This window comes from Triticum urartu, chromosome 2A (assembly GCF_056163025.1).
Source record: "Triticum urartu cultivar PI428250 chromosome 2A, HENAU_Tu73, whole genome shotgun sequence".
NCBI classification, from domain to species: Eukaryota; Viridiplantae; Streptophyta; class Magnoliopsida; order Poales; family Poaceae; genus Triticum; species Triticum urartu.
Window position 1 is genome coordinate 575,195,089 of NC_141874.1, and position 288,358 is coordinate 575,483,446.

General features: G+C 45.2%; 1 protein-coding gene and 1 pseudogene across 1 annotated transcript; both read right to left on the reverse strand.

Moving 5' to 3' along the window:
• Positions 1–12,548: 12,548 nt before the first annotated feature.
• Positions 12,549–14,291, reverse strand: LOC147985992 (uncharacterized). The gene is made up of 2 exons (XM_087541826.1): positions 14,004–14,291; positions 12,549–13,775 (listed from the first exon to the last, which is right to left on the reverse strand). Exons 1-2 carry the CDS (start codon positions 14,289–14,291, stop codon positions 12,549–12,551), a joined length of 1,515 nt encoding a protein of 504 aa, XP_087397952.1.
• An 11,333-nt stretch (positions 14,292–25,624) lies between these two features.
• Positions 25,625–231,284, reverse strand: LOC125537358 (BIIDXI-like protein At5g11420 pseudogene; annotated as a pseudogene).
• Between the last annotated feature and the right edge of the window lie 57,074 nt (positions 231,285–288,358).

Below are 288,358 nucleotides of genomic sequence, written 5' to 3' on the forward strand. Positions count from 1 at the left end.
AATTCAGAATGCGTAACTTTAAAATTTCCTCCGCATCATGAGGGTAAAACAGATGCCTGATTAAATTCTCATCCCATCTCCTTGAGCCACTCATGAATAAATCAGCAACCCATTTGACCCTCGTTCTGGTCCTCTTAGCAGAAATTTTTAGGCCAGAATCCCTCGGGAGCCAATTATCCCTCCAAATATTTATACTAGCACCATCGACGACTCTCAAGATGATACCCTTTTTCAATAACTCGAGTCCATGCACAATACCTTGCCATGTAAGCGAAGTCGCTTGAGGGAAGACAGTATCAATAAGATGCCCACGAGGATAATATTTAGCTTTCATCACCTTTGCACACAAAGAGTCTGGAAAAACCAATAAACGCCAAGCTTGTTTGGCCAACAGTGCTTGATTGAAAAGCCTGAGGTCCCGAAATCCCATACCCCCTTCACCTTTTGACTTTGTTAATTTTTCCCAAGCCAACCAATGAGTTCTTCTTCTATTCTCCTCATCACCCCACCAAAAATTCCGTATAATTTGAGATAGTTCATCACAAAGAGTCATAGGGAATTTAAAAATACTCATGGCATAGACCATAATGGCCTGAATAACAAACTTAATCTGGACTTCCTTCGCCCCGCTAGAAGCATATTTTTCGATCCAGTCTGAACCCCTCTTAAGAGCTTTATCTTTTGTATATTGAAATTTGCCGGCCTTCATACGACCTTCTGGAACTGGGAGGCCAAGGTATTTATCCTCAAACCCATCGCACGTGATTTTAAGGATAACCAGAAGAGACACCTGGATCTCAATAGGACACTTTTTGCCAAATAAAATGGAACACTTGTCTGGACTTAATAATTGGCCTGTACCTTCCTCATAAGCCGTCAAAATATCTTTAATAGCCAAAGCTTGATCAAGAGAACCCTTAAAAAATAGGAGACTATCATCGGCAAATAATAAATGAGATATACCTGGAGCATGTCTGTTCAGTCAGAAATCTTGGATAGTCCCTCTTGTTGTCGCATCATTGAGTAATAGCGAGAGGGCCTCAGCAACAAAGATGAATAAGTACGCCGATAATGGATCCCCCTGCCTCAGCCCACGTGAAGGATGAAAAGACTCTAACAACTGGCCATTAAAGCGCACCGAGAATTTCACTGAGGTAACACAAGTCATAATCCAATTAATCCAGATTGGATCAAAACCATATGCACGAAGCATACATTCCAGGAACTTCCAGTCAACACGATCGTATGCTTTAGCTAGGTCCAGTTTATATGCACAGTATTCTCCACGAGAATCTTTCAAAGTATTCAACGAGTGCATACATTCAAAGGCGATAAGAGCATTATCTGAAATTAATCTTCCGGGGATAAAAGCACTTTGGGTAGGGGAGATCATACCATCTAGCAGCGGTCTTAGCCTATTGACAAGGCACTTTGAGATAATTTTGTATATAACATTGCAAAGGCTAATAGGTCGAAAATCTTTCATCGACTGGGGATTCTTAATTTTAGGAATAAGAACAATAGTTGTATCATTTATCCCCTCTGGCATACATCCCGAAATAAAGAATTGCTGGACAACCCGAACAATATCCGTCTTAAGTAAACCCCAATTTCTTTGAAAAAACCCGGCTGGAAACCCATCTGGTCCCGGGGCCTTCAACGGCCCAATTTGGAAAAGGACATCACTAATTTCTTGTTCAGAGAAAGGTTTGCAGAGATCTTTATTCATATTCTCATTCACCACCGGTTTCACAAGTGATATAATACGAGACAGATTGACCACAGAGTCACAGGAATAAAGATCCTTAAAGAAAGAATTTGTGATACCTTTAATTTCCCCCAAATCCTTTGAGAGAGACCCATCACTTCTTTTGATAGCAGAAATATTGTTCTTCTTAGCTCTCCATGTGGCCTTTCTGTGAAAAAATTTAGTGTTTCTATCCCCCCATTTCATTTTGTCCAGACAAGATCTCTGCTTCCACATGATTTCTTCCTTAATCAGGAGCTCATCCATCTCTGCGAGGATTTTCTTCCTCTCCACACTTGCTTTAAGATCATTTCTTTTGAATAACACATTTAATCTTCTACGAGAAGATTCAAGCTTTTTAGGCAGATATCCGATATGAACCTTACTCCACCCATGCAGAGACTTCATCATCTTGTTTAATTTATTTGCCACATCTCCCAGATCATTAACGTGCGAACTATTATTCCAACATGATTCAATTTGATCTTTCAATGCCGCCTCTTCTCTTTCCCAATATGCTTCGTATTTCAACTGTTTAACAAATTTTCCAGAGCGAGGAGCCCCCAACATTTCAATAAGAATAGGACAATGATCTGACCTGGAGCTAAGAATATGTGAGACCTTGCAGTCCGGAAACATAGACGACCATTATGGGCACGCCACCGCTCGATCAAGCCGCACCTTCACATTTTTATTGCCATGCTGCTTATTATTATAAGTCCAAGGAACTCCATGAAAGCCCAAATCAAATAAATTGCACTCAGACAGAATTTCACGAAAATTAGCCAACAGTTTGGGAGACCGCTTTACCCGAGAAAAATGCTCATTCTGCCACATAGCCTCATTAAAATCTCCAGCCATAAACCATGGTCCAGCCCCAAGCGGTTTAATTCGCCTTAGTAGCTCCCACATAACATACCTTTGGTTCGCCTTTGGTTCCCCATACACAAAAGTGCTTCTCCATTTAGTTCCAGCACCATTGCTGATGTACATGTCAATAAAATGATCTCCATATTTGTTCAACTCCAAGGTATAAAGGTTGTCCCAATAAACCGCTAAGCCACCTCCTTTTCCTGGAACAGAAACAGTAAATACATTTTTCATACCAAGGCGATAACGCAAACTCTCAGCATACTCTTTATTTTGCCTTGTTTCAGAAAGAAAGATAACATTGGGTCGATGTGTCTTTGTGAGGCACACTAGCTCTTGGACTGTCCGAGGTTGACCCAAACCTCGACAGTTCCAGCAAATCATTTTCATGGCTCCTGACGGGCGACATTCATCGTGCCCGTCAGTTGACCGGCAGCCCCAGGGCCGGTAGCTTCCTTGGTATTATCTCCTACATCTTTCCCATCCCCTACAGATTCTATCCTCCTATCCTGGACCTCTTCCTCACCACCATCAACTTCCTCAGTAACATGAACAGTAGACCCATCTATGCCTACTACAGTTTCAACTCTCTCAACACACACTCTTTTACATGACACACTCATATCCATATCATCCGTAACCTCTAGACTTTCCGTACTCGTGCTGTTCATGTTGAGAATCAGATCTTGGTCATCAGCAGCGCGTCTCTTGCTTCCCGCCGTGCTTTCAAGCATGGCAGCAAAAGCCGCCTTGTGGCTGGAGAGCTCGCTACCACTGTTCGGTGGAGTGGGAACACCAAAAATCGCATGTTTGACACATGCAGATTTCACCATGTCTTTCTCGTTCTGCTCTTGACGGTAAAGCCTCCTCCAACGCTGGACTCCCGCAATGCCGTGAGCATGCCGCTGAACACCAACAGCAACAGCAGCATCCACGCGAGCACCTTGAGTCGTAGCCGCAGGAGCCGTAGGTCCATCCTCCAGCGGCTGCGCCTGGTCTCCTGTAACCCCATCGCACACCCCGGCAGGCTGGGGTTGTGGCTGGAAAGGCAGCGCAGCATCCTCCATCCCCTGGCTTTGCTGCTGCAAGGGCGAATACGCATCAGCTCGCTCCTGGGCCCCCAAGCTCAGCGCTTGCTGGAGGGAGGTAGCAGCACCCATGGCCATCATGTACCCCTCAACAGCAGCTTGTGAGGACTCAGGAGCACCCAGGTTGACGTTGAGGTGCATCCCAGGTCCCATGTTCCTCATCTCATGCACATGGACGTCCATGAGGGAAGCCCCAGTCTTGACACTAGGGGTCCCAAGGCCTTCCACAGCAAGCAGAGCAGGGGCACCATTGTTGGTGTTGTTGGTACTGTTGGGGAACGTAGCAATAATTCAAAATTTTCCTACGTGTCACCAAGATCAATCTATGGAGTCATCTAGCAACGAGGGAGGAGTGGATCTACATACCCTTGTAGATCGCGCGCGGAAGCGTTCAAGAGAACGGGGTTGATGGAGTCGTACTCGTCGTGATCCAAATCACCGATGATCCTAGCGCCGAACGGACGGCACCTCCGCGTTCAACACACGTACAGAGCAGCGACGTCTCCTCCTTCTTGATCCAGCAAGGGGAAGGAGAGGTTGATGGAGATCCAGCAGCACGACGGCGTGGTGGAAGTAGCGGGATTCCAACAGGGCTTCGCCAAGCGCTGCGGGAGGAGGGAGATGTGTCATGGGAGGGAGAGGGAGGCGCCAGGGCTTAGGTATGGTTGCTCTCCCTTCCCCCCACTATATATAGGGCCAAGGGAGAGGGGGGAGGCGCAGCCTTGGCCCTTCCTCCAAGGAAGGGTGCGGCCAGGGAGGAGTCCCTCCTCCCCAAGGCACCTCGGAGGTGCCTTCCCCCTTTAGGACTCTTCCTTTCCCTTGATTCTTGGAGCATGGGCCTCTTGGGGCTGGTGCCCTTGGCCCATATAGGCCAAGGCGCACCCCCTACAGCCCATGTGGCCCCCGGGGCAGGTGACCCCACCCGGTGGACCCCCGGGACCCTTCCGGTGGTCTCGGTACAATATCGGTGACCCCGAAACTTGTCTCGATGGCCGAAATAGCACTTCCTATATATAATTCTTTACCTCTGTACCATTCTGGAACTCCTCGTGACGTCCGGGATCTCATCCGGGACTCCGAACAACTTTCGGGTTACCGCATACTAATATCTCTATAACCCTAGCGTCACCGAACCTTAAGTGTGTAGACCTTACGGGTTCGGGAGACATGCAGACATGATTGAGATGACTCTCCGGTCAATAACCAACAGCGGGATCTGGATACCCATGTTGGATCCCACATGTTCCATGATGATCTCATCGGATGAACCACGATGTCAAGGACTTAATCAATCCCGTATACAATTCCCTTTGTCTAGCGGTACGATACTTGCCCGAGATTCGATCATCGGTATCCCGATACCTAGTTCAATCTCGTTACCGGCAAGTCTCTTTACTCGTTCCGCAACACATCATCCCGTGATCAAATCCTTGATCACATTGTGCACATTATGATGATGTCCTACCGAGTGGGCCCAGAGATACCTCTTCGCTTACACGGAGTGACAAATCCCAGTCTCGATTCGTGCTAACCCAACAGACACTTTCGGAGATACCTGTAGTGCACCTTTATAGTCACCCAATTACGTTGTGACGTTTGGTACACCCAAAGCATTCCTACGGTATCCGGGAGTTGCACAATCTCATGGTCTAAGGAAATGATACTTGACATTAGAAAAGCTTTAGCATACGAACTACACGATCTTTGTGCTAGGCTTAGGATTGGGTCTTGTCCATCACATCATTCTCCTAATGATGTGATCCCGTTATCAATGACATCCAATGTCCATGGTCAGGAAACCGTAACCATCTATTGATCAACGAGCTAGTCAACTAGAGGCTTACTAGGGACATGGTGTTGTCTATGTATCCACACATGTATCTGAGTTTCCTATCAATACAATTATAGCATGGATAATAAACGATTATCATGAACAAGGAAATATAATAATAACTAATTTATTATTGCCTCTAGGGCATATTTCCAACAGTCTCCCACTTGCACTAGAGTCAATAATCTAGTTCACATCGCCATGTGATTAACACTCACAGGTCACATCGCCATGTAACCAACATCCAAAGAGTTTAATAGAGTCAATAATCTAGTTCACATCACTATGTGATTAACACTCAATGAGTTCTGGGTTTGATCATGTTGCTTGTGAGAGAGGTTTTAGTCAACGGGTCTGAACCTTTCAGATCCGTGTGTGCTTTACAAATCTTTATGTCATCTCCTAGATGCAGCTACCACGCTCTATTTGGAGCCATTTCAAATAACTGTTCTACTTGGAGTTATTCTAAATTGTTGCTCCATTATACGTATCCGGTATCTCTACTCAGAGCTATCCGGATAGGTGTTAAGCTTGCATCATTGTAACTCTTTACGTCGAACTCTTCATCACCTCCATAACCGAGAAAATTCCTTAGTCCACTAGTTACTAAGGATAACTTTGACCGATGTACTGTGATCCATTCTTGGATCACTCTTGTACCCCTTGACTGACTCATGGCAAGGCACACTTCAGGTGCGGTACACAGCATAGCATACTGTAGAGCCTATGTCCTAAGCATAGGGGACGACCTTCGTCCTTTCTCTCTATTCTGCCGTGGTCGAGCTTTAAGTCTTAACTTCATACCTTACAACTCAGGCAAGAACTCCTTCTTTGACTGATCCATCTTGAACACCTTCAAGATCATGTCAAGGTATGTGCTCATTTGAAAGTACCATTAAGCGTTTTGATCTATCCTTATAGATCTTGATGCTCAATGTTCAAGTAGCTTAATCCAGGCTTTCCATTGAAAAACACTTTCCAAATAACCCTATATGCTTTCCAGAAATTCTACATCATTTCTGATCCATAACATATACTCATCAGAAATTCTATAGTGCTCCCACTCACTTCTTTGGAAATACAAGTTTCTCATAAAATTTGTATACACCCAAAATCTTTGATCATCTCATCAAAGCATACATTCCAACTCCGAGATGCTTACTCCAGTCCTTAGAAGGATTGCTGGAGCTTTGCATACTTATTAGCATCTTTCAGGATTGACAAAACCTTCCGGTTGTATCACATACAACCTTTCCTCAAGAAAATCGTCGAGGAAACAATGTTTTGACATCCTATCTACAAGATTTCATAAATAATGCAGTAATCGCTAATATAATTCCAACAGACTCTTAGCATCGCTATGAGTGAGAAAGTCTCATCGCAGTCAACTCCTTGAACTTGTCGAAAAACATCTTAACGACAAGTCGAGCTTTCTTAATGGTGATACCTACCATCATTGTCCGTCTTCCTTTTAAAATCCACCTGTACTCAATAGCCTTATAACCATCGAGCCGTTCTGCCAAAGTCTACACTTTGTTTTCATACATGGATCCTCTCTCGGATTTTATGGCCTCGAGCCATTTATCGGAATCCGGGCCCACCATCGCTTCTCCATAGCTCGTAGGTTCATTGTTGTCTAGCAACATGACTTCCAAGACAGGATTTTGTACCACTCTAAAGTAGTATGCATCCTTGTCATCCTACGAGGTTTGGGAGTGACTTGATCCGAAGTCTCATGATCAATATCATAAGCTTCCACTTCAATTGGTGTAGGTGCCACAGGAACAACTTCCTGTGCCCCTGCCACACACTAGTTGAAGAGACGGTTCAATAACCTCATCAAGTCTCCACCATCCTCCCACTCAATTCTTTCGAGAGAAACTTTTCCTCGAGAAAGGACCCGATTCTAGAAACAATCCTTTATTGCTTTCAGATCTGAGACAGGAGGTATACCCAACTGTTTTGGGTGTCCTATGAAGATGCATTTATCCGCTTTGGGTTCGAGCTTATCAGCCTGAAACTTTTTCACATAAGCGTCACAGCCCCAAACTTTTAAGAAATGACAGCTTAGGTTTCTCTAAACCATAGTTCATACGGTGTCATCTCATCGGAATTACGTGGTGCCCCTTTTAAAGTGAATGTGGTTTTCTCTAATGCCTAACCCATAAACTATCGTGGTAATTCGATAAGAGACATCATGGTATGCATCATATCCAATAGGGTGCTGTTATGGTGTTCGGACACACCATCACACTATGGTGTTCCAGGCTGTATCGGTTGTGAAACAATTTCCACAATGTCTTAATTCTGTGCCAAACTCGTAATTCAGATATTCATCTCTACGATCATATCATAGACATTTTATCCTCTTGTCACGACGATCTTTCAACTTCACCCTGAAATTACTTGAACCTTTCAATAATCCAGACTCGTGATTCATCAAGTAAATATACTCAACATCTAGTCAAATCATCTGTGAAGTAAGAACATAACGATATCCACTAGATGCCTCAGCACTCATTGGACTGCACACATCAAAATGTATTACTTCCAACAAGTTGCTTTCTAATTCCATTTTACTGAAAACGAGGCTTTCAGTCATCTTGCCCATGTGGTATGATTTGCATGTCTCAAGTGATTCAAAATCAAGTGAGTCCAAACGGTCCATTTGCATGGAGTTTCTTCATGCATATACACCAATAGACATGGTTCGCATGTCTCAAACCTTTCAAAAATGAGTGAGTCCAAAGATCCATCAACATGGAGCTTCTTCATGCGTTTTATACCGATATGACTTAAGTGGAAGTGCCACAAGTAGGTGGTACTATCATTACTATCTTATATCTTTTGGCATGAACATGTGTATCACTACGATCGAGATTCAATAAACCATTCATTTTAGGTGTAAGACCATTGAAGGTATTATTCAAATAAACAGAGTAACCGTTATTCTCCTTAAATGAATAACCGTATTGCGATAGACATAATCCAATCATGTCTATGCTCAACGTAAACACCAATCTTGATGGTAGAGGGAGCGTGCGATGCTTGATCATATCAACATTGGAAATACTTCCAACACATATCGTCATCTCACCTTTTAGCTAGTCTCCATTTATTCCGTAGCTTTTATTTCGAGTTACTAACACTTAGCAACCGAACCGGTATCTAATACCCTGGTGCTACTAGGAGTACTAGTAAAGTACACATCAACACAATGTATATCCAATATACTTCTATCGACCTTGCCAGCCTTCTCATCTACCAAGTATCTAGGGTAATTCTGCTTCAGTGGCTGTTCCCCTTATTACAGAAGCACTTAGTCTCGGGTTTGGGTTCAACCTTGGGTTTGTTCACTAGAGCAGTAGCTGATTTGCCGTTTCATGAAGCATTCCTTTTTGCCCTTGCCCTTCTTGAAACTAGTGGTTTCACCAACCATCAACAATTGATGCTCCTTCTTGATCTCTACTTTTGTGGTGTCAAACATCGCGAATATCTCAAGGATCATCATATATGTCCCTGATATATTATAGTTCATCACGAAGCTCAAGCAACTTGGTGGTAATGACTTCAGAGAAACATCACTATCTCATCTGGAAGATCAACTCCCACTCGATTCAAATGATTGTTGTACTCAGACAATCTGAGCACAAGCTCAACAATTGAGCTTTTCTCCCTTAGTTTGCAGGCTAAGAAAATCGTCGGAGGTCTTATTCCTCTTGACGTAGGCACGAGCCTGAAATCCCAATTTCAGCCCTCAAAACATCTCATATGTTTTGCGACGTTTCAAAACCGTCTTCGGTGCCTCAATTCTAAACCATTTAGCATTACGCACTGAACTATCATGTAGTCATCAAAACGTGTATGTCAGATGTTCGCAACATCCACAGACGACGTTCGGGGTTCAGCACACTGAGCGGTGCATTAAGGACATAAGCCTTCTATGAAGCAATGAGGACAATCCTCAGTTTACGGACCTAGTCCGCATAATTGCTACTATCAACTTTCAACTAAATTTTCTCTAGGAACATATCTAAACAGTAGAACTGAAGCGCGAGCTACGACATAATTTGCGAAGACCTTTTGACTATGTTCAGGATAATTAAGTTCATCTTATGAACTCCCACTCAGATAGACATCCCTCTAGTCATCTAAGTGATTACATGATCCGAGTCAACTAGGCCGTGTCCGATCATCACGTGAGATGGACTAGTCAACATCGGTGAACATCTTCATGTTGATCGTATCTACCATACGACTCATGCTCGACCTTTCGGTCTTCTGTGTTCCGAGGCCATGTCTGTACATGCTAGGCTCGTCAAGTTAACCCTAAGTGTTTTGCATGTGTAAAACTGTCTTACACCCGTTGTATGTGAACGTAAGGATCTATCACACCCGATCATCACGTGGTGCTTCGAAACGACGAACTTTAGCAACGGTGCACAGTTAGGGGAGAACACATTCTTGAAATTGTAATGAGGGATCATCTTATTTACTACCGTCGTTCTAAGTAAACAAGATGCAAAAACATGATAAACATCACATGCAATCAAATAGTGACATGATATGGCCAATATCATATAGCTCCTTTGATCTCCATCTTGGGGCTCCATGATCATCTTGTCACCGGCATGACACCATGATCTCCATCATCATGATCTCCATCATCGTGTCTTCTTGAAGTTGTCTCGTCATCTATTACTTCTACTACTATGGCTAACGCTTTAGCAATAAAGTAAAGTAATTACATGACGTTTAAGTTGACACGCAGGTCATAAATAAATAAAGACAACTCCTATGGCTCCTGCCGGTTGGCATACTCATCGACATGCAAGTCGTGATTCCTTTTACAAGAACATGATCAATCTCATACATCACATATATCATTCATCACATCCTTTTGGCCATATCACATCACATAGCATACCCTGCAAAAACAAGTTAGATGTCCTCTAATTGTTGTTTGCATGTTTTACGTGGCTGCTATGGGTTTCTAGCAAGAACGTTTCTTACCTACGCAAAAACCACAACGTGATATGCCAATTGCTATTTACCCTTCATAAGGACCCTTTTCATCGAATCCGATCCGACTAAAGTGGGAGAGACAGACACCCGCTAGCCACCTTATGCAACTAGTGCATGTTCGTTGGTGGAACCAGTCTCACGTAAGAGTACGTGTAAGGTCGGTCCGGGCCGCTTCATCCCACGATGCCGCCGAATCAAGATAAGACTAGTAATGGTAAGCATATTGAACAAAATCAACGCCCACAACTACTTTGTGTTCTACTCATGCATAGAAACTACGCATAGACCTAGCTCATGATGCCACTGTTGGGGAACGTAGCAATAATTCAAAATTTTCCTACGTGTCACCAAGATCAATCTGTGGAGTCATCTAGCAACGAGGGAGGAGTGGATCTACATACCCTTGTAGATCGCGCGCGGAAGCGTTCAAGAGAACGGGGTTGATGGAGTCGTACTCGTCGTGATCCAAATCACCGATGATCCTAGCCCGAACGGACGGCACCTCCGCGTTCAACACACGTACGGAGCAGCGATGTCTCCTCCTTCTTGATCCAGCAAGGGGAAGGAGAGGTTGATGGAGATCCAGCAGCACGATGGCGTGGTGGAAGTAGCGGGATTCCGACAGGGCTTCGCCAAGCGCTGCGGGAGGAGGGAGATGTGTCATGGGAGGGAGAGGGAGGCGCCAGGGCTTAGGTATGGTTGCCCTCCCTTCCCCCAACTATATATAGGGCCAAGGGAGAGGGGGGAGGTGCAGCCTTGGCCCTTCCTCCAAGGAAGGGTGCGGCCAGGGAGGAGTCCCTCCTCCCCAAGGCACCTCGGAGGTGCCTTCCCCCTTTAGGACTCTTCCTTCCCCTTGATTCTTGGCGCATGGGCCTCTTGGGGCTGGTGCCCTTGGCCCATATAGGCCAAGGCGCACCCCCTACAGCCCATGTGGCCCCCGGGGCAGGTGACCCCACCCGGTGGACCCCCGGAACCCTTTTGGTGGTCCCGGTACAATACCGGTGACCCCGAAACTTGTCCCGATGGCCGAAATAGCACTTCCTATATATAATTCTTTACCTCCAGACCATTCCGGAACTCCTCGTGACGTCCCGGATCTCATCTGGGACTCCGAACAACTTTCGGGTTACCGCATACTAATATCTCTATAACCCTAGCGTCACCGAACCTTAAGTGTGTAGACCCTACGGGTTCGGGAGACATGCAGACATGACTGAGATGACTCTCCGGTCAATAACCAATAGCGGGATCTAGATACCCATGTTGGCTCCCACATGTTCCATGATGATCTCATCGGATGAACCACGATGTCAAGGACTTAATCAATCCCGTATACAATTCCCTTTGTCTAGCGATACGATACTTGCCCGAGATTCGATCGTCGGTATCCCGATACCTAGTTCAATCTCGTTACCGGCAAGTCTCTTTACTCGTTCCGTAACACATCATCCCGTGATCAACTCCTTGATCACATTGTGCACATTATGATGATGTCCTACCGAGTGGGCCCAGAGATACCTCTTCGCTTACACGGAGTGACAAATCCCAGTCTCGATTCGTGCTAACCCAACAGACACTTTCGGAGATACCTGTAGTGCACCTTTATAGTCACCCAGTTACGTTGTGACGTTTGGTACACCCAAAGCATTCCTACGGTATCCGGGAGTTGCACAATCTCATGGTCTAAGGAAATGATACTTGACATTAGAAAAGCTTTAGCATACGAACTACACGATCTTTGTGCTAGGCTTAGGATTGGGTCTTGTCCATCACATCATTCTCCTAATGATGTGATCCCGTTATCAATGACATCCAATGTCCATGGTCAGGAAACCGTAACCATCTATTGGTCAACGAGCTAGTCAACTAGAGGCTTACTAGGGACATGGTGTTGTCTATGTATCCACACATGTATCTGAGTTTCCTATCAATACAATTATAGCATGGATAATAAACGATTATCATGAACAAGGAAATATAATAATAACTAATTTATTATTGCCTCTAGGGCATATTTCCAACAGGTACCCCCACCCGGCAGAAGACGCTGCGCACTGGCAGCATCCGGAGCAAACCCGCCCACCGGCGCCGAGGCCGTTGTAGTCGCAGCCTCCGAAACGGAGAGTTTCTTGACCGCCGAAGCCACCTCCGTGATGACACCGTCCGACACCGGCATCTCTCCGAAATTGATATGTCTCAGGAGAGATGACCAGTACGGTGGCGCCCTGATGTCGGTGGTGTAAGACGCCTTCCGCTGCTCCTTGGGTAAGCTACAGAGTTTCTCCGTCGTGTGCCCCACCAAGCCGCAGCAAAAACAAAAGTTTGGCAGCTTTTCATACTTGACATCAAAAAGAATCTCTTTGTTGCTACCTTTTATGGTTATGTCGACGTTCTTCCTCAAAGGCTTCTGCACATGATGCTCAACCCGGACCCTAAGATGCTCGTCCACGATCTGGTGGTTGCGGTGCGACACGGCGAGGACGGTGCCGAGCTTCTTCCCAAGGTTCCATCCCATGTCTTCAGTTTTGAGGATGACGGGCAACCTGTGAATTTGCACCCAGATACTGAAGGAGTCTAGGCGCACATCCATAGGATTACCCACGCCGTCGAAGTCCTTGGTGAGCACCACGTCATTCCGGTAATGCCACGGCCCAGCATGGAGAACCCGCTGCCGGTCCCCCTCCTCGGAGAACGTGATGACGAAGCGCCCGTCGTTGCTCGTGACACACTGCGGCACGGCATTGCCGCGGAGCCGCCACGCACCACGCAAGCTGTTGACGACGGCGTTGTGGTCCACCGGGTATGCCGACAGCACCCGTGCCACAATGAGCTTCCCTTTCGCTGCTTGAGTGGCTGCCTCCATGTCGATGATGATAGGCACGTCCTCCTCGTCCGCCAGCACGGCCACCTTCTTGTCATGCCGGCGCAGGGACGGAGGAGATGCTGGAATCGCCGAGAAACCGATGGTGGCGCTGGGGGTAATGGGCAACGCCAGTCCAGATGGTCCCCCAACCACAGCGCCCCCTCCGTGAGCCAAGGGGGAGGACACGAACGACTCCGTCACAGCGCGGCCCCCTGCCAAGCCGCGTCCAGCCTCTTCCCGAGCAGAGGGGCCGCCGGAGACCACCATAGCAGAGCCCTCCCCAGGTCGAACAGGGTTGGTTTGGTTCTCCACATCCGCCTGCTCCATCGGGCGAACGCTGACGAAGAACACCTGAAGAGAGGAAAACAGGGGAGCAGGCAAAGAACACTGACAAAGAACGCCTCCTAATCCCCCCAAGATATACTCCTCCTCTCCCTCAAATTCCGCCCCTAAATCAACCGAATTATGAATCGACTTACTCTCTGGAGGCAGTTTAATAGCATGTGCTTGACCCAATTCCGAATTAGAAATCACGTATAGCTCACCCGAAACTGCCTCCGTTACTACTACTTTACTCACCAAATTCATGGATTTCAGCGCCAACCTCGCCTGAGATCCCTCCCCTCCTTCAGCACCAACCCAATCTTGATTCTTTTCCTCCAAATCTGCAGCCTTTACCTGAGATTTGAACAGATCGGACATCCTTTCCCGCATCCTCTTGATGCATCCTCGAGGATCCCGCGACCGGCAGAGAAGCTCCCTTCCTCGCCTCTTAATGGTGCTCCACTCCATATCGGCGTGGCCACCAGCCAGAATCCCCTCTTCCCTAGCCGCCCTAGGGGCCGCCGGAGCCGGCGCCGCCGGCATGGCGTCCCGCAGCGGCGTCGCCCTGCCTATCGCCAGAGCGGCCCTATAATAATAATTAGCTGTTTTGATACCAAGACTTGAACCTTGATGGGCTAGGAATACTATAGTCCCTCCAACCATCCAATCATAGGTTGGTTCGCACTCTAAGTGGTCGTTGTATGGTTGTCCCACGTATTTCGAACCACCTAAGTGCTAATAGGACGCTTCCTTTGTATGATTTGGATCGTTTGAAAAGAGAGGAACCGAAAGATCTTCGACGGGCCGTGTTGAGGATAACCTACATCAAAGTGACAAATCTAACCGTAGAGGATATTCATCAGCTCGAGCTCGCTTTCGGAGCACGTGACCAAGGCCTTATAGTGGGTGGTTCACGTGTAATTCCTTTTTTCGTTTGGCTTTTGGGGTTTTGGCATGTTCGTCTTAAAAACATGTTGGCTCTTGTAAATACATGTTTCTCTCCCTTGTCTAAATAAAAAAGCAAAACTCCGGCCGATTGCTTAAAAGACCTTTTACATTTTCACTATTAATACAAAATCACCTACTAATGAACCCAAACAAATCCATTTATAGGCTTTTAGGCCTGTCACTACTATGTACAGGTCGATGGTACTAAAAGAGCCACTAACGGGTGTGACACCCGTCAATGGCAATACAACAGGGACACAAGCGGAATTTCACTACGGTGTCCATAAAGCTGTCATCATCGTCGTTTGTGCTGCAAGACATAGTCATTGCCCTTCACGTATGGTGTGGACATGGACGGTAGGATCTGACAGTGCTCAAGGTGCTAGAGGAGCTCGCTACCATGCAATCCCAGGCCTTGGACGATGCCATTATGGATGACAACAAAGACAGGGCAACTGACATGAAAATCTGAATAAGTTTTTTTGTGAAGCGTACAATAGTGGTGGTGGCCCTGAAAGGCCTGTTAATTTAACCCGCCCTATGTTATTATTGACAGGTATCTGGCGCTCATCAGTTTTTTTAATGGAGGAGGACCTCCGGCTTCTGTATCTGGATAATGCATGCAGCCATTTTATTAATTGTTCACAGAAGACATTACAAAGTAATACAACAGCAAGACTAAAGACATCGTCTAGGCAACATCTGTCGCTATTCCTATCCAAATGATGAAAGGATGCTGATAGTCTGGGCCTAATAACAAACAAACCTCGCAGCCAAACCTAACATTTAAGACCAGAGGTCCCATCCAGGACGTCTGCCGGGTATGGGGCACCCACCGATCCGGCGCAGTCCTCAACCAGGATGCCTGCCGGGTATGAGACCGCCGCAACCACCCGCCATCAATCCATCTTCAGAGTTGTACTGTTGCATCTACCTTGCACGGTCTAGCTGCCGTCGACGCCACCACGACGCCAGACAGCTTCCTCCTTCTGCGTGAGTCCATCTCGCGCATCGGATGCCGAGTCTCCACTGCGCCATGCTGCCGAGACCCACCGTCGATGATACCGTTGATGCCACACCACTCCACCTACATGCCATCTCGCGTCGACTCCGAACTACCAGCAACTCCACCACCCTGAGCAGTCCTCGACCGACGCCTTCAGGAAGGAACACGACACCAAAGTGCCATCGTCACCCAAACAGAGGAACAGAGACTTTCGCCTGCGCTCATGATAGAGGTGGGGGCGTAGGACCCACACCGAAGCCTCCAGGAAGGGAATCGGCGCTGAGGGCGTCGACTTTGGTGTGGCCGCCACGCCGGCCTGGAGTTTCCCCCGGATCCGTGCCCACCCGCCAGATCCGTCTAGACAGCACCTGGTAGGTATTGGAACTAGCACGAACCGGAGCAGATCGAGTCGGAGATGATGCTACCGGGATTCACAGCCGGCCGCCGCCTGTCAGATTCCCACCGCCGCACGCGTCAGAGCCGACTCCGAACGATGCCGACCTCACGCACACACCTCTGGCCACCCCAACCACGCCGGTGAGTGGGGGCAACCTCGGCGCACGCCCACAGCCGCTCAGGGCCGCCAGGCCGGCACCCGAGCCCACACCATCTGGAGGGGAACCGATCTGGGGTGGGGCCCCAGATCCACCGCCGCCAGCCGCCATGGCCTGCCCCACGTTGCCCCCACAGCCGTGGAGGCACAACCGCCATCGGAATCCGATCGGGCCGCCGCCCCATCACGCCCACTCCGCCTCCACGCCGGGCGACCAGGTTCGCCATGACGTTTCGGCCAGAGGATCCCCTCGCGAGGAGAGGAGGAAGGTCCGCCGTCCGTCGTCCGCCGGGTGAGCTTCGCTCGCCGGCCTCCTCCGGCGACAGAGGAGAATCAGGGTAGGGAGGGAGGGCCTGGAGGCGGCGGCTGCTAGGGCGCCCGAGCTGCCCCCCTGGAGGCGACGCGAGCGCTAGATCGTGCTCGATTCACAATCTTGTATCTGGATCATCTGGCGCTCATCAGTGCTAACTAGTAATGTTGATGGTGCCCGATGCACCTTGCCCCCAATCTATCGAGCCGTTCCAACACATCATTGTCAATCTTGACCGTACTTTTGCAATCGAGGTGTACGAATGCACAATAGAAGCTCCTCTCTACCTGCGTGGTGATCATTCGTACAACAAACTTGCGTATGCTCAACAGTAGTGTGGTTTTCTTTGGCCTTCGACCGACATAATTTCACACGATGGTACAATGATCTCGGTACCATCATTAGTCCTTCACGACACAAAAGATCCAAATAAACAACCTAATACGCTTCGTGAAGGTTTCTTTCGAAATCTAGTCGTGTTTTCTGCATATGCACATTTCGTTTAAATATTCTCTATACTTCTAGTTACGTATGAATGCAAATTTAGTGGCAAATTAAGTCACATAACATCTGGTCGCGAAGTAAATAACTCGTAGAGAGGGAGAAAATAGCAAACGACTATATCAGTTGATGAGCAACGTTTTTTTATTCTCGATCTCACGATAATTCAGATAGTAAGACATCTTAGAAATCACATGCAAGTAAATGGTTGATATTTTCTAGGCCTTAAGTTGCACTTGTTACTCTGCTGGTTTTATTTTGTAAAAGTGAAATGTGACGAAGTACTGGATAATTTTTTGAGGCTAACTAGTAAGGAATCACACTTAAGCGTGTCTCTTAATTGTGTCTTGTTTCAAGACATTTCAGTATACAGGACGATGTGTTATTTACAAGCAAAACATGACCATTTGAAAAGTTTGAAGCAAAGTCTCAGAGGGCTGGCAACGGAGGGAATGATATAAACTGAGAAAGGTGAGTTTGGCCAACGGAACGCTTTCTTCAAGTGTACAGTTTTTTTGTTACTTACGTTAGACATGTTGCATTGATCATCAGTACGCACAAGAACAAATCTAATCATTAGTGTTGATCTCGTGTGTCAACATTTAAGCATGGACATAATTTTTGTCAATTTCATCTGGTTATTCAAGTACCATCCATTTTTCTCATAATTAATGATCGCATCATGGTCAATAAACGTACTTGCACCTTTTGCTCCTGTAGGGCGGATGGTCAAATTTGCATGATTGGCAGGGCCGGCCCATAGCCTGAGAGGGTGGCCGCCCCGGGCCCTGAGAAGAGGATTGCGCCAAATATTAAATATAGTAGTAACCACTATACCATTATCTACTAAGTCCAAAAATATTATTATATATGTGTACAATAAAATCTTAATTTTCAAGAAAAAAGTCTACACCATATCATAGTCACAACCAATCTGTTGGCAACAGTGAATCATGCGACAACGAGCTTAATTAACCTACTAGTCTCTCTTTAATAGACATTATGCATGATGTACAAAAATCTATATTAACTAGATTTCTATCCATATGGAAACTTTAATTTTAGAAACTAGCATGAGTTGTTGTATACACCAGATGGAACCAAACATCCAGATGAGCATACCAAATAAAAAATTCGTGTGTATGCATAACTGAATCAGTGATATGTTTACATTCATTGGTGATATGTTGAACTTATCAGCGAATCTAACTTGCCACACATTTGCAAACGGAATAATGTATACTCTACAAGGTTCTGTAAATATGTCCAGCAAATAATACACTAGCAATCACTACAAAAATATTATAGTTAAACATGATTCTTTAGAAACCTCTGACATGATACTTAATGAAACTAAAATATACGTGGACATATGCACATGCATACAAATATGTAAGTATGCACTATAAAATTTGTGGAATTTTCACACGAAAAATTGAAAGATAATTTCTATTGCAACCAATAATTTAAATTTACCATAAATAAAGTGATTAATGATATACTACATTACAACTAATAACAAAGAACATTGGTTAAATATTGCAACTGAATTATGTGGTTAGCTTTACCAACCAATTAATAAAATTGTACTCATTAATATTGCAGTGCGATAAGTAAGATTAAATAACTACAATATTTTGGTATAAAATTATTTATTTATTTTGCCAGACCCCAATTTTTTGGGATCATGCATGGTGATATGTTGTATTGCCTGTAAGGGGATGTGCTGGAAAAAATTGGATGTATTTATCTACTGAGTAATAGCGGAAGTGTAGCCAATTCTATCACGATAACAGAATCAACAGGGGTGGTGATAGATGGGGTGAAGTTCGTAGACAACTCGTTGTTTCACTATGTGGTCTCCCAAAGCGATAATATTGCGGGGAATTAATTATGGCTAATGCTTCAGCTGATGGTGTCAATACCGATGGCATTCACATACATATGTCAACGAATGTTCAAATATATCGCTCTAATATCAACACAGACGATGGGCATTGGTCCGGGGAGCTCGGATCTTTGGATCAAAGGCATCATGTGCGGCCCATCCCATGCCATAAGCTAAGAGGTTTATATGTTTTATTTTTCTCTCGCAAGGAACAATGAAGGATTTGTGGTACAAAAGGCTAGCATATTAATCTATTTTTTATCTCAACTAGTATTGGGACGTGAAGAACGTGATGGTGTGTGTTCACGGGAACCACATACGGTGTTAAGATCAAAAGTTCTACCAATTTCAAGCTGGAATCGTTAAAGCAATTTACGTTCTTGCACTGCAACATGTCAAGCATGGACAATTCCATCCCGATTGACTAGCACTACTACCCCCACAACATTGGCTGGCACGACTAGGTAATGAGAACACATACATGCATCCAATGTATATAAACGTTATCCTGATTCCAGTTTTTCTTATTGTGTTATTTGCGCATAGACTTCAGCCATGCACATCATCAACATGAGATACATCGGTATATATGTCTCTTCGGTAACACTAGTAGCCATGACTTCAAATGCATCAGTAGGTACCCCTGTAGGAAGTGCTACTGGGCCACAACAACAATGAGCAAGCCATCACACCTTTATTGTGAGAATGTGCATGACACAACTACCGGTCTGATCGAGCCGTAGAACTGCTTCTGAGACCTCTACAACTTCCTACACTACAAGGCATGAAGCCACATAGTTTGAGTGTTAAAAATGTAGCCACATCATAACACCTTTGGTGCTAATGGCAGGTTGAGATGTGTCGATCTTAAATCCGTGTCATCTTAGAAAGCATCCATAGAAGGAATTGAACATGGTGGGTGAAGCACCCGGGAGTACCTTAATACTATAATCCTATTTGTGTTGTTGTGAACCTAAGAAAATGTATCAAAACATGTTACCCCACTTTATAGATAAAGCACAAACCAGAGTACATGGTCGAACAGTACATGGTAGCAAGGAAGCCCTCTTACAAACCAAAACTGGGATAAGCGGACAACATAAACACACGCGGCTACGTTGCCAAAAGATAAGACGGAGATGCCGGAATACAATGCCACGACATAAGGAACATCAATTTGTTTTTGAGCCATTATTCCCATTTGAGCTATCAACTTCATGAAGGAAATATGCCCTAGAGGCAATAATAAAGTTAGTATTTATTTCCTCATATCATGATAAATGTTTATTATTCATGCTAGAATTGTATTAACCGGAAACTTATTACATGTGTGAATACACAAACAAATAGAATGTCACTAGTATGCCTCTACTTGACTAGCTCGTTAATCAAAGATGGTTATGTTTCCTAACCATAGACATGAGTTGTCATTTGATTAACGAGATCACATCATTAGGAGAATGATGTGCTTGACTTGACCCATTCCGTTAGCTTAGCACTTGATCGTTTAGTTTTCTTCTATTGCTTTCTTCATGACTTATACATGTTCCTATGACTATGAGATTATGCAACTCCTGATTACCGGAGGAATGCTTTGTGTCCTACCAAACGTCACAATGTAAATGGGTGATTATAAAGGTGCTCTACAAGTGTCTCTGATGGTACTTGTTGAGTTGGCATAGATCAAGATTAGGATTTGTCACTCCGATTGTCGGAGAGGTATCTCTGGGCCCACTCGGTAATGCACATCACTATAAGCCTTGCAAGCATTGTAACTAATGAGTTAGTTGCAGGATGATGTATTATGGAGTGAGTAAAGAGACTTTCCGGTAACGAGATTGAACTAGGTATTGAGATACCGACGACCGAATCTCGGGCAAGTAACATACCGATGACAAAGGGAACAACGTATAGTGTTATGCGGTTTGACCGATAAAGATCTTCGTAGAATATGTGGGAGTCAATATGAACATCCAGGATCCACTATTGGTTATTGACCGGGGATGTGTCTCGGTCATGTCTACATAGTTCTCGAACCCGTAGGGTCCGCACGCTTAAAGTTTGGTGACGGTCGGTATTATGAGTTTTGTGTTTTGATGTACCGAAAGTAGTTCGGAGTCCCGGATATGATCACGGACATGACGAGCAGTCTTGAAATGGCCGAGACGTAAAGATCGATATGTTGGAAGGTTATATTCTGACACCGGATGAGTTCCGAAGGTTATCGGATAAATACCGGAGAACCGGGAGGTTACCGGAACCTCCCTGGGGGGGGGGGGGGTTATTGGGCCTTATGGGCCCAAGTGGAGGAAGAGGAGAGGCGGACAACTAGGGGTGCGCGGCCCCCCTAGCCCAAACCAAATTGGACTAGGGGGCCGGCCCCCCTTTCCTTCTTCTTCTCCTCACCTTCCTTCCCCTCTCCTACTAGGACTAGGAAAGAGGGGGCAAACCTACTTGGAGTAGGATTGCCCCCCCTTGGGTGGGCCTCTCCCCTTGGCCTGCCCTCTCCTCCTCCCCCCTTTATATACGGGGGTAGGGGGCACCCCAAAGACACACAAGTTGATCATTGATCCCTTAGCCGTGTGCGGTGCCCCCCTCCATCATAATCCACCTCGATCATATCGTAGCGGTGCTTAGGGGAAGCCCTGTGTCGGTAGCAACATCATCACCGTCAACACGCCGTCGTGCTGACGGAACTCTCCCGTGAAGCTCTGCTGGATTGGAGTTCATGGGACGTCATCGAGCTGAACGTGTGCTGAACTCGGAGGTACCGTGCGTTCGGTACTTGGATCGGTCGGATCATGAAGACGTTCGACCACATCAACCGCGTTCTCATAATGCTTCCGCTTACGGTCTACGAGGGTACGTGGACAATACTATTCCCTCTCGTTGCTATGCATCACCTTGATCTTGCGTGTGCGTATGATTTTTTTTTTTTTGAAATTACTACGTTCCCCAACACTTCATGCTACAACTAATTTGCTCTTCTACACATAGTTCCATGATATGCATGTAATATACCGTATTGTCGAATAAGTAGGAAAATATATGGAAGCAAACTATCCAACAGATGCTCATGGAGACCCTCGACACAGTTTGCGATCTTGGTGCCACTAGAAGCATTGCATATTTTTCAGGTTGCGGTACTTGTTGAGATTGGCAATATGAAGGAGTCACTGTTCTAGGAGGATAGTTGGCTCAAACGACTGCATATTCAGGACATTGCCCTAAGATTATATAATCGCATCAACCCCGTGTTAGGGCTTCCAGGATGCTATGCTGGGCCAGTAGCCACGGGATGTCAGACCAGATCTTCAGGCGGAGGACAATGCAGAGTACCTCCATCCATGGTAGACATATGTGGCGGACAAGGTTCGCCGGGCATGGGGAACCCTCTGGCATCTTCTCCGTTCACTCAGTGTATTCTAGTTGTTCCTATAGAAGGCAACATGATGTCGCAACAACCGTCAGTTGGGACAGCCGTGCCACTCTCAGGTGCACGTTCTTCTCATGGCTTGCACTACAAAAAGGCAATGAACCTCCGATCGTCTGGCCAAGCGTGGCCTATCCCACCAGGCAGCCTGTCCACTCTATGATCAACCACCGGAAAGCATAGATCATCTCATGGTGTCTTGCGTGTTTGCACGATCATTATGGTAATTGGTTCTGGTTGCATGCTTAAGGAGGAGTGGACTCCCACGGGTATGGAACAACCACTAACTTGAAGCACGTCCCATGTACCTCAACTAGACCAACGGAAGGAGTTTAACACACTCAAATTATTGTTGCTTTTGAAGATTTGGAAACACCGGAACACCATCGTATTCAACAATGTGTCACCGCTAGTTGGAAAATGACTCGTTTGTTCAAACATGACATGTGACCTTTCTTTGCGGAGTTGTACATGTAGGGGTGTAGTGAGTAGTGCATGTTTGGGTGAGGGACTTGTGCTAGATTGTAAACTGGTGGATGGGTTTCTTTACCTCTTTTTCTATCAATATATGACATGCATGCTTATGCATATTCTAAAAAAATTTCCAACGGGATAATATATTTAGAGAAAAGCAATTCTTCCGTGCACAGGAGGTCCGTGCATGCCTCAACCATCCATTTGGTTGGAGATTCCATGCATGCATGCTTATCTTTTTTGCATGCATGTAGCCATTGATTAATTTTTGATGGGCCTTCACATGCAGCTTTTGGCGGAGATGGCATGCTCCACCCATCAGAAGCACTCATCATTTTTTATTTTAGCTTCCAAATTTGAATCTATTGTATCTTTTGAACCAAAAGTCCAAGTTAAGTTTAGTTTGCATATTTGTGTTCATTGTGAAAAAACCTTTAGAACAAGACCAATCTTGAATATATTCTGACAACTTCTAAATCTTTACTAAGTTTCAAGTATTAAAACTTAACGCTCATAATATTAATTTTTTACCAAGTTTCATTTGCTTTTAGGGTTTAGAGCTTAGGGCTTAAGGTTCATGGTTTAGAGATTTTAGTGTTAGTATTTAAAACTTGGTCATTTTATCCTTCGTTGTATCAAGTTTTAATACATGAATCTTGGTGAAATTTTGAAAGCTTGTCAAAATGTATTCAATGGTGATCTTATTTGAAAGCCCACTTCACAAGGAATGCAAATATGAAAACGAAACATAAATTGGACTTTCGGTAACAATAGATTCAAATTTGAAAACTAAAATAAAAGGCATTAGAGGTTGGATGTGTGAAGCACCCCCATCTTTAACAAAGGTTGCATGCAGGACCGAAAATAATCAATGCACTAAACCATGCATGTGACCTCGTGGAGAAAGCCCACGCTACAACAAAAGACAAAGAACCAAATAGAGTATGATTTCAGTATTTACAAGTAAGAGAAGAATAAGAAAATAAAAAGAAAGAGAGTATGCCAACTATCCAATTACATTCCAATAAAACAAAAGTAAACTACCTTAATTGCCCAACCTATAAGTGTTCATCCTAGATGATTACTATTCCATCTTTATAAGGTGGTCAAGTGTTTTGCGTTAATTTTGTGTTCTAGCATGCTGAGATCTTCGTTGAGCCTAAATTTCCAACAATTGATGCTAGGGGCCTCCCTTCTGAAAAGCATGCAATTTCTTTTTCCCAGATGCCACAACATCCCTGAATAATAACTTCCATTGCAATTTGTCTTGGTAATAACTCAATGGCTAGAATAATGTCATCAAAACATAAAATCCCTAGTCTTTTATTAGGGATAATACTGTGCCAACAGTCATGGATAATACCACAGTCCCAAAAGAGGGTCTAGAAGTTTCCTCAATGCACTCATGGCAAAACACACAATCATAATAGTCCTGGTGAAATGTTTTTTTTGCAAATTCCTAGTATTAACTCTATGATGGAGTAGAAGCTAGAAAAACAATATGCTCAATCTACAAGCACTCTTCCATAGGCATTTGAAAATGTGGTGTTCCTCCCATTGTCAACAGAGATGGTGGTACATTATGATTGAAGAATACTTGCTCTTTTGACCCTTGCATGTCCATCTATATTGCACTTGAGAATTACTCCCATTCTGAAGAATACTCTACACCTGAGTAATTGATTATAGACTTGTGTGGCTAGGGGTGTGTGGAAGATCTGGGTTGGGCCTTCAGTTTGATTCCAGATATTTACATATTGAATATCCGTGTTTGCATAAAAATGCAGCTATGGGTACTTGTGTTTTGAGTGGTTGATCTAACCAACGGTCATGCCAAAGGAGGATTGATTTGTCATTTCCTAATTTGCAATTGGAGTTCCCCTTATATTCTTCTAGCAGTTTCAGATGATTTTCCACCAATTTGACCCTTCCGTCTTAAATCCAGGCAGAGAATCAGAATAGTAAATATTTCTCCCAAATTAGAGACACCCATGGCAATGGATCTTTGTTGAGAAATTTTTGAATATTCATCATCATCAATGCTTTGGTTTGCGCAGGGACACATCTAAAATTCCCAACCCCCTTGCTCTCTGGGCTTACATACTTTCTTCCAGGCAATTAGGGCAGGTCCAACAACTTGTTGCCCATACTTTCTTCACAATAAATTCCTAAGATACCTATTTATCTTCCTGATAATGGAAGAATGCAGTGTTAGGGTGCTTATGAAGAAAATTGGAAGGGCTGAAAAAACCGACTTAACTAGAAGAAATCTTCAATCATATGAAAGCATAGTTGAGCACTCAGATAGTCTTTTTTTTTAATTTTCTGGCAAATGGCGATAAAATCTACCACCTTGAGTCTGTTGGCACTCAGAGGTAACCCTAAATATGTGAACGGGAAGTTCCCTCCTTTTCATCCGAGAGCATTGAGGAGCTGTGTGAAATCACTTCTTTCATATTTATATGGGTCATGGTTGATTTGTGATAATTTATTTTCAATCTAGTTTGACCTGCATAGTGTTTCAACAAATTATTCGCTTGTTCCACTTGGCTTTGAATGGCAGGGATTAAAATGGCACATTCAAGTCCTGATTTTCGAGTAATACAATATGCAGATGCAATTTCAATTTATTTCGTGTTATCCTTACTTGTTCCAAAGACAGTTACTACATTACGCAGATATAAAATAACCACACACAAGGGCACCAACACACCATTCATGCTCAAACCAAGTCCACATAAATCAGTCTAAATCGTGGGCTAGCTACAGAAGCAGCCGACGAGCAGCATGCGTGTGCACAGTGACGAGCGAGATGTCGTCCACCACAGGACCGCATAGTGTGGCTTCAGACGTCATGTGGTGATTCCAGCTGTGGAACACCACGCACGTCAGGTTGGCAATCATCGTGAAACGAAGCTCGGCGAGCTTGGACCCGCCCGTGCCATGGGACTCGTACATCACCTTCAGGGTCCCTGCCTCGCGTACGCACCCACGGCTAGGGACCCGCTGCACCCATTGCCTGCATCGCCGACGGAGAACGAGAGAATGTACGACCGTCCAGGCATGGTGCTCACCTCCAGCAGCAGTGCGCACTCTAGACCGGCCACCAGCTCCATGGCACGCGTGTTGTGCGGAATGACGTGGTGCAGCTTGTCGACATACTTGATGACCTTCGATCCCGACATGATCATCCACCATGGAAGAGGCGAGTGCTCGTCCTCGACGTTGGGCGGCACCAGCACCCCCCACGGCGTGTCCGGGAAGATGTACGGACCCTCCTCGAAGTCCCCATTCCTCAGCAAATTGTTGGGGAATGTAGTATTTCAAAAAAATTCCTACGATCACACAAGATCTATCTAGGAGAAGCATATCAACGAGCAGGGAGAGTGTGTCCACGTACCTCGTAGACCGAAAGCAGAAGCATTAAGTAATGCGGTTGATGTAGTCGATCATCTTCGCGATCCAACCGATCAAGTACCGGACGCACGACACCTCTGCGATCTGCACACGTTCAGCTGGTGACGTCCCTCGAACTCTAGATCCAGCTGAGGCCGAGGGAGAGTTTCGTCAGCACGATGGCATGGTGACGGTGTTGATGAAGTTACCGACGCAGGGCTTCGCCTAAGCACTACGACAAAATGACCGAGGTGGAATTCTTTGGAGGGGGCACCACACATGGCTAAGAAATCAACTTGTGTGTCTATGGGGTGCCCCCTTCCCCCGTATAAAAAGGAGTGGAGGAGGGGGCCGGCCGGCCTTACAGGGCGCGCCCCAAGGGGGGGGATCCTACTCCTACTAGGAGTAGGTTCCCCCCTTTCCTAGTCCCACTAGGAGGGGAAGGAAAGGGAAGAGGGAGGCACGGAAAGGGGGGGCCGGCCCCCCTCCCCAATTAGGGTTGGGCTTGGGGGGGCGCCCCCTCCAGTTGTTCGCCTCCTCCTCTCTTCCACTAAAGCCCATGAAGGCCCATTAACCCCCCGGGGGGTTTCGGTAACCCCCCGGTACTCCAGAAAATGCCCGAACCTATCTGAAACCTTTCCGGTGTCCAAACATAACCTTCCAATATAACAATCTTCATGTCTCGACCATTTCGAGACTCCTCGTCATGTTCGTGATCACATTTGGGACTCCGAACAACCTTTGGTACATCAAATCACATAACTCATAATACATATCGTCATCGAACATTAAGCGTGCGGACCTTACGGGTTCGAGAACTATGTAGACATGACCGATACTCATCTCCGGTCAATAACCAATAGCGAAACCTGGATGCTCATATTGGTTCCTACATATTCTACGAAGATCTTTATCGGTCAAACCGCATAACAACATACGTTGTTCCCTTTGTCATCGGTATGTTACTTGCCCGAGATTCGATCGTCGGTATCATCATACCTAGTTCAATCTAGTTACCGGCAAGTCTCTTTACTCGTTCCGTAATGCATCATCCCTTAACTAAGTCATTAGTCACATTGCTTGCAAGGTTTATAGTGATGTGCATTACCAGAGGGCCCAGAGATACCTCTCCGACAATCGGAGTGACAAATCCTAATCTCGATCTATGCCAACTCAACAAACACAATCGAAGACACCTGTAGAGAATCTTTATAATCACCTGGTTATGTTGTGACATTTGATAGCACACTAAGTGTTCCTCCGATATTCGGGAGTTGCATAATCTCATAGTTATCGGAACATGTATAAGTCATGAAGAAAGCAATAGCTATAAATGAAATGATCATAGTGCTAAGCTAATGGATGGGTCATGTCAATCACATCATTCTCTAATTATGTGATCCCGTTCATCGAATGATAACTCATGTCCATGGCTAGGAAACTTAACCATCTTTGATTAACGAGCTAGTCAAGTAGAGGCATACTAGTGACACTCTGTTTGTCTATGTATTCACACATGTACTAAGTTTCCAGTTAATGCAATTCTAGCATGAATAATACACATTTATCATGATATAAGGAAATATAAATAACAACTTTATTATTGCCTGTAGGGCATATTTCCTTTAGTCTCCCACTTGCACTAAAGTCAATAATCTAGATTACACTGTAATGATTCTAACACCCATGGAGTCTTGGTACTGATCATGTTTTTCTCGTGAGAGAGGCTTAGTCAATGGGTCTGCAACATTCAGATCCATATGTATTGATGTCTGCTACACAACCTTATTCTTGTAGACGTTGTTGGGCCTTCCAAGTGCAAAGGTTTGTAGGATAGTAGCAAATTTTCCTCAAGTGGATGACCTCAGGTTTATCAATCCGTGGGAGGCGTAGGATGAAGATGGTCTCTCTCAAACAACCCTGCAACCAAATAACAAAGAGTCTCTTGTGTCCCCAACACACCCAATACAATGGTAAATTGTATAGGTGCACTAGTTCGGCGAAGAGATGGTGATACAAGTGCAATATGGATGGTAGACATAGGTTTTTGTAATCTGAAAATTAAAAAAACAGAAAGGTAATAATGATAAAAGTAAGCACAAACGGTATTTCAATGTGTTGAAACAAGCCCTATGGTTCATACTTTCACTAGTGCAAGTTCTCTCAACAATAATAACATAATTGGATCATATAACAGTCCCTCAACATGCAACAAAGAGTCACTCCAAAGTCACTAATAGCGGAGAAACAAACGAAGAGATTATTGTATGGTACGAAACCACCTCAAAGTTATCCTTTCTGATCGATCTATTCAAGAGTCCGTAGTAAAATAACACGAAGCTATTCTTTCCGTTCAATCTACCCTAGAGTTCGTACTAGAATAACACCTTAAGACACAAATCAACCAAAACCCTAATGTCACATAGATACTCCAATGTCACCTCAAGTGTCCGTGAGTATGAGTATACTATATGCATCACACAATCTCAAATTCATCTATTCAACCAACACAAAGAACTTCAAAGAGTGCCCCAAAGTTTCTACCGGAGAGTCAAGACGAAAACGTGTGCAAACCCCTATGCATAAGTTCACAAGGTCACGGAACTCGCAAGTTGATCACCAAAACATGCATCAAGTAGATCACATGAATATCCCATTGTCACCACAGATAAGCACATGCAAGACATACATCAAGTGTTCTCAAATCCTTCAAGACTCAATCCGATAAGATAACTTCAAAGGGAAAACTCAATTCATCACAAGGAGATAGAGGGGGAGAAACATCATAAGATCCAACTATAGTAGCAAAGCTCGCGGTACATCAAGATCGTGCCAAATCAAGAACACGAGAGAGAGAGAGAGATCAAACACATAGGTACTGGTACATACTCTCAGCCCCGAGGGTGAACTACTCCCTCCTCTTCATGGAGAGCGCCGGGATGATGAAGATGGCCACCTGAGAGGGATTCCCCCCTCCGGCAGGGTGCCGAAATGGGTCTAGATTGGTTTTCGGTGGCTACACAGGCTTGCGGCGGCGGAACTCCCGATCTAGGTTATGTTCTAGAAGTTTGGGTATATATAAGAGGTTTTGGCGTCGGGAACAAGTCAGGGGGTCTCCGAGGCGGCCACGAGGTAGGGGGGCGCGCCCCCACTCTCGTGGGTGCCTCGGGACTCTTCTGGCCCATCTCCGATACTCCGTGGGCTTCTTCTGGTCCAAAAATAATCTTCATGAAATTTCAGGTCAATTGGACTCCGTTTGGTTTTCCTTTTCTGCGATACTCAAAAACAAGGGGAAAAAATAGAAACTGGCACTGGGCTCTAAGTTAATAGGCTAGTCCCAAAAATCATATAAAATAGCATATAAATGCATATAAAACATCCATGATTGATAATATAATAGCATGGAACAATCAAAAATTATAGATACGTTGGAGACATATGAAGCATCCCCAAGCTTAATTCCTGCTCGTCCTCGAGTAGGTAAATGATAAAAACAGAATTTTTGATGTGGAATGCTACCTAACATATTCATCAATAATATTCCTTATTGTGGCAAGAATATTCAGATCCAAAATATTCAAGACAAAAGTTTAATATTCACATAAAAACAATAATACTTCAAGCATACTAACCAAGCAATTATGTCTTCTCAAAATAACATAACCAAAGAAAGCTCATCCCTACAAAATCATATAGTTTGGCCATCATTTTCGTCACACAAAATGCTCCCATCATGCACAACCCTGATGACAAGCCAAGCAATTGTTTCATACTTTAGTATTCTCAAACTTTTTCAACTTTCACGTAATACATGAGCGCGAGCCATGGACATAGCACTATGGGTGGAATAGAATATGATGATGGAGGTTGTGTGGAGAAGACAAAAAAAGAGAGTCTCACATTGACGCGGCTAATCAATGGGCTATGGAGATGGCCATCAATTGATGTCAATGCGAGGAGTAGGGATTGCCATGCAATGGATGCACTAGAGCTATAAATGTATGAAAGCTCAACAAAAGAAACTAAGCGGGTGTGCATCCAACAAGCTTGCTCACTAAGACCTAGGGCATTTGAGGAAGCCCATTGTTGGAATATACAAGCCAAGTTCTATAATGAAATATTCCCACTAGTATATGAAAGTGAAAAAATGAGAGACTTTCTATCATGAAGATTGATACGTCTCCAACGTATCTATAATTTTTGATTGCTCCATGCTATATTATCTATTGTTTTGGGCAATATTGGGCTTTATTTTCCACTTTTATATTATTTTTGGGACTAACCTATTAACCGGAGGCCCAGCCCAGATTTGTTGTTTTATGCCTATTTCAGTGTTTCGAAGAAAAGGAATATCAAACGGAGTCGAAACGGAACGAAATCAACTGGAGAAGTTATTTTTGGAACGGAAGCCACCGGATAGACTTGGACTCCACGTCAGGAGATACGGGAGGTGCTCACGAGGGTGGGGGGCGCGCCCCCTACCTCGTGGGGCCCCCGTAGCTCCTCCGACGTACCCCCTGCACCCATATATACCTACGTATCGTAAAACTTCCAGAAGGCACAATAGATCGGGAGTTCCGCCGCCAGAAGCCTCCGTAGCCACCGAAAACCAATCTAGACCTGTTCCGGCACCCTGCCGGAGGGGGAAATCCCTCTCCAGTGGCCATCTTCATCATCCCGGTGCTCTCCATGACGAGGAGGGAGTAGTTCTCCCTCGGGGCTGAGGGTATGTACCAGTAGCTATGTGTTTGATCTCTCTCTCTCTCTCGTGTTCTTGAGGTGATACGATCTTGATGTATCGCGAGCTTTGCTATTATATTTGGATCCTATGATGTTTCTTTCCCCCTCTACTCTCTTGTAATGGATTGAGTTTCCCCTTTGAAGTAATCTTATCGGATCGAGTCTTTAAAGATTTGAGAACACTTGATGTATGTCTTGCCATGCGTATCTGTGGTGACAATGGGATACCACGTGATTCACTTGATGTATGTTTTGGTGATCAACTTGCGGGTTCCGCCCATGAACCTATGCATAGGGGTTGGCACACGTTTTCATCGTGATTCTCCGGTAGAAACTTTGGGGCACTCTTTGAGGTCCTTTGTGTTGGTTGAATAGATGAATCTGAGATTGTGTGATGCATATCATACAATCATGCCCACGGATACTTGAGGTGACATTGGAGTATCTAGGTGACATTAGGGTTTTGGTTGATTTGTATCTTAAGGTGTTATTCTAGTACGAACTCTAGGGCTGTTTGTGACACTTATAGGAATAGCCCAACGGATTGATTGGAAAGAATAACTTTGAGGTGGTTTCGTACCCTACCATAATCTCTTCGTTCGTTCTCCGCTATTAGTGACTTTGGAGTGACTCTTTGTTGCATGTTGAGGGAAAGTTATGTGATCCAATTATGTTATCATTGTTGAGAGGACTTACACTAGTGAAAGTATGAACCCTAGGCCTTGTTTCAACGCATTGCAATACCGTTTATGCTCACTTTTATCATTAGTTACCTTGCTGTTTTTATAATTTCAGATTACAAATACCTTTATCTACCATCCATATACCACTTGTATCACCATCTCTTCGCCAAACTAGTGCACCTATACAATTTACCATTGTATTGGGTGTGTTGGGGACACAAGAGACTCTTTGTTATTTGGTTGCAGGGTTGCTTGAGAGAGACCATCTTCATCCTACGCCTCCTACGGATTGATAAACCTTAGGTCATCCACTTGAGGGAAATGTTCTACTGTCCTACAAACCTCTGCACTTGGAGGCCCAACAACGTCTACAAGAAGAAGGTTGTGTAGTAGACATCAAGCTCTTTTCTGGCGCCGTTGCCGGGGAGGTTAGCGCTTGAAGGTATATCTTTAGATCTTGCAATCGAGTCTTTTAGTTTCTTGTTTTATCACTACTTTAATTTATAAAAGAAAACTATAAAAAAGGAATTGAGTTTGTCTCATACACTTCACCTTTTTAATATCTTTCGTGAGTATGATGGAAAGGATAATTGTGCTCAAGTGCTAGAAGAAGAGATCTCTAAAATGTTTGGCACTAAATATTTGAATGATGAGCATGATTGCAATGTTGTTAGTACGAGTTCTTTGAATATCCATGATGCTAATGATGATTGCACTAGTTATGATGAAAATGCCTCCTATAAACATGTCAATTTTTGTGGAGTAGACTGGGTTTGCAAGTACACACCAAATAGGGAAGATAGATATTGCAAGAGGCATAAGTACTTAGAAACCAAATTGTTGCAAGAAGAGCTAGATGAATGTGCTGAAAATTTAAGATATCTTACCCATACTTGCAAACTTTGCAATGAACATGGTCATTTAAATATCAAATGCAAATTGTTCCATGACCGTATCGTGTCCAAAAATTGTGATGACTTGATTTCCCTTGCACATCATAATGAACTTAGTTTGCTCTTGGGTTATGAAGAAATGAAACGTATAACTGAGTGTATTCCAAAATTTAATCTCGATAAACTTCTTGTTTTTGATCTAGAGAAGATTTATATGTATTGTGCGGTGAATTGCATTGGAAATCCTTATATTGCCAATTACATAAAGAAAAGAAAACAAATAGAGGATGAAGAGAATACTAATGAAAGGGAAGAGACTTCCCAATATCCTCCTATTATTTCTTATGATGAATCAGGTAACGAGGAGGAGCTTTCTATCCAACCAATCTCATTAATAAGGAGCTCCAAAAAGAGGATTGAACCCACACATGATCTGGTGAAGAAGAAGAAAAGAAAAAGGAAGAGAGGTAAAAAGGTATCTCTCCCAAATAAAGTTGCTCCTATTATTGTTGTGCCTCATGAAAATGAAGATGATACACTTGATGATGATCTCGTTATGCCTATTGCTTGTTGTGATGATTATGATGGGGAAGATAATGATACTTCTTATGATCTTGAAAATCTTTTTGGTACTTGCTTGAAAGAATATAATAACTGCTACACTATCGGTGCTATCTATACTATTAATGATGAGAGTGATTATGCTTATGATATGAAAAGGCTCAAGCTTTGGGAAGCTATGTTTGATGAGGATGACATATTTGAGAATATATTTGCTGCAATTAATGTTTGTCCTAAGCTTGGGGAAGCTATGATTAATGAAGATGATATTTTTAGTCTCCCAAGTTTTGATATGCAAGTTTATAATGATGATAGCATGCCTCCTACTTATGATGATTATTGTGATGATACTTATGCTATAAAAAGTAGTGATTATATTTATAAAACTTGTCACGATTATGATTACCCTTTTTCTGAACATTACTCTTTTAATGTGGAAACAATTTATAGTATTCAAGTCTCTTATGATACTCCCACTATTCCGATTAAGAAGAATTTTGCTTATGTGGAGAGTAATAAAATTTCTATGCTTGTAGATCATGAAAAGAATGCTTTAGGTGCTGGTTATATTGTTGAATTCATTCATGATGCTACTGAATATTATTATGAGGGAGGAATATATGCTTGTAGGAATTGCAATAATATCAAGTTTCCTCTCTATGTGCTTAAAGTTTTAAAGTTATGCTTGTTTTGCCCTCCTATGCTAGTTGATTATTGTTCCCACAAGTTGTTTGCTCACAAAATCCCTATGCATAGGAAACATGTTAGACTTAAATGTGCTAGTCATATTCTTCATGATGCTCTCTTTATGTTTCAATTCTTATCTTTTATGTGAGCATCATTGACATCATCATGCCTAGCTAAGGGCGTTAAACGATAGCGCTTGTTGGGAGGCAACCAAATTTTATTTTTGTTACTGTTTAGTAATAAATAATTCATCTAGCCTCTGTTTATATGTGGTTTTATGTATTTAATTAGTGTTTGTGCCAAGTAGAACCTTTCGGAAGACTTGGGGAAAGTCTTGTTGATCATGCTGTAAAAAACAGAAACTTTAGCGCTCACGAGAATTGCTGCCACTTTTTGTTAGAGAGTTATATTTAGTTAATTATTTTTGCAGATGTTTAATAGATAAATTACTCAGGTCCAGAAATTTATTTTAGAATTTTTGGGGTACCAGAAATATACGTTTGATCCAGATTACTACAGACTGTTCTGTTTTTGACAGATTCTGTTTTCTATGTGTTGTTTGCTTATTTTGATGAATCTATGAGTAGTATCGGAGGGTATGAACCATATATAAGTTGGAATACAGTAGGTTTAATACCAATATAAATAAAGAATGAGTTCATTACAGTACCTTGAAGTGGTGATTTATTTTCTTATACTAACGGAGCTCACAAGTTTTCTACTTTAAGTTTTGTGTTGTGAAGTTTTCAAGTTTTGGGTAAGGATTCGATGGACTATGGAATAAGGAGTGGCAAGAGCCTAAGCTTGGGGATTCCCAAGGCACCCCAAGGTAATATTCAAGGACAACCAAGAGCCTAAGCTTGGGGATGCCCCGGAAGGCATCCCCTCTTTCGTCTTCATTCATCGGTAACTTTACTTGGAGCTATATTTTTATTCGTCACATGATATGTGTTTTGCTTGGAGCGTCAATTTATTTTGTTATAATTTGCTTTATGTTATTTATAAAAATGTTTTTCATATTTTATTTCAATAAAAGTGGCATTTATATCCTTTACTATGCCTATGTTACAAGTATACATGTTGCTGTTTGAAAACAGAAAGTTTACCGCTGTTGCAATAATTCCCTAGAAAAGTAAGAATGTGATAAAATGTTGAAACCTTTTGCATATTAAGATCTGATAAATTTACTACAGTGGGAATTTTCTTTCATAATTTTTGGAGCTAGGGAAGTATGGATGTTGCTCCATTCTTTACAGACTATCCTGTTTAGGCAGATTGCTGTTATGTTTGCATTGTTTGCATATGTTTGCTTATTTAATGATTCTATTTGAGTATAGGACTATTAAATATGCATAGGAATTTAGTATGGAATGTTTAATAATAATTTTAGTGATTTGCTACAGTAGAGTATGATAAGGCTTTTGCAATGGTTTATACTAACTTATCTCACGAGTCCTTGTTGAGTTTTGTGTGGATGAAGCTTTTGAGATTTAAGGAGACCGTGATATGAGAGGAATTAAGGAGACACAAAAGCTCAAGCTTGGGGATGCCCAAGGCATCCCAAGATAATATTTCAAGAAGTCTCAAGCATCTAAGCTTGGGGATGCCCCAGTTGGCATCCCACCTTTCTTCTTCAACAACTATTGGTTAGTTTCGGTTGATCCTAAGTTTTTGCTTCTTCACATGATGTTTGCCATTCTTAGAATGTCATTTTATTTTGCTTTGCATGCTGTTTGAATAGAATACCAAGATCTGAAATTATTAAATGTTAGATAGTCTTCACATAGTTGCATAATTATTCGACTACTCATTGATCTTCACTTATATCTTTCGGAGTAGTTTGTCATTTGCTCTAGTGCTTCACTTATATCTTTTAGAGAATGGTGGTAGTTTTATTTTGAAGAAATAGATGAACTCTCATGCTTCACTTATATTATTTTGAGAGTCTTAAATAGCATGGTAATTTGCTTAAAATCCTAATATGCTAGGTATTCAAGAATAATAAAATTCTCTTATGAGTGTGTTGAATACTATGATAAGTTTGATACTTGATAATTGTTTTGAGATATGGAGATGGTGATATTAGAGTCATGCTAGTTGAGTAGTTGTGAATTTGAGAAATACTTGTGTTGAAGTTTGTGATTCCCATAGCATGCACGTATGGTGAACCGTTATGTGATGAAGTCGAAGCATGATTTATTTATTGATTGTCTTCCTTATGAGTGGCGGTCGGGGACGAGCCATGGTCTTTTCCTACCAATCTATCCCCCTAGGAGCATGCGCATAGTACTTTGTTTCGATACCTAATAGATTTTTGCAATAAGTATGTGAGTTCTTTATGACTAATGTTGAGTCCATGGATTATACGCACTCTCACCCTTCCACCATTGCTAGCCTCTCTAATACCGTGCAATTTTCGCCGGTACCATACACCCACCATATACCTTCCTCAAAACAGCCACCATACCTACCTCTTATGGCATTTCCATAGCCATTCCGAGATATATTGCCATGCAACTTTCCACCGTTCCATTATTATGACACGCTTCATCCGTGTCATATTGCTTTGCATGATCATGTAGTTGACATCGTATTTGTGGCAAAGCCACCGTTCATAATTCTTCCATACATGTCACTCATGCATCATTGCACATCCCGGTACACCGCCGGAGGCATTCATATAGAGTCATATCTTGTTCTAAGTATCGAGTTGTAATTCTTGAGTTGTAAGTAAATAAAAGTGTGATGATCATCATTATTAGAGCATTGTCCCAGTGAGGAAAGGATGATGGAGACTATGATTCCCCCACAAGTCGGGATGAGACTCCGGACGAAAAAAAGAAAGAAAAGAGGCCAAAGAAGACCAAATAAAAAAAGAAAATAGGCCATAAAAAAGAGAAAAGGCCCAAATAAAAAAATAAAAAAATGAGAGAAAAAGAGAGAAGGGACAATGCTACTATCCTTTTACCACACTTGTGCTTCAAAGTAGCACCATGATCTTCATGATAGAGAGTCTCCTATGTTGTCACTTTCATATACTAGTGGGAATCTTTCATTATAGAACTTGGCTTGTATATTCCAATGATGGGCTTCCTCAAAATGCCCTAGGTCTTCGTGAGCAAGCGAGTTGGATGCACACCCACTAGTTTATTTTGTTGAGCTTTCATCTACTTATAGCTCTAGTGCATCCGTTGCATGGCAATCCCTACTCACTCACATTGATATCTATTGATGGGCATCTCCATAGCCCGTTGATATGCCTAGTTGATGTGAGACTATCTTCTCCTTTTTTGTCTTCTCCACAACCACCATTCTATTCCACCTATAGTGCTATGTCCATGGCTCACGCTCATGTATTGCGTGAAGATTGAAAAAGTTTGAGAACATCAAAAGTATGAAACAATTGCTTGGCTTGTCATCGGGGTTGTGCATGATTTAAATATTTTGTGTGGTGAAGATGGAGCATAGCCAGACTATATGATTTTGTAGGGATAACTTTCTTTGGCCATGTTATTTTGAGAAGACATAATTGCTTTGTTAGTATGCTTGCAGTATTATTATTTTTATGTCAGTATTAAACTTTTGTCTTAAATCTTATGGATCTGAATATTCATACCACAATTAAGAAGAATTACATTGAAATTATGCCAACTAGCATTCCACATCAAAAATTATCTTTTTTATCATTTACCTACTCGAGGACGAGCAGGAATTAAGCTTGGGGATGCTTGATACGTCTCCAACGTATCTATAATTTTTGATTGCTCCATGCTATTTTATCTACTATTTTGGGCAATATTGGGCTTTATTTTCCACTTTTATATTATTTTTGGGACTAACCTATTAACCGGAGGCCCAGCCCAGATTTGTTGTTTTATGCCTATTTCAGTGTTTCGAAGAAAAGGAATATCAAACGGAGTCGAAACGGAACGAAATCAACTGGAGAAGTTATTTTTGGAACGGAAGCCACCGGATAGACTTGGACTCCACGTCAGGAGATACGGGAGGTGCTCACGAGGGTGGGGGGCGCCCCCCCTAGGGCGCGCCCCCTGCCTCGTGGGCCCCCCGTAGCTCCTCGGACGTACCCCCTGCACCCATATATACCTACGTATCGTAAAACTTCCAGAAGGCATAATAGATCAGGAGTTCCGCCGCCAGAAGCCTCCGTAGCCACCGAAAACCAATCTAGACCCGTTCCGGCACTCTGCCGGAGGGGGAAATCCCTCTCCAGTGGCCATCTTCATCATCCCGGTGCTCTCCATGACGAGGAGGGAGTAGTTCTCCCTCGGGGCTGAGGGTATGTACCAGTAGCTATGTGTTTGATCTCTCTCTCTCTCTCTCGTGTTCTTGAGGTGATACGATCTTGATGTATCACGAGCTTTGCTATTATATTTGGATCCTATGATGTTTCTTTCCCCCTCTACTCTCTTGTAATGGATTGAGTTTCCCCTTTGAAGTAATCTTATCGGATCGAGTCTTTAAAGATTTGAGAACACTTGATGTATGTCTTGCCATGCGTATCTGTGGTGACAATGGGATACCACGTGATTCACTTGATGTATGTTTTGGTGATCAACTTGCGGGTTCCGCCCATGAACCTATGCATAGGGGTTGGCACACGTTTTCGTCGTGATTCTCTGGTAGAAACTTTGGGGCACTCTTTGAGGTCCTTTGTGTTGGTTGAATAGATGAATCCGAGATTGTGTGATGCATATCGTACAATCATGCCCACAGATACTTGAGGTGACATTGGAGTATCTAGGTGACATTAGGGTTTTGGTTGATTTGTATCTTAAGGTGTTATTCTAGTACGAACTCTAGGGCTGTTTGTGACACTTATAGGAATAGCCCAACGGATTGATTGGAAAGAATAACTTTGAGGTGGTTTCGTACCCTACCATAATCTCTTCGTTCGTTCTCCGCTATTAGTGACTTTGGAGTGACTCTTTGTTGCATGTTGAGGGAAAGTTATGTGATCCAATTATGTTATCATTGTTGAGAGGACTTACACTAGTGAAAGTATGAACCCTAGGCCTTGTTTCAACGCATTGCAATACCGTTTACGCTCACTTTTATCATTAGTTACCTTGCTGTTTTTATAATTTCAGATTACAAATACCTTTATCTACCATCCATATACCACTTGTATCAACATCTCTTCGCCGAACTAGTGCACCTTTACAATTTACCATTGTATTGGGTGTGTTGGGGACACAAGAGACTCTTTGTTATTTGGTTGCAGGGTTGCTTGAGAGAGACCATCTTCATCCTACGACTCCTACGGATTGATAAAGCTTAGGTCATCCACTTGAGGAAAATTTTCTACTGTCCTACAAACCTCTGCACTTGGAGGCCCAACAACGTCTACAAGAAGAAGGTTGTGTAGTAGACATCAAAGATCGTGGTGCTACTTTGAAGAACAAGTGTGGAAAAAGGATAGTAGCATTGGCCCTTCTCCCGTTTTCTCTCATTTCTTTGTTTTTTTGTATTTTTTGTATTTTTTTGTTTTTTGGGCCTTTCTCTTTCTTTCTCTCTTTTTCTCTTTTTTTATTTCCTCACACGGGACAATGCTCTAATAATGATGATCATCACACTTCTATTTATTTACAACTCAAGGATTACAACTCGATACTTAGAACAAAATATGACTCTATATGAATGCCTCCGGCGGTGTACTGGGATGTGCAATGAATCAAGAGTGACATGTATGAAAATATTATGAATGGTGGCTTTGCCACGAATACAATGTCAACTACATGATCATCCAAGGCAATATGACAATGATGAAGCGTGTCATAATAAACGTAACGGTGGAAAGTTGCATGGCAATATATCTCGGAATGGCTATGGAAATGCCATAATAGGTAGGTATGGTGGCCGTTTTGAGGAAGATATAAGGAGGTTTATGTGTGATAGAGCGTATCATATCACGGGGGTTGGTGATACGTCCATTTTGCATCATGCTTTTATATCGATATTTATTGCATTATGGGCTGTTATTACACATTACGTCACAATACTTATGCCTATTCTCTCTTGTTTTACAAGGTTTACATAAAGAGGGAGAATGCCGGCAGCTGGGATTCTGGGCTGGAAAAGGAGCAAATATTAGAGACCTATTCTGCACAGCTCCAAAACTCCTGAAACTTCACAGAAGACGTTTTCCGAATATGTAAAAAAATACTCAGCGGAAGATATTCACCAGGGGGGCCACACCGTGCCCATGAGGGTGGGGGGCGCGCCCCCTACCTCGTGGGCCCCCTGGTGGCTCTCTGGTGTCCATCTTCTGCTATATGAAGTCTTTCAATGGAAAAAAAATAACAAGCCATCTTCTCGGACGAAACTCCGCCGCCACGAGGCGGAACCTTGGCAGAACCAATCTAGAGCTCCGGCAGAGCTGTTCTGCCAGGGATACTTCCCTCCGGGAGGGGGAAATCATCACCATCGTCATCACCAACGCTCCTCTCATCGGGAGAGGGCAATCTCCATCAACATCTTCACCGGCAGCATCTCATCTCCAAACCCTAGTTCATCTCTTGTATCCAATTCTTGTCTCAAAGTCCGGGATTGGTGCTAGTAGGTTGCTAGTAGTGTTAATTACTCCTTGTAGTTGATGCTAGTTGGTTTATTTGGTGGAAGATCATATGTTCAGATCCTATATGCATATTAATACCCCTCTGATTATGAACATGTTTATGCTTTGTGAGTAGTTATGTTTGTTCCTGAGGACATGGAGAAGTCTTGCTATTAGTAGTCATGTGAATTTGGTATTCGTTCGATATTTTCATGAGATGTATGTTGTCTCTCCTCTAGTGGTGTTATGTGAATGTCGACTACATGTCACTTCACCATTATTTGGGCCTAGAGGAAGGCATTCGGGAGTAATAAGTAGATAATGGCTTGCTAGAGTGACAGAAGCTTAAACCCTAGTTTATGCGTTGCTTCGTAAGGGGCTGATTTGGATCCATATGTTTCATGCTATGGTTAGGTTTACCTTAATACATTTGTTGTAGTTGCGGATGCTTGCAATAGAGGTTAATCATAAGTGGGATGCTTGTCCATGTAAGGACAGTACCCAAGCACCGGTCCACCCATATACCAAATTATCAAAGTACCGAACGCGAATCATATGAGCGTGATGAAAACTAGCTTGATGATATTCCCATGTGTCCTCGGGAGCGCTTTTCTCTATATAAGAGTTTGTCCAGGCTTGTCCTTTGATACAAAAGGGATTGGGCCACCTTTCTGCACTTTATTTACTTTTGTTACTTGTTGCTCGTTACAAATTATCCTATCACAAAACTATCTGTTACCACTTATTTCTGTACTTGCGGAGAATACCTTGCTGGAAACCGCTTATCATTTCCTTCTGCTCCTCGTTGGGTTCGACACTCTTACTTATCGAAAGGACAACGATAGATCCCCTATACTTGTGGGTCATCAAGACTCTTTTCTGGCGTCGTTGCCGGAGAGTGAAGCGCCTTTGGTAGGTGGAATTTGGTAAGGAAAAATTTATATAGTGTGCTGAAATTTACTGTCACTTGTTACTATGGAAAGTAATCCTCTGAGGGGCTTGTTCGGGGTATCTTCACCCTGACCAGTAGAGCAAAGAGTTGCTCCTCAACCTATTAAACCTACTGAAAATGAAAATGTCTGCTTTGAAATTCCTTCGAGTATGATTGAAAAACTGCTAGCTAATCCCTTTTTAGGAGATGGAACAAAACATCCTGATGAGCATCTAATATAGGTGGATGAAGTTTGTGGATTATTTAAGCTTGTAGGTGTACTTGGAGATGTTGTTAAGAATAAGGTCTTCCCTTTATCTTTGAAGGGAGATGCATCGACATGGTATAAGCTATGTGATGATATGGGGTCTTGGAATTACAAATGATTGAAATTGGAATTTCATCAGAAGTTTTATCCTATGCATCTTGTTCATCGTGATCGCACTTATATATATAATTTTTGGCCTTGTGAAGGAGAAAGCATCGCTCAAGCTTGGGGGAGGCTTAAATCAATGTTATATTCATGCCCCAATCATGAGCTCTCAAGATAAATGATTATTCAAAACTTTTATGCTCGGCTTTCTGATAGCAATCGCACCATGCTTGATACTTCTTGTGCTGGCTCTTTTATGATGAAGACTATTGAATTCAAATGGGATTTATTATAAAGAATTAAATGCAACTCTGAAGATTGGGACCTCGACAAAGGTAAGGAGTCAGGTATGACACCCAGGTTTGATTGTGTTAAATCTTTTATGGATACCGATGTTTTTCGTAAATTTAGCACTAAATATGGACTTGACTCTGAGATACTAGCTTCTTTCTGTGAATCTTTTGCTACTTATGTTGATCTCCCCAAGGAGAAGTGGTTTAAATATCATCCTCCCATAGAAATAAAAGTAGTTGCACCTATTAAAGTTGAAGAAAAGATTGTCACTTATAATGATCCTATTGTTCCTATTGCTTATGTTGAGAAACCACCTTTCCCTGTTAGGATAAAGGATCATGCTAAAGCTTCAACTGTGGTTCGTAAAAGCAATATTAAGACTTATACACCTCATGAGAAAATTAGTTGAACCTGATATTGCTATTGTTAAAGATCTCTTGTCTGATAATATTGATGGGCATGTTATTCATTTCCTTGATGAGACTGCTAGAATTGCTAAACCTTGTGCTAAAGTTAAAAACAGACCGGTGGTAGGCATGCCTGTTATTTCTGTTAAAATAGGAGATCATTGTTATCATGGATTATGTGATATGGGTGCTAGTGCTAGCGCAATACCTTATTCCTTATACAAAGAAATTATGCATGATATTGCACCTGCTGAGATAGAAGATATTGATGTCACAATTAAACTTGCCAATAGAGATACTATTTCACCAATGGGAATTGTTAGAGATGTTGAAATCTTGTGTGGGAAAACTAAATATCCTGCTGATTTTCTTGTTCTTGGTCCCCACAAGATAGCTTTTGTCCCATTATATTTGGTAGACCCTTCCTGAACACTGTTAATGCTACCATAGATTTCAAAAGGGATGTTGTTACTATCGCTTTAGATGATATGACTCATGAATTTAATTTCTCTAAATCTAGTAGACAACACCATAAGAAGAATTACCTAGTAAGGATGAAATTATTGGTCTTGCTTCTATTGCCGTACCTCCTAGTGATCCTTTAGAACAATATTTGCTAGACCAGGAAAATGATATGTTTATGAATGAAAGAAGGGAAATAGATGAAGTATTCTTTAAACAGGAACCTATTCTGAAACACAATTTGCCTGTTGAAATCCTAGGGGATCCTCCTCCACCCAAGGGTGATCCCGTGTTTGAGCTTAAACCATTACCTGATGCTCTTAAATATGCTTATCTTGATGAGGAAAAGATATATGCTGTTATTATTAGTGCTAACCTTTCAGAGCATGAGGAAGAGAGATTACTGGAAACTCTAAAGAAGCACCGTGCTGCTATTGGGTATACTCTTGATGATCTTAAGGGTATTATTCCCACTCTATGTCATCATAAAATTAATTTGGAAGAAGATGCTAAACCAGTTCGTGATCATCAACAACGGCTGAATCCTAAAATGAAAGAAGTGGTAAGAAAGGAAATACTAAATCTCCTTAAGGCATGTATAATCTATCCCGTTGCTGATAGTCAGTGGGTAAGTCCTGTCCATTGTGTCCCTAAGAAGGGAGGTATTACTGTTGTTCCTAATGATAAAGATGAATTGATTCCTCAAAGAATTATTACAGGTTATAGGATGGTAATTGATTTCCGCAAATTAAATAAGGCAACTAAAAAGGATCATTAACCCTTACCTTTTATCGATCAAATGCTAGAAAGACTATCCAAACATACACATTTTTTGCTTTCTAGATGGTTATTCTGGTTTCTCTCAAATACCTGTGTCAGCCAAAGATCAATCAAAGACTACTTTTACTTGCCCTTTTGGTACTTTTGCTTATAGACGTATGCCTTTTGGTCTATGTAATGCACCTGCTACCTTTCAAAGATGCATGATGGCTATATTCTCTGACTTCTGTGAAAAGATTTGTGAGGTTTTCATGGACGATTTCTCCATCTATGGATCTTCTTTTGATGATTGCTTGAGCAACCTTGATTGAGTTTTGCAGAGATGTGAAGAAACTAATCTTGTCTTTAATTGGGAAAAGTGCCACTTTATGGTTAATGAAGGTATTGTCTTGGGGCATAAAGTTTCTGAAAGAGGTATTGAAGTTGATAAAGCCAAGGTTGATGCTATTGAAAAGATTCCATGCCCCAAGGACATCAAAGGTATAAGAAGTTTCCAAGGTCACGCCGGATTTTATAGGAGGTTCATAAAGGACTTCTCAAAAATTTCTCGGCCTCTGACTAATGTATTACAAAAAGATATACCATTTGTTTTTGATGATGATTGTGTAGAAGCATTTGAAATTCTTAAGAAAGCATTGATCTCTGCACCTATTGTGCAGCCACCTGATTGGAATTTACCCTTTGAAATTATGTGTGATGCTAGTGATTATGCTGTAGGTGCTGTTCTAGGGCAAAGAGTTGATAAGAAATTAAACGTTATTCAATATGCTAGTAAAACCCTAGACAATGCTCAAAGAAATTATGCTACCACTAAAAAAGAATTCTTAGCAGCTGTATTTGCTTGTGATAAGTTCAGACCTTATATTGTTGATTCTAAAGTAACTATTCACACTGATCATGCTGCTATTAAATATCTGATGGAAAAGAAAGATGCTAAACCTAGACTTATTAGATGGGTTCTCTTGCTACAAGAATTTGACTTAAATATTGTTGATAGAAAGGGAGCTGAGAACCCTGTTGCAGACAACTTGTCTAGGTTAGAAAATGTGCTTGATGACCCACTTCCTATTGATGATAGCTTTCCTGATGAGCAATTAAATGTCATAAATGCTTCTCATATTTCTCCATGGTATGATGATTATGCTAATTACATTGTTGCTAAGTTTATACCACCTAGTTTCACATACCAGCGCAAAAGAAAAAGTTCTTCTATGATTTGAGGCATTACTTTTGGGATGACCCGCATCTTTATAAAGAAGGAGTAGATGGTGTTATTAGACGTTGTGTACCTGAGCATGAACAGGAACAGATCCTACGCAAGTGTCACTCCGAAGCTTATGGAGGACACCATGCTGGAGATAGAACTTCACATAAGGTATTGCAATTTGGTTTTTATTGGCCTACTCTCTTCAAGGATGCCCGTAAGTTTGTCTTATCTAGTGATGAATGTCAAAGAATTGGTAATATTAGTAGACGTCAACAAATGCCTATGAACTATTCACTCGTTATTGAACCATTTGATGTTTGGGGCTTTGACTATATGGGACATTTTCCTTCCTCTAATGGATATACACATATTTTAGTTGCTGTTGATTACGTTACTAAGTGGGTAGAAGCTATTCCAACTAGTAGTATTGATCATAACACCTTTATTAAAATGCTTAAAGAAGTTATTTTTCCAAGATTTGGAGTCCCTAGATATTTAATGACTGATGGTGGTTCACATTTTATTCATGGTGCTTTCCGTAAAATGCTTGCTAAATATGATGTTAATCATAGAATTGCATCTCCTTATCACCCTCAGTCTAGTGGTCAAGTAGAATTGAGTAATAGAGAGCTCAAATTAATTTTGCAAAAGACTATTAATAGATCTAGAAAGAATTGGTCCAAGAAACTTGATGATGCATTATGGGCCTATAGAACTGCATATAAAAATCCTATGGGTATGTCTCTGTATAAAATGGTTTATGGGAAAGCATGTCACTTACCTCTCGAACTAGAACACAAGGCATATTGGGCTATTAAAGAACTCAATTATGATTTCAAACTTGCCGGTGAGAAGAGGTTATTTTGATATTAGCTCACTTGATGAATGGAGAACCCAAGCCTATGAAAATGCCAAGTTGTTTAAAGAAAAAGTTAAAAGATGGCATGATAAAAGGATACAAAAGCGTGAGTTTAATGTAGGTGATTATGTATTGCTATACAACTCTCGTTTAAGATTTTTTGCAGGAAAACTTCTCTCTAAATGGGAAGGTCCTTACGTTATCGAGGAGGTCTATCGTTCCGGTGCCATAAAAATCAACAACTTCGAAGGCACAAATCCCGAAGGTGGTGAATGGTCAAAGAATCAAACATTATATCTCAGGTAATCCCATAAATGTTGAAACCAATGTTATTGAAACCGTAACCCCGGAGGAATACATAAGGGACACTTTCTGGAACGTTTCGGACTCCGAAAAGGAATAGGTATGTGGTACGGTAAGTAAACCGACTCCAAAACAGTTTTTAAGGCAATATTTCTCCGTTTTGGAATATTTAGAAAAATAGAAAAATAAGAAGCAGTCCGGGAAGGACACGAGGGCTCCACGAGGGTGGAGGGCGCGCCCTACCCCCCTGGGCACGCCCTCCTACCTCGTGGGCACCTCGTGCGCTTTCCGGACTCCATTTGCTTACACGACACGTATTTTGGTCGGTAAAAATTCATTATATAATCTCCCGGGGGGTTTGACTCCCGTATCACGCAAATATCTCTCATCTTTGTTGTGAGCTATCATGCTGCAGACAGAGCAACATGTCGTCCCAGGATTCGGAAGGAGGAAGCTATGTGGCTGATTACCTTGTAGATCCTAAGGTTTATGGGGATGTGGAGCATTGCGGTTGGACTATAGAAGAAGAAGAGGACTATGAACCCAAGGGAAAGGAGGAATCGAGCTCAAATGAAGATGAAGTCCCACTACCTCAACCTGGGGACATGCATGTGGAGTTCAAAAAGTCAAGCCTCCCGGATAGGGTAAAGAAACCTAAGATCGAGTTTATCCCTTTTCGCCTCTTGCAGGAAAACAAGCAGGAACTATGCAAAAAGATACTGAGCCTGGAACAGGAGATCGAGGACATAAGGGACAAAAATTCTGTCCTCAAGCGCAAATTAAGGAAGAAGCCTACGCCATCAACAAAACCATCACCTTCTCCACCAACAAAGAAGAATTGAGTATCTGGTATGGGCACTCCCCTTGGCAACTGCCAAGCTTGGGGGAGTGCCCCGGTATCGTATCACCATCACTTTTATCTTTACCATTTTCCTTAGTTCGATCCTTTTGGTATTATCTTGATCTAGTAGAATAACGTTTATGGCATGATCTAGTTTTGAGTTTTTCTTTATAATTCCTCTATCTAATCGAGTCCGTGAGCTATATAATAAAGATTAGTGTTGAGTCAAGGGCTTGATTATTTTGCCATGATCCTAAGGGAATAAAAGAAAAGAAAAAGAAATAAAAAGAAACAAAGAGATCATGTGGATCTTGTGGAGAGTAATGAGCTCACATAGAAAAAGTATGATGAATACAAGTTGTTGAGAGTTGACAAGCATAGTTTTGGTCATCGTTGCAATTAATACGAAGTAATAAAGAAAGAGAGGTCTTCACATATAAATATACTATCTTGGACATCTTTTATGATTGTGATCACTCACTAAAATATGACATGCTAAAGAGTTGACGTTGGACAAGGAAGAAAACATAATGGGTTATGTTTTCTTACATCTGAGATAAATTATATTATCATGGATCATCCAACATGGTTGAGCTTGCCTTTCCCCCTCGTGCTAGCCAAATTCATCGCACCAAGTAGAGATACTACTTGTGCCTACAAATACCCTTAAATCAGTTTTATCATGAGAGTCCACTATACCTACCTATGGATTGAGTAAGATCCTCTAAGTAAGTTGTCGTCGGTGCAAGCATTAAAAATTGCTCTCTAAATATGTACGACTTATTAGCGTGGGAGAAAATAAGCTTTATACGATCGTGTGATATGGAAGAAATAAAAGCGACAGACTCCATAATAAAGGTCCATATCACAAGTGGCAATATAAAGTGACGTTCTTTCACATTAAGATTTTGTGCATCCAACCATTAAAGCGCATGACAACCTCTGCTTCCCTCTGCGAAGGGCCTATCTTCTACTTTTATCTCCTACCTTGCATAAGAGTCATGGTGATCTTCACCCTTCCTTTTTACATTTTATCCTTTGGCAAGCACAGTATGTTGGAAAGATCCTGGTATATATGGCTAATTGGATGTGAGTTTTCATGAACTATTATTGTTGACATTACCCTTGAGGTAAAACGTTGGGAGGCAAAACTATAAGCCCCTATCTTTCTCTGTGTCCGATTAAAACTCCGTACCCATAAGTATTGTGTGAGTTTCAGCAATTGTGAAAGACTATATGATAGCTGAGTATGTGGACTTGCTGAAAAGCTCTTATATATTGAATTTTTCCTATGTTATGATAAATTGCAATTGCTCCAATGACTGAGATTATAGTTTGTTAGTTTTCAATGAAGTTTACGATTCATACTTGAAATTGTGATTGAATTATTACTCTAGCACAAGAAATCATATGACAAGAATTATGTAAGTTGCTGTTCTAAGAATGATCATGATGCCCTCATGTCCGTATTTTATTTTTATCGACACCTCTATCTCTAAACGTGTGGACATATTTTTCGATTTCGGCTTTTCTCTTGAGGACAAGCGAGGTCTAAGCTTGGGGGAGTTGATACGTCCATTTTGCATCATGCTTTTATATCGATATTTATTACATTATAGGCTGTTATTACACATTACGTCACAATACTTATGCCTATTCTCTCTTATTTTACAAGGTTTACATAAAGAGGTAGAATGCTTGCAGCTGGGATTCTGGGCTGGAAAAGGAGAAAATATTAGAGACCTATTCTGCACAGCTCCAAAAGTCCTGAAACTTCATGGAAGACGTTTTCAGAATATATAAAAAATACTCAGCGGAAGAGATTCACCAGGGGGGCACACCCTGCCCACGAGGGTGGGGGAGCGCCCTACTGATATGTCCATTTTGCATCATGCTTTTATATCGATATTTATTGCATTATGGACTGTTATTTCACTTTATGTCACAATACTTATGGCTATTCTCTCTTATTTTACAAGGTTTACATACGGAGGGAGAATGCCGGCAGCTGGAATTCTGGGCTGGAAAAGGAGCAAATATTAGAGACCTATTCTGCGCAACTCCAAAAGTCCTGAAACTCCACGGAACATCTTAGAATAAATAAAGAAAAATCCTCGCCAAGGATGAAGGCCAGGGGGCCCACACCCTGCTCATGATGGTGGGGGGCGCACCCCCTACCTCGTGGGCCCCCTGGTGGCTCTCCGACGTCCATCTTCTCCTATATGAAGTCTTTCGATGAGAAAAAATAAGAAGGAACTTTTCGGGACAAAACTCCGCCGCCACGAGGCGGAACCTTGGCAGAACCAATCTAGAGCTCCGGCAGAGCTGTTCTGCCAGGGATACTTCCCTCCGGGAGGGGGAAATCATCACCATCGTCATCACCAACGCTCCTCTCATCGGGAGAGGGCAATCTCCATCAACATCTTCACCGGCACCATCTCATCTCCAAACCCTAGTTCATCTCTTGTATCCAATTCTTGTCTCAAAGTCCGGGATTGGTGCTAGTAGGTTGCTAGTAGTGTTGATTACTCCTTGTAGTTGATGCTAGTTGGTTTATTTGGTGGAAGATCATATGTTCAGATCCTATATGCATATTATTACCCCTCTGATTATGAACATGAATATGCTTTGTGAGTAATTACGTTTGTTCCTGACGACAAGGGAGAAGTCTTGCTATTAGTAGTCATGTGAATTTGGTATTCGTTTTATATTTTGATAAGATGTATGTTGTCTAGCCTCTAGTGGTGTTATGTGAATGTCGACTACATAACACTTCACCATTATTTGGGCCTAGAAGAAGGCATTGGGGAGTGATACGTCTCCGTTGTATCTACTTTTCCAAACACTTTTGCCCTTGTTTTGGACTCTAACTTGTATGATTTGAATGGAACTAACCCGGACTGACGATGTTTTCAGTAGAATTGCCATGGTGTTGTTTTTGTGCAAAAAACAAATATTCTTCGAATGACCTGAAACTCCACGGAACATCTTGGAAAAAATAATAAAAAATTCTCGCCAAAGATGAAGACCAGGGGGCCCACACCCTTCTCATGAGGTTGGGGGGCGCGCCCCCCTAGGGCGCGCCCCCCTACCTCGTGTGCCCCCTGGATGCCCTCCGACGCCAACTCCAACTCTATATATTTGCTTTCGGAGAGAAAAAAATCAGAGAGAAGAAATCATCACGTTTTACGATACGGAGCCGCCGCCAAGCCCTAAAACCTCTCGGGAGGGCTGATCTGGAGTCCGTTCAGGGCTCCGGAGAGGGGGATTCGTCGCCGTTGTCATCATCAACCATCCTCCATCACCAATTTCATGATGCTCACCGCCATGCGTGAGTAATTCCATCGTAGGCTTGCTGGACGGTGATGGGTTGGATGAGATTTATCATGTAATCGAGTTAGTTTTGTTAGGGTTTGATCCCTAGTATCCATTATGTTCTGAGATTGATGTTGCTATGACTTTGCTATGCTTAATGCTTGTCACTAGGGCCCGAGTGCCATGATTTCAGATCTGAACCTATTATGTTTTCATGAATATATGTGAGTTCTTGATCCTATCTTGCAAGTCTATAGTCACCTACTATGTGTTATGATCCGGCAACCCCGAAGTGACAATAATCGGGACCACTCCCGGTGATGACCATAGTTTGAGGAGTTCATGTATTCACTATGTGCTAATGCTTTGTTCCGGTTCTCTATTAAAAGGAGACCTTAATATCCCTTAGTTTCCAATAGGACCCCGCTGCCACGGGAGGGTAGGACAAAAGATGTCATGCAAGTTCTTTTCCATAGGCACGTATGACTATATACGGAATACATGCCTACATTACATTGATGAATTGGACCCGGCATAATTATCCATCACTGATCCGGTGCCTACGAGTTTTCCATATACTGGTTCTCGCTTATTTACTTTCCTGCTGCTACTGTTACAATCACTACAAAATACCAAAAACATTACTTTTGCTGTCTTTACTTTTGTTGTTGCTACCACCACTATCATATTACTGTGCTACTAAACACTTTGCTGCAGATACTAAGTTTCTAGGTGTGGTTGAATTGACAACTCAGCTGCTAATACTTGAAAATATTCTTTGGCTCCCCTTGTGTCGAATCAATAAATTTGGGTTGAATACTCTACCCTCGAAAGCTGTTGCGATCCCCTATACTTGTGGGTTATCAAGACTAATTTCTGGCGCCGTTGCCGGGGAGCATAGCTCTATTCTTTGAGTCACTTGGGATTTATATCTGCTGGACACTATGAAGAACTTGAGAGATCCAAAAACCAAGATCTATCCCTCAACTACGAGGGGAGGTAAGGAACTGCCATCTAGCTATGCACTTGATTCACCTTCTGTTATGAGTAAGTTAGCGACACCTACACCTGCTTCTGCTATTCGTTCTGATATGTCGCATGTTATTGATGATGCCACTTCTGCTATGCATGATACTTATGATGAAACTGCTTCTATGCCTGATACTACTGTGCCCCTTGGTGAATTTCTTGAGGAACAAATTGCTAGGGCTAGAGAAAAGGAAATTATTGAATCTGAATACGATGATGATAGTGATGATGAAAATATGCCTGTTATTCCTGAGGGCTATCTTTTTGATATGGAATCTTCTGCCGCTATTTTGGCTTGCAAAGATAGATATGAGCTTAAGAGGTTATTAGTTAAATGGAACAAAGAATCACTTAGAGATAAAATGAAACCCGACCCTGCTTTTGCTACTTCACCTATTTGTGTTCCTGATAAGGATTATGAATTCTCTGTTGATCCTGATATAATTACTTTGGTTGAATCTAATCCGTTTTATGGTTATGAATCTGAAACTGTTGTGGCACATCTTACTAAGTTAAATGATATAGCTGCCCTGTTTACTAATGATGAGAGATCGCATTACCTCTATATACTCAAAATATTTCCGTTCTCATTAAAGGGTGATGCTAAGATATGGTTTAATTCTCTTGATCCTGGTCGTGTGCGTAGTCCCCAGGATATGATTTATTACTTCTCTGCTAAATATTTCCCTGCTCATAAGAAACAAGCTACCTTGAGGGAAATATACAACTTTGTGAAAATTAAAGAAGATAGTCTCCCACAAGCTTGGGGGAGGCTTCTCAAGTTACTTAATGCTTTGCCTGATCATCCTCTTAAGAAACCTGAAATACTTGATATCTTTTATAGTGGACTAACCGATGCTTCCAGAGATTACCTGGATAGTTGTGCTGGTTCTCTTTTCAGGGAAAGAACACCGGATGAAGCTGAAATTTTATTGAATAATATGTTGACAAATGAAAATAATTAGGCACCTCCTGAGCCAGCTCCTGCTCCAATTACTGAGCCTATTCTTAAACCAACTCCGAAGAAGAGAGGTGTTCTATTCCTCAGCCCCGAAGATATGCAAGAGGCAAAGAAATCTATGAAAGAAAAAGGTATTAAAGCTGAAGATGTTAAGAATTTACCTCCTATTGAAGAAATACATGGACTTAATTCACCGCCTGTTGAAGAAACTTATGATCTTAATTCTTTATTTACTTAAGAACCTCCTGATCCCGATATCCCGACATAGGTAGTAAATGTAAATTCTCTCTATAGATATTATAAAGCTGAAATTCCTCCTACTAAAATTGCTAGTCAGTGCTTGGATGAGTTTGATAACTTTATATTTAAGCAAGACGACTTCAATGCTTATTTTGGTAGACAATTAAAAGAAAATGCTTATATGATTAGATGCTTGGGTGATTATATGGCTAATATTAAAGGTGAACTTAAACTTGTTAGCAAACATGCTTCTATGGTTACCACTCAAGTAGAACAAGTACTTAAGGCTCAAAAAGAAGTGCTTGATGAAATGAATAGTAAGAAAAATGATTATGTTGTTAGAGTGGCTACTAGAACTAGTAGAATGACTCAGGAACCTTTGTATCCTGAAGGCCACCCTAAGAAAATAGAGCAAGATTCTCAAAGAAATAATATTGATGTTCCTAGTTCTTCTAAAAAGAAGAAGAAAAATGATAGAACTATGCAAACTTCTAGTGAACCTATTGCTGAACCACCTGATAATCCAAATGATGTCTCTATGTCTGATGCTGAAACACAATCTGTTAATGAACATGAACCTAATGAAAATATTAATAATGATGTTCATGATGATGCTCAACCTAGTAATGATAATGATGTAGAAATTGAACCTGCTGTTGATCTTGATAACCCACAATCAAAGAATCAACGTTATGATAAAAGAGACTTTGTTGCTAGGAAACATGGTAAAGAAAGGGAACCTTGGGTTCGGAAACCCATGCCTTTTCCTCCAAAACCATCAAAGAAAAAGGATGATGAGGATTTTGAGCGCTTTGCTGAAATGATTAGGCCTATCTTTTTGCGTATGAGATTAACTGATGTGCTCAAAACAAATCCTTATGCTAAATATATGAAGGATATCATTACTAATAAAAGAAAGATACCGGAAGCTGAAATTTCCACCATGCTTGCTAATTATACTTTTAAGGGTGGAATACCAAAGAAACTTGGAGACCCCGGAGTACCTACTATACCTTGCTCCATTAAAAGAAATTATATTAAAACTGCTTTATGTGATCTTGGAGCCGGTGTTAGTGTTATGCCTCTCTCTTTATATCGCAGACTTGACTTGAATAAGTTGACACCTACTGAAATATCTTTGCAAATGGCTGATAAATCAACTGCTATACCTGTCGGTATTTGTGAGGATGTGCCTGTTGTGGTTGCAAACGTTACTATTTTAACGGACTTTGTTATTCTTGATATTCCCGAGGATGATAGTATGTCTATTATTCTCGGAAGACCTTTTCTTAATACTACAGGGGCTGTTATTGATTGCAACAAAGGCAATGTCACTTTTCATGTTAATGGTAATGAGCATACGGTACACTTTCCGAGGAAACAACCTCAAGTTCATAGCATCAATTATATTGGAAAAATTCCATCGATTATATTTGGAGGTTTTGAATTTCCTCTTCCTACTGTCAAGAAGAAATATGATATACTTATTATTGGGGATGTGCATATCCCCGTTGAGGTAACTTAGTGCTATTCGAAATTTCTCCGGTTTCATGATTATCGGAATGAGTTTGCTAACAAGACTTGATCAACCTTGTTAGTGGATTCTTTTTGATGAGCATGAGATGGATGAAACTAGAAGCACAACCTTCTGTACCCTCTCTATACTTTCTGTTATTTATATTAAATAAAGTAAAAATAGTATTTTTCTGTCTGTTTCCTGACTTATCCGTGCAATATAAAAATGTCCCGAAAATAAAAGTCCTCAGAATGACATGCCAATTTAATATGATTTTTTCGGGAATATTTAAGGATTTACTGCGCAAAAATTACTGCGGGAGGAGCTGCCACCTGGCCACGAGGGTGGTGGGCGCCCCCCCTATAGGGCGCGCCCCCTGCCTCGTGGGCACACGGTGGCCCTCCTCCACTTATCCCAGCACCCATCTTCTTCCTCTGTCTCACACAAACCCGAAAAACCAACTCAAGCACGAGTTCCAGCTACTTTTGCTGTGATTTTCGATCTCCTTGCTCGAAGCACCTCTCGCAAAACTGCTTGGGGAGATTGTTCCTTAGTATGTGACTCCTCCATTAGTCCAATTAGTTTTTGTTCTAGTGCTTTATTCTTTGCAAATTTGTGCTGCATAGGTGACCATGTTCTTGAGCTTGCATGTCAAATTTATATGGTTCCAAGTAGTTCTAATGCTTGATATAGGCTATAGGCACTTGTAGGAGTAGTTGCTATCAATATTATTGAGTTTGGTTTACTTTTATTTTGAAGTTACTAAAAATTTCAGATTATTTCAGAAAAATAATGAGGAGATTTTTGAGGGGCTCATCGAGCCAAAGCTCGAAGGAAAAGGCACCGAAGCCTAAGTATAATTTGCCGCGCACCACGGAGATTCGGGCGTGTGAATGGCCTTCTGATGATTTCTTGAGAGCAGCCGTTATCTATGAAGATTTTCATGAATTGGCTCACAATGCATGCCTCACCGCTTTCTCCACGACCAATGCGATCAGTATCTCTTACTCACAAATACTTTTGTGCAAAACTTTCATTTTCATTCTAGGAACTCACCACCTATGGTGGAGTTTCATTTATATGATGAGCATAAGGAGATGCCACTTTATGATTTCTGTCAGATTTGTTTAGTCCCATTTGAGAGAAAGACAGAAGAACCACATTATGATGATGTGGCTGGGTTTATTGATACTATCACTGTAGGAGAAACTAGGAAGGTTTCCGATGCACGAATCACTAGCATACATTTTCCTGTTTTACATTACTTTGCATTATTTGCTAGTCGTTATTTAATTGGACACGGAAACTGTGGAAACCTTAGTATACCTGATATAATTATTCTGCACCATGGTTTATACAGTGATAACACTTTTAGTATGGGCGGTATTATTGCTAGACGGTTAAGTATGAACCATACTAAGGGTCCCATCTTTGGAGGCATCTATGCTACACGCCTAGCTGCACATTTTAACATACCTATTAGGCATGCTGAGAAGGAAGAAAAGGTGCTGCCCCGTGTTTATCTAGATCATAAAAGTATGGTGGCACACGATTTTATTGTTAAGAATAGGCCAGGAGAGCTTAAATATCAATTGTTCTTTAACAAACATCATCCCGAGACTATTATCCTGCCTGCTCCTTCTTTGTTTGATTTGACTGTAGGCATGTACCTTGTTCCGTTGACGGCTATTCACGCCTACCGGAACCCTGCACCAGCCGAGTGCTAGAACCGGAACCACAATTTGATCCTTCACGACAGTCTAACTATCAGTGGGATCCGGAGATGATTGCCAGCCAGTGGCAATCGGAGCATTCTTCTTCCTCATCACTGTACGACCCCAACAACTATTATTATGGATATCCGCCAGCCCAGCCGTGGCCATAGACCAACTTAGGCCAAAATCCTAAGCTTGGGGGAGTACGTATTTCTCACTGACATTACATTTATGTTCACACACACTCATTGCTAGATGTCGGTGCTCATACTTTTTCACTGTAATATCCATGCTAGTTTATTTTCTTTTTCCTGCTTTCTTCTTGTTTGTTTAATAAACCTTAAGAAAAACCAAAAAAATTACTAGTAGTTATTTTTCTTCTATAGTGGTAGTAATTAAAAAGAAAACCCAAAAATATTTCCTGTTCTTCTTTTGCTTGTTGGGAGCTTTCCCATGTAAATAGTTTTATTTCTTTTCTTTTCTTTGGGGGTCATTAGGAGAAGATCATAATTAAATTATTGAAGTGGCTCTTATATGCATTATTGTTGATTTAACCCAGAGCCCATATTGCCTTGTCTTCTCCTGTTTATTGAATGCTCGCAGATTCCAGCTTAGTCCAATGCACGTGCACTCTTATTATTATTCACACCGTTCGGTCGTGCAAGTGAAAGGCAATCATGATGATATATGATGGACTGACTGAGATGAGAAAAGCTGGTATGAACTCGACCTCTTTTGTTTTTGTAAATATGATGAGTCCCTCGTTCTTGATTCATCTTATCTTGAATAAACATGTTTGCAATGATAATTAGAGATCATAGTTGCTTGTGCCATGCTTGATTAGCTATGGGTTATAATGATTTACCTTGTGTGCCAACATGCTATTGAGATGATTATGATGTGGTATGATGGGGTGGTATCCTCCTTTGAATGATTTAAGTGACTTGACTTGGCACATGTTCACGCATGTAGTGAAACAAAATCAACATAGCCTTAACGATATTTATGTTCATGGTGGATTATATCCTACTCATGCTTGCATCCAATGTTTATTAATTTTAATGCATGTACATGGCTGTTGTCGCTCTCTAGTTGGTCGCTTCCCAGTCTTTTGCTAGCCTTCACCTGTACTAAGCGGGAATACTGCTTGTTCATCCAATCCCTTAAACCCCAAAGTTATTCCAGATGAGTCCACCATACCTTCCTATATGCCAAACTCTAAACCTTCAAATAAACATTTTGTTTTGTATGCTCGAATAGCTCATGTATCAACCAAGGTTGTCCTTATCTTCCGTGTTAGGCGGGTTATTCTCAAGAGGAGTGGACTCCGCTCCTCACTCGCGAGAAAATGGCTGGTCACCGGGATGCCCAGTCCCATGCTTTATGCAAACTAAATCAAAATTAATGGCAAACAAAACTCCCCCTGGGACCTGATGTATGTTGGAGGCACTCGTTGTTTCGAGCAAGCCATGGATTGATGCCTGTTGGTGGAGGGGGAGTATAAACTTTACCATTATGTTTGGGAACCGCCTATAATGTGTGTAGCATGGGAGATATCGCCATCTCTTAGTTTTTACGTTGACAATGAAAGTATACCGCTCAAAATACAATTTATCTCTATTTCAAAACCGAGCTCTGGCACCTTACAAATCCTTACTTCCCTCTGCGAAGGGCCTATCCATTTACTTTTATGTTGAGTCATCACCCTCTTATTAAAAGCACTAGCTAGAGAGCATAGCTGTCATTTGCATTCATCACTGTTAATTTATATTGAGTGTGACTATGATTGGATCTCTTTTACCATGAATTATAATGTCTAGTCAGTCCTTGATCTTTAAAGGTGCTCTGCATTTATGTTTTGAGGTCTCAGAAAGGGCTAGCGAGATACCATCTTGTTATATCATATTATGATTGTTTTGAGAAAGTGTTGTCATCCGAGATTTATTATTATGGCTTGCTAGTTGATTATGCTATTGATATGAGTAATTGTGAGACCTGAGAATTATTGCAAATGTGGTTAGTTATGATCTATGCTGAAAACTTGAATGCTGGCTTGACATAGTTACAACAACAAGAGAAAACAGAGTTTGTAAAAGTTTTACTTTCTTTCTTTCAGTTTGTCAACTGAATTGCTTGAGGACAAGCAAGGGTTTAAGCTTGGGGGAGTTGATACGTCACCGTCGTATCTACTTTTCCAAACACTTTTTCCCTTGTTTTGGACTCTAACTTGTATGATTTGAATGGAACTAACCCGGACTAACGCTGTTTTCAGCAGAATTGCCATGGTGTTGTTTTATGTGCAGAAAACAAATATTCTCGGAATGACCTGAAACTCCACGAAACATCTTAGAAAAAATAATAAAAAATCCTCGCCAAAGATGAAGACTAGGGGGCCCACACCCTGTCCACGAGGGTGGGGGGTGCGCCCCCTACCTCGTGGGCCCCCTGGATGCCCTCCGACGCCAACTCCAACTCTATATATTTGCTTTCGGAGAGAAAAAAATCAGAGAGAAGAAATCATTGTGTTTTACGATACGGAGCCGCCGCCAAGCCCTAAAACCTCTCGGGAGGGCTAATCTGGAGTCCGTTCGGGGCTCCGGAGAGGGGGATTCGTCACCGTCGTCATCATCAACCATCCTCCATCACCAATTTCATGATGCTCACCTCCGTGCGTGAGTAATTCCATCGTAGGCTTGCTGGACGGTGATGGGTTGGATGAGATTTATCATGTAATCGAGTTAGTTTTGTTAGGGTTTGATCCCTAGTATCCATTATGTCCTGAGATTGATGTTGCTATGACTTTGCTATGCTTAATGCTTGTCACTAGGGCCCGAGTGCCATGATTTCAGATCTGAACCTATTATGTTTTCATGAATATATGTGAGTTCTTGATCCTATCTTACAAGTCTATAGTCACCTACTATGTGTTATGATCCGGCAACCCCGAAGTGACAATAATCGGGACCACTCCCGGTGATGACCATAGTTTGAGGAGTTCATGTATTCACTATGTGCTAATGCTTTGTTCCGGTTCTCTATTAAAAGGAGGCCTTAATATCCCTTAGTTTCCAATAGGACCCCGCTGCCACGGGAGGGTAGGACAAAAGATGTCATGCAAGTTCTTTTCCATAAGCACGTATGACTATATACGGAATACATGCCTACATTATATTGATGAATTGGAGCTAGTTCTGTGTCACCCTATGTTATGACTGTTACATGATGAACCGCATCCGGCATAATTATCCATCACTGATCCGGTGCCTACGAGTTTTCCATATACTGGTTCTTGCTTATTTACTTTCCCGCTGCTACTGTTACAATCACTACAAAATACCAAAAACATTACTTTTGCTGTCTTTACTTTTGTTGCTGCTACCACCACTATCATATTACTGTGCTACTAAACACTTTGCTGCAGATACTAAGTTTCCAGGTGTGGTTGAATTGACAACTCAGCTGCTAATACTTGAGAATTTTCTTTGGCTCCCCTTGTGTCAAATCAATAAATTTGGGTTGAATACTCTACCCTCGAAAGCTGTTGCGATCCCCTATACTTGTGGGTTATCAGGGAGTACTTAGTAGATGATGGGTTGCTAGAGTGACAGAAGCTTAAACCCTAGTTTATGCGTTGCTTCGTAAGGGGCTGATTTGGATCCACATGTTTCATGCTATGGTTAGGTTTACCTTAATACTTCTATTGTAGTTGCGGATGCTTGCAATAGAGGTTACATAAGTGGGATGCTTGTTCAAGTAAGAACAGCACCAAAGCACCGGTCCACCCACATATCAAATTATCAAAGTATCGAACGCGAATCATATGAACGTGATGAAAACTAGCTTGACGATATTCCCATGTGTCCTCGGGAGCGCTTTTCCTATTATATGAATTTGTTCCGGCTTGTCCTTTGCTACAAAAAGGATTGGGCCACCTTGCTGCACTTTATTTACTTTTGTTACTTGTTGCTCATTACAATTTATCTTATCACAAAACTATCTGTTACCACTTATTTCAGTACTTGCACAGAATACCTTGCTGAAAACCGCTCATCATTTCCTTCTGCTCCTCGTTGGGTTCGACACTCTTACTTATTGAAAGGACTACGATAGATCCCCTATACTTGTGGGTCATCAAGACTCTTTTCTGGTGCCGTTGCCGGGGAGTGTAGCGCCTTTGGTAGGTGGAATTTGGTAAGGAAAAGTTTATATAGTGTGCTGAAATTTACTGTCACTTGCTACTATGGAAAGTAATTCTCTGAGGGGCTTGTTCGGGGTATCTTCACCCCGTCCAGTAGAGCAAAGAGTTGCTCCTCAACCTACTAAACCTATTGAAGATGAAACTCCTTTTGAATTTCCTTCGGGTATGATGGAAAAACTGCTAGCTAACCCTTTTACAGGAGATGGAACAAAGCATCCTGATGAGCACTTAATATATGTGGATGAAGTTTGTGGATTATTTAAGCTTGCAAGTATACCCGATGATGTTGCTAAGAAGAAGGTCTTCCCTTTATCTTTGAAGGGAGACGCATTGATATAGTATAGGCTATGTGATGATATGAGATCATGGAACTATAAAAGATTGAAGTTGGAATTTCATCAAAAGTATTACCCTATGCATCTTGTTCATCGTGATCGCAACTATATAAATAATTTCTGGCCTCGCAAAGGAGAAAGCATCGCTCAAGCTTGGGGGAGGCTTAAATCAATGTTATATTCATGCCCCAATCATGAGCTCTCGAGGGAAATAATTGTGCAAAGTTTTTATGCTCGGCTTTCTGAAAACAATCGCACCATGCTCGATAGTTCTTGTGCTGGCTCTTTTATGATGAAGACTATTGAATTCAGATGGAATTTATTGGATAGAATTAAACGCAACTCTGCAGAATGGGACCTCGACAAAGGTAAGGAGTCAGGTATGACACCTAAGTTTGATTATGTTAAATATTTTATGGACACCGATATTTTCCGTAAGTTTAGCACTAAATATGGACTTGACTCTGAGATAGTAGCTTCTTTCTGTGAATCATTTGCTACTTATGTTGATCTCCCTAAGGAGAAGTGGTTTGAATATCATGCTCCCATAGAAGTAAAAGTAGCTGCACCTATTAAAGTTGAAGAAAAGACTGTCACTTATAATGATCCTATTGTTCCTACTTCTTATGTTGAGAAACCACCTTTCCTGTTAGAGTAAAGGATCATGCTAAAGCTTCAACTGTTGTTCGTAAAAGCAATATTAGAACTTATACACCCCCTGAGCAAGTTAAAGTAGAACCTAATATTGCTATTGTTAAAGATCTCTTGTCTGATAATATTGATGGGCATGTTATTCAGTTCGATGGTGAAACTGCTAGAATTGCTAAACCTTGTGCTAAAGATAAACATAGACCTGTGGTAGACGTGCCTGTTATTTCTGTTAAAATAGGAGATCATTGTTATCATGGCTTATGTGATATGGGTGCGAGTGCTAGTGTTATACCGCATACTTTATAAGAAGAAATTAAGAATGAAATTGCACCTGCTGAGTTAGAAGGTATTGATGTCACAATTAAACTTGCCAATAGAGATACTATTTCACCAATTGGAATTGTTAGAGATGTTGAAGTCTTGTGTGGGAAAACTAAATATCCTGCTGATTTTCTTATTCTTACTTCTCCACAAGATAGCTTTTGTTCCATTATATTTGGCAGACCCTTCTTGAACACTGTTAATGCTAGGATAGATTGCAAAAAGAATGTTGTTACTATTGGCTTGGATGATATGGTTCATGAGTTTAATTTCTCTAAATTTAGTAAACAACATCGTGAGGAAGAATTACCTAGTAAGGATGAAATTATTGGTCTTGCTTCTATTGCCGTACCTCCTAGTGATCCTTTAGAACACTATTTGCTAGACCATGAAAATGATATGTTCATGAATGAAAGAAGGGAAATAGATGAAGTATTCTTTAAACAGGAACCTATTCTGCATCACAATTTTCCTGTTGAAATCTTAGGGGATCCTCCTCCACCCAAGGGTGATCCCGTGTTTGAGCTTAAACCATTGCCAGATAATCTTAAATATGCTTATCTTGATGAAAGGAAGATATATCCTGTTATTATTAGTGCTAACCTTTCAGAGCATGAAGAAGAAAGATTATTGAAAACTCTGAAGAAGCATAGTGCTGCTATTGGATATACTCTTGATGATCTTAAGGGCATTAGTCCCACTCTATGTCAACATAAAATAAATTTGGAAGAAGATGCCAAACCAGTTCGTGATCCTCAACGACGTCTGAATCCTAAAGTGAAAGAAGTGGTGTAAGTGCATCTAGTGCCACCCCTAGTTGGTTTTGGAGTATTGACGACAAACCTAGTTGAGGGACTAATGTGTTTGTGAGAATTGCAGGATAACACAGGTAGAAGTCCCTCATTGATTCGGTTTTCCTACCAGAGATGACCCCTAAAAATGTATGAAGACATTGATGTCAAAGGTGGTATGTGAAGATATTCACATTGAAGACTATGACAAGAGAAGACATCGCATGAAGCCTATGGAGCTCGAAGACTCAGATCTTTCGTAGTTCTTTTTCTTCTTTATTGAGTCATAGGAACCACCGTACTGTTAAGTGGGGTCCAAGAGAACCAGTCAGAATGACTGAAGTGATGCTTAACCAAAACCTATGTCTTCGAGTGAAGACTATGAGAGCAAATCTTGTCCAGAGTCAGACAAGTCAGCTTTGCTTGTAGCCCAAGTAAAGTTGCCGTGTGTCTTTGAAATCTGACCGTTGGAACACGTGTCAGTTCCTTAGTGACCCAGGGTCATTTCGGACAAATCAGGTCGGGTTGCCTAGTGGCTATAAATAGCCCACCCCCTACAACCATAAACGGTTGGCTGCTCAAAGTTAGAGTACGGCTTTTGTCGTTTGAGAGCAACCCACCTCGAAGCCTTTGAGAGAGAATTCCTTGCGAGGATAAAGCCCTAACCACCCAGAGCCAAAGAGTGTTAGGCATCACTTAAGTCTTCCTGTCTGTGTGATCTGAAGACTTATTACACTTGAGGACTGTGAATCCTCCAGCCGGTTAGGCGTCGCGTTCTGAGCATCCAAGAGTCATTGTGGATCGCCGGTGAATGAAGTCTGTGAAGGTTTGGGAGTCTACCTTGAAGACTTACCAGAGTGATTGGGCGAGGTCTGTGTGACCTTAGCTCAAGGGGAATACGGTGAGGACTGGGTGTCCTGAGCTGCGTGTTCAGGACTGGGTGTCCGGGACTGTGTGTCCTCAGGTTTAAATACCTAGCCGCCCTAACCAGACGTACAGTTGTCACAGCAACTGGAACTGGTCCAACAAATCATTGTCTTCAACGAGTCACTGGTTTCATCCTACCCTCCCCTTTACTTACTGTTGGTGCTTGTGAAGTCATCGTATGATTGCACTATCTTTTGTCTTCACTGAGTGATTGCTTGTTCTGATTGGCTTCATAATATCTTCTTACCTGATCCTTACTACCTAGCTGCTATTAGTCATTGTGCTTTCACTTCATTGAATACTTGACTATGGTTAGCCTAGTGTAGTCTACCTTCCGCTGCATGGTAATAGGTTTATGTCTATCGTTTGTCTTCGAAACTTCCACGTTTTGAAGACTTTCATAAAAATCGCCTATTCACCCTCCTCTAGTTGATATAACGCACTTTCAATTGGTATCAGAGCAAGGTACTCCCTTGTTCTGTGTGATTCGGTTTAACCACCTGGAGTTTTAGCTATGTCAACTGCAGGGATAATTAAAGTCTCCGCTGCATGCCCCGTCTTTGATGGAACTGAATATCCCTACTGGAAGAATTAGATGCGCATGCATCTTGAAGCCATTGACGTCGACCTATGGTATGTCGTCAAGAACGGCGTTCCCAAGGCTGGAGAAGGTGTCACTGCTCCTGACGTCAAGAAGTTCGTTCAACTGGACTCTACTGCCAAGAATATCATCTGTGGTCATCTGACCAAAGGACAGTATGACCGCGTGAGTGCTTTGGAAACATCTAAGCTAGTCTGGGACTGGCTCTCCAAGGTCAACGAAGGCGTCTCAACCCAGAGAGATCAGAGAATCAGTGTCCTTCTCAACCTCTTCAACCTCTTCAAGAGAAATGACAATGAGAATGTCTAGCTCACGTTTGATCAACTCACTGACATCACAAATGAGCTTCAAGCCCTTGGCGCTACTGAGATCACCAAGCATGAAGTCGTGAAGACACTCCTGAGATCACTTGACAGTTTGTTTGACACCCTAGCCCTGATGATTCAAGAACGTCCTGATTTCAAGACACTCGATCCATCTGACATATTTGAGAGGCTCAACACACATGACTTTCAGCTTTTTGAGAAAAGAGATATCTACGGTCCCAACTATGGGCGAACTCGTGCCTTGAAGGCAAAAGCTGTCTCCTCATCTGAAGAAGAATCTGACAGCAGTTCTGATGATCCTGAAGACATTGGAAAGAGCTTGCTATGCTTGTGAAGAAGTTCCAAAAATTCACCAAGAAGAAAGGCTTCAGAAAGTCTTCACGATCAAGCTCAAGGAATGATGAAGCTTCTGCTCATGACTACAAGAAGAAAACATGCCACAAGTGCAAGAAACCTGGCCACTACATCTCTGAGTGTCCGCAGTGGGACATTGAGAACAAGAAGAAAAAGAAGAGCAAGGAGTATGATTCTGATGACAAGAAGAAGAAGAAATACTCAAAGTCTTCTTCCAAGTCCTCCTCAAAGTCTTCATCACACAAGAAGAGATCATCTGGCAAGGCACGTGCGTTTGTTGGCAAGGAAATGGATTCATAGGAGGAGTCCGCTTCTAAGGAGGCGGAGGTGGAGTCCGAGGAGGAGTCCGATTCTGGTGTTGCGAGTCTGGCTACAGCATGTGTTGCCAAGTCCATCTTCAACACTGAAGACAATGACTCCATCACCGACACCGATGCAAATGACAAGGACTACTCCGCTCCTACCTACTACTTCATGGCACGCGGTGCCAAGGTAAACACACGCACTACTCACTATCAAACATCTAGTGACGATGACTCTGATTGTGGTTCCAAACCCAGCTACAAAACACTCGCTAAAATTGCAACTGAACAACAGAAAACCATGGAACACATTCAAAAACTGTTAGACAAAAGCGATGATCTGTTAGACGCTGAAATGACTCGATCTCAGTCCTTAATTGAAGACATAAAAAATCTTCACGTTAAGTATGAGGAACTAGAAAGTCATCATGAAACGCTCTCAACAGCTCATGAAAGGCTTTCCTATGATTATCTTCAAAGGAAGCAAGATCTTGAGAAATTGAGAGCGGCTCATGAAGATCTTCAAAAAGAAAACGAGTCGCTTCACACCGAACAGATCAGTTCAGCTCAGGAAGGATTTGAACCACCATGTCTTAAATGCATTGAGCGTGATAATGCTACCTCTGTTGCTGAATGTTCTACTGCTACTACTGTTGCAATATCTTCAATTGTTGATGTGGGAACTAACCCCTCTGCTGAGGATACCACGACTATTGCTGATGAGAATGCTAGGTTGAAGACATTGCTTGAAACAGGGATGTACAAGAGTCTCAAAGGGCATCAGACACTATGTGATGTCCTCAAAAGGCAAATCCTGAATCGAAACCCTAGGAAAGAGGGTGTTGGGTTCGTAAGGAAAATGAATGCTGATGGCTCTTACTGGAAACCTGAGCAGTATCCCAAAACCACATGGGTTGCTGCAAAGGAACCTTCAGCAGATCCATCCACTCTATCTGGCTTCACTTGTGCTAACCCCATTGTCATTGATGAATCCTTTGATGCAAACTATAAACTGTTTAAGGATCAGAATGGTAAAGTGTTTGCCAGGTATATTGGTACTAACTGCAGGAATGGACTGTCTATGAAGAAGATCTGGGTGCCCAAAAGGTGTTTCGAGAATCTTCGTGTGAATGTCATCATGACACCACAGGTGAAGAAGACAAACCCCAGACTACAGGCTTCATACGGTCCAAAGGCTTCATATAGACAGAGGACTCACCGGAGTCAAACCAACGCAAATGTTTTGCAGAGAAGCCATACTCAGGCCTATGAATATGAGCGCGGTTCATCAAACCGCCATGTTCATAAGACCAAGAACTATTCTGCTTATTCTTATGAATACTATTGTCCTCCTGCAAGACTTTTCGCTAGGGCTGCAAAGCCAAAGTTCTCAGATGCTGCACTTAGACTCATTGCTTCGAAGCCACCCTTGAAGATGTGGGTGGCTAAGAAAGCTTAACTCTCTTTTACAGGGAAGGGTCTCCAGCAGAAAACCAAAATCGTCTGACGCTATTGCTGGGGACCTTAAACATCTTGTAGGGCGCAAGATCAAATGCCCAAATGGTCTTATTATGTACTTCGTTCCTGAATCGCTTGCTACTCGCCCTATCAGTCCAAATCTCGATCTAAGCTTTCATAACCCACTGGTTCGTCAAATGTTTTTGCTTCACAATTCTCTTCATGAAGCCTATCCCCCTAACTACATTGTAGGGTACGACACCAGCAGCTTCAGAATGGATTATTGATAGTGGGTGTACCAATCACATGACTGGCAAGAGAAGCTTTCTTATGGACTCAACCTTACGTCCATCCGACAAGAGTCACATCACATTTGCTGACACTGGTAAAAGTAAGGTATTGGGTCTAGGTAGAGTTGCAATCTCAAAGGATCAACACATGGATAAAGTCATGCTTGTTGAATCCCTTGGTTTCAACTTAATGTCTGTCTCAATGCTTTGCGATTTAAACATGATTGTGATGTTTGGAAAATATCGTTGCCTTGTTCTAATAGAATCTGACAAGTCTCTAGTGTTTGAAGGGTATAGGAAAGATGATTTGTACGTGGTAGATTTCTCAGTAGGACCACAACTTGACGTATGTCTTCTGGCAAAAGCTTCGGAATGCTGGCTATGGCATCGGAGGCTAGGGCATGCTGGCATGAGGAACCTCCACACCCTTGCAAAGAAGAAGCATGTCATAGGCATCGAGGGCGTCAAGTTCAAGAAAGATCACTTATGCGGTGCCTGTGAAGCAGGAAAGATGACGAGGGTAAAGCATCCCTCGAAGACAATCATGACAACAACTTGACCCTTCGAACTGCTCCACATGGATCTTCTCGGTCCCACTCATTACTCAACTCTTACTACTACTACTACTACTTGTCTCTATGGCTTTGTCATTGTTGATGATTATTCTAGATATACTTGGGTGCACATAATCCTCTACAAGACTGAAGTGCAGGATGTCTTCAGACGCTTCGCCAATCGAGCAATGAACAACTATGACGCCAAGATAAAGCACATCAGAAGTGACAATGGCACTGAATTCAAGAACACTGGCCTTGATACATATCTTGATACTTTGGGCATCACACATGAATTCTCAGCTCCGTACACGCCACAGCAGAATGGCGTCGTCGAACGCAAGAACAGAACACTCATTGAGACGGCCCGAACGATGTTTGATGAATACAAGACTCCAAGAAAATTCTGGCCTGAAGCCATTGATACTGCATGCCATACAAGCAATCGTGTTTATCTTCACAAGCTTCTGAACAAGACATCTTATGAGCTCCTTACTGGCAAGAAGCCAAATGTCAGTTACTTCAGAGTATTTGGCGCCAGGTGCTGGATCAAGGATCCACATCACACTTCAAAATTTGCACCAAAAACACATGAGGGTTTTATGCTTGGATATGGAAAGGATTCGCACTCCTACAGAGTCTTCAATCTCTTTCATTATAAAGTGGTTGAAACAGTGGATGTGCGGTTCGATGAGACTAACGGTTCACAAAGAGAGCAGCTGCCAAATGTGCTAGATGAAGTTCCATCCAGTGAATCTATCAAACTTATGGGAACCGAAGAAATCATACCCTCTGAAGCTCAACCTGAAGAGGAACTTATCATCCCCGCACCTGATCAACCTGAAGACAATGCTCAGCCTGAAGACAATCCCTCTAACAATGACAATGATCAGCAAGAACAAAATCTTCGCCCTGTACATCCTCGTGTTGCAAATGAAGTGCAGATTGAGAGAATAATTGATAGCATCAATGCACCCGTCCGCTCACTCGTTCAAGGGCAACACAGCTAGCAAATTTCTGTGGGCACTTCGCATTCATCTCAATAACAGAACCCAAGAAAGTTGAAGAAGCCTTCATGGAACCTGAATGGATTCAAGCTATGCAAGAAGAGCTTCAATAGTTTGAGCTGAATAATGTATAGGAACTGGTTAAGCGTCCCAATCCTCGGAAGCACAATATAATAGGCACCAAATGGATATACCGCAACAAGCAAGATGAGCATGGTCAAGTTGTCAGAAACAATGCTCGTCTCGTTGCTCAAGGATATACTCAAGTGGAAGGGATTGACTTCAATGAAACATTTGCACCCGTGGCTCGACTTGAAGCCATACGCATACTGCTGGCCTATGCAAATCATCATAACATACTTCTATATCAAATGGATGTGAAGAGCGCTTTTCTCAATGGCAAGATTGAAGAAGAAGTGTATGTTGCACAACCGCCTGGCTTTGAAGATCCAAAGCATCCTGACATGGTATACAAAATCAACAAGGCACTGTATGGCCTCAAACAAGCCCCTCAGGCTTGGTATGACACACTCAAATACTTCCTGAAGAGCAAAGGCTTCACACCTGGTTCCCTCGACCCCACTCTCTTCACGAAGACATATGATGGTGAACTGTTTGTGTGCCAAATATATGTGGATGACATTATCTTCGGCTGCACCAATCAGAAATACAGTGAAGAGTTTGGATATATGATGCAAGAGCAATATCAGATGTCCATGATGGGAGAGCTGAAGTTCTTCCTCGGTCTTCAAATACGACAGCAACGCAACGGCATCTTCATATCTCAAGAGAAGTATCTCAAAGATTGCCTGAAGAAGTTCGGTATGCAAGACTGCAAATGCTTCACGACGCCAATGCCAGCCAAACATCATCTGGGTCCCGACGACAATGGTAAAGAGTTCGATCAAAAGGTATACCGCTCCATGATTGGTTCTTTACTTTATCTATGTGCATCTAGGCCAGATATTATGCTTAGTGTTTGCATGTGTGCTCGATTCCAAGCGGCACCAAAGGAATCGCATCACTTAGCTGTGAAGCGAATTCTTCGATATTTGTCTCACACCCCAACTCTAGGATTATGGTATCCAAAGGGCTCAGAGTTTGATCTGGTTGGATTCTCGGATGCTGATTATGCTGGTGACAAGGTGGATCGCAAGTCTACATCAGGCACATGTCATTTTCTGGGACGATCACTTGTATGTTGGTCTTCAAAGAAGCATAACTGTGTATCCCTCTCCACTGCTGAATCTGAATACATTGCTGTTGGATCTTGCTTCGCTCAGCTTCTGTGGATGAAGCAAACACTCAAAGACTATGGCATTCATCTGAAGCAAGTGCCACTCTACTGCGACAACGAAAGCGCCATCAAGATTGCCAACAACCCAGTTCAGCACTCGAAGACAAAGCACATTGAGATTCGTCATCACTTTCTCAGAGATCATGTTGTGAAGGAAGATATTGATATCATACACGTCAACACTGAAGAGCAATTGGCAGATATCTTCACCAAGCCCTTGGATGAGAAGAGATTTTGCAAGTTGCGGTATGAGCTAAATATCTTGGAATCCTCAAATGTCCTGTGATTAGGCACACATCCTAACACTTATGCATATTGATGACTTAGATGTGCAACACACGAAGTAAAGTATATCTTCAATCAATGAAGACATGCATTCTAAGTGTGAATACATTAACGAGGAATTTTACTTCGGAGCGCCACGATAATTGTGCGCCGTGTCTGGGTCTAATACTTCCTATACGGTGGGTAACGCCACCACCAAATGTTCTGTTTGAAGTGTTTCACTCATGGCGTTACATTTGCTATGTCTTCACATTTGGTCTGGCTTCAATATCAACATGTCTTCATGATTATCTTCACTATGTTGATTATATATATATACTAGTGTTCTGTCCTCTACAGCATTCACTTATAGCTATGTCTTCTTGTTGAATCTTTTGAACTGAGTGAATGTGATCGGACCCTAACCTCTCTATGCTTCCTATCTCAAACTCTATCTCTCCAAATCATATGCATTCTCTTGAAACTGTTAAATGTCTTCTCTGCGTCCTTGTTAGCAGAAGATACAGAGACAAACATTAAGTCCGCTTTCAATGCTAATTCCTTCACCTGAAACCCGGAGAAGTGGGAACGACCACCCGACAATCCAGGCGTGCGTGGGACGTGGAACAACCTCTGATATGCTGCATGATGGCCACGTGTTCCTCAGATGTGAATCGCCAGGGGCACCTGTGTAATAACACTGAGCCTCCCCTGTCCCTATAAATACACACCACACCACAGTCATTATCTCTTCTTCCACTCTCGCACGAACCCTAGTGCCACCGCTAGCCCTCGACAATGCCGGCGACGAAGCGCTTAGCTGCCGCAACCTCTCCGACACCGTCTTCACGCCGACCGCGGACATCGTCTTCTCCGCCGTCACCGTAGGTGTCCTCCATCGCCAAGTTAGGGCACGGACGATCGAACTGCTCGGCCTCCTCTTCCACTCCGTCTAGCAGTTCCTTGTGTGGTAAATAAAAACCTCCTTTTTACGGCCCCTTTGATCCTACAGATTCGTCACTTTCTACCACAAGTGGTTTTTGTTCACACATGTTGGATCCACTTCATACTGCATCTCATAATATGTCTAGTATATTCACTTATGCTTCACAAAGTAGTTAGATTCCTCACTTGTACTGATCCGTGGATTCATACAAATCTGGAACCAACTCCTTATCTATGAGTGAATGTCTTCGCACGATGAGGTCAATGTCTTCTAAACTGATTTATCTTCAAAATCTTCTGAGAATGCATATGACCTCTTCCCCTTCCCTCGCACCTTAATGCTGTCACAGGTACATGTCCGTGGGAGAATCCCTTGGTTCTCATAGTCTGCATTCATTTGCAGAATTCTTACTATATCATATAAATTCTCCCGAAGCCAGTTCCTGTTTGTCCAGCAAGTGAAAGCCTTTGAAGCCTTTTAACGTGTTGAAGCCATTTAGTTTGAAGTTCATGGCTGCAGAGAAATTAGTAAGGAAAGGTGGCAGACAGCGTCGTGGGGGAACATCAAGAGATTTGCCTGATGACCTCTCAGAGCTTTACAAGACAGATCCTGAAGAGGATTACAATCAGCGCAAGACCCGAATCCAATGGATTTGAAGATATTGGGCAGAACAATGGTTCACATACCGGTTTGTGACCCAGGAATATGCTGAGAAAAATGCCATAAAGCGACCGTGGGGAGACATCCTATACAAGAATCTTCAACCCAGGTCCAGAGAAGAAGCCATTGAACAAGGCTTCTATCCCTGCATGGTCCATGGGCCACAGCCTGCAGATGCACACCCATCGTCACTACTATGGTGTCGTGACGACAATCTGTTCAAGCGCAACTTCCAGTTTGCCAAGAACTCAGCGAAGCAGAACAAGAAGTCTTTGGGATTAGACTTCAACCCTGGTCCCTCTGCTTCCCGTGCCGATGGAACTCGCGAAGCTGAACCCAATCTTCTTGGGCCCTTCTACAACTTGGAAGGTCTCATCACTCATATCGTGGTTCAAGGGACAGCCGTGAATGAGCCTGCAGATGACGCTGAATTAGATGAAGCGCCTGCAGCGCCGAAGCCAAAGAAGTTGAAGCAGCCTAAAGCTTCAAAGCCTGCCTCTGCACCAAAAATCTCACGGGCGAAGCCACTGGCTACTGCACCTCCTGAAGATAGTGTGCAGTCTGAAGATTTGTCACGCATCTCCAAGCCCCAGAAAGTCAAGATGCCTCTGCCACACACCGGCCAAGAACTGACTGCTGCTGCTATTCTGCGCAACAATGCCATTGATCTGTCCAGTGATGAAGATCTTGCAGATGACGCTCTTGAGCAACTGACCAAGAGCAAAGAAGAAGCAGAAATCTTCAATGATCTGCCTCTCTTTGACGTGGCAATCATCCACAACTTCATTGATGAGTGGTTTGACACGCCCAACCTCAGCTTTGAAGATCTGCAACTTCCAATTGGCCTCAGTGTCGCCTTCCATGGCGCCATTGCTTCAAAGCTAACTCTAGCTCGGTGCATCGTCGAACTGAAGCAAAAGATTGACTTTAAGAAAGCTCAGTTCAAGAAGCATATGGCCAAGCTCAGCGTGCAAGAGGTGAAAAACTTCAAGATTATGCTGCACGAGCTCAAAGAAGCCTTTCTCAAGAAACATGCAGAAGCTCAGGGTTCTCGTGAGCGCATGAAGAGCCTGGCTGACAAGTGTGTGCAAGGCTACAACGAGGCTGAGAAGCGCAAGGCCCTTGGGCGTCCGGGCATTGATCCCAGGATGGCTGCTAAGCAGAAGAAGAAGCCCACTGTGGCCAAACCCAACGCACCAAGGCAGGAAGCAGATCCCATTGTCTTCCCAACTAGCATGACTGGCTCGAAGCCAAAAGCTAGATCTACCGCTTCAGAACTGAAGAAGACAAGGACTGCTGAGGCTGAAGCCAGAAAGAGGAAACATTCTGAAGCCTCTGATGCTGCTCCCCCCAAGAAGAAGCGGAAGACCAAGAAAGAACGGGCTGCTCCCACAGAGCCCTTAATTGTTGAACCCATCTCCATGGTTCGCCCTGCCGCTGAACATCAAGAGCGCCAACTGACTGTCCATGAGCCTGCTTCCACAGAGGCTCATGAAGCTGAAGACTTTCCAGCAGCTGATCCCACCGCTGCTGAAGACATTGGTCAACATGACCATGTTGAAGATGATGTAGTTCTTCCTCAGATCGAGCACCAACAGGTATCATCGCCTGTGCTAACGCACAGCGAACTCATCAGCATTGGTCATCCTCTGACGCCAATTGCTCAGGATGCATCATGGGCTGATCATCCACAAGCACAAGAGGAAGATGACTTTGAGGCCCAGCCAACTCCAACTCCACAGGCGTCGCCAGCGTTACGCAGGCTTCGCAAAGGACCAAGGCCTCCAGTCTCCGAGTCTGAAGCTAAAGCTGCTGAAGACATTCCGGCTGCATCAGCCGATGAAGAAGAAACCCCAAGAGTTGCTACACCCCCGTCTCACCAAGAAGCTGTTCTCGAGGAGAACATGACTGTGACCGACCCTCCAGCTCATCAAGTGGAGGTTGAGAATCTTGAGACTGCCACCACCAAAACAAATGAAGCCACTGACAGTGTCATGGCTGAAGCAAATGTGGAGCCTACACCAACCCAAGAACCAGAAGTCAGCGAAGCCAATGATGCTACTGCTTCTGTTCCTGCGCCTGCTGCTGGTCCTCAGTTTGACTATCATGTTGAGCATAGGACTTAGGTACAGAAGCCAATTCCAAGGTTGCCCAGGTTTCTAGGTCCTGCATCAGCACCTGGATCCTTCAATGTCAATGGCTTCAAAGCAGACAACACTTTCTTCAATAGCTCCAAGAACCCCTACTCAAGGGAAAGAATATCTTCCGATCGGTTCTGGAGCTATCCGCAGCGAAGCTATTACTCCTACATTCTGTACAATCAAGGTCGCATCTTCTCACATAAGCGTCTTGACATCGAAGCAATAGCTGGTCTGCCCTGTCTGGAAGAAGCTCTAGATTGCTTCAAAGAGGTTGGATTGTTGCCGTTTGTCACCGATCAAGAGCACTGGAATGAAGAGTTGCTCCTCCAATTCTATGCCACACTTCACATCCGTGGGTACAACAGAGATCCGAAGACTTGGGTCCTAGAGTGGATGACAGGAAATGTTCATCACGAAGCCAAAGCCTTTGATATCATTGAGCTCACTGGTCTGCCCACTCCTGGCGATCTCTACGAACCTGGCTGTCAGCTTCACAGTGAAGCTATCGAGAGCATCTTTCAGAAGCCTGAACCAAACATGAGTCAGATGCTCAGTATGATGAAGCCCTTGCCACAAGATGCTGCATATCCTAAGGAGTTCTTTGTTGAAGACCTTGAGTATCTGCCAAGGACTATCTATCACATCATAAGGCAAACTCTCTGGCCCATCAAAGGACATTCTCCACATGCCAAGCTGGAAGGTGCAATGAAGACTTTGGTCTTCTATATTCTTCATGGCAAATGCTTCAATGCACAAGACTTCTTCATCCGCCAACTTGCTGCATCAGGCTCTGATCTTTTTGGCTTGAAGTTCTATGCTCCATGGATAATGCGGCTGATTAAACTCCACTCCGCTATCTCATATCAGCCATCTGCTCGCAATCATCAGATCTTTCTGCCTGATGTGGATATGTCCGTTGAAGCCATTTATCCTGAGCCTGCCAAGGAGCCTCTTAGTCTTCAGAATGTGGAGCATCAAAGTTTCTCTTAGAACATTGAAGGAGTTGAAGCAGTCACCCATGTTTATCCTCTGGCTGGAACTACACGTGCACCTCATCGTGCCCTTACTGAAGCCACCAAAAGCACTATTGCCCAACGACCCAAGAAGCGATCTCGTGTTCTCAACGACCGAGAACTTCTGGTGGCTCTTCATCAGAAACAGGATAGGCATCATGACTGGCTGAAGCGCCAAATGCAAAGCTTCTTGGTGGATGTCAACCGCATTCACAATCTTGCCACCAAGAATGCCTTTGTTGCCCATGAAACCTCTCGACGCACATGGAAAGGGCTGACGCTTATGTGCTCTAAAGATGATCTTCAAGAGGATGGCTTCTCTGAACGCTTCAAGTTTGACTCCACACCTCCTCGGAGGGCAGTGCTGCGACGAACTCCATCTCTTGAAGACTCTGAGTTCTCTTCCTCTGCGGCAACTGTGAATGCTAGAGTGATCGAGGACGAAGACGATGCTACTTCACTGCCACCTCCTTCAGCACGCTTTGACACTGCTCCAAGTTCTTCTGCACCGCTGAACACCACCGACGACCCTGCTGCTTCCCCTACTCTTCATGGGAACGAGTAGATGCTCTATGTCTTCAAACCTTTTTGGTCCTTACTGACAAAAGGGGGAGAAGCATATGAGTTTGATAGTCTTCAAGCGGGTCCACATGGGCGGTTGCTTTATATTTTTCCTAGTGTTTACAACTCTCATTTTAATACATTTGGTTCTTTGAGTTGTAACACCTAAACTCGATGGTCGTCTGCTACTTATTTGCTACTTTGTGATGCGATGATAAATTCCGCATGTGCGACGATAAATTCCGCACTTAGATCATTTTGCAGACGTCCATTTTCCATTATGCATGTCATTATCTTCACATACCTTCACATGCATAATGAACTGTCATCATAAGTTGAAGAGGATCTCCACGAGTACAACCTGCCATGTGCATTTGCATTCCAAAAGCAAATTACTTATATGCACATCTTCAGGGGGAGCCTTTGCAACTTATGAAGACAATTGCTTATCCTTTACAATTTCACATATTATATTCCCCGTTGAAAACTTCAACTAGTTTGTCATCAATCACCAAAAAGGGGGAGATTGTAAGTGCATCTAGTGCCACCCCTAGTTGGTTTTGGAGTATTGACAACAAACCTAGTTGAGGGACTAATGTGTTTGTGAGAATTGCAGGATAATGTAGGTAGAAGTCCCTCATTGATTCGGTTTTCCTACTAGAGATGACCCCTAAAAATGTATGAAGACATTGATGTCAAAGGTGGTATGTGAAGATATTCACATTGAAGACTATGACAAGAGAAGACATCGCATGAAGCCTATGGAGCTCGAAGACTCAGATCTTTCGTAGTTCTTTTTCTTCTTTATTGAGTCATAGGAACCACCGTACTGTTAAGTGGGGTCCAAGAGAACCAGTCAGAATGATTGAAGTGATGCTTAACCAATACCTATGTCTTCGAGTGAAGACTATGAGAGCAAATCTTGTCCAGAGTCGGACAAGTCAGCTTTGCTTGTAGCCCAAGTAAAGTTGTCGTGTGTGTTTGAAATCTGACTGTTGGAACACGTGTCAGTTCCTTAGTGACCCAGGGTCATTTCGTACAAATCAGGTCGGGTTGCCTAGTGGCTATAAATAGCCCACCCCCTACAACCATAAACGGTTGGCTGCTCAGAGTTAGAGTACGGCTTTTGTCGTTTGAGAGCAACCCACCTCGAAGCCTTTGAGAGAGAATTCCTTGCGAGGATAAAGCCCTAACCACCCAGAGCCAAAGAGTGTTAGGCATCACTTAAGTCTTCCTGTCTGTGTGATCTGAAGACTTATTACACTTGAGGACTGTGAATCCTCCAACCCGGTTAGGCGTCGCGTTCTGAGCATCCAAGAGTCATTGTGGATCGCCGGTGAACGAAGTCTGTGAAGGTTTGGGAGTCTACCTTGAAGACTTACCAGAGTGATTGGGTGAGGTCTGTGTGACCTTAGCTCAAGGGGAATACGGTGAGGACTGGGTGTCCTGAGCTGCGTGTTCAGGACTGGGTGTCCGGGACTATGTGCCTCAGGTTTAAATACCTAGCCGCCCTAACCAGACGTACAGTTGTCACAGCAACTGGAATTGGTCCAACAAATCATTATCTTCAACGAGTCACTGGTTTCATCCTACCCTCCCCTTTACTTACTGTTGGTCCTTGTGAAGTCATCGTATGATTGCACTATCTTTTGTCTTCACTGAGTGATTGCTTATTCTGATTGGCTTCATAATATCTTCCTACCTGATCCTTACTACCTAGCTGCTATTAGTCATTGTGCTTTCACTTCATTGAATACTTGACTATGGTTAGCCTAGTGTAGTCTACCTTCCGCTGCATGGTAATAGGTTTATGTCTATCGTTTGTCTTCAAAACTTCCACGTTTTGAAGACTTTCATAAAAATCGCCTATCCACCCCCCCTCTAGTCGATATAACGCACTTTCAAGTGGTATGAAAAGAAATACTAAAGCTTCTGGAGGCAGGTATAATCTATCCCGTTGCTGATAGTGAGTGGGTAAGTCCTGTCCATTGTGTCCCTAAGAAGGGAGGTATTACTGTTGTTCCTAATGATAAAGATGAATTGATTCCACAAAGAATTATCACAGGTTATAGGATGGTAATTGATTTCCGCAAATTAAATAAAGCTACTAAGAAAGATCATTACCCCTTATCTTTAATTGATCAAATGCTAGAAAGATTATGCAAACATACACACTATTGCTTTTTAGATGGTTATTCTGGTTTCTCTCAAATACCCGTGTCGGCTAGAGATCAATCAAAGACTACTTTTACATGCCCTTTTGGTACTTTTTCTTATAGACGTATGCCTTTTGGTTTATGTAATTCACCTGCTACCTTTCAAAGATGCATGATGGCTATATTCTCTAACTTTTGTGAAAAGATTTGTGAGGTTTTCATGGATGACTTTTCCGTCTATGGTTCCTATTTTGATGATTGCTTGAGCAATCTTGATCGAGTTTTGCAGAGATGTGAAGAAACTAATCTTGTCTTGAATTGGGAAAAGTGCCACTTTATGGTTAATGAAGGTCTTGTCTCGGGGCACAAAGTTTCTGAAAGAGGTATTGAAGTTGATAAAGCCAAGGTTGATGCTATTGAAAAGATGCCATGTCCCAAGGACATCAAAGGTATAAGAAGTTTCCTTGGTCACGACGGATTTTATAGGAGGTTCATTAAGGACTTCTCAAAAATTTCTTGGCCTCTGACTAATTTATTGCAAAAAGATATACCATTTCTCTTTGATGATGATTGTGTAGAAGCGTTTGAAATACTTAAGAAAGCATTAGTCTCTACACTTGTTGTTCAGCCACCTGATTGGAATTTACCCTTTGAAATTATGTGTGATGCTAGTGATTATGCTGTAGGTGCTGTTCTAGGGCAAAGAGTTTATAAGAAATTAAATGTTATTCATTATGCTAGTAAGACTCTAGACAATGCTCAAAGAAATTATGCTACTACTGAAAAAGAGCTTTTAGCAGTTGTATTTGCTTATGATAAGTTCAGACCTTATATTGTTGATTCTAAAGTAACTATTCAAACTGATCATGCTGCTATTAAATACCTTATGGAAAAGAAAGATGCTAAACCTAGACTTATTAGATGGGTTCTCTTGCTACAAGAATTTGATTTGCATATTGTTGATAGAAAGGGAGCTGAGAACCCCGTTGCAGACAACTTGTCTAGGTTAGAAAATATTCTTGATGACCCGCTACCTATTAATGATAGCTTTCCTGATGAACAATTAAATGTTATAAGTACTCCTCGTAGTACTCCATGGTATGCTGATTATGCTAATTATATTGTTGCTAAGTTTATACCACCTAGCTTCACGTACCAGCAAAAGAAAAAGTTTTTCTATGATTTAAGACATTACTTTTGGGATGACCCCCATCTTTATAAAGAAGGAGTAGATGGTGTTATTAGACGTTGTGTACCTGAGCATGAACAGGAACATATCCTACGCAAGTGTCATTCCGAGGCTTATGGATGACACCACGCTGGAGATAGAACTGCACATAAGGTATTGCAATCTAGTTTTTATTGGCCTACTCTCTTCAAGGATGCCCGTAAGTTTGTCTTGTCTTGTGATGAATGTCAAAGAATTGGTAATATTAGTAGACATCAAGAAATGCCTATGAATTATTCTCTTGTTATTGAACCGTTTGATGTTTAGGGCTTTGATTATATGGGACCTTTTCCTGCCTCTAATGGATACACAGATATTCTAGTTGCTGTTGGTTACGTTACTAAGTGGGTAGAAGCTATTCCAACTAGTAGTGCTGATCATAACACTTCTATTAAAATGCTTAAAGAAGTTATTTTTCCGAGGTTTGGAGTCCCTAGATATTTAATGACTAATGGTGGTTCACACTTTATTCATGGTGCTTTCCGTAAAATGCTTGCTAAGTATGATGTTAATCATAGAATTGCATCTCCTTATCACCCTCAGTCTAGTGGTCAAGTAGAGTTGAGCAATAGAGAGCTCAAATTAATTTTGCAAAATACTGTTAATAGGTCTAGAAAAAATTGGTCCAAGAAACTTGATGATGCATTATGGGATTATAGAACTGCATAAAAAAATCCTCTGGGTATGTCTCCGTATAAAATGGTTTATGGAAAAGCATGTCACTTACCTCTCGAACTAGAACATAAGGTGTATTGGGCTATTAAAGAGCTCAACTATGATTTTAAACTTGCCGGTGAGAAGAGGTTATTTGATATTAGCTCACTTGATGAATGGAGAACCCAAGCTTATGAAAATGCCAAGTTGTTTAAAGAAAAAGTTAAAAGATGGCATGACAAAAGGATACAAAAGTGTGAGTTTAATGTAGGTGATTATGTATTGCTATACAACTCTCGTTTAAGATTTTTTGCAGGAAAACTTCTCTCTAAATGGGAAGGCCCTTATGTTATCGAAGAGGTCTATCGTTCCGGTCCCATAAAAATCGACAACTTCGAGGGCACAAATCTGAAGGTGGTAAACGGTCAAAGAATTAAACATTATATCTCAGGTAATCCCATAAATGTTGAAACCAATATTATTGAAACCGTAACCCCGGAGGAATACATAAGGGACACTTTCTGGAACGTTTCAGACTCCAAAAAGGAATAGGTATGTGGTACGGTAAGTAAACCGATTCCAAAACAATTTTTTAAGGCAATATTTCTCCGTTTTGGAATATTTAGAAAAATAGAAAAATAAGTAGCAGTCCGGGAAGGACACGAGGGCCCCACGAGGGTGGTGGGCACGCCCTACCCCCCTGGGCGCGCCCTACCCCCCTGGGCGCGCCCCCTACCTCGTGAGCACCTCGTGTGCCTTCTGGACTCCGTTTTCTTGCACGATAGATATTTTGGTTGGTACAAATTCATTATATAACCTCCCGAAGGTTTTGACTCCCGTATCACACAAACCTCCTCTGTTCTTGTTTCGACCTGTTTTTTGTCAGGGTTTTCCAGGCTAGGCATCATGTTGTCTCCCTGCTCCAACAATGGTGACAACGATGCTTGGCTAATGAAGATAGATCTGAAGAGGGAAGAACCCACGAGGGTCAACAAGGATGAAAGGATCAAGAAGGCTTCAGAGGATCAAGCTCTAGCAGCAAAAGACATCCTTCAACTTGATCATAACCTTCTTACCCCAACTGAGATCGAAGCTTTCAAGATGATTGAGTTAGCTCGTATACAAAACAAGTATCTCACACAAGAAAATATTTTGTTGAAGGAGCATATTGTCGCACTCAAGGGCATTATTCGCAAGCTGGAGGACCTCTTATGCTCGATGTGCGATTATCCATCACCTTCACGTTCTTCACCGACAAAGGAGATATATTCACATGGGTATGGGCACTCCCCTTGGCAACTGCCAAGCTTGGGGGAGGTGCCCCGGTATCGTATCACAATCACAACTCCTATCTTTACCGTTTTTCTTAGTTTGATCCTATTAGTAGTATCTTGATCTAGTAGAATAAAGTTTATGGCATGATCTAGTTTTGAGTTTGCTTTATGATCTCTCTTTGTAATCGAGTCCGTGAGTTATATAATAAAGATTAGTGTTGAGTCAAGGGCTTGATTATTTTGCCATGATCTTGGGTGAATAAAAGAAAAGAGAAAAGAATAAAAAGAAATAAAAAGTTCATATTGATCTTATTGAGAGTAATGACTTCACATAGAAAGAGTATGATGATTAAAAGTTGTTGGGAGTTGGCAGACATAGCTTTGGTCATTGTTGCAATTAATAGCAAGTAATAAGGAAAGAGAGGTTTTCACATATAGATATATTGTCATTGACATCTTTTATTATTGGGGGCACTCATTAAAATATGACATGCTAAATAGTTGATGTTGGACAAGGAAGACAACGTAATGAGTTATGTCTTTCTTATATCTGAGATAAAGTATGTTGTCATGGATCCTCTAACTTGTTGAGCTTGCCTTTCCCCCTCATGCTAGCCAAATTCTCAGCACCAAGTAGAAATACTACTTGTCCTAGGGCGCGCCCCCTACCTCGTGGGCCCCCTGGTGGCTCTTCGACGTCCATCTTCTCCTATATGAAGTCTTTTGATGAGAAATAATAAGAAGGAACTTTTCGGGACAAAACTCCACCGCCACGAGGCGGAACCTTGGCGGAACCAATCTAGAGCTCCGGCAGAGCTGTTCTGCTGGCGATACTTCCCTCCGGGAGGGGGAAATCATCACCATCTTCATCACCAACGCTCCTCTCATCGGGAGAGGGTAATCTCCATCAACATCTTCACCGGCACCATCTCATCTCCAAACCCTAGTTCATCTCTTGTATCCAATTCTTGTCTCAAAGTCCGGGATTGGTGCAAGTAGGTTGCTAGTAGTGTTGATTACTCCTTTTAGTTGATGCTAGTTGGTTTATTTGGTGGAAGATCATATGTTCAGATCCTATATGCATATTATTACCCCTCTGATTATGAACATGAATAAGCTTTGTGAGTAATTACATTTGTTCCTGGGGACAAGGGAGAAGTCTTGCAATTAGTAGTCATGTGAATTTGGTATTCGTTTGATATTTTGATAAGATGTATGTTGTCTAGCCTCTAGTGGTGTTATGTGAACGTCGACTACATAACACTTCACCATTATTTGGGCCTAGAGGAAGGCAATGGGGAGTAATAAGTAGATGATGGGTTGCTAGAGTGACAGATTCTTAAACCCTAGTTTATGCGTTGCTTCGTAAGGGGCTGATTTGGATCCACATGTTTCATGCTATGGTTAGGTTTACCTTAATACTTTTGTTGTAGTTGCAGATGCTTGCAATAGAGGTCAATCATAAGTGGGATGCTTGTTCAAGTAAGAACATCACCCAAGCACCGGTCCACCCACATATCAAATTATCAAAGTATCGAACGCGAATCATATGAACGTGATGAAAACTAGCTTGACGACATTTCCATGTGTCCTCGGGAGCGCTTTTCCTATTATAAGAATTTGTTCTAGCTTGTCCTTTGATACAAAAAGGATTGGGCCACCTTGCTGCACTTTGTTTACCTTTGTTACTTGTTGCTCATTACAATTTATCTTATCACAAAACTATCTGTTACCACTTATTTCAGTACTTGCAGAGAATACCTTGCTGATAACCGCTTATCATTTCCTTCTGCTCCTCGTTGGGTTCGACACTCTTACTTATCGAAAGGACTACGATAGATCCCCTATACTTGTGGGTCATCACCTACCCCCCTGGGCGCGCCCCCTACCTCGTGGGCCCCCCTGGTGGATCTCCGGTGGCCATCTTCTGCTATATGAAGTCTTTCGATGGGAAAAAAATAACAAGCCATCTTCTCGGACGAAACTCCGCCGCCACGAGGCGGAACCTTGGCGGAACCAATCTAGGGCTCTGGCGGAGCTGTTCTACCGGGGAAACTTCCCTCCTGGAGGGGGAAATCATCACCATCGTCATCACCAATGCTCCTCTCATCGGGAGAGGGCAATCTCCATCAACATTCTTCATCATCAGCATCTCCTCTCAAAACCCTAGTTCATCTCTTGTATCCAATTCTTGTCTCCAAGTCCGGGATTGGTGCTAGTAGTGTTAATTACTCCTTGTAGTCGATGCTAGTTGGTTTATTTGGTGGAAGATCATATGTTCAGATCCTATATGCATATTAATACCCCTCTGATTATGAACATGTTTATGCTTTGTGAGTAGTTACGTTTGTTCCTGAGGACATGGGAGAAGTCTTGCTATTAGTAGTCATGTGAATTTGGTATTCGTTCGATATTTTGATGAGATGTATGTTGTCTCTCCTCTAGTGGTGTTATGTGAATGTCGACTACATGACACTTCACCATTATTTGGGCCTAGAGGAAGGCATTGGGAAGTAATAAGTAGATGATGGCTTGCTAGAGTGACAGAAGCTTAAACCCTAGTTTATGCGTTGCTTCGTAAGGGGCTGATTTGGATCCATATGTTTCATGCTATGGTTAGGTTTACCTTAATACTTTTATTGTAGTTGCGGATTCTTGCAATAGAGTTTAATCATAAGTGGGATGCTTGTCCAAGTAAGGACAGTACCCAAGCACCGGTCCACCCACATACCAAATTATCAAAGTACCGAACACGAATCATATGAGCGTGATGAAAACTAGCTTGATGATATTCCCATGTGTCCTCGGGAGCGCTTTTCTCTATATAAGAGTTTGTCCAGGCTTGTCCTTTGCTACAAAAGGGATTGGGCCACCTTGCTGCACTTTATTTACTTTTGTTACTTCTTGCTCGTTACAAATTATCCTATCACAAAAATATCTGTTACCACCTATTTCAGTACTTGCAGAGAATACCTTGCTGGAACCGCTTATCATTTCCTTCTGCTCCTCGTTGGGTTCGACACTCTTACTTATCGAAAGGACTACGTTAGATCCCCTATACTTGTGGGTCATCACCTACCCCCCTGGGCGCGCCCCTACCTCGTGGGCCCCCTGGTGGATCTCCGGTGGCCATCTTCTGCTATATGTAGTCTTTCGATGGGAAAAAAATAACAAGCCATCTTCTCGGACAAAACTATGCCGCCACGAGGCGGAACCTTGGCGGAACCAATCTAGGACTCTGGCGGAGCTGTTCTGCCGGGGAAACTTCCCTCTCGGAGGGGGAAATCATCACCATCATCATCACCAATGCTCCTCTCATCGGGAGAGGGCAATCTCCATCAACATTCTTCATCAGCACCATCTCCTCTCAAAACCCTAGTTCATCTCTTGTATCCAATTCTTGTCTCCAAGTCCGGGATTGGTGCTAGTAGTGTTAATTACTCCTTGTAGTTGATGCTAGTTGGTTTATTTGGTGGAAGATCATATGTTCAGATCCTATATGCATATTAATACCCCTCTGATTATGAACATGTTTATGCTTTGTGAGTAGTTACGTTTGTTCCTGAGGACATGGGAGAAGTCTTGCTATTAGTAGTCATGTGAATTTGGTATTCGTTCGATATTTTGATGAGATGTATGTTGTCTCTCCTCTAGTGGTGTTATGTGAATGTCGACTACATGACACTTCACCATTATTTGGGCCTAGAGGAAGGCATTGGGAAGTAATAAGTAGATGATGGCTTGCTAGAGTGACAGAAGCTTAAACCCTAGTTTATGCGTTGCTTCGTAAGGGGCTGATTTGGATCCATATGTTTCATGCTATGGTTAGGTTTACCTTAATACTTTTATTGTAGTTGTGGATTCTTGCAATAGAGGTTAATCATAAGTGGGATGCTTGTCCAAGTAAGGACAGTACCCAAGCACCGGTCCACCCACATACCAAATTATCAAAGTACCGAACGCGAATCATATGAGCGTGATGAAAACTAGCTTGATGATATTCCCATGTGTCCTCGGGAGCGCTTTTCTCTATATAAGAGTTTGTCCAGGCTTGTCCTTTGCTACAAAAGGGATTGGGCCACCTTGCTGCACTTTATTTACTTTTGTTACTTATTGCTCGTTACAAATTATCCTATCACGAAACTATCTGTTACCACTTATTTCAGTACTTGCAGAGAATACCTTGCTGGAAACCGCTTATCATTTCCTTCTGCTCCTCGTTGGGTTCGACACTCTTACTTATCGAAAGGACTACGTTAGATCCCCTATACTTGTGGGTCATCACCTACCCCCCTGGGCGCGCCCCCTACCTCGTGGGCCCCCTGGTGGATCTCCGGTGGCCATCTTATGCTATATGAAGTCTTTCGATGGGAAAAAAATAACAAGCCATCTTCTCGGACGAAACTCCGCCGCCATGAGGCGGAACCTTGGCGGAACCAATCTAGGGCTCTGGCGGAGCTGTTCTGCCGGGGAAACTTCCCTCCCGGAGGGGGAAATCATCACCATCGTCATCACCAATGCTCCTCTCATCGGGAGAGGGCAATCTCCATCAACATTCTTCATCAGCACCATCTCCTCTCAAAACCCTAGTTCATCTCTTGTATCCAATTCTTGTCTCCAAGTCCGGGATTGGTGCTAGTAGTGTTAATTACTCCTTGTAGTTGATGCTAGTTGGTTTATTTGGTGGAAGATCATATGTTCAGATCCTATATGCATATTAATACCCCTCTGATTATGAACATGTTTATGCTTTGTGAGTAGTTACGTTTGTTCCTGAGGACATGGGAGAAGTCTTGCTATTAGTAGTCATGTGAATTTGGTATTCGTTCGATATTTTGATGAGATGTATGTTGTCTCTCCTCTAGTGGTGTTATGTGAATGTCGACTACATGACACTTCACCATTATTTGGGCCTAGAGGAAGGCATTGGGAAGTAATAAGTAGATGATGGCTTGCTAGAGTGACAGAAGCTTAAACCCTAGTTTATGCGTTGCTTCGTAAGGGGCTGATTTGGATCCATATGTTTCATGCTATGGTTAGGTTTACCTTAATACTTTTATTGTAGTTGCAGATTCTTGCAATAGAGGTTAATCATAAGTGGGATGCTTGTCCAAGTAAGGACAGTACCCAAGCACCGGTCCACCCACATACCAAATTATCAAAGTACCGAACGCGAATCATATGAGCGTGATGAAAACTAGCTTGATGATATTCCCATGTGTCCTCGGGAGCGCTTTTCTCTATATAAGAGTTTGTCCAGGCTTGTCCTTTGCTACAAAAGGGATTGGGCCACCTTGCTGCACTTTATTTACTTCTGTTACTTATTGCTCGTTACAAATTATCCTATCACAAAACTATTTGTTACCACTTATTTCAGTACTTGCAGAGAATACCTTGCTGGAAACCGCTTATCATTTCCTTCTGCTCCTCGTTGGGTTCGACACTCTTACTTATCGAAAGGACTACGTTAGATCCCCTATACTTGTGGGTCATCACCTACCCCCCTGGGCGCGCCCCCTACCTCGTGGGCCCCCTGGTGGATCTCCGGTGGCCATCTTATGCTATATGAAGTCTTTCGATGGGAAAAAAATAACAAGCCATCTTCTCGGACGAAACTCCGCCGCCACGAGGCGGAACCTTGGCGGAACCAATCTAGGGCTCTGGCGGAGCTGTTCTGCCGGGGAAACTTCCCTCCCGGAGGGGGAAATCATCACCATCTTCATCACCAATGCTCCTCTCATCGGGAGAGGGCAATCTCCATCAACATTCTTTATCAGCACCATCTCCTCTCAAAACCCTAGTTCATCTCTTGTATCCAATTCTTGTCTCCAAGTCCGGGATTGGTGCTAGTAGTGTTAATTACTCCTTGTAGTTGATGCTAGTTGGTTTATTTGGTGGAAGATCATATGTTCAGATCCTATATGCATATTAATACCCCTCTGATTATGAACATGTTTATGCTTTGTGAGTAGTTACGTTTGTTCCTGAGGACATGAGAGAAGTCTTGCTATTAGTAGTCATATGAATTTGGTATTCGTTCGATATTTTGATGAGATGTATGTTGTCTCTCCTCTAGTGGTGTTATGTGAATGTCGACTACATGACACTTCACCATTATTTGGGCCTAGAGGAAGGCATTGGGAAGTAATAAGTAGATGATGGCTTGCTAGAGTGACAGAAGCTTAAACCCTAGTTTATGCGTTGCTTCGTATGGGGCTGATTTGGATCCATATGTTTCATGCTATGATTAGGTTTACCTTAATACTTTTATTGTAGTTGCGGATTCTTGCAATAGAGGTTAATCATAAGTGGGATGCTTGTCCAAGTAAGGACAGTACCCAAGCACCGGTCCACCCACATACCAAATTATCAAAGTACCGAACGCGAATCATATGAGCCTGATGAAAACTAGCTTGATGATATTCCCATGTGTCCTCGGGAGCGCTTTTCCTATTATAAGAATTTGTTCTAGCTTGTCCTTTGTTACAAAAAGGATTGGGCCACCTTGCTGTACTTTGTTTACCTTTGTTACTTGTTGCTCATTACAATTTATCTTATCACAAAACTATCTGTTACCACTTATTTCAGTACTTGCAGAGAATACCTTGCTGATAACCGCTTATCATTTCCTTCTGCTCCTCGTTGGGTTCGACACTCTTACTTATCGAAAGGACTACGATAGATCCCCTATACTTGTGGGTCATCACCTACCCCCCTGGGCGCGCCCCCTACCTCGTGGGCCCCCCTGGTGGATCTCCGGTGGCCATCTTCTGCTATATGAAGTCTTTCGATGGGAAAAAATAACAAGCCATCTTCTCGGACGAAACTCCGCCGCCACGAGGCGGAACCTTGGCGGAACCAATCTAGGGCTCTGGCGGAGCTGTTCTGCCGGGGAAACTTCCCTTCTGGAGGGGGAAATCATCACCATCGTCATCACCAATGCTCCTCTCATCGGGAGAGGGCAATCTCCATCAACATTCTTCATCAGCACCATCTCCTCTCAAAACCCTAGTTCATCTCTTGTATCCAATTCTTGTCTCCAAGTTCGGGATTGGTGCTAGTAGTGTTAATTACTCCTTGTAGTTGATGCTAGTTGGTTTATTTGGTGGAAGATCATATGTTCAGATCCTATATGCATATTAATACCCCTCTGATTATGAACATGTTTATGCTTTGTGAGTAGTTACGTTTGTTCCTGAGGACATGGGAGAAGTCTTGATATTAGTAGTCATGTGAATTTGGTATTCGTTCGATATTTTGATGAGATGTATGTTGTCTCTCCTCTAGTGGTGTTATGTGAATGTCGACTACATGACACTTCACCATTATTTGGGCCTAGAGGAAGGCATTGGGAAGTAATAAGTAGATGATGGCTTGCTAGAGTGACAGAAGCTTAAACCCTAGTTTATGCGTTGCTTCGTAAGGGGCTGATTTGGATCCATATGTTTCATGCTATGGTTAGGTTTACCTTAATACTTTTATTGTAGTTGCGGATTCTTGCAATAGAGGTTAATCATAAGTGGGATGCTTGTCCAAGTAAGGACAGTACCCAAGCACCGGTCCACCCACATACCAAATTATCAAAGTACCGAACGCGAATCATATGAGCGTGATGGAAACTAGCTTGATGATATTCCCATGTGTCCTCGGGAGCGCTTTTCTCTATATAAGAGTTTGTCCAGGCTTGTCCTTTGCTACAAAAGGGATTGGGCCACCTTGCTGCACTTTATTTACTTTTGTTACTTGTTGCTCGTTACAAATTATCCTATCACAAAACTATCTGTTACCACTTATTTCAGTACTTGCAGAGAATACCTTGCTGGAAACCGCTTATCATTTCCTTCTGCTCCTCGTTGGGTTCGACACTCTTACTTATCGAAAGGACTACGTTATATCCCCTATACTTGTGGGTCATCAGTTGGATGCACCAGCGAAGTTTGCACCAACTCTCGAGGTGAGAAGGGGCAATGCACGGTACCGAAGAGGCTAGCAATGATGGAAGGGTGAGAGTGTGTATAATCCATGGAATCAACATTAGTCATAAAGAACTCACATACTTATTGCAAAAATCTACAAGTCATCAACACCAAGCACTACGCGCATGCTCCTAGGGGGATATATTGGTAGAAAAAGACCATCGCTCGTCCCCGACCGCCACTCATAAGGAAGGCAATCAAAGAACACCTCATGCTTCAAATTTGTCACACAACGGTTACCATACGTGTATGCTATGGGACTTGCAAACCTCAACACAAGTATTTCTCAAATTCACAACTACTCAACTAGCATGACTCTAATATTACGATCTTCATATCTCAAAACAATCATCAAGTATCAAACTTCTCATAGTATTCAATGCACTCCATATGAAAGTTTTTATTATACCCATCTTGGATGCCCATCATATTATGACTAAATTCATAACCTAATAAAATTACCATGCTGTTTACATATTCTCAACATAATATAAGTGAAGCACGAGAGTTCATCTATTTCTCCAAAATAAAAATACTGCCGTGCTCAAAAAGGATATAAGTGAAGCACTAGAGCAAATGACAAACTACTCCAAAAGATATATGTGAAGATCAATGAGTAGTCAAATAATTATGTAACTATGTGAAGACTCTCTAACATTTAATAATTTCAGATCTTGGTATTTTATTCAAACAGCAAGCAAAATAAAATAAAATAAAATAAAATAAAATAAAATGACGCTCCAAGCAAAACACATGTCATGTGGTGAATAAAAATATAGCCTCAAGTAAAGTTACCGATGAACGAAGACGAAAGAGGGGATGCCTTCCGGGGCATCCCCAAGTTTAGGCTCTTGGTTGTCCTTGAATATTACCTTGGGGTGCCTTGTGCATCCCCAATCTTAGGCTCTTGCCACTCCTTATTCCATAGTCCATCGAATCTTTACCCAAAACTTGAAAACTTCACAACACAAAACTCAACAGAAAACTCGTAAGCTCCGTCAGTATAAGAAAGCAAATCACCACTTAGGTACTGTCAAGACAAGATTCATAATTTTTCCCACATGATTCCTACTTTACCATATCATTTCTAAAATTTATATTAAGCAATATAAGCCATAGAAACTAGAAAACAAACAAACTATGCATCGAAAATAGAATCTGCCAAAAACAGAACAGTCTGTACTAATCTGTAACTCTAGAATACTTATGTAACTCCAAAAATCCTGAGATATTAGGAACTCCTAGGAAATATGTATATTGATCTACTGCAGTTGGAATTGGTATTTTATCGCTCTCTGGTAAAAAATGAAAATTATTTTCGTGAGCGCAGACTTTCTATTTTTTACAGCAAGATCAAATAACAATCACCCAAGAAGATCCTAAAGGCTTTACTTGGCACAAACACTAATTAAAACATAAAAAACACAATCATAACACAGGATAAATGATTTATTTATTACTAATCAGGAACAAAAAGCAAGGAACACAAATAAAATTGGGTTGCCTCCCAACAAGCTCTATCGTTTAACGCCCCTAGCTAGGCATGATGATTTTAATGATGCTCACATAAAAGATAAGAATTGAAACATAAAGAAAGAATCATGAAGAATATGACTAGAACATTTAAGTCTAACCCACTTCCTATGCATAGGGATTTTGTGAGGAAACAACTTATGGGAGCAATAATCAACTAGCATAGGAAGGCAAACGAAGCATAACTTCAAAACTTTAAGCACATAGAGAGGAAACTTGGTATTATTGCAATTCCTACAAGCATATATTCCTCCCTCATAATAATTTTCAGTATCATCATGAATGAATTCAACAATATAACTATCACATAAAGCATTCTTTCATGATCTACAAGTATAGAAAATTTACTCTTCTCCACATAAGCAAAATTCTTCTCATTCGGAATAGTGGGAGTATCATAAGAAACCAGAATACTATAAATGGTTTCCACATTAAAAGAGTAGTGTTCAGAAAAAGGGTAATCACAATCATGACAAGTTTTATAAATATAATCATCACTACTTTTTATAGCATAAGTGTCATTACAATAATCATCATAAGTAGCAACTTTGTTTTCATCATAATCAATTGAAACCTCTTCCAAAATAGTGGAATAGTTACTAAATAAAGTCATGACCTCTCCAAATCCACTCTCATAATTGTCACTATAAGATTCAACACCCTCCAAAATAGTGGGATCATTACTTCCTAAAGTTGACACTTTTCCAAACCCACTTTCATCAATATAACTATCATAAATAGGAGGCATGCTATCATCATAATAAATTTGCATATCAAAACTTGGGAGGTTAAATATATCATATTCATGAAACATAGCATCCCCAAGCTTGGGACAAACATTAATTGCAGCAAATAAATTCTCAGACATGTCATTCTCATCAAACATAGCATTCCCAATCTTGGGCCTTTTCATAGCATAAGCATAATCACTCTCATCATTAATAGTATGGATATCATCAATAGTATAACAATTATCATCATCACAATGAGTAATAGGAGCAACATCATTTGGGAGGGGTACCTTTTTACCTTTGCTTCTCCGTCTTTCCTTTTTCTTCTTCACATTAAGTATGGGTTTATTCCTCTTTTTGGAGCTCCTTATTAATGAGATTGGTTGAATAGAAGGCTCCTCCTCGTTACCTGATTCATCATAAGAAAGAATAGGAGGATATTGGGAAATCTCTTCCCTTTCATTTGTATTCTCTTCATCTTCTATTTGTTTTCTTGTCTTTATGTAATTGGCAATATAAGGATTTTCAATGCAATTCACCGCACAATACATATACATTTCCTCTAGATCAAAATCAAGAACTTTATGAAGGACAAATTCTGGAAGATCCTTAGTTATATGTTTCATTTCCTAATAACCCACAAGAAAACTAAGTTCATTATGATGAGCAAGGGAAATCAAGTCATCACAATTTTTGGACATGATTCGATCATGAAACAATTTGCATTGGAGATTTAAATGATCATGTTCATTACAAAGTTCATAATGATGGAAAAGAAATTTTAAATTTTTAGCACAAACATCTAGCCTTTCTTGCAACCATTTAGTTTCTAAATACTTATGCCTCTTGCAAAAGCTATCTTCCCTATTTGGTGTGTACTTGCAAACTCTATGCACACCACAAAAATGGACATGCTTATAAGAGACATTTTCATCATAACTAGTGCAATCATCATTAGTACTATGGATATTCAAAGAGTTCATACTAACAACATTGCAATCATGCTCATCATTCAAAGATTTAGTGCCAAATATTTTAATACATTCTTCTTCTAACACTTTGGCCCAATTATCGGAATCCTTATTTTCACGAAAGACATTAAAAAGATGAAGCATATGAGGCAACCTTAATTCCATTTTTTGTAGTTTTCTTTTATAGACTAAAACTAGTGATAAAACAAGAAATTAAAAGATTCGATTGCAAGATCTAAAGATATACCTTCAAGCTCTACCTCCCCGGCAACGGTGCCAGAAAAGAGTTTGATGTCTACTACACAACCTTCTTCTTGTAGACGTTGTTGGGCCTCCAAGTGCAGAGGTTTGTAGGACAGTAGCAAATTTCCCTCAAGTGGATGACCTAAGGTTTATCAATCCGTGGGAGGCGTAGGATGAAGATGGTCTCTTTCAAACAACCCTGCAACCAAATAACAAAGAGTCTCTTGTGTCCCCAACACACCCAATACAATGGTAAATTGTATAGGCGCACTAGTTCGGCGAAGAGATGGTGATACAAGTGCAATATGGATGGTAGACATAGGTTTTTTAATCTGAAAATAGAAAAAACAGCAAGGTAACTAATGATAAAAGTAAGCACAAACGAGATTGCAATGTGTTGCAACAAGGCCTAGGGTTCATACTTTCACTAGTGCAAGTTCTCTCAACAATAATAACATAATTGGATCATATAACAGTCCCTCAACATGCAACAAAGAGTCACTCCAAAGTCACTAATAGCGGAGAAACAAACGAGGAGATTATTGTGGGGTACGAAACCACCTCAAAGTTATCCTTTCTGATCGATCTATTCAAGAGTCCGTAGTAAAATAACACGAAGCTATTCTTTCCGTTCAATCTACCATAGAGTTCGTACTAGAATAACACCTTAAGATACAAATCAACCAAAACCCTAATGTCACCTAGATACTCCAATGTCACCTCAAGTATTCGTGGGTATGATTATATGATATGCATCACACAATCTCAGATCCATCTATTCAACCAACACAAAGAACTTCAAAGAGTGCCCAAAGTTTCTACCGGAGAGTCAAGACAAAAACGTGTGCCAACCCCTATGCATAAGTTCACAAGGTCACGGAACCCGCAAGTTGATAACCAAAACATACATCATGTAGATCACGTGAATATCCCATTGTCACCACAGATAAGCACATGCAAGAAATACATCAAGTGTTCTCAAATACTTAAAGACTCAATCCGATAAGATAACTTCAAAGGGAAAACTCAATTCATCACAAGGAGATAGAGGGGGTGGGGACATCATTAGATCCAACTATAGTAGCAAAGCTCGCAGTACATCAAGATCGTGCCAAATCAAGAACATGAGAGACAGACATCAAACACATAGCTACTGGTACATACCCTCAGCCCCGAGGGTGAAATACTCTCTCCTCGTCATGGAGAGTGCCGGGATGATGAGGATGGCCACCGTAGAGGGATTCCCCCCCTCCGGCAGGGTGCCAGAACAGGTCTAGATTGGTTTTCGGTGGCTACAGAGGCTTGTGGCGGCGGAACTCCCGATCTAGGTTATGTTCTGGAAGTTTGGGTATATATAAGAGGTTTTGGTGTCGGGAACAAGTCACGGGGGTCTCCAAGGCAGCCACGAGGTAGGGGGCGCGGCCAGGGGGTAGGGTGCGCCCCCACCCTCGTGGGTGCCTCGGGACTCTTCTGGCCCCATTCTAGCTTAAAACCAGTCTTCTACACAATTCCTTATTTAGGAGGTTATCCCTTCTTCCCAAGCTCAAAACCATTACTAACGGAAATATACGCAGCACTCATAAATGAAACTAGAACCGCATGCACCGCACCTAAAAATCAAGTTCAACCAACCAACCAAGCAAGGAAGTGAGCTCCCTCCGATACTCCGTGGGCTTCTTCTGGTCCAAAAATAATCTCCATGAAATTTCAGGTCAATTGGACTTCGTTTGGTTTTCCTTTTCTGCGATACTCAAAAACAAGGAAAAAATAGAAACTGGCACTGGGCTCTAGGTTAATAGGTTAGTCCCAAAAATCATATAAAATAGCATATAAATGCATATAAAACATCCACGATTGATAATATAATAGCATGGAACAATAAAAAATTATAGATACATTGGAGACGTATCATGTATCTTGCAAATCTCTATGTCTCCCTCCTTGACTTGATCGCGGATGGAATTGAAGCATCTCTTGATGTGCTTGGTTCTCTTGTAAAATATGGATTCCTTTGCCAAGGCAATTGCACCAATATTGTCACAAAAGGTTTTCATTGGACCCAATGCACTAGGTATGACACCTAGATCGGATATGAACTCATTCATCCAGATTCCTTCATTTGCTGTTTCCGAAGCAGCTATGTACTGCGCTTCACACGTAGATCCTGCCACGATGCCCTGCTTGGAACTGCACCAACTGACAACTCCACCATTTAATATAAATACGTATCCGGTTTGTGACTTAGAGTCATCCGGATCAGTCTCAAAGCTTGCATCGACGTAACTGTTTACAACGAGCTCTTTGTCACCTCCATAAACAAGAAACATATCCTTAGTCCTTTTCAGGTATTTCAGGATGTTCTTGACCGCTGTCCAGTGATCCACTCCTAGATTACTTTTGTACCTCCCTGCTAAACTAATAGCAAGGCACACATCAGGTCTGGCACACATAATTGCATACACAATAGAACCTATGGCTAAAGCGTAGGGAATGCCTTTCATTTTCTCTCTATCTTCTGCAGTGGTCGGGCATTGAGTCTGAGTCAACTTCACACCTTGTAACACAAGCAAGAACCCTTTATTTGCTTTATCCATTTTGAACTTCTTCAAAACTTTATCAAGGTATGTGCTTTGTGAAAGTCCAATTAAGCGTCTTGATCTATCTCTATAGATCTTGATGCCCAATATATAAGCAGCTTCACCGAGGTCTTTCATTGAAAATTTCTTATACAATTATCCTTGTATGCTATTCAGAAATTCAGTATCATTTCCGATCAACAATATGTCATCCACATATAATATCAGAAATTCTATAGAGCTCCCACTCACTTTCTTGTAAATACAAGCTTCTCCAAAAGTCTGTATAAGACCATATGCTTTGATCACACTATCAAAACTTATATTCCAACTTCGAGATGCTCGCACCAGTCCATAAATGGATCGCTGGAGCTTACACACTTTGTTAGCACCTTTTGGATCGACAAAACCTTCTGGTTGCATCATATACAACTCTTCTTTAAGATATCCATTAAGGAATGCAGTTTTGACATCCATTTGCCAAATTTCATAATCATAAAATACGACAATTGCTAACATGATTCGGACGGACTTAACCATCGCTACGGGTGAGAAAGTCTCATCGTAGTCAACTCCTTGAACTTGTCGAAAACCTTTCATGATAAGTCGAGCTTTGTCGTCAGCGTCAGTCTTCTTCTTGAAGATCCATTTATTCTCTATGGCTTGCTGATCATCGGGCAATGTCAACCAAAGTCCACACTTTGTTCTCATACATGGATCCCACCTCAGATTTCATGTCCTCAAGCCATTTTGCGGAATCTGGGCTCATCATCGCTTCCTCGTAGTTCGTAGGTTCATCATGGTCAAGTAACATGACTTCCAAAACAGGATTACCGTACCACTCTGGTGCGGATCTTACTCTGGTTGACCTACGAGGTTCGGTAGTAACTTGATCAGAAGTTTCATGATCATCATCATTAGCTTCCTCACTTACTGGTGTAGGAATCACAGGAACTGATTTATGTGATGAACTACTTTCCAATAAGGGAGCAGGTACAATTACCTCATCAAGTTCTACTTTCCTCCCACTCACTTCTTTCGAGAGAAACTCCTTCTAAAGAAAGGATCCATTCTTAGCAACGGATATCTTGCCTTCGGATCTGTGATAGAAGGTGTACCCAACAGTATCCTTTGGGTATCCTATGAAGACACATTTATTCGATTTGGATTCGAGCTTATCAGGTTGAAGCCTTTTCACATAAGCATCGCAGCCCCAAACTTTAAGAAACGACAACTTGAGTTTCTTGCCAAATCAAAGTTCATATGGTGTCGTCTCAACGGATTTAGATGGTGCCCTATTTAATGTGAATGCAACCGTCTCTAAAGCATAACCCCAAAACGATAGTGGTGAATCAGTAAGATACATCCACTGGTGCGCGTCGGTCCTAAACAAACGGTTTCTAACCCCTTTCCACGATGGCATTTGGAACCGTCACCAAGTGAGTGTGGGTGATAGGGGGGGTCCTTCCCACATGACCCAGAAACCGTCGGGGATATGCCCTCCTGGCAGGCACGCTCGGCAAAATGAGAACGTGTGCGACCGGCAAGCGCTCAAATACGAAAATACCTACAGTAGAGCTAAAAATACAATTATACGGCGAAATTGTTTCCGGTCGCAAGTACATATCACACAGTCAGTCCCTGCTAAACATTTTCGTTCGTATGTACATCCCACATAGTCGCTCAAAAGAAAACGTTTCCGTTCGCAGGTACATCACACACAATTTTTCCTGTTAAATTGTTTGCGTTATTGAATGTATCACACACGGTCCGGAGAAGAAACTATGTGGCAAAGGATATCCATTACACACAGTTTTTATATGGGAAACGTTTGCGCAAGGTGGCTTAACACAAATATTTTTCAAGAGAGAGTCGCGTGTGATTGTTCATTGATCCAACACGGTTTATTCCTAGAAACTGTGTGCGTTGCCTGAGGTCATCGCCCACGGTATTTTTTCAACAACTGTTTGGAATAGCAAAACCCAATTAGCAGGCTAATTCACCATTAGCATGCTAATTATCCGATTATTCATAATCCATTTATTAATCTAATTGACATTTCATATTAAGCACACAATATATTTCATTTTCATATTAAGGAAGCAGAATTTCATAATTGAAATACATCAGAGTACAACATGATATAGCTTTAGCACTCAGCTACCCCATTACACAACTGCACCTGCAGCAAGTTCCACATGCAACATGTAGAACCTTTCGAAATTAGCATCATAGACGGTATATAGACAGATGCATCTCATCTGGAAAACTGCTGACGCAAAAGGCGAATATTGAGCCTTCATTCATGTTGAAGGTCTTTGCAACTTTAGGCCAGTGCCTGTGGATCATTGACCGTCCGTCCTTCGTCCTCTTCAAGAACACTTCAATATTGAACCGTGGGTGTTGTATGAATACCTTGCTCGCCTCCTGACCATAGAGGTGGTTTGAGAGGTAATCATCAGTGAACTGCTTTGGAAAATCCTGAAAACAAGGATGTGCATAAATATCTTCTCTATATTGGAAATGGGGCAAAGGAATAAAAAAGGCAAGGTATAATAGTTTGTACCATCTTGTAGTGAACTGATGTCTTCTTCATTGTGCAGACAAAGATCTTGTCGCTTTTTGTCGCTAATTCTTTATCCTAATAATCTTTATGAGTTTCTTGATTTGATTGATATTCATGGACAACTCATTTCCCCATATGCAAAAAGGGTCGAACAGTGGGTCAAAACCTCTAACAACAGGACCTACATGTGCAAGACCAAATTGTTAAAAACCAAAATATTAGAATGGTTCCTCCAATTGCATAGTAATGTGCTATTAGAGAACGGACCATGCAGGTGCTAACCTCGATTGCAAACCTCATCGCTTCCCATTGTTTCCCTGCAACACATATAAGGTAGTTAGTCATCAAGTTAAGTAAGGGTTCGCATGCTATCAGTAAAATATGTTGATGAAAAATAAGCACATTGCAGATTCATTAGATTAATTCAAGCCACACGGAAAACTCATTTACCCAAACAAAGCATGCTTAAGAACTAGGAAATATAGCACTTGTATATGTTTCTCATGTATTAAGTGCAGCCAAATTCGATTTATTCCTCACATGCACAACAATACAAAATTCTACCCACGACAATTGGACATCCCATTGCAGAATTGAACCAAGCAGTTAACTAAACACCACTAGAAATGAACCAAACATTAACTGAGCACCACATTGCACAATATAACATAATCCTAATAGAAGACCAGACAGTTAACCAAACAGTTAACTACAGCCAATTGTAGCAATTGTATTTGTTTCTCATGTATTTACTACAGCCAAATTCAATTTATTCCTCACATGGTATACAATAACAGAATGCACCCACAACTATTGAACATCGCATTGTAGAATTGAACCAAACAGTTAACTAAACACCACTACACAAATGAACCAAACGTTAACTGAGCACCACATTGCACACTATATAACCAAACCAAGCATGCTTGACAACTTGGAAATATAGCAATTGTATTCGTTTCTCATGTATTTTGTAAAGATAAATTCGATTTATTTCTCACATGGAAGACAATACAAAATTGCAGCCTGAAGAATTGAAAATCACATTTGCAGAATTGAACCAAACAGTTAACTAAAGATGACAACTAATTAACAAATCAGTTGATAAGTGAGCACCACACTGCACGACATATAGAACATATACACCAGAGCACCATATTGCATGGTAAAATTAGATAGCACAATTCACTAGAATTTGTGAAGGAAAGGCAGGAGCAGCACACGCAAAGGGTAAACCGAGCATGCTTAACCGGCGTAGCTAGAAAATGGCAAGGTGCTCCTCCAAGATGTGGGGGTCGGCACGAATGGCAGCCATCGTGACCTCATCCGCGCGTGTGGCCGTGATTTGCTTCTCCGCTGCCAAATGCTGCTTGAGATCCTAGCTATACTGTGTGTACCATGGCTTAGGGCGGCACTTATTTGGTGGAGGGGTCGGTGATTTGGGTGGAAGGTGTCACGCTCGCGCCGGCGGTCGGGGCATGTGAATTACCTGCCTGGATAGACGAGGCCGAGCAGCGTGAAGGAGGGTTGCCGACGAGGAGGCGGCGCTACAAGCAAGGAGTGAAGGTTTCAACTTGTGAAGGAAGGCGGAAAGAGGGGAAATGTGGCTTTTGGTAAGGGGGAGGGGGCGGGGAGGTAGATATATCCGCGAAAGCTGAAAATTGGGAATCGCTTCAGCCAAACAACTGGCGCACAAAGTGTCATCAGACACGGTCCCATATTCAGAACTGTGTACACAAACGATTCAGATAGCTTCACCCGTGTGTGATGAGTTTGAACGTCAAAAGTTTTGGTTCGAATTTCCATGGTTATAGTGGTCATCCATGTCATTGCATAATTTGGGTACACAAATGAGACTACAACACACCTACACTTCTTAACCGAGCAAGTTTAGCAATTAAACAGAGCTAGCTGACCTAAACATTACTCTAACAAATTAAAGACCGTCGCTCTTAATTAAACAAAACAAAGTGTACTACTACGGTTAGTGCTCATCGATCTTCGCCGCCGCCTCCATGTCCAGCTCGCGCCCGACGGTCTCCTGGGGAAGGGGCTCCATTGCATCCATCGCACCATACTCGGCAAGCATCTCGCCATCCGCATCGCCCATCTCTTTGGAAAAGGCTGCCACGAGCCGGACTTGGGCGGACGTGATCTGGGCTTGGACGGGCTCCATCGTGCAAGGTACGCAGCGGAGGAACGACGGTTGCTCGAACGCTCTCGGCGATTGCCAGCTCTTCCGCCATGGGTTGTCGACCATTGTCGGAGAAGCTTCGTTCGATTTTTGCAGTGACTGCCAGGAGCTGGGCATGGGCGGCCTCGACATGGTCGTGGCCGACCTCCATCAGGGCTAAGGCCGCCGCTGCGGAACGGACAGCTGCTGTGCCGCTCTCGCTAGTTGCTATCCCGAGGCAGATGTTGCTGCTGCCACCTGAGAAGCAACAGCGGCCGTTTGGGCTACCTTTGCCGCCCGGTCGCAGATTGCGGCCGTGCTCATGCACCTTGTTAGCACGCGGATGGCGGCTGCGGCTGCGCACTCGCAGGAGTGGGCTACCGAAGTTGCCATCACGACGCGGGTCCACATGCCCATCTTTCATCGGGATGAATGAACAGTGAAATGATATTTGGGGAGCGAGCTAGTGTACTTGAGACGCCGGCTGTGGATTGTAGCTGACGCACCTTCTCGCGTAAGCCATAGGCATACTATACACCAACGGTGCTCCAGGATATTTTGTGCTGCAGCTCACATAGTTGCTGATAATAAACTGTGTGCGATCTACTTTATTTTTCATCTTGATTTGAATTAAATAATGGGGTCACAGTGGCAATGGACGGTGTTTGAATTGCTAGACCTTTTACCTGGAGTGAACATGCAACTATATGTGTGTCGTAAAAGAATTGGAATTATTTAGGGTTTGTTTGAACATTTTATACATTAAATTGGTTTTCTAGCCATTTCAGGTTCTTAATTCAAATTTGAACTACATGCACATGCTCCAGTGCATATAAATTGGTTGAAAAATACAATCTCTGTCCTTGGGTGCATGCTTAGGTCCCATGCAATAAATGGGAATGAATTTCAAACACTATTGGGGATATTATTACTGGGCGTAAACCGGCCAGGACAGGCTGGGTTAACTTCATCAGTAGTTGAGTATGTTAAAGCCCATGAGGGCAGATGAGGGCTAAAGGCCCACAATCAGTTTAAGGCCTATAGCTGTAAACCGGCATCGGTATGTAACTTGTATTGTAAGTTAGGAATAAGTAGAGACCAAACCGGACACATCTATGAGCCAGTATTGGGACTCTGTAAACCGATGGGTGTCACCCAAGTATATAAGGGGACGACCCGGCGGCGGTTCAAGGACAACAGACAACAACTCGAGACATAGGCGAAGCTTGTTTGCTCCCTAGTCATCGAAACCCCATCAATTCCATCACAACTAGACGTAGGCTTTTACCTTCATCGAAGGGGCCGAACTAGTATAAACTCTCTTGCGTCCTTGTGTCCGCTTTAACCCCTTCAAGCTAAACCATCGCGATGGCTCCACGACTAAGCCCTTTCTCTAGGACATCTGTCGTGACAAAACCACGATAGTTGGCGCCCACCGTGGGGCTATCACACGATGGTTTCAAGTTCTTGGAGGGCGGCTTTGAAGGACTCGAGGGCTATGCCGTGGGCCGGATGACTAAGAGTCGTCGCGGCAAGCTTTACATCGACGATGCAGGCTGGGGCCCCGAGGCCAGCTCAGTTGAGTACGGGTACCGGGTCCCCTTTGGTGGCATACACGTTTTCATCGGCAAGATCGGAGAACCGGGCCCTGAGCCGGATTTCTGCACCGACCTCGTCGAAACGGCTCAGCGTGCGCGATCTACCCGGGTTAAACCGGCCATGAAGCATGCCTTCGTGGGTGTCATCCACAGAGGAGGTCATGAGGATGGATCAGGATCTGGCAGCGAGACCGTCATTTACTCCGGCGATGAATCTCTATATCATCTACAAGATGGCCGGATTGGGGGCTGTTCCGATGGCGATAGTATTCCGGACCCCTCTGATCTACCCAACCGAGTTGGAATATTCATGGCCGGTACGCAAGCAACAGTTCATTCTTCGACCGCTGCGGCAACAGCCTCCGGATCAGCAGCGGCGATGGCTGCCGGGGCAGGAGGCCCTGTGCGCCCGCCGGCTCAAGTTCTATCAGAGCTATTTGATGCGTTGGCTGTGCTTATGGAGGAAGCTAATCTGGCGGATCAGGACGTCCACAACGCGGAGATTGCAAAGATAAGGGAACAGATTACCCAGGCTAAGGCGGACCTGGCAGCTAAAAATACCAGGATGGCCACAGAGCGGGCCGCTTTAGACGCACAAGCCTACAGGCTCATGTTGGACCAGAACGCGTCGCATGAAGTCATGAGGAGGAAGTACCGATCCCGTTTGCCTCCGGTTTTTGAGGCCAGAGACCTTTTCAACACCCCAGGAGCAGGGACTAGTAATCCGCTGGAGGGAAACCGGGCGGAAGCTCCTGGGACCGGTGCGCCGGTTCAGCCCTGTCGGATGGATCCGCCTCATCAAAACACTGTTATACCTCAGGCTATTTCAACACCTCCGGGTCACTACTCCAACCCAATGGACAATCTCGTCGCCGCTGCTACACGGTTGGAGGCCATTCTAATTGAAGGCGACTCACCGCAGGCGATAGAGACACGACGGGTCAAGGAGCTTCTTAGGACAGCTTTGGACCAACAGGAAGCATACTCGTACAGCCGCGACCGGATCCACTCGACCCCTCGCCCAAGCCGGAGTTATAGCAGGCAGATGGATGAACCGGCAGTGTCAAGCAATGAACGACGTGGAGCACCCCGCGGCAACAACCCGACGGGTGGTGTTGATAATGCTCAGGAAGTGGTGGACCGGGCCCGAGCGCGCAGGGAGGCCGAGTTAGCCGCACAGTATCAGGCTCGGCAACTTACGCCAGTTCGTCCAACTATTTCGATCGAACCCGGTGTTACTTCTAGCTCTTTGGGGGTGCCTTGCCTTGTCCCCGCTTTACGCAATGTGCGCCTGCCCAAGGATTTCAAGGGGCCGCGCAAGGTACCAAATTACACGGCGGATCAACCCCCAGAGACATGGGTGGAGAGCTATGAGATGGCCATGGAGATGCTTGGTGTGGATGATGCGGCATGTGCAAAGTACTTCACCATGATGCTTGAAGGAACGGGCCGCACTTGGTTAAAAAGCTTACTGCCCAATTCTATCAGTTCATGGGCCCAATTACGAGCCCGGTTTATCAGCAACTTTAAGGATACATGTAAGCAGCCTATGTCGATAGTGGACTTAGCTGCCTGTGTCCAGGAGGAAGGAGAATCAATGACTCATTGGGTGCGCCGGGTCTCACAAGTGTTGCATTCATCAGACCGCATCAATGCTGACACCGCAGTCTTAACCCTAGAAGGCAACTGCCGGTTTGGGCCCCTAAAGTTGAAGTTGGGACGGATGAAGCGCCATTGCACTGACATGGGGACCCTCATGGACGCTTTGGTAAAGTATGTTGATTCTGACAGTACCAAGGATCCCGAATCTGATGATGACAGGGCAGGGAAGGGAAAGAGGAACGGTAACTCCAAAGGTCAGCAGCATCACTGGGCAGGCAACGGTGGTGGAGGCAAGCATAAAGCGGATGGTAACATGGACTTTGTGGCTAATACCAACACGCAGGACAAGGGCCAGCGACGCAAGGGTAAAAATCGCAGTGGAGCGCCCAACCCCAATCCGGACCGCCTAAATTATCTACCGAGCCAGCCCTGTCCAAGACATGGGACGAAGAAGGTGCCAGCAAACCACCTTTGGAAGGATTGCTTCATTATGCAGGAGTTCAAGAATTCCAATGCTTTCCGGTATGACCACGGCTCCGGTGGTGGCTCAGGATCCGGGCCGGGTTACGGTGGAGGAAATTCCGGTTCAGGATTCAATGGTAATCCGGGCAGACATAACAGTCAAAATAATCAGAACAGCCAGGGTTGTTACAACCACCAGCAGCAACAGTCAGGTTACCAGAGCAACCCAAAGCAGTTGAATAGTGGGCAGTACCATGTCTTTACCACTAGCTTGGACATGCGAGACCGGAAGATTCAGAGGCGGGCAGTCAACTCGGTTGAACCGACCGTGCCCCGTTATCTACGCTGGTCTGAACAGCCAATCATATGGAGCAGAGAGGATCACCCTCCCCAGGTTGATAATCCGGGTCAGTTGGCTCTGGTGGTGGCGCCTCAGGTGGGAGGTTACAAGTTCACCAAAGTGCTCATGGATGGATGGAGTAGCATTAATATCTTGTACTATGAGACCTTCCGTCATATGGGGCTAACAGATAAAAATCTCAAACCATCCAATACGGTGTTCCACGGTGTGGTGCCTGGCAAGTCAGCATACCCCGTTGGTAAGATAGCTCTGGAAGTGGCTTTTGGAGATGATCATGATTCCAGGTGGGAAACATTGACGTTTGAAGTAGTGAAAATCCAAAGTCCATATCACACCTTGTTTGGGCGACCGGCCTACGCCAAGTTTATGGCACGTCCCTGTTATGTGTATTTGCAGCTCATGATGCCGGGTCACAAGGGGACAATAACAGTTCACGGAAACCGTAAAATTGCTTTGGAATGCGAGGAAGGAGATGCGGCCTACGCAGAGTCGGTTTGTGCCACCGAGGAATTGAAGTATTATAAAGACAATGTTGATCCGGCGGACATGACTCCATTAAAGAAGCCGACTACGGAGCATGATCCGGCTCTGAAGTTCAAATCGGCAGCAGAAACTAAGCTTGTTGACTTCGTACCTGGCGATTCGTCCAAGCAGTTCAGCATCAGTGCCAACTTGGATCCGAAATAGGAAAGCGCGCTCATCGAGTTCATCCGTGAGAATCGGGACATTTTTTCATGGAAGCCCTCTGACATGCCAAGTGTACCGAGGCAACTCGCTGATCACACCCTTAATGTGGATCCTAAATACAAATCGGTGAAACAGTTCCTCCGCCGGTTTAACAAAGAAAGACGTAAGGCGATTGGAGAAGAGGTAGCTAGGCTCTTAGCAGCTGGCTTTATTGTTGAAGTTTTTCACCCTTAGTGGCTAGCCAATCCGGTGCTGGTCCTTAAGAAAAACGGCACCTGGCGCATGTGTGTGGATTATACAGATCTTAATAAGGCTTGTCCAGCAGATCCTTTTGCCCTCCCCCGTATTGATCAAATTATTGATGCTACGGTGGGTTGTGAGCGTTTAAGTTTTTTGGATGCATATTCTGGCTATCATCAGATCAAAATGGCAGTTAAGGACCAAGAGAAGACGGCATTCATAACTCCCTTTGGAGCCTTCTGCTATGTGTCTATGCCCTTTGGGCTCAAGAGTGCCCAGGCAACTTATCAACGGTGTGTACAAAATTGTCTTCACAAGCAGATTGGCCGTAATGTACATGCTTAGGTGGATGATATCGTGGTTAAGTCCAGGGAGAAGGAGACTCTAGTTGACGATTTGAAGGAAACCTTTGATAACCTGAGGACATACAAGATGATGCTTAATCTGGCCAAATGTGTCTTTGGTGTACCGGTAGGCAAGTTATTGGGTTTTCTGGTGTCCAACAGGGGAATTGAGGCTAATCCGGAGAAGATCACATCCATCACCTCCCTGGCTAAACCGAAGTGTATCAATGATGTTCAACGCCTGGCAAGCCGGATTGCTGCGTTAAGCCGGTTTATCAGCCGCCTTGGTGAGAAGGCAATCCCTTTGTATCCGATGTTGAAGAAGACGGATCAGTTCGTCTGGAGTTCCGCTGCTGATGAAGCGTTTGAGGACTTAAAGCGGCAATTGGTCAATCCGCCTGTGCTCGCCGCTCCCGTTGACAAGGAGCCGTTATTACTATATGTTGCTGCTAATGCTCGTGCGGTCAGCGTGGCTATTGTGGTAGAGCGAAAGGAGGCAGGTAAGGAGCATCCAGTTCAACGTCCGGTTTATTATATCAGCGAAGTACTCATCGAGTCCAAACAAAGGTATCCGCATTGGCAGAAGCTGGTGTACGGAGTTTTTATGGCATGCCGGAAGCTTAAACAATACTTCCAAGGGCACCCAATTACGGTGGTCAGTTCTGCTCCTTTGGGGGATATCATCCAGAACCGGGAAGCGACTGGCTGGATTGTGAAGTGGGCTATAGAGCTTGGGCCGCACGGATTGAAGTATGTACCTCGGACGGCGGTTAAGTCTCAAGCACTTGTTGATTTCATCAATGATTGGACGGAACTGCAAGCACCTGAAGAAAAGCCGGATCACACATATTGGACCATCCATTTTGACGGATCCAGGCAATTGGAAGGCTCGGGGGCTGGAGTCGTATTAACTTCCCCATGAGGTGATAAGTTTTTTTATGTTCTCCGCTTAATGTTCCCTTGTACTAACAATGCAGCTGAGTATGAAGCCTTGCTCCATGGTCTCCGGATGGCTAAGGAGATGAATCTAAGTCGAGTTAAGTGCTTCAGTGACTCGGACCTCGTGGATCAACAAGTATCTGGCACTTGGGATTCCAAGGACCCACTCATGGCAGCGTATCGTCGTGAGGTGGATATTGTTGCAGGGCACTTTAAAGGCTATTAGGTGGACCACGTGGACTGATGAAAGAATGAAGCGGCGGACGCTTTAAGCCGGCTGGGCTCTCAGCGCAAACCGGTTCCACCCAATGTTTTTCTGGATGTGCTGCAGAACCCGTCGGTCAAGCTCCCTGGTGAAGTGGATTTGGCTATTCCTGATCCGGAGGCTCAATTGGTGGCAGCTCTTCATGTTATTCCGGATTGGACGCTTCCTTACCTGGCGTACATGAACTGGGGCGAGTTACCGGAGGATGAGACTCTAGCTCGACAGATAATCCGGCGGTCCAAGTCCATGACTATTGTCAATGGCGAGTTGCATCATTGCAGTGTATCAGGGGTGTTTCAACGCTGTGTGTCTCCTGAAGAAGGTATTGAAATTTTGCGTGAGATCCACAAAGGAGATTGTGGTCACCATGCCGGTTCAAAATCCTTGGTAGCTAAAGCGTTTCGCCATGGCTTCTATTGGTTAACTACTCATGCTGATGCGGAGGATCTGGTCAGACGATGTGATGGTTGCCAAAAGTTTTCAAGACGTGCTCATGTGCCGGCTCAAGAATTGAGAATGATTCCAATTACTTGGCCGTTTGCAACTTGGGGGCTGGATATGGTTGGGCCTTTCAAAAGGTCCAAAGATAAAAAGACTCACCTCCTGGTGGCGGTTGACAAGTTTACCAAGTGGGTGGAGGCAGAACCTGTTAGCAAGTATGATGCAGCCACGACGGTTCAGTTCATCAAAAAAGTGATTTTCTGGTTTGGCTTTCCACACAGTATCATCACAGATAATGGTACCAATTTGTCCAAGGGTGCCATGAAGGAGTTCTGCGAACGGGAGCACATCCGGCCTGACGTTTCATCCGTAGCACACCCACGGTCCAATGGTCAAGCAGAAAGAGCTAATCAAGAGATCTTGAGAGGCATCAAACCCCGGCTTATGGTACCTTTGCATAGAACACCGGGTTGTTGGGTAGAAGAGTTACCATCTGTGTTATGGAGCATCAATACCACACCCAACAGATCAACAGGCTACACGCCGTTCTTCATGGTCTACGGAGCGTAGGTGGTTCTCCCAAGTGATATCCGTCATGACTCACCTCGTGTGGCGGCTTATGTTGAAGTGGACAACGAGACAGCACGGCAAGATGCTTTGGACCGGTTGGATGAAGAGCGTGACATAGCAGCTGCTCGCTCAGCGATTTACCAACAGGATCTTCGTCGTTATCACATTCGCCGAGTTAGAACCAGAACCTTTCAAGAGGGAGATTTGGTGCTTCGGCTCATCCAAGACCAGACTGATATGCATAAGCTATCCCCACCTTGGGAGGGACCTTTCGTGGTCAGCAAGAATCTGCACAACGGGTCATACTATCTGATCGATATTCGAGAGCATAAAGACTCACGCACATCAGAGGAAGAGACCAACAGGCCGTGGAACATAGCTCATCTTCGGTCTTACTATACCTGAGCCATTGGCTCTACTTATGTACATATTACGACGATGTATATATTATGATTAAATATAATAAACCGGAACCTCAGCTAAAGCGGGGTATCTGTTCTTTTACATCATGTGTGGTTACACGGAGTTGTTCTAAAACGGCCTCCGGTTTACCCCTTGAGTTAGCTTTTCAAAAAGCATCATGTTATATCACTTGGGGGCTTGGTCGTGTCCGAACCAATGCAATACCTCTTGATAGGCAAGAGCCACCAGATCACTTGGGGACTTGGTCACGTCTGAACCAGTCATGCCTCTTGATCGGCCTAAGGTCACAGAATCACTTGGGGGCTTGGTCGAACCCGAACCATTGCCATGCCACTTGATTGGCATAAATGCCACGGTTTCATTTGGGGACCTGGCTGACTTGAACTTTAGCTACACCTATCAGGAGCTTGGTCGTGTCTGACCGTGGTAACACCATCTGATCTGGCTCAAATAAGCCTCTTTTTGCAAACGTTTTTGTCATTGCCTTTGCTTTACAATTTTCCTTGATATATATTTCTTTATTTTTGTTGCATTTTTTAAACCGACAAAATTCTAAGCCGGTTCAAACTGTCAATTGACGGAACACGGCCCATTTTTAATCCGGAGACTATTTGCCTGGTTTGATTTTTTAACATCCTATTATGGAGTAACACGGTGTTTATTATAACCCGGCACGGTTTACACGGTAAACCATCATCATATATATACAGGAGCTGCTATCTCCTCCAACAGTGTGGGTTTATAAACCTCCGCTTCAAGATTGGCCAAGCCAACTTCACGCCCAACGATGGCAGGTATTATGTATCTCAAAAATTTGGTCATATACTTAAAAATTTCGGATGTCTTGATTGCATGTATGCAGGCATCACATTCCACCTGACGGTACAACCGTGGTGGCACTTCAAGATTTTTTATTGCAGAAAGTACTTGGAAAGTTCATCACCCAAAGGAAGAGCAAGTTGCAGTAATTATGCACGAAGGCATATCAACATCAAAAGTATCAGCTAGCCTATTACAAAGCAACACGGTGCCCATAATAAGATCATTTTTTTCGCAAGGGAGAAGCAGCTTTAAACCGGCTTCCGGTTCAAACTTGGTCACCAGCCTGGCCTGATGGTTGTGGGTCATCCCGCGCCGCTTCAGCTTCATTTTCTCTACCCAGTGGCTGGAAATCAATAGTTGTCCAGTCGATTCCCATTAATGCTCGAAAGACAGCTTCATCATGGATCAGCGACGACGGATCAATATCGGGAGCGTAAGTATGCTTACGGATTGGAGGGATAAGATTTTCCGCTTCATGAATTGGTGCAGCTATTCGCTTGTTTTGATTGTCGTATTGGGCTTGATAATGAGACAAGTCCGCTTCTTCAGATAATGAGACAAGCTAGCGGGCGCACCTCCCGGTTTATTGCTCGCAGATCCGCTTCACTAAACTCTAACCCATCTTCCTTCAAGCTGGGATAGCCCTGAGCCGCTTCAATAGGATCAAAATCCGGCACCCAAGCTTTGGCCCGGATTAAGGCATTGATTGTGCCGGTTCGAGCAGCAGATTTCTTCAGCTCTTCAACCCGGGTAGGAAGCACCGACAGTTTCATCAGAGTGTCCTGAATCAAAGTGGGCGCCGGTTTGTTGTGGGATGCAGTACATATGATATGCTGTGCACCAGGGTACATTTGTTCAATCAACGTATAGGCAGCTTTCAATTTCTTTCACACATCTGACCCCAAGTGACCAATGCGTGTCCCTGAAATATCACAAAGGGTTAACAAACCGGCAGCTCTGTAAGACGGCAGAATCAACTCAGAAATCAAACCGGCTTACCAAAGATAGCAGTGGTCATGGCATGCACATGCCGCTTTATGCTGGTCAGTTCATCCACCACCGGTTTTAGTGCAGCCTCGGCATCTTCTGCTCGTTTGATTAAAGCGGAATTTTCAGTGGCCCACTCCGCCCGATTCTTCTTGAAGTTCTCCTTAAGCTGTTCCATGGCGCTTAAAGCGCTGGTTAATTCCTCTTTTGCTTTGGAGGTTTCAGCTTGTTGGGATTTCAGATTTTCTTGGAGATCAGGGACTTGGCTTTCTTTCGTCTTCAGCTCAGCCTGCATACAGTCAGTTATATGACTCAGCAAAACGGTACAAGAATTGAAGTACCAACCACATAACAAGTTATGCACTTGGCACTTCGGGGCTAATGCATATTCGATCTTCATCTTTCAATTGCTTACAAAGTCCCAAGCTCAATACAAGTATTCAACTTGGCACTTGGGGGCTAATGGCTATTTGTTCAAATAAGTTTTGATCCGGCGATATTAATTACTTAAGTCCCGGTTTAACTACACTAAGTTGAAACCGGCCCTTGGGGGCTACATCAGCGAATTTTGAGGCATTAAGATTTACATTTGTAAGTCCCAATTTGAAAGAAGATTACAGACCGGCCCTTGGGGGCTAAGAGAGTCGGCAAGAATTGAAATACACAAGTAGGAAAGAGCATACGGAAGTTACCTCATATTTATCTTTATGTTAACCAGACCGGCTTCATAATCACGACTGGTATACAGCCGGTTCAGGTAGCCGGAATGGATATCTTGGGCGTTCAGAGCAGCATAAGTCGCCAGATCAGCATTCCACTTGCCTTTGCCAAAAGTAGCAAATTCGTCCTTGGCAGTATGTTTGGACAAAGCGACAGGATTGCTTGGCTCTGTATGGCCAATGCAAGTAATGACAACCTCATCATCCTTGGCGTCGCCGGTTTGCACTGGGGCCGTTGGCCTATCAGTAGGCTTTGTTGGACCGGTGGATTTCTCAATCCGGATGGGGCTTGTGGGCTGGTTGACAGGACTGGAGGCATCAATAGGCCTCTCTTCAGCAATAAGATCGTTGTCTTGCTGCGGTGGATCATTCGGTATATCTTCAGGAATAACCGCTTCAAGATCTGGTGTTTGACCCGGTTCAAGGACAGCATCCTCTTCGGCCGCTTTATCCAGGCGAGCCTTCTTGCTTGGCCTAGGCTTGGCCCTGAAAGGAATAACAAAATCAAATATAACATATGTTCCAAGGTGATGTACTGGAAAGATTATGATAAGTATAGCTTACCCAAGCACCGTTTTGAGCGGTGGCAACTGAGTAGCCGATGACTTGCCAGAGGATGAGTGGGAAGTAACCTGATAATCGGAGTCAGATGGATTAAGAGGTTGACGAAAACAGCCCGCTTTAGGACAAGCACTGACAAGCAAATTAGAGACCTCTGAATGGCGTTTCCGAACCGGACTGCTTGGTAAACCGGCGGAGGTAACTACCTGGCCGCTGTGCTGGGTTGTGCGACGAGCTTCGTGCTGTTGAGTCTTCACAAGAAATTTGGGATCCAAGTAAGCAAGAGGAAGAGAAAATTTAACTTTCCGGTTTGCCTGACGGATTTTTAGTGAAGGCATAGGTTCTGAATCAGAAGAGAGAATAATTACCTCTGCAGCATCACCATGGCTGGCTTCGGCATCATCCTGACAAATATCATCATCAATAAGACGCATGAAAAATAAGCCAAGTGAGTCAAGCCCTACCTCAAGGTCCGGATTATCCACATCATCATCAGGGGCCGGATTAGAGGATGCAGTGGTTCTTTTCCTGTGGGCAGTCTTCTTCACAGCTTTAATCTTCTGCCGGGTTGCTCTTTCCGGTTTGTCTGGTTTTTCTGGTTTCTCCTGTGGCAGTTTCTTGCTCCAAAACGGATCATTACCCTGGTTACACAGATACTGATATTAAACAATGACCAGAGATATCAATAACAGATTCAGCAAAAAGACAAATCAAACTCTTACAGCTGGCGGTTTGTTGGTGGCACAGAAGGGAAGCAGGCCGATTTTAGCACAGATGTGTTCCGGTTCATTCAGCATCTTATTCACAGCCTCTGTGACTTCTTCATCGGTGAGCTAGATGTTGGCATGTCGCAGTGGGTCATCAACACTGCCAGTATACTCGCACATCAAACTGGAGCGCTGACTAAGGGGCAGTATGCTCCATGATATCCAACAGCGAGCGAGATCAACCCCTGTTAAACCATTGGCCATAAAGGCTCTGAGCTTCGACAGTTGAGGAGCATATTTGCTTCTCTCCTGGGCAGTCAACCTCTGTGGAAAGGGGTGTGTATTGCTGAGCCATTCCGGACGAAAACCAGGCAAGGGATTTTCACCAGCAGGGGAGGTGTCTTTGCAATAGAACCATGTTTGATTCCACTCTTTGGGGTGGCTGTGCAGTTTGGCGTGAGGGTATGTGACCTCTTTCCTTTTCTGAATCGCCACGCCACCCAACTCCGTATTGGAGCCGTCAGTAAACTCAGTACGGCGGTTTAGATGGAAACAGTCTCTGAACAATTCCACTATGGGCTCCTCTTGAAAGAACGCCTCACAGAGCACTTGGAAGTGACACATATTTGTAACAGAGTTGGGGCCAGTGTCTTGTGGATGGAGTTGAAAATCGACTAAAACGTCCCGGTAAAATTTAGAACCGGGCGGCTTAAAACCCCGGGCTAAGTGATCTACAAAAATGATGACCTCTCTTTCTTGAGGTGTGGGAAGGCATTCTTTGCCAGGGACCCTCCAATGGATGGTATCTTTGCTGCCTAAGGCACCGATCTGGACTAAATCGTTCAGTTGAGCCTCTGTGACGCGAGAAGGAACCCAGTTGCACTCATATACTTGCTTGGCCATGGTGAAATCTACAAGGTAGGTGATCCCGGTTCAAAAATGCATTGATTAAGGTACACTGGTATGTGCAATGTTAAACCGGAGACAGCTCTATCTAAACCGGAGTTTTGTGAAGCAACAACATCTAGCGGTTCAACAAGGGGACTAATGGTATATACCGGTTTGGCAATTTTTTCTACAAAGTTAAACCGCCAGGTCTAAACATTGAAAAGTCAAGATTGCAGATAAGTAAGCAGGCAGAAACAGATTTCACAAAGTTGTACTACAGTTTTGGATCTAGAACGTGTTCAGAAAAGAAGAAAAATATTCAAAGGTCCGAAACAGAACAGTACTGAATCAATGGGCAGAGATACATATAGATCTATGGTCTTGAGGCATGAAACTGAAGGCGGATGCTAAAACCTGCCGCTACACAGAGCAAGGATTCATAGATGCATCTAGGGGCTATCGTATGAACACGAAGCAGACGATGAACACTGAAGAACTTTGAAACCCTAGAACAGATCTGTGGGGGAAAGGCTAGAAGATTTACCGCAGCTGAGGAAGACGCGGAAGGTTGCCGCGATGCTCTGGTGCGCCCAGGTTGATGCAGCGGCCAAGGTTGAGGCAGAGGTCGACGGTGGCGGCGGAGCTCCGAAGCTGGGTGACGCGAGGAAGACGAAGCAGAAGGGGCCGAAGGGAAAGAGAAAGGAAATGACCCTTCGGTCCTATTTATAAAGAAAGGGATATGTCAGGCGCGAGAATCAAGGGGCCGCGAGTTTGGAAATAAAGCTGTAACCTTAATTGTCGCAGACTTATTAACAGGATAAGGTTCTTTATAACAGGTGACGTCACGCTGGTTTACAGCGAGCAGAGAAGATGACATCATGGCGGTTCAACAGAATACAAGAAGATGTTGAAGATGAAGATTTTTGCTAAGGATTGACATGAACCTGTTCAAATCAATCTGGGGCCTAATGTTGGGGATACTATTACTGGGCGTAAACCGGCCAGGACATGCTGGCTTAACTTCATCAGTTGTTGAGTATGTTAAAGCCCATGAGGGCAGATGAGGGCTAAAGGCCCATAATCGGTTTAAGGCCTATAGCTGTAAATCGGTGTCGGTATGTAACTTGTATTGTAAGTTAGGAATAAGTAGAGACCAAACCGGACACATCTATGAGTCGGTATTGGGACTCTGTAAACCGACGGGTGTCACCCAAGTATATAAGGGGACGACCCGGCGGCGGTTCAAGGACAACACACAACAACTCGAGACATAGGCGAAGCTTGTTTTCTCCCTAGTCATCGAAACCCCATCAATTCCATCACAACTAGACGTAGGCTTTTACCTTCATCGAAGGGGCCGAACTAGTATAAACTCTCTTGCATCCTTGTGTCCGCTTTAACCCCTTCAAGCTAAACCATCGCGATGGCTCCACGACTAAGTCCTTTCTCTAGGACATCTGCCGTGACAAAACCACGACAAACACCATGGGCACCGTTGATTGCCGGCAAAACATTGAGATGCCTGGTTTTTAAATTCTAGTAAATCCAAAACCCGCCTGAAATTCATGAAACTTGGCATGCTATCATGGAGCGGCATCAACATGCCGGGGTAAAATTTTTGTCCCATTTGGGGCAGGTTTGGGTATATGCTTCTCACAAATCGGAGCTTCTCACAACACGCATGATGGTTTTCAGTAGGGAACGTCCCACCTTTGGGGACGAAACGATATCCATTGCCTCTTATTGCTTCCAATTTTCTTCTCGTGTCCACATAGAACAACAGGAGTGTTGTGTGAAGTTTTGTGATTTTTTGGGGTTCTTTTGGACATTTTTATGCATTAACTGAGTTTTCAATGCATTTATGTGCATAATTCAAATTTGAACTACATGAACATGCTCCAGTGCATATAAATTGGTTGAAAAATCAAATCTGTATCCTTCGGTGCATGCTTAGGTCCCATGCAAGAAATGGGAATGAATTTCAAACACCATGGCACCGTTGAATGCCAGCAAAACATTGAGATACCTGGTTTCTAAATTCTAGTAAATCCAAAACCCATCTGAAATTCATGAAACTTGGAATGCAATCATGGAGCGGCACCAACATGCCGTGGTAAATTTTTTGTCCCATTTGGGGCAGGTTCGGGTATATGCTTCTCACAAACCAGGGCTTCGCACAACAAGCATGATGGTTTTCGGTAGGGAACGTCCCACCTTTGGGGATGAAACGATATCCATTGCCTCTTATTGCTTCCAAAATTTTTCTCGTGTCAACATAGAACAACAGGAGTGTTGAGTGATTTTTTGTGATTTTCAGGGTTCGTTTGGACATTTTTATGCATTAACCGAGTTTTCAATGCATTTATGTGCATAATTCAAATTTGAACTACATGCACATGCTCTGGTGCATATAAATTGGTTAAAAAAAATCAAATATGTGTCCTTGGGTGCATGCTTAGGTCCCATGCAAGAAATGGGAATGAATTTCAAACACCAGGGCACTGTTGATTGCCGACAAAACATTGAGATGCCTCGTTTTTAAATTCTAGTAAATCGAAAACCCGTCTGAAATTAATGAAACTTGGCATGCTATCATGGAGCAGCATCAACATGCCGTGATAAAAAATTTGTGCCATTTGAGGCAGGTTTGGGTATATGCTTCTCACAAACCGGAGCTTCTCACAACAAGCATGATGGTTTTCGGTAGGGAACGTCCCACCTTTGGGGACGAAACGATATCCATTGCCTCTTATTGCTTCTAATTTTTTTTCTCGTGTCAACATAGAACAACATGAGTGTTGTGTGATTTTTTGGTGATTTTTTGGGGTTCGTTTGGACATTTTTATGCATTAACTGAGTTTTCAAAGCATTTATGTGCACAATTCAAATCTGAACTACACGCACATGCTCTAGTGCATATAAATTGGTTGAAAAATCAAATCTATGTGCTTAGGTGCATGCTTAGGTGCCATGCAAGAAATGGGAATGAACTTCAAACACCAGCGCATTGTTGATTGCCGGCAAAACATTGAGATGCCTCCTTTTTAAATTCTAGTAAATCCAAAACCCGTCTAAAATTCATGAAACTTGGCATGCTATCATGGAGCAGCATCAACATTCCATGGTAAAAAAATTGTCCCAATTTGGGGCAGGTTTGGGTATATGCTTCTCACAAACCGGAGCTTCTCACAATAAGCATGATGGTTTTCGGTAGAGAACGTCCCACCTTTGGGGACGAAACGATATCCATTGCCTCTTATTGCTTTCAATTTTTTTCTCATGTCAGCATAGAACAACATGAGTGTTGTGTGATTTTTTGTGATTTTTCGTGGTTCGTTTGGACATTTTTATGCATTAACTGAGTTTTCAATGCATTTATGTGCACAATTCAAATTTGAACTACATACACATGCTCCAGTGCATATAAATTGGTTGAAAAATCAAATTTGTGTCCTTGTGTGCATGCTTGGGTCCCATGCAAGAAATGAGAATGAATTTCAAACACCATGACATCGTTGATTGCCGGCAAAACATTGAGATGCCTGGTTTTTAAATTCTAGTAAATCCAAAACTCGTCTGAAATTCATGAAACTTGGCATGCTATCATGGAATGGCACCCGACATGTTGTGGTATTTTTCGTGTCCATTTTGTGAGGAGGCGCACTCAAATAATGACAGCGAACAAAGGCATTTTGACAAAATAGCTACCACTTTAATATCTCAAACGTTTGTATAATTCAAACCGTGTGTGTTCTATTAAGCATTCACGTGATGCCATGTGTCTTGGTTTTACTGGCTATAGGAGGTGCCGTGCAGACAACTGCTTGACCTTTGACTGAACAGGAGGCGTGCGAGCGCCGTCCGGTGCGCGGGCTAACCGAGAGGCGTGCAAGCTGTCCTCGATTGTGTAGGCTCACCGGGAAGTGTGCGAGTTGTACACTGCACAGGCTCACTGGGAAGCGATCCCTTTAACTTTCATGGCCGCCCGCCTTGCTTGCATCCTCTCCATTAATGGCACGCAAGCCGAAGTTTAATTCGCTTTTTAAATATAAAACAATTATCGCAAACATTGTAGTTAGAACACCCGTATGCAAACCAACAGCTTCCCCAGGAAGTCAAATGAAAATGTGTCGAGCAGGATTTCTGCTGCTCTTGATCGCAAATGTTTTGGATAGAACATCCGTACACAAAGTGAGAGTAGCGTAGGATTTGTGCATCCCTTCAACACAAACGGTTGTTTTGTATGACCCGTGTGCAACCACGTACAAACAATTTGGTAAGATTTGTCAACCCTTGTAACACTGTGATTTGTCAAAATATGAAGCAAAAAATCACTAGCAGTATCTAATTTTTGCAACTAAAATTCAGTAATTAAACATAGATTTCATTCATAGATTAAGCAGTCGTTCTTAATTTATACAAACAGTTCAACTCGACAGCTTAACCGACAAAACTTTTCCCCAATTGTTGCCAACCACGTACTGAAATAGCAAGTTCAACTATATATACTAGCTAATTTTAAGTACGTTGTATAGTTCCACCACATCTATAGTCAGATGAACTGAACAAAATAGCCCCTAAATATTACTACTACTATGGAGGGGCTTTGTGTCGGCGTTCTGGGAATGGGGGTCCCCAGACTTGCCTGCCTGCGGCCTGCGGCGTGGCTCAAAGGGGGCCCCAGCACGGCCCATCTTCATCAACACAGACCCAAGACCCTCGCGAGGGGCCAATCCTCGTGGGGCGGACGACACAGAGCTTCCTCAGGCATGGCCTCACCAGGCTGGCTCGCGAGGAGGCGGAGAGATCAAGGCGGGGTACCTCACGAGGTGCCCGTGATGCAAGCCATGACGACCAAGGGCGCCAGGCGGGCGCCAGCCCGCGCAGTGTCCTCCTTTCCCCTTTGGTGCAAAGGGGGCAAGCGCAGCCGTGGGGTACCAAGGCATCAGGCATAGGTTGCCATTTCGGTGCAACAAGACCAAGACCAGGAGGACTGCAAGATGGAGGTCATCGTGGAGCCCAAGACGGCATCACCACCAGAGCTTTGTGCAGGCGAGGACTAACTTTAGTCAGGATAAGTGTACTAGATGTTCCCCTTCAAAATGGCCAATTGTTGGCGCCCTTCCCGCTCAATATTTGGGAAGAGGCCCAGGGCCGTTGCCTATAAATAGGACCAGCCACCCACAGGGAGAGGGGGTTCGGGTTCGAGAGTGAAAGGAAGGTTAGAGACAGAGATCGAGGATCAAGGATCGGATCGAAATCAGAGAGAGAGAGAAGGGTGACTGAACTCCTCCTAGCAGTTCGTCCCCCCCAGCAGAGAACAGACCCTCGCGAGGCTGTTCTTCCTTGTATTGTTCATCATCATCAGCCCAAGAGGCAATCCACCACACCACACACTGGAGTAGGGTATTACACCACAACGGTGGCCCGAACCAGTATAAACCCTATGTCTCTTGTGTTGCTCTTTCCTTAGCTTAGATCTTAGCGAGGCGGAGGGGTGCAGGTAGGTAGAAGGCGAAATCTCCGCGCGCACCCTAGTGTTCGAACCTCAAGGGTCTGCCGAAACCCGAAATCTGACATTTGGCGCGCTAGGTAGGGGTGCGCCGGAATTCGTCTTCCACCACCCCGTTCTCCTCCGACCATCGCACCCATGTCTGACGCTCATCGGGCCCGCGCCGAGCGCCGGGCCGCTCTCGCTTCCCGCTTTGCCCAGACGGCTCCTGTTGGCGGGCGTCCTCGCCGTTCCCCGTCACCTGCCGTCAACGCCGCCACCGGCCCGGCGGGGGACGAGCAGCAAGCATCGTCTCAGCATCCGTCAGTGCGGCAAGACGGCCGCACCGCTACTCCCTCGCTCACCCCAGCTGGTTCTTCGTCCCGCGCGCTCTGCGCACCCATGGAGGCTCGAGCTGTGCTCATCGCGGCAAACGAGCTCCTGCGCTACCGTCCCGTCGACGACGTCTACAAAGAATGGCTCGACTGCGTCACCGAGCTCGTCCACGCCGTAGGGGGCTCTCCTGCGCCGTCTTCCGCTGCACCGCACCCCGCCTCGTGCGGGCGATGAGGCTCTGGCGGCGCCCCGGCCGCCTCCTCCTCAAGAAGGCGCCATGGCTCCAAGGCGCGTGGCCCCTGGGCGGAACCCGCTCCGTCAGGTGCTAGCGCGGCAAGAGCAGAGCTGCCAAGAAGTCCCTCGCCCGCAAGAAGCTGCCCGGGCGCTCCCTGCTCCAGCACGTCGCGACCATGCTCCTGCTCCCGCACGCCAAGACCCCGCGCTGCTCCCAGCTGCAGCACGTGGGGACATGCAAGACCAAGATCTCCATCACCCAAGGCCTCCCGTGGCCACAGCAGGCTACCGTGCCTTCACCACCGAGCTACGCAGCGTCGCGTGGCCCGGCAAGTTCAAGCCAGACCTGCCTCCTCGTTACGACGGCATGGCCGACCCTGCGGAGTTCCTCCAGCTCTATGAGATGGGCATCGAAGCTGCCAACGGAGACGAGAAGGTCATGGCGAACTGGTTTCCCATGGTGCTCAAGGACGGGGCCCGCACCTGGCTCCTGAACCTGGCTCCCGGCACGATCTACTCCTAGGACGAGATGTGCACCCGCTTCATCGCCAACTTCCAAGGTACTCGCGACCGGCCACCCGCCGTGAGCGACATGCGCCGCATCAAGCAACAACCCGGGGAGACCCTGCAGAAGTACATCCAGCGCTTCAACAACGCATGCCTCAAGATTCCCAAGGTGACTGAGGAGGCCATCATCTCAGCCTTCTCCGACGGCGTGCGCGATGTCAAGATGAAGGAGGAGCTGGCAATGCATGAAGACCTGTGCACTTCCTTGGAGCTGTTCAACTTGGCAACCAAGTGCGCCAGGGCTGAGGAAGGGCGTCTCTCCCTCCTCGAGCTGCCTGCCGCAGACCCAGAAGAGAAGAAGCCCAAGGCCAAGGATGTGAAGCGCAAGGGGGATACCGTGCTCGCGGCAGAACCAGACACCAAGCGGGGCAGAGATCTGCCCGAACCTCCCAAGGGCAGTCGATACTGTGTGTACCACGACCTCCACACCCACAACACCAACGAATGTCAAGAGCTCCGAGCCGTGCGAGAAGGAAGGATCGGCCGTCGCCCCGACCGCGGTGACCGGGGCTACGGTCGAGGAGGAGGAAGGAACGCAGGACGCTGGGAAGACCGTGGCCCGCGCCCAGGGTGGCGCGATCAACCTCGCGAGGATCACTGGCAAGATCCGCCTCGTGAGGGAGACTGGAGGGATCAGCCTCGCGAGGATCGCCCACAAGGCAACGCAGGCCTCCCTCCGCTGACGCCGCAGCCAAGGAGAAACGAGGACTGCCACCAGGACGAGGGGGCTGGGGGCTTCCAGGAGCCGCGCGCGATCGCCTGCATCCTGGGCAGGGCTCAAGCCCCAGCCTCTCAACGCATCTTCAAGAAGTTCGCCCATGAAGTGAATGCAGTCCTCCCCAAGCTCGAAGCCATGCGCCCTCTCTGGCGGTCGGCGTGCGCCATCACGTTCAGCTCAGCAGATCAGCTCAAGTGTGCGCCTACAGCCGGAGTCCTCCCGATGCTCTGTTCCCCAATCATCAGCAACGTGGTGGTCACCAGGACCCTCATCAACGGCGGGGCAGGGCTCAACGTCCTGTCCGTGGAAATATTCAACAATCTCCAAGTGCCCTACAACCAGCTTCAGCCAACCAAGCCTTTCTCCGGAGTCACCGACGGCTCCACAGTCCCGATTGGGCAGGTCCGCCTCCCTGTCACCTTCGGGACACGTGAGGACCTCGCCGAGCAACCTCACGCCTGCCGATGCATGGACCCGGCGACACACCAGAGAGCGACCCCTGATTCTCGAGATAAGTCACCACCCGGAAGCGCCAGCTACCGTGGCACCATCCCCGCACCTAATGCAATTCCGTGTTAGCGACGCCGCTCTCCTTTCTCACCGAACGACGGCTGCTTGAGCGCCAAAGGGGACCTCCTGAGCATCGCGACTCAGGGGCTCTTACCGGACTCCGGGTCGCTCACCTCCTGGCCTTGACCACGGCATCGCGACCTGGCATACCAGCGATGGCTGAAGCCGCCTTGGGACTGGGACCCGTCGGCGCAGAGCACTAAGCCCTCGTGAGGTTCGAAAGGGAGAACTGAGCTAAGACGGAATGAGCAACTCGCACAATTCTACGACAAGGGTTATATTAACAAAACAGGATCACAGGCACCTTACAAGCCCCCACGGGACGCGTCTTTGATTCCTCGCTGGGAACAGATCCTAGAAGGACGCTAACTACGCGTGCCCCTGCAAAAGACGCCATCATCAACAGTGGGCCGTCAAGCACCGGCGCCAACCCCATCCAGATCAGAGGCGGCGACGGCCTGACGAGCCCGCCCTGCTCCATGAGCGGTGCCGGCTCGGGGGCTCGTAGCTGTCGTCGCTCGTCTCCGGAGTCGCGAAGAGCTCACCGGAGTCGTTGGAACCTCCAACGCCTCCACCGCCTGAGGAGCCGCCAAGGGAGCGGTCGGCGGGCCCAGTCCTCGCTGCAGCAGGGTCCCGGCCACCTCTCCCGGGGCAGCACTCCAGCCGGCGCCCGTTCGCATCGAAGACCTTGAAGAACATCACCGAAGCACCGTCGTACTCCAAGTGGATCGTGAAGGCGCCTCTTGTCCTGCAAACCCGGGCGACTTCGCTCCAGGGGGACGACCCACACCTTCGTGACCCGTCGGCACCGACGGCGGCGCCGCCCGTGGCAATCAGCATCAACTCCTTCAGGGCCCTCGATGTGGGTGTACAAGGGAAGCGGGAACCCCGGCGGTGCCCGCTCGCACCAGGGCCTCGACACCACCTGATGGGCTCCCTCGTCCGGGCCGCGGAGGGCGAGCCGTTTCTTTGGCGGGAGCGGGTCTGGTTCCTCTCGGGGAGCCTTTCCCTTCTCTGCCGACGAGAACCGGTGGATCGGAGCCATCGCAGCAAGACGGAGCAAGGACCGGGAAGAAGGAGAAGCAAGAAGGGATGGACTGGAAGGGCGCGCGCCGTTCCGTACTTATGGCCGGCGAAGGCCAACCGCCGGCCTCCATGATCGCAGGTAATCATGACCCGCTTTGCATGCAGGGACTTGTCCAATCCGTGAAGTTGCCGAGGCGCCATGGGGAAGTGGAGACGCCCACGTCCAATCAACCGCCACGCGGCGCCCAAGACCGCAGGCTGTTAGGGCCCGCGGCGCTTCGCTCTTGCCCTTCCGCCTCCCTACACGGCCAAGTCCGGGCACGCCTTGGGCCCGGGGGCTACTGTCGGCATTCTGGGAACGGGGGTCCCCAGACTTGCCTGCCTGCGGCCTGCGGCGTGGCTTAAAGGGGGGCCTAGCACGGTCCATCTTCATCAACACAGACCCAAGACCCCCGCGGGGCGGACGACACGGAGCTTCGTCAGGCACGGCCTCACCAGGCTGGCTCGCGAGGAGGCAGAGAGATCAAGGCGGGGTACCTCACGAGGTGCCCGTGACGCAAGCCATGACGACCAAGGGCGCCAGGCGGCCGCCAGCCCACGTAGTGTCCTCCTTTCCCCTTTGGTGCAAAGGGGGCAAGCGCAGCCGCGGGGTACCGAGGCATCAGGCAAGGTTGCCATTTCAGTGCAACAAGACCAAGACCAAGAGGACTGCAAGACGGAGGTCATCGTGGAGCCCAAGACGGCATCACCACCAGAGCTTTGTGCAGGCGAGGACCAACTTTAGTCAGGATAAGTGTACTAGATGTTCCCCTTCAAAATGGCCAATTGTTGGCGCCCTTCCCGCTCAATATTTGGGAAGAGGCCCAGGGCCGTTGCCTATAAATAGGACCAGCCACCCATAGGGAGAGGGGGTTCGGGTTCGAGAGTGAAAGGAAGGTTAGAGACAGAGATCGAGGATCAAGGATCGGATCGAAATCATAGAGAGAAGGGTGACTGAACTCCTCCTAGCAGTTCGTCCCCCCAGCAAAGAACAGACCCTCGCGAGGCTGTTCTTCCTTGTATTGTTCATCATCATCCGCCCAAGAGGCAATCCACCACACCACACACTGGAGTAGGGTATTACACCACAACGGTGGCCCGAACCAGTATAAACCCTGTGTCTCTTGTGTTGCTCTTTCCTTAGCTTAGATCTTAGTGAGGCGGAGGGGTGCAGGTAGGTAGAAGGCGAAATCTCCGCGCGCACCCCAGTGTTCGAACCTCAAGGGTCTGTCGGAACCCAAAATCCGACACTTTGTACTACTTCCGGCTGACTCTCCTCTGCCGAGCGCGCTCAGTAAGAGGCGGAGGAGGAGGAGCCTACCGATAAGCTGGGCAACCGCAATACGGTGCCTGCCGCTGTTGAAGCTTCAGCGACGCTCACCTCAAACGCCCTCTGCTGCTCCAGACGACCCCTCTCGAAGAGGTGGTTCTCCTCATAGATCTCCTGATTCCTCGCCTCTGAGGCAGCGTGTGCCGCGGCCACGGCGGCGGTAAGGCTGTTTGCATGCTCGACGAGGCGCTCCTCCTCCTTCCACAGGAACTCAGTGTAGCGCGCAAGGTCGCTGACGCATGTGCGGGCATCCACCTCAGCCTCCCGCCTTCGGGCGGCGGTGGCGGAGTGGGTGATGACCCCGGCGGTCGACGGTGGGTTGGCGGCCATAGCGGCCGACGATGGGGTGGCGGCCATGACCACCACCTCCCGCCTTTGGGCCACGGTGGCGGAGCGGGTGATGGCCACAGTGGCCGGCAGTGGGGTAGAGGCCACGACGGCCACCTCCCGCCTTCGGGCAGCGGCGGCGGAGCACGTGATGTCCCTGGCTTTCGACGGTGGTGTGGCGGCAACGGCGGCCGGCAATAGCTGCTGACGGGCACTGGCGGCGGAGCATGTGATGGGTGTTCCGCGCACACCCAACAGGGACGCCACGCACACTACGCTACGCCGGGGACTGCGGCGCCGCCACGGTGTAGCCTCCCAGCTGGAGCTGTCCTCTGATGACGGCAGAGTGGCTGAGCGACGACGACGGACCGGTACCATTGGCGATTGTGGGAGAAGCAGACGAGATAAGCTACAGGGAGGGAGGGGAAAATGCGACGCAGGAGTCGCCGGCCGTAAGGGTTTATATAGCAGGCTTGTAAGCATTGGGATTTTGGGGGATTTCACCGAGTCGGGCGGGAAGCTTGCATGGGAACCTGCGAGGTTGCGCGGGAACGGGCTCACTGACGATTCATTGGCGCCACCGTTTGCCCAAAAGAATGCCCCCGCGCGCTGCGCAAGCTTGCGCTGTAAGCCATCTACGGCAGCGGGGTGACAAGACGTGCGAGAGGAGGACGAAAGGCCACGTACACATACGGTTAATAAAGAAACATTTGCGATTTAATTACCTACTATACCACCGTCCTGGTTTATAAGTATGATTTAACTAATAAAATACGAATGTATGTTGCCAAAGATTATATAGTTGGATTTGTATTTGAACATAGTTTCCAATTATATAATTTTTAAAACATACATTAACATTTTGTTGGTTAAATTTGAGGGCAAAGTATGGCACATAATATAAAGGAAACTATAGACTAGACGGAGGTAGTAGCACATGGCCGCTCTCTACGCAGTGATGCAACTGTCGCCTGGCTTGTAGGCGACCATTTCCTGCCTGTTCAACTGCTCTATGTGTGTGGTTGCTTGTGGTTCAGGCGGCCGCGGCGCGCTCTGTTAATGTCCCGCCGCGCGCGCTCTACTCTTGCATCCCTCTGGGTGCTCTTCCCTCTTCCGTCCATGGGCGTTGTCAGTGTTTGGGGCCGTCGCACGATCACGCATGTTTGTGTGCAAGCGGTTGCGCTGGGTGTGGTGCGATGATGCTGTTACCTGCTGGAAAAACTGCCATGCGGACGCGCCGAGAATCCACGCCGCCCGGCCCCCTTTTATTCTGCGACCATTTATCTTCATGTCTCGTCTCACATGACACAATAAGCACACCCACGAGGACACATACAGAGAGGACATCCAACGGTTCCAATGGCGCTCCCAACGGCCGACGACGACAACGGCAGGAAGTTCACCACGCATCACGTAGTGGACACCCACGTGAGGGGGAAGGCCCTCTCGGTGGTGTACACGAACGATCCGGTCTCGGTGGAGAGCTCCATCCAAACTATGGAGTGGTTCCTTGCCGAGGACAAGTACCGAGTGGTCGGCCCTGACCTCGAGTACACCAGCGGTCGTGCCAGGCATGATCAGAAGGTTGCCGAGGGAGTCCTAGATTAGGGGGGATCCAGACAGCCAGATTATATCCTTTGGCCGGACTGTTGGACTATGAAGATACAAGATTGAAGACTTCGTCCCATGTCCGGATGGAACTCTCCTTGGCGTGGAAGGCAAGCTTGACAATACGGATATGTAGATCTCCTTCCTTGTAACCGACTCTGTGTAACCCTAGCCCCCTTCGGTGTCTATATAAACCGGAGGGTTTTAGTCCGTACGACAACAACAATCATACCATAGGCTAGCTTCTAGGGTTTAGCCTCCTCGATCTCATGGCAGATCAACTCTTGTACTACTCATATTATCAAGAACAATCAAGCAGGACATAGGGTATTACCTGCATCAAGAGGGCCCAAACCTGGGTAAACATCGTGTCCCCCGCCTCCTGATACCATCCACCTTCGACGCACAGTTCGGGAACCCCTACCCGAGATCCGCCGGTTTTGACACCGACATTGGTGCTTTCATTGAGAGTTCCTTTGTGTCGTCACCGTTAGGCTTGATGGCTCCTTCGATCATCGATAGCGATGCAGTCCAGGGTGAGACTTTTCTCCCTGGACAGATCTTTGTATTCGACGGCTTCGCACTATGGGCCAACTCACTTGGCCATCTGGAGCAGATCGAGAGTTACGCCCCTGGCCACCAGGTCAGGTTTGGAAGCTTAAACTACACGGCCGACATTCGTGAAGACTTGATCTTCGACGGATTCGAGCCCCTGCCGCGTGCCGCACGGTCAGGATGAGCATGATTTAGCTCTACCATCGGACAGTGTTCAGGAGACCGCAGCGGCAACCACTCCAACCCTCAATTCGGAGCCAATTGCGCCATCCATGGACGGGTGGATAGACCCCGTCATGGAGGCCGTATTCTCAGCGGCGATCGAGACGAGTATCGACCTTACCCTTCACGGGAGCCGTGACGCCGAACTGCCAGATTCTTCCCCGGCCACGAACTCCGAACCGCCTGCGCCCGTGCCTATCGAATCCAACTGGGCGCCGATCATGGAGTTCACCTCTGCGGATATCTTTCAGCACTCGCCCTTCGGTGACATACTGAACTCATTAAGGTCTCTCTCCTTGTCAGGAGAGTCCTAGCCGAACTATGTCTGGTAGGATTGGGATGCGGATGACGATGAAATTCGCTGCCCACCCACCACCCACTTAGTAGCCACTGTCGACGATTTCACCGACATGCTCGACTTCGACTCCGAAGACATCGACGGTATGGACGACGATGCAGGAGACGAACAGGAACCACTGCCCACAGGGCACTGGACAGCCACCTCATCATATGATATATACATGGTGGACACACCCAAAGAAAACGACGACGAGGAACGAAAGGACGCAGTGAAGGATCGTTCCCTCGAGAAGCAGTCAAAGCGGCGGTGTAAGCGCCGCTCCAAATCCCGCCTCGGCAGAAATAGTGATCATATAGATCCAGCGATAGAGCAGGGTGAGCCAACGGACGACAAACACGGCAGTGAACCACCGCCCGACCACGGCAACACGGAGAATCAAACCGAACAACCCGACTCCGACGAAGATAACCGTCCGGATGACATCACACCAGACAGGCACCCGGAGCAACAGAATACCCATCAAAGGCTTGTCGCCACTGCAAGGAGTCTGAAAAAGGAGAAGCTAAGGCTCAGGGCTACATAAGACACACTCAGAATTAGATGGAGTGAAGTACTCAACACTGCAGCAAAATACGGCGGTAGTCGCCACACAAAGAGCTACCTGAAGCGAAAGCTGCTACCTGAATTCGATGAGGAGGCCTTAGATCCCCCGCAGTCAAAAAACAAAACTGCCATCCGGTCGGATAGACGACCTCGTGGCCAACATAGAGCGGCAAACGACGCCGCAGACAAGCTAGTACGCGATCCACGTGAGGGCTCGCATCAAAAGGATGGCGCAACCAGATCCATCTACGGGCCAAGCAAGCGCGCTCCAGCACACAATGCAGCACAACAAAAATCCGAACACCACGGTTCACCCAAATACAGGGGTGCCGCACACCCCCTATGTTTCACCGATGAGGTGCTGGACCATGAATTTCCAGAGGGATTAAAAACCGTAAACATAGAGGCATACGACGGAACGACAGACCCTGGGATCTGGATTGAGGACTACATCCTCCATATCCACATGGCTCGAGGAGACGATCTCCACGCCATCAAATACTTACCCCTCAAACTCAAAGGGCCAGCTCGACACTGGCTTAAAAGCCTCCCCAAAAACTCCATTGAAAGCTGGGAAGAGCTCGAAGATGCTTTTCGGGAAAATTTTCAAGGGACCTATGTCCGACTATCGGACGCAGACGATTTAAGTCATATAACTCAACAGCCCGGAGAGTCAGCCCGAAAGCTTTAGAACAAGTTTCTCACTAAAAAGAACCAAATAGTCAACTGTCCGGACGCCGAAGCCTAAGCAGCTTTCAAGCACAGCGTTCGAGACGAATGGCTTGCCAAACACCTCGGCCAAGAAAAGCCGAGAACAATGGCAGCATTAACAAGCCTCATGACCCGCTTTTGCGCGGGCGAGGACATCTGGTTAGCCTGATGCAGCACCAGCGACCCAAGTACATCCAAAGTCAGGGACGGAAACGGGAAGCCATGACGCAGCAAAAACAAGCACTGGAATAAAGAAGACAGCTCGAAGAGCATGGCGGTAAACGCCGGACTCAGAAGCTCTCGGCCAGGTCAGCAAAAGCTGCCCTCCGAAGGCAACAGAGACGAACTGTCCAGCCTAAACAAGATTCTGGACAAAATATTTCAGATCCACAACACCCCCCATAAACCTGAAAATCATACCCATAGAGAACGTTGGGTCTTCAAGCAGTACGGCAAGCTCAACGCTGAACACAAGGGGCAGGATACACCAAGCGAAGACGAGGACCAGCCTCGCAAGCAAAGCATTGGGGAACAAAAGAAATTCCCACCAGAAGTCAAAACAGTAAACGTGTTACACGTGATAAAGGGGAGAAACAAAGCGGCACTCCTAGAGACACATGCCCCAGGGACTATCACCGTGGAGTTCTGCCACTGGTCGTCCCAACCGATCACCTTTGACCATCGGGATTACTCGGCAAGTATCCGACATGCAGGATGGGCTGCCTTGGTGTTAGATCCGATAATTGACGGATACCACTTCACACGAGTCATGATGGACGGCGGCAGTAGTTTAAACCTGATATATCACGACACAGCCCGTGATACGTCTCCGTCGTATCTATAATTTTTGATTGTTCCATGCCAACATTATTCAACTTTCATATACTTTTTGGCAACTTTTTATATTATTTTTGGGACTAACATATTGATCTAGTGCCCAGTGCCAGTTCCTATCTGTTGCATGTTTTTGGTTTCGTAGAATATCCATATCAAACGGAGTCCAAACGGGATAAAAACGGACGGAGCTTATTTTTGGAAAATATGGAAAATTCGGAAGGAAAATCAACGCGAACCAGTGCCCGAGGTGGTCACGAGGCAGGGGGGCGCCCCCCCTTAGGGCGCGCCCCTACCCTCGTGAGCCCACTGTAAGGCGGTTGACGCTCTTCTTTTGCCGCAAGAAAGCTAATATTCAGAAAAAAAAATCATGGCGAAGGTTTCAGGCCAATCGAAGTTACGGATCTCCATATATATACGAAACGGTGAAATAGAGCCAGGGGAGAACGCAGAAACAGAGAGAGACAGATCCAATCTCGAGGGGCTCTCGCCCCTCCCGTGCCATGGAGGCCATGGACCAGAGGGGAAACCCTTGTCCCATCTAGGGAGTAGGTCAAGGAAGAAGAAGAAGAGGGGGGCTCTCTCCCCCTCGCTTCCGCTGGCACTGGAGTGCCACCGGGGGCCATCATCATCACCGCGACCTACACCAACACCTCCGCCATCTTCACCAACATATCCATCACCTTCCCCCCTCTATCTACAGCGGTCCACTCTACCGCAACCCGCTGTACCCTCTACTTGAACATGGTGCTTTATGCTTCATATTATTATCCAATGATGTGTTGCCATCCTATGATGTCTGAGTAGATTTTCGTTGTCCTATCGGTGGTTGATGAATTGCTATGATTGATTTAATTTGCTTGTGGCTATGTTGATGTCCTTTGGTGCCCATCATATGATTGCGCGCGTGGATCACACCCTAGGGTTAGTTTGTATGTTGATAGGACTATGTATTGGAGGGCAAGAGTGACAGAAGCTTCAACCTAGCATAGAAATTGATGCATACGGGATTGAAGGGGACCAATATATCTTAATGCTATGGTTCGGTTTTACCTTAATGAACATTAGTAGTTGTGGATGCTTGCTAATAGTTCCAATCATAAGTGCATAGAATTCCAAGTCAGGGATGACATGCTAGCAGTGGCCTCTCCCACATAATACTTGCTATCGGTCTAGTAAAGTAGTCAATTGCTTAGGGGCAATTTCGCAACTCCTATCACCACTTTTCCACACTCGCTATATTTAGTTTATTGCTTCTTTACTTACAACATCCCCTACTTTTTATTTACTTGTTGTTTATTATCTTGCAAACCTATCCAACAATACCTACAAAGTACTTCTAGTTTCATACTTGTTCTAGGTAAAGCGAATGTCAAGCGTGCATAGAGTTGTATCGGTGGTCAATAGAACTTGAGGGAATATTTGTTCTACCTTTAGCTCCTCTTTGGGTTCGACACTCTTACTTATCGAAAACTGTTGCGATCCCCTATACTTGTGGGTTATCAAGACCTTTTTCTGGCGCCGTTGCTGGGGAGCAATAGCGTGGGGTGAATATTCTCGTGTGTGCTTATTTTCTTTATCACTAAGTAATTTTTATTTGCTATTCTTAGTTGTTCTTTATATTTAGTTTTGGATATGGAACACAAAATACCAAAAAATTTAGGTGTACTTGCTACTCATGGAGATGGGGAACCTCCTAAAACCGTCGATGCTGGTTATGTGAAAAATATTATGTACTACTTCAATTATGTAATGGGAGTAACGTTGGATCAACGTGAATACTTTAGGGATTACCGCTTGACACAAAAAGGGAAACTATTATGGGATCAAATTCATATATTGAATTGGTATGCTAGGCAACTATGCTTGAGATATGATTATACTTGTTGCTCTAAGGTGAAGGCTCCACACCTTCCGTTTTCATGTGAATTTAATGATAATGAAACCTTAGCTTCTTATGCTAATGGTATATATGATTACTATGATGTAGAACAAATAGAAGAATTTGTTGCTTTTATGGGTGCTTATGAAATTGAATCTATGTTTAAAGAGTTTGAAGATTTTGATGATGCTGTTTATAGACCTGAAAATTTAGCTATCCTGAAATGTTGTTATGAGAATTATGAATACAATTACGAAATTAATGCGCTTATTAAGAAAGTCTCCGCTGTCCAAGAAGAGACTAATATTTTGCAGGAATCTATGGAAGAAGAAGTTGATGAAACTGTGAGCTCATTGGATGAAAAAGATGAGGAGGAGAGCGAAGAACAAAAGGAGGAAGAGCGGATTAGCTACCCGTGCCCACCTTCTAATGAGAGTAACTCTTCAACTCATACATTGTTTAATTTCCCTTCGTGCTTACCGACGGATGATTGCTATGATGATTGTTATGATCCCGTTGATTCTCTTGAAATATCCCTTTTTGATGATGCTCGTGGCCAAGATGCCAATATGAATTATGCTTATGGAGATGAACTTGCTATAGTTCCTTATGTTAAACATGAAATTGTTGCTATTGCGCCCACACATGATAGTCCTATTATCTTTTTGAATTCTCCCAACTACACTATATCGGATAAGTTTGCATTTATTAAGGATTATATTGATGGGTTGCCTTTTACCGTTGCACATGATGATTTTGATAGATATAATATGCATGTGCTTGCTGCTCCTACTTGCAATTATTATGAGAGATGAACTATATCTCCACCTCTCTATGTTTCCAACATGGTAAAATTGCAAGAAACTGTTTATACTATGCATTGGTCTTTACTTTGTGTGCATGAATTGTTCTTTTATGACATGCCGATGCATAGGAAGAGAGTTAGACTTCATCATTACATGATTTATGTTACCTTGTGATCACCACTAAATTACAAATCATTGTTAATTAAAATTGGCTTTGATATACCTTGGGATCCGGGTGGATCCATTACTTGAGCACTTTATGCCTAGCTTAATGGCTTTAAAGAAAGCGCTGCCAGGGAGACAACCCGAAAGTTTTAGAGAGTCATTTATTTCTGTTTAGTGCTTTCATATAGTTTAAAAACAACAAAAATAAAGATGGGAACCCAAAACTTTTTCTAAAAGAAAAGTGAAAGTGAGAGAGACGAGCATTGTGAAAGTGGGGGACTTCCTTGAACTTTGTTCATGCCCATGGGAACTTTGTGAATCTTAATTACAGAAACCTTTCAACAAAAATAATTATCCCCTTGTACAATTCCATTGTATTATAAATAATGTGCCAAGGTTTGCCTTTAGGATGTTTACATTTGCTTGATGGTTTGTACGGTGCAGGACAGAAACTTTGTCTGTAGTGCGCGATTTTACATTTTTAGCTGGAATGTCAAATGGTTCTGATTCTTTTTGCAATGTCTTCCTATAAAAAAATTTTATTGTTCCTAATTTTGGTAGATTTTTTCAAGTATCAGAAGTATGGTGAATGTTCAAATTATTACAGACTGTTCTGTTTTAGACAGATTCTGTTTTTGATGCATAGTTTGCTTGTTTTGATGAAACTATCAATTCATATCAGTGGATTAAGCCATGAAAAAGTTATATTAAAGTAGACACAATGCAAAAACAAAATATGAATTGGTTTGCAACAGTACTTAGAGTAGTGATTTGCTTTATTATACTAACGGATCTTACCGAGTTTTCTGTTGAAGTTTTGTGTGGATGAAGTGTTCGATGATTGAGAAGGTCTCGATGTGAGAAAAAGGAAGAGATGCAAGAGCTCAAGCTTGGGGATTCCCGAGGCACCCCAAGTAAATATTCAAGGAGACTCAAGCGTCTAAGCCTGGGGATGCTGGGGAGGCATCCCCTCTTTCTTCAACAAGTATCGGTATGTTTTCGGATTCGTTTCGTTCATGCGATATGTGCAAGTCTTGGAGCGTCTTTTGCATTTAGGTTTTTATTTTTCTTTTATGCACCATGCTGGTATGAGATAGTCCTTGGTTTATTTATAGAATTCTCATTGCACTTCACTTATATCTTTTGAGTATGGCTTTATAGAATGCTTCATGTGCTTCACTTATATCATTTGAAGTTTGGATTGCCTGTTTATCTTTACATAGACAACCGCCATTTGTAGAATGCTCTTTTGCTTCACTTATATTTGCTAGAGCACGGGAATATCTTTTGTAGAAAGAACTAAGCTCTCTTGCTTCACTTATATCTATTTGGAGAGATGACAGGAACTGGTCATTCACATGGTTAGTCATAAAATCCTACATAAAACTTGTAGATCACTGAATATGATATGTTTGATTCCTTGCAATAGTTTTGCGATATAAAGATGGTGATATTTGAGTCATGCTAGTGGGTAGTTGTGGATTGTATAAATACTTGTGTTGAGGTTTGTGATTCCCGTAGCATGCACGTATGGTGAACCGTTATGTGATGAAGTCGGAGCATGATTTATTTATAGATTGTCTTCCTTATGAATGGCGGTCGGGGACGAGCGATGGTCTTTTCCTACCAATCTACCCCCCTAGGAGCATGCGCGTAGTACTTTTTTTCAATAACTAGTAGACTTTTGCAATAAGTATTAGAGTTCTTTATGACTAATGTTGAGTCCATGGATTATACGCACTCTCACCCTCCCATCATTGCTAGCCTCTCTAGTACCACGCAACTTTCGTCGGTACCATAAACCCACCAACAAACCTTCCTCAAAACAGCCACCATATCTACCTATCATGGCATTTTCATAGCCATTCCGAGATATATTGCCATGCAACTTCCATCATCATCACATACATGACTTGAGCATTCATTGTCATATTGCTTTGCATGATCATAAGATAGCTAGCATGATGTTTTCATGGATTGTCCATTTTTTGATGTCATTGCTACGCCAGATCATTGCACATCCCGGTAAACCGCTGGAGGCATTCATATAGAGTCATATCTTTGTTCTAGATATCGAGTTGTAATATTGAGTTGTAAGTAAATAAAAGTGTGATGATCATCATTATTAGAGCATTGCCCAAAAAAAAGAGAGGACAAAGAAGCCTAAATAAAAAAAGGGGGCCAAAGAAGCCCGCAAAAAGGGGGGCAATGTTACTATCCTTTTACCACACTTGTGCTTCAAAGTAGCACCATGTTCTTCATATAGAGAGTCTCTTGAGTTAACACTTTCATATACTAGTGGGAATTTCCATTATAGAACTTGGCTTGTATATTCCGATGATGGGCTTCCTCAAATGCCCGAGGTCTTCATGAGGAAGCAAGTTCGATGCACACCCACTTTGTTTCAGCATGAGCTTTCATATACTTATAGCTCTAGTGCATCCGTTGCATGGCAATCCCTACTCACTCACATTGATATCTATTGCTGGGCATCTCCATATCCCGTTGATACGCCTAGTTGATGTGAGACTATCTTCTCCTTTTTTGTCTCCTCCACCATCATATTCTATTCCACCTATAGTGCTATGTCCATGGCTCACGCTCATGTATTGCGTGAAAGTTGAAAAGGTTTGAGAACGTCAAAAGTATGAAACAATTGCTTGGCTTGTCATCGGGGTTGTGCATGATTTGAATATTTTGTGTGGTGAAGATGGAGCATAGCCAGGCTATATGATTTTGTAGGGATAACTTTCTTTGGCCATGTTATTTTGAAAATACATGATTGCTTTATTAGTATGCTTGAAGTATTATTGTCTTAATGTAAAACGATAGACTATTGCTTTGAATCACTCGTGTCTTAATATTCATGCCATGATTAGACATATGATCAAGATTATGCTAGGTAGCATTCCACATCAAAAATTATCTTTTTTATCATTTACCTACTCGAGGACGAGCAGGAATTAAGCTTGGGGATGCTGATACGTCTCCGTCGTATCTATAATTTTTGATTGTTCCATGCCAATATTATTCAACTTTCATATACTTTTTGGCAACTTTTTATATTATTTTTGGGACTAACATATTGATCCAGTGCCCGGTGCCAGTTCCTGTCTGTTGCATTTTTTTGGTTTCGCAGAATATCCATATCAAACGGAGTCCAAACGGGATAAAAATGGACGGAGCTTATTTTTGGAAAATATGGAAAATTCGGAAGGAAAATCAATGCGAACCAGTGCCCGAGGTGGTCACGAGGTAGGGGGGGCGCCCCCCTTAGGGCGCGCCCCTACCCTCGTGAGCCCACCGTAAGGCGGTTGATGCTCTTCTTTTGCCGCAAGAAAGCTAATATTCAGGAAAAAAAATCATGGCAAAGGTTTCAGGCCAATCGGAGTTACGGATCTCCATATATATACGAAACGGTGAAACAGAGCCAGGGGAGAATGCAGAAACAGAGAGAGAGAGAGACAGATCCAATCTCGGAGGGGCTCTCGCCCCTCCCGTGCCATGGAGGCCATGGACCAGAGGGGAAACCCTTCTCCCATCTAGGGAGGAGGTCAAGGAAGAAGAAGAAGGAGGGGGGCTCTCTCCCCCTCGCTTCCGGTCGCACCGGAGTGCCACCGGGGGCCATCATCATCATCGCGACCTACACCAACACCTCCGCCATCTTCACCAACATCTCCATCACCTTCACCACTCTATCTACAGCGGTCCACTCCCGCAACCCGCTATACCCTCTACTTGAACATGGTGCTTTATGATTCATATTATTATCCAATGATGTGTTGCTATCCTATGATGTCTGAGTAGATTTTCGTTGTCCTATCGGTGGTTGATGAATTGCTATGATTGATTTAATTTGCTTGTGGCTATGTTGCTGTCCTTTGGTGCCCATCATATGATTGCACGCGTGGATCACACCCTAGGGTTAGTTTGTATGTTGATAGGACTATGTATTGGAGGGCAAGAGTGACAGAAGCTTCAACCTAGCATAGAAATTGATGCATACGAGATTGAAGGGGTACCAATATATCTTAATGCTATGTTTGGGTTTTACCTTAATGAACATTAGTAGTTGTTGATGCTTGCTAATAGTTCCAATCATAAGTGCATAGAATTCCAAGTCAGGGATGACATGCTAGCAGTGGCCTCTCCCACATAATACTTGCTATTGGTCTAGTAAAGTAGTCAATTGCTTAGGGGCAATTTCGCAACCCCTATCACCACTTTTCCACACTCGCTATATTTAGTTTATTGCTTCTTTACTTACAACATCCCCTACTTTTTATTTACTTGTTGTTTATTATCTTGCAAACCTATCCAACAATACCTACAAAGTACTTCTAGTTTCATGCTTGTTCTAAGTAAAGCGAACGCCAAGCGTGCGTAGAGTTGTATCGATGGTCGATAGAACTTGAGGGAATATTTGTTCTACCTTTAGCTCCTCGTTGGGTTCGACACTCTTCCTTATCGAAAACTGTTGCGATCCCCTATACTTGTGGGTTATCAGCCCGCAAAATGAGGATAGACCCAAAACAAATTAGCCATAGCAATACTACCTTTAAAGGAGTAACGCCATGCCCAGAAGCCCATTGCACAGGCTCCCTGCTACTGGAGGTTATATTTGGCTTTCCCGATAACTTCCGCAGCGAAAAGTTAACCTTCCACATCGCTCCGTTCCAAAGTGGCTATCAAGCACTACTCGGACGCGAAGCTTTCACTCGCTTTAACGCAATACCGCATTACGCTTCTCTCATGCTTAAGATGCCTGGTCCACGTGGCATCATTACAGTAAATGGAAATATTGACCGCTCCTTGCGCGCGGAAGACCGTGCGGCCGCCTTGGCAGCTGCACACTAGACGGCCTCACCAACTAGAGCATCTGACAGGTCGTTAAGACCACGGACACAGTTAGACGAGTTCGGTGCGGCTATATATAATTGATACAGGTTTGATGGCTATACCCCTATAACAATACAAGGGGCTCAACGCATGTAAACAAATGACCATCGTGCTACACCTGTCCACGATACGGCACAACGGAGACACAGGCGCAGACGTGCAGCAGGGACCCGTTCCAAGGATTCTTTTTAGATTAAGACCCTGCGTAAACCTTTTTTTACTGTCTCTTGTTGATACACATCCCCCGGATTCTCAGTACAATTGAGAAGGATGCTGACGTATTGGCATGTGGCCACGTAAGAATATTGCACATACCTGGACACTAGGGGCTTATTACAAAGGGCACCGTTTAGCTCGGTTTACATCATAAAGACCGAATACCTTAGGGAGTGTTCGGCGTCGCGAGTTTGGCCTTATATGCATCAGCTCCGAATCATGTCTTTGTCAAATGTTGGGTTTAGACAGCTCCTGTGTTTTGCTACCTTATGTTCCGCTCTATCGGCTAAGGCGGCACCAGGAGAACTACTGCGATTGTGCCCTGGTTCATCCAGACGAGCACCTCAGTAGAGAAAGCCGAAAACTGACTGTCATGATATAGCGTGAGATTGGTCAACCACTCGATGACCTAGTGGAATCTTCGGGATTCCTCCGCCTTAACGAAGGGCCGTTTCCCGGCCAGGCATGTACGCGCCCCGAATTCGGATGAGCGCGGAGCCACCAGGGGCTATATAGTAGCCCCACTGTCAAACTCCTCTGGCTAAGTGAAAGTGTTAAAGCATTATAGTCCGATTGCCTAGTTCGCTGCACTATCACCTCCTTAATGGACCAAGACGTTGGATCACGTGTGAACATGCGTCTTCTGCGAACACCCCCACATTATATGCGTGGGGGCTGAAGCCGACGACTGCCATCTTTCAGGATATATACATATATACATAAACGGCCGCACAGGAGGCATCATAGTACTTTCGGGCAAAAGTATAAATATAGCCTTGATAAACTCAATAAAACATTGTTTTTACAATGGGAATACATGTCACTTAAACATTATATTCTTCGAGCACTGAGCCTCTATCAAACGAGCACCTTCAAGAACTTCTTCAAAGTAGTGCTCAGCAGCCACTCGGCCTATGGCCGAACCCTGTGCCGCAACAGTGGTGGAATCCATCTCCGCCCAGTACGTTTTGACACGGGCAAGGGCCATCCGCGAGCCTTCTATGCACGCCGACCTCTTTACATCATCGATGCGTGGCACAACACCAAGGAATTGTTGCACTAAATTATCTATTCGTCCTTGGCCCTCCTAGCCACAGATGATCCACAACGGACCTCATGGCAAGTCCGGATAATCTATGGAGCTCGGCTCAACCGGTCGATCGCTCATTTAGCAACAGCGGACGGACTGGAGCGTGAAATTGTGACCAGAACAACTTCTCCACTTTAGGACTTTCTGATCCTTGAAGTACTCGGCCGCATCAGCAGCACTTGTAGCCAAACCCATGTACTCGTCCGCAGAAATCCATAGCCGGTCCAGAGGAGCATATTTCGGATCTCCGAACTTAGTCCGCAACAAGAAGGGCTTCCCAGAAACGATATCCGCAGCTTGATTCAGCTCCTCCTTCGTCGCTCTAATTTTGGAGCAGGATTCCTTGGCAGCCACCCAGGCCTTCTCCAGGTCCGTCGCCTTCACCCGGTTTTCTTCTTCAAGAAGCCGGTAATGGTCAGCAGCATCTTTTAACTCCACGGCCATCTTGGCAATTTTTTCTTTGCTCTCGCAATGTGCGGCCTGTTCGGCCCTTAACTCTTCGGCCGCCTTTAAAGCGACCGCATTGCTACTCCTTGCTTGCTCCTTGGCTCGGGCAAGCTCCGCCCGAAGGGTCTCCATGGTGGCAGCTCCATCTGCAGTCACAACATATAAAAGATACTGGCATCATGCTGCTCTTATTATGTGACAATCACCATAAAAATCACTTACCCTGTGCGTCGTCAAGCCGCTTGTTAACAAGCACGATGTCGGCATCTTCTGCATACAGTTGCCGCCTTAGTTCGGCAAACATATCAGTCCGTCTAGCCACTAGAGCTTCAACCACCTGCACATAAAGGCGGTCTGGTTATAACCTGGGACTATGATCCTCTGTTTGCCGCCGTTTTCGACGACAACCAGAGTCTCAGGGGCTACTATCTACACAGGGCACATCTAAAAATGTGCGGTACTGTCAAAAATGTACATCATTTCGTGTACCTCAAAACCTGCCAGTAGACTCATAAAGGCTTCATGCAACCCGCTTTCGGCGGACGAAATCCTTTCAATCCCCGTACCCATCAATGTGCGGTGCTCTTCTGAGATAGCCGCTTGCTCTAGCAGATCCCTCAGTACATCCGACCGCACACCAGACGGTGCCGGACTCTTTTGATTGCTCTCTTCAAGTGCCGAATACTGAGGACTTCGGGTGGCCATAGGATTACCTTCTGGCCTTGCCGAATCAAGAGAAACCCTCCGCGACGACACCTCGGGGTCGCCCGCCTCATGAGGCGGTATGGCAGGGGGAGGCGTTTCGCTCTCCATCATCTCTGGAAGAAGATCCCCTGAAGACGAGCTCTGCTAAGAAGGGCTAAGATCCGAACTGCAAGATAAATGCCTCGGTTATTTTCGTCAGAGGTAAAGCGAGATATTTTCATTTGCCCTTTTACTTACAGCTCGGTGGAGGGCTGATCCCCTTGAGGGCATAGTATGGCTAGGGTATCCCCTAGGGCAGGACCCTCCGGCGGAGATTTCTTCCCCCGTTTGGAGACCGTTGTCTCCGGGTCCTCAGAGGTGGTTCTCTTCCGTCCCTGGGGAAAGGAAGTTTCAGTTCCTCCCCCCCCGGCTAACCTCCTTCGCGGAGGCGCTAGCCTCCTTGTTCCCCCCTTTATCTTCTCCTGAGGGCGCTTGATAAGGCACGATCTCTAGCATCTCGGTTAGCACGAGATTTGGTGAGGTCTCAGGGAGGGGGGCCGAACACCTGATCAACTTTGCCTTCGCTATCCAATCCTGGGTCAAAGAGCAGCTTTTTTAGGGCAATGTTGCGATAAATAAACGGGCAGTGTGTTCGGATGCGGGGCTACTTACTTGGGTATCCGGGCGATTGCAGCTCAGACCTGCATCCTCAGTGATGTACGGACACATTATTTGTGGTCCAAAGAACAATTTGTACATCTCTTCGTGTGTCATGCCGAGGAAATGTTGAATAGCTCACGGTCCTTCCGGGTTGATTCCGACATGCGAAGGGGCCGGCGTTTGCAAGGCTAGACTTGACGAACTAGCATGACTTGCACTACCATAACCAGACTGAAATCTCTCTCAAAGAGATCTCGGATACGGCTTTGCAGTATTGGCACGTCCTTGGCTGGACCCCAGCTCAGCCCCCTACTGATCCATGACATCAGTTGTGGTGGGGGGCCTGAGCGAAAGGCGGGGGCAGCTACCCACTTGGCACTTCAGGGAGTTGTGATGTAGAACCACTCCCGCTGCCACAATCCAGACACCTCTGGGAAGTAACCCTCAGGCCATGGAGCATCGGCAATTTTGCTTATTGAAGCGCCTCCGCACGCTGCGTGCTGCCCCTCTATCATCTTCGGCTTCACATCGAAGGTCTTGAGCCACATGCCGAATTGAGGGGTAATGCGGACGAAGGCCTCACATACGACAATAAATGTCGAGATGTGAAGAAGGGAATCTGGGGCCAGATCGTGAAAATCTAGCCCGTAATAGAACATAAGACCCCTAACAAAGGGATCCAGAGCGAGGCCTAGTCCTCGGAGGAAGTGGGACACGAACACGACGCTCTCGTTGGGTTCGGGAGTAGGGACGACTTGCCCTCGGGCAGGCAGCCGATGCGAAATTTCGGCGGTCAGATATCTGGCCTCTCTCAACATCTTGATGTACTCCTCCATGACGAAGGAAGGCATCCACCGACCTTGAATGTTGGATCCGGACATAGTTGAAGGTTCGAAGTGCCTAAACCTGAGCTTTGGGTGTTGGAACTCGAGGCGGGAGTCGGATTCGATTAAGATCGAGAGGAAAAGGCCTTGTCCCCTAAGGGAGTCCTGGATTAGGGGGTGTCCGGATAGCCGGACTATACCTTCGGCCGGGCTCCTGGACTATGAAGATACAAGATTGAAGACTTCGTCCCGTGTCCGGAAGGGACTTTCCTTGGCGTGGAAGGCAAGCTTGGCGATACGGATATGTAGATCTCCTACCATTGTAACCGACTCTGTGTAACCCTAGCCCTCTCCGGTGTCTATATAAACCGGAGGGTTTTAGTCCGTAGGACGAACAACAATCATACCATAGGCTAGCTTCTTGGGTTTAGCCTCCTTGATCTCGTGGTAGATCTACTCTTGTGCTACCCATATCATCAATATTAATCAAGCAGGACGTAGGGTTTTACCTCCATCAAGAGGGCTCGAACCTAGGTAAAACATTGTGTCCCCTGCCTCCTGTTACCATCCGCCTAGACGCACAGTTCGGGACCCCCTACCCGAGATCCGCCGGTTTTGACACCGACATTGGTGCTTTCATTGAGAGTTCCTCTGTGTCGTCACTTTTAGGCCGATGGCTCCTCCGATCATCAACGACGATGCGATCCAGGGTGAGACTTTTCTCCCCGGACAGATCTTCGTATTTGGCGGCTTTGCAGTGCGGGCCAATTCGCTTGGCCATCTGGAGCAGATCGAAAGCTACGCCCCTGGCCGTCAGGTCAGATTTGGAAGTTTAAACTACACAGCGGACCTCCGCGGAGACTTGATCTTCGATGGATTCGAGCCGCAGCTGAGTGCACCGCACTATCACGATGGGCATGATCTAGCTCTACCGCCGAACAGTGCCCTGGAGGCCGCACCCGCATCAGCTCCGACCCTTAATTCGGAACCAACTGTGCCAATCAAGGATGGGTGGTTGGACACCGCCTCGGGGGCAGCAATCTCTACGGCGATCGAGCCGAACACCAGCCCTATTCTCTGCGAAGCCCGTGACTCCAAGGAGTCGGACTCCTCTCCAGACTTCGAGCCCTCCGCGCCCCTACCGATCGAACCCGATTGGGCGCCGATCATGGAGTTCACCGCCGCGGACATCTTTCAGCACTCGCCCTTCGGCGATATTCTGAATTCACTAAAGTCTCTCTCTTTATCAGGAGAGCCTTGGCCGGACTATGGTCAGCAAGGTTGGGATGCGGATGATGAAGAAATTCAAAGCCCACCCACTTCGTAGCCACTGTCGATGATTGAGCCGACATGCTCGACTTCGACTATGAAGACATCGACGGTATGGGCGCCGATGCAGGAGACGATCAAGAACCAGCGCCTATAGGGCACTGGAAAGCCACCTCGTCGTATGATATATACATGGTGGACACCCCAAAAGAAGGCAATGGCGATGGAATAGCGGAGGATGACCCCTCCAAGAAGCAGCCTAAGCGCCGACGTCAGCGGCGCCGCTCTAAATCCCGCCAAAGCAAAAAACGATGATTCCGGGACGGGAGATAATAACACCCCGGACAGTGCCGAAGACAACCACCTCCAGCAAGATTCAACACAGGAGGACGGAGAAGCCATCCCTCATGAGAGAGCGGCAGACAGAGAGGTCGAGGACGATAATTATATGCCTCCCTCCGAAGACGAGGCAAGCCTCGACGACGACGAATTTGTCATGCCGGAGGATCCCGTCGAACAAGAGCGTTTCATACGCAGGCTTATGGCCATGACGAGCAGCCTCAAGAAAAAACAGCAACAACTTAGAGCTGATCAAGATTTGCTAGCCGACAGATGGACTGAAGTCCTTGTGGCCGAAGAGTATGAACTCGAACGCCCCTCCAAGAGCTACCCAAAGCGCAGGTTGCTACCCCAATTAGAGGAGGAAGCACCTAAACCTACATCACCAACGCATGATGCGGCCGACCGGACACCCCGTGGCCGCGACAAAGAGGCCTCTCGGCCCTCCACTCAAGCCGCACCCCGGCACCGCTCAAAATCTACCAAGGCATGGGAAAATGCGCCAGACCTGTGAGATATATTGGAGGACAAGGCAAGGCAAACAAGATAGATCTACGGATCGTGTGGGCGCCCCACGGCACGAGACGGTACTCGTCACGCCGGATACATTAAATCCGGCCGGGCCGAACACAGTAGACAAAGCTCGTTTGAGCTGCATCGTGATGTAGCCCAATACAGAGGCGCCGCACACCCACTATGCTTCACAGATGAAGTAATGAATCATCAAATCCCCGAGGGTTTCAAACCCATGAACATCGAATCATACGATGGCACAACAGATCCTGCGGTATGGATCGAGGACTATCTCCTTCATATCCACATGGCCCGCGGTGATGACCTACACGCCATCAAATACCTCCCACTCAATCTTAAAGGACCAGCCCGACATTGGCTTAACAGCTTGCCAGCAGAATCAATTGGTTGTTGGGAGGACCTGGAAGCTGCATTCCTTGACAATTTCCAGGGCACTTATGTGCGACCACCAGACGCCGATGACCTAAGCCACATAATTCAGCAGCCAGAGGAATCGGCCAGACAATTCTGGACACGGTTCCTAACCAAGAAAAATCAAATCGTCGACTGTCCGGACGCAGAGGCCCTAGCAGCCTTCAAGCATAACATCCACGACGAGTGGCTTGCACGGCACCTAGGACAGGAAAAGCCGAAATCTATGGCAGCCCTCACGACACTTATGACCCGCTTTTGCGCGGGAGAAGACAGCTGGCTAGCTCGCAGAAATAACATGACCAAGTGCCCTGATAATTCGGATACCAAGGAGAGCAGTGGCAGGTCGCGTCGCAACAAGCAAACGCGCCGCATTAACGGCGACAATGCTGAGGATACGACAGTTAATGCCGGATTCAAAGGCTCTAAACCCGGTCAGCGGAAAAAGCCATTCAAAAGAAATACTCCGGGCCCGTCCAGTTTGGACCGAATACTCGACCGCTTATGCCAGATACATGGCACCCCCGAAAAACCAGCCAATCACACCAACAGGGATTGTTGGGTGTTCAAGCAGGCAGGCAAGTTAAATGCCGAAAGCAGAGATAAGGGGCTGCATAGCGATGGCGAGGAGGAGCCCCAGCCGCCAAACAATAGTGGACAGAAAGGTTTTCCCCCACAAGTGCGGACGGTGAACATGATATACGCAACCCACGTCCCCAAGAGGGAGCGGAAGCGTGCACTAAGGGACGTATACGCGATGGAGCCAGTCGCCCGAAAGTTCAACCCATGGTCTTCCTGCCCGATCACTTTTGATCGAAGGGACCACCCCATTAGCACCCATCATGGCGGATTCGCCGCATTGGTTCTAGACCCAATTATTGATGGATTTCACCTCACTAGAGTCCTTATGGACGGCGGCAATAGCCTGAACCTGCTTTACCAGGATACAGTGCGGAAAATGGGCATCGATCCCTCGAGGATTAAACCCACTAAAACGACCTTTAAAGGCATCATACCAGGTGTAGAGGCCAACTGTACAGGCTCAGTTACACTTGAAGTGGTCTTTGGATCTTTGGATAATTTCCGAAGCGAGGAGTTAATCTTCGACATAGTTCCGTTTCGCAGTGGCTATCACGCACTGCTCGGGCGAACCGCATTTGCCAAGTTCAATGTGGTGCCGCAATACGCATACCTCAAGCTCAAGATGCCAGGCCCTCGAGGAGTCATCACGGTCAATGGAAACACCGAACGCTCTCTCCGAACGGAGGAGCATACGGCGGCTATCGCAGCGGAAGTACAAAGCAGCCTCTCAAGGCAATTCTCCAGTCCGGCCATTAAATGTCTGGACACCGTCAAGCGCGCCTGGAGTAACCTACAACAAGACCGCCTGGCACGTTCTGAGAAAGCATAGCAATGCGGCCCCAACCCCAGCCCTCGCGAACTTGCGAAACCAGTGTTGCGCGTACATAACTACGCTCTGGAAATACCATGGGCACAGGGGTAGGGGCACCATCACGGCATGCCCGAAACGCGGCTTAAACCGCACTAGGGGCTGCCGATTTCTTAATTTTCTCTTATTTTCAGAACTCTACTCTTCGGAAGGCCTGTCCGGCAGTACAATTGCCGCACAAACGATACAACAACCAGGGGAGCAGAAAGCTACGCCGCACTACGAAACTCTAAGGTGGTCTCTATAACGAGCAGTATACCTGTTTCGCATAACATTCCGCAACTCGCCCCTGGAAAGGACATATTTGATAGTCCCATCTTTTGCTTATCGCACTATTTGTATCGTCCTGCTTTGATTGCAGCCTTTTTAAATAAACAATGCATAGCTTCCATCTATTATTGCATTACTCTTTTTGACGAATATATGTTCATTAATGACATGTTGCACCCGTACACTTTGGTACGGCCAATACGCCAGGGGCTTAAGTACCCCACAATACGGTGTGAGAAGTCCGAACACTTTCACAAGTGTGGCACCCCGAACTTATAGCATTATATGCATCGGCTCCGAATCATGTCTTGGCTCAATAGTTGGGTTTGCCCGGCTCCTATGTTTTGGTACCTTACGTTCCGTTATATCGGCTAAGGTAGCACTAGGAGAACTAATGCGATTGTGCCCCAGTTGAGCTGGGCTAAGCACCTTAGTAGAGAAAGCTAAAATTGACCGTCATGATGAGGCGAGAGCTGGTCGCTATTCGAGAGGTTTTCGAGTCCCTAAAGACTTATGCCACTTAGAGCGAGGAGTTGGCTTTGTCCGGCCTAGGCGTGGATAGCGCCCCGAACTCGGTCTTCCGAACACTAGCACTAGTAGAAAACAGGGCTTTGGTCTAGGCCGTGTCAGCCCATTAGTCCCGGTTCAGTCCAGAACCGGGACCAATGGGGGCATTGGTGCCGGTTCGTGAGCCCAGGGGGCCGGCTGGGCCACGTGGGCCATTGGTCTCGGTTCATTTGGACCTTTTGGTCCTGGTTGGTAAGACGAACCGGGACCAATGGGCCTCGCTCCTGGCCCACCACCATTGGTCCCGGTTGGTGGCTTGAACCGGGACCAAAGGCTCCCCTTTAGTCCCGGTTCATGCCACCAACCGGGACCAATGAGGTGCCTATATATACCCCCTCGCATAAGAGCAGAGCACATTGCTCTGTTTTTTTCTGGCCGAGGGGGAGAGGGCTTGGTGGTGCTCTAGCTCACCTCCTATGCACACAAGGTGTTCGATGGAATGCCCGAGCCACACTACTTAAGCTTTCTCCTCTCCAAGCTCGACCTCCAAGCTCCATTTTCCACAATATTTGTCTAGGTTTAGCGGTCCGTCACGCCCCGTCCCCGTCTTCACCGCCGTCGATCACCTGCGCCGAGCTCATCGCCGGCACCACCGTGGTGAGTCTCTTGTTCTTATCTTCTTTCTGAAAAGAAAAATATTCTTACTTGTATGTTTACATAGATACTTGTATTATTTTCTTACTTTTATTATTGCATCTTATATAGTGTGATGGTTTTGGTATCCGCCCCCGTCGGCCCTCGTCCTGTCTATGATTCGGATGTGGTATATATATTATCTTTATAACTATTGGTTCATTTATTGTTTATGAAAATTATTCCGACCAACGTGACATAGATTTTATTTATGTAGGATGTATGTGAATCGGAAATGCCAACCGACCCTATTGTCGAGAGGTTAAATTTAGATGAAGAAGAAAACAATTTGTTGAAGGAAAAAATAAAAAAAATTGAGGAGGATAAGATGATATTGGAGTTGCATGTTGTGGATGTCGTCGATGATCACAAGATCAAGATGGATGCAATGCGCTTGAAGATTAGAAAGATTAGAAAATATGCCATTCATACCGAGGCTTGGTATCATTATGCCGTTGGATCAATTGTTACCTTGGTTGCGATTATGATCGCATTTGTTTTCACATTGAAATGTTTTACATAGTTTCAATGTATGGTTTAATTAATTAGATGCTGTGGAGAGCTATATGTTGTTAGATGAGAACTATGCATGCACTTTGGTTTTAATGTGGTGATGAACTACTATTAATTTGGACACTTAATTATATATAATGCATGGAGATGAACCGGCAATGGATGTATGGTGACAGACACACCTGCGAGTACATTAAGGGCATGCATGAGTTTTCTCGATGCGGCTGAGGCAAACAAGCAGAATGGTTTTATGTGTTGTCCATGCACTGAATGTGGGAATACGAGGTCTTACTCTAACCGGAAAATCCTTCACTCCCACCTGCTTTACAAGGGTTTCATGCCACACTATAATGTTTGGACGAGGCACGGAGAAATAGGGGTTATGATGGAAGACGGCGAAGAAGAAGAGTAGGATGACAACTATGTGCCCCCTAAATACGGTGATGCTGCAACGGGGGGAGCTGGTGAAGATCAAGAGGAACCAGACGATGTGCCCAATGATGCTGCAACGGGTGAAGCTGCTGAAGATCAAGAGGAACCAGCTGATGTGCCCGATGATGATGACCTCCGCCGGGTCATTGTCGATGCAAGGACGCAATGCGAAAGTCAAAAGGAGAAGCTGAAGTTCGATCGCATGTTAGAGGATCACAAAAAAGGGTTGTACCCCAATTGCGAAGATGGCAACACAAAGCTCGGTACCGTACTGGAATTGCTGCAGTGGAAGGCAGAGAATGCTGTGGCTGACAAAGGATTTGAGAAGCTACTGAAAATATTGAAGAAGAAGCTTCCAAAGGATAACGAATTGCCCGACAGTACATACGCAACAAAGAAGGTCGTATGCCCTCTAGGATTGGATGTGGAGAAGATACATGCATGCCCTAATGACTACATCCTCTACCGCGGTGCATATAAGGATCTGAACGCATGCCCGGTATGCGGTGCATTGCGGTATAAGATCAGACGAGATGACCCTGGGGATGTTGACGGCGAGCCCCCCAGGAAGAGGGTTCCTGCGAAGGTGATGTGGTATGCTCCTATAATACCACGGTTGAAACATCTGTTCAGAAATGAAGAGCATTCCAAGTTGATGCGATGGCATAGTGAGGACCGAAAGAAAGATGGGAAGTTGAGAGCACCCGCTAACGGGGCGCAGTGGAGAAAAATCGACAGAAAGTACTGGGATGAGTTTGCAAAGGACCCAAGGAGTGTATGGTTTGCTTTAAGCGCGGATGGCATTAATCCTTTCGGGGAGTAGAGCAGCAATCACATCACCTGGCCCGTGACTCTATGTATGTATAACCTTCCTCCTTAGATGTGCATGAAGCGGAAGTTCATTATGGTGCCAGTTCTCATCCAAGGCCCTAAGCAACCCGGCAACGACATTGATGTGTACCTAAGGCCATTAGTTGAAGAACTTTTATAGTTGTGGAATGGAAACGGTGTACGTACGTGGGATGAGCACAAATAGGAGGAATTTAACCTAAAGGCGTTGCTGTTTGTGACCATCAACGATTGGCCTGCTCTCAGTATCCTTTCAGGACAGACAAACAAAGGATACCACGCATGCACACACTGTTTAGATGACACTGAAAGTATATACCTGGACAAATGAGGAAGAATGTGTACCTGGGCCATTGTCGATTTCTTCCGACCAACCATCAATGTCGAAAGAAAGGCAAGCATTTCAAAGGCGAGGCAGATCACCGGAAGAAGCCCGCCATGCGTACCGGTGATCACGTACTTGCTATGGTCAATGATTTACATGTAATCTTTGGAAAGGGTCCCGGTGGACTAGTTGTTCCGAATGACGCTGAGGGACACACACCCATGTGGAAGAAGAAATCTATATTTTGGGACCTACCCTACTGGAAAGACCTAGAGGTCCGCTCTTCAATCAACGTGATGCAGATGATGAAGAACCTTTGCGTGAACCTGCTAGGCTTCTTGGGCGTGTATGGGAAGACAAAAGATGCACCTGAGGCACGGGAGGACCTGCAACGTTTGCACGAAAAAGACGGCATGCCTCCGAAGCAGTATAAAGGTCCTGCCAGCTACGCTCTTACGAAAGAAGAGAAAGAAATCTTCTTTGAATGCCTGCTCAGTATGAAGGTCACAACTGGCTTCTCGTCGAATATAAAGGGAATAATAAATATGCCAGAGAAAAAGTTTCAGAACCTAAAGTCTCATGACTGCCACGTGATTATGACGCAACTGCTTCCGGTTGCATTGAGGGGGCTTCTACCGGAAAACGTCCGATTACCATTGTGAAGCTATGTGCATTCCTCAATGCAATCTCTCAGAAGGTGATCGATCCAGAAATCGTACCAAGGCTAAGGAGTGATGTGGTGCAATGTCTTGTCAGTTTCGAGCTGGTGTTCCCACCATCCTTCTTCAATATCATGACGCACGTCCTAGTTCATCTAGTCGACGAGATTGTCATCCCGGGGCCCGTATTTCTACACAATATGTTCCCCTTTGAGAGGTTCATGGGAGTATTAAAGAAATATGTCTGTAACCACGCTAGGCCAGAAGGAAGCATCTCCATGGGCCATCAAATAGAGGATGTTATCGGGTTTTGTGTTGACTTCATTCCTGGCCTTAAGAAGATAGGTCTCCCTAAATCGTGGTATGAGGGGAGACTGACTGGAAAAGGCACTCTTGGAAGTGACTCAATAATATTTAGGGACGGATATTCTTGGTCTCAAGCACACTACACAGTTCTACAGAACTCTACCTTGGTGACCCCGTATGTCGATGAACACAAGAACAGTCTGCGCTCCAAACACCTGGAGTAGTGTGACGACTGGATTACATGTGAACACATCAGGACTTTCAGCAGTTGGTTGGAAACACGTCTCAGAGGTGACAACACTGTTTGTGATGAGTTGTACTTGTTGTCCAGGGGACCGTCTTTGACTGTATTGACTTACAAAGGATACGAGATAAATGGGAATACATTTTACACGATCGCCCAAGATCAAAAGAGCAGCAACCAAAACAGCGGTGTTCGCTTTGATGCGGCAACCGAGAGTGGAAAGGACACATATTATGGTTACATAGTGGACATATGGGAACTTGACTACGGACCTGATTTTAAGGTCCCTTTGTTTAAGTGCAAATGGGTCAATCTGTCAGGCGGCGGGGTACAGGTAGACCCACAGTACGGAATGACAACAGTGGATCTGAAAAATCTTGGGTACACTGACGAACCGTTCGTCCTAGCCAATGATGTGGCACAGGTTATCTATGTGAAGGACATGTCTACCAAACCGAGAAAAAGAAAAGATAAGGAAGCGAATACATCATACGATGAGCCAAAGCGCCACATAGTTCTATCAGGAAAAAGGGACATCCTGGGAGTGGACGGCAAGACAGACATGTCTGAAGATTATGAAAAGTTTCAAGAAATTCCTCCCTTCAATGTCAAGGCTGACCCAAGCATCCTGATAAACGATGAAGATTATCCATGGTTACGGCGCAATAAGAAAATGACACAAGCGAAGAAAAAGTGAAGACTTTCTCCCGCAACTATTATGATGATACCATGCCAACTTTGTAACACACGAGTATGCTACCATTGTCCGTTTTGTACATGCACATGCTATGTGGGTGAAATTATGATACCATGCCAACTTTCAACTTTTTCAGAGTTCATTTGAAATGCTTTAATGTCTTATGGTTCGGTCCTCGTAATACCATTATTCAAATTTTAACTATTCGAATTTGAAAACTAATGGCACTAACAAAAAGTTTATATTTTTTCTAAAACTGATGGCACTAACAGAAAGTTTATAATTTTTCTGACCTAAAAGCAAAAAGAATTAAAAAGTAAAGCAAAAAACAAAAGAAAATAAATAATGCAAAAAACAAAACAAAAAAATAGGAAAAAACTATTTTATAGTAAAGTTAATCACAAACTTGTGATTCACACAAATTTCAAAGAATTCGAATTTTAACTATTCAAATTTGAAAACTAATGGCACTAACAGAAAGTTTATAATTTTTCTAAAACTAATGGCACTAACAGAAAGTTTATAATTTTCCTGACCTAAAAGCAAAAGGAATTAAAAATGCAAAAAACAAAAGAAAATAAATAATGCAAAAAACAAAAAAACTGGAAAAAGTAAAGTTAATCATAAACTTGTGATTCAAACAAATTTCAAAGAATTCAAATTTTAACTATTCAAATTTGAAAACTAATGGCACTAACAGAAAGTTTATAATTTTTCTAAAACTAATGGCACTAACAAAAAGTTTATAATTTTGCTCCTTGCCCCTGGCCCATGACCATTAGTCCCGGTTTGTGCCACAAACCGGGACTAAAGGGTTGGTCCTCGTTGCGGGCAGAGTTTAGTCCCACCTCGCCAACCGAAGGGGGCTCACACCGGTTTATAAGCCCTTCCCTCTCTGCCTTGTTGAGCTCCTCTCAAAGTGAAAATAGATGCCCTAATAGAGAAAAGTTTAACCTAAATTCAGAGTGAATTTCTCTGAAATTCATAGAAATTTACTATGAATTTTCTCTATAAGCGCATCTATTCTCATTTTTTAGTAAGTTAATCACAAACTTGTGATTCACACAAATTTCAAAGAATTCAAATTTTAACTATTCAAATTTGAAAACTAATGGCACTAACAGAAAGTTTATAATTTTTTTAAAACTAATGGCACTAACAGAAAGTTTAAAATTTTGCTAACCTAAAAGCAAACAGAATTAAAAAATTAAAGCAAAAAACAAAAGAAAATAAATAATGCAAAAAACAAATCAAAAAAACAGGAAAAAAAACTATTTTTATAGTAAAGTTAATCACAAAATAAAATAAATAAAGCAACAAAGAAAACAAAGAAACTAAAAAGGTGTTCTCAAATTTGAAAACTAATGGCACTAATAGAAAGTTTATAATTTTTCTAAAACTAAAAGCAAAAAGAATAAAAAAATAAAGCAAAAAACAAAAGAAAATAAATAATGCAGAAAATAAAACAAAAAACTGGAAAAAATAGCAACAATAAGTATTTTGTTGTAAGTAGAAACAAAATAAAATAAATAAAGCAACAAAGAAAACAAAAAAACAAAAAAAGTGTTTTCAAATTTGAAAACTAATGGCATTAACAAAAAGTTTATAATTTTTCTAAAACTAAAAGCATAAAGAATTAAAAAATAAAGCAAAAAACAAAATAAAATAAAATAAATAAAGCAACAAAAAACAAAAAAGTGCCACCTACTAGGCCCCCACGGCCTGAATACAACTAGAAACCCATCCAAGGGCCAGGATTCATGCCCGCAGGAGGCCTAGTAGGCCCACATGCATAGCAGTGACAATTAGGCCCGTAAGCCTGCAATGGAGAGAAGCTCGAGAGGGGTGCGACAGTAGGGCTTATAAACCACTGCGCACCCCTCTCAACTAGCGAGGTGGGACTAAACTTTCGACGCCGCAGCAGCACAAGGCCTTTGGTACCGGTTGGTGGCACCAACCGAGACTAAAGGGGGGCATTGGTCACGGTTCGTGGCACCAACCGTGACCAATGCCCTCCTTTAGTCCCGGTTGGTGCTACCAATCGGGACCAAAGGCCGCCGCTTCCCGCCCTTTGGGCTGCTGAAAAGAGGCCTTTGGTCCCGGTTGGTGGCACCAACCGGGACAAATGCCCACCTTTAGTCCCGGTTGCTGCCACGAACCGGGACTAAAGGCTCTGCTATATAAGTCCACACTTAGGAAATTTTCACTCTCATCTTGTAGTTGCCGCCCCCGATGATGCCGACGCCGCCAGGCTGCCCCGACGCCGCCCGCCCCGGCCACCCCCGTCGTCGCCGTCGCCCGCGCCCCTACCCCGACGCGCGCCGCCCCGGCCCGCCCTCCCCGTCGCCCGCACCGGCCCCTTCCTCGACGCGCGCCGCCCCGTCCCGCCGCCGTCGTCGCCCGTGCCCCCTACCCCGAGCGCGCACCCACTGCCCCGTCGCCATCCTCGCCGCCGACCCCGCGGTCCTCCTGGTCCTACCGGCGCCCTCCCTAGCTAGCATTTTTTTCATATATATGATTTTTTTCTTATATATGCTTTATATATATGTATATATGTTCTCTGTGTATATATATATATGTTCATGTATATATGCAAAAGATAGTTTTTTAGAAAAATTAGGATTTTTTTTCTGTTCATAGATTTTTTTGGTGATATTAATTATTGTAAATATGCAAATGTTTGTATATTCATATGAATAATGAATTAGGCAATACTACTTCATGTATTTTTAAGAAGGAAGAAGAAGAAAAAGAATGAGAGGAAAAATGAAATAAGAAGAGGAAGAAAGGAGAAGAAGAGGGGAGAGGAAGACGAGGAGAAATAAATAAGAAGAAGAAAAAAGAAGAAAAAGAAGAGGAGAAGAAGAAAGGAATAGAGGAGAAGAAGAGAAAAATAGAATATATATATATATATATTGTATTTTCTCTTCTTCTCCTCTATTCCTTTCTTCTTCTCCTCTTTTTTTTTCTTCGACACGTGGGGGGGGGTCGATATACCCCCTCCCAATAACTTCAACACGAGGGGGGTCGATATACCCCCTCCCCGATAATATTATTTTCCGACACCGACGGCCACATGTATCTCACACCCACGATACTTGCTATTTTGGGTTTCCTCTACCGTTCGGCGACCCTCGACGACCCTCGTTTCCGATAAAAAAAAGAGGAAGAAGAAGAAAAAAAAGAGGAGAAGAAAGATTTCTTCTTCTCTTTTCTTCTTCTTCTTCTTCTTCTTCCTCTTTATTTTATCGGGAACGAGGGTCGTCGCGGGTCAGGGTCGCCGAGCGGTAGAGGAAACCCTAAATAGCAAGTATCGTCGATGTGAGATACATGTGGCCGTCGGTGTCGGACACTACATCCACGTCCCACAAGTGACGCGGGCTTCGACGCCCACGTCACTTGTGGGACGTGGATGTACTATCCGACACCGACTGCCACATGTATCTCACACCCACGATACTTGCTATTTAGGGTTTCCTCTACCGTTCGGCGACCCTCGACGAACCTCGTTTCCGATAAAAAAAAAAGAGGAAGAAGAAGAAAAAAAAGAGGAGAGGAAAGATTTCTTCTTCTCTTTTTTTCTTCTTCTTCTTCCTCTTTATTTTATTGGGAACGAGGGTCGTCGCGGGTCAGGGTCGCCGAGCGTTAGAGGAAACCCTAAATAGCAAGTATCGTCGATGTGAGATACATGTGGTCGTCGGTGTCGGACACTACATCCACGTCCCACAAGTGACATGGGCGTCGAAGCCCGCGTCACTTGTGGGACGTGGATGTACTGTCCGACACCAACGACCACATGTATCTCACACCCACGATACTTTCTATTTAGGGTTTGCTCTACCGCTCGGTGACCCTCGACGACCCTCGTTCCCGATAAAAAAAAGAGGAAGAAGAAGAAAAAAAGAGGAGAAGAAAGAATAGAGGAGTTCTTACTCCTCTATTCTTTCTTCTCCTATTTTTTTACTTCTTCCTCTTCCTTTTTTATCCTTGAAGCATTGTCGAGGCCACCCCAAACCCTAGAGAAGCAGCGTCGAGGCCACCCCAAACCCTAGAGAAGCAGCGTCGAGGCCACTAATTAAAATTAGTTCTACGTTTGCCACTAATATATCCATCTGTCATATTTGAATAATAATTGCCATGTTGTCAATATCTGTAGAAACTATGGACACCGCCCGAGACGAAGTACAAGAAGAGTTGTTGGGGGACATAATCGCACGAGTAAGTGATGCTGTCTGCTTGTTGTTTCTCAACGACACCGATGGTCTGGAAGCAGCTGGCTATGATTATGATGGCTCCGGTGACCTAATGCCGGTGCAAGAAGGAGACCGTGAGGACGGCTCCGGTGACCCAATGCTGGTGCAAGAAGGAGACCGTGATGACGTCTCTGGTGAACGAACCGAGTCCGGCCAGGTATATATATTAGTTAAGCTTCTGCTGACTAGCTAATTGATGCATTCATTGTTTTGGTATGTACACATATTAATTAAGTCTTTGTTCTTTTTTCTAGCCCTCCGGATCGAGCACACCTTTGGTAAAGAGACGAGGCCCGAAGAAAAAGTTGAGCTCGGATGAAAAGTTTGAGATCATAGAAATCGCGCTCGACGGCCAACCGATTGAACCCCTCCGGACAAAGAGCGCATTTGTTGCTCAGTGCAGGGTTTTGGTTAGGGACAAGATCCCGATCAGCATCCAGCAATGGTTAAAGCCGGCTACAGAAGAACCTGAGGTGTCTTATGTCAATGATATGCAGAAAAATGATCTTTGGACTGAGCTGAAGTCAAATTTCACCCTACCGCTAGAGGATGATCCGGAGAAGCCAGTTAAAGAGCAATTAATCAAGTCTTTTGCTCTTAAGAGGATGGCAGAACTATTCAGGAGGTGGAAGAAAGAGCTAAATAAGTTTGTCGAAAATAAAGAGACACCAGAATTCAAGGGCAGATATGAGAAGATCAGAGATCACTGGCCCGCATTTGTGGCCCACAAGACATCGGAAAAGAGTAAGAAGATGTCGGCGACAAACAAGCAAAATGCTGCGAAGAAGAAGCATCACCATCGCACGGGGTCAGCTGGCTACCTCATAGCCCGGCCTAAGTGGGCCAAGACTGAGAATGATCTGGTTGATAAAGGGATCGAACCAGAGACAATTAACTGGCTAGACCGTTGCCAGACTTGGTTCTTCGGGGCTGGCAGAACCTTGGACCCTGTATCAGGGAAGTGCGTTTGGATGAACGATCAAATGGACATACCAGTCAAGAAGCTTCAGCAGTATATCAAAGCAGCGCAGCAAGGGACGTTCTTTCCAGACAGAGAGAACGACGAGCTCACAATGGCCCTCGGGAATCCTGAGCACCCTGGACGGACACGAGGCACGCCAGGCTCCATTCCGTGGAAGGTTGGGTTTCCGGACGCAGGCGGTTACAAATGCCAGGAGAGGAGGAAAAAAGTGCAGCAGACCCAAATGCAGGCGCTGCAAGCAAGGATACAAGCGATAGAGGAACGAGAAGCAAATCGCAGCAAACAAACTGCCGAAGCTTCCCCCAAAGCTACCCCGCCATCTCAGCGGAGAAGCAGCGTGGCTTCCAACGAGCTGCTTCAGCCGGAGCATGCCTTGACGGCTCCTGCCAGCTATCCCATGGATGCTATCACGGAGTCTCAAAATTGCCACCTTATGACGCAATGGATGAATTTGAAGGTCAAGGCGCTGTTGGCTCTGTTTATCCTACTGAACCCGGCACAACTTTTCACTCCCGGCCGATTCCAGAAGGATATGCTAGGGTGATGGTGGATAAAATAACGGAGGGATTTGAGGACCTACAGCTTGACCACCCTACCGGTGAAGGGGAGACTAGGCTGGGTTCTGCTCTGAAGACTCCATGCCTATGGCGGAAGGAGCTCATCAACCTTCCGAACTGGACGCCTCCGCCTCCTCCTCCTCCTCCGGCAAGTCAGGGCACTCCGCCTCCTCCACCGCCTCCTCCTCCGGCGAGTCAGGGCACTCGGCCGGCTCCTTCTCCGGCGCATGGCGGCACTCCGCCTCCTTCTCTGCCTGCGCCGGCGCGCCCGAGCAGCCAGCCTCCTCCTTCTCCGTGTCGTCAGCAAGGGCGGAAGAGACCTGTCGCCGCTCCGGCTGCTCCGGCACGTCGTAGTCCTTCTCCTATGCCTCGTAAGCAAGTAAAGAAGACAACCTCTCCGTCTGCTCTGCCGGCGTCTAGCAGTACAGCCAGAGGCGGGAGGACATACAGATTCGGTCCTTCTCTGAAGACTCCAGATAAGTTACCATACGAGAGGACCCCGGAGGAGAACGCCGAGATCGCACGAGAAGAAGTGAGGAACTACTTTGAAGGGGTGAAAGCAAAGAAACATCCACCTCCGGAGGAGAAGGTAGATCCGGTGAAAGGGAAGCGCACTCTGGCTGCCCTAACAAAACCACCCAAGTCTCCGCCGAAAGGAAACTATGAGCGCATTATTGGAAAGGAATTTGCCAAAGCGGAGCGGTCGGGAAGTACTGTCAGTGACCAAAGGCTGAAAGAACGACGAGCTGGGAAACAAATTGCCCAGCTCGGCGAACAAGCGAAGCTATCGTGCCCCCCGCTCAAGGTGCCTAGCGATGTCATCGCTAATGATCCGAGGATGGTGCCCGGTTATAGCAATCTTGGCGATTACCTGCCCGACGATGTACATTATGATTTCATGGAGGTGCAGATACAAAGATACGAGTACGGGAAGCCTCTCGCCAAAGATGAAAGATCTCTATCAACGATGATGCGAAGATTGCATGATTGGTACTTGAAAATCTGCAGAGAGTCTGGGGGGAGGAGTACTTCGTATGTGAGAGTTAAAAAGGAGCATGACCTCGTTGGAATTGAACTGTTGCCTGTTCCATTTGAGGAGTTCTTTCAGTTTTTCAATCAATTGGCCCTCGATAAAGCAACGGTCACCTGCTACTGTCTGTAAGTAGTACTACTTCTGTCATTAAGTCTCTCTATATAGCTCAGCTCTTTCATTGCATGTATTTATAATCATCCTCACTATATTATGCAGATTGAAGATCGCCGAATTGAAGAAAAGACAAGTCGGAGATATTGGGTTCATTAACACATATCTCATAGATGCAACTGAGGTTAAATTTCATGCCGCAGATACCGAGGCCAACTTGCTACGATCGTTGGTAATAAATGAAAACAAAGATATAATACTCTTTCCTTACAACTTCAAGTGAGTGTTACTGTCTTGTGCGTATTCGGTTTCCCTTATATATTAGTCAAGGTTATAGTAATGTAATTGATGAGTTATGCATGCGTGTGCAGTTTCCACTATATTCTCCTAGAGATTAAGCTTGAGCAGGGACTAGTAATCGTCTTAGACTCAAGACGAAAAGATCCCCAGGACTATGCCGACATGACTCAAATGCTCGAGAAGTAAGTTAAATCGATCATTATCCACCATATCAGCAACTTTGTTCATTTCCTGATATATCAAGTAATCGTTTTCTTTGTCTAGCAGGGTTTGGAAAAAATTCACCAAAAAAGCTCCAGGACTCCCGAAGAAGCTGCAATTTAGACACCCGAAAGTAAGTACTATAGTAGCATGTTCCGCGCATCTCCTATTGATTCAAGCGCTAGTTTCATCAATACCATTTGGCATTCTTGCTTATTAGTTTGATTGACCTCTATTTCTTGTAAAGTGGTTGTGGTAGGAACAAGGGAATGATTTCTGTGGATACTACGTTTGCGAGTCCATCCGCCACACGACCTGTGAGCGGGGCTACACTGACGAACAATATGAAGTACGTAAATAACAACATTCACAATTTTATTTTAGTACCATCATTTGTGTTGAGTTTCATTCATTCATATATATATATATATGTATTGACCCCCTTCTTCAAATTAGATGTTTCGGAAGCGGGATGAACTCCTAGCACCAGCTCGCATGAGAGCAATTCAAGAGGAATTGGCGGCATTCTTTCTTGACCACGTGATCGCTGAAGACGGAGAATACTATGTGGACCATGAGTCCGTATGATTATATTTGTCAGAGATAATTATTGTATATATGTAGCCGGTAGTGTCGGATAGATATACGAGAACTTGTTGTTCGACCAATCTCTCGGAGAAGAAGAGGTGGTCGATATCACTTCTCTCTGTATGCATATATGTTCATGACGATCTTCTGTTTCCTTCATTTGCTTACTAGCTAGCTAGCGTGTCTAGTCCTCTCTATACGTATGTATAGTACGTAGTGTCGACCAAGCACGGACATAAGAGAGGACACTTCTCTCTATTAATTATAGCTAGCTAACACAATATATGAAACACCTAAATTAACCCCAAAACCCCCAACCCCCCACTTTCAAAAAAAACAAAAACCCCAGCCACAGAAATGCTGACGCGTGGATGCCTATTGGTCCCGGTTGGTGCCACCAACCGGGACCAAAGGCCCTCCTGCCTGGGCTCCGCGCACAGGCCACGTGGAGGCCCATCTGTCCCGGTTATGGATTGAACCGGGACTAAAGGGATAGGGCATTAGTACCGACCCTTTAGTCCCGGTTCAGGAACCGGGACAAAAGGCCCTTACGAACCGAGACAACAGGCCCTTTTTCTACCAATGTAGGGGCTTCGCCGAAATTTAAAATTATAGAATTCTATGGCTAAGTGAGAGTGTTCAAGCATTATAGTCTGATTGCCTTGTTCGTTGTGTTGAGTGCCTCCCTCGAAGGACCCAAGAATGGGAAAAAGAGCGCTCATGTTTATCCCGAACACCCCAACACTCGTGCCATGGGGGCAGAAGCCGACGACTCGCCATCTCTCAAATTTGATAAACGGATGCACAGAAGGTAATATTTTAAATTCAAAAAGCATTGCTTAGCACACATGAACAAGTTTTCAGTGCACAGGACAAAACGAGCAAGTTTACTGAAAAATTACATCCATGGAACATTCATCCGCCACAAGGCGGGCACCCTTCAGAACGCCCTCATAATACATCTCGGGCTTGCGATGCTCCTTGCCCAGCGGTGACCCGTCCTTCACAAGCTTCTCAGCATCCAGCTTGCCCCAGTGCACCTTCGCACGGGAAAGCGCCCTACGGGCACCCTCGATGCATACGGAGCGCTTGATGACTTCGAGCCTTGGACAGGCCTCCACCAGCCGACTCACCAGCCCGAAGTAGCTCCCAGGCATGGCCTCTCCAGGCCACAGCCGGACTATGAGGCCCTTCATGGCCTGTTCGGCCATCTTATGGAGCTCGACCAGCTGTTTCAGCCGGTCGCTTAAGGGCACCGGGTGTTCGGCCTCAGCATACTGAGACCAGAACACCTTCTACGTCGAGCTTCCCTCCTCGGCTCGGTAGAAGGCGGCGGCATCCGACACACTACGGGGCAAGTCTGCGAATGCTCCTGGAGAGCTCCGGATTCGGGTAAGTAACAAGTAATTCACTTTTACGTGCTTGCTTTGCATAAAGAATGCCTTATCCGCCGTTATCCTTTTTATTGCCTCAACCTCCTGGAGGGCCTTCTGGGCTTCGGCCTTGGCAGACTTGGCATCTTCAATGGCCGCCACGAGCTCAGACTCTCGCGTCTTCGAGTCAAGCTCCAAACTCTCATGTTTTTTCATGAGATCCTGGAGCTCTTGCCGCACCTCGCCAACCTGCGTTTCATGCTTCTCCCGCTCGGTGCGCTCCGTGGCCGCCCTCTTCTCGGCCTCGGACATCGCTTGCTTAAGGGTCGCCACCTCAGTTGTGGCCCCTACAATAGCCGCGTTAATCCTGTCACTTTTTGCAATTGCACCTTTCACATATTTCTATAAGGTATTTCTTACCTTCCTTCTCCTCGAGCTGCTGCTTGGCTAGGCCGAGCTCTTGCTCGGACCGCTCGAGGTTCTGCTTCAGCGTGCCCACCTCCGCTGTTAGTGCGGCGGATGCTAGGAGTGAAGCCTGCATATGCATATTGACTTACTTTTGTTAGACTCCTGCGAATGTTATTAGATCCTCTATTCGGCTTTTCTTTACGAACGCCGAATAGAGCATCAGGGGCTACTGTTTATGCGGTAATATTTTTACATATTCCTTACTTACCACAAAGCCTGTTAGAAGGCTGGCACAGGCTTCAGTCAGTCCGCTCTTAGCGGACTGGACCTTCTGGATCACCGCACTCATAATAGTGCGGTGCTCCTCGTCGATGGAGGCGCCGTTAAGCACCTCCAGCAAATTGTCCGGTGCCTCCGGTTGGACGGAGGTCACCAGCTCGGTAGGCTTGCTCCTCTTGGAAGGAGGCTTCCTACCGGAGTCCGGAACCGTTGAAGGTTCCGGCGCGGTGTCCGGCGCAAAGCCGGACTTAGAGCCCTTGGGGGTTCTATCCCCTTCACGCCTGGAGTCCGGGAGGTCGCCTTGCGGCGCCTCCAGGACCACCTCCTCCTAGCTTGGAACCTGTTGGGACGCCACCTCGGAGTCGTCCATAGGGTGGGGGGAGGTAGCCGCCGGAAGCGAATTCACATCCGATGAATCCAGGGAACCGCTCGACGACTCGTCGAGCCCGGCCTTGGGCGGACTGCATAGACATGTTCGACGTAAGGAAAAGCTGTGCAATGCGGGAATACTATGAATCACTCTGGTATCCGGATACTTACGATCTCGCCAGGGGCTTGGCCCTATGCGGCCACTCCTCTTCGCCGTCATCGGCGTTGGTGGAGTAGTCCGGAGGAGGGGTCTACCCTCTCTTGGACCCTTCGGCCTCCCCAGTTGGGGCGGCCTTCCTTTTCTTCCCTCCCCCGCTGGAGGGGAGAGGTTTCTTCTTCCTCCTCCTTGTCTTCATGGGTGGAGTGCGCCTTGGAGTCGTCGGATGATGAATCCGACACCTCTAGGCGTCGGGCACTCTTTCGAGTCCCCGTGGCCTTCTTCTTGGCCTTCTTCTCTGGCACCACGTAGGGTGCCGGAACCAGCAGCTTCGCCAAGCGAGCGTCCGCTGGGCCTTCGGGCAAAGGAGCCGGACAGTTGATCCGTCCGGACGTCTCCTGCCAATCCTATCAAAGGTAAGGGAGCTTAGATCCCGCATGGAGTCAAACTATGAAAGACTAATACCCTGTAAAAGGTAAAAACAGCTTACCGCACGAGCGTGACGCTGCGTGCTGAATCCGCGATCCTCGGTAGCGGATGCGGGGGCCTCGGCACCCTTGAAAAACACCTTCCAAGCATCTTCGTACATCGTGTCGAAGAGCCTGCTCAGAGTTCGGTGCCGCGCCGGGTCGAACTCCCACAGGTTGAAAGCCCATTGTTGACACGGGAGGATCCGGCGGATGAGCATAACCTGTACTACGTTGACAAGTTTGAGCTTCTTGTCCACCAGGGTTTGGACGCATGTTTGGAGTCCGGTCAGCTCTCCTTTTTTACCCCACGACAGGCCCGTCTCTTTTCCAGGAGGCGAGCCGCGTAGGCGGTCTGGATCGGAACTCGGGGGCTGCGACCCATTCAGGGTCGCGTGGCTCGGTGATGTAAAACCACCCCGACTGCCACCACTTTAGGGACTCCACGAAGGAGCCCTTGAGCCATAGGACATTGGGCATCTTGCCCACCATGGCGCCTCCGCACTCCGCTTGGGTGCCGTGCACCACCTTTGTCTTGACATTGAAAGTCTTGAGCCATAGGACGAAATGGGGGCGAATGCAAAGAAAGCCTCGCACACAACGATAAACGCCGAGATGTTGAGGACAAAGTTCGGGGCCAGATCGTGGAAATCCAGGCCATAGTAGAACATGAGCCCCCGGAGAAATGGGTGGAGAGGGAAGCCCAGTCCGTGGAGGAAATGGGGGAGGAACACCACCCTCTCATGGGGCCTAGGGGTGGGGATGAGCTGCCCATCTTCGGGAAGCCGGTGCGCAATGTCATTAGACAAGTATCCGACCTTCCTCAGTTTTTTGATGTGTCCCTCCGTAATGGAGGAGACCATCCACTTGCCTCCCGCTCCGGACATGGCTGGAGAAGGTTGAGGTGGGGTGTGCGGACTTGGGCGCTGGAGCTCGAGTGCGCGGAAATGGATAGGCAAAGGAGGAAGAAGGCATGGATGAAAAGGTGGATCCCTATCCCCTTATATGGGCGGACGCAACTATGCGTCCCCACCAGCCTGGTAAAACTCGCTTATCTCCCAAGCGCCATAATCAATGGCGCGATTGGGTTACCCACACCCGTATTGATGAGAATCCCGGAATAAGGGGACACGATCTCTGCTTTGACAAGACGTGCCAAGGAAACCGCCTCGCTAAACGCACTGAGGTAGAACAGTAAAACGATTCGACTAAAGACTTGGCCGTGGTGTGATGTCACACTACAGAATACGTCAGCAGATTAGATTTTTGTAAATATTATTCTCTCTATGGCAATATGTGGAAACTTATTTTGCAGAGCCGGACACTACCTTTTTGTTCAAAATCTTCTATGAAGTATTCGGAGGAGGAACCCTCCTTGCAATGCCGAAGACAATCTGTGCGCCAGACTCATCGTCATTGAAGCCTGGTTCAGGGGCTACTGAGGGGGTCCTGGATTAGGGGGGATCCGGATAGCCGGATTGTATCCTTTGGCCGGACTGTTGGACTATGAAGATACAAGATTGAAGACTTCGTCCCGTGTCCGGATGGAACTCTCCTTGGCGTGGAAGGCAAGCTTGGCAATACGGATATGTAGATCTCCTTCCTTCTAACCGACTTTGTGTAACCCTAGCCCCCTCCGGTGTCTATATAAACCGGAGGGTTTTAGTCCGTAGGACAACAACAATCATACCATAGGCTAGCTTCTAGGGTTGAGCCTCTTCGATCTCGTGGTAGATCAACTCTTGTACTACTCATATTATCAAGAACAATCAAGCAGGACGTAGGATATTACCTCCTTCAAGAGGGCCCGAACCTGGGTAAACATCGTGTCCCCCGCCTCCTGTTACCATCCGCCTTAGACGCACAGTTCGGGACCCCCTACCCGAGATCCGCCTGTTTTGACACCGATAGTTGCTGTCGCCTAGTTGTGCGTGCGACATGACGTCTTCGTCTACCACTACCACCTTGCCACAAGGCCTTGTGAGCGTTTCTCCAGGTTTATCAACAGCTCCGACTACAGTTTCACTATTGTGGACACACCAATGATCTAAAAGCGCTCAAGGTTTCGAACTTGAAATGCCCGAGTCTTGTCAACATCCAAAGCCAGTACAAGGTCTTGGGCAGCAAGAAAAATAAACTGAACTCCCTGGTTGACCTCGCCTCGGCCATCATCGACTCCTACTACATGAAGATGAAGAATGAGAGCAATAAGGACAAGAACGCCTGCCACAGTGTGTGGCATAAGAGACTGGATAAACAACATGTCAAGTACGCGGCCATGGACGCGTACACAAGCTACAAGATGTACAGATGGATCGTTGACATGAGGAACTGTCTTCTTCCTGACCCAGACGAGGGATCGAGCCACATAGTAGTGGCGGGAGCGTCACAATATGTAGATGAGTAGACGATCATTTCTCCTACTTTAGAATGCACGCAATTGTTTATTGAGGTGTGTGCGAATGATATGAATAGTCACTTATGTAATTGGATGTTTATTTCGGTTATACACACACACATGTTATTCTACTGTAGACAGAGCAAATCACACGGCTTATTAGCAGCAATCGTCTACGTTATTATTGGTCTTCGCACACATTTATGATTACGGACCTGTTTGCTGCGTATCACACACACCTTGATCTGGCTGACCGTTTCTTTTGTGTTGCCTAATCACAAATAGTTCATCCGAGTGAACCGTATGCTCTATATCTCATACGCCTTCATCAGGCTGCCTGTTTCTTTTGTTCCTCCTCGTCACACAAAGTTCATTGAGCTGAACCGTATGCCCTACATCGCACACGCAACTAAAATCTGAACCGTGTTTGATAGCTCTGCCATCGCAAACATTTTGCTCCTTTTTTGACGGTTCTTTTACACCACCGTTTGCGATTATAGCATCGCACACAGTTTCGTCGAAGGGTCTCTGATCGTAGTGTCGCGTTTGGACCATCCTGTAGTAGTGATCATAGATCGCACCATATCTAATAAAGTACGATTATGATGGCCAGACACACCATTACGCTATGGTGTTCCGGGTGGCATGAGTTGCAAAACTATTCTGCATTGTTTCAAATGAAGACCAAACTCTTAACTCAAATATTGTCCTCTACGATCAGATCGTAGAAACTTTATTTTCTTGTTACAATAATTTTCCACTTCACTCTGAAATTCTTTGAACTTTTCAAATGTTTCAGACTTATGTTTCATCAAGTAGATATACCCATATCTGCTCAAATCATCTGTGAAGCTCAAAAAATAATGATACTTGCTGCGAGCGTTGATAACCCACAAGTATAGGGGATCGCAATAGTTTTCGAGGGTACAGTATTCAACCCAAATTTATTTATTCGACACAAGGGGAGCCAAAGAATATTCTCAAGTATTAGCGGCTGAGTTGTCAATTCAACCACACCTGGAAACTTAATATCTGCAACAAGGTATTTAGTAGCAAAGTAATATGATAGTAGTGGTAACGGTAGCAAAAGTAATAGTTTTGGTTTTATAGTGATTGTAACAGTAGCAACGGAAAAGTAAATAAGCGAAGATCAATATGTGAAAATCTCGTAGGCATTGGATCAGTGATGGATAGTTACGTCGGATGCGATTCCTCATGCAATAGTTATAACATAGGGTGACACAGAACTAGCTCCAATTCATCAATGTAATGTAGGCATGCATTCCGAATATAGTCATACGTGCTTATGGAAAAGAACTTGCATGCCATCTTTTGTCCTACCCTCCCGTGGCAGCGGGGTCCTATTGGAAACTAAGGGATATTAAGGCCTCCTTTTAATAGAGTACCGGACCAAAGCATTAACACCTAGTGAATACATGAACTCCTCAAACTATGGTCATCACCGGTAAGTATCCCGATTATTGTCACTTCGGGGTTAACGGATCATAACACATAATGGGTGACTATAGACTTGCAAGATAGGATCAAGAACTCACATATATTCATGAAAACATAATAGGTCCAGATCTGAAATCATGGCACTCGGGTCCTAGTGACAAGCATTAAGCATAGCAAAGTCATAGCAACATCAATCTCAAAACATAGTGGATACTAGGGATCAAACCCTAACAAAACTAACTCGATTACATGATAAATCTCATCCAACCCATCACCGTCCAGCAATCCTACAATGGAATTACTCACGCACGGCGGTGAGCATCATGAAATTGGTGATGGAGGAAGGTTGATGATGACGATGGTGACGGATTCCCCTCTCCGGAGCCCCGAAAGGACTCCAGATCAGCCCTCCTGAGAGAGTTTAGGGCTTGGCGGCAGCTCCGTATCGTAAAACGCGATGAATCCTTCTCTGTGATTTTTTCTCCCCGAACGTGAATATAAGGAGTTGGAGTTGAGGTCGGTGGAGCGTCAGGGGGCCCACGAGGCAAGGGGGCGCGCCCCCACCCTCGTGGACAAGGTGTGGGCCCCCTGACATTGATTCTTTTGCCAGTATTTTTTATATATTCCAAAAGTATTCTCTGTTGATTTTCAGGTCATTCCGAGAACTTTTATTTCTGCACAAAAATAACACCATGGCAATTCTGTTGAAAATAGCGTCAATCCGGGTTAGTTCCATTCAAATCATGCAAGTTAGAGTCCAAAACAAGGGAAAAAGTGTTTGGAAAAGTAGATACGTTGGAGACGTATTAACTCCCCCAAGCTTAAACCTTTGCTTGTCCTCAAGCAATTCAGTTGACAAACTAAAAGTGATAAAAAAAACTTTTACAAAATATGTTTGCTCTTGTTGTTATAAATATGTAAAGCCAACATTCAAGTTTTCAGCAAACATTATGAACTAACCATATTCACAATAACATTTAGGTCTCATGTTTACTCATATAAATGGCATAATCAACTAGCGAGTGTAGCGACCAGACCTCAAACAGTCTGATCTCTGTGCTCAGGTGTCATCCCTGGATCAGTAATGCTGACACCACACAGTACTTGGAGGATTTATAACAGAGTAGCAATCACACACTTATTACATCGAGTGTCTCCATAGAGAACTTATTACAGTAAATATGGCTTAAGGCCATCTAATAACGATAACAGCGGAAGGCTTGGAAGATAAGTGAGTCCATCAACTCCAACGGCATCACTGAGTATAGAACCACGACCTAAAAACTCCTTAATCGTCGTCTGAAAAGTCTGCAACATTAACGTTGCAGCCCGAAACGGGTCAGCACATGGAATATACCGGCAAGGTAACACATAGAGAGTAATGGAATGAAACAGCTATACTATATGCATATTTGGCTGGTGGAAAGCTCTATGGTTACAGTTTTGCATAAAGCCAATTTTTCCCTACTGCAAAGGAATACATTTTATTTAACTATCTTGGTGGTTGTTAAACATTGAGAATGGTTGACAGCATTCTCAATCCCAATTAAGCATCATCATTAAACAAAACCCAACAAAATTAATTTAGAGTAACATGTTGAGATTCACATGATAATCCAAGTACTAGATACTCAAGATGTCCATAACCGGGGACACGCTAACCATGATTAGTTTATACACTCTGCAGAGGTTTGCGCACTTTTCCCCACAAGACTCGATCGCCTCCGTTTGGTTTCTCGCACTACATGGTGTTTGAGAAGACGGATAACCGAGACATAGTCTTTCAGAAGCGCTAGCACCTTACGATGGATAGACCGTTACACCTACTTTCCCCTACATCTGCTAGTCTACCCTGTAACAGTTCGCACGACTTAATCAACTATGCTAGAGCCCATAATAGCTTGTGGCTGCACACGGATGTTTCTAGTATGAAAAATCTCATAATCCCTTTGGGCCTGGGTGGCGGTCCATAAAGAAAAACAGGCAATCCTAGAATACCCAGGTACCTCGATCCACCCAGATGTGTGTTTAAGTTGCCACCTTAGATAAACCATTAATTAACAACTCACATCTGTCATGGATATCACTCACCCACTCCACGTCTACTAACATAGCATGACAATAGTAAGCAAACGTAGAAGTAACTCCCAAAGGTTGATAATATAACAGGTAATAGGTACTACCTCAACTACTTCCCATCCCACAATTTAATTAGATCCTAATCATGCAATGTTTGAGGATTTATCTAATGCAATAAAACTGGGTAGTAGGAGGTATGATCAAAGTGTTACTTGCCTTGCTGATGATCCGCGAAACCTAGAGATTCAAAGTAACAGGCGGCGCACTCCGGGTATTCTATCGCAGACAAACAAACAAGCATACAATACGTATTCATCTAATGCACGGGTAAAACTCAAATAAGAGATCTAACCAGAAGGTTCAACTTAAGAACTCCGGTTTGCAAAAAGAATCAAATCAAACGAAGTAACGAAAGTCAAACGGCAAAAGAAACAGGCTTCGTTTACTATTCTAGATCTAGGGCAATTTTTACAGTGGCAAAAACTTGTTTAAATTGGTTAAACGGATAGAGGGTTTCGAGACGAAACTCCAGGTGCTTGAATCGCCTGAATCCGATAAACGAGCGAAAAGTTATACTAAAACGAAAATCGGATCAGGAATCGCGATCAGAAAAATCGCAGATTAAATCCAAGAAAAAGAAAAACGACGAACATTCGCTAGAACGAACGAACGGATGAATGCTCGCTAATTAAATAAATCGAAAAAACGATCTATTTAAAAAACTGAAATAAAAAAATAAAAAAAACCGATGAAAATCGAGGGGTTTTTTTAAAAAAATAAAATAAAAATGCCGCACGGATCGAGGCGACCTCAGGTGGCGGGTCGGCGGCGGCGGCTCCGGCGGTGGCGGCGGGCGGCGGGCAGAGCACCCCTGAAGATCAAGGGCTGACTGGAAATTGTAATTCATGGTAAAAGAGATCCAGTCAAGTCATACTCAATGTAAACTAATAATAATAAATGCAAATGATAGCGGTGCTCTCCAACTCGTGCGTTTTAATAAGAAGATGGTGACTCAACATAAAAGTAAATAGATAGGCCCTTCGCCGAGGGAAGCAGGGATTTGTAGAGGTGCCAGCGCTCGTTTTTGAAATAGAGATAAATAATATTTTGAGCGGTATACTTTCATTGTCAACATAACAATCGAGAGATCTCGATATCTTCCATGCTACACACATTATAGGCGGTTCCCAAGCAGAATGGTAAAGTTTATACTCCCGCACCACCAACAAGCATCAATCCATTGCTTGCCTGAAACAACGGGTGCCTCCAACTAACAATAATCCTGGGGGAGTTTTGTTTGCAATTATTTTGATTTGATTTGAGCATGGGACTGGGCATCCCGGTGACCATCCATTTTCTCGTGAGTGAGGAGCGGAGTCCACTCCTCTTGAGAATAACCCGTCTAGGATGGAAGATACAAACAACCCTAGTTGATACATGAGCTATTCGAGCATACAAAAACAGAATGTTTATTTGAAGGTTTAGAGTTTTGCACATATAATTTACTTGAAACGACAGGTAGATACCGTATATAGGAAGGTATGGTGGACTCATATGGAATAACTTTGGGGTTTATGGAGTTGGATGCACAAGCAGTATTCCCGCTTAGTACAACTGAAGGCTAGAAATAGACTGGGAAGTGACCAGCTAGAGAGCGATAACAGTCATGAACATGCATTAAAATTAATCAACACTCAATGCAAGCATGAGTAGCATATAATTAACCATGAACATAAATATCATGGAGGCTATGTTGATTTTGTTTCAACTACATGTGTGAACATGTGCCAAGTCAAGCCACTCGAATCGTTCAAAGGAGGATAGCGCCCTATCATACTACATCACAACCATTTTAATAGCATGTTGGCATGCAAGGTAAACCATTATAAGCTCCTAGCAAATTAAGCATGGCATGAGCAACTCTAATCTCTAATTGTCATTGCAAACATGTTACATTCATAATAGGCTGAATCAGGAACGATGAACTAATCATATTTACAAAGACAAGAGAGGTCGAGTTCATTCCAAAATTTCTCATCTCAATCAGTTCATCATATATCGTCATTATTGCCTTTCACTTGCATGACCAAATAGTGTGGATAATAATAATAGTGCACGTGCATTGGACTAAGCTGAAATCTGCAAGCATTCAACTTAGGAGAGAAGACAAAGTAATATGGGCTCTTTGTTAGATCAACAATAATGCATATGAGAGCCACTCAACATTTTTATCGTGGTCTTCTCCTCTCGACCCCCAAAGAAAAGAAAGGAACAAAACTATTTACACAGGAAAGCTCCCAACAAGCAGAAGAAGAACAAGAAATCTTTTTGGGTTTTCTTTTGAATTACTACTATAGGCATGAAAAGTAAACTATCTAAAAGCTACAACTAATTTTTTGGTTTTTCTTAAGGTTTTTCAAACACACAAGAAGAAACCTTAAAAAGAAAATAAACTAGCATGGATGATACAATGAAAAAGTATGAGCACTGACAACTGGCATGCATGTGTGAACATAAATGTAATGTCGGTGAGAAATACGTACTCCCCCAAGCTTAGGCTTTTGGCCTAAGTTGGTCTACGCCCAAGGATCAAAGTTGTAGCTGGGGTCGTACTGAGAGGCAGCGGCAATTTCCTCTTGAGCTGCAGCTTGGAGGTGAGCTGCCTTCGTCCTCCTCTCGTACTCGCTCGCCTCCTCCCTGGTTATAACATATCTCCCTTTTGTCTGAAAGTCAAAGAACGCAGGAGCAAGGAGGGAAACATGGAAGGTGTGCCGTCTATCAAAGATTAGTCGGTACTGGAGGAACTGATCATTCCTCTCAACAAATTGATGACGAACCATAGCATTATAATCGAGATAAGCACGAGGCAACTCAATATCATCCCCACGTATGGGTATACCAAGAAAGTTAGCTACACGAGTTGCATAAATTCCACCAAACAAATCTCCAGTTAAACCATTAAGATGCAACCTACGTGCAACAATAGCCCCCAAGTTATATTGTCTATCTCCTAATACAACACTCTTGAAAACACTAAGATCTGGAACAGACATGTGACAAGCCTCATCCTTACCATTAATGCATCTACCTATAAAGAGAGCAAAATAATGCATGTCAGGAAAATGAATGCTCCCTATGGTAGCTTGTGTTATTTCTCTAGATTCTGCCACAGTGATACTAGCAAGAAATTCTTTAAACTCAGATTTGGGAGGTTCACTAGCACTACCCCACTGCGGGAGTTTACAAGCAGTATTAAAATCTTCTAAGTCCATGGCATAAGATTTATCGTAAAGATCAAATAGGACATTGTGAGAATTGCGCGAGGATGTAAATTTAAACCTTCTCACAAATGAATCAGTTAAATAGAGGTATTGCCGGCACTTATCTGACTCGAAGCTCTCAAGATCAGCGTTACACACATATGCGTCAAATTATTCCTTGATGCCTGCCCAAACCACGAAATCCTCTGACGGCCATTCACAAGGCCGCACTTGAGCCTCCATTAGTAGTTCATTGTCCGGCTCGCGAATTGCGGGCCTTGGGCCTTGCTTCCTTGAGGAACCACCTTGGTACATTTTCCTAAACATATTTCTTCCTCTGAAAAATTTCTGAAATTTTTAGTGACTCAAAATAAAAGTGAACCAAACTCAACAAAATTGATAGCAACTACTCCTACAAGTGCCTATATGCTATATCATCCATTAAAACTAGTCTTGACCACATAAATTTGACATGCAAGCTCAAGAACTGGGTCACCTAAGCAGCAAAAATTTGCAATAAATAAAGCACTAGAACAAAAACTAATTGGACCATTGGAGGAGTCACATACAAAAGAACAATCCCCCGAAGCAGTTTTGCGAATGGAGCTTTGAGCAAGGAGATCGAAAATGGCAGCAAGATGAGCAAGAACTCAGGTTTGAGCTGGTGGATGATTTTTTCTGGAGCAAGACGAAGTGTGTGGGTGCAAGGATAAGTGGAGGGGACCCACATGGGGTCCACGAGGCAGGGGGCGCGCCCAGGGGGTGGACGTGCCCTCCACCCTCATGGGCACATGGTAGGTCCCCCTGGTGTGTTCTCAGTGCCAATAATTCTTAAATATTCTAGAAAAAAAATCATATTTCATTTTCAGGGCATTTGGAGAACTTTTACTTTATTGCAAGGATAATTCAGAAAACAGACAGAAAATACTATTTTTACTTTATTTAAGATAAACAAAAGAAAGTAAAAAGAGGCTACAGAAGGTTGTGCTTTCTAACTTCATCCATCTCATGCTCATCAAAAGGAATCCACTAACAAGGTTGATCAAGTCTTGTGAACAAACTCATTCAGAATCGCATGAAACCGGAGAAATTTCGAATAACACTAGGTTACCTCAACGGGGATATGAACATCCCCAACAATAAGAATATCATATTTCTTCTTGACAGTAGGAAGAGGAAATTCAAAACCTCCAATAGTAATTGTTGAAAATTTTCCAATAGAATTGATACCGTGGACTTGAGGTTGTTTCCTTGGAGAGTGTACCGTATTCTCATTACCATTAACATGAAAAGTGACATTGCCTTTGTTGCAATCAATAACAGCCCCTGCAGTATTCAAAAAGGCTCTACCAAGGATAATCGACATACTATCGTCCTCAGGAATATCAAGAATAACAAAGTCCGTTAAAATAGTAACGTTTGCAACCACAAGAGGCACATCCTCACAAATACCAACATGTATAGCAGTTGATTTATCAGCCATTTGCAAAGATATTTCTGTAGGTGTCAACTTATTCAAATCAAGTCTACGATATAAAGAGAGAGGCATAACACCAACACTGGCTCCAAGATCACATAAGGCAGTTTTAACATAGTTTCTTTTAATGGAGCATGGTATAGTTGGTACTCCTGGATCTCCAAGTTTCTTTGGTATTCCACACTTAAAAGTTGTGACGCCCGGATATTTAAACTACAGTAATACCCTGCTAATGATGCCACGTCACCACAATTACTGTTGTTAATCCCGCGTTAGTTCAAAGCGATTCAAATTCAAATTTGAGTTAATGGCAAGCGTCAAAAGTTTTCAAACATTAAAACTATAATGTCCGGTTTGTGGCAAATATTCCGTACTAAATTTTGGTGAAGAAACCACACTTCTATAAAGCATTTAAGTGCCCTATATTGAATAAAGCAGTAGCAAAAATAAATATTTAATTTTTTTATAATTAAAAAAATGTAAAACTATTTTATCTAGGAGGTAAACTTTTTGTGGCAATGCGTTTAGTGGTAATACAAGTTTAGGGATCATTTTGTATTTTACAAAACTAAAATAAAATATGAAACAGTAAAAGAAAGATAAATAACAAGAAAAAAATAAATTAAAAAGAAAAAAGAACCCCCCCACTGGGCCATGTGGCCCAGCTGGCCTCAGCCACCCGAATGGGCCGGCCCACCCCGCTCTCCTTTTTCCCTATCACCCGTAACCCTAACCACCCTAATCCCCCACTCCCCCTGATCCCCCACTCTCTCCTCGCGCCCCTCCTCTCGGACCCGATCTGGATCGGGGGCAGGAGACCCCCGTCGCCCCACTTCTACCTCGCCGGCGCCGCTTCCTCATCGGACCGCCGTCATCGTCACCTCCTCCCTGCTGGAACCGCCCCGAGCCCTCCGCCGAATGGCCCCAACACCGCACCTTCCCGCACGTCGCCGCCCTCCGCCTCCCCCATCGCCGACGAAACTGCGGCCACCTCCCCGAGCCCACTGCCTCCCCCTGCATCGCCCGTGAGGCCTCCCCTTCTCCTCCCCTCTCCCCGCTGCACCACACCTCACCCTGCTCACCACGCGCGCGCCCGACCACAGTCGCCTCTGCCCGCCGGTGACCTCGCCTCCGCGCGCGCCCAGGCATGGCTTCATCCTCCGCTGCCTCTCTGTCTAGTACCGCTCTTCTGTGGCACCGGCTCGCCGCCCGCAAGCGCCTACGGGCGCGCCTGCGCCGCTTGTCGCTGCTCTCGGTGCCTCCTTCGCCCCCTGCCTCGCGTACTGCTTCCCCCTGCACGCCACGACTCCAGCCGCCGCTCCCCGCGCTTATGTCCGACGCCGGTGTCTGCCACCGCCGCGCCTGACGAATTCCCGCACCCATTGGACGCACGTAACCACGCCCGTTAGCCCGACCTGCTAAGGCCTCCTGGCCAATGACGTGTGGGGCCGCCCCCTGAGAACATTTTTAGAAAATATAATAGGAAATTAATTTATTTAATTAATTAATATGATAATTAACTTAATTAACTTGTGTTAGTTAATCTAATAACCTAATTAGTCTATTTAATCGTTTAGGTTAATAAAATAGTGTATGACAAGGGGGCCCCACCCCCTCTTGACCAGTCAAAGTTTGACTGGTCAACAGGGACCCCTTGGACCCACATGTCAGCCTCTCTACTACATTTATGTGTACCCAGAGCTGGGTGCACCTAGCAATTCACATTTATTTTGAATTTAAATAATCTGATAATTCTAGAAAATGATTTAAAACTTTAAAAATTAATATAAATAAACCGTAGCTTGGATGGAAAAACTTTGTACATGAAGCTCGTAACGACGAGACGAATCCGGATACGTAGCCCGCTCGTCCGCCACGCATCCCCAGCATAGCAAACATGCAACTTTCCCCCTCCGGTTTATCCGTCCGAAAACGATAAACACCGGGGATATTTTCTCGGATGTTTCCGCCCTTCACCGGTACCACCTCAAACCGTGTTAGACCACACCTAGCATCACGCTTTGTCATGTCATGCATCGTCATGCATTTGTTTGCATTATATTTATTGTTTCTTCCCCCTCTTCTCTCGCTAGAAACCGAGACCAACGCTGCTGCTACCCAGTACGACTACGGTGTTGATGACCCCTCTCTCTTGCCAGAGCAACCAGGCAAGCCCCCCCCCCCTTGATCACCAGATATCACCTACTCTCCACTATACTTCTTTCCGTTAATCCTATTCTGATGCATAGCCTGTCATTGTTGCTACAACTGTTGATACCTTACCTGCAATCCTAAATGCTTAGTATAGGATGCTAGATTATCATTAGTGGCCCTACACTCTTGTCCGTCTGCCATGCTATATTACTGGGCCATGATCACTTCGGGAGGTGATCACAGGCATATGATATATACTTATACTGTTACTTTACTTATGATACTGTTCAGAGATGGGGGCTGAAGGGGCAGGTGGCTCCATCCAGGTAGTGGTGGGCCTGGGTTCCCGACGGCCCCCGACTGTTACTTTGTGGCGGAGCGACGGGGCAGGTTGAGACCACCTAGGAGAGAGGTGGGCCTGGCCCTGGTCGGCGTCCGTGGTTATTTCAAAATAATAGGCTTAATGAGATCTTGGTATTTGATCTGACTCTGGCTACTGGCCTATACACACTAACCATCTACGCGGGGACAGTTATGGGCACTCAACGTCGTGGTATCAGCCGAAGCCTTCGTGACGTCAGCGACTGAGCGGCGCGCGCCCGGTTGGACCGCGTAATGCAACTTCCTTTGTAATGGAGGTTGCTAGGTCTGCTCTCCGGCCGCATACGCAACGTGCAGGTGTGCAATGGGCGATGGGCCATGTCGGTGTCAAAACCGGCGGATCTCGGGTAGGGGGTCCCGAACTGTGCGTCTAGGCGGATGGTAACAGGAGGTAGGGGATACGATGTTTTACCCAGGTTCGGGCCCTCTTGATGGAGGTAAAACCCTACGTCCTGCTTGATTTATTCTTGATGATATGGGTATTACAAGAGTTGATCTACCACGAGATCGGAGAGCCTAAACCCTAGAAGCTAGCCTATGGTATGATTGTATGTTGTCCTAAGGTCGGTTACAAAGGGGGAGATATCCATATCCGTACTGCCTAGCTTCCCTTCCACGCCAAGTAGAGTCCCATCCGGACACGAGACGAAGTCTTCAATCTTGTATCTTCATAGTCTAACAGTCCGGCAAGAGGATATAGTCCGGCTGTCAGGAGACCCCCTAATCCAGGACTCCCTCAGTAGCCCCTGAACCAGGCTTCAATGACGATGAGTTCGGCGCGCAGTATTGTCTTCAGCATTGCAAGGCAGGTTCCTCCTCTGAATACATCACAGAAGAATTTGAATACAAGGATAGTGTCCGACCCTGCAAAATAAGTTCCACATGCCACCGTAGAGAGAATAATATTTCCACAAATCTAATCTACTGACACGTTTTGGCAACATGATATTATGCCATGGCCTGGTAATTATTCGAACCGTTTCCCTTAACTAGCCCCGCAGATAACGCGAGGCAGTTTCTTGACACGTCTTCTCAAAGCAGAGATCGTGTTCCCCTTATTACGGGATTCTCATCAATACGGGCATGGGTAACCCAACCGCGCCATCGATTACGACACTTGGGGGATAAGCGAGTTTTACCAGGCTAGTGGGGGCGCATAGTTTCGGCCGCCCTTATAAAGGGACAAGGTTTAACCTTTTTTTCTACCCATGCCTTCTTCCTCCTTGCTCATCCACTCGTGCACACTCGAGCTCCAACGCCCAAGCAGACATCCTTCCCCTCAACCTTCTCCAATCATGTCCTGAGCGGGAGGCAAATGGATGGCTTCCTCTGTTATGGAGGGACACATCAAGAAGCTGCGCGGAGCCGGATACTTGGCCGCGAATATAGCGCATCGGCTGCCTGCTGCGGGGCAGATCGTTCCTACCCCTAAACCTCATGAGAGGGTAGTTTTCCTCCACCACTTCCTCCGCGGACTGGGGTTTCCCCTCCATCTATTCGTCCGTGGTCTCATGTTCTACTACGGGCTGGACTTTCATGATCTGGCCCCGAACTTCGTCCTCAACATTACGGCGTTCATCATCGTCTGTGAGGCTTTCCTCCACTTCCGGCCCCACTTCGGCTTGTGGCTGAAGACCTTTAACATCAAGCCGAAGGTGGTGGGAGGCCAACAAGCAGAATGCGGCGGAGCCATGGTGGGCAAGATGCCCAATGTCACATGGCTTGAGGGCTCCTTCGTGGAGACCATAAAGGGGTGGCAATCGGCCTGGTTCTACATCACCGAGCCGCGCGACACCAAATGGGCGGCGGCCCCCGAGTTTTGATCCGGATTCCCTACACTGCTCACTTCCTGGAAAGAGAAGGGCTTGTCGTGGGGTTCATCGGTGGAGCTGGATGGATTCCAGAAATGTATCCGGAGTATGGCAAGCAAGAATCTCAAGCTTGTCAACATAGTCCAGGTCATGCTCATCCGCCGGATCCTCCCGTGCCAACAACGGTACTTCAACTTGTGGGAGGTCGACCCGGCCCAGCACCAGACTCTGAGCGAGCTCTTCGACACGATGCACAAGGACGTCTGGAAGGTGCTGTTCAAGGGCGCCGAGGTCCCTCCCTCTCTCACCGAGGACCGCGGGCTAAGCGCGAAGCACCGAGCGCCGAGCGCATTCGGTGAGTTCTATACATCCGGTAGGATATTTAGTTCCCCTAGCTTAACCATGTGCAGGGTCTGATCTCCATGCCTTTGACAGGACTGGGTGGAGACGTCGGGGCAAATTAACTGTCTGGCCCCTCTGCCTGAAGACACTGCGGACGCTCTCCTGACGGAGATGCTGACTCCGGCTCCTTACAAGGTGCCGCAGAAGACCAAGAAGGCCAAGGGAACCCGAAAGAGCTCCCGGCGCCAGGTGTTATCGGACTCATCGTGCGATAACTCCATGACGCACTCCTCCCCCGAAGACGAGGAGGAAGATGAAGATGTTCCCCCTCCAGTCAGGGGAAACAAGAAAAGGAAGGCCGCCCCTACTAGGGGGCGAAGGGTCCAAGAAGGGAAGGACTCTCCTTCCGGAGTACTCCACCACCGCCGCCGAAGGCGAAGACGAGTGGCTGCTCAGGGCCAAGCCCCTGGCGAAGTCATAAGTATTCGGATACCAGAGTAACTCGTAGCATTCCTTTGTTGCACTGCTTCTCCTAACGCCGAATTATGATTGTGCAGACCGCCCCGAACCCGTATCGACGTATCCTCGTCGGACGGCTCCCTGGGCTCGTGGGATATGGATAGCGATCCAGTTCCGACCGCCACCTCCCCTTGCCCTATGGACAATGCCGAAGTGTTGTCTCAAGAGGCACTGGGTCGAGGGGAGACAGTCCCGGAGGCGCCTCAAAGAAACCTTCCGGACTCCGGGAGCAGGGGGAGCAAAGCCCCCGAGGGCTCCGAGTTCGGCCCTCAGCCGAACACCGCGCCGGAACCTCCAGTGGTTCCGGACTCAAGCAGGTGGCCTCCTTCCAAGAGGGGAAAGACGCCTGTGCCGGTGACCTCTGCCCATCCAGAGGCACCGGACAATCTGCTGGGAGCACTTCGCAGCGCTTCCATTGACGAAGAGCACCGCACTATTATGAGTGCGGTGGTCCAGAAGGTTCAGTCCGCCAAGAGCGGACTGACTGAAGCCTATGCCAGCCTTCTAACAGGCTTTGAGGTAAGTTTTTGAAATATAGGAGAAATATTACCGCATGGACAGTAGCCCCTGATGCTCTGTTCGGTGTTCACAAAGAAAAGCCGAACAGAGGATCAAACAATATCGCAGGAGTCTAATATAAGTATGTCTATATGCGTATGCAGGCTTCGCTGCTGGCCTCTGCTGCACTGACTGCAGAGGTCGCCACACTAAAGCAGGACCTTAAAGGGTCCAAGGAAGAGTTCGGCCTTGCCAAGAGGCAGCTCGAGGAGAACAAAGGTAAGTAGTACCTAGTCTATTGATCTATAAAGGAAAGCGATTTCAAAATGACAGGATTATTGTAAATTTTCCAAGGCCACGACCGAGGTGGCGACCCTGAAGCAAGTGCTATCCGAGGCCAAAAACAAAGCGGCCAAGGAGCGCACCGATTGGGAAAGGCAGGAGCTCGGGTGGGCGAGGTGCAGCAAGAGCTCCACGCTCTCGTGACAAAGCACGAGGCGTTGGAGCTTGACTTGAAGACGCGAGAGTCCAAGCTTGCCGCGGCCCTCGAGAGCGCAAAGAATGCCAAGGACGAAGCCCAAAAGGCCGTCCAGGAGATTGATGCGATGAAGAAGATAGCGAAGGGTAAGGCATTCTATATGCAAAGCAAGGATGTGAATGTAAATTACTTGTTACTTACCCAAATCCGGAGCTCTCCAGGAGCATTCACAGATTTGCCCCACAGCGTGTCGGATGCTGCAACATTTTACCGGGCCGAGGAGGGAAGCTCAACGGACAAGTTGTTCTGGGCCCAATATATTGGGACCGAACACCCTGTGCCTATGAGCGACCAGCTAAAGCAGCTGGTCGAGCTACATAAGGCGGCCGAACAGGCCATGAAGGGCTTTATATTCCGGCTGTGGCCTGGAGACGCCCTTCCGAACAGCTACTTCGGCCTGGTGAGGCGGCTTGTGGATGCCTGCCCATGGCTTGAAGTCGTCAAGCGGTCCGTCTGCATCGAAGGTGCACGCCGGGCTTTCGCCCATGTGAAGGTGCAATGGGCCAAGCTAGACGCCGTGAAGCTGATCAAGGAAGGGCCGCCGGAGGGCAAGGAGCATTGCCACCCCGAGATGTACTATGAGGGTGTCCTGAAGGGTGCTCGCCTCGTAGCAGACGAGTGTACCAAAGATACAATATTTGAGTAAACCCGCTCGTGTAATCCTGTATTCATGAAAACTTGTTCATATGCGCTATGCAACACTTGTTTGAATTTAAAATATTACCTTCTGTTCGGCTGTTTATCAAATCTAAGAGATGGCTAGTCGTCGGCTTCTGCCCCCATGCCACAAGTGCTGGGGTGTTCGGGATAAACCAGAGCACTCTTGTTCCCATTTTTGGGTCCTTCGAGGGAGGTGCTCAGCACAACGAACAAGGCAATCGGACTATAATGCGTTATCACTCTCACTTAGCCACATAATTCTATAATTTTAAATTTCGGCGAAGCCCCTAGTGTTTGTAAGGCCGAACCCGGGGCGCGATACACGCCTTAAGCCAGACAGGGCCGACTCCTCGCTCCAAGCGGCATAAGTCTTTAAGGACTCGAAAAACTTCTCGAACAGCGACCAGTCTCTCGCCTTATCATGACAGTCAGTTTTAGCTTTCCCTACTGAGGTTCTTAGCCCAGCAGAACCGGGGCACAATCGCAGTAGTTCTCCCAGTGCTACCTTACCCGATATAGCGGAACGTAAGGTACCAAAACATTGGAGCCGGGCAAACCCAACTATTGACCCAAGACATGATTCGGAGCTGATGCATATAATGCTATAAGTTCGGGGTGCCGCACTGTTGAAAGTGTCCGGACTTCTCACGCCGTATTGTGGGGTATGCCTAAGCCCCTAGCGCATTTGGCCGTACCAGAGTGTACGGGTGCTGGATGTCATGAATGAACATATATATATATATATATAAAGAAGAATGCAATAATAGTCTTAATGCTATGCATTGTTTATTCAAAAAGGTGCGTTAAAGCAGAATGATAAATGCAGTGCAATAAGCAAAAAGTAGGACTATGTCCCCTCCAAGGGCAAGCTGAGGAATAATATTAAAGCAAGTATTTCACTCGTTATCACAATCCACCTGGGAGTTCTGTGGTGTGATGTAGCTTTCTGCCTCCTTGGTTGCTGCATCATGTGTTCGGAAATCATGCTGTCGGACAGGGTTTCCAGAGATTAATGTCCTGAAAAAGAGAAAAATAACAAAGCGGAAAGCCCCTAGTGCGGTTTAAGCCGCGTCTTGGGGCATGCCATAGTCGTGCCCCATTCCCCGCCTGTGCCCATGGTATTTTTAATGCGTAATTATATACACGTGGCACGGGTTTCGCAGTTTGGCTGGGACCGGGGTGGGGGCCGCATTGCTATGCGAGCTCGGAACGTGCCAGGAGGTCCAGTTTTTGATTACACCGGGCGCGCTTGAAGTTGTCCGGGTCCCTAAATGCCGAACTAGTGGATTGCCTTAAGAGGCTGCTTTGCGCTTCCGCTGCGAGGGTCGCAGTGTGCTCCTCCTTTCGGATAGAGCGCTCTATGTTTCTGTTAACTGTAATGACCCTCTGAGGTCCTGGCATCTTGAGCTTGAGGTATGCATAATGCGGTACCGCATTAAATCTCGCAAATGTGGTTCGCCCGAGCAGTGCATGATAACCACTGTGGAAAGGGACTATATCGAAGATTAACTCTTCGCTCCGGAAGTTATCCGGGGATCCGAAGACCACTTCCAGTGTGACTGAGCCTGTGCAATGGGCCTCTACACCTGGTATGACGCCTTTAAAGGTCGTTTTTGTGGGTTTGATCCTTGAGGGCTCTATACCCATTTTGCGCACTGTGTCCTGGTAAAGCAGGTTCAGGCTGTTGCCGCCATCCATAAGGACTCGAGTGAGTTGAAATCCGTCAATGATTGGGTCTAGGACCAGTGCGGCGAATCCGCCATGACAGATACTAGTGGGGTGGTCCCTGCGATCGAAGGTGATCGGACAGGAGGACCATGGGTTGAACTTTGGGGCCACTAGCTCCAACGCATATACATCCCTGAGCGCACGCTTCCGCTCCCTCTTGGGGATGTGGGTTGCGTATATCATGTTCACAGTCCGCACTTGTGGGGGGAACCTCTTCTGTCCTCCGGTGTTCGGCTGCCGGGGCTCTTCCTCGTCATCGCTATGTGGCCCCTTATCTTTGTTTTCAGCATTTAACTTGCCGGCCTGCTTGAATACCAACAATCCCTATTGGTGTGGTTGGCTGGCTTGTCGGGGGTGCCGTGTATTTGACACGAGCGATCGAGTATGCGGTCCAAACTGGACGGGCCCAGAGTGCTTCTTTTAAATGGCTTTTTCCGCTGACCGAGTTTAGAGCCTTTGAATTCGGCATTGACTATTGTATCCTCGGTATTGTCGCTGTGAATGCGGCGCTTATGTTTGTTGCGACGTGACCTACCATTGCCGTCCTTGGTATCTAAGGTACCACGGTTCTTTGATATGTTATTACTGCGAGCCAGCCAGCTGTCTTCTCGCACAAAACGGGTCATGAGTGTCGTGAGGGCTGCCATAGATTTTGGCTTTTCCTGATCAAGGTGCCGGGCTAGCCACTCGTCGCGGTTGTTGTGTTTAAAAGCTGCTAGGGCCTCTGCATCCGGACAGTCGACGATTTGATTTTTCTTTGTTAGGAACTGTGTCCAGAATTGCCTGGCCGATTCCTCTGGCTGCTGGATTATATGGCTCAGGTCATCGGCGTCTGGTGGTCGCACATAAGTGCCCTGAAAGTTGTCAAGGAATGCGGCTTCCAGATCTTCCCAACAGCCAACGGACTCTGCTGGCAAGCTATTGAGCCAATGCCGAGCTGGTCCTTTGAGTTTGAGTGGGAGGTATTTAATGGCATGTAGATCATCACCGAGTGCCATGTGGATATGCCGGAGGAAATCCTCGATCCATACTGCAGGATCTGTTGTGCCGTCGTATGATTCTATATTTACGTGTTTGAAACCCTATGGGATTTGATGATCCATTACTTCATCTGTGAAGCATAAGGGGTGTGCGGCGCCTCTGTACTGGGCTATATCGTGACGCAGCTCCAATGAGTCTTGCCCGCTGTGCTCGGCCCGGCAGGATTTACTTTTACTCTATCCGGCGTGACGATTATCGTCTCACGTAGTGGCGCGCCCCCGCGATCCGTAGATCGATCTTGCGTGTTTTTCTTTGTCCTCCAATACATCTCGCAGGTCTGGTGTATTTCCCCATGCCTTTTTATTTGAATGGTGTCGGGGTGCAGGCTAAGCTTTTTGCAGGAACACCTCTCTGTCACGGCCACGAGGCACCCGGTCAGTTGCGTCATACGCTTCTTCCTCCAGTCGGGGTAGCAACCTGCATTTTGAGTAACTCTTGGAGGGGTGTTCGAGTTTATATTCCTCAGCTGTCAGGACTTCAGTCCATCTGTCAGCTAGCAGATCTTGATCAGCTTGAAGCTGCGGCTGCTTTTTATGAAGGCTATTTGCCGTGGCTATAAGCCGGCGCTTGAAGCGCTCTTGTTGACGGGATCCTCTGGCATGACGAATTCATCATCGTCCAGGCTTGCCTCGTCATCGGAGGGAGGCATGTAATTATCATCCTCCTCATCTGCCGCTCTCTCAGGAGGGCTGGCCTCTCCATCCTCCTGCCCTAAATCGTGCTGGAGGGGATTTTTGCCATCTTCGGCAGTATCCGGAGTGCTATTATCTCCTGTGCCGGTATCACCACTTTTGCTTTGGCGGGACTTAGAGCGGCGCCGCTGACGTCGGCGCTTGGGTTGCTTCTTGGAGGGGTCATCCTCCGCTGTCTCGTCGCCATTGGCTTCTTTGGGTGTGTCCACCATGTATATATCGTATGATGAGGTGGCTGTCCAGTGCCCTGTGGGCAGTGGTTCCTCTTCGTATCCCGCATCGTCGTCCATACTGTCGATGTCTTCGGAGTCGAAGTCTAGCATGTCGGTTAAGTCGTCGACAGTGGCTACTAAGTGGGTGGTGGGTGGGCAGGAATTTCTTCGCCATCCGCATCCCAATCCTGCCAGACATAGTTCGGCCAGGATCCTCCTGACAAGGAGAGAGACCTTAATGAGTTCGGAATGTCGCCAAAGGGCGAGTGCTGAAAAATATCCGCGGAGGTAAACTCCATGATCGGCGCCCAATCGGATTCGCTAGGAACGGGCGCAGGCGGTTCGGAGTCCATGGGCGGAGAAGGATCCGGTAGTTTGACAACACGGCTCTCGTGCAGGGTAAGGTCGATGTTCGGCTCGATCACCGTTGAGGATAAGGCCTCCGTGGCGGGGTCCATCCACCCGTCCATGGACGGCGCAACTGGCTCTGAATTGAGGGTCGGAGCGGCTGCCGGTGCGATCTCCTGAACTCTGTCCGATGGTAGAGCTAAATCATACTCATCATGACCGTGTGACGCATAAGGCAGGGGCTCGAATCCGTCGAAGATCAAGTCTCCGCGGATATCGGCCGTGTAGTTTAAGCTTCCAAACCTGACCTGGTGGCCACGGGCGTAACTTTCGATCTACTCTAGATGGCCAAGCGAGTTGACCCGCAGTGCGAAGCCACCGAACACAAAGATCTATCCGGGGAGAAGAGTCTCACCCTGGACTGCATTGCTATCGATGATCGTAGGAGCCATCAAGCCTGATGATGACGACTCACAGGAACTCTCAATGAAAGCACCAATGTCGGTGTCAAAACCGGCGGATCTCGGGTAGGGGGTCCCGAACTGTGCGTCTAGGCGGATGGTAACAGGAGGCAGGGGACACGATGTTTTACCCAGGTTCGGGCCCTCTTGATGGAGGTAAAACCCTACGTCCTGCTTGATTTATTCTTGATGATATGGGTATTACAAGAGTTGATCTACCACGAGATCGAAGAGGCTAAACCCTAGAAGCTAGCCTATGGTATGATTGTATGTTGTCCTACGGACTAAACCCTCCGGTTTATATAGACACCGGAGGGGGCTAGGGTTACACAAGGTCAGTCACAAAGGGGGAGATATCCATATCCGTACTGCCTAGCTTGCCTTCCACGCCAAGTAGAGTCCCATCCGGACACGAGATGAAGTCTTCAATCTTGTATCTTCATAGTCTAACAGTCCGGCAAGAGGATATAGTCCGGCTGTCCTGAGACCCCCTAATCCAGGACTCCCTCAGGCCCAGACCCCTGCGCCATAGGATTTAGACCGGCGTGCTGACCTCTCTATTGTGCCTAGGTAGGGCTGCGACGTGTTGATCTTCCGAGGCCGGGCATGACCCAGAAAAGTGTGTCCGAACAAAGGGGATCGAGTGCGTTGGGAAATGTGGTGCACCCCTGCAGGGAAGTTTATCTATTCGAATAACCGTGTCCCTCGGTAAAAGTACGACCTGGAGTTGTACCTTGACCTTATGACAACTAGAACCGGATACGTAATAAAACACACCCTTCCAAGTGCCAGATACAACCGATGATCGCTCTCTAACAGGGCGACAAGGGGAGGATCATTGGTTAGGATTATGCCATGCGATGCTACTTGGTGGACTTACCATCTACTCTCTTCTACATGCTGCAAGATGGAGGTGGCCAGAAGTGTAGTCTTCGATAGGACTAGCTATCCCCCTCTTATCCCGGCATTCTGCAGTTCAGTCCACATATGATACCCTTATTCCATTTGATACCAATGCATACATATGTAGTGTAGCTCCTTGCTTGCGAGTACTTTGGATGAGTACTCACGGTTGCTTTGCTCCCCCCTTTCCCCTTTCCTATACCCGATTGCTGCGACCAGACGATGGAGCCCAGGAGCCAGACACCACCATCGACGACGACTCCTACTACACTGGAGGTGCCTATTACTACGTGCAGCCCGCTGACGATGACCAGGAGTAGTTTAGGAGGATCCCAGGCAGGAGGCCTGCGCGTCTTTCGATTTGTATCCCAGTTTTTGCTAGCCTTCTTAAGGCAAACTTGTTTAACTTATGCCTGTACTCAGATATTGTTGCTTCCGCTGACTCGTCTATGAGCGAGCTCTTGTGTTCGAGCCTTCGAGGCCCCTGGCTTGTAATATGATGCTTGTATGACTTATTTTATTTGTAGAGTTGTGTTGTGATATCTTCCCGTGAGTCCCTGATCTTGATCGTACATGTTGGTGTGTATGATTAGTGTACGATTGAATCCGGGGCGTCACAAGTTGGTATCAGAGCCGACTGCCTATAGGAATCCCCATTCCCAACTCCTTGGCCGAGGTCAAGTCTAGTCATTGAAAAACTTTTACTAACATGGCCGTGTGGCTTACAGGCCAACGTCGCCATTGGGTGGTATTAGGATCTTTTACTCCTTGTCTATACTCTGGGACTCTGATCTCTCTTCTATTCTGGTTAAATGAATTTTGCTAAATCTAACATTAGGATCTCGTTATCACATTCACCCAGAGAGCCCCTTATTACTGATGATCGTCTGCTGCATGTGAAGACCCTGAAGATACTCTTTGATGTTAACCCGAGAACTTGTGTTCATCGCGTTTGCAATTCCCCTTCCACCGTCAACCCTTATGGATAACTACTTGCAGTTGTTATTCTTACACACATCCATAGTTGGTCTTGTTATTACAAGATACCCCTAAATACTCATCATTGTTTCGATAATCCTTTGAGCTTACTGCCTTGCTGTTCTTTGTCATCTGAATACCCCTATGGATAATTCTCGCACTTATCGAGTATCCGCTCATCCCCCAGTTGTTCATGTGTTTCACAATGGTCTTTGAAATACTATCCGATCCTCCAAAAATCCTTAGTAGCTTATTGCTCTGCAATACTTGTCTGCTTGCATTATGGATGCTTTCCATATGTCTGGCAATATTCGTTAGTATCCTTAGACATCGTCATTTTGATCCTGTTGATTCAACATGAGTGCGAATGCATGCAGTCATTAGTTGATCCTTTTAAATTATCTTTCTGGCTCAGACGTCATTTTTGAACATAAGCTTGTTCTCGACCAATCTGTTTGCCGTCAATTGTACCCTTAGGTCTATTGAACTTATCCACCCTTGATCAGAGCGTCCGCTTCTGATCCTTCTATTTGGAAATCATAATTAGTTTGATATCTAAGCATCAAATCATTCAGGTGTCCTATAATCTGATGCCCTTGCATCCTTTCTTCAATTCACTGTATGTCAATGCTTACATCAGCTCCGCTATGGACCGTCAGATCATTCATTGGATTATTATTCGACAGTGTCCTCCTTATTCAATAATCTTGTGAGCTTTTCCTCGGATACATAATGCTTTTGGTAAATTGTATCCTCTGTTTTCTCAACCAAGCTCTGTTTTTGAGCTGGTGGTATTTACGATTGAAGCTTGTGGTATATGTTTCCACGATCCCCTGACGGGTTGAACCTATGCCTTTCTTAATATGTGTGAACACGAAAGTTTTCATGGGTCATACTCCTCTGGTAATTCACCAGGTAGGTTTTGACACTGAAATCATTTTTATTGAGAGAAGTGAATGAAAGGTTATGCATTGAAGAAGTTGGAGTCGACCTTGAACTTTGTGTTCATGCCCATGGACACGATGTAGATCTTATCATCGAAGCTTCTCTTAAATTAATTATCTCCTTGGTATATTCATCGTATATCTGGGATTTGATCTTTTACAATCGTGGTTCCGGCCATATTGTTCTTCTTTGATCCCGTTTCTCGGACAAGTTAAAATACTTGTCCTCTGCACCTCGTTTCAGCTGTCAAGCATCTATTCTACTCTACCTTCAAGTATTACCGCCTGGTATCTCAAGGATATCAACCCATTGCACTTCCTCTTATGAATTTCTGATGAAGTGATACATTTCCCCGCCATAGTCACTCCATGGGTTCTGGGTTGTCGTCAACCGAGAACACCGATTTGTGAATCAAATCAACACTGTGATTCAGTACTTCCACTACTTTGTTGTCGAGAAGTTTAATACTCCATCAAGTCATTCCTAGCCTGATTGACTATATTATTATTGTGCTAATTTTTAACTGTGCTACCTGGTCATTCTTCCCGGAGCACAATTTTCGATGATGAGCAAATCATGCATTGATCTTCCTTGTCAAATCGTTTCTCCTTGAACAGCAAGCTTGATTTCGAGTTTGTGTCGTACCCATGGTTCCAATAACTTTTTGCTTCATCATTCCGTTGACTCGATGTCATCGCCGATCAGTAACATCTTCTTGGAACCTCTCGACAAATGTGTCGTGATCATCACCAACATTCTGAGGTCTTCCAAGATATCTATCGAATTCTTGATGAGAAATAGCATCCTTTGCCCTCTATGATTTGGGTTATCATCCACAACATTATTGCATTCCCTCCAACACAAAACTTGTTCTTGTTTTGTGTTGTATCTTGAGTTCCTTGCATTCCAACTTATGTTATGATCTACCGCGGAGTATTACCATCTTTGATGTCAAGAATGTTGTGAGGATTGCTCCACCTCTTAAGAAATTCTTGCTATAATGATACTTCACACTATCACCATTGTTTCTTGGTCCCTCTGTTGATTCTAACCGGGACACCAACAAGTTAACGGTGCTGCTTGGATTCTATACTTCTAGCAACCCTGTTACTTTGAAGCTAATGGTTGATAGTTCATTCTTAGACTATCGCTTATTGGATCACCATTCTAACAATTGATCAGGCTACCTATGCCCATACTTCGGGCGCACTTGTCAATCAGTGTTTAATTCGAGTATCTTTTCCTCAAGTATACCTCATCATATCATTGATCTGACAAATGTTATCTCCTTGTTCACATAATTGTGGAAATCCATCTTTTGGAAATCTCGTTGAATTGTCGCTGAGTTCATCAGCCACCTCATCATCCTCTCCTTGGTTTACTGATGAACTCTGGTTTCGGAACTCGCTTCCATAGTTCATTTCTCGAGAATCATATAATGTCATCTCGTCAATTGTGTTGCACCTCTTCTTATCAGGCATCCAGAGTCTGAGATATCCTAACACCAATCAGATATGAATCCTGGTCAGATATGATGGTTGGGATGCATTTTCCAAGAGTTATAACGTTGGTCTTTATATGACCCAGTAAGGTGATGTCATGCCTAGCACACCTGGCTGGAGGGCCTATTGTTATAGTTCTTCCTTTTAGCAATGTTAACCATTCTTCCATCAGGAAATTGAAAGACTTATTCTATAAGTTGTCCTGGTGAATCCATTGAGTATCCAAAGTCTGACCTTTTCTTGAAGACCATGTCAATGATATCTCGAAGCATGTCTGTGGTACTTCGATTTTTAATAAGAACATTTGAAGCACAATGCTAAATGTTTCTTGCTCAATTATCCAAACAATGTTGCATGGGTAATGTCATGAAATTTCTCTCCCCTTACCTAAAGGGTTTTCTACATTGTATCCTGTCATGGATATCATGCTCTGCTTGTCCTTGGGAAGGGTATACCCTCGAAATATGTGTTTAAACACATTTTCCTTTCCATTGTTTTTGTTTAACCATTCTTGTAATCTTACTTAAATGAGCAGTGATAATTCCTTGCTTAGGTAAGCACCTTGTTGTATCGCTTTGTTAGTAAGACCCTATTGCTATTGTTGATGACATTCCGGTAACCACCAATGGACGAGAACTTTGCCTATTGGTCCGCCTCGTTTCGACGAGCAGGAAAATGGTTCTCTTCGTCCCTCGCCCTTGGTACTGATGTTGTTGCCGACATAACTGATAGGCTATCCTCTGACATGCCTTGCTTACATGATCGTGCAAGACTTCATCGCCCTTCCTACTTTTAACCCACATGATGGGCCCATAACCCATAGTTCCATAGGATTGAAACCTAACTCTCCTATACACCCCCAGTTTCCAAGGTTATTCCTCGTGCATGACCTCGTAAGCAATTCACGAGCCACCTCCCGAGAGATCGTCAATTCTGGTATCAGACACATTACTTATTCTCGTTGATCTCAACCCCTTTCACGCCCTGTTGCAGGCATCAAACGATTGCCTGCCCACTCAAAACTTCCCATGATACCTCCTTATTTTTCTCTCGATATATTCTTATGTTTCAACTCGAGAGTTACTTTCTGCCACCTTCCCCGATGTTATCGACCAGATAGTCAACCTTGCAGAGGTCCGTTCTTTCGGAATAACCACCCTTTATTCTTTTGTAAGTACGATGAAGATCCCGAAGAAATGATGCGTACTACATCATCATGACCTAAAGCAGAGAAATGAAGACATCAACATAATGGATCAACCGCTTCAAGAAGAGCAACCAAGATTGAGAACGCTCATTAGAATTTCGTAACCAAATCCCTTCCACCTCCCTTCCCCTCTTAAATCTCGGGACGAGATTTCTTGTAGTGGAGGAGAATTGTGACGGCCGGATATTTAAGCTACAGTAATACCCTGCTAATGATGCCACATCACCACAATTACTGTTGTTAATCCCGCGTTAATTCAAAGCGATTCAAATTCAAATTTGAGTTAATGGCAAACATCAAAAGTTTTCAAACATTAAAACTAAAATGTCCGGTTTGCGGCAAATATTCCGTACTAAATTTTGGTGAAGAAACCACACTTCTATAAAGCATTTAAGTGCCCTATATTGAATAAAGCAGTAGCACATAAATATTTAAATGTTTTTATAATTAATAAAATGTAAAACTATTTTATCTAGGAGGTAAACTTTTTGTGGCAGTGCGTTTAGTGGTAATACAAGTTTAGGGATCATTTTGTATTTTACAAAACTAAAATAAAATATAAAACAGTAAAAGAAAGATAAATAACAAGAAAAAAATAAATTAAAAAGAAAAAAGAACCCTCCCCCCACTGGGCCATGTGGCCCAGCTGGCCTCAGCCGCCCGAATGGGCCGGCCCACCCCGCTCTTCTTTTTCCCTATCACCCGTAACCCTAACCACCCCACTCCCCCCGATCCCCCCACTCTCTCCTCGCGCCCCTCCTCTCGGACCCGATCTGGATCGGGGGCAGGAGACCCCCGTCGCCCCACTTCTACCTCGCCGACGCCGCTTCCTCGTCGGACCGCCATCGTCGTCACCTCCTCCCCGCTGGAACCGCCCCGAGTTCTCCGCCGCTCGGCCACGACACCGCGCCTTCCGTACGGCGCCACCCTCCGCCGCCCCCATCACCGGCGACACTGCGGCCACCTCCCCGAGCCCATTGCCTCCCCCTGCATCGCCTGTGAGGCCTCCCCTTCTCCTCCCCTCTCCCCGCTGCACCACACCTCACCCTGCTCACCACGCGCGCGCCCGACCACAGTCGCCTCTGCCTGCCGGCGATCTCGCCTCCGCGCGCGCCCGGGCATGGCCTCACCCTCCGCTGCCACTCTGTCTAGTCCCGCTCTGCTGTGACGCCGGCTCGCCGCCCGCAAGTGCCTACGGACGCGCCTGCGCCGCTTATCGCTGCTCTCGGTGCCTCCTTCGCCCCCTGCCTCGCGTATTGCTTCCCCCTGCATGCCACGACTCCGGTCGCCGCTCCCCGCGCCTATGTCCGACGCTGGTGTCCGCCACCGCCGCGCCTGACGGATTCCCGCACCCCATTGGATGCACGTAACCACGCCCGTTAGCCCGACCTGCTAAGGCCTCCTGGCCAATGACGTGTGGGGCCGCCCCTTGAGAACGTTTAAAAAATATATAATAGGAAATTAATTAATTAATTAAAATGCTAATTAACTTAATTAACTTGTGTTAGTTAATCTAATAACCAAATTAGTCTACTTAATCATTTAGGTTAATAAAACAGTGTATGACAAGGGGGCCCCACCCCCTGTTGGCCAGTCAAAGTTTGACTGGTCAACTGGGACCCCTTGGACCCACATGTCAGCCTCTCTGGTACATTTATGTGTACCCAGAGCTAGGTGCACCTAGCAATTCACATTTATTTCGAATTAAAATAATTTGATAATTCTAGAAAATGATTTAAAACTTTAAAAATTAATATAAATTAAACCGTAGCTCGGATGGACAAACTTTGTACATGAAAGTTGCTCATAACGACGAGACGAATCCGGATACGTAGCCCGCTCGTTCGCCATGCATCCCTGGCATAGAAAACATGCAACTTTCCCAATCCGGTTTATCCGTCCGAAAACGATAAACACCGGGGATATTTTCCCGGATGTTTCCCCCCTTCACCGGTACCACCTCAAACCGTGTTAGAGCACACCTAGCATCAGGCTTTGTCATGTCATGCATCGTCATGCATTTGTTTGCATTATATTTATTGTTTCTTCCCCCTCTTCTCTCGCTAGACACCGAGACCGACGCCGCTGCTACCCAGTACGACTACGGTGTTGATGACCCCTCTCTCTTGCCAGAGCAACCAGGCAAGCCCCCCTGATCACGAGATATCGCCTACTCTCCTCTATACTGCTTGCATTAGAGTAGTATAGCATGTTACTGCTTTCCGTTAATCCTACTCTGATGCATAGCCTGTCATTGTTGCTACAACTGTTGATACCTTACCTGCAATCCTAAATGCTTAGTATAGGATGCTAGATTATCATCAATGGCCCTACACTCTTGTCTGTCTGCCATGCTATACTACTGGGCCGTGATCACTTCGGGAGGTGATCACGGGCATATGATATATACTTATACTATTACTTTACTTATGATACTGTTCGGAGATGGGGGCTGAAGGGGCAGGTGGCTCCATCCAGGTAGTGGTGGGGCTGGGTTCCCGACGGCCCCCGACTGTTACTTTATGGTGGAGCGACAGGGCAGGTTGAGACCACCTAGGAGAGAGGTGGGCCTGGCCCTGGTCGGTGTCCGTGGTTATTTCAAAATAACACGCTTAACAAGATCTTGGTATTTGATCTGAGTCTGGCTACTGGACTATACGCACTAACAATCTACACGGGGACAGTTATGGGCACTCGACGTCGTGGTATCAGTCGAAACCTTCGTGACGTCAGCAACTGAGCGGCGTGCGCCGGGTTGGACTGCGTAACACAACGTCCTTTGTAATGGAGGTTGCTAGGTATGCTCTCCGGCCGTGTACGCAACATGAAGGTGTGCAATGAGCCCAGACCCCTGCGCCATAGGATTTAGACCGGCGTGCTGACCTCTCTGTTGTGCCTAGGTAGGGCTGCGACGTGTTGATCTTCCGAGGCTGGGCATGATCCAGAAAACTGTGTCCGGACAAAGGGGATCGAGCATGTTGGGAAATGTGGTGCACCCCTGCAGGGAAGTTTATCTATTCGAATAGCCGTGTCCCTCGGTAAAAGGACGACCCGGAGTTGTACCTTGACCTTATGACAACTAAAATCGGATACTTAATAAAACACACCCTTCCAAGTGCCAGATACAACCGGTGATCGCTCTCTCATAGGGCGACGAGGGGAGGATCATCGGTTAGGATTATGCCATGCGATGCTACTTGGTGGACTTACCATCTACTCTCTTCTACATGCTGCAAGATGGAGGTGGCCAGAAGCGTAGTCTTCGATAGGACTAGCTATCCCCCTCTTATCCCGGCATTCTGCAGTTGAGTCCACATATGATACCCTTATTCTATTTGATACCAATGCATACATATGAAGTGTAGCTCCTTGCTTGCGAGTACTTTGGATGAGTACTCACGGTTGCTTTGCTCCCCCTTTTCCCCTTTCCTATACCCGATTGCTGCGACCAGACGATGGAGCCCAGGAGCCAGACACCACCGTCGACGACGACTCCTACTACACTGGAGGTGCCTATTACTACGTGCAACCCGCTGAGAACAACTAGGAGTAGTTTAGGAGGAGCCCAGGCAGGAGGCCTGCGCCTCTTTCGATCTGTATCCCAGTTTGTGCTAGCCTTCTTAAGGCAAACTTGTTTAACTTATGTGTGTACTCAGGTATTGTTGCATCTGCCGACTCGTCTATGAGCGAGCTCTTGTATTCGAGCCCTCGAGGCCCCTGGCTTGTAATATGATGCTTGTATGACTTATTTTATTTGTAGAGTTGTGTTGTGATATCTTCTCGTGAGTCCCTGATCTTGATCGTACACGTTTGTGTGTATGATTAGTGTATGATTGAATCGGGGGCGTCACAAAAGTGTAATTAGCAAGCATGATGGAAATTTCTGCTTCCGGTATCTTTCTTTTATTAGTAACAATGTCCTTCATGTATTTAGCATAAGGGTTCATTTTAAGCATATCAGTCAAACGCATACACAAAAAGATAGGTCTAATCATTTTAGCAAAGTGCTCAAAATCCTCATCATCCTTTTTCTTTAATGGTTTAGGAGGAAAAGGCATGGGTTTCTGAACCCATGGTTCTCTTTCCTTACCGTGCTTCCTAGCAACAAAGTCTCTCTTATCATAACGTTGATTCTTTGATTGTGGGTTATCAAGATCAATAGCAGGTTCAATCTCTACATCATTGTCATTGCTAGGTTGAGCATCAACATGAACATCATAATTAACATTATCACTAGGTTCATATTCATTACTAGATTGTGTTTCAGCATCAGAAATAGAAATATCATTGGGATTCTCTGGTGTGTCAACAACAGGTTCACTAGAAGCATGCAAAGTCCTATCATTTTTCTTCTTCTTCTTAGAAGAACTGGGTGCATCACTAGTAGTTCTCTAAGAATCTTGCTCAATTCTCTTAGGGTGGCCCTCAGGATACAAAGGTTCCTGAGTCATTTTTCCCCCTCTAGTCATAACTCTAACATCATTATCATTTTTCTTATTATTTAATTCATTGAGAAAATAATTCTAAGCCTTAAGTACTTGTTCTACTTGAGTGGTAACCATAGAAGCATGTTTACTAATAAGTTTAAGTTCACCTTTAACTCTAGACATATAATCACTCAAGTGTTCAAGCATATTAGCATTGCGTTTCAATTGTCTACCAACATAAGCATTGAAGTTTTCTTGTTTAATAATAGAATTATCAAACTCATCTAAGCATTAGCTAGCAGACTTATAACGAGGAATATCACCTTCCTCAAATCTATAGAGAGAATTTACCTTTACTACCTGTGTCGGGTTATCAAGACCATGTATTTCTTCAATAGGTGGTAAATTCTTAACATCTTCAGCTTTAATACCTTTTTCTTTCATAGATTTGTTTGCCTCTTCCATATCTTCAGGACTAAGAAATAGAATATCCATTTTCTTCGGAGTTGGCTTAGGAGTTGGTTCAGGAAGTGTCCAATCATTTTCATTACTCAACATATTATTCAATAGCAATTCAGCTTTATCAACAGTTCTTTCCCTGAAAACACAACCAACACAACTATCCAGGTAATCTCTGGAAGCATCGGTTAGTCCATTATAAAAGATATCAAGTATTTCATTTTTCTTGAGAGTATGATCAGGAAAAGCATTAAGTAATTGGAGAAGCCTCCCCAAGCTTGTGGGAGACTCTCTTCTTCAATTTGCATAAAATTATATATTACCCTTAAGGCAGCTTGTTTCTTATGAGCGGGGAAATATTTAGTAGAGAAGTAATAAATCATATCCTGGGGACTACGCACACAACCAGGATCAAGAGAATTAAACCATGTTTTAGCATCACCCTTTAATGAGAACGGAAACAACTTAAGGATAAAGTAATAGCGAGTTTTCTCATCATGAGTAAACAGGGTGGCTATATCATTTAATTTAGTAAGATGTGCCACAACAGTTTCAGATTCATAGCCATAAAAAGGATCAGATTCAACCAAAGTAATTAACTCAGGATCGAGAGAGAAATCATAATCCTTATCAGTAATAAAGATAGGTGAAGTAGCAAAAGCAGGGTCACATTTCATTCTAGCATTCAAAGACCTTTCTTTAATCTTAGCTAATAATTTCTTAAGATGAGATCTATCATTGCAAGCAAGAAAGTCTCTAGCAATTTCTTCATCCATAACATAACCCTCAGGCACAACAGGAAATTCATATCTAGGGGGAGAATCTTCACCATCACTTTCATCAATATTATCAGTTTCAATAATTTCATTCTCTCTAACCCTAGCTAGTTGTTCATCAAGAAATTCACCTAGTTGCATCGTATTATCACTTAGAAGTAGTTTCATCATAAGTATCATGCAAAGCAGAAGTGGCATCATCAATAACATGCGACATATCAGAATGTATAGCAGGTTTAGGTGTCGCAAGTTTACTCAAAACAGAAGGTGAATCAAGTGCAGAGCTAGATGGCAGTTCCCTACCTCCCCTCGCAGTTGAGGGAAAAATCTTGGTTCTTTGATCTTTCAAGTTCTTCATAGTGACCAGTAGATATAAATCCCAAGTGACTCAAAGAATAGAGCTATGCTCCCCGGCAATGGCGCCAGAAAATAGTCTTGATAACCCACAAGTATAGGGGATCGCAACAGTTTTCGAGGGTAGAGTATTCAACCCAAATTTATTGATTCGACACAAGGGGAACCAAAGAATATTCTCAAGTATTAGCGGCTGAGTTGTCAATTGAACCACACCTGGAAACTTAATATCTGCAACAAGGTATTTAGTAGCAAAGTAATATGATAGTAGCGGTAACGATAGCAAAATTAATAGTTTTGGTTTTATAGTGATTGTAACAGTAGCAACGAAAAAGTAAATAAGCGAAGATCAATATGTGAAAAGCTCGTAGGCATTGGATCAGTGATGGATAATTATGTCGGATGCAATTCCTCATGCAATAGTTATGACATAGGGTGACACAGAACTAGCTCCAGTTTATCAATGTAATGTAGGCATGTATTCCGAATATAGTCATACGTGCTTATGGAAAAGAACTTGCATGACATCTTTTGTCCTACCCTCCCATGGCAGCGGGGTCCTATTGGAAACTAAGGGATATTAAGGCCTCCTTTTAATAGAGTACCGGACCAAAGCATTAACACATAGTGAATACATGAACTCCTCAAACTACGGTCATCACCGGTAAGTATCCCGATTATTGTCACTTCAGGGTTAACGGATCATAACACATAATAGGTGACTATAGAATTGCAAGATAGGATCGAGAACTCACATATATTCATGAAAACATAATAGGTTCAGATCTGAAATCATGGCACTCGGGTCCTAGTGACAAGCATTAAGCATAGCAAAGTCATAGCAACATCAATCTCAAAACATAGTGGATACTAGGGATCAAACCCTAACAAAACTAACCCGATTACATGATAAATCTCATCCAACCCATCACCGTCCAGCAAGTCTACAATGGAATTACTCACGCACGGCGGTGAGCATCATGAAATTGGTGATGGAGGAAGGTTGATGATGACGATGGCGACGGATTCCCCTCTCCGGAGCCCTGAAAGGACTCCAGATCAGCCCTCCCGAGAGAGTTTAGGGCTTGGCGGCGGCTCCGTATCGTAAAATGCGATGAATCCTTCTCTGCGATTTTTTTTCTCCCCGAACGTGAATATATGGAGTTGGAGTTGAGGTCGGTGGAGCGTCAGGGAGCCCACGAGGCAAGGGGGCGCGCCCCCACCCTCGTGGACAGGGTGTGGGCCCCCTGACGTTGATTCTTTCGCCAGTATTTTTTATATATTCCAAAAATATTCTCCGTTGATTTTCTGGTCATTCCGAGAACTTTTATTTCTGCACAAAAATAACACCATGGCAATTCTGCTGAAAACAACGTCAGTCCGGGTTAGTTCCATTCAAATCATGCAAGTTAGAGTCCAAAACAAGGGCAAAAGTGTTTGGAAAAGTATATACATTGAAGACGTATCAAGCATCAACACTCATCAGACCGCATACATCAGTATGTATTATTTCCAACAAGTCTGTTGCTCGCTCCATTGTTTCGAAGAACGGAGTTTTAGTCATCTTGCCCATGAGGAATGGTTCGCAAGCATCAAGTGATTCCAAAAGCCCATCAGCATGGAGTTTCTTCATGCGCTTTACACCACTATGACCTAAACGACAGTGCCACAAATAAGTTGCACTATCATTATTAAACTTATATCTTTGGGCTTCAATACTTTGAACATGTGTATCACTACTATCAAGATTTAGTGAAAATAGACCACTCATCAAGGGTGCATGATCATAAAAGATATTACTCATATAAATAGAACAACCATTATTCTCTGATTTAAATGAATAACTATCTCGAATCAAACAAGATCCAGATATAATGTTCATGCTTAACGCTGGCACCAAATAACAATTATTCAGGTCTAAAACTAATCCCGAAGGTAGATGTAGAGGTAGCGTGTCGACGGCGATCACATCGACTTTGGAACCATTTCCCACGCGCATCGTCACCTCGTCCTTAGCCAATCTTGCTTAATCCGTAGCCCCTGTTTCGAGTTGCAAATATTAGCAACAAAACCAATATCAAATACACAGGCGCTACTGCAAGCATTAGTAAGGTAAACATCAATAACATGTATATCAAATATACCTTTCACTTTGCCATCCTTCTTCTCCGCCAAATACTTGGGGCAGTTCCGCTTCTAGTGACCAGTCCCTTTGAAGTAGAAGCACTCAGTCTTGGGCTTAGGTCCAGACTTGGGCTTCTTCACTTGAGCAGCAACTTGTTTGCCGTTCTACTTGAAGTTCCCCTTCTTCCCTTTGCCCTTTTTCTTGAAACTAGTGGTCTTATTGACCATCAACACTTGATGATCCTTCTTGATTTCTACCTCCGCAACCTTTAGCATTGCGAAGAGCTCGGGAATTGTCTTATCCATCCCTTGCATATTATAGTTCATCACGAAGCTTTTATAGCTTGGTGGCAGTGATTGAAGAACTCTGTTAATGACACTATCAACCGAAAGATTAACTCCCAGCTGAGTCAAGTGATTGTGGTACCCAGACATTCTGAGTACATGCTCACTAACAAAACTATTCTCCTCGATTTTGTAGCTGTAGAACTTATTGCAGACTTCATATCTCTCAATCCGGGCATTTGCTTGAAATACTAACTTCAACTCCTGGAACATCTCATATGCTCCATGACGTTCAAAACGTCGTTGAAGTCCCGGTTCTAAGCCTTAAAGCATGGCACACTAACCTATCGAGTAGTCTTCAGCTTTGCTCTGCGAGGTGTTCATAACATCTGGAGTTGCTCCTACAGCGGGTTTGGCATCTAGTGGTGCTTCCAGGACGTAATTCTTCTATGCAGCAATGAGGATAATCCTCAAGTTACGGAACCAGTCCGTGTAGTTGCTACCATCATCTTTCAACTTAGATTTCTCTAGGAACACATTAAAATTCAACGGAACAGTAGCACGAGCCATTAATCTACGACAACATAGACATGAAAAATACTATCAGGTACTAAGTTCATGATAAATTAAAGTTCAATTAATCATATTACTTAAGAACTCCCACTTAGATAGATATCCCTCTAATCATCTAAGTGATCACATCATCCATATCGACTAAACCATGTCCAATCATCATGTGAGATGGAGTAGTTTTCAATGGTGAACATCACTATGTTGATCATATCTACCATATGATTCACGCTCGACCTTTCAGCCTTAGTGTTCCGAGGCCATATCTGCATATGCTAGGCTCATCAAGTTCAACCTAAGTATTCTGCATGTGCAAAATTGGCTTGCACCCGTTGTATGTAAACGTAGAGCTTATCACACCCGATCATCACGTGGTGTCTCGGCACGACGAACTGTAGCAATGGTGCATACTCAAGGAGAACACTTGTACCTTGAAATTTAGTGAGAGATCATCTTATAATGCTACCGACATACTAAGAAAAATAAGATGCATAAAAAGATAAACATCACATGCAATCAAATAAGTGATATGATATGGCCATTATCATCTTATGCCTTTGATCTCCATCTCCAAAGCACCATCGTGATCACCATCGTCACCGGCTTGATGCCTTGATCTCCATCGAAGCATCATTGTCATCTCGCCAACTTTTGCTTCTAAGACTATCGCTACCGCTTAGTGATAAAGTAAAGAAATTACATGGCGATTGCATTTCATACAATAAAGCGGCAACCATATGGCTCCTGCCAGTTGCCGATAACTGTTACAAAACATGATCATCTCATACAACAATTTATATATTATCACGTATTGACCATATCACATCACAGCAAGCCCTGCAAAAACAAGTTAGACGTCCTCTACTTTGTTGTTGCAAGTTTTACGTGGCTGCTACGGGGTTCTAGCAAGAACCGTTCTTACCTACGCATCAAAACCACAACGATATTTTGTCAAGTTTGCTATTTTAACCTTCAACAAGGATCGGGCGTAGTCACACTCGATTCAACTAAAGTTGGAGAAACAGACACCCACGATCCACCTGTGTGCGAAGCATGGCGGTAGTACCAGTCTCATGAATGTGGTCATGTAATGTCGGTCTGGGCCGCTTCATCCAACAATACCGCCGAATCAAAGTATGACATGCTAGTAAGCAGTATGACTATTATCACCCACAACTCTTTGTGTTCTACTCATGCATATAACATCTACGCATAGACCTGGCTCTGATGCCATTGTTGGGGAACATAGTATTTCAAAAAAAATTCCTATGATCACACAAGATCTATTTAGGAGAAGCATAGCAACGAGCGGGGAGAGTGTATCCATGTACCCTCGTAGACCGAAAGCGGAAGCATTAAGTAACACGGTTGATGTAGTCGAACGTCTTCGCAATCCAACCAATCAAGTATGAATGCATGACACCTCCGCGATCTGCACATGTTCAGCTCGGTGACGTCTCTCGAACTCTACATCAAGCTGAGGCCGAGGGAGAGTTTCGTCAGCACTACATCAAAATGACCGAGGTGGAAATCTGTGGAGGAGGGCACCGCACACGGCTAAGAAATCAACTTGTGTGTCTATGGGGTGCCCCCCTCCTCCGTATATAAAGGAGTGGAGGAGGGGGCCGGCCGTCCTCATAGGGTGCGCCCCAAGGGGGGAATCCTACTCCTACTAGGAGTAGGTTCCCCCCTTTCCTAGTCCAACTAGGAGGGGAAGGAAAGGGAAGAGGGAGAGAAGGAAAGGGGGGCCAGCCCCCTCCCCAATTCGGATTGGGCTTGGGGGGCGTGCCCCTCCACTTGGCCGCCTCCTCCTCTCTTCCACTAAATCCCATGAAGGCCCATTAACCCCCCGGGGGATTCCGGTAAGCCCCCGGTACTCCGAAAAATGCTCGAATCTAGACGAAATCTTTCTGGTGCCCAAACACAACCTTCCAATATATCAATCTTCATGTCTCGACCATTTCGAGACTCCTCGTCATGTCCATGATCACATCCAGGACTCCGAACAACCTTCGGTACATCAAATCACATAACTCATAATACATATCGTCATTGAAGGTTAAGCGTGCGGACCCTACGTGTGCGAGAACTATGTAGACATGACCGAGACTCATCTCCGGTCAATAACCAATAGCGGAACCTGGATGCTCATATTGGTTCCTACATATTCTATGAATATCTTTAACGGTCAAACGGCATAACAACATACGTTGTTCCCTTTGTCATCGGTATGTTACTTGCCCGAGATTCGATCGTCGGTATTGATGATGACATGTACCTAGGGTAGGGTAATAGGTCTGACCTAGACGCCCTTCCCAAGGACACTACCCAAAGATCAACAACATTCAAAGCATAGCAATTTCCATCGACTGGAATCTCCTCAGAGTGCAACCGACTCGACCAATAATTCCACTCGGACAACCCAATTCATTCGACCAGTATATCACCATTCGACCGTACAAGAAACCACTCGGAATATGGAAGACCTAAAGTCACTCAGGATGGCAATGGTCAGGCGTTCACTCCATAATGTTAATGATCATTTATATGTCTTTATTGCTGGCGTTACCAGTAGCGCCTCACCTTTATGTACATTGAACTCCTTGTAACGTGGGCTGGTTGGGGTCCCCGCACACTCTATTTAAGCCACCCCTCCACTGAGACAAGGGTTGACCCCCTATAACTTCACGCATAATCCAGTCGTCCACCTCCGGGCACCGAGGCGTAGGGATATTACTTCCTCCGAGAAGGGCCTGAACTCGTAAATCTTGAGTGCACAACCTCATTGTAGCTAGGATCTTGCCTCCTCCTACGTACCTGATACGTCTCCAACGTATCTATAATTTTTGATTGTTCCATGCTATTATATTATCTGTTTTGGATGTTAATGGGCTTTATTTTACACTTTTATATTATTTTTGGGACTAACCTATTAACCGGAGGACCAACCCAAATTGTTGTTTTTTTTGCCTATTTCAGTGTTTTGTAGAAAAGGAATATCAAACAGAATCCAAACGGAATGGAACCTTTGGGAACGTGATTTTTGGAGCAAACGTGATCCAGAGGACTTGGAGTGGACGTAAAGCAATCAACGAGGCGGCCACGAGGCAGGGGGCGTGCCTACCCCCTGGGCGCGCCCTCCCCCCTCGTAGGCCCCTCGTTGCTCCACCGACCTACTTCTTCCTCCTATATATGTTCACATACCCCGCAAACATCTAGGAGAACCACAAAACCCTATTTCCACCGCTGCAACCTTTTGTACCCAAGAGATCCCATCTTGGGGCCTTTTTCGGAGCTCCATCGGAGGGGGCATTGATCACGGAGGGCCTCTACATCAACTCCATGGCCCCTCCGATGATGTGTGACTAATTTACCTCAGACCTACGGGTCCATAGCTAGTAGCTAGATGGCTTCTTCTCTCTCTTTGGATCTCAATACAAAGTTTTCCTCAATTCTCTTGGAGATCTATTCGATGTAATCTCTTTTTGCGGTATGTGTGTCGAGATCCGCTAAATTGTGGGTTTATGATCCAGATTATCTATGAACAATATTTGAATCTTCTCTGAATTCTTTTATGTATGATTGGTTTATCTTTGCAAGTCTCTTCGAATTATCAGTTTGGTTTGGCCTAGTAGATTGACCTTTATTGCAATGGGAGAAGTGCTTAGCTTTGGGTTCAATCTTGCGGTGCTCGATCCCCGTGACAGAAAGGGAAACGACACGTATTGTATTGTTGCCATCGAGGATAAAAAGATGGGGTTTACATCATATTGCATGAGTTTATCCCTCTACATCATGTCATCTTGCTTAAGGCGTTACTATGTTCTTATGAATTTAATACTCTAGATGCATGCTGGATAGCGGTCGATGTGTGGAGTAATAGTAGTAGATGCAAGTAGGAGTCGGTCTACTTGTCGCGAGCGTGATTCCTATATACATGATCATGCCTAGATATTCTCATAATTATTCGCTTTTCTATCAATTGATCGACAGTAATTTGTTCACCCACCGTAATACTTATGCTATCTTGAGAGAAGCCACTAGTGAAACTTATGGCCCCCGGGTCTATTTTCCATCATACAAGTTTCCAATCTATTTTATTTTGCAATCTTAACTTTCAATCTATATCATAAAAAATACCAAAAATATTTATCTTATTATTATCATATCTATCAGATCTCACTCATGCAAGTGGCCGTAAAGGGATTGACAACCCCTTTATCACGTTGGTTGCGAGGTTCTTATTTGTTTGTGTAGGTATGAGGTGACTCGCGCGTGGTCTCCTACTGGATTGATATCTTGGTTCTCAAAAACTAAGGGAAATACTTACGCTGCATTACTGCATCACCCTTTCCTCTTCAAGGGAAAACCAACGCAGTGCTCAAGAGGTAGCAAGAAGGATTTCTGGCGCGTTGCCGGGGAGATCTACACCAAGTTAAGACATAGCAAGTACCCATCACAACTCTTATCCTTTGCATTACATTATTTGCCATTTGCCTCTCGTTTTCCTCTCCCCCACTTCACCCTTGCCGTTTTATTCGCCTCTTTTTCCTTACTGCCTTCTGTGTGCTCATTCTTTTTGTAATCTATTGCCATCATGTCTGAAGCTGGGGAGGTTATCATTGATAAGGATGATAATATGGAAAACTTTGATGCTATTGATGATCCTCTTGAAAATCGTATTATTTTACACACTAAAAAGTTTCGGATTGGTAGCGGTAATATTATTGGGAAGGGAGTTATTCAAGATTTCTTTACTTGTGCCAGTGCTCTGCCTACCATGAGTGGATCTATCCTTCATAAAACTAGTAGTCTCACAGATGCTATATCTTTGCTCATAGTTGAACTTGAACGACAATTTTTACATATGCATCCTTCCATACAAACGATTTTCCTAGAATTTTCTAATATTGAACATTCTTCTGTTAAGCGGGCAACAACCATCTTTTTAGCTCATGAGTTTAGATTCATAATAAAAGAAGCCAATGAAATTTTTGCGCATTATAGGGTGGATGCTGGCCGTCCTCCCATAGAATTAATCTTTTTTATCAAGAAGACATTATGCGTTTACGATCTTTAGATCATGTTGCTTTTAATCAAAACCATAGAAAAAAGGTTCCTACCGATGCTCTTGTTAATAGGATCTATGAACTTAATGATAATTTTGCTATTCGGAACAATGGGCTAGGTTTTCCCCTTGGACAAAGGCTGATGACTTTTTGCCAAAAGAATGCTTATAATGATGAATTGGTTGTTCAATATGAGGGGCCAAATGAGGAACCAACACCTCCCGAACTTGATCTTGGCGACTTTTGTCCCATTAAATTTAGCCCCTTTGATTACTTTTGCTTGCCACAAAGAAAGATTGCTGCTGAACGTAGGGAGTATGAGATGAGTTTTCGCGATTTATCTTATCATTATCATGGTAATATCTAGATCTATTCTTGCTTTTATGCCTAGCTAGGGGCGTTAAACGATAGCGCTTGTCGGGAGGCAACCCAATTTTTTTATTCCTTGATTTTTGCTCCTGTTTAGTAATAAATAATTTATCTAGCCTCTGTTTTGGTTGAATTTTTTGTGTTTAATTAGTGTTTGTGCCAAGTAGAACCATTGGGAAGACTTGGGGAAAGTCTTTTTGATCCTGCCGTAAAAAATCGAAACTTTAGCGCCCGCGAGAATTGCTGCCATTTTTTACTAGAGAGTGCTATTTAGTTAATTATTTTTGCAGATGATTAATAGATAAATTCCTCACGTCCAGCAATTTATTTTAGAATTTGTGGGGTTCCAAAAGTATTCGAAACCTACAGATTACTACAGACTGTTCTGTTTTTGACAGATTTTGTTTTTCGTGTGTTGTTTGCTTATTTTGATGAATCTATGGCTAGTAATAGAGTTTATGAACCATATAAAAGTTGGAATACAGTAGGTTTAACACCAATATAAATCAAGAATAAGTTCATTGCAGTACCTTGAAGTGGTGGTTTGTTTTCTTTTATTAACAGAGCTCACGAAGATTTTCTTTTAAGTTTTGTGTTGTGAAGTTTTGAAGTTTTGGGTAAAGATTTGATGGATTATGGAACAAGGAGTGGCAAGAGCCTAAGCTTGGGGATGCCCAAGGCACCCCAAGGTAAAATCCAAGGACACCAAAAATACTAAGCTTGGGGATGCCCCGGAAGGCATCCCCTCTTTCGTCTTCGTTCATCGGTAACTTTACTTGGAGCTATATTTTTATTCGCCACATGATATGTGTTTTGCTTGGAGCATCTTGTATGATTTGAGTCTTTTCTTTTTAGTTTACCACAATCATCCTTGCGGTACACACCTTTTGGGAGAGACACACATGAATTGGAATTTACTAGAATACTCTATGTGCTTCACTTATATCTTTTGAGCTATATAGTTTTTTGCTCTAGTGGTTCGCTTATATCTTTTAGAGCGCGGCGGTGGTTCTACTTTATAGAAATAATTTATATCTCATGCTTCACTTATATCATTTTTAGAGTCCTTTAGAACAGCATGGTAATTCACTTTGGTTATAAATTTTAAATGCTAAGAGAAGTTGGATGCTTGATAGATGGTTTTTAGGTATAAATGTGGTAATATTAGAAGTGTGCTAGTTGAGTGATTGTGAAATTGATGAATACTTGTGTTGAAGTTGGCAAGTCCCATAGCATGCACGTATGGTGAACATTATGTGACAAATTTGAAGCATGGGGTGTTCTTTGATTGCTTTCCTTATGAGTGGCGGTTGGGTACGAGCTATGGTCTTTTCGTACCAATCTATCCCCCTAGGAGCATGCGCGTAGTGCTTGGTTTTGATGACCTGTAGATTTTTGCAATAAGTATGTGAGTTCTTTATGACTAATCTTGTGTCCATGGATTATACACACTCTCACCCTTCCATCATTGCTAGCCTCTTCGGTACCGTGTGTTGCCCTTTCTCACCTTGAGAGTTGGTGCAAACTTCGCCGGTGCATCCAAACCCCGTGATATGATACGCTCTATCACACATAAGCCTCCTTATATCTTCCTCAAAACAGCCACCATACCTGCCTATTATGGCATTTCCATAGCCATTCCGAGATATATTGCCATGCAACTTTCCACTGTTCCATTTATTATGACATACATCATCATTGTCATATTGCTTTGCATGATCATGAAGTTGACATTGTATTTGTGGCAAAACCACCGTTCATAATTTTTTCATACATGTCACTCTTGATTCATCACAATCCCGGTACACTGCCGGAGGCATTCACATAGAGTCATATTTTGTTCTAAGTATCGAGTTGTAATTTGAGTTGTAAGAAAATAAAAGTGTGATGGTCATCATTAGAGCATTGTCCCATGTGAGGAAAGGATGATGGAGACTATGATTCCCCCACAAGTTGGGATGAGACTCCAGATGAAAAAAAGAAAAAAGTGAAGAGGCCAAAAAAAGAAGGCCCAAATAAAGAAAGAAAAAATAAAAAAATAAAAAAAGAAAAAATGAGAGAAAAAGAGAGAAGGGACAATGTTACTATCCTTTTTCCACACTTGTGCTTCAAAGTAGCACCATGAAATTCATGATATAGAGTGTCTTATTTTGTCACTTTCATATACTAGTGGGAATTTTTCATCATAGAACTTGGCTTGTATATTCCGGTGATGGGCTTCCTAAAATGCCCTAGGTCTTCGTGACCAAGCGAGTTGGATGCACACCCACTTAGTTTCATTGATGAGCTTTCATATATTTATAGCTCTAGTGCATCCGTTGCATGACAATCCCTACTCCTTGCATTGACATCAATCGGTGGGCATCTCCACAGCCCATTGATTAGTCGTGTCAATGTGAGACTTTCTCCCTTTTTGTCTTCTCACACAACCTCAATCATCATATTCTATTCCACCCATAGTGTTATGTCCATGGTTCACGCTCATATATTGCGTAAAAGTTGAAAGAGTTTGAAAAAGCTAAGTATGAAACAATTGCTTGGCTTGTCATCGGGGTTGTGCATGATGAGAGCATTTTGTGTGACAAAAATGAAGCATGGACAAACTATATGACTTTGTAGGGATAAGTTTTCTTTGGCTATGGTATTTTTATAAGACATAATTGCTTGATTAGAATACTTGGAGTATTACTATTTTTATGTCAACAATAAACTTTTATCTTGAATCTTTCGGATCTGAACATCCATGCCACAATAGAGAAAAATACATTGAAGAATATTCTAGAAAGCATTCCACATCAAAAATTCAGTTTTTATCATTTACCTAATCGAGGACGAGCAGGAATTAAGCTTGGGGATGCTTGATACCTCTCCAATGTATCTATAATTTTTGATTGTTCCATGCTATTATATTATCTGTTTTGGATGTTAATGGGCTTTATTTTACACTTTTATATTATTTTTGGGACTAACCTATTAACCGGAGGCCCAGCCCAAATTGTTGTTTTTTGCCTATTTCAGTGTTTCGTAGAAAAGGAATATCAAACGGAGTCCAAACATAATGAAACCTTCGGGAACATGATTTTTGGAACAAACGTGATCCAGAGGACTTGGAGTGGACGTCAAGCAATCAACGAGGCGGCCAAGAGGCAGGGGGCACGCCCTCCCCCCTCGTGGGCCCCTCATTGCTCCACCGACCTACTTCTTCCTCCTATATATGTTCACATAACCCGCAAACATCCAGGAGCACCACGAAACCCTATTTCCACCGCCGCAACCTTCTGTACCCAAGAGATCCCATCTTGGGGCCTTTTCCGGAGCTCCGCCGGAGGGGGCATTGATCACAGAGGGCCTCTACATCAACTCCATGGCCCCTCCGATGATGTGTGACTAGTTTACCTCAAACCTACGGGTCCATAGCTAGTAGCTAGATGGCTTCTTCTCTCTCTTTGGATCTCAATACAAAGTTCTCCTCGATTCTCTTGGAGATCTATTCAATGTAATCTCTTTTTGCGGTGTGTTTGTCGAGATCCGATGAACTGTGGGTTTATGATCCAGATTATCTATGAATAATATTTGAATCTTCTTTGAATTCTTTTATGTATGATTGGTTTATCTTTGCAAGTCTCTTTGAATTATCAGTTTGGTTTGGCCTACTAGATTGATCTTTCTTGCAATGGGAGAAGTGCTTGGCTTTGGGTTCAATCTTGCGGTGCTCGATCCCAGTGACAGAAAGGGAAGTGACACGTATTGTATTGTTGCCATCGAGGATAAAAAGATGGGTTTTACATCATATTGCATGAGTTTATCCCTCTACATCATGTCATCTTGCTTAAGGCGTTACTCTGTTCTTATGAACTTAATACTCTAGATGCATGCTGGATAGCGGTCGATGTGTGGAGTAATAGTAGTAGATGCAGGAAGGAGTCGGTCTACTTGTCGCGGACGTGATGCCTATATACATGATCATGCCTACATATTCTCATAATTATTCGCTTTTCTATCAATTGCTTGACAGTAATTTGTTCACCCACCGTAATACTTATGCTATCTTGAGTGAAGCCACTAGTGAAACTTATGGCCCCCGGGTCTATTTTCCATCATACAAGTTTCCAATCTATTTTATTTTGAAATCTTTATTTTCAATCTATATCATAAAAAATACCAAGAATATTTATCTTATTATTATCATCCGTATCAGATCTCACTCTTGCAAGTGGCCGTGAAGGGATTGACAACCCCTTTATCGCGTTGGTTGCGAGGTTCTTATTTGTTTGTGTAGGTACGTGGTGACTCGCGCGTGGTCTCCTACTGGATTGATACCTTGGTTCTCAAAAACTGCGGGAAATACTTAGGTTGCTATACTGCATCACCCTTTCCTCTTCAAGGGAAAACCAACGCAATGTTGAAGAGGTACCAGTACCCCCTTTCTACTGTCAGACTACCACGAAAGTTGGCGCCCACTGTGGGGCAAGTGTCTTAGTGACTTCCGGTGAGGTTGTGATTTTTCCGATTACCATCATCATGGATTCCGGCGGAGATTGGCTGAGGGCCGCGAGACCCATCTCGGCGCGCTCGTTTTCATCACCGACGACTCCGCTTGGCTTCAAGAAGCTCCCCTCGACATCGAGGCGCTCCCCGTCCGCGGGGCGACCCACTTTCGAGCGTGCGTCCGCGGCATCCTTCTGCGACAACCGTCGACTCAGTATCGGTCGGCTCCCGCAACGTCTTCGCTCCCCGCTGCTTGTTGCCGCAAGCGATCTGGTCGATCACGGCTTCAGTAGTGGATTAAGCATGCGGTGGCTCGCCGGTCGGCCACCCCTCAAGTCACGGCAATCGAGACCGACGAATCTCTCTACGGGGTTGTTCGACCTGTCGACTGGCTCCGTCGAGACCCTATCCGAGTGTGATAGCAGCGACCCTGCGGCCGAAGTCCTGATGGTCGACACGCCGCGCAGCCCGCCTGGTTTCCGCCACAACGATGGCGGTAAATGGTGCGGGCGATCCGTCGCGTGTTCACGAAGAATATCGTCCTCAAGCCCTCACTTCGCAGTAGAGGGAGGAGCTGCATCATCGCAACACGAAGGCTCTCCACACTTCCATCATCAGGGAAACCTCTGAGGCTTGGGCCTTGGAGGCTGCATGCCTGGCCGCATTGGCTGAGCGCGCGCGACTAGACAACCTTCAGCATTCACTTGATGAACGCGCTCGGCGACTGATTCCAGAATCTAGTCGACGACAGCGGCAATTGTTCCCACCTGAACATCAGGTATACCGTACTCCAATTCAGAATCTTATTGCTGCGGCCCGCATAGCAGAGTCAATCCAGCCATCCCAATCATAGGCTGGAAGGGGTTTGATGCAGATCCGAGCACTGCTCCGAGCAGCGGGAGAACAGAACACGACAATTACCCAGTCGCGCAACAGGATCCATAGCAGATATGTGGTAGCGGACACTGTCCAGTCGGCCCACAGCCCAAGATCGGCTCTATGGCATGAGGGCCGAGGGCACCATCAAGAGCAGTACATGGGTCGAAACCATGAGCAATATGATCATCGGTTCGACCATGAGGACCACCGCCGAGTGTCGACGCCCCCTCCGAGGGGCGGATCATATGCACCCCAGCGACCCGATGATAGGCGTCCGTATGGTGACGAGCGAAGACATCCAGTCGACCCAGAGAACCGGGATTTGATGCAAGGTAAATTTTGGTACAAGGTCTAGTTGACCAGAACAGAGCTCACAGAGAAGGATAGGACAGAGATCGTCCAACGAGCAATAGAGTAGATGTATCAGGACCTGAGTGATTCAGCAGTGCCATCAGGGCCGCAGAAATCCCTCCCAACTTCAGGTTGGCGACTAGGGTAAGGAAGTTTACCGGTGAATCCAAACCTGACACTTGGTTAGAGGATTACCGAGTGGCTGTACAGATTGGTGGCGGTAATCATGAGGTAGCTATGAAACATCTTCCTTTGATGTTGGAAGGGTCAGCCAGAGCTTGGTTGAATCAGTTGGCTCCTGGCAGCATATTCAGTTGGGAAGAATTGGCCCGAGTGTTTGTTAGGACGTTTGAGGGCACTTGCAAGTGCCCTGTAGGGCTGACATAATTGCAACATTGTGTTCAGAAACCGAATGAGACTTTGAGGGATTACATCCAGAGGTGGACTACTTTACACCACAAAGTGGAAAACGTGTCACCACACCAAGCAGTTTGCGCCTTCAAGGAGGGCGTTCAGTACAGAGAGCTTAACCTGAAATTCGGCCGGACAAGAGATATGACTCTGACCCGAATGATGGAAATAGCCACTCGGTATGCTAACGGTGAGGAAGAAGACCGACTCCGTAGTGGCAAGCGTAAACTAGTCGCCCAAGACGTCGGAGGGGTTAATTCCAATCGGAAACAGAAGCATAAAGCCGAACCCGCCGCTCCTGGTGAGGCCGCAGTGGTGACCCAGGGAAAATTCAAAGGAAAACCTAAAGGACCATGGGTCCCCAAAAAGGTGAAAGACTCAGCAGGAAATGATGTGCTAGATTTACCGTGTCATATACACACCAAGGTGGATGAAGAGGGAAACCTGATTTATCCCAAGCATACCACTCAATAGTGTTGACTCCTTATCCAGCAATTTCGAGAGGGCCAGCCCAACGAGAAAGAGAAGGAATTTGATAAGGATGAAGACAAAGAGGAGGATGATGGTTTCCCCAATATCAATGCCACTTTGATGATTTTTGCTGACGTTGAGAGCAAAAGCCGACTGAAAGTCATTAACAAAGAAGTAAACATGGTTGCCCCGGCCACGCCAACGTATTTGAAGTGGTCTAAGACTCCCATTACATTCGACCAATCTGACCATCCGGCACGTGTTGCTACCCTAGGGCGGCAAGCATTGGTGGTCGACCCAGTCGTTGGGGGCACTCGATTGACCAAGGTCCTGATGGATTGTGGCAGTGGCTTGAACATTTTGTATGTTGAGACTCTCCGGGAGATGGGCATCCTGATGTCCAAGCTCAATGAAAGAAATATGCGCTTCCATGGTTTCATCCCTGGGAAGAAAGCTGATTCACTCGGCCAGATCACTCTTGACGTGGTTTTCGGTGATTCGAAGAATTATCGTAAGGAAAAGTTGACATTTGAAGTTGTGGATTTTCATAGTGCTTATCATGCTATTTTGGGCAGGCCTGCGTATGCCCGCTTCATGGCTCGACCATGTTACGTATACCTCAAGCTGAAGATGCCTGGTCCCAAGGGTGTGATCATGATCACTCGTAATCGGCAGAGAGCGGAGGAGTGTTTCCAGAAGGGCTCAAAGATTGCCGATGAACAAATGACAGCAGTGGAATTGCAAGAGTACCAGAAGAGCGCAGATCCGAGTGATTTGCTGCATGCCAAGAAGCCTGCTTCAGAATCTGCATTTCAGTCGTCTGGTGAAATAAAGCAAGTTCATATTCATTCGACCGATCCTAATGCTGCTCCGACTCAAATCTCAACAACACTCAACAGCAAATAGAAAGAAGCGCTCATCCAGTTCCTCCGTGAGAACTAGGACATCTTTGCATGGAAACCTTCTGACATGCCAGCCGTACCCAGGGGACTGGCTGAGCACCGTTTGCGAGTCGATCTGAAAGAAAAACATGTCAAAGAGCATCCCCGTCGGTCCGCCATGGAGAAGAGGAAGGCAATTGGTGAGGAGGTGACTCGGCTTCTGGCAGCTGAGTTCATCCGCGAGATATACCACTCCGAGTGGCTCGCCAATGTTCTCATGGTCCCCAAGAAAGACGATTCACTTCACATGTGCATCGACTTCAAGCATATCAATCGGGCCTGCCCAAAAGATCATTTTCCTCGGCCCCGCATCGATCAAATTGTTGACTCGATTGCGGGATGCGAGCGTTTGTCCTTTTTGGACACTTATTCCGGGTACCATCAGATCCAACTGTATGGTCCTGATGAAATAAAAACAGCTTTTGTCACCCCATTCGGGTGCTTTTTCTATGTTACCATGCCATTTGGTCTCAAGAATGCTGGTGCCACATTCATGTGCATGATTCAGAAGTGCCTGCTCACTCAAATCATTCGGAATGTGGAAGCATACATGGATGACATCGTGGTCAAGTCACGTAAAGGTTCCGACCTACTGACCGACCTCGCCAAAACCTTTGCCAATCTGAGAAGGTATGACATCAAGCTTAATCCATCAAAGTGTACTTTCGGGGTCCCAGGAGGAAAGTTACTCGGTTTTCTCATTTCCGAACGAGGGATCAATGCAAACCCAGAAAAAAGTTGGTGCAATCCTCCGAATGAAACGCCCTGTGCATGTGCATGATGTCCAGAAGCTTACTGGTTGCCTGGCCGCATTGAGCCAATTCATTTCTCGTCTCGGTGAAAAGGCATTGCCTCTTTACCGACTGATGAAGAAATCTCACAAGTTCGAGTGGACTCCTGAAGCTAACGCGGCGTTTGCAGAGCTCAGAACCCTACTTTCCACCCAACCGGTGCTTGCTGCTCCAATCAGCAAAGAGCCTTTACTGCTTTATATCGCAGCCACTAGACAAGTTGTCAGTACAGTGCTCACGGTCGAGCGGGAAGAAGAAGGCAAAGCCTACAAAGTTTAGCGCCCATTGTATTATATTTCTGAAGTCTTAACTCTGTCCAAGCAGAGATATCCTCATTATCAGAAGTTGGTTTATGGAATTTATTTGACGACAAAGAAAGTTGCACATTACTTCTTAGATCACTCAGTTTCAATTGTGAGTGATGCTCCATTATCAGATATTCTGAACAACACAGATGCAACTGGCCGAGTGGCGAAGTGGGCGATCGAACTCCTTCTGTTAGATATCAAGTTTGAGGCAAAGAAAGTAATCAAGTCCCTAGCAATAGCAGATTTCCTCGCCGAGTGGAGTGAGTAGCAACAACCGACTCAGGTTCACTCGGAACATTGGACTATGTTCTTTGATGGGTCCATCATACTTTAGATATGGAGTCCCTCACAGTATTATCACGGATAATGGCTCCAACTTTGATTCTGATGAGTTCAGAGCATTCTGCGCCTCCCAAGGAACTCAGGTCAACTATGCGTCTGTCGCGCATCCGCAGTCGAATGGGCATGCAGAGAGAGCAAATGGTTTGATCCTCCAAGGGCTGAAACCCCGGTTGATGCATGACCTCAAGCATGCAGCAGGCGCTTGGGTAGATGAGTTGCCATCCGTCCTTTGGGGTTGAGAACAACGCCAAATCAGACGACCGGTTGGACTCCCTTCTTCCTGGTCTATGGGGCCGAAGCCATGCTGCGAAGCGATTTGCTTCACAACGCGCCCGAGTGAAACTTTTCTGAGAGGCTGAAGAAGAACAGGCACGGCAAGATGTTGTTGACCCCCTGGAAGAAGAGAGAGATGGCCTTGATTCGATCGACCATTTATTAGGAAGACCTCCGTCGATTCCATGCCAGAAATGTGAGAGGTCAGGCATTTCAGGAAGGAGACCTGATGCCCCGAGTGGATCAGCAACGGCCTCACAGGCTGGCTCCTGCTTGGGAAGGTCCCTTCATCATCACCAAGGTGCTCCACAATGGAGCATATCACCTTTACAATGTGGAACACAAGAAAGACGAGCCACGCGCTTGGAATGCGGATCTGCTCCGCCATTTTAACACTTAGGCACTCGGGTTGATGAGTTGTAATAAGAATCGTTTAGTTTGCTTATCAAACACAAAAATTTTGTAGTGCCTTAATACTTGTTATATGTCAAGTTATATGTTCAAATCCCCCAGTGGGTGGCTTAGCCGCGCACCTGATTCGCCTAAGTGCCAAAAACTACTCCGAGTGGAGAGCAATCCTCCCACTCAGGGGCTTAGCTGCGAACCTGATTCGCCTAAGTTTCTAAAATCCTACCGAGTGGAGAGCAATCCTTCCACTCGGGAGCTTAGCTGCAAACCTGATTCACCTAAGTTTCTAAAATCCTACCGAGTGGAGAGAAATCCTTCCACTCGGGGGCTTAGCTGCAGTCCCGTACTCGCTTAAGTTTCCAAAAACAACTTCGAGTGGAGAGCATTCCTCCCACTTGGGGGCTTAGCTGCGAACTTGATTCGCCTAAGTTTCTAAAATCCTACCGAGTGGAGAACAATCCTTCCACTTGGGGGCTTAGCTACGAACCTGATTCGCCTAAGTTTCTATAATCCTACCGAGTGGAGGGCAATCCTTCCACTCAGGGCTTAGCTTCAGTCACGTACTCGCCTAAGTTTCCCAAAAACTACCTCGAGTGGAGAGCAATCCTCCCACTTGGGGGCTTAGCTGCGAACCTGATTCGCCTAAGTTTCTAAAATCCTACCTAGTGGAGAGAAATCCTTCCACTCGGGGGCTTAGCTACGAACCTGATTCGCCTAAGTTTCTAAACTTCTACTGAGTGGAGAGCAATCCTTCCACACGGGGGCTTAGATGCAGTCCCGTACTCGCCTAAGTTTCTAAAATCCTACCGAGTGGAGAACAATCCTTCCACTCGGGGGCTTAGCTGCGAACCTGATTCTCCTAAGTTTCTATAATCCTACCGAGTGGAGGGCAATCCTTCCACTCGGGGGCTTAGCTTCACTCACGTACTCGCCTAAGTTTCCCCAAAACTACCTCGAGTGGAGAGCAATCCTCCCACTTGGGGGCTTAGTTGCGAACCTGATTCGCCTAAGTTTCTAAAATCCTACCAAGTGGAGAGCAATCCTTCCACTCGGGGGCTTAGCTACGAACCTGATTCGCCTAAGTTTCTAAAATCCTACCGAGTGGAGAGCAATCCTTCCACATGGGGGCTTAGATGCAGTCCCGTACTCGCCTAAGTTTCTAAAAATCCTACCGAGTGACGAGCCACACGCTTGGAATGCGGATCTGCTCTGCCATTTTAACACTTAGGCACTCGGGTTGATGAGTTGTAATAAGAATCGTTTAGTTTGCTTATCAAACACAAAAAATTTGTAGTGCCTTAATACTTGTTATATGTCAAGTTATATGTTCAAATCCCCCAGTGGGTGGCTTAGCCGCGCACCTGATTCGCCTAAGTGCCAAAAACTACTCCAAGTGGAGAGCAATCCTCCCACTCAGGGGCTTAGCTGCGAACCTGATTCGCCTAAGTTTCTAAAATCCTACCGAGTGGAGAGCAATCCTTCCACTCGGGAGCTTAGCTGCAAACCTGATTCACCTAAGTTTCTAAAATCCTACCGAGTGGAGAGAAATCCTTCCACTCGGGGGCTTAGCTGCAGTCCCGTACTCGCTTAAGTTTCCAAAAACTACTTCGAGTGGAGAGCATTCCTCCCACTTGGGGGCTTAGCTGCGAACCTGATTCGCCTAAGTTTCTAAAATCCTACCGAGTGGAGAACAATCCTTCCACTCGGGGGCTTAGCTGTGAACCTGATTCGCCTAAGTTTCTATAATCCTACCGAGTGGAGGGCAATCCTTCCACTCGGGGCTTAGCTTCAGTCACGTACTCACCTAAGTTTCCCAAAAACTACCTCGAGTGGAGAGCAATCCTCCCACTTGGGGGCTTAGCTGCGAACCTGATTCGCCTAAGTTTCTAAAATCCTACCAAGTGGAGAGCAATCCTTCCACTCGGGGGCTTAGCTATGAACCTGATTCGCCTAAGTTTCTAAAATTCTACCGAGTGGAGAGCAATCCTTCCACACGGGGGCTTAGATGCAGTCCCGTACTCGCCTAAGTTTCTAAAATCCTACCGAGTGGAGAACAATCCTTCCACTCGGGGGCTTAGCTGCGAACCTGATTCGCCTAAGTTTCTATAATCCTACCGAGTGGTGGGCAATCCTTCCACTCGGGGGCTTAGCTTCACTCACGTACTCGCCTAAGTTTCCCAAAAACTACCTCGAGTGGAGAGCAATCCTCCCACTTGGGGGCTTAGCTGCGAACCTAATTCGCCTAAGTTTTTGAAATCCTACCAAGTGGAGAGCAATCCTTCCACTCGGGGGCTTAGCTACGAACCTGATTCGCCTAAGTTTCTAAAATCCTACCGAGTGGAGAGCAATCCTTCCACATGGGGGCTTAGATGCAGTCCCGTACTCGCCTAAGTTTCTAAAAATCCTACCGAGTGACGAGCCACGCGCTTGGAATGCGGATCTGCTCCGCCATTTTAACACTTAGGCACTCGGGTCGATGAGTTGTAATAAGAATCGTTTAGTTTGCTTATCAAACACAAAAATTTTGTAGTGCCTTAATACTTGTTATATGTCAAGTTATATGTTCAAATCCCCTAGTGGGTGGCTTAGCCGCGAACCTAATTCGCCTAAGTGCCAAAAACTACTCCGAGTGGAGAGCAATCCTCCCACTCAGGGGCTTAGCTGCGAACCTGATTCGCCTAAGTTTCTAAAATGCTACCGAGTGGAGAACAATCCTTCCACTCGGGAGCTTAGCTGCAAACCTGAATCTCCTAAGTTTCTAAAATCCTACCGAGTGGAGAGCAATCCTTCCACTCGGGTGCTTAGCTGTAGTCCCGTAATCGCCTAAGTTTCCAAAAACTATTCGAGTGGAGAGCATTCTCCCACTTGGGGGCTTAGCTGCGAACCTGATTCGCCTATGTTTCTAAAATCCTACCGAGTGGAGAACAATCCTTCCACTCGGGGGCTTAGTTGCAAACCTGATTCTCCTAAGTTTCTATAATCCTACCGAGTGGAGGGTAATCCTTCCACTCGGGGGCTTAGCTTCAGTCACGTACTCGCCTAAGTTTCCCCAAAACTACCTCGAGTGGAGAGCAATCCTCCCACTTGGAGGCTTAGCTGCGAACCTGATTTGCCTAAGTTTCTAAAATCCTACCAAATGGAGAGCAATCCTTCCACTCGGGGGCTTAGCTACAGACCTGATTCGCCTAAGTTTCTAAAATCCTACCGAGTGGAGAGCAATCCTTCCACACGGGGGCTTAGATGCAGTCCCACTCGCCTAAGTTTTTAAAAATCCTACCGAGTGGAGAGCAATCGTTCCACTCGGGGGCTTAGCTGCAGTCTCATACTCGCCTAAGTCTCTAAAAATCCTACTAGGTGGAGAGCAATCCTTCCACTCGGGGGCTTAGCTGCAGTTACATACTCGCCTAAGTTTCTAAAATCCTATCGAGAGGAGAGCAATCCTCCCACTCAGAGGCTTAGCTACAGTCACGTACTCGCCTAAGTTTCTAAAATCCTACCAAGTGGAGAGCAATCCTCTCACTCGGAGGCTTAGCTGCAGTCACGTACTCGCGTAAGTCTCTAAAATCCTACCAAGCAGAGAGCAATCCTCCCACTCGGAGGCTTCACTGCAGTCTCGTACTCGCCTAAGTTAAAAACCATCCCAATCCACAAGGATGACGAAGTGCAGGACATGCACAACACCTAGTGCTCTTGTCCATGACCCACTCGACGGAGCTGCGCCACAAGTACAACGTCTGCTCCATCCCAATCCGCAAGGACAACGAAGTGCAGGTCATGCACAACGCCTAGTGTTCTTGTCCATGACCCACTCGATGGAGCTGCGCCACAAGTACAACGTCTGCTCCATCCCGATACACAAGGACGACGAAGCGCGGGACGTGCACAGCACCAAGTGCCCTTGTCCATGATCCACTCGACAGAGCTGCATCACAAAGTCAGTGACAATTCCGGCTGAAGAATCAAGTTTCACTCGGAGTCAAGAGATTCAAAAGCAACAAAGGTGAAGAAAAACATATTCAAAGAAAAACAAAGTTCAGATAAATCTCGCAGGGTTCAGAACCGTAGATAAAAGTGCTCAGGCATCAGGCCCGAAGGAGTTTTAACGGTTAAAAAATCACTTGGCATTCCGAGGCAAATTTAATTAAGGCTTAAAGTTTGTTCACTCCTCTAGAGGAGGACTGGCTAGCTCGATGAACTCGTCCAGGTCGATTCCGTCCACGATGCGAGTGGTTGCTTCAATGAAAGTCTCCATGAAGGTCTGAAACTAATGATGTTTGGTGTTGGTGACCTTGAGCGCTGCTAGCTTCTCTTCCTTGGCCTCTTTGTAGTGGACACGAACCAGACACAGAGCCACATCAGCACCACATCGGGCGGAGGACTTCTTCCATGCTTGCACTCGGCCGGGGATTTCATTGACTCGATTCATTAGAGACTCGAGGTCATTCTGGAACCTCTCCTTCGGCCAGAGCTCCGTGTCGACTCGGGAAACTGCTAGCTTCAGTCGAGCAAGATAATCCATGACGCTGGCAAGACGAGATTCCAGTCGGAGTATGTTCATGGCGGCTTCATCCTTAACAGGAGAGTTGATGGGGTCCAAGTTTGTTTCGATCCGCCCAGTTCCTTCCTTGAAGTTTTGGTAAAATTCTGCATAGCACAGCAAAATAATGAGTCGAAGAGCCGTCTGAAGAATCAACAACTATCAAGAGAAACTAGTCGACCAAGAGAAAATACCTTCAAGCATGAGGAATAACTTCTTGGCGAGTCCCCCCAGATAAGCCTCCGGCTCATTCCTCTTCTGAGAGAGATCTTCAATCTTGTCGTTCAGGGCTACCTTGTCCTTCTTCACATGTGTCACTTCCTTGTTAGCTTCGGCAAGAGCAGTCTTCAGCTTGGCGTTGTCTTCCTCTAACGTCCCAACTGAAGTCAACTTCTCATCGACAAGTGTTGTTTTCTCTTGGGCTTCTTTCTGTGCCGCTGCATGATCAAGGTCCTTCTGTGCTAGAGCCTGCCTCATTTTTCTCTAAAAAATAATAAACATCATTCAGTTTAGAACGAAGAACGGAAAGATGACTCGGGAGATAGTCCAATCTCACAGTCAGCAAGTTTTTACCTTCCATACCAGCTGCTTCGTCCATAGCCTTCTGCAAGTTCTGCTTGGCCAAGTCCAAGTCAAGATCGAGCTGGATCTGCTTCCTCTTGAATTCAGCAAATTTGGATATGAGCTCACAGGATTTCTGAAGTCAGTAAATAAGATATATTAGCTGATAGAATCGAAGATTATTTGCTCCTGAGTGATGAAGTACAAATTCAGGATATTATGACAAAAAGAGTTCTGAGACTACTATAGAATCAAACATTCAACAGTAGTCTCGGGGACTACACCAAGTGGGTGCACTTGGCATGCCCCCACTGGTTTGGTTCGGTACTCGACTTGATCACTCCAGTCGCCCAGAAAAAAGAGAAAAGCAACAACAATATTGGATCTCAGACCACCGCCGACTGCCCGCAGTCGACCACGGTCTCGGGGACTACACCCAATGGGTGCACTTGGCGTGCCCCAACTGGTTAAAGAGTTCACTCGACATTATCCGTTCGAGACCGAGTGGATTTATTATCAACAAAGATCTAAGACCCCCGCCAAATCAAACATTCGACGATGGTCTCGGGGACTACACCCAGTGGGTGCACTCTGCGTGCCCCCACTGATTTGAAAGTTCACTTGATATCGACTCAAGTGAAGAAGATTGCAAAGTAAAAGAATGCACCTAGTGGGTGAAAAGATGCAAAAGAATGCACCCAGTGGGTGAATAGATGCACACGAAGTTTGAAAAAGTTTGAAAACGCTCAACCACGGACATCTTACGAGTAATAAAGCATCAGTTCTCAAGTATCAAGTTAGAAGATCAGTCGGAAATAAACTAACCTGGACGTTGGCTCGGAGAGCTGCACTGGCATCATAGGCGGCTTGGCTGGTCTCACGCACCGTCTTCATCCGTTCCATCATAAGGCCTGCTTGGAGTATCCACTACAACAAGAACCCCCCTATAGCAACACATGATCTGCAACGCATTAAGGATGTGTTGTAAAGTATCTGCCTGCCACGCAATATTGCGTTGCGACCTCTATGCGTTGCTTGCTGTGTGAACGACAATGAATACTTTGTGATGTAGGTTGTGCGTTGCATTTTTAATAAATAGAGCAATAATATTTTTATAAGATAATATTATCATTTAAACATCATCCAGAGTTGCACTGGTGTCATAGGCGGCTTGGCTGGTGTCACGCACTGTCTTCATCCATTCCATCATAAGGCCTGCTTGGAGCGCTTCTTTAGCAGCACTCGTCTGATCCTCTAGGACATGATGGGTAACGAACAGCGGAGACGGTGGAACAGTCGCAGAAATCTGAGGTTCTGAAGTATGGAGTTGAACAGATGAAGCAGGATCTTGAGCAGTCGACGCTGATGGACGTTCAGTCGACACAGGATCGGCAAAAGTGACAGAGGCCCGACTGAGGTCTCCAGTTTGCTGGATCACCAGTTCTGGCACTGATGTTGTCTAAGCTGTCTTGCCGGTCGACGACTTCCTGCCCGAGCTCCTACCTCTCCTTCCCATAGGCCTCAGAGGCAGATCTTCATCATCGTCTGGAAGTTCAATCACATGCTGCGGCGCTGCAAAAGATTCAACCGTAATATATCAGTCTACCTGCAAATCAATTGACAAAGGGGAGGCAAGATGGCAGAGTCACACCTGCTTTGGAGGTGGTCGCATCTTCCATTTCCGCATCATCCTCATTCCTGTAAATATCCACAGAAGTCTCAGAAGTAGCAGCACTACAAGTTCCCGAACTCACTTGGTCAAGCAAGAAAGCAAGTCGACGGCTACTTAAGAAGTTCTTGAATAAAATGAGAAAACAGAACACTTACCCGGAGGCGATGGGAACATCAATATTGATCTTAGGCAGGGTCTTCCGAGGCTTAGGAGCCGCAATCTTGGGTTTCTTCAGCGCCTTCTTAGTCAGAACGGGGGAGGAAGTCTGAGTGCGCTTCGAGGTCTGCGCGACTGCCTTGCCGCGGATGCTCGCGGGGTCATGGGTCTGCTCGGAACGCCTTTCACTGTGGGGTGGAGAGTCGACCTCCTCGGCGTCGCTTGAGTCCTCACTCTCCTCCTCGTCCTCGTCATTGGATTTCCAGTCGCCACTTTTGCCCCCACTCGCCTCTCCGTCCTGGTTCTGCTCTCCATTGGGCATCGAGTATGTCTCAGTGTAAATATGCAAGGCAAAGAATAACGTAGACATTAATCGGACACGAAGACAGCTGCAAATCAGAATGAAGAAACACTCGACAGTAAAGGACAGACCTTTTCAGGTTCATGCCCAGCGCAGAATGGTTGGACTCTTCTGGACCCCCGGGGGTTATCTTTGTTTCCAGTGATGCCCTACAACCACAACTCCACCATCTCTTCAGTGACCTCCTCCGGGTGGATCCGAGTGGTGTCCTCAATGCCCGAGTACATCCATATAGGGTGGTTGTGGGCCTGGAGTGGCTGGACGCGTCGACTGAGAAACACTTCCAGCAAGTCCATACCGGTCACGCAGTCTCGGACAAATTGGACTACTCGCTCCATCAGCATGTTCACCTCTGATCTCTCTGCTGGAGTTACTTTCAACGAAGTGGGTTGTTGGACTCACTCCATGGAGAAGGGAGGGAGACTGGTCGAGTGACCAGGAGTCAGTTGGTCCTTGCAGTAGAAACAGGTCGACTGCCACCCTCTAACTGACTCGGGATGGATCACAGCTGGAAAAGCACTTTTGCTTCTCATCTGAATAACTAGACCTACACACATCTAGATCACATGAATCTTCTCATCATTCGGATTATCCTTTTCATAGACTGAGAGCGACAAGCGAAGATGTGTTTGAAGAGACCCCAATGCGGTCGACTGCCCAAGAAATTTTCACACATGGAAACGAACACAGCGAGGTACGTGATGGTGTTGGGGATAAAGTGATGAAGTTGGGCTCCAAAGATGTTCAGAAAACGCCGAAAGAAAGGATGGGGGGTAGAGAGAAACAACGGTCAACGTGAGTCATGATAACCCACAAGAATAGGGGATCGCAACAGTTTTCGAGGGTAGAGTATTCAACCCAAATTTATTGATTCGACACAAGGGGAGCCAAAGAATATTCTCAAGTATTAGCAGCTGAGTTGTCAATTCAACCACACCTGACTTAATATCTGCAGCAAAGTGTTTAGTAGCAAAGTAATATGATAGTAGTGGTAACGGTAGCAAAAGGTAACAGTAGTAAAAGTAATGTTTTTGGTATTTTGTAGTGATGATAGCAATAGCAACGGAAAAGTAAATAAGCGGAGAACAATATGTGGAAAGCTCGTAGGCAATGGATCGGTGATGGAGAATTATGCCGGATGCAGTTCATCATGTAACAGTCATAACCTAGGGTGACAAAGAACTAGCTCCAGTTCGTCAATGTAATGTAGGCATGTATTCCGAATATAGTCATACGTGCTTATGGAAAAGAACTTGCATGACATCTTTTGTCCTAGCCTCCCGTGGCAGCGGGGTCCTTACGAAAACTAAGGGATATGAAGGCCTCCTTTTAATAGAGAACCAGAACAAAGCATTAACACATAGTGAATACATGAACTCCTCAAACTACGGTCATCACCGGTAAGTATCCCGATTATTGTCACTTCGGGGTTAACGGATCATAACACATAATAGGTGACTATAGACTTGCAAGATAGGATCAAGAACACTCATATATTGATGAAAACATAATAGGTTCAGATCTGAGATCATGGCACTTGGGCCCCAGTGACAAGCATTAAGCATAGCAAAGTCATAGCAACATCAATCTCAAAACATAGTGGACACTAGGGATCAAACCCTAACAAAACTAACTCGATTACATGATAGATCCCATCCAACCCATCACCATCCAGCAAGCCTATGATGGAATTACTCACGCACGGCGGTGAGCATCATGAAATTGGTGATGGAGGATGGTTGATGATGACGATGGCGATGGATTCCCCTCTCTGGAGCCCCGAACGGACTCCAGATCAGCCCTCCCGAGAGGTTTTAGGGCTTGGCGGCGGCTCCGTATCGTAAAACGCGATGATTTCTTCTCTCTGATTTTTTTCTCCCCAAAACACAATATATGGAGTTGGAGTCGGAGAGGCAACAGGGGTCCCATGAGGTAGGGGGGGGCGCCCCCACCCTCGTGGAGAGGTGGTGGGCCCCTGGCCTTCATCTTTTGCAGGTATTTTTCATATTTTCTGAAAAGTTGCTCCGTGAAGTTTCGGGTCATTCCAAGAATGTTTGTTTCTACACATAAATAACACCATGGTAATTCTGCTTCATACAGCGTCAGTCCGGGTTAGTTTCATTCAAATCATGCAAGTTAGATTCCAAAACAAGGGCAAAAGTATTTGGAAAAGTAGATACGACGGAGACGTATCAACTCCCCCAAGCTTAAACCTTTGCTTGTCCTCAAGCAGTTCAGTTGATAAACTAAAAGTGATAAAGAAAAAATTTTACAAACTCTATTTGCTCTTGTTGTTGTAAATATGTAAAGCCAGCATTCAAGTTTTCAGCAAAGATTATAACTAACCACATTCACAATAATGCATAGGTCTCAAGTTTACTCATATCAATGGCATAATCAACTAGCGAGCAATAATAATAAATCTTGGATGACAACACTTTCTCAAAACAATCATAATATGATATAACAAGGTGGTATCTCGCTAACCCTTTCTGAGACCGCAAAACATAAATGCAGAGAACCTTTAATGACCAAGGACTGACTAGACATTGTAATTCATGGTAAAAGAGATCCAGTCAAGTCATACTCAATGTAAACTAATAGTAATGAATGCAAATGACAGCGGTGCTCTCCAACTGGTGCTTTTTAATAAGAGGATGATGACTCGGCATAAAAGTAAATAGATAGGCCCTTCGCAGAAGGAAGCAGGGATTTGTAAAGGTGCCAGAGCTCGGTTTTGATACAGAGGTGAATAATATTTTGAGAGGTATACTTTCATTGTCAACATAACAACCAAGAGATGGCGATATCTTCCATGCTACACACATTATAGGCGGTTCCCAAACAGAATGGTAAAGTTTATACTCCCCCTTCCACCAACAAGCATCAATCCATGGCTTGCTTGAAACAATGAGTGCCTCCAACTAACAAGAGTCCCAGGGGGAGTTTTGTTTGCAATTATTTTGATTTAGTTTGCATAAAGCATGGGACTGGGCATCCCGGTGACCAGCCATTTATCTCGTGAGTGAGGAGCGGAGTCCACTCGTCTTGAGAATAACCCGCCTAACATGGAAGATACAGACATCCCTAGTTGATACATGAGCTATTCGAGCATACAAAATTGGATATTTATTTGAAAGTTTAGAGTTTGGCACATACAAATTTACTTGGAATGGCAGGTAGATACCGTATATAGGTAGGTATAGTGGACTCATGTGGAATAACTTTGGGGTTTAAGGGATTGGATGCACAAGCAGTATTCCCGCTTAGTACAAGTGAAGGCTAGCAAAAGACTGGGAAGCGACCAGCTAGAGAGCGACAACAGTCATGGACATGCATTAAAATTAATCAACACCGAATGCAAGCATGAGTAGGATATAATCCACCATGAACATAAATATCGTGAAGGCTATGTTGATTTTGTTTCAACTACATGCGTGAACATGCGCCAAGTCAAGTCACTTAAATCATTCAGAGGAGGATACCACCCTATCATACCACATCATAACCATTTTAATAGCATGTTGGCACGCAAGGTAAACCATTATAAGCTCCTAGCTAATTAAGCATGGCACAAGAAACTATGATCTCTAGTTGTCATTGCAAACATGTTTATTCATAATAGGCTGAATCAGGAACGATGAAATAATCATATTTACAAAAAACAAAAGAGGTCAAGTTCATACCAGCTTTTCTCATCTCAGCCAGTCCATCATATATCATCATAATTGCCTTTCACTTGCACGATCGAATGATGTGAATAATAATAATAGTGCACATGCATTGGACTAAGCTGGAATCTGCAGGCATTCAATAAACAGGAGAAGACAAGGCAATATGGGATCTTTTGTTAGATAAACAATAATACATATAAGAGCCACTTCAACAATTTAATTATGGTCTTCTCCTATCGACCCCCAAAGAAAAGAAAAGAAATAAAACTATTTACACGGGAGAGCTCCCAACAAGTAAAAGAAGAACAGGAAATCTTTTTGGGTTTCTTTTTAATTACTACTACAAGCATGGAAATTAAACTGATTAAAAGCTACAACTATTTTTTTGTTTTTCTTAAGGTTTATTAAACACACAAGAAGAAATCATAAAAAAGGAAATAAACTAGCATGGATGATACAATGAAAAAGTATGAGCACCGACATCTAGCAATGAGTGTGTGAACATAAATGTAATGTTGGTGGGAAATACATACTCCCCCAAGCTTAGCCTTTTGGCCTAAGTTGGTCTATGGCCACGGCTGGCCTGGCGGATATCCATAATAGTAGTTGGGGTCGTACTGAGATGCAGCGGCTATCGCCTGCTGAGCTGCAGCGTGGCGACGAGCGGCCTCCGCTCTCCTCTTGTACTCATCTGCCTCCTCTCTGGTAATGGTATATCTTCCTCTTGCCTGATAATCAAAGAAGGCAGGAGTAGGGAGAGTAATATGGACAGCACGGCGTCTGTCAAAGATTAGTCGATACTGGAGAGGCGATTCATTCCTCTCGACAAACTGATGGTGAACCATAGCATTAAAGTCTAAGTAAGTAGGAGGTAATTCAATATCATCTTCGCGTATGGCTACACCAAGAAAATTAGCTATCCGGGTTGCATAAATTCCACCAAAGAAATCTCCATTAAATCTATTAAGATGCAACCTACGTGCAACAATGGCTCCCAAATTATAAGATTTATCTCCTAACACAGCACTCCTAAGAATACTGAGATCGGGGACACACATGTGACATGCCTCATCTTTACCATTGATGAATCTACCTATGAAGAGAGCAAAATAATGTATAGCAGGAAAGTGAATGCTCCCTATGGTGGCTTGTGTTATATCTCTAGATTCTCCCACAGTTATACTAGCAAGAAAATCTCTAAATTCAGATTTGCGAGGATCCCTTATACTACCCCATTGTGGAAGTTTGCAAGCAGTGGTAAAATCCTCTAAGTCCATAGTATAAGAATTTTCATAAAGATCAAACAGGACAGTTGGAGAATTATGCGAAGTTGAAAATTCAAAGCTCCTCACAAAGGTACTGGTGAGGTTGTGATACTGGCTGCACTTCTCCTCCTCGAAGCTCACAAGATCAGCGTTACGCAAATATGTGTTAAATTCTTCCTTAATTCCCGCTCGATCCAAAAAGTTCTCAGAAGGCCATTCACAAGGACGCACTGGAGCGTCTCTTGGTGGCTCATCATCAGCATCACGCATTGCAAGCCTGGGTCCTTGCTTCATTGAAGAACCACCTTGGAACATTTTCCTAAGCATATTTCTTCCTCTGAAAAATTCTGAAAATTTTTAGTAACTTCAAAATAAACGTAAATCAAACTCAATAATATTCATAGCAACTACTCCTACAAGTGCCTAGGGCCTATATCATGCACCAAAACTACTTGGAACCATATAAATTTGACATGCAAGCTCAAGAACAGGGTCACCTAAGAAGCAAAAAATTGCAATGAATAAAGCACTAGAACAAAAACTAATTGGACCAATGGAGGAGTCACATACCAAGGAACAATCTCCCCAAGCAGTTTTGGGAGAGGTGCTTTGAGCAAGGAGATCGAAAATGGCAGCAAAGTGAGCTAGAACTCATGCTTGAGCTGGATATTCGTGTTTGGGGGGAGGAAGAAGGAGTGTATGGGTGAAAGGATAAGTGGAGGAGGGCCACCGTGGGCCCACGAGGCAGGGGGCGCGCCCAGGGGGTAGGGTGTGCCCTCCACCCTCGTGGGCAGGTGGTTGACCCCCTACTGTGTTCTTAGTGCCAGATATTCTCAAATATTCTGAAAAAAATCATATTTAAATTTCAGGGCATTTGGAGAACTTTTATTTTCAAGGTATTTTTATATTGCACGGATAATCAGATAACAGACAAAAAAATATTTATTTTCATTTTATTTAATATAAATAACAGAAAATAAAAGTGGGGTACAGAAGGTTGTGCCTTCTAGTTTCATCCATCTCATGATCATCAAAAGGAATCCACTAACAAGGTTGATCAAGTCTTGTTAACGAACTCATTCCGAATAACATGAAATCGGAGAAATTTTGAATAACACTATGTTACCTCAACGGAGATATGCACATCCCCAATAATAAGAATATCATATTTCTTCTTGACAGTAGGAAGAGGAAATTCAAAACCTCCAAATATAATCAATGGAATTTTTCCAATAGAATTGATACTGTGAACTTGAGGTTGTTTCCTCGGAAAGTGTACCGTATGCTCATTACCATTTACATGAAAAGTGACATTGCCTTTAGTGCAATCAATAACAGCCCCTGCAGTATTCAAAAAGGGTCTTCCAAGAATAATAGACATACTATCGTCCTCGGGAATATCAAGAATAACAAAGTCCGTTAAAACAGTAATGTTTGCAACTACAACTGGCACATCCTCACAAATACCGACAGGTATAGCAGTTGATTTATCAGCCATTTGCAAAGATATTTCAGTAGGTGTCAACTTATTCAAATCAAGTCTACGATATAAAGAGAGAGGCATAACACTAACACAGGCTCCAAGATCACATAAAGAAGTTTTAACATAGTTTCTTTTAATGGAGCATGGTATAGTTGCTACACCGGGATCTCCAAGTTTCTTTGGTATTCCACCCTTAAAAGTATAATTAGCAAGCATGGTGGAAATTTCAGCTTCTGGTATCTTTCTTTTATTTGTAATTATATCTTTCATGTACTTAGCATAAGGATTGGTTTTGAGCATATCAGTTAATCGCATACGCAAAAAGATAGGTCTAATCATTTCAGCAAAGCGCTCAAAATCCTCATCATCCTTTTTCTTGGATGGTTTGGGAGGAAAAGGCATGGGTTTCTGAACCCAAGGCTCTCTTTCTTTACCATGTTTCCTAGCAACAAAGTCTTTCTTATCATAACGTTGATTCTTTGATTGTGGGTTATCAAGATCAACAGTAGGTTCAATTTCTATATCATTATCATTACTAGGTTGAGCATCATTATGAACATTATTATTAACATTACCACTAGTTTCAGGTTCATCACCAGATTGAGTTTCAGCATCAGAAATAGGAATATCATTTGGATTCTCAGGTGTTTCAACAATAGGATCACTTGAAGCATGCAAAGTCCTATCATTTTTCTTTTTCTTCTTTTTAGACGAACTAGGTGCATTTGTATTATTTCTCTGAGAATCTTGCTCAATTCTCTTAGGATGGCCTTCAGGATACAAAGGTTCCTAAGTCATTTTACCACCTCTAGTCATAACTCTATCGGCATTATCATTATCTTTACTATTCAATTCATTGAGCAAATCATTTTGAGCTTTAAGTACTTGTTCTACTTGAGTGCTAACCATAGAAGCATGTTTACTAATCAGTTTAAGTTCACCTTTAACAGTAGCCATATAATCACCCAAGTGTTCAAGCATATTTGAATTGTATTTCAATTGTCTACCAAAATAAGCATTACAATCCTCTTGCTTAGCCATAAATTTATCAAACTCATCTAAGCATGGGCTAGCAAATTTAGTAAATGGGATTTCAGCTTTATCATATCTGTAGAGAGAATTTACCTTTACTACCTGTGTTGGGTTATCAAGACCATGGGTTTCTTCAATAGGTAATGGATTAAGATTATATGTTTCTTCAACAGGCGGTAAATTAAGACCATGTATTTCTTCAATAGGAGGTAAATTCTTAACATCTTCAGCTTTAATACATTTTTCTTTCATAGATTTCTTTGCTTCTTGTATATCTTCAGGACTGAGAAATAGAATACCCCTCTTCTTTGGAGTTCGTTTAGGAATAGGCTCAGGAATTGGCTCCGGAGGTTTCCAATTATTTTCATTTGTCAACATATTATTCAATAGAATTTTAGCTTCATCCGGTGTTCTTTCCCTGAAAACAGAACTACCACAACTATCCAGGTAATCTCTGGAGGCATCGCTTAGTCCATTATAAAAGATATCAAGTATTTCATTTTTCTTAAGAGGATGATCAGGCAAAGCATTAAGTAATTGGAGAAGCCTCCCCCAAGCTTGTGGGAGACTCTCTTCTTCAATTTGCACAAAATTATATATATCCCTTAAAGCAGCTTGTTTCTTATGAGTAGGGAAATATTTAGCAGAGAAGTAATAAATCATATCCTGGGGACTACGCACACAACCAGGATCAAGAGAATTAAACCATATCTTGGCATCACCCTTTAATGAGAACAGAAATATTTTAAGGATATAAAAGTAACGAGTTCTCTCATCTTTAGTGAACAGGGTGGCTATATCATTCAGTTTAGTCAAATGTGCCACAACAGTTTCAGATTCATAACCATGAAAAGGATCAGATTCAACCAAAGTAATTATATCAGGATCAAAAGAGAATTCATAATCCTTATCAGTAACAAAGATAGGTGAAGTAGCAAAAGCAGGGTCAGGTTTCATTCTAGCATTTAGAGATTGCTTACTCCATTTAGCTAATAACCTTTTGAGTTCATTTCTATTTTTGCAAGCTAAAATAGCTAAAGAAGCTTCTTGATCAAAAACATAACCCTTAGGAATAACAAGTGATTCTTCATCATCACTTTCATCAGTATCACCAGATTCAATATTTTCAATCTCTCTAGCCCTCGCAAGTTGTTCATCAAGAAAATCACTAAGTGGCACAGTAGTATCAGGCATAGAGGTAGTTTTATCATAAGTATCATGCATAGCAGAAGTGGCATCATGAATAACATGCGACATATCAGAACGAATAGCAGAAGTAGGTGTAGGTGTCGCAAGCTTACTCAAAACAGAAGGTCAATCAAGTGCAGAGCTAGATGGCAGTTCCTTACCTCCCCTCGTAGTTGAGGGATAAATCTTGGTTTTTGGATCTCTCAAGTTCTTCATAATGATAAGCAGATATATATCCAAAGTGACTCAAAGAATAGAGCTATGCTCCCCGACAACGGCGCCATAAAATAGTCTTGATAACCCACAAGTATAGGGGATCGCAACCGTTTTCGAGGGTAGAGTATTCAACCCAAATTTACTGATTCGACACAAGGGGAACCAAAGAATATTCTCAAGTATTAGAAGCTAAGTTGTCAATTCAACCACACCTGGAAACTTAATATCTGCAGCAAAGTGTTTAGTAGCAAAGTAATATGATAGTAGTGGTAACAGTAGCAAAAGGTAACAGTAGTAAAAGTAATGTTTTTGGTTTTTTGTAGTGATGATAGCAATAGCAACGGAAAAGTAAATAAGCGGAGAACAATATGTGAAAAGCTCATAGGCAATCGATCGGTGATGGACAATTATGCCGGATGCGGTTCATCATGTAACAATCATAACCTAGGGTGACACATAACTAGCTCCAGTTCATCAATGTAATGTAGAGATGTATTCCGAATATAGTCATACGTGCTTATGGAAAAAAACTTGCATGACATCTTTTGTCCGACCCTGCCGTGGCAGCAGGGTCCTTACGGAAACTAAGGGATATTAAGGCCTCCTTTTAATAGAGAACCGGAACAAAGCATTAACACATAGTGAATACATGAACTCCTCAAACTACGGTCATCACCGGTAAGTATCCCGATTATTGTCACTTCGGGGTTAACGGATCATAACACATAATAGGTGACTATAGACTTGCAAGATAGGATCAAGAACACTCATATATTGATGAAAACATAATAGGTTCAGATCTGAAATCATGGCACTCGGGCCCTAGTGATAAGCATTAGACATAGCAAAGTCATAGCAACATCAATCTCAGAACATAGTGGACACTAGGGATCAAACCCTAACAAAACTAACTCGATTACATGATAGATCCCGTCCAACCCATCACCGTCCAACAAGCCTACGATGGAATTACTCACGCACGGTGGTGAGCATCATGAAATTGGTGATGGAGGATGGTGGACGATGACGATGTCGATGGATTCCCCTCTCCAGAGCCCCGAACGGACTCCAGATCAGCCCTCCCGAGAGGTTTTAGGGCTTGGCGGCGGCTCCGTATTGTAAAAGGCGATGATTTCTTCTCTTTGATTTTTTTCTCCCCGAAACACAATATATGGAGTTGGAGTTGGAGTCGGAGAGGAAATAGGGGGCCCACGAGGTAGGGGGGCGCGCCCTAGGGGGCAGGCGCGCACCCTACCCTCGTGGGGAGGTGGTGGGCCCCCTGGCCTTCATGTTTTGCAGGTATTTTTCATATTTTCTGAAAAGTAGCTCCGTGAAGTTTCAGGTCATTCCGAAAATGTTTGTTTCTGCACATAAATAACACCATGGTAATTCTGCTGAAAACAGAGTTAGTCCGGGTTAGTTCCATTCAAATGATGCAAGTTAGAGTCCAAAACACGGGCAAAAGTGTTTGGAAAAGTAGATACGATGGAGACGTATCAATTCGCAAGGAGGACGCACTTACCCTCCAGCGACTGCGGCTCGGTCTCGTTGCCAGGAAGCCTCCAAGATTCGTGGGCAATCAAGCCCCCTGTGGCCAGAACCTACACATCCTCCAGCTGAATCGTGGAGCGAATCCAGTCGCCCTTGATCCAGTCGGGCGGCAGGCCAGACCTCGAGAAAGATCCCCCTGACTCGTCTTCTTGCCCTTTGGCTTCTCTGCCGCCGTTGGCGTCACCTTCTTGGCGCGCTCCAGAGCCGCCGTCTTGTCCTTCCCCATCGTCGCAGGCTACTCACGGGTAGTGCGGAGGTGTCGAGAGCGGCAGAGGACGAGGTGAAGAAACAGAGGAAGGAGAAGGAGAATGGGATGCACTGTGCAGACCCACCGGCCGCAGAGCCTTTTATTTGCCCGTTTCCGAGTGGCTGACATGCGGGCCCGAGAAATCCTGTCAGATCCCGCAACAGTCGCACGCTCGGTACGTGGCGAAAAAGGCGGCATGGAGATCGAGGCGCCCCTGCCTAACTCGTCCCGATTACTGTAGCGCTCTCCGTCCCGCGCGCTTCCCCAAATTTCGAATCCCGTGAGATCCAGGAATGGCAGCGCAATCACTCATGCCAAAGATTTCGTTCTACTCCAACACTTGACGCATTCCAGAATGAGTTCACTCGACAAATTCTAAATGGATCAAGGCAGCTGTAAATAAAGTTCAAGTTCCAACGTGGTTCACCAACCCAAGCAAGATGCCCCCGAAGCGTAAAAATTGGGTCAGAACCATCTCCAACCTCTTCTCCCCTCGGACCTCGATCCATTCGGGGGCTAATGATGATAACATGTACCTAGGGTAGGGTAATAGCCCTGACCTAGACGCCCTTCCCAAGGACACTACCCAAAGATCAACAGCATTCAAAACACAACAGTTTCCACCGACTGGAATCTACTCAGAGTGCAACCCACTCGACCAAATTCCACTCGGATAACCCAATTCCATTCGACCAGTATATCACCATTCAACCGTACAAGAAACCACTCGGAATACAGAAGACCTAAAGTCACTCGGGATGGCAACGGTCAGGCGTTCACTCCGTAGTGTTAATGATCATTTATGTGTCTTTATTACTGGCGTTACCAGTAACGCCTCACCTTTATGTACATTGAACTCCTTGTAACGTGGGTTTCCTGGGGTCCTGGCGCACTCTATATAAGCCACCCCTCCACTGAGATAAGGGTTCACACCCCCTGTAACTTCACACATAATCCAGCCGACCGCCTCAGGGCACCGAGACGTAGGGCTATTACTTCCTCCGAGAAGGGCCTAAACTCGTAAATCTTGCGTGCACAACCTCATCATAGCTAGGATCTTGCCTCCTCCTACGTACCCCCCTTTCTACTATCAGACTTAGAACCACGACAGGTATCATCATATATACCTAGTTCAATCTCGTTACCGGCAAGTCTCTTTACTCGTTCTGTAATGCATCATCCCACAAGTAACTCATTAGTCACATTGCTTGCAAGGCTTATAGTGATGTGCATTACCGAGAGGACCCAGAGATACCTCTCCGACAATCGGAGTGACAAATCCTAATCTTGATCTATGCCAACTCAACAAACACCATCAGAGACACCTGTAGAGCATCTTTATAATCACTCAGTTACGTTGTGACGTTTGATAGCACACTAAGTGTTCCTTCGGTATTCGGGAGTTGCATAATCTCATAGTTATAGGAACATGTATAAGTCATGAAGAAAGCAATAGCAATGAACTAAACGATCACAGTGCTAAGCTAATGGATGGGTCATGTAAATCACATCATTCTCTAATGATGTGATCCCGTTCATCAAATGATAACTCATGTCCATGGCTAGAAAACTTAACCATCTTTGATTAACGAGCTAGTCAAGTACAGGCATACTAGTGACACTCTGTTTGTCTATGTATTCACACATATACTAAGTTTCCAGTTAATACAATGGTAGCATGAATAATAAATATTTATCATGATATAAGAAAATATAAATAACAACTTTATTGCCTCTAGGGTATATTTCCTTCACAAATTACCTGCTATTTCGAGTTAGATTTCTTAGCTGATCACATATACTCCGGTAGCTCCTTTTGACATGCTGAACATTATAATCGTACGTGTACGTACCACTAGAATGATTGTGATGTGGAGGGTGGAGTGCCTTGATGGCGACTGCGATGATAAGAGGGCTGCACATCGGGTTCTCCTCGATGCCGGTGTTGTGGATGGAGAGACACACATCTCTATGCTTTGCCTTGAAGGCCCTGGCGTAGGAGTCCCAGGCGGTGTTGGTGTAGACGGTTTCGATGGGAAGTATACCGGAGTCGGGGGCGACCGACACGTTGAGCTTCTCTTCCTGGGCGCACGACCAAGCGACGATCAAGGTGATGGAGTAGTACATCTAAAGGGTGACATTGAACTGCATCCGGATGGTGGCGTCGTTTCCCAGACGCAAGGCGTTGGCTCCCTTGGGCACCGCCATGATCATGTCATCCTGCTTGTGCCCCGACTAGTTGTACTCGATGAACCCCGAAATCTCCCAGTATTGTACCGAGTAGCTTCTGTCGTGGTTCTAAGACTGACAGTAGAATAGGGGGGTAGGAATGTAGAGGCAAGATCCTAGCTATGGAGGAGTTGTACACACGAGTCTTACGAGTTCAGGCCCTTCTCGAAGGAAGTAACAGCCCTACGTCTCAGAGCCCAGAGGCGGTCGACTGAATATATGTGTGTGAATTACATTAAGTGCGAACTCTTGTCCCAGAGGAGGGGGTGGCTTATATAGAGTACGCCAGGACCCCAGCTCCCCTCCATTGTACAAGGTTCAATGCTCATAAAGGAGGGGTGTTACTGGTAACGTCTGCAATAAAGTGTTGTAAATGCCCATAAAGCTATGGTTTAAGTCTTGACCATTGCAGAGTGGAGGGTTTCTCGTCTTCTGGTGGTCGAGTGTCTTCAAGGTGGTCGAGTGAGCACATCTTCATGGTCGAGTGGATGATGGTTTCTCTTGGACTGCTTCTGATTCTTTGTAGAGATGTCCTCGGGGAGGGTATGTTGGACAGATCCATGACCCTACCCTAGGTACATAGCTTCATCATTAGCCCCCGAATGGATCAGGGTTTGAGTAAGGAAGGAGCTGGGAACACTTCCGACCCATTCTTTGTGTTATGAGTATATCTTGTTCTGGAACAATGAGTTGAGGTGATGATGTCGACTCCTTTCTCAATCGCCTTGGTCCATTCTTGGTTTTTGTCGAGTGAATTTTCACAGTAGAATTCCGAATGATGATGTAGAGGATGTTTGTCTTCAGTCTGACAAGTTGCTCTGCTCTCCGCGGATTTTGCGGGATTCGAATTTTGGGAAGTGCGCCAGACGGACGGAACCGAGGTTATCGGGACAGATTAGGCAAGTCTCCTCGATCCCCGTGCCACCTTTTTCGCCACGTACTACGCGTGCGACTGTTGCGGGATTTGTTTAGATCGCCTGGGTCCACCAGTCAGTCACTCGGGGGACGACCTTATAAAAGGCTCCGGACCAGGCCTCTGCCCCGTGCGCTCCCATTGTCTCTTCTTCTTCTCCCGATCTCTCCGCCACTCTCGCTTCCGCTCTTGTCGCCGGACTCTCGCTCGAGCTCAACCCGTCGCCATGGGGAAAGAGAGGACGGTGGCGCTGGAGCGCGCGAAGAAGGCGACCGCGAAGGCGAAGGGGAAGCGGACCAGCTGGGGCGGATCCTCATCAAGATCCGGCCTGCCGCCAGGCTGGATCTAGGGCGACTGGATCCGCTCGACAATCAGCCAGGACGACCTCGACGACCTGGTGGAGGGGGGACTGATCCCCCACAAGTCGGCGCGGCTCCCAGGTAACGAAACTGAGTCGCAGCCAAGGGAGGGTGAGTGTGTTCTCCTCGCCACCCACGTAGATCGCGGATTCTCACTGCCTCCCCATCCTTTCTTCTGGGGTTTTTTGAACTTCTTTGGGGCTCAACTTCACCATTTCACTCCAAACACCATAGTCTATCTGGCCGCTTTCGTGTCGATGTGTGAAAATTTCTTGGGCTGTCGACCGCACTGGGGCCTTTTCAAACACATCTTCACCTGCCGCTCCCAGTCGGTCAAAAAGGCCAAATTGAGTGACGAGGGGACACAAGTGATCCAGATGTGCGGGGGTCTGGGGATCCAGATGAGGAGCACGAGTACCTTCCCAGCCATCATCCTTCCCGACTCGGTCCGAGGCTGGCAGTCGACTTGGTTCTATTGCAAGGATCAGCCGACCCCGGGTCAGTCGACTGGACTTCCTCCTTTTTCTTTGGCTCGAGTGGAGAAGCCCGCCCCTCTGAAGGTAGTTCTAGAAGAGAAGGCGCGGGTAAAGGTGCTAGTCGAGCGGGTCGTCCAACTCGTCCGCGACGGGGTGACCGGGATGGACCTGCTGGAGGTCTTTCTTGGTCAACGCATCCAACCGCTCCAGGCGCGTGATCATCCAATGTGGAGGTACTCTGGGCTCGAGGATTCCACTCGGATCCACCCGGAGGATGTCAGCGAGGATAGCTTGGAGAAGTGGTTGATGGGGATCACCAGCAACAAAGACAACCCTCGGGGGTCTAGGAGGGTGATTCCATTCGACAACTCGCACGAGCCGGAGCAGGTATAATTCTGTTTTATCAAGTATCTTTCCGGTTCACCGTGTGATATCTTGTTTATGGTCGACTGAATTTCTTTTGATCATTGTCCTTTCAGGCCCTCATCGACATGTACTCAATGCCCAACAGAGTGCAGGACCAAGACGCCGAGGAAGAAGCGAGCGGGGGCAAGAGCGGCGAGGAGCATTCGGAGGCCAAGGAGGACGAGGAGAGCGACGAATCGACCGATGACGAAGAAGTCGACTCGCCTCCTCGCAGGGAGAGGAGATCCAAACACGCTCACGACTCGGCGAGCGCTCCGGACTTGGTGGCTGCGCCGACTGGTCAGTCTTCGAAGCGTCCTAGGACGTCTTCCCCAACGCCGACTGAAAAGGCTCCAAAGCAGTCCAAAGTTGTGCCGCCTCCAGCGTCGAAAGCTACCTCCTCCAAACTGCCAAAAGCTTTGCCCAGGATCAAAGTGACCGTTCCTACAATCTCCAGGTAACCATCTGACTTGTCCTTTTTGTCGACTCAATTAACCGGACGTAACCGATTGAATGCGGGTCTTTGCAGTGCTGCTACATCAGGAACCTCTTCACTCCAGTAGAGGGACGAGGAAATGGAAGATGCGGTAACCTCCAACCCAGGTATAAACTCTTGCGATTTTGTTCTTGATTCTTTGGTCGATTGCATTTGAGTGATTCACTTGGGGTCGAATGATCTGCCTTGCAGCTCCACCCAACGTCATCGATCTTCCAGATGACGATGAAGATGTGGCTCTTAAGCCCAGGAAGAGCAAGAAGGTAGCAGCTGGTAGGATGTCTCGGCAAGAACCCACTACAACACCTCCCGTCCGTCAACCTGAAGACGCGGGCAGGGCTTCTGTGACCTTTGCTACACCCTTGTCGAGTGAGCACCCCACACCGCTGACTGCACCTGTGATACCTTCAGTCGTCCAACTCCACACCATGGAGCTCCAAGCTGCTGCACCTGGGTCGACTGCTCACTTTTCCACCAGCTACCCCGTCCCGGACAACCAGTCGGAAGCGGCTGCGGAAGCCATCTAACAGGCTGACATGATGATGGAGCAGGTGAAGACGGTGCATGAGAACAGCCAGGCTGCCTACGACACCAGTGCTGCCCTTCGGGCCAATGTCCAGGTGAGTAGACTTTCTGACTGTTTTTGCTCTGTGAGGAAGTGTTACTCGAAAAAGTCTTCTTCTACATAATCTGTTGTTGTTTGCGTCGAATTAGAGCACCCACTGGGTGTTTTGTTGTTTTTGGTAGTTTCGATCATCCACTCGGTGTGGGCGAGTGGGATCTGAACCGGTGGGGGCACGCTAAGTGCACCCGCTGGGTGTAGTCCCCGAGACCGTGGTCGACTGCTGGCAGTCGACTTGGGTCTGAGTTCTCCTTTCTTTTATTTTTTACTCCTTACACTCGACTCAGGTGGGCCGGTCGAGTGGGATCCAAACCGGTGGGGGCATGCCAAGTGCACCCACTAGGTGTAGTCCCTAAGACCGCAGTCGACTGCTGGCAGTCAACTGGGGTCTGAACAGCTTTTTTTGTGTCTTAGTCAGCGGGGGCACGCCAAGTGCACCCGCTGGGTGTAGCCCGTGAGACCACAGTCGACTGTGTGCAGTCGGCCGGGGTCTAAGCGAACTTCTTTAGGTTTTATTCACTCGGAAGTAAACAACCTTTGATCTTATTGACTGATCCGTCTTTTGCCTTCTGTAGAAGTCTTGTACTCTTATTTCTAAGTTTGCTGAACTTGAGGAGAAGCAAAGGCAACTCAACCTCGACTTGGAATTAGCTCAGCAGAATCTGAAGAAAGCTCTAGACGAAGCCGCTGGTATGGAAGGTAACTGACTGTCGACTGACTTTCAATATATTTCTTTGATCTCTTCTTTGATTCGATTGTTTATTTTGCAGAGAAAATGAAGTTGGCTCTGGAGAATAAGGACTCGGACCTCGCCGCCGTGCAAAAAGCAGCCCAAGACAAAACTGCTCTCGCAGACCAGAAGCTTGCCTCAATCGGAACGCTGGAAGGAGAGGTGAACAAACTGAAATCTTGTCTTAATGAAGCTAACCGCGAGGTGACCGGTCTGAAGAAGGACAAGGTCATCCTGAATGAAAATTTGGAGTCTGCGATCCGCAAGAGGAATGACACTGAAGCTTATCTGAGGACTCTTGCCAAGAAGCTTTATCTCACGCTAGAAGGTATTTCTTTTAATCCGACTGTGTTGATGCTTGCGATCGGATCTTGCTCGGTCGATTGACTAATTTTTTAGCTATAGAATTCTGCCAAGACTTCGATGAGGAAACTGGAAGGGCCGAGACGGGTCTGGACCCTATCGCTTCTCCAGTCTGCGACGAAACTGCGATGAACGTGCTCCGACTGGAGTCCCGTATCGCCAGCGCCACAAGCTACCTCGTGCGCCTGAAGGAAGTAGTCTCCTGAATCGACTCATCGCTTTGGCCGGGGCGACGCTTCAGAATGACCTAGAATCCTTGATGACTCGACTGAACGAGATCCCTGATCGAGTGCAAGAATGGAAGAAATCCTCCGCCCGGTGTGGTGCTGACGTGGCGCTGTCTTTGGTGCGAGTCCATTGCAAGGAGGCTCGTGAAGACAAGCTGGCTGCGATCAAAGTCGCTAACACCAAAAAGCATGACTTCCAGTCCTTCATGGAGACTTTCATTGCTGCCGCCACTCGGATCACTGATGGGATCGACCTGGACTCATTTGTGGAGCCTGCCAGCCCTCCTCTGGCCGAGTGAACAAACTTATGAAACTTGAATCTGCTTTAAATTTGCCTCGGAATGCTGACTGATTGTTGTAACCGTTGAACTCCTTCGGGCTTGATGCCTGAGTACTTTTGATTTGCTTCTTGGAATTTTTAGGATTTATCTGAATTTGGTTTATTTTTGAATGTGCTTGCGTTTGCCTTCGAATGGACTTTGCTCACTGCTTGGAATAGTCTTTGCGCTGGAGACGCAGCTCTGAGGTGGTGGCTCCAGTCGACCTGCGCTTCGTCGTCCTTGCAGATAGGGATGGAGCGGACGTTGTACTTGTGTTGTAGCTCCGAAGGAGAAGGTTGCAGTCGACCTGCACCTCGTCGTCCTTGCGAATAGGGATGGAGCGGATGTTGTACTTGTGCCATAGCTCCAAAGGAGAAGGTTGCAGTCGACCTGCACCTCATCGTCCTTGCGTATAGGGGTATGTTTCGGACTTAGCCGAGCACTGGACTGCAGCTAAGACTCCCGAGTGAGAGGACTGCTCTCCACTCGGTAGGATTTTTTCAAACTTAGGCGAGTACTGGACTGCAGCTAGGTCTCCTAGTGAGAGAACTTAGGCGAGTACTGGACTGCAGCTAAGCCCCCGAGTGGGAGGATTGCTCTCCACTCGGTAGGATTTTTTCAAACTTAGGCGAGTACTAGACTGCAGCTAAGTCTCCTAGTGAGAGAACTTAGGCGAGTACTGGACTGCAGCTAAGCCCCCGAGTGGGAGGATTGCTCTCCACTCGGTAGGATTTTTTTCAAACTTAGGCGAGTACTGGACTGCAGCTAAGTCTCCTAGTGAGAAAACTTAGGCGAGTACGGGACTACAGCTAAGCCCCCGAGTGGGAGGATTGCTCTCCACTCGGTAGGATTTTTTCAAACTTAGGCGAGTACTGGACTGCAGCTAAGCCTCCTAGTGAGAGAACTTAGGTGAGTACTGGACTGCAGCTAAGCCCCCGAGTGGGAGGATTGCTCTCCACTCGATAGGATTTTTTCAAACTTAGGCGAGTACTGGACTGCAGCTAAGTCTCCTAGTGAGAGAACTTAGGCAAGTACTGGACTAAAGCTAAGCCTCCGACTGGGAGGGTTGCTCTCCACTCGGTAGAATTTTTTCAAACTTAGGTGAGTACTGTACTGCAGCTAAGTCTCCTAGTGAGAGAACTTAAGCGAGTACTGGACTGTAGCTAAGCTCCCGAGTGGGAGGGTTGCTCTCCACTCGGTAGAATTTTTTCAAACTTAGGCGAGTACTGGACTGCAGCTAAGTCTCCTAGTGAGAGAACTTAGGCGAGTACGGGACTACAGCTAGCCCCCGAGTGGGAGGATTGCTCTCCACTCGGTAGGATTTTTTCAAACTTAGGCGAGTGCCGGACTGCAGCTAAGTCTCTTAGTGAGAGAACTTAGGTGAGTACTGGACTGCAGCTAAGCCCCCGAGTGGAGGATTTCTCTCCACTTGGTAGGATTTTTTCAAACTTAGGCGAGTACTGGACTGTAGCTAAGTCTCCTAGTGAGTGAACTTAGGCGAGTACTGGACTGCAGCTAAGCCCCCGAGTGGAGGATTGCTCTCCACTCGGTAGGATTTTTTCAAACTTAGGTGAGTACTGGACTGCAGCTAAGTCTCCTTGTGAGAGAACTTAGGAGAGTACTGGACTGCAGCTAAGCCCCCGAGTGGAGGATTGCTCTCCACTCGGTAGGATTTTTTCAAACTTAGGCGAGTACTGGACTGCAGCTAAGTCTCCTAGTGAGAGAACTTAGGCGAGTACTGGACTGCAGCTAAGCCCCCGAGTGGAGGATTGCTCTCCACTCGGTAGGATTTTTTCAAACATAGGCAAGTACTGGACTGCAGCTAAGTCTCCTAGTGAGAGAACTTACGCGAGTACTGGACTGCAGCTAAGCCCCCGAGTGGGAGGATTGCTCTCCACTCGGTAGGATTTTCTTTCGAACTTAGGCGAAACGGATTCGCGACTAAGCCCACCCACTAGGGGATTTCAGAAGCAAATAAGAACACAACAATCGAATGATAGGACCATAAGCTCTTGTCTTTGATAAAGAAATTACAAAGGTGTTTCTTATTACATTTTATTCGAATGAGTGCTTAAGTATAAAAGGGGCGGAGCAGCTCCGCGTTCCAAGCTCGTGGCTCGTCTTTCTGATGCTCAATACTGTAAAGATGGTATGCTCCGTTGTGGAGAACTTTGGTGATGATGAAGGGGCCCTCCCAAGTCGGGGCAAGCTTGTGTGGTTTCTATTGATCCACTCGAAGAACCAAGTCTCCTTCTTGAAAGGCTCGACCCCTCACATTTCTGGCGTCGAATCGACACAAGTCTTGCTGATAAATGGTTGAGCGGATCAAGGCCATCTCTCTTTCCTCCTCTAAGAGATCGACTGAATCTTGCCGGGCCTGCTCTGCTTCCTCTTCGGAGAAGAGCTCAACTCGGGGTGCATTGTCGAGCAGATCACTTAGCAGAACAGCTTCGGCTCCATAGACTAAGAAGAAAGGAGTTCGTCCGGTCGACCGATTAGGAGTTGTCCTCAAACCCCACAGAATTGACGGAAGTTCATCAACCCAAGTGTCTGCTGCGTGTTTGAGATCACGCATCAGTCGGGGTTTCAGTCCTTTGAGAATTAGGCCATTGGCTCTTTCTGCTTGTCCGTTCGACTGCGGGTGAGAGACAGAAGCATAGTCGACTCGAGTGCCCTAAGAGGCGCAGAAAGCTCTAAACTCATCGGAATCAAAATTCGATCCGTTGTCCGTGATGATGCTGTGTGGGACTCCATATCTGAATGTCAGTTCTCTGATAAAACTGACAGTGGTGCTAGCATCAAGGTTCTTGATAGGTTTAGCTTCGATCCATTTGGTAAACTTGTCGACTGCAACGAGCACATGAGTGATGCCGCTCCTGCCAGTTCTCAATGGTCCAACCATATCCAGTCCCCAAACAGCAAAGGGCCAGATGAGGGGGATGGTCTTCAGGGCTGACGCTGGCTTGTGAGACATGTCGGAGTAAAACTGGCAGCCTTCACATCTATCGAATATATCTTTCGCCATTTCATTTGCGCGTGGCCAATAGAATCCAGCTCGGTATGCTTTAGCCACGATGGCCCGAGAGGACGCATGATGACCACAGGTCCTCGAGTGGATGTCATTGAGGATCATTCGACCTTCTTCTGGTGTTATGCATTTCTGACCGACTCCAGTCACGCTTTCCCTGAACAACTGCCCTCTTATCACAGTAAAGGCCTTGGATCGACGGACGATCTGTCGAGCCTCTTCTTCATCCTCTGGGAGTTCTTTCCTGAGGATGTACGCAATGTAGGGCACCGTCCAGTCGGGAGTAATGGCCAGAACCTCCATGATCAGGTCGACCACGGCTGGGACCTCGACTTCAGTCGGATCTGTGGCGCTCTTAGGTTGTGGGGGCTCTTCAGTAAAAGGATCTTCCTGAACTGTCGGCGAGTGAATATGCTCCAAAAACACATTGCTGGGAATGGCTTCTCTCTTGGAACCTATCTTTGCCAAATCGTCAGCTGCTTGATTTTTCAGTCGGGGTATGTGGTGGAGTTCTAACCCCTCAAACTTCTTTCTCAAGCTTTCTCACCGCGTTGCAGTAACCAGTCATGGCTGGGCTTCTGACGTCCCACTCCATCATCACTTGATTAACTACCAAATCTGAGTCGCCATAGACCATGAGGCGACGGATGCTGAGTGAGATGGCCATGCGCAACCCATACAGGAGTGCTTCATATTCTGCTTCATTGTTGGAGGAATCAAAGTGAATCTGGAGGACATATCTGAGCTTGTCTCCTCGGGGGATACCAGAACTACTCCAGCACCAGAACCGTTCAGCATCTTGGATCCATCAAAGAACATGGTCCAGTGCTCAGAGTGAACTTGAGTCGGCAGTTGTTGTTCGATCCATTCGGCGAGGAAATCTGCTATTGCTTGGGACTTGATAGCTTTATTTGCCTCAAACTTGATATCCAAGGGAAGGAGTTCAATCGCCCATTTGGCCACTCGACCAGTTGCATCTTTGTTGTGCAGAATCTCTGACAATGGAGCGTCGCTAACGACTGTAACAGAGTGATCTGAGAAATAGTGTGCAACCTTCTTTGTGGTCATATAAATCCCATAGACAAACTTCTGATAATGAGGATATCTCTGCTTTGACGGGGTCAGGACTTCGGAAATATAATAAACTGGGCGTTGAACCTTATAAGCTTTTCCTTCTTCTTCCCGCTCGACCGTAAGTACAGTACTGACGACTTGTCCAGTGGCTGCTATATAAAGCAGTAGAGGCTCTTTGCTGATTGGAGCAGCAAGCACCGGCTGGGTGGAAAGCAGGGTTTTAGCTCTGCAAACGCTGCATCAGCTTCTGGGGTCCACTCGAACTTGTCTGATTTCTTCATCAGTCGGTAAAGAGGCAGCGCCTTTTCACAGAGGCGAGAAATGAATCGACTTAGGGCGGCCAAGCAACCAGTAAGCTTCTGGACATCATGCACACACAGAGGGCGTTTCATTCGGAGTATAGCGCCTACTTTCTCTGGGTTAGCATCGATTCCTCGTTCGAAAACAAGAAAACCGAGTAACTTTCCGCTTGGAACTCCAAACGTGCACTTTGATGGATTGAGCTTGATATCATACCTTCTGAGGTTGGCAAAGGTTTCAGCAAGGTCATTCAGTATGTCGGAACCTTTACGTTACTTGACCACAATGTCATCAATGTATGCTTCCACATTCCGACTGATCTGAGTGAGCAGACACTTCTGAATCATCCGCATAAATGTGGCTCCGGCGTTCTTCAAACCGAATGGCATTGTGACATAACAGAAGCACCCAAACAAGGTGATAAAAGTTGTCTTTATTTCATCAGGTCCGTACAGACGGATCTGGTGGTACCCGGAGTAGGCGTCCAAAAAGAACAAACGCTCGCACCCTGCAGTCGAGTCGACTATCTGATCGATGCGAGGGAGAGGGAAGTGATCATTCGGGCAGGCCCGATTGATATGCTTGAAATCAATACACATGCGAAGTGAGTCGTCTTTCTTTGGGACCATGACAACATTGGCTAACCACTCGGAGTGATAAATCTCTCGAATAAACTCAGCCGCCAAAAGCCAAGCCACCTCTTCACCGATTGCCTTTCTTTTCTGGACGGCAGCCCGTCGAAGATGCTCTTTGACTAGTTTCACCTTCGGGTCGACTCGCAAACGATGCTCAGCCAGTCCCCTGGGAACACCCGGCATGTCAGAAGGCTTCCATGCAAATATGTCCCGGTTCTCACGGAGGAACTGGATGAGCTCTTCTTCCTATTTGGAGTCGAGTGTGGTTGAAATGTGAGTCGGAGCTGCATTGGGATCCGTCGGGTGGATGTGAATTGACTTCGTTTCACCAGACGACTGGAATGCTGAATCTGTGGCTGGCTTCTTGGCTCGCAGCAAGTCACTCGGATCTACATTTTTCTGGTATTCTTGCAATTCTACCACGGCCATCTGGGCATCGCGATCTTTGAGCCCTTCTGGAAGCATTCTTCTGTCTTCTTCTGGTTACCAGAGATAGTGATCACTCCTCTGGGACCAGGCATCTTCAGTTTGAGGTACACGTAACATGGTCGAGCCAGAAATCATGCATAAGCTGGCCTGCCTAGAATTGCATCATAAGCACTCTGGAAATCCACAACTTCAAACATCAACTTTTCTTTGCGGTAATTTTTGGAATCACCGAAACCCACGTCGAGTGCAATCTGACCGAGGGATGCAGCCTTCTTGCCTGGAATGACCCTATGGAAACTCATATGGCATTCGCTGAGTCTAGACATCGGAATGCCCATTCCTTTCAACGTTTCTGCATACAGTATGTTCAGGCTACTGCCACCGTCCATCAGGACCTTTGTCAGTCGAGTGCCTTCGACCACCGGGTCGACCACTAGTGCTTGCCTTCCAGGGGTGGCGATGTGCGCTGGATGATCAGACTGGTCGAATGTAATGGCAGTCTGCGACCACTTCAAGTAACTGGGTGTCACCGGAGCGACCATGTTCACTTCCCTGTTGATGACTTTCAATCGACTTTTGCTCTCAACGTCAGCAAAAATCATCAGAGTGGAGTTCACGTGGGGATAACCATCATCATCATCCTCTCCCTCATCCTCAACCTTGTCTGCCTCCTTCTCCTTTTCCTTGGACTGTTTCTCTCGGAACTGCTGGATTAGGAGCTGACACTGTTGAGTGGTGTGCTTCGGGTAAATGAAATTATCTTCTTCATCTTTTTTGGTGTGGGTATGGCACGGCAAATCCAACACGTCATTTCCATCTTGATCTTTTACTTTCTTGGGGTTCCACGGCCCTTTGGGCTTCCCCTTGAACTTTCCTTGAACCACAGCCAAGGCTTCACCCGGAGCAGCTGGCTCGGCCTTGCGCTTCTGTGTCCGACCGGAGTTTCCTCCTCTGGCTTCGTGGGCGACTGCTTTGTGCTTGCCACTCCGGAGTCGCTCTTCTTCTTCGCCATTGGCATACTTGGTGACAATTTCCATCATCCGAGCCAGAGTCATATTTCCTATCCGGCCGAATTTCATATTCAACTCCCGATACCTGACGCCTTCCTTAAATGCACAAATTGCCTGATGATCTGACACATCTTCTACCGTGTGGTGTAGGGTGATCCATCTCTGGATATAATCCCTCAAAGTTTCATTCGGTTTCTGAACACAACACTGTAATTCTATCAAACCTGCCGGCCGTTTGCAAGTGCCCTCGAATGTTCTAACAAACACTCGGGCGAGATCTTCCCAAGTATAGATGCTGCCAGGCGCTAACTGATTCAGCCATGCTCTAGCCGAGCCCTCCAACATCAGAGGAAGGTGTTTCATGGCCACTTCATCATTGCCGCCACCAATCTGGATAGCCACTCGGTAGTTTTCAAGCCAAGTGTCAGGCTTGGACTCTCCGGTGAACTTACTAACTCCAAACGCCAACCTGAAGTTGGGGGGAATCACCGCATCTCTGATAGCTCTGCTGAAGCACTCTGGACCAGAGACATGCACCATGTTGCTGGTTTGCGGATCTCTGTCATGGCCCTCTTGGTGAGCTCTGTTTTTGTCGACCAAGAACTACACGAGAATAGATCTCGCATCAAAGCCTGGCTCCCTGGGGTCGACCGGAATACCTCTTCCGACACTGTGAGGGCGTCTGTCTTCATGTGGCCGAGGCACATATGACCCACTCCTTGGAGGAGGCGTGGGAACTCAACGACGATCATCGCGATCGGCATGGCGATCATACCGCTCTCGGTTTCTATACTGATCACGCCGATCTCCATGTCCCTCGCACCTCGGGGGCGATCTCGGGCTATGGGCCGACTGAACTGTGTCTGTGACCACGAATCTGCTATGAATCCTATCCTGCGACTGAGACACGATCGTATTCTGATCTCCCGCTGCCTGGAGCAAGGCTCTGATCTGCACCAGACCTCGGCCAGCTTCTGATTGGGAAGGTTGGATCGACTCTGCTATCCGGGCAGCAGCTGCTAGATTTTGGATCGGTATTCGGTATACCTAAGTCGGAGGTGGAAAAAGATGGCGTCGGCTGGACTCAGGAGCACGTTGTCGAGCGCGATCATCGAGTGCGCGCTGGAGGTTCTCCAGTCGAGTGCGCTCAGCCAGGTTGGCCAAGCGCTCCTGCTCCAAGGCTTGGGCCTCAGGGGTTTCTCCAATTATAGGAGTATGCAATGCATCCATGTTCCGGTGGCGAAGTTCCTCCCTCTGCTGCGAGGATAGGTGTTCTAGGCGGTACTCCTCGTGAACGCGCGACGGATCGCCGTTCCCGTCGCCTCCGTCTTCACGGTTGAAGCCAGGAGGGCTGCGTGGTCCGTTGACCATCAAAATTTCCGCCGCCGGGTCGCTACTGTCGCACTCGGATGCGGTCTCTACGGAGCCAGTCAACAGATCGAACAGGCCGTAGAGAGTTTCGTCGGGCTCGATCGCCGCGACTTGAGGGGTGGCCGACTGGGCGGGCCACCGCATGCTTCACCCACCGCTGAAGCCTCGACCGACCGGTGCGCTTTCTCCGGCGGGTCGCAGGGAGGGGGAAAGCTGCTGGAGTCGACTGGTATTGGGTCGAGGGTTGGCGCAGGAGGACGCCGCGGACGCACGCGCGAAAGTGCGTCGCCCCGCGGGCGGGGAGCGCGTCGGCATCGAGTGGTGCCTCCTAAAGCCAAGAAGAGTCGTCGGCGATAAACACGAGCGCGCCGAGACGGATCTTGCGGCCCTCAGCCAAACCTCCGCCCGGAACGATGATGAAGGGGATCGGAAAAATTGCAACTTCTCCAACAAGTCGCTAAGACACCTGCCCCACGATGGGCGCCAACTGTCGTGGTTATAAGACTGACAGTAGAATAGGGGGTAGGAATGTAGAGGCAAGATCCTAGCTATGGAGGAGTTGTACACAGGAGTTTTACGAGTTCAGGCCCTTCTCGGAGCAAGTAACAGCCCTACGTCTCGGAGCCCGGAGGCGGTCGACTGAATATATGTGTGTGAATTACAGAAAGTGCGAACCTTTGTCCCAGAGGAGGAGGGTGGCTTATATAGAGTACGCCAGGACCCCAGCTCCCCTCCGTTATACAAGGTTCAATGCTCATAAAGGAGGGGCATTGCTGGTAACGTCTACAATAAAGTGTTGTAAATGCCCATAAAGCTATGGTTTAATTCTTGACCGTTGCAGAGTGAAGGGTTTCTCGTCTTCTGGTGGTCAAGTGTTTTCAAGGTGGTCGAATGAGCATATCTTCATGATCGAGTGGATGATGGTTTCTCTTCGACTGCTTCTGATTCTTTGTAAAGATGTCCTCGGGGAGGGTATGTTGGACAAATCCATGACCCTACCTTAGATACATAGCTTCATCAGCTTCCTGTTACCACCGTGCCGTTCGTCAACTATGACTTGTCCGGTCCATTTTTGAAGTTTTCGTTGGGTAACAGCCCTACGCAGGAAAATCGATGGTTATTCTTTTTCAAACAGATTAGACAGCTAATAAATCTCCTAAACGACGTATACATACTGTTAAAAATAATTGGGATAAACCCCTCAAGAAATAATAATTGGATAATCAGGGCACAAATGAACAAATTTGTAAAATATGGGCACCAAAGTTCAATCCAATAAATCAATAGAAAAATCGTATGAACTCTAACATTCGTATGGATTTTCTTTCAATCAAATATGCCTTGACAGCTATTCTTGAAGATACTGCACATGAACTCCTAATGTCCAGCTAACAATCAGCACTTGGTATTGAGCTAAGGAAATCATAATATCCTTGGAGCTTTGATCGAATCTTCAACGTTTTCGACCATACACTGATATGTCTATACATTATCATGCAGACCACCAACAAATAACTTGTCGTCACATGATATTTCGTCCAGAAAGATCACTGACATGGCTGGCCTGATACACTCCAGTTAGATCGAATGTGAACAGACAATATTCTGAATAAACAGATCAGTTGGCCATGTTCATGTACATGTCAACCTAACACAAATCTCAAGTCCGATGACTGGTATATGAACAATGCACGTGTATACCATGTGACGGGGAAGGCGAAACCTGTGTATACACACGTGTATGCCTGGCCTGTGAACAATGCACATGCCCATCCATGATCAACATAGTACTGTAACTTCCATACAAAGTGAGACAAATAACATATTCCCTCGGTCCAGAATTAACTCCATACAAAGTGAGACAAATAACATACTCCATCCATCCTGTGGCGCTTATTAGCGGCCGGCCTGAGCCTGACACACCGACGATCAAGCATACCCCGCGTAGCGAAGGGCGGCCACCGCCCACCTGACCGATCACGGTGAGATGCGTCGGTTGGCGCAAGCGAACGACTTCAGGCATCTCTGGTTCGCTCTGGTTTCGAGGGTCGCGGCTCGAGACGACGAAGATTGCCGTACGCGTTGGGTAGTGGTGATCTGCAGACCGACCGGCCGGCTAGCTGCAGACGCGGCAGGGGGAGACCCTGCGTGCGTTCACGTGGCTACACGACACGTCGGTGTGCCCAGTAGAGTAGAAGTTTCCGCCTGAGTTTGCACGCGCACGCAGTGTCCGATGTGTCGGCTCTCGTGGCACTTATTTGGTCCAGATTCCATAGGGCAGCCGGCTGTGGCCGAGCAAGCAGAACTGTTTTATAAACCAGAGGTAGTACAGCCTAGTGTTTTTTTCGCGGCCCGAGAACCGGCACATTGGGCGCCGCAATTGTCTAGTGGAAGCTGGAGATGAATATTCTCTCCATTTTTCGCTATTTTTCTGCTAATACGATGAATCTTCTCCTAGCCTTGTAGTACTCCCTCCGTTTTCTTTTACTTTGCATATAAAATTTGATCAGTTAAACTAAACAAGATTTGACCAAATTTATATCAAATTATCAACATCTACAATACTAAAGTTATATGGTAAATGAAAGTTGATTTCATGATGAATCTAATATTATTGATTTCATATTGTGAATACTGATATTTTTTCTAGTCAAAAATTACAAAGTTTGACTTTTACCAAATTTTATATGCAAATTAAAAAAACGGAGGGAGTATAATTTGTTCTAAAATGCGTTTGTTTGGGTTTAGTTAACCTTTTGACCTCTTTCAAAACTTATTTCATCTTCTGATCTTTGATGATAGCTCCATTTATATTAGCACCACCAAATAAACGTGGCTGTACTATCATCATCATACATGGTGTGTTTCATTGTCACACTCCTCGCAATAAAAAACCCTCCCAGGCGCAGGAAGAGAGCGCCACCATGGCATATAGGGGCCCGCGCGTATGGCGAAGTAGTGATGTTGGAGGCTTGTTGTCGATAATAAGTGAAAATATCCCATGTCTAAACCTGTGGGCCCTAGATTTGGAGTGATGGATAGCGACGTTCGTTGGCACGTCTCCTTCGCACCGGACCACGCCACGACACGCACCATCACCCTCACCGACGGGAAGATCCTTCTCCGACGAGGGGCTCTTCGGCTCGTGCTGATTGACCAGAGGGGAGTCACAGTGGACGCGTGTTATCTCCGCGAGGGGGAATGTGTTGACATCGGGTAGATCGTGTCCTTCCCGTGCCATTTCGCTAGGGTTCGGGATCGGATCCCGGCGAACGTGGCGGTACACGGGAGCGCGACATGTCTCGGTGGGGCGGAGTGCATGCGCCGGGTAGGCACGATGCAGGTAGGATTTCTCGGGCCCCAGGCATCCTGGGCCCGCGCCCGGGCGTGGTGGCGCTGCCCGCCGCGGATGCTGGCCACAGGACGGAGATCGGGGGATCCATGGCGCCGATGCTGGCCGCGCGAGGGGTACAAAAGCTCAAGACCGAGCAGCTCGTCCCATTCTTGACCTAGACGCTGCCCTTTCCCACCTCTGGGTGGCGCCGCGAAACCCTAGATAAAAAACCTCGTCTTCATTCCGGTGGTGGGAGGGAAAGATTGGCGGTGATCCTAGATCGTTCGCGGAGGTGGTGTCCTCCTCCCGAGCGAGCCCAAGGTGATGGAGGGGTTTGGCGGCCGGAGTTTTCGCGGAGGAAGGCGCGAGGGGTTCGGATCTGGTCGAATGGGGCACGGGGCCGATCGCTTCGATCGCGGCCGGGGACGCGGGCGCTTCTCCTGGTTCAGGGAAGCGGACGGCGACGACATCTCCACCAACAAGAAGACAGCGTCGGCCTCCGACGACATCGAGCGCTAGGACGAGGCGGTGGAACGCACCAAGAGGGTGAGATTTAGGGGGGTTTGGGTGGAGAAGAACCCTAACACCTCCGGATCTGAAGCGGCGCTCGCATTCAAGAAGAAGCCGATGCCTGATGCTACATCTCGTGTGATCCCTCCCAATCAGGTGCCCCTTCCAAGGCTTATGATCCATGTCCTATTTGCAAAGCTACTAGCCATTCTCCTGCTAGTTGTCCGCAAGCCTTTTCTGAAAGATGCAGTAAAATGGGTCATCTAGCATCGGTGTGTGTTACTTTCCTAACTTGGGAGTGCGTTGCTCCCATGTGTGCCTTCCAGGCCAAAGGGCAGGGCTTTCTTTTACATTCCTGATTCATGCACTGCTAAGCAGCTTAAGGAAAGATCTACCAGTGTAGTGATTACTGTCATAGAAGGGGAAGCTAGTGTTAAGGAATTAGAAGAGGCCTTCTCTGATTACATTGGGACCAAGTGGCACTGCACTGATCGTACTATTGGTCCTAATACATATGTGATGAGGTTTCCCAATCAAAGAGATGTGAAAAAAACATGCTATAATGATAGAATGACCCTTAAATCTTGTGGTGTGGTAGTTAAGATTGTTCCCTGGTCGGCCAACATTGGGGCTAAGGGAGTCATGGAGATGGAATGGGTGAAAGTTGCTAATATTCCCCTAGAAAGAAGGAATGAGAGGAATGTTGCTTATGTCTCTTCCCTGGTGGGCGTCCCGCTCGAGATCGACATGGCCACCCTGCACAAACCTGAATTTGTCAGGGTCCGGCTGGGCTGTCGCAATGTGGACGAGCTCCCTGGGGTTGCTGAGGCAGTGTTGGGCACACACTTCTTTGATTTTTTCTACGAAATCGAGAAGGTGCTGGTGCGTGATCTAGAGAAGGAAAAAAGTCTGTGCATATGGAGGAAGATGCTAAAAAATCCCCTTATGCGAGAACATCTACCTGGGGCAAGCTTGACCCTAAGTCTGGATACAAAGGAAAAAACAGGGGATGCAACAAGAGCGGTGGTGATAGGGATGATGACCCTGTCGATGCAAAGGAGGAAGAAAGTGTGGAATCTGATGAACAGAAGATAATACGTTGCTTATTGAAACTATGGCTGTGGAGGCTTATAACAAAGAAAAAACACAGAGCTCTCGGGCAATGCTGGGTATTGATGATATCAAGCATAATGCTGATGAGATTCAGGTAGATAAAAATGATGATACATGTTCACTTGTTACTGTTCCACCTCATGATAATATAGCTCGTTTAAATGTGGCTGTGGATTATGAGCAGGTGGTGGAAATTGAGGGAGAGGACATTTCCAAGTTGGGTAAATAAGAATATCTGGTACAATATCCTACCTCTTCTTCTGAGGATATGGGAGAGGTGATTCCTACCCCCCCCCCCTTTTGGCTGAAGAGTCTTAGAGATTTAGCTTGAGGAACTTGCAGAATATGGAAGGAAGAATGCAAGAGAAAGCTATTGCCATCTCCAAGAAAAGAAATCTGGAAGGTAACTCAACAAATCATAATTCCTTTGATGCTCTATCTAATTCTGAACTTATGATTCGAGCTATGAAAATGGGGGTAGCGTTCCCTGACAGTAACTTCTCTAATGTGGACATTATTAGAAAACTTGAGATAGTCAGGGGGCAATTCCAAAAAAGAGGGGGAACAGAATGTGAGGATTGAGGAGGAGGTGATGTATATCACTAATGGAAAGGGAGACCAAACCCCTGTTAGCACTGAGTGGGGAGAGGGGGGTGAGGACATGAAAGAACAATTTACCATGGTCTGATCTAGGAAAAGAAAAGGCCCTAAAGTACAAGTGGCTATCTTCAGACCCACTACTAGAAGCCAAAAAAATCTTGTTGAAAAAGAACAAGCTGGCAGCCCTGTCCATAAATGATAGGTCTATTTTGGAACAGTAGGGGGGCAGGGAAAAAAGGGATGAAAACCTGCCTATCCCATATAATTAGAGAGCACTCCCTTGACTTTATCTGTTTGCAAGAAACTTTAAAAAAGAACTTCCTGGATAGCTACTTTAGGAAGCTTGACCCACACAATTTGTTTGAGTGGGAATGGATCCCCTTAATTGGTAAGGCCGGGGGGATTTTATGTGGGGTTAGAAAGGAGAAGTTTGAAGTAATTGCTTGGAGGAAAGGCAGATTCATTCTTCAGGTATCTCTTTATGATATCAACATGAAGAAAATTTGGACTCTGCGTACTGTTTATGGAGCGGCCCATGAGTGTGAAAAAAGTGAATTCCTTAGTGAATTAGCTGATTTTTGCTGCCATATTCAAACACCTTTATTGATCGAGGTGACTTCAATATACTCAGACATAGTGGGGAGAAAAATAAGAGATTGTGCCGCTCAGCACACTCTGACTTGTTTAACTCGATCATCAATACTATGTGTTTGAATGAGATCCATATGAGTGGGGGGCTTATACTTGGTCTAATAACCAAGCTCATCCTACCTTGGAAAAATTGGACCGTGTGCTTATGAGCAATGATTGGGAGGACATGTTTCCTCTTGTTAATATGAAAAGGCTCATTAGGGAGGTCTCTGACCACAATGCTCTCTTATTGTACTCTGATAATCATGTTATTAGAGCTCCACAAAAAACAGAGTTTAGGTTTGAGCTGAGCTGGTTAAAATCTAAGGATTTTATTCCTCTAGTTAGCAAGATTTGGAATCAAAGCATGAATGCTACCGATCCTATTGATATTCTAAATATCAAACTAAAAAGATTTAAGAGGTTTTTTAAAGGCTAGGGATCGAATAAATTTGGTCATGAGAAGAAAAGAAAGCTGGAGATTAGAGACGAGCTTGATTTTATTGAAAAGTTGGAAGAGGAAGGAGAAATAGACCATAAATTGTTTTGTAGAAAAACTGATCTCCTTGTGGAGATGAATGAAATACTTGTCAATGAGGAACTTTTTCTGCTGCAACAATCTAATAAGAGATGGTTGCTTGGGGGGGGGGGATCGTAAAACCGCTTATTACCAAAGAATAGCTAATGGTAATAAGCGGAAAAATACAATTCACTCTCTTGGAGCATGCTACTGACTTTTATAAAAACCTTGTGGAGTACGGTGATTGAGGGGACCGAGAAGCTCTTGGAGCATGCTAGTGACTTTTATAAAAACCTTTTTGGGCCAGCCCAGGGGAACATGTTTCATCTTGACTCTAGTGTTTGGGGGGAAGATGAGAAGCTCGATGAGCTGGATAATGAGATCCTTAATAGACCTTTCACGGAGGAAGAAGTGAAGAAATCTTTATTTTCCATGAAAAGCAACAGGGCCCCGGGCCCGGATAATATCCCTGCTGAGTTTTACCAGCATTGCTGGGATATAGTAAAAAGGATATTATGAGACTGTTTGCTGCTTTTCATGTAGGAGAGCTTGATGTTAGTAGATTGAATTATGGCATCATAACTTTACTGCTAAAAATTAATGGGGCCAATAAGATCCAATAGTTTAGGCCAATCTGCTTGCTCAGATGTCCCTACAAACTGATCACTAAGGTGCTTGATAACAGGGTGGCCCCCCTTGCTGACAAACTGTTTAGTAGACACCAGAATGCATTTATTAAACACAGAAGTATCATGGATGGAGTGATGTCTTTGCATGAGATTTTGCATCATACCTCTGTCAAAAAAAGGGTGGGCGTTGTTATTAAGCTTGATTTTGAGAAGGCTTATGATAAGGTGAACTAGGACTTTCTGTTGGAATGTCTCGAGATGAGAGGGTTCGGTACCACTTGGTGTGAGTGGATTAAAAGTGTCCTGGTGGATGGCAAAGTCAGTGTTAAGTTGAGCAATACCATGGGGCCGTATTTCAAAAGTTTTAAGGGGGTCAGACAAGGGGACCCTGTGTCGCCATTCCTTTTTAACATAGCAGTCAAGTGCCTGTGTAAAGTGGTGACACAGGCTCAGAAAAATAACTTAATTCTCGGGCTTGCACCGGATCTTGTTGAAAATGGAGTGGCCATTCTGCAATATGCAGATGATACGGTCTTGTGCATAGACCATGACCTGGATAAAGCTGTGAACATGAAATTGTTATTCTACATCTTCGAGCTCATGTCTGGGCTCAAGATCAATTTTCAGAAAAGTGAAACCCTGTGTGTAGGGGGGATGATGATATCCTTAAAGCATATGCTGATATTTTTGATTGCCAAATAGGGCACTTTCCCATGAAGTATCTGGGGGTGCCAGTGACCTTTTCCACCTTGCGAGTAGCTGACTGGGACTTTTTGAAGTCCAGATACATCAAAAGGTGTGATTCTCGGGGCAATGCTTCCTCCGGAGGACGCCTGACGTTGCTTAATGCTAATATTTCTAGCATTGCTTTTTATTATATGTCCATGTTTCTTCTGTCCAAAACTATAATTGCTAGGATTGACAAGTGTAGAAGGAGATTCTTTTGGAATGTGACTCCGAATAAAAAGCGCTATTATCTTGTTAAGTGGACGAGAATATGCAGATCTAAGAATAAAGGAGGGCTAGGTGTGAAAGATTTACACAAACAGAACCTCGGTTTGCTTACTAAGTGGTGGTGGAAATTAGAGACTAAATATGGCTTGTGGCAGGATATTGTGAAGGCTAAATACTTTAGTAGGGCTACTGTGGCCGACATTAAGATGAAGAGCAATGACTCTCCATGCTGGAAAGCCATTATGAAGGTGAAATATCTTTATATGGCAGGAAGGAGAGTGAGCATACAATCTGGTGACACTTCTAGGCTATGGATTGACCCCATTGGGAACAATATCCCTCTGGCTGAACAATTACCTCGTTTATTCTCTATTTGCAATTACCCTGAGTGCACAGTTGATAAATGCTTAAATGCTGATCCCTCTTCTTTCTTTAGAAGGAGATGAATAATGAGCTCAATGAACAGTGGATAGCTGTGGGTAATATGGCTAGAGAAGCATGTGTATCAGAGGCCACTGATGTGATTAAATGGGGCCTGGGAGGGAAATCCTTGTTTACTACTAAATTGTATACTCGTTCCTGGAAAGGAACATTTCTGGGTGCAACTACAGATGGATCTGGGGTGCCAGGTGTAACACCCCGGATGTAACTTTCCCAATTTGTACTCCAACTCTTGCCGTTTCCAGCATTAAGTTATACTTATTTCCTCGGATTTGGGTTTCGTCTCCGTGTGTTGTTGTCGTTGTCATGCATCTCATATCATGTCATCATGTGCATTGCATTTGCATACGTGTTCATCTCATGCATTCGAGCATTTTCCCCGTTGTCCGTTTTGCATTCCGGCGCTTCGTTCTCCTCCGGTGGCCATTTCTAGCTTTCTTTCGTGTGTGAGGATTAAACATTTCCGGATTGGACCGAGACTTGCCAAGCGGCCTTGGTTTACTACCGGTAGACCGCCTGTCAAGTTTCGTGTCATTTGGACTTCGTTTGATACTCCAACGGTTAACCGAGGGACCGAAAATGCCTCGTGTGTGTTGCAGCCCAACACCCCTTCAATTTGGCCCAAAACCCACCAAACTCTGCTCCATGTCCTAGAGCGTTCGATCACGATCGCGTGGCCGAAAATCGCACCTCATCTGGACTCTCCTAGCTCCCTCTATGCCTATTTAAAGACCCCTTCGTTTTCGGATCTCCCCTCTCCCCGAAACCCTAAAAATTCATCTCTCCGCCGCCGGACATGTCCGCCTCCTAGCGGAAGAAATCGCCGCCGCCTACCGCCGCCCGCCACGTGGCGCGTCCCGCCGCCCGCCGCCACACGGCCCGGGGAGCCCGTTCCCGGCCCCCGAAGCCCACCTCCTCGCCGCCTCCTCGCCCGCAGGCCGCCGCCGCCTTCCTCGTCTCCGGTGGCCGGCGCCACCGAGCCGCCCGCCTCTCCGCCGCCTCGAGCGCCGCCACCTCCAGCCGCCGCCTCGCCGCGGCCGTCCGGTCGCCGCGCCGCCCTGCTCCGCCGCCTCCCCGCCTCGCCGCCGGCCGGATCCTGCCGCGCGAGAGCCGGATCCGCCGCCGCCGACCCCGGCCGCCGCCGTCCTCTTCGTCTCCGGCGAGACCGCCGCCGCCTCGGTTCGCGTGCATCAGGCCGATCCAGATCTGGTTGCTACAGTAACCCTAGCGAGGGTTGACTTTTGCCTCTCTCCGTTAATTTTTTATGCCTACTTTGACCGGCCGTATCTCCGCATCCGTAGCTCCGATTTGGGCATATAGTATATCAAAATGTTCGCCTCGACGAGTAAATCATTTCATTCCATTGCATCATTTTCATTTGAGCTCATATTGATGCCTGAAATGCTGTTAGAAGGAGGCTTCGTGAGTTAATTGTCAGATCTGCTAGTTCATCTTAGACTTTTGTCATTTTTGCCATGATAGTTGTGTGCATGATATGCCTGTGAGTCCTTCATATGTTTTGTTAAGGATTTTGTCTTCTTTCCAGAGGTGCAACCAATGCATTTTTAGGATGTGTGTGGTGACTTGTGCAAGCTTGCAAAGTGAGGCACCCGGTAAATCTGTTTTCAGGGACTTAGTGGTTTTCACTAAGTCTGGGATTATTTAGTTCACGATGCCATATGTTCAGCTTGTTTCCTAGTGATCCGTGCCTCTTTTGAGGATGATCAGTAAAGGAGTTTTGTTAATCATGTTATGCTCTATCCATCCATGTCTTTGTTTGCAATTATGGAGCATCCTAGCTTGAGTAAATCGAGCTCTACTTTTGCTTCGTTGCGAATCTGGGCAGATCGTCAACTCGTTTGCGATTTTGCCGGCGTTGTTGTAGTTGATCCGTGCATGCTATACCATTCTTCTTGCCATGTCTAGCTTGTATTTTGTGCCTTCTTAATGGATGTATGCTTGTCTTACCATGACTTGCACGGTGGTGAGTGCATCGAGCTCGTTTACATGCCTTCGTGAGTTATATTTCAGCATGTCTCAGTTTTCACCAAGTCTGAAAACTGATTGTGTTTTAGCTATGTTCGTGTGCCCGTTAGTATATTTTGTGAACCCTTTTGGCCCCAGGTCACTTTGGGTCTTTTGTTAAGCTTGTTGAGTAGCTCCATGCCATGTTCTTACTTGTCTTAATCAGGTCATGTATCATGTTGTTTTGATGCTCCAAAGAGGGCTTCATGATCTGAAATTTCAGACAAGTGTTAATTTCACTAAGTATGAGATCTGTTTTGCATTTGCGTTTTTGCCATGCTTGTTTGAACCTCATATTGGATGAATTGGCCGTGGCTCAGTGCTAGTATTTTGTTAAGCATCTTGTGTGCATCCCTGCCATGTATTTTGTTGTCATGTTTGGTGGCTGTAGCATGTTCATTTCGTTGCATTTAGATGCCTACTTGCTGTAAATCGCAGACCGGTGCAAATATTGAATCGCTCGCCATTTCCAAACCGTAACTCCGATTCCGGCGTTCTTTATTCGTTTTCAAGCGATTTCATCTCATATTTCCAGTGGCACCCTTGGAATTCCAAGTTGAGGCCAGGTTCATGCATTTCCTGTCATATCTTGCATTTTGCATTCCGCATCGCATCCCGCATAGCATATCTTCATTTCATCATATTGCTTGGCCTTGCACGTGGTTAATTGTATCCTTGTTGCTTGTTTGTCTTGTTTGGGTAGAGCCGGGAGACAAGTTCGCTACCGAGGAGCCCGTTGAGTTTACTTGTGAGGATCCAGTCAACTCTGACAGCTTTGCAGGCAAGATGATCATACCCTCGAAATCACTACTATCTTTGCTATGCTAGTTTGCTCGCTCTTTTGCTATGCCAATGCTACGATGCCTGCCTTTTGCTTTTCAGCCTCCCAATTGCCATGTTGAAACTCTAACCCACCATGTCCTAGCAAACCGTTGATTGGCTATGTTACCGCTTTGCTCAGCCCCTCTTATAGCGTTGCTAGTTGCAGGTGAAGATTGGAGGCCGTTCCTTGTTGGAACATCTTTTATTTACTTGTTGGGATATCATTATATTGCCATGTTATCTTAAGGCATCTATATACTTGGTAAAGGGTGGAAGGCTCGTCCTCTCGCCTAGTGTTTTGTTCCACTCTTGCCGCCCTAGTTTCCGTCATATCGGTGTTATGTTCCCGGATTTTGCGTTCCTTACGCGGTTGGGTTATAATGGGAACCCCTTGATATTTCGCCTTGATTAAAGCTTTTCCAGCAATGCCCAACCTTGGTTTTACCATTTTCCACCTAGCCTTTTCTTTCCCTTGGGTTCTGCAGACTCAAGGGTCATCTTATTTTAGCCCCCCCACGGGCCAGTGCTCCTCTGAGTGTTGGTCCGAACTGAGCTGCCTGCGGGGCCACCTCGGGGAAACTTGAGGGTTGGTTTTACTCGTAGCTAGTCTCATCTGAGTGTGCCCTGAGAAAGAGATATGTGCAGCTCCTATCGGGATTTGTCGGCACATTCGGGCGGTGTTGCTGGTCTTGTTTTAACCTGTCGAAGTGTCTTGAGTTACCGAGATACCGATTCTGATCGGAATGTCTTGGGAGGAGGTCTATTCCTTCGTTGACCGTGAGAGCATGTCATGGGCTAAGTTGGGACTCCCCTGCAGGGTTTGAACTTTCGAAAGCCGTGCCCGCGGTTATGGGCAGATGGGAATTTGTTAATGTCCGGTTGTAGATAACTTGAACCTAAATTAATTAAAATGAATCAACTGAGTGTGTTACCGTGATGGCCTCTTCTCGGCGGAGTCCGGGAAGTGGACACGGTGTTGGAGTAATGTTTGCGCAGGTTGTTCTCTAGTGTCTCGCTCGCGCTTTGCCTACTCTTCTCGCTCTCTTTTGCGAATAAGATAGCCACCATATATGCTAGTCGCTTGCTGCAGCTCCACATATATTTGTCTTACCCTTCCTATAAGCTTAAATAGTCTTGATCGTGAGGGTGCGAGATTGCTGAGTCCCTGTGGCTCACAGATACTATAACTCCAGATGCAGGTCCAGGTGATTCCGCTCCAGGTGACGAGTACGAGATCAAGCGGGAGTTCGACGAAGACTCTCAGCGTTACTACGTTTCCTTTCCCGATGATCAGTAGGGGTGCCCAGTTGGGGGTGATTGGGACCGTGTCGCATGTTGGGTTCTCTTCTGTTTTGGCACCGTAGTAGGGCCATGAGTGTTTTGGATGATGTAATGTTATTTATGTTCTTGATTGACGTGGCGAGTGTAAGCCAACTATGTTCTCCCCTTTATTATTCATATTACATGGGATGTTGTCAAGATTGCCTAACTTGCGACATATGCCTTCAATGCGATTATGTCTCTAAGTCGTGCCTCGACACGTGGGAGCTATAGTCGCATCGAGGGTGTTACAAGTTGGTAATCAGAGCCTTCCCCGACCTTAGGAGCCCCATTGCTTGATCGTTTTTAGCAGCCGAGTTGTGTCTAGAAAAATGTTTTGAGTCATTTAGGAATTATATATCGGAGAGTTTAGGAATTCTTTTTACTTCCCAGTCTCCTCATCGCTCTGGTAAGGCATCCTGACGTAGAGTTTTGACTCTTCTCTTCTCAAATTTCACTAAAAAAATTTTTAGGATCACGCGAGTATCTTGGAATCATTCCGATGGCTTATGATGAGAATACTATCGTGGTGCGTCCTATCAGGGGTTTAGTGGAAGTGTCCCGGGGAGTTGAGCTCTGAGGTGTTGTCATCATAATTTTATCGTTGCAATTCTGGAATACTTGAGATATGTTCCCCGACATCGAAAATCTCTTTTATGCAATTCGTTGGTGAGATAACCTCGACGCCACCCAGTACTGGGGCGGGAGTTCGGGAGTATCGCCATAACTTGTATAACGGATGCTTTTCGAAGGTTGAGGTAGATGGTTTCCGAAGTTTTCTTGGTTATGTGTTGAAGGATGGATACAGCTGGATGTAGGATCTGCTAGTTTGGGTGAGATATTATGCTTCCCCTGTATCCCCAACACCTGATTGCATAACCGGAAAGGTTCGGGAGTTTCATAGGTGGGAATTCTAGTAGCTCTAGTTCTTCTTCCACGAATATTGGTTTGAGATTGGGATTTCTTACCGATTATTCGTTCTTGATCCGTACCTTGTTGATTTATTTCTCTACCTTAATTCTACGTGGCTTCGCAATTTATGGATATGTGACCATTTGAAGAGGAATGCATTCGTTCATTTTGTTCGGATGTGAAGACTATATGTTGCAATTTTCATTCCGTTGGATTCAGCTTCAATATTTATCTGTCAATGTGCTAATGGTGGTCAACCTCTTCAGGATGGCTCCTCCAACGCGCATGACTCCGAATCCTGATCCGCCACCACCTCCACCTCCTCCAGAGGCATGGCAAGCTGTGATGGCCGCAACCAATGCAAACACACAGCTGATCATGCAAATTCTTCAAGAGCGCAATCAAGGCAGTCAAGGGAATCAAGGTAGCAATCAGAGTCACTTTGCTACACTCAACCAGTTCCTTGCTAACGGGCCAAAGACTTTCAGCAATTGTGTTGAGGCAACCGATGCTGACGATTGGCTTGTGGATCTGTGTAAGCATTTCGAGTGCAGCAACGTCAGGCCTGAGGACTTTGTGAAGTTCGCTTCCTTCCAACTCAAAGATCAAGCTGTAGAATGGTTCCAGCAGTACAAGGATTCCAGAGGTGGACGTGTTATCACTTGGGATGATTTCCTTCAAGATTTCCGAGCTCATCATATTCCGCAGAGTGTGGTTGAAAGCAAGCGTGAGGAATTCCGCAATCTGAAGCAAGGCTCTTTGTCTGTCTATGACTACAACAAGTTTTTCCAGAAGCTCGCCCGCTTTGCCAAGCAGGACGTGCCTGATGAGAAGAGCATGATATACCAGTTCAGGGGTGGTCTCAGAGAAGATATTCAGCTCGCTCTTGTTCTCTTTGAGCCCTTGAGGTACGATGAGTTCTACAACATGGCACTGAAGCAAGAGGCTGCTCAGTTGAGGTGTGATGCTTCCAGGAAGCGAGTCAGAGATGTTACTCCTTCTTCCTCTACTCAAGTGGCCAAGCAGCAGAAGTTTTGGCTTCCTCCTCCTCCGTTCCGTCAGCCGTATCAGCAGAAGAGCAAAGGTGGCAGTGGTTCTTCCCACCCACCCAACCCTGGCTTTCAGAACAAGACTTCGTCTCAAGCTCCAAGATCGAGTGCTCCGTATCACCGTCCGCTTTCAGAGGTCACGTGCAACAAGTGCCAACAGAAGGGTCACTATGCCAACAAGTGTTTCAACCAGAGGCGTCCTCCTCCTCCTCCTCCTGTGAGATCGGCAAGTACAGCTGTGGTCAAGCATAACCCCAAGCATGCCAAGGTCAATTTGATGAATGCAGCTCAGGCAGAGGACTCGTCAGATGTGATCATGGGTAACCTTCCTGTTAATGATATTCCCGCAAAAGTACTTTTTGACTCTGGTGCATCGCATTCCTTCATGTCATTCCCATTTGCATCGGAGAACAATTTTAGTACTAAGGCTTTATCTAGAGCTATGCAAGTCGTCTCTCCGGCTAAGCGTCTGAGTTCTAGTTTGATGGTTCCGGATATTTCTATCTTGATGGGTGATTTCAAGTTTCTGGCTTCTCCAATGGTTCTTGGTAACTCGGATATTGATCTTATTCTCAGGATGGATTGGCTTTCTAAGCGCAAGGCTCAGCTTGATTGTGCAGCCAGGCAGATTCAATTGACTCATTCGTCTGAGGATGTAATTGTTTTTGCCGCTCGGGATAATACCATTTGTCTGTTTTCTCTCAATGAGAAGGGTGAATTGGATGCCATCTCTCAAATTCCAGTTGTTTGCGAATATCAAGACGTCTTTCCAGAAGAGCTCCCAGGAATGCCTCCGCACCGGCCAGTTGAATTCGTTATTGAACTTGAGCCTGGCACGGAACCTGTGTGCAAACGTCCTTACAAGCTCGGACCTGAAGAGTTGAAGGAGCTGAAGAAGCAACTCGATGAGCAAGAAAGAATGGGTCTCATCCGGCCTAGTTCTTCTCCGTGGGGCTGTGGTGTTCTTTTTGTGAAGAAGAAGGATGGAACGGACCGACTTTGTGTTGATTACCGTCCAGTGAACAAGAAGACCATCAAGAACAAATACCCACTTCCCAACATCAATGAGCTGTTCGAACAACTCAAAGGTGCCCAAGTATTCTCCAAGCTTGATCTCCGTATGGGTTATCACCAGATTCGCATTCATGAAGAAGATATTCCCAAGACAGCATTCAGAACAAGCTTTGGTTCATATGAATACACTGTCATGTCTTTTGGCCTCGCCAACGCTCCTCCGACGTTCTCTCGCATGATGAACTTCATCTTCAACGCCTACACCAATGACTTCGTTTTGGTCTATCTCGACGACATTCTGGTTTTCTCCAAGAACAAGGAAGATCATGCCAAGCATTTGCGTTTGGTTCTTGATAAGCTCAGAGAACATCAGTTCTATGCCAAGTTCTCCAAGTGTGAATTTTGGCTCGATGAGGTTCTTTATCTTGGTCATATCATCTCTGCCAAGGGCATTTCCGTGAATCCCGAGAAGGTGTCTGCAATTGTGAATTGGGAACCTCCTCAGAATGTGAAGCAACTCCGCAGTTTTCTCGGTCTCGCAAGCTATTGCCGAAGATTCGTTGAAAACTTTTCCAAGATCGCGAAGCCTCTCTCTAATCTTCTTCAGAAGCACGTCAAGTACGTTTGGTCTCCGGAGTGTGACATTGCTTTCAACACTTTGAAAGATAAGTTGATCACTGCTCCAGTTCTGACTCCGCCTGATGAATCCAAGCCGTACGAGGTCTTTTGTGATGCCTCTCTCCAAGGTCTTGGCGCAGTTTTGATGCAAGAGAAGAAAGTTGTTGCTTATACATCTCGCCAGTTGAAGCCTAATGAGAAGAACTACCCCACTCATGATCTCGAGTTGGTGGCAGTTGTGCATGCTCTTTTGACTTGGAGACATCTTCTATTGGGAAGAAAAGTGGACATTGTCACTGATCACAAGAGTCTCAAGTACATCTTCACTCAGCCTAATCTCAACCTCAGGCAAACTCGTCGGGTCGAAATGATTCAAGAGTATAATCCGAGTATTGAGTATACTCCAGGCAAGGCCAATGTGATTGCTGACGCTTTGAGCAGAAAGGCTTACTGCAACAGTCTGATTCTCAAGCCTTATCAACCCGAGCTTTGTGAAGCTTTCCGCAAACTTAATTTGCAAGTTGTTCCTCAAGGTTTCCTCGCCAACCTTCAAGTCTCTCCTACCTTAGAAGACCAGATTCGCCAAGCCCAGCTTCTTGATGCTATGGTGAAAAAGGTGAAGATTGGAATTGCCAAGAGTCAGTCCAAGTACAAGTGCTACCGCCTTGATGACAAGGACACTCTTTTTTTCGAGGATCGTATTGTTGTGCCCAAAGGTGAACTTCGTAAAGTGATCATGAACGAGGCTCACAATTCTCTCCTCTCCATCCACCCGGGGAGTACGAAGATGTATCAGGACCTCAAGCAAGCTTATTGGTGGACTCGAATGAAGCGCGAGATCGCTCAATTCATGAATGAATGTGATGTCTGTAGAAGAGTGAAGGCAGACACCAAAGGCCAGCTGGTCTCCTCCAACCTCTTGCCATTCCAGAATGGAAGTTTGACCACATTGAGATGGACTTCGTGACTGGGTTTCCAAAGTCCAAGCGTGGCAATGATGCTATATTCGTTGTCATCGACAAGCTCACCAAAGTGGCTCACTTTCTGCCTATCAAAGAGTCGATCACTGCAGCTCAATTGGCGGAACTCTATACCTCTCGAATTGTCTCTCTGCACGGTATTCCTCAAGTGATCTCTTCAGACCGTGGCAGCATATTTACCTCCAAGTTTTGGGATTCTTTTCAGAAGGCCATGGGCACGAACATCCGCTTCAGCACTGCTTTCCATCCTCAAACAAGCGGTCAAGTCGAGCGTGTCAACTAGATTCTTGAAGATATGCTCAGGGCTTGTGTGATCTCCTTTGGCATGAAGTGGGAGGATTGTCTTCCTTATGCTGAATTCTCCTATAACAACAGTTTTCAAGCAAGTTCGGGCAAGGCCCCATTTGAAATTCTGTATGGCAGGAAGTGCCGTACCCCTCTCAACTGGTCTGAAACCGGTGAACGCCATCTTTTGGGTAATGACTTAATCACAGAGGCAGAAGAAATGTGCAAAGTCATTCGAGATAACCTCAAAGCAGCCCAATCCCGCCAGAAGAGCTACTATGATAGTAAGCACCGTGATTTGGCTTTCGAGATCGGAGATCATGTTTACCTCCGCGTCTCTCCTATGAAAGGTACTCGTCGCTTCGGTATCAAAGGGAAGCTTGCCCCTAGATACGTGGGACCTTTCAAGATTGTCAGCAAGAGAGGCGACCTCGCCTATCAACTCGAGCTTCCTTCAAACTTTGCAAATGTTCATGACGTGTTCCATGTCTCTCAACTTAGAAAGTGCTTCAAGACTCCTGACCACACAGTCAACTTCGAGGACATTGAGCTCCAAGAAGATCTCTCCTATCATGAGCACCCAGTTGCTATTCATGAAGAGACTGAACGCAAGACTCGCAACAAGTCAATCAAATTTCTCAAAGTCAAGTGGTCACACCATTCCGACCGTGAAGCTACCTGGGAACGCGAGGATCACCTCCATTCTGAGTACCCGGAGTTCTTTCAGTCCAAGATCTCGGGGCGAGATCTTTTCATAGTGGTGGAGTGTTGTAACACCCCGGATGTAACTTTCCCAATTTGTACTCCAACTCTTGCCGTTTCCGGCGTTAAGTTATACTTATTTCCTTGGATTTGGGTTTTGTCTCCGTGTGTTGTTGTCGTTGTCATGCATCTCATATCATGTCATCATGTGCATTGCATTTGCATACGTGTTCATCTCATGCATTCGAGCATTTTCCCCGTTGTCCGTTTTGCATTCCGGCGCTTCGTTCTCCTCCGGTGGCCATTTCTAGCTTTCTTTCGTGTGTGGGGATTAAACATTTCCGGATTGGACCGAGACTTGCCAAGCGGCCTTGGTTTACTACCGGTAGACCGCCTATCAAGTTTCGTGTCATTTGGACTTCGTTTGATACTCCAACGGTTAACCGAGAGACCGAAAAGGCCTCGTGTGTGTTGCAGCCCAACACCCCTTCAATTTGGCCCAAAACCCACCAAACACTGCTCCATGTCCTAGAGCGTTCGATCACGATCGCGTGGCCGAAAACCGCACCTCATTTGGACTCTCCTAGCTCCCTCTATGCCTATTTAAAGACCCATTCGTTTTTGGATCTCCCCTCTCCCCGAAACCCTAAAAATTCATCTCTCCGCCGCCGGACATGTCCGCCTCCTAGCGGACGAAATCGCCGCCGCCTACCGCCGCCCGCCACGTGGCGCGTCCCGCCGCCCGCCGCCACACGGCCCGGGGAGCCCGTTCCCGGCCCCCGAAGCCCACCTCCTCGCCGCCTCCTCGCCCGGAGGCCGCCGCCGCCTTCCTTGGCTCCGGTGGCCGGCGCCACCGAGCCGCGCCGCCTCTCCGCCGCCTCGAGTGCCACCACCTCCAGCCGCCGCCTCGCCGCTGCCGTCCGGTCGCCGCGCCGCCCCGCTCCGCCGCCTCCCCGCCTCGCCGCCGGCCGGATCCGGCCGCGGGAGAGCCGGATCCGCCGCCGCCGACCCCGGCCGCCACCGTCCTCTTCGTCTCCGGCGAGACCGCCGCCGCCTCGGTTCACGTGCATCGGGCCAATCCAGATCTGGTTGCTACAGTAACCCTAGCGAGGGCTGACTTTTGCCTCTCTCTGTTAATTTTTTGTGCCTACTTTGATCGGCCGTATCTCCGCATCCGTAGCTCCGATTTGGGCATATAGTATATCAAAATGTTCGTCTCGACGAGTACATCATTTCATTCCATTGCATAATTTTCATTTAAGCTCAGATTGATGCCTGAAATTCTGTTAGAAGGAGGCTTCGTGAGTTAATTGTCAGATCTGCTAGTTCATCTTAGACTTTTGTCATTTTTTGCCATGATTTTTGTGTGCATGATATGCCTGTGAGTCCTTCAAGTGTTTTGTTAAGGATTTTTTCTTTTTTCCAGAGGTGCAAACAATGCATTTTTAGGATGTGTGTGGTGACTTTTGCAAGCTTACAAAGTGAGGCACCCGGTAAATCTGTTTTCAGGGACTTAGTGGTTTTCACTAAGTCTGGGATTATTTAGTTCACGATGCCATATGTTCAGCTTGTTTCCTAGTGATCGGTGCCTCTTTTGAGGATGATCAGTAAAGGAGTTTTGTTAATCATGTTATGCTATATCCATGCATGTCTTTGTTTGAAATTATGGAGGATCCTAGCTTGACTCAATCGAGCTCTACTTTTGCTTCGTTGCGAATCTGGGCAGATCGTCAACTCGTTTGCGATTTTGCCGGCGTTTTTGTAGTTGATCCGTGCATGCTATGCCATTGTTCTTGCCATGTCTAGCTTGTATTTTGTGCCTTCTTAATGGATGTATGCTTTTCTTGCCATGACTTGGACCGTGGTGAGTGCATCGAGCTCGTTTACATGCCTTCGTGAGTTATATTTCAGCATGTCTCAGTTTTCACAAAGTCTGAAAACTGATTGTGTTTTAGCTATGTTCGTGTGCCCGTTAGTATATTTTGTGAACCCTTATGCCCCCAGGTAACTTTGGGTCTTTTGTTAAGCTTGTTTAGTAGCTCCATGCCATGTTCTTACTTGTCTTAATAAGGTCATGTATCATGTTGTTTTGATGCTCCGAAGACGGCTTCATGATCTGAAATTTCGGACAAGTGTTAATTTCACCAAGTCTGAGATCTGTTTTGCATTTGCGTTTTTGCCATGCTTGTTTGAACCTCATACTGGATGAATTGGCCATGGCTCAGTGCTAGTATTTTGTTAAGCATGTTGTGTGCATCCCTGCCATGTATTTTGTTGTCATGTTTGGTGGCTGTAGCATGTTCATTTCGTTGCATTTAGATGCCTACTTGTTGTAAATCGCAGACCGGTGCAAATATTGAATCGCTCGCCATTTCCAAACCGTAACTCCGATTCCGGCATTCTTTATATCGTTTTCAAGCGATTTCATCTCATCTTTCCAGTGGCACCCTTGGAATTCCAAGTTGAGGCCAGGTTCATGCATTTCCTGTCATATCTTGCATTTTGCATTCCGCATCGCATCCCGCATAGCATATCTTCATTTCATCATATTGCTTGGCCTTGCACGTGGTTGATTGTATCCTTGTTGCTTGTTTGTCTTGTTTGGGTAGAGCTGGGAGACGAGTTCTTTACCAAGGAGCCCGTTGAGTTTACTTGTGAGGATCCAGTCAACTCTGACAGCTTTGCAGGTAAGATGATCATACCCTCGAAATCACTACTATCTTTGCTATGCTAGTTTGCTCGCTCTTTTGCTATGCCAATGCTACGATGCCTACCTTTTGCTTGTCAGCCTCCCAATTGCCATGTTGAAACTCTAACCCACCATGTCCTAGCAAACCGTTGATTGGCTATGTTACCGTTTTGCTCAGCCCCTCTTATAGCGTTGCTAGTTGCAGGTGAAGATTGGAGGCCGTTCCTTGTTGGAACATCTTTTATTTACTTGTTGGGATATCATTATATTGCCATGTTATCTTAAGGCATCTATATACTTGGTAAAGGGTGGAAGGCTCGGCCTCTCGCCTAGTGTTTTGTTCCACTCTTGCCGCCCTAGTTTCCGTCATATCGGTGTTATGTTCCCGGATTTTGCGTTCCTTACGCGGTTGGGTTATAATGGGAACCCCTTGATAGTTCGCCTTGATTAAAGCTTTTCCAGCAATGCCCAACCTTGGTTTTACCATTTTCCACCTAGCCTTTTCTTTCCCTTGGGTTCTGCAGACTCAAGGTTCATCTTATTTTAGCCCCCCCACGGGCCAGTGCTCCTCTGAGTGTTGGTCCGAACTGAGCTGCCTGCGGGGCCACCTCGGGGAAACTTGAGGGTTGGTTTTACTCGTAACTAGTCTCATCTGAGTGTGCCCTGAGAAAGAGATATGTGCAGCTCCTATCGGGATTTGTCGGCACATTCGGGAGGTGTTGCTGGTCTTGTTTTAACCTGTCGAAGTGTCTTGAGTTACGAGATACCGAGTCTGATCGGAATGTCTTGGGAGGAGGTCTATTCCTTCGTTGACCGTGAGAGCTTGTCATGGGCTAAGTTGGGACTCCCCTGCAGGGTTTGAACTTTCGAAAGCCGTGCCCGCGGTTATGGGCAGATGGGAATTTGTTAATGTCCGGTTGTAGATAACTTGAACCTAAATTAATTAAAATGAATCAACTGAGTGTGTTACCGTGATGGCCTCTTCTCGGCGGAGTCCGGGAAGTGGACACGGTGTTGGAGTAATGTTTGCGCAGGTTGTTCTCTAGTTTCTCGCTCGCGCTTTGCCTACTCTTCTCGCTCTCTTTTGCGAATAAGATAGCCACCATATATGCTAGTCGCTTGCTGCAGCTCCACATATATTTGTCTTACCCTTCCTATAAGCTTAAATAGTCTTGATCGCGAGGGTGCGAGATTGCTGAGTCCCTGTGGCTCACAGATACTATAACTGCAGATGCAGGTCCAGGTGATTCCGCTCCAGGTGACGAGTACGAGATCAAGTGGGAGTTCGACGAAGACTCTCAGCGTTACTATGTTTCCTTTCCCGATGATCAGTAGGGGTGCCCAGTTGGGGGTGATTGGGACCGTGTCGCATGTTGGGTTCTCTTCTATTTTGGCACCGTAGTCGGGCCATGAGTGTTTTGGATGATTTAATGTTATTTATGTTCTTGATTGACGTGGCGAGTGTAAGCCAACTATGTTCTCCCCTTTATTATTCATATTACATGGGATGTTGTGAAGATTGCCTAACTTGCGACATATGCCTTCAATGCGATTATGTCTCTAAGTCGTGCCTCGACATGTGGGAGCTATAGTCGCATCGAGGGTGTTACACCAGGATACCTCTTAAAATTCAAATCTTCTTGTGGTAGTTATTTCAGGATGCTGTCTTAACTAGAGATGTGATGAAACATCGAGGGTGGAAGGGGAATCCCAAATGTTCCTTTTGTGATGGGCGAGAGACTGCACAGCACTTGTTCTTTACTTGCCCCGTTGCTAGGGTGACCTGGAGGACAGTGGCATGTATGTTTGGCATTGCTTTGTGCCCTGATAACATTTGGCAAGCTTATGTGTGGTGCTATACATTATTCCCTGGTGGGGAAAAGTTTTACACAGCGTGGATTGTGGTTGTGTGTTGGGCGATTTGGTCCTGTCACAATAGAGCTACCTTCGAGTTCAAACCACTTACAAATCCTTTTGAATGTATTTTTTCTGCTTGTGCTCTAAAGTGCTACTCGGCAGGAGTGCTGAAGCAAGATGACACGACCACCATGAGGGACGGGGCAAAGATTCTGAAAGAGAACGCGTCGATGATGATGAGAATCTGTGCGGCGAACCATGAAGAATCGACATGCTGATCTGCTGAAGATGTTGCCTCTGTGGTTTAGCTAGATGTTTGAGTTGTTTTCCCCCTGCGTGGGCTTGAAACTTTGTTGCTCAGTTGTTGCAAGCTTTTGTCTTGTGTTCTTTGGGGCTATAGGCTCTGGATTCTAGTCACTGAAAATTGGTGTCGTCGGGTTTTCACCCCACGGTGAGTAATCTCGATGGCGAGTGCTCACAGTGGGTTTCCCGATGATGTGTTGGACTCGCTTCCCCTTTTCTCCTTTCTTTGGACTGCTGTATTTCCGTTATGTTGCAGTAATGGAAAGGGGTAATGCCCGGTTCAAAAAAAATGTCTAAACATGTTAATGTTGTATCCTTTGACACCTCTAGTCCAAGGCAAAGGCTATCACCCCGCATGGAAGCATCATTGACCATGAATTAGACTTCTATACTACACGAGACAAACGACGGAACTATTACTCACACGTAGGAATGATTAAACATATTCGGTACCAATACCGGTCCGGACACTACCCCTATACGGTTGACGCGACAATGTTGAGATCTACATACCATTTGTATAAGCATAGTATGGACACAGTAGAAGCAGACTCCACTTTTCACAAAGTCTGGAGCCTTTAACCCACGTAGAGATCTCGATGCTTCTTGGCTTCTTGCTGAGGCCTACTTCATCTCGTCGAGTTCCTAACTCGTCTAGTACACCCCCTCCCCCCCCCCCCCCCCCGGGTCCTCGCCGCGGATACTTACTCTTCACATAGGTAAGGCAAACAGCAAGGCCAAAAGTAGGGCTTTTACTCATATCGGGAGCCTAAACATGGGTAATTCATGTGTCTCTTTTTGTCTATGTTCTACATTCATTCGTATTCTAACATGACGTTTCCACAAATACAAATCCACATACTCGTTTTATTACCACTCTTATAACCAAAAAGTCCCTCGACACTTGGCATGATGATAGACTTTCTCATAGTAGACTATGCACTCTAGGTGCTTTGACATTCGTTGACAACTCTATCGATATACGGGGAATCTGATTTATACAGCAGAGATAATGGCCTACTATACTTGGGGCTTCAACGTCAAGTATGCAAGATGCTAACATGCACCACTTTATGAAGGAAAGGTGTGGGTATACAAGAGCCTCCAGAACAGGTTGACGGCTCTACAGGATGATTATAGCACAAGGAAAAACTTAGTGCCATAATCATTGAGCCAAGAGAGGTTCCCACCAAGGAAAAGCCCACCTCTGGCTATACGTGATATGCATTATCACTCTGAGTAAAACAATGGCAAGGATTCACCCGAGAGGGCGGTGAAACAATGAATGTGAAACTCTACGTAGGGCCACAACAAAGAAATCAAGCGAACACGACACTGATGTCGGCTGGGAAAGAAGCATGCGATGTTCACCACCACCGAAGGCAAAGACCAAAAGGAAGATGGATCGAGAATGAACTAGGTCGCTCAGCCATGTCGACAAGAGATGACCTGGACGATGTCCTCCATGTGGGCCCTCCGATGGCAGTAGCGATGATCAATGGAAGGATGGATCTTCGGCACCAAGGAGACCATGGCATAGACCCAAGGGAAAAAAGGCATGCGTCTCGGTTGTCGCCGGTAGATCTCCAACTTGGAGAAGACCTCACAGGGTGTCGGTCCCTCTCTCGCGTGATCACCAGCATGAAAAGTAGCATTTCAAGTGTGAATCCACAGTTATGAAAGCTACGCTAGTATCACCATCCTTGTTGCCTTCCTAATGGAGTTCTCGCAAGCGGTACGAGTCTTGGGAGGAGATACCTACGAGGCTATGAGATGGTAACATATCACCCACCTCCTTGCAAGCCAATGCCCTCGCATGAAGGAGAAACCTGCTTTCTCAGTCCATCGACTATGGGAGTACCTTCGTGAACCTCTTTGTCGAAAGATTCTCCATGACACAGGGTGAAAAACAAATAAAACGAGACTTCAAACTCATCCGGATGGTAGAAGACAAAAGCTTCAAGACTTCCTTCGCTGATTCAAGCTAGAATGGAACAATGGGTCATAGTCCCTAGAAAAGTGACGTAATCAACATGTTCATAGTTGCGGTATGTAATGACAGATGCATTTCCACTCTATATGAAGGCAACCCAACCACTGTTAGTGAACTGTTGAAAACCATAAAAAACACAACATCTATAGAAGACGCCAACACGTAGAAAGCCAAAGAGAGCAAAGGGATAAAATCCAAGCGGCCTCAAATCCGTGAAAGAGAACCAGTAGAGGTAGGAAAGGGATGACTCGAATGTCATGACTAAAAGCGATGTGTTTGACCAGCAGGGCAAACCACACAAGCAACAAAAGATGTGACCAAAGAAATGCCAACTACTAGACAGGAAGTCCAGATTCTTGGTTCCATAAGACAAGCACACTTTCCAGAACTAGTGTGAGTTCCACATATTGGGATCACCTTACAAAGCCTAGTGTTGAATCGTCATGAACAATAAGGAGGTGGAAGCCGAGATCAGGAGCCACCCGATGATAAGCGTGAAGGAAATATGCCCTAGAGGCAATAATAAAGTTGTTATTTATATTTCCTTATATCATGATAAATGTTTATTATTCATGCTAGAATTGTATTAACCGGAAACTTAGTACATGTGTGGATACATAGACAAATAGAGTGTCCCTAGTATGCCTCTACTTGACTAGCTCGTTAACCCAAAATGGTTAAGTTTCCTAGCCGTAGATATGTGTTGTCATTTGATGAACGGGATCACATCATTGGAGAATGATGTGATGGACAAGACCCATCCGTTAGCTTAGCACTATGATCGTTTAGTTTATTGCTATTGCTTTCTTCATGACTTATACATGTTCCTATGACTATGAGATTATGCAACTCCCGAATACCGGAGGAGCACTTAATGTGCTATCAAACGTCACAACGTAACTGGGTGATTATAAATATGCTCTACATGTGTCTCCGATGGTGTTTGTTGAGTTGGCACAGATCGAGATTAGGATTTGTCACTCCGTGTATCGGAGAGGTATCTCTGGGCCCTCTCGGTAATGCACATCACTATGAGTGATGTAGGGTGGGAACCCTAATTGGCCGATCTTTCATGAAAGGAGCGGATCCCGCGATGAACACGAAGAACACGAGGAGGGAAACGAGGGGAAAATCACAAGGGGAAAATAAGAGAACACTCAAACCAACAAGTATGATGACACATGCGCTAGATCCATGAACACAAAGGGAGATACAAGATCCAGAGTCAACAACGTACTGTACAAGAGGTAACCGGTGTTTTCCGTGAGGAGGTCTTGAATCCACGAGGTGATCTTCTCCGCAAGGAGATCTTGAATCCAAAGGGATCTTCTCCGAAGAGGGGTCGCGGTCTCTCTCGTGGAGTAGATCCGATGTGGATGAGCAATGATCTATCTATAAATATGAGCTAAACCAATGCTAATCCTCAAATGGTGGAGGTGGAGGAGTATATATAGTCTAGGGCCACGAAGGGGAAAGTGAGGGGCGAAGGGCTACATGGGCCACAGGCCCGAACACTGTGCGCAGATAGGTACCGGACGCCTGCTGAGGACCGGTCGTCCGGTGGCTCACGGGAGGCCGGACGTCCGGTAGACGTCGGACGTCCGCTTGATCTGGCTCGGACGCTGGAGTGCCGGATTTCCGGAGGTGGCCGGTCGTCCAGTCGCCGGTCGTCCGCTGGCGTCGGACGTCCGCTCGTTTGGCTCGGGTGCGGTATCACCGGTCGTCCGGTCCGGTCCGGTCGTCCGGTGGGTCTTTAGGCGTCGGACGTCCGGTCCGACCGGTTGTCCGGTGGCTGGAGCTTCTTCCGCAGCTCTTGTTCTTGCTCCTCGCGCTTGGTGTCCTCGCCTTCTTGTCCATGGGCTTCCTCTTGGTTCCTGGTCATGCATAGCACACATGTTTGAGGTAGTAGCCATGTATCACATGTGGAAAGTGACGATTCGGAGAGGAGCAAGTTCACCTTGTGTCCAATGGCGTATACTTGAGGTCTCATCTTATGTTCACTTGGGGCTTGTAGAGTAGTCGGAGTGTACATGGGGATGAACGTGGGATGCTTCGCATCATCTCCCCTCCCCTTGGGAAAGATCCGACCACGGATCGTGATCCTCATCACCATGGAAATGGTAGTCATGGAAGGACTTGTAGTTGGACGGAGTGGAAGACGTTGCGCAATCCCAATACTCCCATGTGTCGCCGGAGTGGTATACATGCAAAAATACCAAACACAAACGACACTCGAAAATACAATGGTTAGAGCACACAAAGTGTCCATCATGTAAGAATGAGTCCGTTGAGCAATATTGTTTGTGACAAAGTGCATGAAGCTTATCAAGATGATATAGGATGATATGCAAAGCATTCATGGGAACTATATGATTTGTAGTATGCACAAAGGTGTGGTGAATGTGATCAATGCAACCATTGTGCAAAATGATGTCATAATGGGACGGTTTATCAAAAGCATGAACATGGTAATGGGTGCGCAATATGAGTATGTGATCATGCAATTGATGATGTGCAATATGATCATGATGTATGAATATGCCATCAAGGTATATCACAACAAATTTTCTAAGGAAATGCAAAAGCTCATATATCATGGATGACATGGGAATACAAGATGCAACAAGGCAATCATAATGTGAGTCAATCCATGCATAAGATGAAAATTTGTCATGTGTATGAGATGTCCAATGAGCATGACATGTGTGAGCACAATCAACAAACATGTAGGTGTTGGTGTACCAATGCTCAATGTCGTGGCATGAGTGGAGGTTCGAAAGTGCTTCCAATAAGTCCGAGCACTCCTCAATGTGAAGGTCCATAGAGCCAATCTTCAATGTCGCTCCTCCATTCGCGAGATGTACCATGTGACAACAAGAAGGAAACAATAATGAAAGAGTGACCCATCCAATATGCATATTTGAGGATGCCTCAAAGGGAAGGAGTTCACCTTTAGGAGATTCTCGCAAATGTTGGTGTTGCACATCATGTATGCCTTCACATGACCAAATTGTCTCATGACAGTATCCCTTGTGAATCCTTAGAAATGAAAGAACATGACAAACACTCGGAAAAACAAATGAGGTTAGCGGAGATGCAAAACCTATCATTCGTGTGGTAAAATACCCAACAAGTGGATGCATCATGCTCATCATAAGAAAGGACAAGGGAGCATTTCATAGTATGGAGGCATATGATGCGAGAACAACCAAATACCAAATACAATAGGCTCAAACAAGCAAGCATACATCACAAGTAGTGTCCAAGTCTCCACGATCAATAAGCATAGATGCAATAATTGGAGGCAAGTGACAATGAACGAAATATATCATGTGAGAGGCATGAACATATACGTCATCAACCCAAGAAGGCAACTAATAATGGAACATGGTTGATGCGACAAAGAAAGCAATCATAGCAATCAAGTGGTGTGAGTTAGTAGTGCGAAGATGCAACATACTAGAGGGAATCATAGCAGGCATGTCATGGGTGCAAATAGTGTGCATGAATAATTCACATGACATAGCACAAGCATGAAAGGATGATATGAGCAAAATAGCATCAATAGCATGAGGCACATGATAAACATGGCAATAGCAACAAGGATCTCCACCAAGCATGCAAATACACATAGGAGTAGCATAATGGTGAATCATGGGTTGATGCACGCAAGGGTCACAATTGCATGGTAAAGGCATAGAAGTAAGCATAGCATGCAAAGTGAACACGGTAAAATGAGCATGAAGCGACAAGTGGTATATAGTCCATATCCGCATGAGAGCCAAGTAAAAGAGATGTGCATAGTCGTTGCGCGAAGAGAGCGGTGGGAAGGATAGTTCACGGGATCACAAGTCATCTTTGCTCTCAAGAGCTCATTTTGTCAACTCTTGGGATTGAGAGGTTGACGAGTATACGTGAGTACCTACACAAAACAAAGACAAAGGGAAAATTGTGTGTGCGTGGTATATGTACACATCATCCATCATGATACGCACGTGCAAGTGTTGGTTAGCACAAAATAGCCAATGCTCAAATAAATGAGATGCGTGATATAGAAACATGTCATCCATCATGATAGGTTTGTTGTTATGTATAACATAATGGAGACTCAATTTGTGTAATGCATCACAAGAAATATGTAGAGCATTGTTATGCATGGAATGCATATGGTGCAAGAAATTATGAGAATCATGCAAAGTATGGAATGCATCAAAATCTCCTAGTATGTATGAGGAAACTATGGGGGTCTCCTCATGATCATTAGTGGAAACATCACAAGAAGAATATTGACAACATCCAAAACAATGCATATTTGGAACATTGTGATCATGGCATGGTATATTAGATGAATTGTGCAAATCATGTAAAGGAAGCATGGCAATATCATCACATGAAAAACAAAAGACAATGACAATCATCTCGTCATCTATGCCATAAGTGCAAATGGGATTGATTTTAATGGGGCATGCATAGTTACTATGTTGAGATTGAAATGATGCAATATGGGAGATATCACTCATAGCATATGACAAGTTTAATGGATTATCAAACATGATGTGACCAATAGAATTTCCACATGATATCCTATGGAGCATAGCATCATAACTAGGCAACTCGACATGCTCGTCATCATATTCATCATAAATAGGTAAGTCATGACATGAAGAAGTCGCACTAGCATGAAGCATAGGAATAGGTGGATCAACATCATGCAAGCAATCATTGGTGAGATAGTCCACTAGTGGGACAAGAGAAGCACCATCACCTATGTTACCTCTGTAGCATCGCTCATGTGTTGTAGGTGAGGTGTCGAAGACCAAGGCGTGGACATCTTTGTCTTGATGGAACCATGTGGGGGTGCGTCTTCTTCCACCATGGCCATCGTCGTCTCCGTTGGAGGTATGGACTCGTGAAGGATAGGTGTGTCTTCATGTAGAAGACCTAGCACCAAAGAAGAAAACACACTCGGAGTAGAGGTTAAGTCGTTAGAAATCATAGTGGCCTCACATGCCGTCTCAACTACCTCGCTCACTAAGTGTTGTGGCTCACTCACTCCCTCGTGGATGCTCTCACTCATATGCTTGGTGGAGTCACTCAAAGGGATCTCAACCTCACATAGGATGTGTGGCATGCTCTCAAGTGTGGGGCTAGTGGTGGTCACACTCATCCTCTCATAGGAAATGCTCTCAATGTCATGTATGGTGGAGTCACTCATGTGGTGGTGGCTCTCCTCACATGGCAAATGCGGCATCTCGGCACATGTCGGTGTCGGATAGATGTTGGTGCAAATGTCTCCAGGCTCAATCATGTCGTAGTCGTAGCCGTGGATGAAGGCCGAAGATGGCACATCAACACTCTCCACTAAGACCAAAGATAAGGTCTGATGTGAGGTCTCGTAGCTTCACTCGAAGTATGAGTCCAATATGGGCGCTGTCTTCATGTTGTTGAAGAGGTTCGTGCTCGTCGCCGTGGTCGAAGGGGATGGCCCTTGCTCAACCTTCTTGTCGCCGTCTTGTTGTAGGAGGCCCATATTATGTGGCACCTCGTAGCTCGTCTTCATGACCGAAGGGAATGTCCCATGCTCGGTGATACGTCCATTTTGCATCATGCTTTTATATCGATATTTATCGCATTATGGACTGTTATTTCACTTTATATCACAATACTTATGGCTATTCTCTCTTATTTTACAAGGTTTACATAAAGAGGGAGAATGCCGGCAGCTGGAATTCTGGTCTGGATAAGGAGCAAATATTAGAGACCTATTCTGTGCAACTCCAAAAGTCCTAAAACTCCACGGAATGTCTTAGAAGAAATAAAGAAAAATCCATGCCAAAGATGAAGGCCAGGGGGCCCACACCCTGCTCACGAGGGTGGGGGGCGCCCCCCCAGGGCGCGCCCCCTACCTTGTGGGCCCCCTGGTGGCTCTCCGATGCCCATCTTCTCCTATATGAGGTCTTTCGATGAGAAAAAAATAAGAAGGAACATTTCAGGACGAGACTCCGCCGCCACGAGGTGGAACCTTGGCGGATCCAATCTAGAGCTCCGGCAGAGCTGTTCTGCCGGGGATACTTCCCTCCCGGAGGGGGAAATCATCACCATCGTCATCACCAACGCTCCTCTCACCGGGAGAGGGCAATCTCCATCAACATCTTCACCAGCACCATCTCATCTCCAAACCCTAGTTCATCTCTTGTATCCAATTCTTGTCTCAAAGTCCGGGATTGGTGCTAGTAGGTTGCTAGTAGTGTTGATTACTCCTTGTAGTTGATGCTAGTTGGTTTAATTGGTGGAAGATTATATGTTCAGATCCTATATGCATATTATTACCCCTCTGATTATGAACATGAATATGCTTTGTGAGTAATTACGTTCGTTCCTGAGGACAAGGGAGAAGTCTTGCTATGAGTAGTCATGTGAATTTGGTATTCGTTTGATATTTTGATAAGATGTATGTTATCCAGCCTCTAGTGGTGTTATGTGAATGTCGACTACATAACACTTCACCATTATTTGGGCCTAGAGGAAGGCATTGGGAAGTAATAAGTAGATGATGGGTTGCTAGAGTGACAGAAGCTTAAACCCTAGTTTATGCGTTGCTTCATAAGGGGCTGATTTGGATCCATATGTTTCATGCTATGGTTAGGTTTACCTTAATGCTTTTGTTGTAGTTGCGGATTCTTGCAATAGAGGTTAATCATAAGTGGGATGCTTGTCCAAGTAAGGACAGTACCCAAGCACCGGTCCACCCACATATCAAATTATCAAAGTATCGAACGCGAATCATATGAACGTGATGAAAACTAGCATGACGATATTCCCATGTGTCCTCGGGAGCGCGTTTCCTATTATAAGAGTTTGTGCGGGCTTGTCCTTTGCTACAAAAGGATTGTGCCACCTTGCTGCACTTTATTTACTTTTGTTACTTGTTGCTCGTTACAATTTATCCGATCACAAAACTATCTGTTACCACTTATTTCAGTAATTGCAGAGAATACCTTGCTGAAAACCGCTTATCATTTCCTTCTACTCCTCGTTGGGTTCGACACTCTTTTCTGGCGCCGTTGCCGGGGAGTGTAGCGCCTTTGGTAGGTGGAATTTGGTAAGGAAAAATTTATATAGTGTGCTGAAATTTATCGTCACTTGTTACTATGGAAAGTAATTCTCTGAGGGGCTTGTTCGGGGTATCTTCACCCCGTCTAGTAGAGCAAAGAGTTGCTCCTCAAGCTACTGAACCTATTGAAAATGAAACTCCTTTTGAATTTCCTGCGGCTATGATGGAAAAACTGCTAGCTAACCCTTTTACAGGAGATGGAACATAGCATCCTGATGAACACTTAATATATGTGGATGAAGTTTGTGGATTATTTAAGCTTGCAGGTATACCCGATGATGTTGCTAAGAAGAAGGTTTTCCCTTTATCTTTGAAGGGAGACGCATTGATATGGTATAGGCTATGTGATGATATGAGATTCTGGGACTATAAAAGATTGAAGTTGGAATTTCATCAAAAGTATTACCCTATGCATCTTGTTCATCGTGATCGCAATTACATATATAATTTCTGGCCTCGCGAAGGAGAAAGCATCGCTCAAGCTTGGGGGAGGCTTAAATTAATTTATATTCATGCCCCAATCATGAACTCCCGAGAGAAATAATTATGCAAAGTTTTTATGCTCGGCTTTCTGAAAACAATCACAACATGCTCGATACTTTTTGTGCTGGCTCTTTTATGATGAAGACTATTGAATTTAGATGGAATTTATTGGATAGAATTAAACGCAACTCGGAAGATTGGGACCTCGACGAAGGTAAGGAGTCAGGTATGACACCTAAGTTTGATTGTGTTAAATCTTTCATGGATACCGATATTTTCCGTAACTTTAGCACTAAATACGGACTTGACTCTGAGATAGTATCTTCTTTCTATGAATATTTTGGTACTTATGTTGATCTCCCTAAGGAGAAGTGGTTTAAATATCATCCTCCCATAGAAGTAAAAGTAGCTGCACCTATTAAAGTTGAAGAAAAGACTGTCACTTATAATGATCCATATTGTTCCTACTTCTTATATTGAGAAACCACCTTTCCCTGTTAGAATAAAGGATCATGCTAAAGCTTCAACTGTTGTTCGTAAAAGCAACATTAGAACTTATACACCTCCTGAACAGTTTAAAGTAGAACCTAATATTGCTATTGTTAAAGATCTCTTGTCTAATAATATTGATGGGCATGTTATTCAGTTCGAAGGTGAAACTGCTAGAATTGCTAAACCTTGTGCTAAAGATAAAACATAGACCCGTGGTAGGCGTGCCTATTATTTCTGTTAAAATAGGGGATCATTCTTATCATGGATTATGTGATATGGGTGCTAGTGCTAATGTTATACCGCATACTTTATATGAAGAAATTAAGAATGAAATTGCACCTGGTGAGTTAGAAGATATTGATGTCACAATTAGACTTGCCAATAGAGATTCTATTTCAGCAATTGGAATTGTCAGAGATGTTGAAGTCTTGTGTGGGAAAACTAAATATCCTGCTGATTTTCTTGTTCTTGGTTCCCCACAAGATAGTTTTTGTCCCATTATATTTGGTAGACCCTTCTTAAATACTGTCAATGCTACCATAGATTGCACAAAGAATGTTGTTACTGTTGGCTTGGATGATATGGTTCATGAGTTTAATTTCTCTAAATTTCGTAAACAACATCGTGAGGAAGAATTACCTAGTAAGGATGAAATTATTGATATTGCTTCTATTGCAGTACCTCCTAGTGATCCTTTAGAACACTATTTGCTAGAGCATGAAAATGATATGTTCATGAATGAAAGAAGGGAAATAGATGAAGTATTCTTTAAACAGGAACCTGTTCTGAAACACAACTTGCATGTTGAAATCTTAGGGGATCCTCCTCCACCCAAGGGTGATCCCGTGTTCGAGCTTAAACCTTTGCCTGATAATCTTAAATATGCTTATCTTGATGAAAAGAAGATATATCCTGTTATTATTAGTGCTAACCTTTCAGAGCATGAAGAAGAAAGATTATTGACAACTCTGAAGAAGCATCGTGCTGCTATTGGATATACTCTTGATGATCTTAAGGGCATTAGTCCCACTCTATGCCAACATAAAATAAATTTGGAAGAAGATGCCAAACTAGTTCGTGATCCTCAACAACGTCTGAATCCTAAAATGAAAGAAGTGGTAAGAAAAGAAATACTAAAGCTTCTGGAGGAAGGTATAATCTACCCCGTTGCTGATAGTGAGTGGGTAAGTCCTGTTCATTGTGTCCCTAAGAAGGGAGGTATTACTGTTGTTCCTAATGATAAAGATGAATTGATTCCACAAAGAATTATCACAGGTTATAGGATGGTAATTGATTTCCGCAAATTAAATAAAGCTACTAAGAAAGATCATTACCCCTTAGCTTTAATTGATCAAATGCTAGAAAGATTATGCAAACATACACACTATTGCTTTTTAGATGGTTATTCTGGTTTCTCTCAAATACCCGTGTCGGCTAGAGATCAATCAAAGACTACTTTTACATGCCCTTTTGGTACTTTTTCTTATAGACGTATGCCTTTTGGTTTATGTAATTCACCTGCTACCTTTCAAAGATGCATGATGGCTATATTCTCTAACTTTTGTGAAAAGATTTGTGAGATTTTCATGGATGACTTTTCCGTCTATGGTTCCTATTTTGATGATTGCTTGAGCAATCTTGATCGAGTTTTGCAGAGATGTGAAGAAACTAATCTTGTCTTGAATTGGGAAAAGTGCCACTTTATGGTTAATGAAGGTATTGTCTTGGGGCACAAAGTTTCTGAAAGAGGTATTGAAGTTGATAAAGCCAAGGTTGATGCTATTGAAAAGATGCCATGTCCCAAGGACATCAAAGGTATAAGAAGTTTCCTTGGTCATGACGGATTTTATAGGAGGTTCATTAAGGACTTCTCAAAAATTTCTCGGCCTCTGACTAATTTATTGCAAAAAGATATACCATTTATCTTTGATGATGATTGTGTAGAAGCATTTGAAATACTTAAGAAAGCATTAGGCTCTGCACCTATTGTTCAGCCACCTGATTGGAATTTACCCTTTGAAATTATGGGTGATGCTAGTGATTATGCTGTAGGTGTTGTTCTAGAGCAAAGAGTCGATAAGAAATTAAATGTTATTCATTATGCTAGTAAGACTCTAGACAATGCTTAAAGAAATTATGCTACTACTGAAAAAGAACTTTTAGAAGTTGTATTTGCTTGTGATAAGTTCGGATCTTATATTGTTGATTATAAAGTAACTATTCAAACAGATCATGCTGCTATTAAATATCTTATGGAAAAAAAGATGCTAAACCTAGACTTATTAGATGGGTTCTCTTGCTACAAGAATTTGATTTGCATACTATTGAGAGAAAGGGAGCTGAGAACCCCGTTGCAGACAACTTGTCTAGGTTAGAAAATATTCTTGATGACCCACTACCTATTAATGATGACTTTCCTGATGAGCAATTAAATGTTATAAGTACTTCTCGTAGTACTCCATGGTATGTTGATTATGCTAATTATATTGTTGCTAAGTTTATACCACCTAGCTTCACATACCAACAAAAGAAAAAGTTCTTCTATGATTTGAGACATTACTTTTGGGATGACCCACATCTTTATAAAGAAGGAGTAGATGGTGTTATTAGGCGTTGTGTACCTGAGCATGAACAGGAACAGATCCTACGCAAGTGTCATTCCGAGTCTTATGGAGGACACCACGCTGGAGATAGAACTGCACATAAGGTATTGCAATCTGGTTTTTATTGGCCTACTCTCTTCAAGGATGCCCATAAGTTTGTCTTGTCTTGTGATGAATGTCAAAGAATTGGTAATATTAGTAGACGTCAAGAAATGCCTATGAATTATTCACTTGTTATTGAACCGTTTGATGTTTGGGGCTTTGATTATATGGGACCTTTTCCTGCCTCTAATGGATACACACATATTTTAGTTGTTGTTGATTACGTTACTAAGTGGGTAGGAGCTATTCCAATTAGTAGTGCTGATCATAACACTTCTATTAAAACGCTTAAAGAAGTTATTTTCCCGAGGTTTGGTGTCCCTAGATATTTAATGACTGATGGTGGTTCACACTTTATTCGTGGTGCTTTCCGTAAAATGCTTGCTAAATATGATGTTAATCATAGAATTGCATCCCCTTATCACCCACAGTCTAGTGGTCAAGTAGAGTTGAGAAATAGAGAGCTCAAATTAATTTTGCAAAAGACTGTTAATAGGTCTAGTAAGAATTGGTCTAAGAAACTTGATGATGCATTATGGGCTTATAGAACTGCATACAAAAATCCTATGGGTATGTCCCCGTATAAAATGGTCTATGGAAAAGCATGTCACTTACCTCTCGAACTAGAACATAAGGCATACTGGGCTATTAAAGAACTCAACTATGATTTTAAACTTGCCGGTGAGAAGAGGTTATTTGATATTAGCTCACTTGATGAATGGAGAACCCAAGCTTATGAAAATGCCAAGTTGTTTAAAGAAAAAGTTAAAAGATGGCATGACAAAAGGATACAAAAGCGTGAGTTTAATGTAGGTGATTATGTATTGCTATACAACTCTCGTTTAAGATTTTTTGCAGGAAAACTTCTCTCTAAATGGGAAGGCCCCTACGTCATCGAAGAGGTCTATCGTTCCGGTGCCATAAAAATCAGCAACTTCGAGGGCACAAATCCAAAGGTGGTAAACGGTCAAAGAATTAAACATTATATCTCAGGTAATCCCATAAATGTTGAAACCAACATTATTGAAACCATAACCCCGGAGGAATACATAAGGGACACTTTCCGGAACGTTTCAGACTCCAAAAAGGAATAGGTATGTGGTACGGTAAGTAAACCGACTCCAAAACAATTTTTAAGGCAATATTTCTCCGTTTGGAATATTTAGAAAAATAGAAAAATAAGTAGCAATCCGGGAAGGACACGAGGGCCCCATGAGGGTGGTGGGTGCGCCCTACCCCCTGGGCACGCCCCCCTACCTCGTGAGCGCCTCATGTGCCCTCCGGACTCCGTTTTCTTGCACGATACGTATTTTGGTCGGTAAAAATTCATTATATATTCTCCCGAAGGTTTTTACTCCCGTATCACGTAAACCTCCTCTATTCTTGTTTCGAGCTGTTTTCTATCAGGGTTTCTCAGGCTAGGCATCATGTCGTCTCCCTCCTCCAACAATGGTGACAACAATGCTTGGCTAATGAAGATAGATTTGAAGAGGGAAGAACCAACAAGGGTCAACAAGGATGAAAGGATCAAGAAGGCCACGGAGGATCAAGCTCCAGCAGCAAAAGACACCCTTCAAATTGATCATAACCTTCTTACCCCAACTGATATCGAAGCTTTCAAGATGATTGAGTTATCTCGGGTTCAAAACAAGTATATCACACAAGAAAATATTTTGTTGAAGAAGCATATTGTTGCACTCAAGGGCATTATTCGCAAGCTGTAGGACCTCTTACGCTTGATGTGCGATTATCCATCACCGCCACCTTCTTCACCAACAAAGAAGGAGACATGATCACATGGGTATGGGCACCCCCCTTGGCAACTTCCAAGCTTGGGGGAGGTGCCCGGGTATAGTACCACCATCACAACTCCTATCTTTACCGTTTTCTTAGTTCGATCATATTAGTAGTATCTTGATCTAGTAGAATAAAGTTTATGGCATGATCTAGTTTTGAGTTTTGCTTTATGATCCCTCTATGTAATCGAGTCCGTGAGTTATATATAATAAATATTAGTGTTGAGTCAAGGGCTTGATTATTTTGCCATGATCTTGGGTGAATAAAAGAAAGAAGAAAAGAATAAAAGAAACAAAAAGTTCATATTGATCTTATTGAGAGTAATGACTTCACATAGAAAGAGTATGATGATTAAAAGTGGTTGGGAGTTGGCAGACATAGCTTTGGTCATTGTTGCAATTAATAAGAAGTAATAAGGAAAGAGAGGTCTTCACATATAAATATATTATCATTGACATCTTTTATGATTGGGAGCACTCATTAAAATATGACATGCTAAAGAGTTGATGTTTGACAAGGAAGACAACGTAATGAGTTATGTCTTTCTTATATCTAAGATAAAGTATGTTGTCATGGTTCCTCTAACTTATTGAGCTTGCCTTTCTCCCTCATGCTAGCCAAATTCTCAGCACCAAGTAGAAATACTACTTGTGCTTCCAAAATCCCTAAACCAGTTTTGCCATGAGAGTCCACCATATCTACCTATGGATTGAGTAAGATCCTTCAAGTAAGTTGTCATCGGTGCAAAGCAATAAAGATTGCTCTAAATATGTATGATTGATTGGTGTGGGAGAAATAAGCTTTATACGATCTTGTGATGTGGAAGTAATAAAAGCGACGGACTGCATAATAAAGGTTCATATCACAAGTGGCAATATAAAGTGACGTTCTTTCGCACTGAGATTTTATATATCCAACCATAAAAGCGCATGGCAACCTCTGCTTCCCTCTGCGAAGGGCCTATCCTTTATTATTATCTCCTACCTTATGCAAGAGTCATGGTGATCTCACCTTTCCTTTTTCATTTTATCCTTTGGCAAGCTCAGCATGTTGGAAAGAACATGATATATATATATAGGGTCGCGCTATTCGTCACCCTGGGTGAGGAATAGTTATTCTTCACCCCCTCTATTTTACCATCAATGCACCGTAATTTTATGTTCCGTATGTTTTGTCTTATTTCCGACGCAAAAAGGGACCGTAAGAAAATATATAATCGTCGTATTACAAACATAAAAACATAGTCTAAAATACACATAAACTGTAAATTTTCTTGTCTTATGACCTATATTTTTATTTTCTTATGTCAAATTTTACGTAGTGAATCAATAGGAATGTAACTATTTGAATTCGAAATGTAATTTAATTATGAAATGATCGTAAGATTACCTCGGATGAAGAATAACTTATTCTGCAGCCTAGGTGATGAATAGTAACACTATAGGGTCGCGCTATTCGTCACCCTGGGTGAGGAATAGTTATTCTTCACCCCCTCTATTTTACCATCAATGCACCGTAATTTTATGTTCCGTAAGTTTTGTCTTATTTCCGATGCAAAAAGGGACCGTAAGAAAATATATAATCGCCGTAAAAAATATTTTATGTTATGTAAAATTACAAACATAAAAACATAGTCTAAAATAAACATAAACTGTAAATTTTCTTGTCTTATGACCTATATTTTTATTTTCTTATGTCAAATTTTACGTAGTGAATCAATAGGAATGTAACTATTTGAATTCGAAATGTAATTTAATTATGAAATGATCGTAATTGGATGTAGGGGAGCATGAACCATTATTGTTGACATTACCTTTGAGGTAAAAGGTTGTGGGGCAAAACTATAAGCCCCTATCTTTCTATGTGTCTGATTAAAGCTCCGTAACCACAAGTATTGTGTGAGTGTTAGCAATTATCCGAGGACTAAATGATAGTTGAGTATGTGGACTTGCTTTTTAGCTCTGACATAGACTCTTCCGATGTTATGATAAATTGCAATTGCTTCAATGACTAAGATTATAGTTTGTTGGAGCCCAATAAGGTTTATGATTTATACTTTTGCATTGTGAATAGATCATCACTTGAACATAAGTAATCATATGACAAAATCTATATATGTTGCTGTTATAAGAATAATCATGATGCCTTCATGTCCGTATTTTACTTTTATCGACGCCTCTACCTCTAAACATGAGGACATATTTATTGTTATCGGCTTTTCGCTTGAGGACAAGCGAGGTCTAAGCTTGGGGGAGTTGATACGCCCATTTTGCATCATGCTTTTATATCGATATTTATCGCATTATGGACTGTTATTTCACTTTATATCACAATACTTATGGCTATTCTCTCTTATTTTACAAGGTTTACATAAAGAGGGAGAATGTCGGCAGCTGGAATTCTGGTCTGGATAAGGAGCAAATATTAGAGACCTATTCTGCGCAACTCCAAAAGTCCTGAAACTCCATGAAACGTCTTAGAAGAAATAAAGAAAAATCCACGCCAAAGATGAAGGCTAGGGGGCCCACACCCAGCTCACGAGGGTGGGGGGCGCCCCCCCCCTAGGGTGCGCCCCGCTACCTCGTGGGCCCCCGGTGGCTCTCCGATGCCCATCTTCTCCTATATGAGGTCTTTCGATGAGAAAAAAAATAAGAAGGAACTTTTCGGGACGAGACTCCGCCGCCACGAGGCGGAACCTTGGCGGATCCAATCTAGAGCCCCGGCAGAGCTGTTTTGCCGGGGATACTTCCCTCCCGGAGGGGTAAATCATCACCATCGTCATCACCAACGCTCCTCTCATCGGGAGGGGGCAATCTCCATCAACATCTTCACCAGCACCATCTCATCTCCAGACCCTAGTTCATGTCTTGTATCCAATTCTTGTCTCAAAGTCCGGGATTGGTGCTAGTAGGTTGCTAGTAGTGTTGATTACTCCTTGTAGTTGATGCTAGGTGGTTTAATTGGTGGAATATTATATGTTCAGATCCTATATGCATATTATTACCCCTCTGGTTATGAACATGAATATGCTTTGTGAGTAATTACGTCCGTTCCTGAGGACAAGGGAGAAGTCTTGCTATGAGTAGTCATGTGAATTTGGTATTCGTTTGATATTTTGATAAGATGTATGTTGTCTAGCCTCTAGTGGTGTTATGTGAACATCGACTACATAACACTTCACCATTATTTGGGCCTAGAGGAAGGCATTGGGAAGTAATAAGTAGATGATGGGTTGCTAGAGTGACAGAAGCTTAAACCCTAGTTTATGCGTTGCTTCGTAAGGGGCTGATTTGGATCCATATGTTTCATGCTATGGTTAGGTTTACCTTAATACTTTTGTTGTAGTTGCGGATGCTTGCAATAGAGATTAATCATAAGTGGGATGCTTGTTCAAGTAAGAACATCACCCAAGCACCGGTCCACCCACATATCAAATTATCAAAGTATCGAACGCGAATCATATGAACGTGATGAAAACTAGCTTGACGATATTCCCATGTGTCCTCGGGAGCGCTTTTCCTATTATAAGAGTTTGTTCCGGCTTGTCCTTTGCTACAAAAGGATTGGGCCACCTTGCTGCACTTTATTTACTTTTGTTACTTATTGCTCGTTACAATTTATCCTATCACAAAACTATCTGTTACCACTTATTTCAGTACTTGCAGAGAATACCTTGCTGAAAACCGCTTATCATTTCCTTCTGCTCCTCGTTGGGTTCGACACTCTTACTTATCGAAAGGACTACGATAGATCCCCTATACTTGTGGGTCATCACTCGGCCATCTTCCTTGGGGGGCTTCCGAAGATGGAAGTGTCGCCCTCGCTCGTAGGTGGTCGCCTGTACTTGATGATGTCGATGTAGGCGAACTCATGGGAAGTAGGCGAAGATGCCGAACGTCCAAAGGAGAAGATGCCTTGATAGCACTTGGCGAAGATGCCGAAGTGGTTGTTCTAGCAGTAGCTCCATCTTGGTGGTGCTCGTCTCGCGGTATTCTCTTATGCTCATGAAGGTTGGCCTTAGCGTGAAGTAGGGCTTGTTGGGACTTGTGCCTTTGCGCTTGGTGAGCATCGTCATAATGATGTTGGCATTGTCGCACTTGAGCTCGTAGTAGATGTCGTTCATCGTCGTCGTGCACATGTTGTTTGGAGGTGACTTTCCCTTCATGATGAGGTGGATCGCGAACGTGATGGTGGTCGCCATGGTGATGTGGACATGGACGACTTGCGCTTGCGTCGCTTGGGTGCTCCAAAGATGATTGACTTGCTCGCCGCCGTCTTGAGGATGATGAAGGGGAAGAACGTTTGGCCAACAAAGTCTGAATCTCCTCCATCCTTGCATCTTGCTCCTCCTTGTGCACGGAAAGCTTGTTGTCGATGTAGTACCTTTTCCTTGCTTCGGAGTGACGAATGTCGATGAAGAGGTTCTCGATGCGCTCTCTCAATCTTGATTGTGCGCCTTGCATTTGTTGTTGCAGATCGAAGATGGACGCTTTGGTGATGTAGGTGTTCACGCCGTCGTTGTTGTCGAAGACCGGAGATAAAATTCCTTGCCTATCCATCATAATACTCGAGCAAATATGAGTGGAGAAAGGATAAGAACTATACCAAATGTACCTTGACCGATGTTGAAGATGGATCAATGATCACTCAATGATGTAACAAGGAAATAGCACAATTGGTACCAATTTTTGTCGGTTTCTCACACCTACACAAAATAAGGCTTATGGTGGAGCTCGGTGAGGATAGTGGCGCAAAAATTTGATGCAAAATGTTAGCAAGAGTCAATAATGTTGAAAGAGATTCACAAATTCGCAAGTGAAACAAGTAGACCAATAGCAATATGTGGCACACGGAAACACACACGGATAGATAAATGGGGTCGTGCAACCAAGGAATGAGCACAAAATGTGGAATCCACGGAAAACGCTCGTGTTGCACAACTCAAGAGAGACACTAGCATGATTGCTCAATAGGCGGATACGACACTTGTGCACAACCTATAAGATGCAAAATGGATAACTTTCTATCCCAAGTGTGCTATGTATGTATGGTTCCCGGTGTTTCTCACAAGGTGATCCAAGATGATCTTATATGCAATGTGGTATGATGCTATGGCTATTGCTTACGAGCTCTTTGTTCACTCTTTTTCTTAAAAGCTTATTCTTTTGTTTCTTTTCTTTTTTTTCTTTTTTTTGTGTGGCCACTTTTGCACGACGCACAAACCAAGATAGCAATTGTATATATGCGGGAACAAACTTGACGCACAAGAGATGATATGATGATACCAATATGATATGGTATGTATGCAATGTATGGTGTAGATCACTAATGTGCTAAAGTAACATTGCCGGCAATACTCAAATGTCTAGTCTCGATAGGCAAGTGACGCAAAATGGGCTAGGGGTTAACAAGGCAATGGCAAGGGAGTATAGAATGGAGGGATACCACGATACCAAGATGATATGGAGGATACCGTCCGTGTCGATGATGAGTGGTGGTGATCTTGATGGAGATACCAAGATGATGGAGACTCGTCCCTAAGTAGCCGAAACACCTTGGGGAACGGAAAAAACCGCGAACTCAAAATCTCAAACGTCAAATGTCAAAATGGTGGTAGCGGGAAAGCCGTGGTGGTTTTGTGGAAGCTCAATGGAATTGCGGAATGGCAATGATGGGCTGTGGAGTACGCAATGCGGAAATGGAGGGTAAGGTGGTGGACTATACACGGTGTCCCTAAGTAGCCGAGACACCTTAGGAGACACAACTCACAACACAAACAAAATTGGGTTAAGTTAGGGTGGCGAGAGTGTGAGGTGGGCATAACTATGCGGAAGTTATGGTGGTGGTTGATGAAGAAGCAATCGTCCCTAAGTAGCCTAGACACCTTAGAAGACTCAAATCACTCCTCAAGCACCCACTAATGCGATGGGGAACAAAATTGGTTAGGTTGCGGAAGTCGATGGTGGTGTAGCGGATGATGTGGTGGAGGCCCTAGGCAAAGATGCCAAAGTTTCGAAAATTTGATGGAGTCAAATGATGTTGGTGGTATTTTTGTGGGAAGGAGGATGTCAAGAGCTTTTCAATGAGCTAAAGAACGCGAAAATCAGATTCCGGATGAATTAGTTATCGCTGAAACAAAAATCAGCCAAAGTTGATATCTACAGGTAGCGGACATCCGGAAATGGACGGATGTCCGGTCGCCGGACGTTCGGTCGGGTCGGAAATCCGCTAATTTCAGCTCGGGTTAGAGGTTCCAGTCGTTCGGTGCTTCCTGGGTGTCCGGACGTCCAGTAAAATGACGGTCGTTCGGTGGGTCTGGGTCAACGTGAGATGCGAGTTTCGGGACACGATTTTGGGCGGAATTTGGGGATTTTGGGGTCAAAATAGAGGGGATTTCGTGGATGAAAGATGGGGAAACTTGGGGAGATGCTAGATCTACTTGAAACCATGCAAATCTACGGATCAAATCCAACAAACTTCGTCAAACCAACAAGTCACAAAAAAATTGGGGCTATTTTTGGTGGGGATTTTCGAATTTAGGGAAGAACACAACAAATTAGGCTAGAAAACAATGAGGGGAGGCTCCGAAATCGTGATCAACGTGGCTCATGATATCAATATGATGTAGGGTAGGAACCCTAATCGGCCGACCTTTCACGAAAGGAGCGGATCCCGCGACAAACACGAAGAACACGAGGAGGGAAACAAGGGGAAAATCACAAGGGGAACACAAGAGAACACTCAAACCAACAAGTATGATGACACATGCGCTAGATCCATGAACACAAAGGGAGATACAAGATCCA

Bases quoted from the DNA above. Each gene is read 5' to 3' on its own strand.
- LOC147985992 (XM_087541826.1), bottom strand. From the start codon at position 14,291: ATGCCGGCGGCGCCGGCTCCGGCGGCCCCTAGGGCGGCTAGGGAAGAG. The intron at 13,776-14,003 runs GTGAGTAAAGTA...TCCTCTCTTCAG, and splicing joins CGCTGAAATCCATGAATTTG to GTGTTCTTCGTCAGCGTTCG.